This window comes from Sorex araneus, chromosome 5 (assembly GCF_027595985.1).
Source record: "Sorex araneus isolate mSorAra2 chromosome 5, mSorAra2.pri, whole genome shotgun sequence".
Lineage (NCBI taxonomy): Eukaryota > Metazoa > Chordata > Mammalia > Eulipotyphla > Soricidae > Sorex > Sorex araneus.
The window spans coordinates 96,297,123-96,518,940 of NC_073306.1; the positions used below are offsets into that span (position 1 = coordinate 96,297,123).

A 221,818-nucleotide genomic window follows, 5' to 3' on the forward strand; every position below is an offset into this window, starting at 1 on the left:
ATAATGACCAAAAGGAGAGAGAGAGAGAGAGAGAGTGTGTGTGTGTGTGTGTGTGTGTGTGTGTGAGAGAGAGAGAGAGAGAGAGAGAGAGAGAGAGAGAGAGAGAGAGAGAGAGAGAGAAAAGACACTTCTCTGATATAGAGGCAGACTGGAGGGTGGGGGGAGGGGTGGAAGGAGGGAAGTTGGGAACATTGGTGGTCAGAAATGTACACTGGTGAAGGGAAGGGTGGAAGGGTGTTGGAACACCGTATGACTGAAACCCAATCATGGACAACTTTGTTACAGTTTACCTCAAGGTGATTTAATTAAAATTTTTTTTTAATTAAAAAAAAAACACCTTAATTTTTTTGATTTTGGAGCCACACCTGGCTGGGCTGGCCCTGTGCTCAGGTATCACTACTGGCAATAATCAGGGGACCTTATATGGTATTGAGAATTGAACTTAAGTGAGCTTCATGCAATGCAAGGACCTTATCAGTTGTGAGTCTCTGTGGGACTGAAGCCATATTTCTCTTTCTCTCTCACTCTCTCTCTCCACCCCTCTTTTAATTTTTTTTTCTTCTTGGGCCTACTTGTGGCTGTGTTAAGGCTTACTTCTGGCTCTGTGCTCTGGGATTATTCCTGATGGGGCTGAGGAGGACAATATGGGGTGCTGGGGATCGAACCTAGATCGACTTCATTCAAGGTAAGTGCCCCACCGTGTTCTATCTCTGCAAACCTCCAAACTGAATTTTCTTAACTCTCGTTGCTATATAGATAACAGGTTTTACAACTCAGTATTTGAATGTTCTCTAACTTGAAGTATTCTAAATGTCTATGATGACTAGAGAAAGACCTTTAAGTGGAAAAACAGACTGATTAGCCACCACAGACCAAAGGAGAGGCCGTGACAGGTACAGAGTGGATCCTCAATTCTTTGGGGATTCTCTCACTGCAAAGTTACCTACAAATGTCCTTGGAACCCTCATATTACACAAAGTCCTTTTGCAATCACTCATAGCTGTGCACAGAGCAGCAAAATACCCCTCAAGTTACACAATATGCGCATTTCCAATTGAGGTAGAATGAAGCAACAATCTGCCTTCCAGTTTCAGCTCATGCTCCACATGCCCTTCCCAGTAATCCATCACGTCCTTGTTATTTTCCCTTCTTCCCCACCCCTTCTCCCTTTACCACTTAAAATGGTCTCCAAGCATCCTACAAGTTAGTATTAGTTTCCAAGCCGGAGATGGTTGTAATATATCTTAGAATGGAAAGGAATGAAATGTGCCACCATAAAATTGATTTTTTTTGGGGGGGAGGGGACCCAGAGGTGCTCAGGGCTTCCACCTTGCTCTGTGCTTAGAAATCACTCCTGGTGAGCTAGGGTGGTGCCAGGGATCAAACTGGGTTGCTGCTTTCAAGGCAAAGCACCCTACCAGCTGTACTACTGCTCTAGCCCCCAACTTTGATTTCTTTAGAATAAGGACTAATAATCAGATCTCTGAGGAGCTCAGAAAGCTCAGTGGGAATGAACCTTTTTTAAGAGATACATGCATGTGTAAAGGAAAATCTCCATGTTTCCCTCCAGGGACACTGAAGAAATATAAAATCTCTTTTGAAGGAAGGAAGCAGACTCTTAAGTCTGCATAACAACCTGACCCATTAACTGTGCCTTTCCTGGTAAACTCTTGCCTCTCAATCTTCTCTCCACCAAATCCTCTTTTAGCTAAAGATGTTTTAAAAGAGATATTACAGTTCACATAATTTAAGGTATTAGCTTTTCTGGGACTTTTCCATGTGTATATGAGGCATACATATTATTAAACTTCTCCTTCCTCCTTACCCTGTCTTTTATTTGAGTTGTCTTAGCAAAGAATTTAGGAGGGTAGGATAATTATTTTTCTCCCAAACATTTGAGAAAATTCCACTGTTACGTGTAACTTACAAGTGCTGCTGGCTGTGAATTCAATGCCTAGGAATAAACAATGTACATTAAATAAAAGCATACATAGAGGGGCCGGAGCGATAGCACAGTGGGTAGGGCGTTTGCCTTGCATTCGGCCGACCCGAGTTCGATCCCCGGCATCCCATATGGTCCCCCAAGCACCGCCAGGAGTAATTCCTGAGTGCAAAGCCAGGAGTAACCCCTGAGCATCGCTGGGTGTGACCCAAAAAGCAAAAAAAAAAAAAAAAAGCATACACAGAGTAGGACAAAAAAAACCCTGTATTTTTTTTTTTACTGATAATAAAGCATAAATCATTTTTTATTTATTTTTTTTATTTTTTTTTAAATTTATTTATTTTTAATTAGAGAATCACCGTGAGGGTACAGTTACAGATTTATACACTTTTGTGCTTATACTTCCCTCATACAAAGTTTGGGAACCCATCCCTTCACCAGTGCCCATTCTCCACCACCCGTAAACCAGTGTCCCTCCCACCCTCCCCAATCCCATCTCCCCCCCACCCCACCCTGCCACTGTGGCAAGGCATTCCCTTCTGTTTTCTCTCTCTAATTAGCTGTTGTGGTTTGCAATAAAGGTGTTGAGTGGCCGCTGTGCTCAGTCTCTAGCCCTCATTCAGCCCGCAACTCCCTTCCCCCATATGGCCTTCGACTACAATGTAGTTGGTGATCGCTTCTCTGAGTTGACCTTTCCCCGGAACGTGAGGCCAGCCTCGAAGCCATGGAGTCAACCTCCTGGTACTTATTTCTACAGTTCTTGGGTGTTAGTCTCCCACTCTGTTATTCTATATACCATAGATGAGTGCAATCTTTCTATGTCTGTCTCTCTCTTTCTGACTCATTTCACTCAGCATGAAACTTTTCATGCCCATCCACTTAACTACAAAATTCTTGACCTCCTTTTTTCTAACAGCTGCATAGTATTCCATTGTATAGATGTACCAAAGTTTCCTCAACCAGTCATCCGTTCTGGGGCATTCGGGTTTTTTCCAGATTCTGGCTATTGTAAACAGTGCTGCGATGAACATACATGTGCAGATGTTGTTTCGATTGTACTTTTTTGCCTCTCTGGGATATATTCCCAGCAGTGAAAAACCCTGTATTTTAATAATTATTAGTTTTTGTATTTGGGCCACATCCAGCAAAGCTCAAGGGTTTTTCCTCGCTCTGCAAATCAGGAATTACTTCCAGTAATGTTCTGGGAATCTTATAGAATGCTGGGGATTAAACCCTGGTCAGCCTGATGCAGTATACTTTTTCTCTCCTTCCCAAAACTATATTTTTATCAGCAGGCAAAAATGTGACCAGTTCCTAGAAACCTAACACTATTTCCCCAAAGAGCTGTTTCAGTAGCCACTAACTCAAAGTTTATTGGTACACTACAGAACTACCTAGAATATTAAGACTCAACTGTATTTCTGGTTCTGTTTTTGGGCCCACTGGGCTTGGTGCTTGGGGGTTGCTCCTGACAGTGCTTGTTGAACCAGGTGGTCCTAGTAAAGCATGTGCTCCAGCCTTTTTAGCTACTAACACCCAGAACTCAAGCATCAACTAAAGGCACCGGTGCAAGAGTATAGCAAGTAGGGCATTTGCCATGCATGTAGGTTAGATCTCAGACACTACATAAGACCCCTTGAGCCCCGCCAGACTGATCCCTGAGAGCAGAACCAAGAGTAAACCTTGAGCACTACTAGTTATGACACCCCATCCCCCAGCAAAAAATCTGTAGCACTGTTGTCCTGTTGTTCATCGATTTGCTTAAGCAGGAACCAGTAACGTCTCCATAGTGAGACTTGCTACTGTTTTTGGCATATTGAATACACCACAGGTAGCTTGCCAAGCTCTGCCATGCAGTAGGATATTCTCGGATACTCTCAAACCTGTATACTTTTTTGAGGGGGGGAGAGGCATACCCAGTAGTGCTCAGGGCTTACTCCTAGCTCTGCACTCAGGAATAACACCTGGCAGTGCTTGGGCACCACATAGGGTGCTAGGGATTGAACCTGAGTTAGGTACAAGCAAGGCAATTGCCCTGTCCACTGTACTATCACTCTGGCCCTTTTCAGTATTTTCTGTTTTGGCTTTTGGGCCACACCTAGCATGCTCAGGGATTACTCCTGACTCAGCACTCGGGAATTTTTCTTGGTGGGCTCGGGAACCATATGGGATGCCAGGGATCAAACCCCAGTTGGCCATATGCAAGGCAAACACCCTATCTGCTGTGCTATTGCTCCGGCCCTTTTCATTATTTTGAAGAATGAAAATATTGACAAATAAAGATGTTCAGACTCAGAGTTGGAAATAAAGAAGCTCTTTTTAATGTAGCAGAGAAACTCTCCAGATATGGAGGGATTTAGTAAGAGACTAAGTATGTTTTTTCCCCCCATGTTTTAATAGGAAAACTGGGTCTTCTTGCTTCTATTCAAGTGCCAAGAATGTTACAGAGAATGGGAGAACTTTACAGAGCAGCCTGGCTAGTCTAGGGCCTGTTAGATTATTTGTTCAACCATTTGCTTAGGTATTGCCCATGACCTCTTAGTTTTCTTTGAGACTAAGGTCTGGGGTAGAAACTATGATTTGGGGAAATTGTTAATCATCATTCTAAGAGCCCAGGAATTTGCAGGAATGTTAAGACTGTAAGATGGGGGCAAGCTTACTCCTGACTCTGTGCTCAGGGATCACCACTGGTGGACTCGGGGAACTATATGGGGGGATCATCTAGTACCTGCTGTACTGTTCAGGACCTAAAACCTGCCACTTTCCTCAGCACTGCTGGGGACGGCAGCATCATTTCACAGTGTCATTCCAAACCCAAATTAAGAGAAGACACAGAGAAACACTCCTTTTCACGTGGTTAGGAAATCTGTTCCCTAGGATACTGTAGGCTGACTTCAGTAAAATGTGGTCAAACAGACAAAATCAAAGCAAACAATTTATTGAAGATTAAGAAGCCTGGACTCCTCTCAGGACTTATTTTGCATAGAGGGTTGACTTCCTCACAATTATGGGGCTCGTTAAGTAGATGTCAGGACACTGAGAATTTTTATAAGTCTGCAGGCTTAGGAAATTCATGAAATAGCCACGGCGCCAACTGTGTTAATCAGGTAAAGGCATAAGCAAGATTATTTGGATGTGCACATGAAGTACAGAACATAGGCTGACTAACTGTCCTTCAAAAGGGGAGGAATTTAAACTGGCCTTGGAGGCAGACTGAAGTACTCAAAGTCCTGATTCTCTGTTGGAAACAAGGATAAAAGCATTTTGCACATGGCTGCAGCTAACTCAGACTTGTATAGAAGAAAAGCATTTAAAGTTCAGTGTGAAAAATTGGGCAAATTTAATGTGCAGTTATTTTTTCATTTCTACTTCCTGCCTGCAACCATTCTTGGGTCTTGCTTTGATAGGTGGATACCTAGAATTTTTCTGGTGGTGGTGGTCGAGGAGAGATTAGGGGTGGCCACACCAGCGATGCTCAGGACTTACTCCTGGCTCTGTGCTCAAGAATCTCTCTTGGATTGGGAGACTGAATGGGATCCCAGTGATTGAACCCAGGTAAGGTTAAGCACCCTACCCACTACTCTCTCCAAGCCCTAGAATTTTTTTTTGTCATTTTGGGCTTTTGTCACACCTAAAGGCCCCAGTTTACTGTTGGCTCTGTGCTCAGGGGACCATATTTGGTATTGGGATCCAACAGAGGTTGGTCATAAACAAGGCAAACACCTTAACCCCTATATTATCTTTAGGCTCTTACAATGAACAGAAGGCACTCCACTTATGAACAAGTTACACCATTTTGTGAAACTTCATTTTGTGTGTGATAGTTAAGTTGCTTACAAGGACACTGACAACCAGATGCAGACCAGGGCCCAAAACATCTGGCTATCAGTGTTGGGCAGATGCGTCCCGCCTTGAACTCTGACTGGCTGATTTGATTGATGACACTTCAAAATGATTGGACAGTGGACCCTTAATGAAGATCTCCTTGTTTCCAGTGTACTTGGGATGGGATCTCTGCCTTGTCCCCAACGTGTCTGAAACTGGGATGAAATCTATCTTACATCTCCAACCTGAGAAATGGTGCTGTTGACGACCCCTGTCCCTCTGCCAACAGGTCTGGGTGGACCAGATGAGCCTGAGCTGAGGCTGGGGGACTCACCATATGCCTGATATGATATAAAGGTGCCTGGGCTGTGGCTTCAGCCAGCTAGAGGTGAGGGTCTGATTTGGAATACTGTATTAGTTATATGAATGTTTAGTTGGATTTGGTCACTTATATGTATGCTTTAGTGATGACACTGTGACTGTCAATAAATTGTGTTTAAGCTAACAGACTCCATTTGCCTGTATCACACTCGCTCACGACGCCCCCTCGAGTAGAAACGGAAAACACTCTGAACCCTCTGGGTGAGCAGTATGGTCTCTAGAGACACTGTAAAATCAAGTTGCTCTTTACAAATCTCTTTGAATATTTTAAGTCTTTTGTTTTTGTGGCATACCTGGTGGTGGCTCAAGGAACCAGTCCCCTGGAGACCATAAGATACAGAGACTAGAACCTGAGTCAGAGGCAGGCAAGGCCCTATCCATGGGCCATTGCTCCAGCCCCTGGCTATTTGACTTAATATTTAAAAGTGGGTACCAACTTTAGAATTCTGAATAGTCCCATCAAACAAGATTAAATTTTTGGGGCTGGAGCGATAGCACAGCGGGTAGGGTGTTTGCCTGGCACGCATCTGACCCGGGTTTGATTCCCAGCATCCCATATGGTCCCCTGAGTGCCGCTAGCAGTAGTTCCTGAATGCAAAACAAGGAGTAATCCCTGTGCATCTCCGGGTGTGACCAAAAAGTAAAAAAAAAAAAACCAAAAATTTTTTTTCACAGCTTGCTTACCTTTAAAACAAAGGCTGAAAAGATGTAAAGTAGGCAGGAGGTAGAGCAATGAATTTCAAAAGGGGTCAAACAAAGGGAGTCTGAAAAGGAATTACTCCCTGGAGGCCCTAACTCCAGCTCAGAGCCAAGGCCAGGACTCATGTGGGACAACTGAGCAGCCATTAGGTTCCTTGAAATTGCTTGAGCACAGGACCCCTAAGCCAGGCAGCTTGGAGAATCTTGTAAAACCAGTTATATGAAAGCAATAACTCTTTCCTGGGGGTCTTTGGCAATCCCAATGTGTAATTATTGCACAGGTCTGCCTTGCCTGGATTTCCTCTGGAACATGTTTCCTTTTCCTCACTCCTTGCAGATTTTTTTTTTTTTTTGCTTTTTGGGTCACACCTGGCATTGCACAGGGGTCACTCCTGGCTCTGCACTCAGGAATTACCCCTGGCGGTGCTCAGGGCACCATATGGGATGCTGAGAATTGAACCCAAGTCCGCCGCATGCAAGGCAAACGCCCTACCCGCTGTGCTATCGCGCCAGCCCCTCCTTGCAGATTTCTTATTTCTCATATCTAAGAATACACAATTAGTTCAGAAACCTGGCTATTAATATTGTCTTGGGGTGTCATGTCCGGAGGTGCTCAGGGCTTACTTCTGGTTGTGCGCAGAATTCACTCCTGATGGGGCTTGGGGGAACCATAAGGGGTACTTGGGTCAAAGGCAGGGCTGGCTGTGCGAAAGGCAAGCATCATACCTGCCTTGCTATCTCTTGAGTGAAAGGGTCCCCCCAGCAGTGCTGAGACCAGGAGCCCCTCCCAGTGGCTCTGGCTGGAGAGACTCTCACACTAGGGAGTACTGAGGACCTTACCCGACTGTCATTAGAAGAGGCAGGTGGTGCTAGGGATTCAGTTGGGGCAGAGCGCTCAGGCCTCGGGTCATAAATTTAATATGCATACCTTGCAGGAGAGTCCAGATCCCTGCACACACTTCACAGTAAAGGTCACAGCTGGCCTGCTCCTGGCTCTCTCCCCTTCAGGGGCTCCTCCCATACACTCACCAGGAACAGAGGGTTCAAAAAGGAGAGACTCAGACCATTTAAGAACAAAACAGGTATATTTCTAATGGACTACCTGATACAGAGGATAGTGTGGTAAGAATGGATAGTATGAATGACAAATAATACAAATATAGTTTATTTGAAATAAAAATGCTTATACAGCTCAGTGGGTCACTCAGAAATGAACTCTTGCTTGAATGTATTACTCAGCAAAAAAAAAAAAAAAAGCTGAAGCACGAACACTCTTTTTTTGGACATGTATTTGGAGAAAGGAAGACACTACTTGGTTTTGAAAAAACTGACCTTCCTTAAGGCCTGGTCATAGAAGTGTAAACAATGTAAATGAGTCCACCATTACCAGCTGTCATATCACATCTAGGTCACCTGTGCATTCTGAGATTATACAAACCCTGCCACTGAAGGGCTGCTACATCACAGTTACATTTGGCAGGCAGGACTGAGGAAGAGTAATTTAGAACAAGTTTTACAACCTATTTAAAACAGATCACCAATATTCCCTGAAATAATTGGTTACAATAGAAAGATACTGCCTGGAAGTTACCCTTTCCACTTTGGTTCATTTTCAGTTTTTGTTTGTGTTTGATTCACTTGCTTATACAATCCTGCCAATATTTTAAAGCACAAAATATCAATATCTACTTTTCCTTCAACATCTGCATTTTTCAAGTTTTATACTCTACTACATCCCTAGTATGTCAGAGTTCTTGAATATTAAAAAATGGATTAAAAACTCTTCTGTAAATGCAGATGTCTATAATTATAATAGTACTAGAGGGAAGAAGACAAGGTAAGGAAAAAAAAGCAAACACATTTATGGGCAGGGGAATATGGCTCAAGTCTTTGGATTTAAAAACAAATTTCTCAGAGAAGCTGGTTATTATGGAATGTACAGAAACTTCCTTCGCCCCACCCCAAAAGGACTTAAAAAGCCCTAATCCAAACTTTTGAAAGCTACAGTTGAGATGTTATAAATGATCAAAGCAGTCAGGGGGAAACGTCTTCCATTCAGCCATAGTTGGTTGCATAGCTCCCAGCTGCTGGTGGGTCAGTAAAGACCACTGAAGTACCAGAAGTGCTCTGAAGAATAAAGGTAGAAAAGTACTGACCAAATGACCTGTCTACATCAGTAATAGGACTTTATGGATAGGAAAATTTCCTAAATAGAATGACTCCAGGATAGATCAATGTTTCCATCATTAAATGTGGCAAAATTAAAAAAAAATTACAAGTAGATATAATGAAAAAGAAAATTACAAGGCAAAAAGAACACAAAAGAAATAAAGACAATGCTCTATAGGTTCAACAGTACTCCTTGAGACTAGAAAACCTGTTAACTTTGAAAGCCCTAGCAAAATATCACTCTTGTTTATAAATCACTTATATATCGAATGATCACATGTTGAATCCTTTCTTTCCATATAATGAAGAGCCCTGCATTCAGCCTTTTAAGCATTCTGCATTTCCTTCCCAATCTTGTAGCTGAGGATCTTGTTCCAGTCGATCTTGGTTCGGGTGACAGGAAGCTGCCTGCGCAAGGCCTTGAACGTGGTATCTGACATTGTTTGGTAGTTCTCACTAATTGCTGTCTGCAACAGACAATGGAAGATAAGCTGGAAGAACTGCAACAGGAAAGTTGTGAAGGGCAAAGTAATTCTGTGGTCAAAGAAATGCTCGAGGCCCATAAGGGCAGTCAGGCTGTAATATTCTGAGCTAGCTCCTTTATAATCTCTGTGGTGGTTAAGGCCATCACCCATTTTATGCTGGAAGCTTGTAAAGTGTTATGCATGAAACCCTATCAGTGACAATACTGGAAAGCACAGTGCCTAGAGGGGTGGCAAATAAGATGCAAGCTTGAGGGTAGGAAGGAACTGGGGACAATGGTGGAGAAGAGATTGGCCTTGAAACATTGTAAGACAGAAAAACCATGAATAATTTTGTAAATCACAATGCTTCAATTAAAAAAAAAAAAAGACCCACCCAAATTATTTTTTAAAGCTAGGGCTATCATTCCTTCCAATCTTTGTTTTGGCATTAGAAGGAGGTTAGCAGAATGGCAAGTGGCAAGGTCTGCGGAGTATCCACACTTAACACCAAGTAATATAATTGTTTATATTAAAAGGCAGCAGAGAAGTTTTAAGACATGTTGGTAAGACAAAAGTAATAAAGTACTACACATCTAGAAAAGTTAGTTCCAAACTGTCTTACCTGATACTCATTTTCTGCATGCTCTATGATTTTAATAAATTCCTTGGCAGTTTGGACTTCATTCTAATGGAAGAAAAGATTAGGGAAAATAAGAATTTGAAAAAAAAAATTTTTAAATGTATAAATGAGGACTCTGTAAAGCAAATCTATCTTAATTAACACTTCTATAGCAATTTTTATTAAGTGTTTCCAGAAGATCACCCCCTCTTCCTTCACTTTTTTAAAGATTTGGGCCATAGCAGGTAGTGCTTAGAGACGATTCCCAGCTCTGCTGGGGGATAAAACCATGCTTCCTGTATGCAGAGCAAGAGCCCAGGCCACAGAATAAGGCCTGCAAATGACCTTATTTGATTCTCAAAACACCCTATGAAATAGGTCTATCTGTTATGCAGATGAGAAAAAAAAGAAATTCTCTTAAGTGACTCAATCGAACCTACCCTATTCTGTCCCCTCCTCCCTTCCCTTCTTTTCTCCCTTCCTCTTTTGGGGTCACACCCATAGTGCTCAGGGCTCACTCCTGGCTCTGCGCTCAGGAATCACTCCTGTTGGGGCTTAGGGGGGCTCCATGGGTCAAACCTGGGCTTACCGCATGTGAGGCAAGCACCTCCCCTGCTTTATCACCTCTCTGGCCAAAAGTGCTCCTCTTTTTGAATGAAAATATGGAACCTGAATCTAGATCTTAGCCAAAAATACTTCATGTTCTTTCCAATCAAACTGACTACTGCTGAAAGACATCATGAAAATATCCTGACATTTTTATGACTGTGGGCTAGAATTTTTTGCAGCAGTGGAGCACATGTCTTGAATGTGTCAGGGGCTGAGTTTGATCCCAGGTAGAAGAAAGCTATTTTTTTTTTAAACTTGAAAATATCTCTGGTTTACGATATAAACATTCTCCTCAGTCACATATCCTCCCCACTTGCTTAAATTATGATGTCAAGTTACTAATCACATGTTACCTTATAGGATTCCAGTATGAAAGGAGTTGAACCTCTCACTCCTTCAGGTTACCTGAAGGCTTATTCCTGGCATAGCACTCAGTGACCACTCCTAGGGGTGGAGTGTTGGGGGACCACACAGTGCGGGGATGTTACCTGGGTTGACCATGTGCAAGGTAAGCACCCCGTCTGCTGTACTATCTCCCAGCTCTAAAATTAAATTCTTTCAGTCATCATTAAGTAAGAGAGAATAAAAGGGTAAGATGTAGAGACAGTACATAATCAAAAGTACTGAAAGCAAACTGATTTTCTTTCTTTTTTTTTTTTGGTTTTTGGGTCACACCTGGCGATGCACAGGGGTTACTCCTGGCTCTGCACTCAGGAATTACTCCTGGCGGTGCTCAGGGGACCATATGGGATGCTGGGATTTGAACCCGGGTCGGCCGAGTGCAAGGCAAACGCCCTACCCGCTATGCTATCACTCCAGCCCCAGCAAACTGATTTTCTACAGGCTAGCATCAAAACTATTTTTTTGGGCTATATCTGGGGGTACTCAGATGTTACTCTCAGGGGATTATATGTAGTTCCAATGATCAAACCAGGGTCAATCATATAAGAAACAAATGCCTTAACTCCTTATAATCTTGCTGGCCACCAAAACTAATTTTTCAAGGAAAAATATATAAAAATATAATTGAAAGACTGAATATTCCATACTCACCGAAACAGTAACTGAATCTTGTACATCTTTATGACTAACTAACTGAACATTCCCATCTTCATAATAGTGAACCTGTGTGAGAAAATTGACCAGGTTTATGTGTAGTTCATACAGAAACCTATGCTCAGAGCACAAACCACACCTAGGCCAACCCCGACCTTCACTTTGAATAAACAGTTTTTCCAGGCATTTTTGTTTTATGTTGTGAGCTACACCAGGCTGTGTTTAGAGTTTAGTCCTGGGATCACTTCTGGTGGGCTTGGGGAACTAGATGGGGTGCTGGGGATCAAACCTGTGTCAGCTGAGTACAAGGTTAGCAAGTGCCCTACCTGCTGTACTATCTTTATGATAGAATCCAGTTTTGATCCCTGGAGCCCCTTGTGGTGCTGAGCCCTGCTAACAGTGATCCCTGAGAACAGAGCCACGACAAGTCCTAGCACCACGGGAGGTGGTCCAGCCATCCCCATCACTCACCCAACGCAAAGATTTCAATCCAGATAGGTATTTACCTCTCAGTCCCATCACCAGCATTAGAAACTTGCTCTGCTGGGTTATTTTATTACTTAACATGACTCTTGGTCATTCTCTTTAGTTTCTCCTTCTTAAAATTTATATGATTAAAAAATCATCCAGGGCTGGAGCAACAGCACAGCGGGTAGGGCGTTTGCCTTGCACGTGGCTGACCTGGGTTCAAATCCCAGCATCCCATATGGTCCCCTGAGCACCACCAGGAGTAATTTCTGTGCATAGCTGGGTGTGATCCAAAATGCAAAAAAACAAAAATGAAAACAAAAAAACCCCAAACCCCAAACAAACAAAAGAATCATCCATCATGGGGGAAGGCAGGGCTCTCTGATAAAGGGTGTGGTGTGGGAACAATGTATGCATGAAACCCATTCACTACAGTATTAAAAACCATGATGTTTAGTATGGGGCTGGAGTGATAGCACAGTGGTAGGGTGTTCGCCTTTCAAGCGTCCGACCTGTGTTTGATTCCTCCGCCCCTCTCAGAGAGCCTGGCAAGCTACCGAGGGTATTGCGCTTGCATGGCAGAGCCTGGCAAGCTACCTGTGGCGTATTGGATATGCCAAAAACAGTAACAATAAGTCTCATAATGAGAGCCGTTACTGGTGCCAGCTCGAACAAATCTATGAGCAACGGGATGACAGTGACAGTGATGTTTAGTATCAATCCCCCACCTGCCCCATCTGTCATTATTGTAAATAAGTTAGATTAAGCAAGGGAAGGATAAGATAGTTCAAAGGGCTGTCAGGGTCTGGGTACAATGTTGGAGAGTTGTCCTCCATGCTCCCATCCCCCCCAACAAATGAACAAAAAGGAGAAAGAACTGGGGAAGTAGTTAAAGAGTCTGAGTATGTGCACTGCATGCATGCGTCCTGATTTGGAGTTCCAGAACTGTATAGCCTAGCCCAGCCCAGCCCAGCAGGAGTGATCCTGGTGGGATCCTGAAGGGCTGTGCAGGACACTGCAGGGCTGTGGACCTTCAGGTCTGAAATGTCAGGCCATACCTGTAGTGGGCCCAGGGACTGAAGCACTGCTGGGGACGCCTCTATTAAACATTGTACACTCCAGATGACTATCCCTGAGCAACCCTGAACTGACCATTGTATTTCAGCAATACTTAAGACACTTCCCCAGAATAAAGGTTTCTGTTTTTTTGTTTGTTTGTTTGCTTGCTTTTTTGTTTTGGGACACACCTGGCAGTGCTCAGGGCTTACTCCTGGCCTTGTGCTCATGGATCACTCCTGGCGGGGCTTGGGGGATCATATGAGGTACCAGGGATCGAACCTGGATTGGCTGCATGCAAGGCAAGTGCCTTCCCTAGCTGCTGGACTCTTTCTAGCCCGTTTCTTGTTTCTAGTTCAGGAATACCAAAATCCCTTTGCATCTACACATAGCTGAGTTTTATTTCTAATATAAGAGATATCAATAGCATGTTTATTACAGGATGTGATATTTGGGCTGGGGAGATTAACCAGAGGTCAGGAGCACATGCCTTGCATGTATTGAATTGGTCTGACACTCAGAATTGCGTGAACTCCTAATAGGTAGCTCTGGAGGACCCTGAGTACCATCAGGTATGGTCCTACTGGCTTTTGAGCATCACTGGAGTCACCTTTGTGGTCCCCAGCACCACTGAGCCTGAGCTCTGAATCATCTGGCCCAGTTGGCTGAGTATCTCTGGGTGTGGCTTCCAGACCTTGAGTAGAAATTGGGTAGGTCTGAATAAAAAAACATTGATGTTTTAAAATGGTCCACTAAGATACTGAGATCTCACCTGTATTTTAAGTACTCCCACCACTTGAGCTGTAGGTGGGGCGATGGTGAACTTCCACTCTGATCTCCAACGACCATTCCTATGAAAACAGATACACAACAATGCAGAACTGCAAAAAACCCCCCACAAGATGCAATTAACAACTGAAGCAGAGCCATGGGGAAAGAGGAAAAGAAATGCTATTTTTAGTGTCCATAACATGTTTTCCAAATTACCTGACTTTTGTTTTTCCTTAGAATTAAAAACCACATCTATTCTATTCATGGCAAGTTCTTCCTGTTGTGTTACTTGAAAAAAAATTTTTTTCGGGGGGATACATTTGGGAGCTGCTCAGGGTTTAACTCCATGCTCTATACTCAGGGATCTCTCCTGGAGGTGTTGGGGGACCACACTGGGTAACAGGGTATGAAATCCCAGGTAGGCCACGTGCTTGCAGGGCAAGCACCCTGCCTGCTGTATTATTGCTCCAAACCCATTTTCCTGTCTTAATGCCGCTTTCCCTAGGCATACAGAGGAATCTTGCTCTTTGTGAGACTTTGTGGGGCTGATGCTTGCCACATTTTTAACTAAGTCCACCAAGTTTTAGGAACATTCACCACTATACTTGTAAGACCAGTGTCTGCGAGGAAAGGAAGAAATCTAGTCAGAAACTGACGGATGTATCTAGATTTTTAAATCTTATAATGGGAAGTAATCTAAATGGTCACATGTACATCCCTCCATTTACAGAAGGGGAACTGAAATCTTTAAGCCTAATAATTTATTCCAACCTAGTTCAATTAGAAACCAAGTCTCTAGTTTTTAATCCAGAAATCTAACAGTTACTCTGGTTTCTTTCCAATATGTTAGATACAAACAGAAGAGAACATGTACTTTCTTACCAGAAATTTTTAGGCTGAAACTGGTGGCTTTCAATGCATGCAATAATGGTCTGTTGCCCATCTATAGTTTTAGCATAAACCTATTGTTAAAAAAAAAAAAAAGTTAGGTTCTGAAAGAACACTCCAGACAGTGAATAAAAATGCAGTGTTAAATCCTTAAGGAGATAACCCAGACAGAATGAATTTACAATTGCTCATGGGATATGAACACAAAGCAGAACATGTTCTAGTGGAAGTGGTGCTACAATGAAAAAAAGGGTCACCTGTGGCCACGTAAGATGGAAGCACAGTACCACTTACAAAAGGCCTTTTTTCGTATAATAAAGATGAGAATGGTTCAGGGGCAGAAAACTGAAGGCTTATTACTTAGTGAGTGCTAATTAATTCTAATAGGATAGAGCATATGGACCAGAGGAGGCAATAAAGGATGACAGAGATAGGACATGTAGAGTTCGGTCACGAAGTTAAGAATAGGTTTTATTCTACAGGCAATGCAGAGACCAAAAGAATATAACCAGAAATACTGTTCTGGGGAGGTACAGAGTAATACAGAAGAAAAGCTGGATACTGGTTAAGAGGTCATGGAATTAATCTAAGTAATAAGTGAGGGTAGGTAGTAGGGTTTTCAGGAAGTGAAGGAACAGTCAAAAGTTAGCAATATATTGCTAGAGAAGGTCAAAAGATAGGAGGAACCAGAGTATTTACATACGCAACAAGAAAGATAATATAATTAACACAGTGGGAAATTTGACTGGAAATGTCAACCTAGCAGTAATAAACACTGATCCTTAACATGGGGTACACAGAACAGTGAAAGCCCAAATCCTCCCAACCATCATGTTTTACAACTCACAAATGATACATGTATAGGTTCCTTTGTTCAGTTAAATCTGTTGAAACACACTGCTATCTTTTATTTATGACTTCTTTCCCAAGTTCTGTCAGAAACTAAGTCATGACAGAATATACTGCTTTTCTGATACCACATTTCATGCTACTTTACCTAAATTAAATAAACTTTTTTGTGTGTTTTGTTTTTGGTCCACCCCAGAGGTACTCAGGGCTTAATCCTGGCTCTGCATTCAGAAATCACTCCTGGTGAGACTCAGGAATATATGAGATGCCAGGGATGGAACTGGGATTGGCTGTGTACAAGGCTAGTGCCCTACCCCCTATACTATCTTTCCAGTCCCTGAATAAACTGAATTTTAAAGAGAATACAAAAATCAGAAATGCCAACATTTATAAAGATATGGAAAAAGAAGAAACAAAACAGAAGATCCTGACACGTAAGTCCTAAACAAGATACAACTTCTAAAAAACAAATGTACATATTGATATATTAGCATTCACGTAGGGTACATTATATACTCTGTGCTTAGGTATATTCCAAGCATTTTATATACTTTATGAACTCATTTATTCCTCATGAAAATTCTGTAAGAACTAATTCCATTTTACAAATGAAAAAAACGAAGGCAAAAAAAATGACAAAAAATATTAAGTAATTACAAATCACACACCTAATTTAGTGGAAGGGCTAGGATTTCAACAAATAAGTATGGCTTCAAAATGTATTTTTTTTCTCTTAATTTTAGAAAAAACAGTGTCTCACACATAAATGGCAGTGCTTTACCACTGAGCTACATCTTGCCCAAAAGTGTGCTTAACCAGTATTCTGTACTGCCATTTTAACTCATCATTACATATTTAAAATATTCTACACTTTTCTAATTAGTATGCTACAGTTTTAAAGTAGAAATCATGATGGAGCTGTATCACTGTGTCACTGTCACCCCGCTGATCATCAATTTGTGCGAGCGGGCGCCAATAACGACTCCATTTGTCCTAGCCCTGAGATTTTATTTTATTTTTGCTTTTTGGGTCACACCCAGCGATGCTCAGGGGTCACTCCTGCCTCCGCACTCAGGAATTACTCCTGGCCGTGCTCAGGGGACCATATGGGATGCTGGGAATCGAACCCGGGTTGGCTATGTGCGGGGCAAACACCTTACCTGCTGTGCTAATGCTCCAGCACCTAGCCCTGAGATTTTAGCAGCCTCTCTTCACTCGTCCTTCCCAGCGGTGCCACACTGGAGGCTCTTTTGGGGTGAGGGGAATGAGACCCATCATTGTTACTGTATCTGGCTTATCGAATACGCCATGGAGAGCTTGCCAGGCTCTATACTGTGGGTGCAGGATGCTCTCGATACCTTGCCAGGTTCTCTGAGAGGGAGAACTAGGCTATAAGAGCTGTATTTTAAAAAATTTATTGGACTTTGGGGTCACACGTAGTCAAGTTCAGAGCTTACTCCTGGTAGTATGGCATCAAACTAGGGATGGCTACATGCAAGGGAAGCAACTTAACCCCTGAGCTAGCTCTCTGGCTGAATCCAAATTTTTCACTTTTAGTAAAGAATAAAGAAAAGTCAAATTACTTTGCTTTCTTTTTTTGGGGTTGTTGTTTATGAGCCAAACACAGTGGTGCTCAGAAACCCTATAAGATGCTGGGGTCAGGGGCTGGAGCAATAGCACAGCGGGTAGGGCGTTTGCCTTGCACGCGGTTGACCTGGGTTCGATTCCCAGCATCCCATATGGTCCCCTGAGCACCGCCAGGGGTAATTCCTGAGTGCAGAGCCAGGAGTAACCCCTGTGCATCGCCAGGTGTGACCCCAAAAGCAATAAATAAATAAATAAAATATAAAAAAAAATTAAAAAAAAAAAGATACTGGGGTCAGCTACACACAAGGCAACCACCTTAACCTGGTACTATCTTTCTGACCCAAATTACCCTTAATTAAAAAAAACTCTTTAGGCGGCCAGTGAGATAGCTCAGTAATAAATGTGTTCAGGGGCTGGAGTGATAGCACAGAGGGTAGGGTGTTTGTCTTGCTTGCATCCCCCCAAAATAAATGTATTCAATCCCTAGAGCCACATCACCAGGTTTGCACCACCAGGCGTGGCTCCAATGCCCCGAGCAGTACTGGGTCTGAGCATCAAACTGTCAGGTTGTCATAAGGGCTGAGCATTGTCATGAGTGGCCTTGGGATACACAGCACTGCCTATGTGACCCTTATTAAGTATCGTTTTTAATTTTGGGAACACACCCAGTAGTGCTCAGGGGCCACTCTTGGCTCTGCATTTAGAAATTATTCCTGGTAGTGCTGAGAGGACTATAGGGGATGGTGGGGATCAAACCCAGTTGCTTACATGCAAGGCAAGCACCCTATCTGCTGTACTCTCTCTCTCTGGTCCCCAAAATATAATTTTTATTTTTTTATTTTTTGCATCACACCTGCGATACTCAGGGGTCACTCCTGGCTCATGAACTCAGGAATTATTCTTGGCGGTGCTCGGGGGACCATATGGGATGCCAGGAATTAAACCCGGGTTGGCCGAGTGCAAGGCAAACTCCCTACCTGCTGTGCTCCAATTTTTAAAAGATGTGTTTCGTTAAAAAATATTTGATTATTCAATGAAAAAAGCTAAACTATGTAGATGGGGTTTTTAAATAACTTCCCATTGGTAGGGGACAAGGCTCAATGGGCTGAGTTCATGCTCTGCAGGTCAGAGACGGAGGTCCAACCCCTAGCCTGTGTAGCCCCTCGCATAGTAGTGAGTGCGCCCAAAAGTACCTACAAGAAAGAACTCTTAGGAATTACTTGGTGTGCGGGCATTACCCACAGTGCTCAGGTCTTATTGCTCCTGGTGGAGCCTTGGGGAACCTTATGGGGTGCTGGGGAACATACTTTGGTTGGCTAAGTGCAAGGCAAGTGGCTTACCTGCTGCACTATCGTTCTAGTGCTTTATTTTTTTCTCATGTTTAAGCTGGAAACCTTAAAGACAAGCATACACTGACATGTTTGTGCTCTATGCACTTTTGAGCTCATGCTCTATGGTATTTAAACTTTTTTTTTGCTTTTTGGGTTACACCCGGCTATGCACAGGGTTTACTCCTGGCTCTGCACTCAGGAATTACTCCTGGCGGTGCTCGGGGGATTATATGGGATGCTGGGAATCAAACCTGGGTCTGCCGCGTGCAAGGCAAATGCCCTACCCGCTGTGCTATCGCTTCAGCTCCCATGGAATTTAAACATTTTTTTCCCTATTTGTACCTCTTTCAATGTTGAAGACCTCTGGAACCCAGCTACAGCTATGCTCAAGGCCACTCTGCACACGTTCAGATGAGCCTCACGCATGAAGGGACCAGCAGAGGAATCGAGGTGTGCGGGACCCAGGGCTGAGATCTCCAAGCCTGCTCGGATTGGGACTGGGCCTTCTCTACGCAGACCCCCCATTTTCCAGTAGTTTGGCAGCCACACCTACAAACTGCCCCTGGCGCTGTGTAATATCTAATAGCCCTGTTTTCACTCTTGGAGAATCTGACAAGCTACCAAGAGTCTATTGCCCGCACGGTCGAGAGCCTTGCAAGCTCCCCATGGCGTATTCATACCCCAAATACAGTAAAAGATATATACATACCTCTCGGAGAGCTCGGCAAGCTACTAAGAGTATCCCATCCGCACAGCAGAGCCTGGCAAGCTACCCGTGGCGTATTCAATATGCCAAAAACAGTAATGATAGGTCTCATTGCCCTGATCCTGAAAAAGCCTTCAATCGTTGGGAAAGACGAGTAAGGAGAGGCTGCTAAAATCTCAGGGCTAAGTGTAATAGAGATGTTATTGGTGCCCGCTCGAGTAAATCGACGAACAATGGACGACAGTGACAGTGACAGTGACCTCTTTCAAGGAGTGAAGTGCAGGGAAGACTGTTAATGATTAAGAACAAAATGCTTTTTTGGCTGTCAAAATTCCCCAAAGACAAGGTAAATGCAAGATATAAAACACTCTGTGATAAAGAAGCAGGCATATACTTAACAGTACAGAAGCCGTTGGAATAGTGATCTTTCACATAGGTCCTTAAAGCACTGTCACAGGATTCTCTCCACAACTTCAGACTACCATCTACGTCCTCAGGCTGGGGGTCACTGGCTTCTTTCCGTAAGTGATCAAACTTAAAGGAAATCTTGTTTCTTGGATCTAAAAATCTGCTATTGCCCAGGTCACCATGTTCTGTAATTAAAACCTTCCAAAGAATAATTACAGATATTAGTGTGAAAAATAAAGTCATAACATTTTACAAAGCAAAGAAAAAGTTGAGGAAAACAGTTAAATTTGCATTTGAATTTGTCTTTCATACTTTGCAATCAAAACTATCCTTATAAAATATGGGTAAGTCAACTTTGAATCAGTGGTCTTAGTACTGGCATACAGATGCTCAAAGGCTGGAAACCACCTGTCTATTGCCTGGATTATAACTGCTGGTCTGCAGTGTCATCAAGTTGAATTACGCTAAACTGTCAGCATTTCCCCCATTCTAACAATAGCCTATATATTTTTTGGCCCCAGTTATATTACCTATAATACAGTTTAGACATAGTTGAAACAAATCACATGCACAGCATTTTAAACTTCTCTTTAGGAGAGGTGGAGGTACATACCCAGCAATGCTCAGGGCATACTCCTGGTTCCATGTGCTTCTGGAGGGGATGGAACCTGGGGTGGCTGAGAACAAAGGCCCACTATACTATCTGTCTCCTTTGTCATTTTTAATATGAGTGTTATCTCTTTTTGTTCATAAAATATGTGAAAAAACACAAAAGTGCACGTGAGTCAGAGTGGTAGGGCCAAACAGAAAACCAAAAACATATTCAAATGAAAGAAAAGTGTGGGCTGCTGAGACAGTTCACAGGACTGGGCGTATGCTTTGCATATGGGTGGCCCAGGTTCAATGTCCAGCACTGCGTGGTCCTGAGCAGAGTCAGGAGTGATTACCTCTCACAACTCCACTGGGTGAGGGCTGGAGCGACAGTGTAGTACAGCGGGTAGGGCATTGTCCTTGCACGCAACCAACCTGGGTTTGATCCCCAGCATCCCATATAGTCCTCCAAGCATCATCAGGAATAATTCCTGAGTGCAGAGCCAGGAGTAACCCCTGAACACTACTAGGTGTGACCCAAAAATCATACACAAAAACCAAAAAATGTTATGTCTATTTCTTGTTCTGTGAACTATTTATTATTTTTACTTAATTTTTACTCACAGTTCTGGCATCCTCATTAATAATTGAAATATTTTTGTTTTAGTGTTTGGGAAATGCCTTTCTGCTGCTACTATTACAATGATTAAAAATACAATTTCTCCCCCCCCTTTTTCCTTTTTGGGTCACACCCAGCAATTCTCAGGGGTTACTCCTGGCTCTGCACCCAGGAATTACTCCTGCCAGTACTTGGGGGGACTATATGGGATGCTGGGAATTGAGCCTTGGTCAGCCGTGTGCAAGGCAAACACCCTACCCGCTTTGTTATCACTTCAGCCCCAAAATGTTATCTTTTGACTAGTTTTATTTTGGGGGCGATGGGTACTGAGGGTTGGGTAATATTCAGGGTATTACTCCTGGCTCTGGCAGTACTCGGGGAACCATATGAGGTGCCAGGGATTGGATCTGGATTAGCTGTGTCCAAGGCAAGCACCCTACCTGATGTACTATCTCTCTGGCCCTATTTTGGGTGCAGTCCGTGCTGGAGACCAAATCCAGCACAAGTCACATGCAAGGGAATTCTGCTCAGTCCTTGACCAACTTAACTATATATCAACACAGATCTCATTATCTCACAATTATTATTATTAAACAGTATCAACTGTAAGGAACATACTATTTCCAGTATTTTTTGTCTTATAATCAATCTTTGAGAAAATTACGGTAAACAAAAATATAAACCAAAATAAATGAAACAAATTCCAATAATTCTATAATCCTAATAGTTTGGTATATGTTTCATTCATTTTTTTTTCTATACTACTTCTTCTATCTCAAGATGTATCATTCTTGCCATGATTTTGTATTTCATAAAATGGGATGTATCTACACGTTGGAACATTTTTTGTTTTGTTAGAGCCTGAGTGTTCTTTTTTTTTGGTGGTATATAAAATAATGGTACACCATCTAAGAATTTAAGATGAACCTAATTTAAAACATCTGTGATTTATATTTCCTCTTAAATAATAAAATGAGGGACCGGGAAGATAGTATCACAGGCTGGGCATTTGCCTTACATGAAGCTTGACCTGGGTTCAATTCCTGGCACCACATATGGTCCATTGATGACCTCCAGAGCTCTGCTATACTAAGCCTTAAGCACTGCGAGGCATGGCCCAATCCCTGATCCTGTGGCCCCTGTCCTCTGGTAAAATAAAATTAGGGCCAAGGAGAAGGCTTGAAAGATAGTGTGCAAGGCACTGCAAGGGAAGAGATTATGGGCACTGCCTGGTTGCCCATAACCAGAGAGGAACTGGCTCTGCTCCCAAGCACTGTGCATGATTCAATAATGGTGCTTTAAATTTTACCTCAACATATCATGAATAACTTCTCAGGTCAATATATCAATTTTCAATAACTATATTGCATTTTGGTTTATAAACAAATATATTTGCACTGCTTTCATTTTTTTCACTAACAACGCTCGCATCAAATAATCTTTCTTATGTGTGTTTGCATTTTGTTTTGGGGGCAATACCAGCAGTGTCAGGGATTACTCTAGGTTCTGTGCTCAAGTGTTTATCCAGGCAGTGCTCAGGGAACCATATGAGGTGCCAGGGATTAAACTAGGGCCATCTGAGTGCAGGGGAAGTACTCTACTTATGGTACTACCTTTCAGTAGTACAGGAAAACCCCAAGGAAATATATGTTTATTCACTCACTTTCCTAGGATAAATTCTGTAAATTTGTAATTTTGCATCACGTTGCATTTACTTGCTGGTTGTTTATACACCAACGAATTTGTTAAGGACCCACAAATCTGTAAGGGCCGGACATACGTTAATAATTATGGAAATAATGGGAACACTTGAGTTCTTCATGTATTTGAACAGAAATGTCTGATTTATATTAAATATATCATTTGAGTTTCAGAAAGAAGATTTGGAGACAGAAACTGTCAGGCCTGGAGAAATAATATAGCTGGAAGGGTACTTGCTTTGAAGGCAGATGACCTGGGTTCAATCCCTGTCACCCCATATGGTTCCCTGAGTCCCATTAAGGGTGATCCATAAGCACAGAACCAGGAGTAAGTCCTAAGCACAGTCAGGTATGATTCAGATTCAAAAACCAAACAAAAAACCCAAATTGAAAACTTCTTTTCATATTTACTAATCACTGTCACTGTCATTGATTTGTTCGAGTAGGCACCAGTAAGGTCTCCATTGTGAGACTTGTTACTGTTTTTGGCATATTGAATACACCACTGTTAGCTTGCCAGGCTCTGCTGTGCAGGCAGGATACTCTCGATACTCTTGGTAGCTTGCCAGGCTCTCCAAGAGGGACAGAGGAATCAAACCTGGGTCGGCCTCATGCAAGGCAAATGCTCTACCCACTGTGATATCGCTCCAGTCCAGGCCTGAGAACATAAGTTATAAATATTTGTTGGATGAATGAATGAGTTAAAGGCCTAAGGACTGAGTCTGTTTTCTTCGCTGGAAGAATGGCTGGGGTTTCCTTCAGACTAGAGGAAGTGTCTAGACATCCTATGTTAGCCCATCCTGGGCCCCTCGGTGCATCTTTGTCTGCTTGCCCCAGGTTTGCCCTCATCTTCCTTTCCAGTCAATCTTTCCAAAGCCCAAGCAACACACTTTCTGTGTCAAAAGAGACAGGAAACTCCCACTACTAGAGTTTCCACTTCATTAACAACTCTGCCTATGGTTTCTCTTATATAAAGAAGTGCTTTATTTAAAACATTTTAAAATTTTATTTTCATAGTTGTTCACAATAATCAATAAATATTTCAACACCAGTCCCACCACCGTTATACTTTTCCACCACCATTATTTCGAATTTTCCCACCACCACTCAAGCCTGCCCCACAGGCAGATGCTAAATAGTTTGTTTTGTACTGCTTGTTATGAATTACTATTATATTTTTATTTTTGGTACAAAAAATACCGCCTTGTCTGCTGCACTATCTCTCTGGTCCCAATTCCATTTTATTTTTTACTGGAACCACACCTGGTTATATGCAGGGGCTAGTCTCAACTCAGTGCTCAGGGAATACAGGTGCCAAGGGTCAAACACAGGGCCCCCCACATGCACTGCTCCAGACCTTTAAGCTATCTCCCCAGTCTTACATTCATTGTTCGTATAAAAGGCAGTTCTCTTTCTGTCAAAGAAGATACTAGCACTGTCAGCACCTGTTCGCTATCTTATCTTTAGATATCTGCTTTGGTTTACAGGATTTCTATTACCATTGAGGCAAAACCTGTTTTTTTTTTTTTCTTTTTGGGTCACATCTGGTGATGCACAGGTGTTACTCCTAGCTCAGGAATTACTCAGGATGCTGGGAATCGAATCAAGGATGGCCGAGTGCAAGGCAGATGCCCTACCCGCTGTGCTATCGCTCCAGCCCAAGGCATAGCCTATTTAATAAGAATAATTATTACCTGATCTTCATATCCTTCTATCTTCACAGGCGTGAACTGATCCATGTTATATTGGGCAAATGCACTGTTTTTTTAAAAGTTAAAAGGAAGAGAAAATAATTATGCATAAATAAGCACAGGAAAATAGTTCCATATCAATAAGCAAAGAAACATTCAAATAATAGTGGAAGAATGTGAAAACACTCCCTGGTGCTTCACCCTGCTCTCTGCAGACAACTAGGGTTATCAGAATACTTTCTAGCTTTCTGAAGAAACTCTTCTCCAGAGATTTCAGATGTGCTCTATGATTTGTAATTTTCCCTCCAGTATAAAACTCCAACAGCACTTTCATTTAGATAATTCCCAACACTTAAGCAATCTGATTATTGTGGACTGCCTACAGTTTTAGTGATTTAAGAAGAACCATTTAGTTCAGGAGGCTGCAACTGAAGCACAAGTTGGGAAAAGTTTTTTTTCTTATGCTGGGCTCTTGAGATAGGGCAGCATCCAGACTCCCATTTTTTAGCAGGGGGCTTCCTGGCCCCAAGTGGTGGTGGTGGCTCCTCCCAGACTTGGGTTGGAATCCAGATCTTCCCCATGCAAAGCAGGCACTCAGCATATAGACCTATCTCTCTAGTCTTAGGGTACACTAAATTCAAATGTGAAGTTTTGGTAAAGGTCGAGAATGAGCTGAGAGCTAGCTAAGCAAGTCCAAAGTCTCAGAGTAGAGTTTAAGGTATACAATTTAATTTTCAAAAAGAGACAGAAAGGGGCAGGAAAGATAGTTAACAGGGTTAACAGGGTTAAGATGCTTGTATGAAGCTGATCAGGTGTGATCCTTGTAACTTGATGGTCCTGTGAGTGCCATCAGGTGTGGCCTGATGGTGTGGGAGGGAAAGACATGACTAACAAAATACGTGGATAAAATGAAAACTACCATTTATCCAGAACTAGTTTATAAAACTGTATTTTCTTTCATCTTCTTTTTCTGGGTGGAGGCAGTCACACCTGGGCTTTTTTTCTTGGCTCTATTCTAAGGTTCTATGCCCATGTGCAAGGTAAGTGCCCTACCTGCTAGACTAACTTCCGCCCCAACAACAGCCTTAACACACACTATCTCTTTGGCCCGAGAAATCCCTCAACCCCTGCAAGGGTTTTTGGGTCATACTGGCTGTACTCGGGGAGAGTACTGGCTCTGTGTCAGGGATCACTTCTAGTGGAAGCTAGAGCCTTACCTGCTGTACTTATCTTTGTGCCCCCAAGACCACTATTTTTAAGCAGAGTATTAAACTTGTCCTAGAGCTCTCAAAAGAAACCAAGTAAGAAATGAAGTAAAAAATATTTAAAATTCTCTGAATGTTTATAATTAATTCTCTAACTTTTTGTTACTGTGGCCATTTGTCTTGTTTTTGGGCCATACCTGGCTCAGGTATTACTCTTGGCTCTGCACTCAGGAATTATTCGGTGGTGCTCAGGGTACTATATAGGATGCCAGGATCGAACCCCAGTAAGGCAGGATAAGCACCTTACCCACTATACTACTGCTCTGGCTTTGTGCTGATTTTTTTTTTTCCTTTTTGGGTCACACCTGGCGATGCACAAAGATTACTCCTGGCTCTGCACTCAGGAATTACCCCTGGCAGTGCTCAGGGAACCATATGGGATGTTGGGAATTGAACCAGGGTCAGACGCATGCAAGGCAAGTGCCCTACGCGCTATGCTATTGCTCCAGCCCTTCTGTATTGATTTTTAATAAAGGATTTCCTTCTAAAACGTTGAAGAGATAGTACCTGGGTAAGGCGCTTGCCCTGCACACAGTTGACCTGGGTTCTATTTCTGGCACCCCATATGGTCCCTCCAAGCACTGCCAGGAGTAATTCCTGAGCGCAGAGCCAAGAATAACTCCTGAGCAGTGCTGGATGTGGCCCCCAAAACAAAAACCCAAAACTCAAAACAAAAACTATTTCCTCCAGGGCTGGAGTGATAGTAGAGTGGGTAGGGCATTTTCCAGGTGTGGTGGAGCTGGGTTTGATCCCTGGCACCCAGAGTTTACCAGGAGTGATCACTAAGTGCAGAGCCAAGAATAATCCCTGAACATAGCTTGTGTGACCCAAAACAACACCCCCCGCCCAGCAAAACCAAACAACATTCTCCAGTTAACAATGAGTTTCAAACATACTGGCTTTTTAAAAAGATCATAATTCAATGTCCATGGATAATAAACAATGTTTTCCTAAAGCTTAAGGTATAGGAAGTAAATTGAGCATTGTGTTTCTGCGCCCCATGTTGATGCTCAGAAACAGCCGGGGCAGCTGACTGAGCTCTGCACTCAGGGAACATTCCTGGCAGGGCTTGGGGAAACATAGGATGGTGGGGGAAGAACCCAGGCTGGCCAGTCATGTAAGACTAGTGCCCTATCCACTGTACTATCACTCATTCTCTTTTTTTGAATCATTGTGAGATAGAACACCACAAAATTGTTCACGATTGCGTTTCAGTCACACAATGTTCTAACACCCATCCCTCCACTAGTGTAATTTCCCAGCACCAGTGTCCCTAGTTTCCCTCCCAACCCTTCAAGCACCCCCCCCCCCCAATTAATCAGTTTTTTTTTGTTGTTGTTGTTGCTTTCTGGGTCACACCTGGCGTTGCACAGGGTCACTCCTGCCTCATGCACTCAGGATTACTCCTGGCAGTGTTCAGGGGACCATATGGGATGCTGGGAATCGAAACCAGGTTGGCCACATGCAAGGCAAACGCCCTCCTCTGTGCTACTGCTCCAGCCCCCCATTGTTTCACACTTTTAGCACTATAGCACTGTCATCCCGTTACTCATCGATTTGCTCGAGCAGGCACCAGTAACGTCTCCACTGTGAGACTTGTTACTGTTTTTGACACATTTAATATGCCACGAGTAGCTAGCCAGGATCTGCTGTGCGGGCGGGATACTCTTGGTAGCTTGCTGAGTTCTCTGAGAGGGACAGAGGAATTGAACCCGGGTTGGCTGTGTGCAAGGCAAATGCCCTACCTGCTGTGCTATCGCTCCAGTCCCATACTTTTAGAAAACTTAAATTTTTATTTTTTTTAGTTTGAGGGTCACACTAGATGACCTAGTTTTGGGGTTGCTTCCAGCTGTGCTGAAGAGCCCCTGTGATGTCAGGGAATTGAACCAGAGTCAGAGCCTTAATCCCTGTACTTCTCCAGTCTCTCTCACTATCAGTGAATAGGTTTAAACCTTGAGGGCATATCCCAAATCTGACAACTTCCCACTACAACCTCTCGGGTTCACACCACTTATCCTGGACACACTCTAAAAGGTATCTTACTTTCTTTTTTTGTTGTTTGTTTCTGGGTCACACCTTTGATGCTTAGGGATTACTCCTGGCTCTACACTCAGGAATTATTCCTGGTGGTGCTCAGGGAACCATATGGGATGCTGGGGATTGAACCCGGATCAGCCACACACAAGGCAAACGCCCTACCACTATACTACTGCTTTAGCCCTGAGCTGTCTAACTTTCTCACTGACCCCTGGCAAAGCAGGCAGTGACTTTTAAAATAATGTCTCATGAAATCATTCTCTGTTCAAAAGATAATTAATTTCTTATTTCTCTTTGGTAATCAAAAACACAGATGGAAAAAGGAAAATGGCTAAATCCTAAACAATTCGGGTCTTCTTCATTTTATAGAAATGGCAACAGTAACAAGAAGAGTGGATACTAAAATATTTAAAGAATGTCACCAAAGAACTGAATAACCTCCTTATAGAACAAAACAAAATTCTTAAACCCTATGAAAATAAAGTATTTGGCCTTAAGACAATTCTCTGTAAACAAGAAAGTTTATCAAGAATCTGCAGTCTAGGGGCCGGAGCGATAGCACAGCGGGTAGGGCGTTTGCCTTGCACTCGGCCGACCCGGGTTCGATCCCCGGCATCCCATATGGTCCCCCGAGCACCGCCAGGAGTAATTCCCGAGTGCAAAGCCAGGAGTAACCCCTGAGCATCGCTGGGTGTGACCCAAAAAGCAAAAAAAAAAAAAAAAAGAATCTGCAGTCTACAGAGACTGAACACAATGGCCACTCAACACTTTTATTGCAAACCACAACACCTAATTAGAGAGAGAGAACAAAAGAAAATACCCTGCCACAGTGGGGCGGGGGGGGGAGGGGGGGAAGATGGGATGGGGCGGTGGAGGGATGTTGGGTTTATTCGTGGTGGAGAATGGGCACTGGTGAAGGGATGGGTTTTCTAACTTTGTATGAGGGAAACATGAGCACGAAAATGTATAAATCTGTAACTGTACCCTCACTGTGACTCACTAATAAATAAATTAAAAAAAAAAAAAGGGGCCGGAGCGATAGCACAGCGGGTATGGCATTTGCCTTGCACGTGGCCAACCCGGGTTCGATCCCCCGGCATCCCATATGGTCCCCCAAGCACTGCCAGAAGTAATTCTTGAGTGCAAAACCAGGAGTAACCCCTGAGCATCGCTGGGTGTGACCCAAAAAAGAAAAAAAAAAATCTGCAGTCTAGGGGGCTGGAGCAATAGCACAGCGAGTAGAGCGTTTGCCTTGCATGAGGCCGACCTGGGTTCGATTCCCAGCATCCCATATGGTCCCCCAAGCACCGCCAGGAGTAATTCCTGAGTGCATGAGCCAGGCAGGAATAACCCCTGTGCATCACCGGGTATGTCCCAAAAAGAAAAAAAAAAAGAAAAGAATCTGCAGTCTAAATGAATTAGAATATTTACAAATAGACTGCTTTAGTGTCAATACCATTAAAGCAACTGAAGCATCTAAAATACATACCAAATTCTAATATCAATCATAACTGAAAATGGGACAATAGGTGTAGAATGCAATAACCTTTAGAACCAAATTATGTTCTTGACCCCCTTTCAGCAATATCTTGTCAAGAAAAGCACATAGTTCATTTATTTTGGTTAGTTGTGAAGGACAAAACCAAGAATGGGGGATTAGAGAAGACAGCACAGTGGGCAAGGGGCTTGCCTTGCATATGGCTTACGTGGGTTTGATACCCAGATCCCCAAACACTGCCAGGAGTGATCCCTGAGCATAGAGCTAGGAGTAAAAACCCCAAAACTAAGAATGGTAGCACTGTAGTAGCACTGTTGTCCCATTGGTCATCGATTTGCTCGAGCAAGCATCAATAACGTCTCCATTATGAGATTTGTTGTTGCTGTTTTTGGCATATCAAATACGCCACGGGTAGCTTGCCAGGCTCTGCCGTGCAGGCGGGATACTCTTGGTAGCTTGCTGAGCTCTCCGAGAGGGATGAAGGAATCGAACCCGGGTTGGCCGAGTATAAGCCCTACCTGCTGTGCTAAACCAAAAAACTTACTGTTGTGAGATGGTGAGTGCCTTATTATTAGAAGCGTTCAGGATCTACTGACAGAACTCATGTGAGATTCTTTCACTAAGTGGGATGGGTGAGGTGGTGCTTAGGGGAACGTGTGGGATGCAGGGGAATCCAATCCGGGTTGGCTGTGTGCAAGGCAAATGCCCTACCCACTGTACTAGCGGTCTGGCCTCTCTCAAACTGGTTTTAAAAAACTCAACATAAATGAAAGAACTATCAAAGAAAACCTAAAAATCAACATCAAATTCTGCCTTAAAAATATCGGGATAGAAAGAGTACAGTGGGTAAGCAGGGCATTTACACTGCACACAGCTGACCTGGGTTTAGTTTCCACACCACATATGGTTCCCCAAGCTCCACCAGGAGTGATTCCTGAACGCAGATCCAGAAGTAAACCACTAGGTATGGCTCAAAAACTGAAGGGGGAAAAAATAAAAACTAAAAAGTCTGGTAAAAATATCATCACATTAAACCTGAAAGCTTTCTAACTTTCCACATGGTGAATCAATAAAAGAATTAAAAAAAAATCATCACATATGATAACTTTAAACATATGATAACTCTGCAGGTATTACTTTTTCTTTGAAAAGCACTAAAACTGATGCAACCAGGGCTGGAGCGATAGCACAGCAGGTAGGGAGTTTGCCTTGTACGCGGCCGACCCGGGTTCTAATCCCAGCATCCCATATGGTCCCCTGAGCATCGCCAGGGGTAATTCCTGAGTGAAGAGCCAGGAGTAACCCCTGTGCATCGCCAGGTGTGACCCAAATAAAAAAAAAAAACAACAACTGATGCAACCATTTTATTTATTGTTTTTTGGGGACCACACTGTGTTCAGGCCATAAAACCCTGGTTAGCCATGTGCAAGACAGAGTTTTATGCACTGTACTATCTCTTTGCCCCCTAACTGCTTCATTTTGATCTATCTTTTATTTATTTATTTTTGGCTTTTTGGGTCACACCTGGTGATGTTCAAGGATTACTCCTGGCTCTGCACTCAGAAATTACTCCTGGCAGTGCTTGGGGGACCATATGGGATGCTAGGGATTGAACCTGGGTCGGCTGCATGCAAGGCAAATGCCCTACCCGCTGTACTATTGCTCCGGTCCCATTTTTTTTTTTTTTGCTTTTTTTTTGGGTCACACCTGGCAATGCACAGGGGTTACTCCTGGCTCTGCACTCAGGAATCACCCCTGGTGGTGCTCAGGGGACCATATGGGATGCTGGGAATCGATCCCGGGTCGGCCACGTGCAAGGCAAACGCCCTACCCGCTGTGCTATTGCTCCAGCCCCTGCTCCGGTCCCATTTTGATCTATATTCAAACTTAGCTTTCAGGGTACTAATTTACTATTAATGTACCTTTCCAGTTAGAACAGATAAGTGAATTTTGAAAGATACTTACTGCGCTGCCCCTTCCCTGAGGAGATTGTCATTATTAAGTAGTAGCCGGACATCTGAATAAGACAAAAAATGTTAACATGTTAAGATGTTCTGTACAGTGTAAGTTTCATAGGTTTTATTTTTTCATAGGGGTCTGGTCATGCTCAACCTAGCACTGAGAGCTTAATGGTTCAGCTCCCTACTTCCTGTGCTATCGCTCCAGCCCCCATGGCCCTGAAGGTAGGATCCACTGGTAGAGTACCACGGCCATGCCCACAGCAATGCTAGGTGCCAGCAGTTGCTAGCATGTGGTGGAGGGCATCTAGTTGCAAAGATCAAACTCGGGGCCTTGAGCATGCCAGGCATGTGCGCTACTACTTGAGCTATTGCCCCAAACCCAAACCTGAGTATTTTTAGTTTCTGAACCACACCCAGCAGTGCTCAGGGCTTACTTCTGGGACTGTGCTCTGGGATCACTTCTGGAGGGATCAGGGAATCACACGGAATGCTGGAATTAAACCTGGGTTGATTCTGTGCAAAGCCGTGTCTTGTGTGTACAAGGGACTGTACGTGGTTCCTGTGTACTCTCTCTCGCTGCAAAGTTTTAAAATATATATCTCTGTTGAAGCTGTTTTGCATTTGGGGCCACTATCAGCAGTGCTTGGGGCCATTTTGGGCTTTAATCTAGGGCTCTACCATGAAAAGAAATATGATAGCCCTTTAAGTCATCTTCCTAGCCTGTTTGGCCGCCCCTCCTCCAACCCACCCCCAAGTATTTTTATTTAGGAAATATGAGGGAAGAGAAAGAGAGGTAAAGACAGCTCCATAAAATAAAGGCAAATAAATTACATACTCTAAACTGATATGCAGGTTATTCTACAATGGAATGTCTTAATATATTTTTAGAATTTTTGAAATTAGGTATTAGATTTAGATATTAGATATGAAACACAAATAAATGATAATGTTCATGGATTTGCATGTAAGTATTTGTGACACAGTACTCAACAATAAATTCTCAAGGAATTTCATAGCAATTAATTATCATGGTTTGCAGGTGATAACTGAAGCTATATTTATTTATTGGCTTTTTGGGTCATACCTGGTGATGCTCAAGGGATATTGATTGATTGATTGATTGGCTTTTTGGGTCATACCTGGTGATGCTCAAGGATATTTCTGGTCCTGCAGTCAAGAATTACTCCTGGCGATGGCCATACGGGATGCTGGGGATCGAACTCAGGTCGACTGCATACAAGCTACCCACTGTACGTACTATCAGTCTGGCCCTGAAGTATTTTTTTTTGTTTTTGCTTCTTTGGGTCACACCTGGCGATGCACAGGGGTCACTCCTGGCTCTGCACTCAGGAACTACCCCTGGCAGTGCTCAGAGGACCATATGGGATGCTAGGAATCGAACCTGAGTTGGCCGTTGGCCGTATGCAAGGAAAACGCCCTACCCGCTGTGCTATCGCTCCAGCCCCCATGGTCCTGAAGAATTTTTATACCTAGGGAATATTTTAGGGATTAAAGAGAGCTCACTGAGCCCACTGCCCCAAAGCTCAGCCCACTTAGCTTTCTCCAGTTCCTAAAATTTCCCAAAAGCTCAGCTGTTGAGTCAATTTCATAGGAGAAAGCCTGTCTTATCTAGCTAGTAGTATTACTTACTCTCTACAGCAAATGTTTATGTATTATAGTTACCTTTTCTCTGCACCATTATTTTTTTTTTGGGGGGGGGCATACCCAGCTGTGTTTAGGAACCATGTGGGCTTCAGGGGTTGAAGCTGGGTTGGCTGTATGCAAGACAAGGCCTGACTTGCTGTCCTGTCTTTCTGGCCCCTGCATTACTAATTTTACCAGTGAAGATCATTCATTGTTTTGTGTGTGGGACTCTTTTTTTGTTTTGGCACATCTGGCTGTGGTCAGGGCTCATTCCTGCCTCAGGCTCAGGGATCAGTCCTTATAGGGCTTAGCGGGACTACAGCTGCCCAGTGGCCATGGAGACCCCAGGACTGTGAAGACAGTTACTTGAGCCTATGGCAACAGATGCTCAAAGATCTGCATGTGCAGCACGACTGGGACAAGTCACCCACATGGACTGTACACTCGTAGTCTCATGACAAAGCTTATTAGAAAATGAAAGGGTTAAGTAGAGGTTGAAGAAAAGTGCCTACATGCACTAGCGAGCAGGTAGCGGAGGGAGGAAGAGCATTGTTATGGCTAGGAAGCTGCTGGAGCACTGTCCTTGAAGCTCTAAGGTGACACAAGGTTAAAGTACTGCTTACACCCAGAGATGTCTGTGTCTCCCACCAGCTGTTGGCGTTAACAACGCCAATTAATCTGTTACTCTCTGACTACAACAGGTTTCCCCAGCAATATCCCTGTTCCCAGAGAAGTTGGGACTGGGGCTTTTGTTTGGGCCCTGAGACCCCTACAGGGTGCTGGGGATTGAACCCCAGAAGTCTGTGTCCAAGGCAAACGCCCTAGCCACTATACTATCTCTCCAGCCCCTATGTGTGGGGGCCCTAGGCCTGGTACAGATGAGAATCCCACAGTTCCTCTCCACAGGGAAAACCTAATGTAAAACTGAAATTTTAAAATATTTGCTTAACTGAATCAAGATACACCAGGATTATAATTTCACTCAAACTTTAAAATAAATCTATAAATTGAGAAAGTGACTGATGTGAATGAATTGCTTTCTTCACATTTTTGCTCTTGCAGATTGTATTAAGACAGTGTACAGCATGAAAGGAGGTACTGGCTTAACTGTAGTGAAGTATTGTCATGTTAAGTGGTTTCCAAACTACCTGTGACTCAGAATCACTCAGAGGAAGTGGTAAGCACAACTTAGATTGAGTGAATAAGTATGTAGAGGATGATTAATGCTAGAATCTGTATATTTAACAAGCTTACCAGATGAGGTCAGCAGAGTAACAATGGTTCTAGAAAGTGGTATGGCATATACCACATCATATATATTATAAACTTACATGCATCAATATATTATAACACCTCACAAGTAGACACATTAAAGATATTTAGGCTCTAATTTACTGTGAAAGTTATAACAGTGAAGAGAGCATTGTTCCTGGGACCAAAGAGATGGTACAGTCAGCAGAGTGCTTGTCTTGCATGAGGTCTATCAGGGTTCAATCTTCCATGCCCCTGAGCACCTCCAGGAGCAACCCCTGAGCTAGGTATGGCCCTAAGTAAAAAATAAACAAGCAAACAAAAAAACCCCTCAATATTGTTTCTGCATATATTATTATACTATTATAATTCTTTTTTCATAGACAGGTAAAATTTATAGGTTAAATGCATGCTTCTGACTCAAATATAGGCTTGAAATTCACTTAAGAGCTAGGTGAAGTTTATTTTTTTAGGCTTTTTTTTTTTTTTTTTGCTTTTGAGCCACACCCAGTGATGCTCAAGGGTTACTTCTGGCTCTGCACTCAGGAATTACTCCTGGAGGTGCTTGGGGGGACCAAATGGAATGCCAGGGACTGAACCTCAGTGGGCCGTGTATAAGGCAAACACCCTACCCAGTGTACTATCACGCCAGCTCCCTTATTTAGCTTTTTTAGGTCACACCAAGCAATGCCCAGAGATTACTTCTGGCTCTGGACTCAGGAATTACTCCTGGCAGTGCTTGGGGGACCACATGGGATGTCGGATATTGAACCTGGGTGGGCCATGTGCTAGGCAAATGCCCTACTTGCTCTGGTCCCAGGTTAAGTTATTTTAATGTCTTGAAATCTTAACTTCCTTGGTATAACTCTAATATAATTTTAACTTTAGTAAGGATTAAAAGAAACAGTAAATACTCCTTCAGTGCTTATACATAATTAAGGAGGGCTTAAAATAATTAAATACTTATCTTTACTCACCATTGAACACTTCGTTAAATTCTCCTGGGGGTGCATGAGTAATGAATTTTGCAGCTATACGTACCTAAAGGAAAAATAAATACAGTAAGAAAATGATAAAAGAGTAACATGAAGCAATTGCCAAGTTAAAAATTTTTCATCACATTCTTTGAAATAAAATTTCCTACTTAAACCCTCCCCTGTAGGCTAGAGAGAATGCCCAGGGGTTAAGACACTTGCTTTACATGCAGTCAACCCTGGCTCATCAATCCCTGGCTCCCCAAAACCCCAGCACTATGGGGTATAGACCAACCCCTTCCCCTAAATTTAAAACAAACAAGAAATCCTTTTACCATTTAGGAGTCTTCAGATTTTCTTTTCAAAAAACACTTCAAAGCTGACATTATCAATACAGGATAAGGTGACACTATTTTTTTGTTTTTTATTTCTGGGCCACATCTGGCTGCGCTCAGGGCTCAGAGCTCATTCGGGCTTCAGGGGACATATGTGGTGCCAAGCACTGAATCTTGGTTGGCCATGTGCAGAGTGCCTTACCTACTTTACTATCTCTCTGGACCCAGCATTTTCATCTTTTAAGTATTTTTTCCTCACTCCACTTCCCCCTAATAAAATCAGATTTTAGTATTTTAAATTTAAATTATTTTTGAGGGGTTACACCCAGTGGTGCTGAAAGGCCATTCTGGCCTGGATGTTGGGGAACTTCTGGGGGGTGCTCAGGGGACCACATGGTACCAGGGATAGAATCCAGGGCTCCTGCATGAAAAGAATGTGCTGTGGTCTTATGAGCTTTCACTCCATGCCAACTTCTTCATTCTGAAAATCATAGTATAGATGAGGGAGATAACTCAGGTTAGTGCACATGCTTTGTTCACATGCTGCAGGCCTGGGTTTGAGTTCAGGCAGACCATGGTCCCCAGAGCCAGGACCTACCACTGACACCATGCTAGATGTGGTCCCCAAACCACTTAAATAAAGGAAAAGCATGGCATAAGAGATGAGATAAAACCAAGTGTTCAGGGGTGGGAGTGATAGCACAGCAGGTAGGACATTTGCTTTGCACAAGGCTGACCCAGGTTCAATTCCCAGCATTCTATATGGTCCCCAGCTCCGCCAGGAATCATTCCTGAGTGCAGAGCCAGAAGTAATCCCTGGGCATCACTGGGTGTGACCCAAAAAGCATAACAAACAAACAAAAAACCCCCCCAAAAAAACCCACAAAAAGAAACAAACAAAAAACCCCTCCCCAAATACAACAATAAAAAAACCAAGTGTTTAGGCTTTTTATTAGGTTTAATGTCATCTCTCATCAGTAAAATGTGAAATACAAAAAGGTACGAACTTAAAAAAAATGAACAAACTTAATTAAAAGAAAAATAATTTGGGGACTCGAGCAATAGTACAGCAGGTAGGGCATTTGCTTTGCACATGGCCAACCTGGGTTCTATCCCTGGCATCTCATGTAGTCCCCTGAGCACTGCCAGGAGTAATTCCTGAGTGCAGAGCCAGAAACCTTTGTGCATTGTCAGGTGTGACCGCCCCCCACCCCCAGAAAAAAAAAAAGAATTTGGAGCACTTTCTGACAAGGTCTACCTATTTATAACGATACTAGGAAGGTTAAGATAGCCCTAAAATTGGTCTCCTAGTAAAATCCTAATAAGCTATGAGAGAAAAAAGTGTGTTGAAAATTCCCTAATATTTGATGTAATTAAACAAAAAAGATAAAACTTCCTTATGTGCGTGAGACCGAGAGAAATATGGCATGTGTAAAAACAAACTGAACCCAAGGTACTATACAGGCAATCACTACTGAACTCTTTAGGTGCACTGACTGATGTAGCAACATACAACGATGAATCTGAATTGTAATTATTGATTCTGCTGATTTATTAGTTAGATTTGTGATCCTGGCAATATTACAAATCTTTTTTTGCTCATGAGTTTCTTCATTATAACTCAACTATTGGAATAATAGTTCCAATATGGATTTCAAGCTAAGTATATATATTCTGGCAGTACACTTTAATATATATCTGTACCATCATTTGTTGCTGCCATCTTATTTTTTTCTAATTTTTTTTTTTTATTGAATCACCATGTGGAAAGTTACAAAGCTTTCAGGTTTACATCTCAGTTTTACAATGTTCGAACACCCATCCCTTCACCAGTGCACATATTAGTCCACCACCAAGAATCACAGTATACCTTCCCCCCACCCCGCCTGTGTAACTGATAAATTTCACTTTACTTTGATTACATTCAATATTTCAACAAAAAACTATTATTGTTTGGAGTTTCTCCCCCCAAAGTCAGACCTGCTGAAAAGGAAGCATTTGATAATTTGTTTTCCATTGCTGAGAATGAAGAGATAGGAGGTCGAGCAGCCGCAAAAGAGGATGCACGGTTTTGGATTTCTGTATTTTAGTAACTAAGTCCAGAGAAATTTCTGCCAGAAATTGCATCATTGCAAGCTTGTACCTCTCTGCTACTTTATATTCCACATATGAGTGCAATCTTTCTATATCTGTCTCTCTTTTTCTGACTCATTTCACTTAGCATGATACTTTCCATGCTGATCCACTTATATGCAAAGTCCATGACCTCATTTTTTCTAACAGCTGCATAGTATTCCATTGTATAGATGTACCAAAGTTTCCTCAACCAGTCATCTGTTAAAGGGCACTCGGGTTTTTTTCCAGATTCTGGCTATTGTAAATAGTGCTGCGATGAACATTAAGTGCAGATGTCATTTTGACTATACTTTTTTGCTTCTCTGGGATATATTCCCAGCAGCGGTATTGCTGGGTCAAATGGGAGCTCAATTTCTAATTGTTTTATTGCTCCATTTCTTTGAAGAATATCAAGGGTATCCTTATAGGGATCACATTGAATTTGTACAATGCTTTGGGGAGTATTGCCATTTTGACAATATTAATTCTTCCAATCCATGAGCAGGGGCTATCTTTCCATTTCCTCATGTCCTCCTTTATTTCCTGAAGTAGCGTTTTGTAGTTTTCATTATACAAGTCCTTTACCTCCTTAGTTAATCTGATTCCGAGGTACTTGATTTTTTGAGGCACAATTGTGAACAGGATTGCTTTTATCATGTTGTTTTCTTCTCTCTTATTATTTGCATATAGGAAAGCCATGGACTTTTGGGTACTGATTTTATAGCCTGCAACTTTACTATACGAGTCTATTGTTTCTAGGAGTTTCTTGGTAGAGGTTTTAGGGTTCTCTAAGTATAGTATCATAACCATCTTATTTAAACGTTAGTAAACTACTCTGAACAACAAACCTATAATTTTAGTCTATATTGGTAGCAAGTTGGCCAAATGACTACAGTCTATCCCACTTTCTCTTAAGATAACTTTCCATGATACTTACAAAATTTTTATTATTATTATTTTTTGGCTTTTTGGGTCACACTTGGCAATGTACAGAGGTTACTCCTGGGGGTGCTTGGCGGGCCATCTGGGAGCTGAGAATCAAACCTGGGTTGGCCACGTGTAAGGCAAATGCCCTACCCACTGTGCTATCGCTCCAGTCTCCAATACTTACAAAATTTTGAAACTCCCCCTTGTGAAGTAAATATATATATATAAATATATAAATATATTTAAAAGTATATTCCTATATGGGCTGAAAGATAGTACTTTGGGTAAAGTGCCTAACCTGAGTTCAACCACTAGAACTGCCCTTTGCCAGTGGCCCTGGAGGCCTATCACCAGGGCAAACACCACCTTGTAGGGCCTGAGTAATACTTCATGCTCAGGCCCTGCATTGAGCTGCCAGTCAACTGATTATCATATATGGGGCCCTGAACCTCCAGAGCACCACTTGGCCCCTCCCCTCCACCAAAAAATAAAATCACAAACATATATTCCTAGAGCCCAGGAGGGTCAGTGACCCAGAGTTTAGTGGCTAAAGCCTGCCCTTTGTAGGCAAGATGTGATACATTCAATGCCCAGTGTCGCTCACACACACCAAATGTGATTCCAGAACCTCTCTGCTATCTGCGACTCATGACACAGCAATAGTGGGTGCAATCTCCAGCTCACAGTCAGACATAGGAGTACCGTAACTGAAGTGTGCGACCTCCCGCAAGCACCAAAACTTTAAAGATACTTGAGCACTGTGGCCCAAATGAGTTCCTTTTGGTGAGCATGTGCATGAGCTCCACAGCCATCCCCAACCAAGAACTACAACCAGAGTGTGTGAGAGCACGCGGCAACAAAAGTATGCAACTCCTAACAATTAGTGTGTGAGCAGTAACAAACAGAAGCACGTACAACTCTAGACTACAACAGTGATAAGGGAAACTGTGATAAGGGAAACAGCATAAACATGTATATTCGAATATTATTATTGTTTTTGTTGTTTGGTTTTGCTTTTTTTTTTTTTTTGGGTTTTTGGGTCACACCCGGCAATGCACAGGGGTTACTCCTGGCTCTTCACTCAGGAATTACCCCTGGCGTTGCTCAGGGGACCATATGGGATGCTGGGATTAGAACCCGGGTCGGCCGCGTGCAAGGCAAACGCCTTACCCGCTGTGCTATCGCTCCAGCCCCTGGTTTTGCTTTTTGGGTCACACCCGGTGATGCACAGGGGTCACTCTGCACTCAGAAATTACCCCTGGCGGTGCTGGGGGACCACATGGGATGCTGGGAATCAAACCCGGGTTGGCCTCGTGCAAGGCAAATGCCCTACCCGCTGTGCTATCACTCCAGCCCCCATTATTATTATTTTTTAACGGTGCCAAGAACTGATTCCAAAGACTCAACTGTGAGGCTTAATTTTACCACTGAGTCACATCCCTGGCCCTAAAAATGATTTGTTTTTGGTTACCGGGCTGGTCATATCTGGAGGTATAAAGGGCAGGGAGAGGGCTACTCTGGTTCAGTGTTTGGAGGTTGGTTCCTAGGGGATCATGCAATATCAGGGACTGAACACAGGTGTCCTGCACACACTCCAACCTGCTGAGCAACCTCGCTACTCCCTAAAAACTTTTTTCTATGTCACACCTCGAAATACTCAATACTTCTGGCTCTGTGCTCAGGGATCACTGATCCTGATAGGCTTGAGGGATCATATGGGGGTCAAAGGACTGAACCAATTCAGCCAATGCCATACTCACCATACTGTTGTTCTCCCCCCCCCATTTTTTTCTTCATAAAAAATAGATACAAATCAACATTCACATCCAAAAAATATTCTTTTCTTCGTTTTTTGGGCGACACCTGGAGGTGCTCGCTCAGGGCTTACTTCTGTTTGCGGCCTGGAAGAGTTTATAGGGTGCTGGAGATGGAATCTGGATGGGCAGCCCACAAGGCAAGTGCCTGCCATACTATTACTGTGGCCCACATTAGTTTTTACATGGAGGAGACAAAGATAAAGGATATTCAATGACATACAAATTTAAAAACTATGGACAGGGATACTGTTCCAGTGGTAGAGCCACAAGTATAACATCTGAGAGGCGCTGACCTGGATAGTACAGAAGTAAGTACATGATTGCACACAGCCATCACAAGGTCAAATTCCTGGCCCCACATATGGTCCCCTGAACACCAGGGATCACTCCTGATCACAAAGGGCCAGGAATGACAATTGAGCATAGCTGCGGATGTACCCCTGGGGCCCCGCAAGAAAAACTAAAACCAAAAACCAACAACAGGGGCTGGAGCAACAGCACAGCAGGTAGGGCGTTTGCCTTGCATGCGGCCGACCCAGGTTAGATTCCCAGCATCCCATATGGTCCCCCAGCACTGCCAGGAGTAATTCCTGAGTGCAGAGCCAGGAGTAACCCCTATGCACTGCTGGGTGTTACCCAAAAAGCAAAAAACAAACAAACAAACAAAAATCAACAAAAAAACCCAACAACGAGATATGTGAAGCCCTAAATTCAATCCCAATAAGTACTGCGAGGTGAAGCATTGGTGTCCCCGTGCACCACCAGCTTTAAAGGACTACCCCCACTTAGTTAATTTCACATTGTTTTAGAAGCTAGTATTTGTATTTCATGTAAATTTCAGATTCATGAAATATTCTTCTGATTTATCTCCAACCATTAAAAAACATTAGCTTGTAGGCTAGGAAAAACAAGCAGTAGACAAAATTTGCCAACCTGAGCATAAAGCTTAGGAACTGGTTATGTTGGTTCACTGCTTAATACTTAGGTCTGAGACTTGGCACCTGCTGGGAATGTAAATGAATGAACACTATTTTATTGTTTATAAAACTCTTTTATAACTTGCTTCTCTCCTGATCTTAAAACAGCTTGATGAAAGTAGGCAAGGAAAATCAAAACAACAATGAGATATCGTCTCACACCACAGACTGATACACATAAAAAGAACAAGAACAACCAGTGCTGGCACAGATTTGGGGAGAAAGGGACTCTCATTCATCGTTGGTGGGAATGCAGCCTTTTTGGAAAACAGTATGGGCATTCCTTAAAAAACTAGAAACTGAGCTTCCATATGACCCAGAAATACCATTTCTGGAAATATATCCCAGAAGTGCAAAAAAAGCACAGTAGAAATGACTTCTGTACCTGTATGTTCATTGCAGCACTGTTCACAATAGCCAAAATTTGGAAACAACCCGAGTGCCCGAGAAGAGATGACTGGTTTAAGAAACTTTGGTACATTCTACACAGTGGAATATTATGCAGCTGCTAGGGAAGGTGAAGTTATGAAATTTGCTTATAAGTGGGTGCTTATGGACAGTATCATGCTAAGTGAAATGAGTCAGGAAGAGAGGGACAGACACAGAATGACTGCACTCATTTGTGGAATATAAAATATGAGATTGACACCCAAGGACGGTAGCCACAGGGCCAGAATATTGCTCCATGGTTGGTAGCCTGCTTCACGAGCTGGGGGAGAAGGCAGCTGGAATAGAGAAGGGATCACTAAGTCAATGATGGTTGGAGGAATCGCTCAGGATGGAAGATGTGTGCTGAAAGTAGATAAAGGACCAAATGTGATAGCCTCTCAGAATCTGCATTGCAAACCATAATGCCCAAAAGTAGAGAAGAGTATGGGGAAATTGTCTGCTATAGAAGCTGGGGGAGGGGTGGGATTGGTGTGTGTGTGGGGTGAGATGGGATACTGGGGATATTGGTGGTAGAGGGTGTGCTTTGGTGGAGGATGGGTGCTTGATCATTATATAACAAACTTAAACATGAAAGCTTGTAGCTGTGTCTCATGATGATTCAATAAAAAAAAGTAGGCAAGGAAGAGAAGGAAGAGACAATTATGTTTTCCCCATCATAAGTGATGGCATAAGTTGATAGTAAAAATGTTCTGCACTAGGTCGTATATTCATTAAGGAGCACCAACTAGGCAATTACACTATGCAATCATATCCAGTGTTAAAATTCAGGAAAATTATATCCCGGAAGGTGTTACATGGATTTGGCTTTGCCCTTACAAAATATCTTAATTAAACTAGGAATTAAGTTAAAAGCTTTGCTTGTGACAGCTGCAATCAACACAAAGATGGATATAATAAATAAAATGATAATAACTCTAAAAGTACCCCAGGTCAGTGGCAAGCAAAGCAAATACTTTGTCTACCACACTATCACTGCTGACCACCCAAACTATTTTTCCAACAATAGAAAAGAGAGATGATGCCTGAAGCAACAGTGATTAAAAAATAGGGTTAGGGAAGAAAGGAGAGGGCAGGTACATCTCAGAGAGGGACAGAGTCTCACTGATACAGTGGTTTTATTTTGTTTTTATTGGTTTTGCTTTGGGGCAAAACCTGCCAGTGCTCAGGGCTTATTCCTGGCTGAGTTGAGAGATCACTCCTGGGGGCTTGGGAGGCTAGATGGGCTGCCAGGTCTGCAATATGCAAGGCAAATCCCCCACCTGCTGTACTATCGCTCTGGCCTGGGTGTTATTTATTTTAGTCTCCCAAGGGAAACTGGGAGTCACTTCCAGCAATACCTGGCCTGGTTGTGCTGCCGGTAACTAGGGCCTCCCTATATAGCCTCACACTCTTGCCCAATAGGTAGAATGTATGCCTTGTATGTGGCTGACCTGCTTCATTCCCTGGCATCCCACACGTCCACTGTGCACTGCCAGGAGTTATTCCTGAGTGCAGAGGCAGGAGTAACCCCCTGAGTATCATTGTGGCCCAAAAACCAAACCGAACCAAAAAAAGTACAAAACTTAACTGCTGAATAAAACTGTATCCACTACTGGATGCCTATTCCATAATGTAAATTTCACTGTACACAGCATTTGTCAGACGCTATCTGCAGTAAAAGGTATATAACTCCAGTAAATTTTAAAGAATTCAAGTTTTACATAAAATTCTATACCATATATTTAAATATTTCAATATGCTTATTCATGGAATCTATTGTATCTTTTCTAAACAGTGGGAATCAAACATCTTTAAGTACCAATGAAAGACTTTTCCCCTAAATTTGTTTCCTTTTGATAATTAAATATTTATCAGTCTCTTCCTATTCTCATGTCTCCAAGAAAGAGAAATAAAGAACATTTTTAGATTCATAGCAAACCTGAGGGTAAGGTAGACTTCTTTCCAGAGTAATAAGACAGTGGGCAGGGCATTTGCCTTTGCACACAGCTGACACAGTTTCAGCCCAGCATCCCATATGGTTTCCCTGTGCCCTCCAGAAGTGATTCCCGAGCACAAAGCCAGGAGTAAGCCCTGAGCACCACCAGGTATGGCCCAACCTGCTCCCCTCCACCCCAAAGACATTTTCTGCCCCACTACAGTACTTGAGAATACAAGTCAGAAAAAAAACAGCTAACCTTAAGTGATAAGAAGAATTTAGACAGGCAATATAGATAGGCACAAACTTTATGTTTTCCTTCTTGAGGAGGCACAAACTGTAGTGAGTTCCCTCTATTCCACTCCTGCCCACATGCAGTTTCCACTTTATTAACATTCTAGCCAGCACATACACTTACTATAAACTATGAACTTACACCGATACAGTATTATCACCAAAAGTACAGTTTACATGAAGAGTTCATTCTCAATATTATACATTTTATATATGTGGACAAAATAATGACACATACTCACTATTAAAATGCCAGAATATGGGCCCAAGCAATAGTATAGCGGGTAAGGTGTTTGCCTTGCACGTGGCCAACCCGGGTTCAATCCCCAGCATCCCACTGGTCCCCCACGCACCTCCAGGAGTAGTTACTGAATGCAGAGCCAGGAGTAGCCCCTGAAAATCAATGGGTGTGATCCAAAAAGAAAAAAATAAAATAAACGGGGAATAAAATGCCAGAATATATCATAGCATAAAGATATATCTTAAATTAGGATCAACATAATTTTTAAAAGATGGTAATACTTCCAAGTAACTTGCTTTTCTTACTCCTGGCTCTGTGCTCAGGGACCCATCATACATGGTGTCAGGCTAATACCCAGGTGGGCTGCTGCAAGGCAAATGCCCTACTTGTGGTACTATGCTCCAGTCCTCAGGATAGTACTTGTGGCACCAAGCAAAAGGCCCCTATTAGAAAACAATAATGAAAATAATAATAAGCAATCCAAACAGGCAAAAATATCAATGTCTGGGAAGGTAGCTCAAAGGGCTTAAGCAAATGTTTTGAATGCAACAGCCCCAGGTTTGATTCCCAACAGAACCAGGAGAGCTGAGCACCACCAAGTATGACCCCCAAAACATAAACAGTTAAGTACTGAATGAAGATTAAGGCACAAGGAATGTACGCAGATTACACAAAATGTGGGGGGTGGGAGGGCTTGAGCCACGTTTCTTTTGCTCAAGGGAGTGATCCCTAGCAGTGCTTAGGGGCCCATATGTGCTTCGGAGGATCAAACCAGGGTTGGTCACATACAAGGAAAGCACTTATCTTCTGTGCTATCTTGCCAGCCCTAGACATTATTAAACTGAAAGTCTTTCTTTTTTGTTTATAGATAGAGAAAGCAGAAAACATAAAAGAAACCTGTGGTTTTGAGGGAACTGAATGGTTGGAAAATATTGATAGAAAATAACTTATTTCTGCTCTTTCCTACCATTTAAAGTATGCAATTATAGTTTATATATATCTCTAAAATACATATGCTTAGGGGAACAATGAAGTGCCAGAGATTAAAGCCAGACATTCAGAATGCTTAGCATGAAGATCAGTTCTCTGAGCTAGTTCCCTGGCCTTAAAATGCTTTGTTTTCATTTCTGTGTCAGGACCTTTTTACTCTTGGCTCTTCATACAGAGATCACTCATGGCAGGTTGGGGGTAGGTGTGGGTGGGAGGGGTGGATGGATAACCGGGGAATGACCATATATAGTGCTGGGAACTGAACTGGACCCAACCACGTACAAGGTTTACCTTGCCCACTGGCTCCCTTACATAATTTTTAAAAAAAAGTTATAGAGAGCCAGAGATGTGGGTCACATATATGCATGAGACTAGGTTCAATTCATGGTATTGGAAAAAAGTACCGTTAAAAACAAACAAGCAAACAAAGCTAATGAAGTGCTGGAGAGAGTATAGGAGTTAAGGAACTTGCCTTGCATGTGGTTGATCCCTGGCACTACATATGGTCCCTCAGTAGCATCAGGGGTCCCTCTGATCATAGAAACAATTCCAGAGCACAGTTGGGTGGGACCCATCACTCTGACCCTCAGAAACAAAATAATAAAGGAGGCCAGGATATTGCTAAGTAGTAGAATGCTTATCTGATGCATTTGAGCTCCAGCATCATGTCCCACATCTGAGTACAAATCCCCAGCACTGCTGTGAGACCCCAGTACCACCACCAAGTGTGTGACCCACAGACATTCAAATAACGAAAAGCAAGGAAAGGGATGGGAGCAAGTGGAGAACGTAAGTAAAAATAATGATTGTTTAAAAAAATCCTCATTAGCAGAATGGAGGAACAGAATCTCAGGACAGGATTTACATTAGAATACCACTTGTATCACTTGTCATCCCGTTGATCCTCGATTTGCTCAAACAGGTGCCAGGAACATCTCCATTTGTCCCTGTCGCATGCTAGTGTAGCCCAATGATGTCTGCTCACTCCAGGAACAGGAAGAGCCTTAAATTGTTATTCAGGATTCTGAGGAAGAAGTCTGACCATCTCGTTGGTGGGCTCCCCGCCCCAGGGATCAAACCCAGATGACCCACCCTACGGGAGCCAGATAAATACATAAATACCTCACGGGCAGACCTCCACTACCTCCACTACCCAGCCACCACCACACTCTAGGATGCTTTCCGGACTCAGTACATCAAGATCCTCCGCAAGCTGTATTACAGATTCACCACCAGAATCTCACCATTCTACAAGGAAGTGATCACTGACATAAAGAGAGGGGTTCAGCAGGGTGATAACATTTCACCGAAACTCTTCAGTGCCACTCTCGAGAACAACACGCGACGCCTGGAATGGGAAGGACTGGGAGTGAAGATAGACAGTCGGCAACTATACCACCTCCACTTCGATGATGACATTGTTCTAATAACACCAAACATTAGCCAAGTAGCACTAATGCTGGCCGACTTCGACCTCAAATGTGGAAAGGTCGGACTACAGCTGAATCCCAGCAAAATGATGTTTATGAAAAACAAACTAGTCCCTGACGGTGCATTTGCTCTCAACGGAACCAACATCTCTGAACGTAGCAGCTATGTGTACCTGGGTCGAGAACTCAACATGAGGAACGACTTGGCGCCAGAACTTCGCAGGAGGAAGAGAGCAGCGTGGAACGCCTTCAAGAGCGTCAAAGAAATGGTTAAGAGGATGAAGAACCTCCAGCTCCAGGCACATCTTTTCAACTCCACCGTTCTTCCTGCACTTACATACGCCTCAGACACCTGGGCACTATGCAAACTGGATGAGAACGCTATTCAGGTATCCCAAAGAGGAATCGAAAGAGCTATGCTACGAGTATCACATTTCACTCAAGTGAGAGAAGGAATCCGGAGTTCTGACCTCCGTTGATGGTCAAGAATCAGGGACGCGGGGCCGGAGCGATAGCACAGCGGGTAGGGCGTTTGCCTTGCACACGGCCGACCCGGGTTCGATCCCCGGCATCCCATATGGTCCCCCAAGCACCTCCAGGAGTAATTCCTGAGTGCAAAGCCAGGAGTAACCCCTGAGCATCGCTGGGTGTGACCCAAAAAGCAAAAAAAAAAAAAAAAAAAATCAGGGACACTGTCTCATTTGCCAAGGTGTTGAAAATCAGATGGGCCAGACACATAATGCAATTCAGAGATGACCCCTGGACTAGAGCTGTTACCAATTGGATTCCACAGGACATCAAAAGACCGAGTGGCCGCCCACCTACTAGATGGTCAGACTTACATTAGAGTACTAAGTGAATATAAAAAGAGAGGGTAAAGGGGCTGGAGTGATAGCACAGCGGGTAGGGCGTTTGCCTTGCACGCGGCCGACCCGGGTTCTAATCCCAGCATCCCGTATGGTCTCCTGAGCACCGCCAGGAGTAATTCCTGAGTGCATGAGCCAGGCATGACCCCTGTGCCCCCTGTGCATTGCCGGGTGTGACCCAAAAAGCAAAAAAAAAAAAAAAAAAAAAGAGAGAGGGTAAAGAGGAATAAGATACTTTCAGCCCCTAAGAGATTAAAAGAGAAATACAGTATGAAAAGAAACAGCCTGGAAGGAGAGTCTGATAAAAAAAGAAAATAAGAGCACATTAAAATTAATCACCTTTGGGACTGGAGTGATAGCACAGCGGGTAGGGCCTTTGCCTTGCACTCGGCTGACCCGGGTTTGAATCCCAGCATCCCATATGGTCCCCTGAGCACTGCCAGGGGTGGTTCCTGAGTGCACAGCCAGGAGTAATCCCTGTGCATAGCCAGGTGCGACCCAAAAAGCAAAAAAAAAAAAAAAAAAAAAAAATCACCTTTTTAGAAGTCCTCAAAATCACGACTAATTTCCTCTACCCATAGATTTTCTTTTCAGAAGCTGATCCATAAGGTTTTTTTTTCCCGTAGCAGGAAGTAATAAGTTTGTGCACTGGACTGGAGTGATAGCACAGTGGGTAGGGCGTTTGCTTTGCACGTGGCCCACCCAGGTTAGATTCCTTCGTCCCTCTCTGAGAGCCCTGAGAGTAAAAGCAGAGCCTGGCAAGCTACCTGTGGTGGATTCAATATGCCAAAAACAGTAACAAGTCTCACAATGGAGACATTACTGGTGCCCACATGAGCAAATCGATGTACAATAGGACGACAGTGCTATAGTGCTACTAAGAAACTGTCTTCAGGGTGGTGTGGTGGTGGAATGTTCCCTAGTAGAGAGGCACAGCAGAGCACCAGTAATGGAGCAGATGCTCCAACGCAATGAATGCCCAAAGAGGTACTCGGAGTAAGGACAAATTCCTGAATATAAGAAATACTTAAAGATTCCCTGTGAATAATTGAGGGTATGTATGAAGGAAGTAAGAGCTAGGGAAAATGAGAATGAATGAAATTGTACGTCTATTTTTTCCAAACCAACAGGCCATTCCAACACTATGTACCTTGGTACTATGGTTGACACTAGTGTTTTGCTTTTTTTTTTTTGGGAGGGGGGGGCACACCTGTTGTTCAGGGTTTGCTCTTGGCATTGTATTCAGGGATCAATCCTGATGATGGATTCGGGATCATATGGGGTCTGTGAAATCACTCTACCACACCCAGCACTAGTTTAAAAGATATGTTTTCAGTTTTTTTTTCTTTTTTTGGGGGGGGGTCACACCTAGCAATGTTCAGGGTTACTCCTGGCTCTGCACTCAGGAATCACCCCTGGCGGTGCTCAGGGGACCATATGGGATGCTGGGAATCGAACCTGGGTCGGTTGCATGCAAGGCAAACTCCCTACCCACTGTGCTATTTCTCCAGCCCGTTTTCAGTTCTTAAGGAATTCAGTTTTGTTATTAAGTGTGCAAAAACAGATAAAGATAGAAACTGCTGAAACATTATAATGTTTTCATTTGGGGGGGATGGGGTGTTTGGGCCACACCAGCTGTACTCAGGGCTTACACTTGTGGCTGTTCCCAGGGGACCAGGTGTGATGCCAAGGTCAGCTGCAAGCAGGGCAAGAGCCTTACATGTTGTACTATCTTCTATGGGCTCCTCCTCCTGCACCAAGGTTTCTTATTGATTGACTGATTGCTTTTTGGGTCACACCCGGCGATGCATAGGGATTATTCCTGGCTCATGCACTCAGGAATTACTCCTGGCGGTGCTCGGATGACCATATGGGTTGCTGGGAATTGAACCCGGGTCAGCTGCATGCAAAAGTTTTCATTTTTAAAGTAGAGATTTCGAAACTAGTATTTGAAGCAGCTCTTTAAACTTTGTTGGGTTGGGTTGGTGATGTGGCTGAGTAGTAGAACTCAGCCCTTTCTATTAGGTTAGTTTACTCTAAGTCCACATATCTCCCTCCCTGCTTTAAAAGAAAATTGAAACCGTAGAGGTTAAATGATTTTCCTCCTAAAATCATACTGGCTAAAGGCATAGCAGGGAAAGATGAAATCTCCTGACACACAATTCTTTTCTTTTCCTTTTTATCACAATACTTCATTCATAATTCATTAAGTGGATGCATTTTGTTCTTTTTTCATTCATGGTCACATGGAAAAAACGGTGTCCTAAAATAAGGTTTCTGAATCAGATAAACCCAGTCTGAATTTTTCAACAAATTAGCTTTACTGAGTCTTAATAAAATAGCCATATGTTCCATCACCTCAATGGTGTTCCATCACTTGAGGCTCTTTCTGTTCCTGGAGCGAGCAGGTATCATTGGGCTACACTAGCTCGCGACAGGGACAAATGGAGGTTACTGGCGCCCGCTCGAGCAAATCGGAGATCAACGGGACTACAAGTGATACAAGTGATGTTCCATCACAAGTAAAAATAAACCAACATTCTTTTCCTTTTTTTGAGTTATACCTGGAGGTGCTCAGAGGAATTCTTTCAGCTTGTTGGTGAGGTCATGGAGAGGATTCTGTTTCTGTCATGCCCAGGGAGCCATAAGGTGCCAATGACTGAACCTGAGCCTCCACAATGCGTGTGCACTAGCCTTTTGAAAGCCTCCACTCTTCCCTTTTTAAATAGTTTCATTCGAGGAGAGAAAACAATTTGACTACAGAATGGAGAGTGCCTGAATTTACTACACTCTTAACTAAAGATTGTACATCTACTTTTTTTTTTTGCTTTTTGGGTCACACCTGGCGATGCACAGGGGTTGCTCCTGGCTTGGCACTGAGGAATCACTCCTGGCGGTGCTCAGGGGACCATACAGGATGCTGGGAATCGAATCCGGGTCAGCCACGTACAAGGTAAACGCCCTACCCCGCTGTGCTATCGCTCCAGCCCCTACATCTACATTTTTATCTGCTACTTTACTTCCAGTTCAAGGGTTTTCTTAGAGATTACAAAACAAAACAAAAACCAAAAACAGGAAAATAGAAGAATGACAATATTCACACTAATAAGTACCTTGTTAGAAAATACCCATGGCAAATAAGCTTTGGCGGTTGCTTCACCCTTCTCATGGTAAATGTTCATCCAGTAAATTCAGAAGGTTTATGAATAAGGAAATTAATTTAAAAGTATTTTTTTTTTTTTTTTTTTTGCTTTTTTGGGTCACACCCAGCGATGCTCAGGGGTTACTCCTGGCTTTGCACTCAGGAATTACTCCTGGCAGTGCTTGGAGGACCATATGGGATGCCGGGGATCGAACCCGGGTCGGCCGCGTGCAAGGCAAACGCCCTACCCGCTGTGCTATCGCTCCGGCCCCAAAAGTATATTTTTCATAGACTCTCAGAGTCCACAAATTTCTGTGTCTATTGACAATACCTGCCACATCTTTCCTAAATCATGCAAACCTGTTTCTCAAGAAGTGTCTTGGACTAAAGAGGCAGTACAGTGGGTAAGGTGCTTACTGTGTATGCAGCCAACTTGGGTTTGATCCCAGATGCTGCATATGATTCCTTGAGTACCACCAAAGTGATCCCCGAGCACAGAGTAAGTAGTAAGCCCCAAGAAGCTGGGTGTGGCCCTGCTCCCTTCACCCAATGTCTTAAAGATGCTTATCCTACAGATCCATTTGTCAGATATGGCATATTTGAAGTTGTACATAAAATCTCTACTACTTAGGGCAAAAGGAAAAATACGCCAGCTGAACTTCTTTTTTTAGCCTCACATTTCCCCCTGTGCTTTAAAAACGATGAATCATGAAATAAAGGAAATCGTTCAAAGAACTCAAAACAAGTAGTTCATCTCCTATTTCAAGTTTTCTAGGTATGGTATCATGTCAAGTTGGTCATACTGAACTTGGAACCAAGTAACTGAAGTCTCTTGAAAATAAGAGCTCTTTCTCAGAAACTGAACTTGAGGCTAAGACTTAGCATTTCTTTCTGAAAGTTATTACACTTTCAACTTCCTGTTTTATTTAGGTAGCTCATCATGACCATTTCAGGTAACAATGTAGGAGCTAAAAAGCCCAACCAACTTCCTCTTTAAAAAGTGATAAAAACCCCAGCAGTTATATGAGAATGGCTAGTCTAGCTTTTATAGAAATAGTTACAAGAAAACCAGAGACCATCACCTCCAAATTCTGGGCCCACTGCTTTCAGAAAATGTTTTTAAATGATTCTGGCATCAAGGTGGGAGAGAGGAGAGAGGGAGATAGTGGGAAAGAAAGGTGGGGGGAGTAAGAGTGAGAGAGGAGAGGGGGAGAGAGGGGGAGTGAATAGAGAGAGGGGAGAGAAGAGAGCGAGGGGAAAGGGGGGAGATAGGGAGAGGGAGGGAAGAGAGAGGAAAGAGAGAAGGAGAGAGAAAGAGAAAAAGAGAGAGAAGAGAGAGAGAGAGAGAGAGAGAGAGAGAGAGAGAGAGAGAGAGAGAGAGAGAGAGAGAGAGAAAGAAAGAAAACAGGCGCATGGCATTTGCTTTGTAAGCAATAGACTCAAGTTCGATCCCCGGAACCACATATGGTCCCCTAAACAATGCCAAGAGTAATTCCTGAGCACAGTTAGGTGTAGCTCATGCACCCCCTCTTCCCCCCAAAATATTCAACACTCAGTTCAGAGAAAAAAATACTGTTTCTTCAAGAACCAGTACAGACTGAAGCAAAGTGCTTTGAACTGTGGAGGGTCATTTATCATTTATGAATGCTAACATTTATATAAGTAACCACTGATGGGAAAAAATTTTTTCAACTCTTAGATTAAAATAAAGCCAGGAGGTAAAGAGGAGAATACTAAAAAGCTAAAGATCTGAAACAATCTTACGAGTCAAAAGTCCTTCCTTAAAAGATCACAATAGAGACACATGGATGGGTTTCATTTCTTTATTTTGCTTTTGGGTCACACAAAGCAATGCTGAGGGGCTATTCCTGGCTCTGTGCTCAGGAATTACTCTTGGCAGTGCTCTGGGGACCATATGGGATGCTGGGAGTCGAATCTGGGTCGGCTGCATGCAAGGCAAATGCCCTACCAGCTGTGCTCTCACTCCAGCCCTGGATGGGTTGCATTTCTGCCCACTGGGCAGCTAAGAAGCTAACAAAAGTTCAGAAAATTTTTTTTTTTCACTTTTTGTGGGGGAAGTAGGTGACAACGTGATCTTGAACTCCTGTGTTCTCTCTGGGCCTAGAAGTACAAAATGCCAAATCATATGGCTATGAGGTTTTTTACTGTATCAGCTGGCATTCCTAGTTATCCACATTAATAAAAACACTGTGGATAACAAGAACTGTATGCTGACTGTAACAATCATCTAACATTTTGGGGACAAATTTACTCTGCTAATTATGACTTTCATGTACTAACACTAAGAAAAACAGTCACACGAGGAATAAAACATTAATGCAAATCTGTGGATTTTCAAGACCACTGTCATTAAATTGTCAATATCAGAAGACATCTTAATATTACTTTGATACATATTATTTCGCCAAGTTTCATTAAAAAGGTGCTCTAAGGGGTAAGAGAGTTAAGAGTACAAGGACAATTGCCCATTTTGATTGGGGTACCACACGGGATACACAGCATTGCCAGGCTGTGCCCCACAAACAAGTAAAAGAACTCTAACCTGTGAATACTAACCATTCTCATGAATTTTACTGAGCTATCTTCCATGCTCTAAGGAATGTTTATCATTTGTCCAATCATCAAAAACAAAAACCTGTAGAATTACTTGAACAGGATGGACGTTCATATAGATATTTATACACAGGAGTAAGAATTCACAATAAGAAGCCCCATACCTCACACCCTCCCCCAATCTTACACACTTTTTACCTATCTCCACGTAAGAAAAAAACGGATGCCAAAATGAGCTTAGATGGCTGGCACGTTCAGCATATGCTTCAGCATTTCAAATGACATGCTCCTCCCACCTACAAGCATCACTGTATCACTGTGTATCATTGTTCCTTGAGGGCACCAGTAACATCTCTATTACACTCAGCCCTGAAATTTTAGCAGCCTCTCCTAACTGTCTTTCCCAACCATTGGAGGCTCTTACAGGGTCAGGGGAATGAGACCTATGTTTTGGCATATCGAATACGCCACGGGGAGCTTGCCAGGCTCTGCTGTGCGGGCGGGATACTCTCAGTACCTTGCGGGCTCTGAGAGGTATGTATATATCTCTTACTGTATTTTGGATATGAATACACCACAGGGTTCTTGCCAGGCTCTCCCAAGCGGGCAATAGACTCTCGGTAGCTTGTCAGGTTCTCTAAGACGGAGAACTAGGCTATTAAATTCTTGAGTCCTTCAGTGAGTACCATCCCAATTACTTTTATTGCTTTTGGGGTTACACCCGGCAGTGCTCAAGGCTTGCTCCTGGCAGGCTGGGGGAGCCACATGCGATACCAGGATCAAACCCTGGTGGGCGGCATGCAAGCTGAGTACCTACCCGCTCAATCTCTTATCTGGAGAAGGTAGAGCTTAGAGACGTTTACAGAGGGCACACTGTCAGTCACCGTGGGAAACAAACGATAACCATCACTAGGGTGACCTAGTGAAATCACCCTAATTCCAAGTCTGTATGAATTACACAGACGCTGGAAAGTCCCACAAATTAAAAAAGCTACTGTCGTGGGTGTAAGAAAAAGAAAACTTTAACAAAAACCAAACAGAACTGTCCATCCAATTCCTACAGAACACGCTAGGTGCCAAAGCCCCTTGGGAAGTACCCACATGCTGCCCAGGCACACGCCACCAGAACCAGACATCACTGTGGGGCCTTGTTCCCCTCGGAGGTGCCCGCCGCACCCTAAGGGGTCTGGAAAGAAAAGCCTGGAAGGTGCTCAGGATGCGTGGGCAGGGACCCGAGAACCGTTTCCCAAGGAGGAGCCCTGTGGAGATGAATGGAACGACACACACACACGGTTGGAAACATGCATACACGCGCACACACACACGAAGAGGGGGGACCCCACCTTCTCGGGGGGGGGGAATTAACGGCCCGAGCAGAGTGGGGGAGCCAAGGGGGCCGCGCAGAGCATGGGGGACCGTTCCCTCCCGGGAGTGGTGACAGCGAAATCACTTCCTGAGGAAGGAGGAGCAAAGGGGAAGTGAGGCGGCCACCCTGACCAGGAAGTGGCTCGCCCGAGCCCAGCAGCAGATCTCGACTCTGGGGGGCTGGGAGGGGCGCCCGGCCGTGGCTGGCGGAGTGGGGGAGACGCCCCCGCCTCAGCCGTATCGTGGCAGGGCCGGCGAGACTGAGCGGCGTGGCCGTGCGCTCGGGAGCGTCTCTTCTGCAGCAGGCAGGCCACGGGGCCGCGCCTCCCGCGCCGGGGGAAGCTCAGGGTCGAGGAACGGGAACGGGCGCTATTGGGAGGCAGCGCGCTGGCCCTCTGGTGGGGGGCGTCCGCGCGGGTCCGAGCCGCCCCCGGCGCGGGGACCCCACGGCTGCGGGGTCGCGCCCCTTTTCCCGACGACGGGAGGGTGTGAGGGAGCGAGGCGCGCCCCTTACCTTCTCCTCATCCGACACCCGATCTTCGAAGTCGGCCATCTTGGCTGCTCTGGCCGCCCGTCCCGGCGCGAAGCAGGCCGGGAAGGAAACGGCGCGGGGGCCGTCGGAGGCCGGAAGCGCCGACGGGGCGGTCGCCGCCCGCGCCCCGGAAGTGGGCTCTGCCCAGCCGCTTTCGCGTCTGATGCCTCTCCGAGCGACCCGGCCTGCCGCAGGGGGACGGCGGGGGCTGCTCCCGGCGCCCGAGCTCCCTCCCACCCGCCTGAACTCGGCACTGTCCCCGCACGCGTGACCTCGGGACAGTCGGAGCCCAGGGGCGAAGGCAGCCGGCCCCGGGGGGCGGGAAGCGACGCTCTCTCGCGCGGGAGCGAAAAGTCCCGGCCCGGCAGCTCCTCAGCCCGGGGCCGCACACGAGTGCCACCGCCCGCCCCCTCGTTCTGCCCGGTGCCCCCCGTCTGGGGCGCCTCCTCCCGGTGCGCCGCGACCCCAGGATTCCTGCCCGCCCCCCGCCCCGCAGCGGCCGGAACATGGCGGACGGCGCGGCCGCGATGGCGCCTGCCCCGGGCCCGAGGCCTCCGCGCGGCTGGTCGGGACGGCTGCGGGCCGGGCTGGCGGGTGCCGGGCTCTCGCTGTGGCTCGTGGCGGGGCTGGGGCTGCTGTATGCGCTGCGGGGGCCGCTGAGGCTGTGGGAGAGTTTGGCAGCGGGTGAGCGGCCCAGACTTCCCGGTGCCGGGCGCGGGCGGGCGGGGCCGGAGGGCGCTGGGGCGGGCACCCCGCGGCAGGCTGTCCAGTTCGGTGTCCCGGCGTTGGCGGCCGCGCATGGGTGCGCTGGAGGCTCCCCCCGCCGAGCCCCCGCACACCCCGAGCTTCCTGCGGCTCTAGCGGGAACCGCCAACCCTGACAGCCGGCGACGCAGGTTCCTTGGGCGAACTCCCCAGCCCGGTCGGAGCCAACCCCACCCTACTAGGAGGACTGAGCCCTATCCGGAAAGTGCTTAGGAGTCCTTTGCCTGTTCTCAGGCGTTACCTTGAGGAATAAGAAGGAGCCGAAGAGGAAGGGACAGACAAGCAGAGGGTTCTTTGTTATTTAGTTCAGCATTGGTAGAGCTGCGAAGTCCGGCCGGCCGGGCAGTGATGGCCTCCGAGGGTCCTGCAGCCCCTCACCTTTCGATGGCGGCGAGGGGCCGCTTCCTGCCCTCACCGCGCTTCCGTGGAAGCTGCAGCTGAGCCCTCCTGCAAGATCAACCGTGAATGAATGGCGTGGTTTCTCTCTCCGGAGAGAGAAGAGGCAAATGGCCCTTCTGCTAACTTACTTTGTTTGCTTTATATATTGCAGAAGCTTTTTGTTGTTTTTAAATTTCACTTTAAGTGCTTTTTGTTGTTATTGTTACCCGCTGCGTGTTCGATATGCCAAAAACAGTAACAAGTTTTACAATGGAGACGTTACTGGTGTCCGCTGGGGCAAATCGATGAACAAGGAGACTACAGTGCTACAGTTAATTGTTTTTAGATGTGACAATGTGACAGTCTGCATGGTGTTCTGGAATGTTTTGGACTTAGCACATAAGGACTACCGTGGCAATTAAGCTAGAATACAGTAGCCATAGCACAGCGGGTAGGCCGTTTGCCTTTACGCAGCTGACCCCGCGATTCCTCCGTCCCTCTGGGAGAGCCCGGCAAGCTACTGAGAATATCTCGCCTGCTGGGCAGAGCCTGGCAAGCTGCCCCTGTGGTATTCAGTATGCCAAAAACAGTAACAATAAGTCTCACAATTGAGCAAATCGATGAGCAATGGAATGACAGTGATGACAGTAAAATGAGCTGTATTGCCTTTCCCAGACTCTTTGAAAGAGTTGGTGTTTTTTTTTTTGTTGTTTGTGGGTGGTTCTCCCCCACCCCATCGCGTCTCCTTTCTGGGCCACCCTTCAGGATGCTCAGAGGTTACTATTGGTTCTGCACTCAGAATTTCTTCTGATGGTGCTCAAGATACCATATGGGTTGCCAGTGATAGATCCCAGATGGGCTGCTTGCAAGGCAAGATCCCTACCAGCTGTATCTCTACGGCCCCTGTGTTTGTTTTGAGCTGGGCATGGCATTTGGACCACACCCTGTGGTGCAGGCGGAGGCTTCACTGCATTCCTATTTCTCAGTTCCCTTGCTGTCTCTTCAGTTAAGGAAGAGCTTACCAATGTTTTCTCAGTGAAATATTGTTGAGTATACCATTTATTTTTCTACATGGTAAAGATGCATCATTTATTTTGTAGTGCCCTGCTTGCTGTACTAACTTCCCCACTGCTTTGTCATTTCATTTTTGTCTCTTTGGGAGTGGGATGGGATGCCACACCACCTGTGCTCAGGGGTTACGCTTAGTTCTGTGTTCAGGAATCACTCATGGTGGTGCTCAGGGGGCTATATGGGGAGCTAGGGATTGAACCTTGGCCTTGTGCAATGCAAGTGCCCTACCCACTGTGCTATCTCTAGCCCCTCAGATAAACTCTTTCCTGCCCTCCAAAACAATGATTTATTGCTTACTAAAATAGGGAATTGTTTTAAACTTCCTTTGTAACTGAATGTTTGTTTAGAATTTCCTTATAGATTACAAACATTCCTGTCCAAGTAAGGTTTATAACTTTATAATCCTCAAAAACAAGCTAAATCTATCTTCCTTTTCTTATTTAACAAATCAGTATTGTGAATTTTTAAGGTATAATAAATAAGAATTTAAAATAGCTTTTTTAAAGTTACAACTTCTTTAATGAATCTCATGCTTTTGTTCATAAAGACATCTATTTGTAATGTAAGTACCTTAAATTTGCATTTTTAAAATTTTGATTTTTTTCTTTTGGCAGTGACAGTATTTTTAAATTCATTGACACCCAAGTTCTATGTGGCACTTACAGGAACATCTTCTTTGATATCAGGACTAATATTTGTAAGTAGTTTCAATTTCCTTCTTTCATGCTTTGGTCAGATTGGATCAAATCTTGTTATATGGTTACAGTAATTAGAAGTACAGTTCAGCATTCTCAAAGTGTGTTCAATACAAGAAATCACTCAATCTTTATTTTAGAGATCATAAAAATTCATTTTTGCTTTTAAAAAATTTCATTGTATATTTAGGGGATGGGTGGAAGATTGGATTGAAGACCAGATATTTATAGGACCCAGTTGGTAATAAGAAATGAGTGAAATAGGGGGCTGGAGTGGTAGTATGTCTGCTTTGCATGCAGCTGACCGGGGTTTGATCCCTGGCATCCGCATGGTCCCTTGAACACTTCCAGGAGTAATTCCTGAGTGCAGAGCTGGGAGTAATCCCTGAGCATTTTGAGGTGTGACCCCAAAACACCCCCCCCAAAAAAAAATAAAGAAAGAAATGAGTGAAATAGATGGTAAAAATTAAATTTCTGTTTACTTTGAATTCTGTGTAAACTGGACAGTACATGCTCCTTCTAAAAGACACTAAAGCTAAATTGTTGCCACATAAACTTGCAGATCAGTATTACACCAGCTCTTCAAATTTTTTAAGTCATTTTTAAGTACTCCAGTACTTTAATATTGGCTATATTGTGTAGATTAGAAATTAATCACTCAGCCCATTGAATTCACCCTGTAGTTCTAGTTATCTACAGTTTAAGAACAAAGTTTTAGAGCTAGGCTAATCATCACTTAAGTTGTCTGATTTCTAGCAAGTTAGTTAACTTTTTTCAGCCTCTTTTCCTCATCTGTAAACTGGGGATATTAATAACAGCCATAAGTAGGATTATGAAGGCTAAATAAGATTATGTATATAAAAGTTGTCCCAGCATGGTAGCTAACTCAAGGAAGCATTTAATAAATTTTGATTATGAAATTCATTATTCTGAGACGCTCCAGAGTAAATGTGTTTAACTCAGCTTTTACCTTGTCTTATTTGAGAAAACTGTCATTTGTGTATTTATTTCATTTTTCCCTGCTGCCTTTGTTTCTTTTTTGTTTGTTTGCTTCGGTTTGGGTTTATTTGCAATATTCGTGGGCTGCTCTGGCTCTGTGCCTAGAGGTTGCTCCTGATGTTTAGGAGTCTGTGTCGTCCAGAGAATTGACCCCAGGCCTCCTGCGTGCATGCATGTGCAGCCCATTGAGCTGTCTCTAGCCATTTTGTCACCTTTAAATATCTGGCCATGACTGGACTGTTTGGCCAAGTGTCACTGAAGTAACCCCTGGACCCCTGTTGGGAGGCCCTTTTCCTCTCCAAAATAGAGTAATCTTTCATTAAATATTTTTAGTGGTATTTTAGTGATATTAAATAATCTTTCTTTAAATATTTTGCAGTCATCTGTCACTCAGTTTTTTCTTTTTGGGGGCAGGTGAAAGGGAGCTCCTCCCTGCTCAAGGACTGCTCCTGCCTGGGTGCTCGGAGATCAAGCCCAGCTCGCCCACATGAATAGCATGTACTCTGGACCTTAGAGCTATTTCTCCATCTCCAGATTGTCTTCTGTCTTTTTTTTTTTTTTTTTTTGCTTTACACCCAGAGACGCTCAGGGCTTACTCCTGGCTCTGTACTCAGGAATTACTCCTTGTGGTGCTCGGGGGACTATGTGGGATGCTGGGGATAGAACCTCGGTCAGCTGCTTGCAAGGCAAACACCCTACCTGCTTTAGTATAGCTTCGGCCGCAGGCTGTCATTTTTAATTAAAATTTTTATTTTTTATTTTTAGGTCACACCCGGCAATGTACAGGGGTTAGTCCTGGCTCTGCACTCAGGAATCACTCCTGGCGGTGCTCAAGGAACCATATGGAATGCTGGGAATCAAACCCGGGTTGGCCACGTGCAAGGCAAATGCCCTACCCACTGTGCTATCGCTCCAGCCCCTTAAAAAAATTTTTTTTGTTTCATAATCTATTATACCTATAGGAAGTAGTTTTATATCATACAGAATTTGGGGACATACTGATGTAGATAAAAATTCAGGATATATAATAATGGACAATGAATTTCTGTAATTTTTTTCTTCTTATCTCTAGGTGGTGCTCTACAGCTATACTAGAAATAATGGCATTTGGAATGTTGGACAGTTTTGTTTCTTGTTTTTTTATTTTGATTTTAGGCCACATTTGGTGATGCTATGCTTAGGGCTTACTCCTGGCTTTGCACTCACAGATCACTCCTGGGACCATATGGGGTGCCGGGGATGAACCCTGGGTCAGTTGTGTGTAAGGCAAGAGGATAATACCTGCCTGATGGACTGTCTCTTTAGCCCCAGGTTTTTGTTTTAAGTTTAGAGGGTTTTTTCTGGTTTTTGTTTTAAATAGGGACTAACACTTGATCATACTGGTTTTGTTTTGTATTTTTTTTTTTTGGTACTTGATTTCTTTCTTCTTTCTTTCTCTCTTTCTCTTTCTTTCTTTCTTTCTTTCTTTCTTTCTTTCTTTCTTTCTTTCTTTCTTTCTTTCTTTCATTTTTTATTAGTGGATCACTGTGAGGTACAGTTAGAAACTTATGAACTTTCGTGTTTGTTTGCATTTCAGTCATACACTGATCTTTACCCATCCCTCCACCAGTGCCCATTCTTCTCCACCAATGCTCCCAGTATACCTCCCACCACCCCCACCCCATCCCCCACTACCCCACCCACAGAGCATTCTCTTTTGTTCTCTCTTCTTTTGGGTGTTGTAGTTTTCAGTAGAGGTATTGAGTGGCCTTTATGGTCTACTTTCAGCATGCATCTTTCAACATGAATGGGTCCTCCCAACATCCTTTACTTGGTGTTCCCTTCTCTATCTCAGCTGCATTTTCCTCCAGCATGTGAGGCCAGTTTCCAAGCTGTGGGGCAGACCTCCTGGTCCTTATTTCTATTACTCTTGGGTGTTAGTCTCCCACTCTGTTACTTTATATTCCACAGATGAGTGTGATCTTTCTATGTCTGTCTCTCTCTTTCTGGTTTTTTTTTTTTTTTTGCTTTTTGGGTCACAACCCAGCTATGCTCAGGGGTTACTCCTGGCTCATGCACTCAGGAATCACCCCTGGCGGTGCTTGGGGGACCATATGGGATGCCGGGGATCGAACCCGGGTCGGCCGCGTACAAGGCAAACGCCCTACCCGCTGTGCTATCGCTCCGGCCCCTGTCTCTCTCTTTCTGACTTATTTCACTTAATATGATACTTGCCATATTGACCCACTTATATGTAAATTTCATCATTTCTAACAGCTGCATAGTATTCCATTGTGTAGATATACCAAAGTTTCTTTAACCAGTTATCTGTTTTTTTTTTTTTTTTTTTGGGCTTTTTGGGTCACACCTGGCGATGCACAGGGGTTACTCCTGGCTCTGCACTTAGGAATTACCCCTGACCATGCTCAGGGGACCATATGGGATGCTGGGATTTGAACCCGGGTCGGCCGCGTTCAAGGCAAACGCCCTACCCGCTGTGCTATCTCTCCAGCCCCCAGTTATCTGTTTTTGGGCACTCTGTTTTTTTCCAGATTTTGGCTATTGTAAACAGTGCTGCAATGAACATACAGGTGCAGATGTCTTTTTTTTTTTTTTTTTGCTTTTTGGGTCACACCCGGCGATGCACAGGGGTTGCTCCTGGCTCTGCACTCAGGAATTACCCCTGGCGGTGCTCAGGGGACCATATGGGATGCTGGGAATCGAACCCGGGTCGGCTGCGTGCAAGGCAAACTCCCTACCCGCTGTGCTATTGCTCCAGCCCCACAGATGTCATTTCTATTATACCTTTTTGCCTCTCCTGGATATATTCCCAGGAGTGGTATTGCTGGGTCAAATGGGAGCTCAGTTTCTAATTTTTTGAGAATCGTCCATATTGTTTTCCAAAAGGGCTGAACCAGTCAGCATTCCCACCAGCAATGAAGAAGAGTCCCTTTCTCCCCACATCTGGGCCAACACCGGTTGCTTTTGTTCTTTTTGATATGGGCCAATCTCTATGGTGTGAAATGATATCTCATTGTTGTTTTGATCTTCATCTCCCTGATGACTAGTGATGTAGAGCATTTTCTCATGTGTCTTTTTTTTTTTTTTTTGCTTTTTGGGTCACACCCAGCGATGCTCAGGGGTTACTCCTGGCTTTGCACTCAGGAACTACTCCTGGCAGTGCTTGGGGGACCATACGGGATGCCGGGGATCGAACCCGGGTCGGCCACGTGCAAGGCAAACGCCCTACCCGCTGTGCTATCGCTCCGGCCCCTCATGTGTCTTTTAGCCATTCAGATTTCTTCTTTGAGAAAGTTTCTGTTCATTTCATCACCCCATTTTTTGATGGGTTGTATTTTAATTTTTTTGGATCATACTGTTAAAGTGAAATATGGGGCAAGAAAAATTCCTGTTTGTCTACTTTGAAAATGTTATTGAGTAATTTAGGATGAAAACTGTTAATATAAATCTCAAAATTTATTGACTTTGTTTTTGTTTTTGTTTTTTGGGTTTTGTTTTAGATCATGTTGGGCAGTCGTCAGGGATTCTTCCTGGCTCTGCACTCAGGAATCATTCCTGGTGTGACGCAGGGGATCTTATGTGGTTCTGAGAATCAAACCCAACTTGGCTGGTTGCAAGGCATGAGCCTTACCTACTATATTATCCCTATGGCCCCTTGATTTCCCTCTGAGGCTATTAAGTATTCTTTAACATGTTTTATCAATATCTTTTTAAAGAAAATTGTCTAAGGGGGGAAAAAGGAAATTTGGGACTAGAGAGATAGTATAGTGGGTAGGGCACTTGCTTTGTACATAGTTTCATCCCAACACCCTATATAGTCCCCCATGCCTCTAGGAGTGATCCCTGAGCACAGAGCCCAGAGTAACCCTTAAGGAAAGTCGATTCTGACCCAAAACAAAATATAAAGAAAAGAAAATTATCTTTGAATAGCTGGTGTAGCAGCTGTAAAGCACTGGTCTTAGAACCAGGAAATAGAAAAAAAAAAGAACCAGGAAATAGAATTTTTGAATCTTTGCATTCACTAGCTGATAACCTTGGGCAAGTCATAAATTCTTTTTTTTTTCTTTTCTTTTTGGGTCACACCCGGCGATGCACAGGGGTTACTCCTGGCTCTGCACTCAGGAATTACCCCTGGTGGTGCTCAGGGGACCATATGGGGTGCTGGGAATCGAACCCAGGTCGGCCACGTGCAAGGCAAACACCCTACCTGTGGTGCTATTGCTCCAGCCCCGTCTTTTTTTTTTTTTTTTTAACTTTTTATTAAATCACCATGTGGAAAGTTACAAAGTTCTCAGGTTTATATGTCAGTTATACAATATTCAAACACCCATCCCTTCACCAGTGCCCATATTCCACCACCAAAAACCCCAGTATACCCCCCGCCCCCACCCCCTACCCCCTACTGTATAACTAATGAATTTCACTTCATTTTTTCTTTACCTTGATTACATTCCATAATTCAACACAAAACTCACTATAGTTGTTGGAGTTTCCACCCAAGAGAGACAGACCTACTACATTTGATAATTAGTTTTTCATTGCTGGAAATGAAGAGATATGTAGCCCCACTGCTACAAGTACATAACTCTCTCTTTTTTTTCTCTTTTTTCCTTTTCCCTTTTTTTTTTTTTTCTTTTTCCCCCTCATCCCCCTTCCCGAGCCTCATAGTATGGTGTACGCCACGCCGCGTTGGCCAGCGTGGGGCTTTTGCTTAGTTCACAGTCCAGAGAGGTGGCTGCTACATTAAAAACCTTCAATATTTCAACAAAAACTTACTGTTATTATTTGGAGTTTCCCCCCAAGTCAGACCTGTTCAAATGGAACCGATTCACATTGCTGACAATTATAAATGTTATGTTTTGGATTTCTGTATAAAGTCCAGGGAAAATTCTGCCAGAAATTACATAGCCCAGCTCACAGTCCCAGTGCATTGCTGTAAGAAGTCTCTGAATTCAAAGTCTTTAGGCGCAGAGGGTCCGATTCGCACTCAGCGGCTCCGGATTTATCTGGGCCGAGGGCGTGCGGGTTACGCCCCCTTCCCATGAGTTCCTGGGAGCCCCAAAAGTAAAAACCGAGTACCAGTGGGTTTGGAGTCATAGAAGATGGCGCCTGCCACGTGGGTGCTGCCAGCCCGCTGCTTTCCGTGCAGGAAGACAGGGTGGGGAGGAAAAAAATCCACCCCTGGCAGTACAGAGTTGTAGCCCAGTTCGCAATCCCAGTGCATTGCTATCGGATGCTGCGCTGGATGCCCGAATGTGTTAGATCTCTGGAATCAAAGTCTTTAGGCGCAGAGGGTCCCTCCAGCCCCGTCTTTTGAATCTTAATTTCCTCATTTATGATGGAGGAGAACTTTAATCTATGTTCTATATTCTACATATAAATTTAGATATGTAACTTGTACATATAATATGTAAAGTAGTTGTTTTTAATTTTTTCATATAAGCCGCACTCAGGCCACTCAGGTGGTTCTTGGAGGCCATGAGGGCCACATCTAGTGGTGCTTAGGAGCAAAGTGTGCAGGTGATCAAACTTGAGGCTGTATACTCTAGGCATGTGCTTTACTATTTGAGCCATATTCTCTCCCCTAAATTTTTGTTTTAAACCAGCATTTTTATTTATAAATTTTATTTTATTAAAGCACTGTGATTTACAAAGTTAATCACAGGTGACTTTTAGACATAAGGTGTTCCAGCACCCATCCCACTACCAGTGTTGATTTTTCTCTACCAGTATTCCCTCTCCCACCCCATTACTTCTGGCTGCATCTCGACAGGCACCTTTTAAATAAAGTTTGATTATTGAAGTTTTTATCTCTTGTTTTCAGTCTTCTGAACTCTGTGATTTGGATATTTGGATATACCACTCCTTTATACTGCTAATGTACCTGAATCCATTTGACCTATTGCTTCCCATCTGTCTTTTCTTCCCTTCCTCCTCGATTTTTTTTTCTTCTCCCTATATCTTGGGGCCTGGAGCAATAGCACAGTGGGTAGGGTTTGCCTTGCACGTGGTCAACCCGGGTTCGATTCCTCTGTCCCTTGGAGAGCCCCGCAAGCTTCCGAGAGTATCCCATCCGCACAGCAGTGCCTGGCAAGCTACCTGTGGCATATTCCATATGCCAAAAAACAGTAACAACAAGTCTCACAGTGAGATGTTACTGGTGCCCGCTCGAGCAAATCGATGAGCAACGGGATGACAGTGATACAGTGATATCTTGGGGCCAAGGGTGATCTAGGCTTCCCGCTTCCCTTTAAACCATTGCATTTCCTTGTCCAGTTATCTAAATACCGCATCCTATGTTTGTCCTTATTCTTTTGGCTTACTTCATTTAACATGATTTCTTCCAGTTCCATCCATGTTTCAGGAACCACATGATTTCATCATTCCTTACAGCTTGTAGCATTCCATTGTGTATATATACTGCAGCTTCACGGTTCACTTATCTATTATTGGATATATAGGCTGATTCCAGATCTTAATGTTGTACTAAGTGCGGGAATGAATAATGGTGTGCATATGTCCTTTAAACAAATGTTTTTCTGACCTGGGGGGTAGATGCCCCAAAGTGAAATTGCTGGGTTTCATAGTAGCTCAGTGCTGGGTTTACTGGGAACCCTCTCTATGGTTTCCAGAAGGGTTGGACCAGGCAACATTCCCACAAGCAGTGGATGAGAGTTCCTTTTCACCATACTCCTGCCAACATAGATTGTTCCCAGTATTTTTGCTATGTACCATTCTCACTGGTGTGAGATAATATCTCATTGTCTTTATTTCAATTTCCTAATAATAAATGATGATAAACATTTGGGTATGTGACTGTTGGTCATCTGTTGTTCTTTGGAGAAGTTTCTGTTCATTTCACTTCTTTGGAAAAATTTCTGCTCCCTATTTTTTGATGGTTTAAAAAAACTATTTATTTATTTTTGCTTTTTGGGTCACACCCAGTGATGCACAGGGGTTACTCCTGGCTCTACACTCAGGAATTACTCCTGGCGGTGCTGGGGGACCATATGGGATGCTGGGAATGGAACCCGGGTCGGCTGCATGCAAGGCAAACGCCCTACCTGCTGTGCTATTACTCCAACCCCTAAAAAAATTTTTTTTGGTTGATCTTTGTGAGTACTTTATACATACTGGATAGCAACCCTTTATTCAAGATAATGTATTGGACACAAGTATTTTTTTCCCATTCAGTTAGCTATCTTTCAGTTTTAGCCCATGTTATTTATTTTTGCCTTGTGAAAACCATATAATTTGATGTATTCTCAAAAACCAGCATTTTAGGGGCTGGAGAGATAGCACAGCGGGTAGGGCGTTTGCCTTGCACGCGGCCGACCCAGGTTCAAATCCCATATGGTCCCCTGAGCACGGCCAGGGGTAATTTCTGAGTGCAGAGCCAGGAGTAACCCGTGTGCATCACCAGGTGTGACCCAAAAAGAAAAAAAAAAGCCAGCATTTTAAATTTAAAAAGTTAGGAAAATGAAATAACATTTGTTGTTTGATATTTGGAGCACAGCCAGTTCTTAGGACTTTATCTATCTCTGCACTCAGGGGTCACTTCTGGCCTTGGTTTGGGGGACTGTATGTGGTGTTAGGGATAAAACCCTATCAGCTGTGCAACGCAGGCACCCTGACCCTTGCACTCCCGCTTGGGCCCTTAATTGCTAGAAACATTTTTTGTTTGTTTGGGTGCCACACCCAGTGATGCAGGACCTCTTGACTCTGCACTAAGGAATTATTCTTGGTGGTGCTCAGGGACCACATGGGATGCTGGGAATTGAACCCAGGTCAGCTGTATGCATGACAAGTGCCCCACCCATTATACTATTGCACTGGCCCTGCTGAATCTCTTGAGTGAGGCGGAATCCTGAGTAGGAATCCCAGCTCTATTGATATGCACTAAAGTTGGTTGTATAAACTCACAGCATTATTTATCTCTAATACTAGTTGTTGTACGGATTGGATTAAATGATACATAGACTTGTACAATGCTTGATAAATATCAGAAATTATTGTTTTTATTATTGCTCATTTGTATTAAAATGTTGGCTCTGTGCCAGAGACATAGCTCAATGGACTGGACACATGCTTTGGCAGCGGCCACCCAGGTTTGACTCCCAGCGCTGCTGGTTTTCCAGGAAACTACTACTAGGAGTAAGTTCTGAGCACACACCTGAGCATCAGAATATGGAGCCCCCAAACAAAAACAAAATGTATAGATATACACATATATTCATATATTTATATAAATTTGACCCTGAAGTTGAAAATGAAGTCATGAAATTTGCATATAAATGGATCAACATGGAAAGTATGTTGAGTGAAATGAGTCAGAAAGAAAGAGACATAGAAAGATTGCACTCATGTGGAATATAATATAACTGAGAAGTACAAGTTTGCAGTGATGCAATTTCTGGCAGATATTCTCTGGACTTAGTTACTAAAATACAGAAACCCAAAACCATGATGCTACTAGTGAGGTCAATCGACCTCATATCTCTTCATTCTCAGCAATGGAAAACAAATTATCAAATGCTTCCTTTTCAGCAGGTCCGACTTTAGGGGGGAGAAACTCCAAACAATAATAGTGAGTTTTGTTGAAATAGTGAATGTAATCAAAGTGAAAGTAAAGTGAAATTTATCAGTTACACAGGCGGAGGGGGGCTAGGGGTGTGGGGGGTGGGGTGGAGCTATACTGTGATTCTTGGTGGTAGAATATGTGCACTGGTGAAGGGATGGGTGTTTGAGCATTGTATAATATAACTGAGACTTAAACCTGAAAACTTTGTAATTTTCCAATGGTGACTCAATTAAAAAGAAAATGTGCTGAGGGATGCAACTCAGTGGTAGAGCACATACTTTTCATATGTGAGGCCTTGAATTAAATTCCTGGCATCTTATTTTTTTTGGGGGGGGGTTTGGGTCATACCTGGCGATGCACAGGGGTTACTCCTGGCTCATGAGCTCAGGAATTACTCCTGGTGGTGCTCGGGGGACCATATGGGATGCTGGGATTCGAACCCGGTTGGCCGCATGCAAGGCAAACGCCCTATCTGCTGTGCTAGTGCTCCAGCCCCTAAATTCCTGGCATCTTGAAAAATAAATAAATAGGTTGGAAAAGTCTCTGATACTTTATTCATTACAAAAATTGAAAAGGGAGCTGGAGAGATAGTAGAAAGGTACTCTTGCCTACCATGCAGCTGGCCCAGATTCGATACCTGGCACTACATATGATCCCCTGAGTGCTGCCAGGAGTATAGTTCTATACTCGGTCAGGTGTGGCCCAACCTCTCCCTCCCCCAAACTGTACCACACACACAAAAAGCCTAGTGGTAAGGAGAATGAAAGGATTAAGGTGCCTCTACCCTAACTGACTGATTACATCCCCTCTTTTTTAATGTCTCTAAGCACCACTTGGTGTGGTTCAAAAACTGAACAAAATGAAAAGCCTAAAACTGCATAAAGTCCACTGTTGCTGATGGTTAATGTCTCTATCATCCAGTATAAATCTTTGGGTATTTTTTTTTTTTAATTTTTAAAAATCTTTCCAACTTTAGGAACTTTATTCATTGCTGGATTAAATTTGGACAAACACTTTACATAGAATAAAATGTGATTGATATTTTTGTTGTTGTTATTTAGGAATTTAATATTTATTTATTTATTTTTAATTTTAATTTTATCACCATGTGGAAAGTTACAAAGTTCTCAGGTTTATGTCTCAGTTACACAATATTCAAACACCATCCCTTCACCAGTGCTCTTTGGGTATTTTTGACAAGAAAAATTTCTACTTGTGTGATTTCCTCTTATGTTTTAAATAAATTTTGTCCTATTCTTTCTGTTTGCTTGTTTGGGGGCCAGACCTGGTGGTACTCAGGGCTTACTCCTACCTCTATGTTTGGGGAGAAGGAGCGTCTCTTTCACCCCGCATCCACACCAGCACTGGGGTCACTACTGGCAGGGGTTGGGGGACCATATGGGGGTAGGAATTGAACCCTTGAGACTGCTTACTCTCCAGCCCTGATAATATTTTTAATAAAACATAGTAGGAACCAAATTATGACCATATTTGGTGATTGATTGCTTGTTAACGAAAGTGGATCCCAAGAGAATCCATTCTAATCTAAGTACAGTAGCTGGAGCAACACTTTTGCATACAGGAATCCAGGGTTTGATCACATGGCTGCTGAACACTGCTAGGGGTGACCCTACCTATTGAGACAGGAATAGCTCTGAAGCATGGCTGGGTATGGCCATGAGAAACAAAAACAACATCAATAGTTTGTCATTTCAAACAAAAATAACATCAGTAAGGCATTAGTAGCATGAGAGAAAAAACTCTGCACTTTGATTTTTCTAGCCCTGACCTACAAATGTTAATGCACTTAGCCAGTGTTGAGTAATTAGACTTCAGTGTGGTACAAAATAACTCCATGTGCTTAGCATCTTTGTAACATTTATTTTTGCTGAAACAAAAAATAATATTCCTAAAGGTTTGAAAACTGATATATGTGTCGTTACTTCTGCTTGTGATTTCAGGGAAATCGTTTTTTTAAAGAGATTCTTATGTACTCACATGTATTTAGCTATGTTGTGGCAGAGATGGAATATTCTGTTGGAATGTTGGGGTTCTTCACTACATGTAGGCAGCATTGGGGATTTAACTCATGATCTCATGCTTGCAAGGCATGTGCTTTTTTTACTATAGCATGTGCTGTAGTGCTGCAATGAACATAGAAATGCAGATGTCACTTCTACTATACCTTTTTGCCTCTCCGGGATATATTCCCAAGAGTCGTTGCTGAGTTAAATGGGAATTCAATTTCTAATTTTTTGAGAATCGTCCATATTGTTTTCCAAAAGGACTGAACCAGTTGGCATTCCCACCAGCAGTGAAGGAGAGTCCCTTTCTCACATCTGCGCCAACACTGGTTGCCTTTGTTCTTTTGGATGTGGGCCAGTTTCTGTGGTGTGAAATGATATCTCGTTGTTTTAATCTCCATCTTCCTGATGATAAGTGATATGGAGCATTTTCTCATGTGTCTTTTAGCCATTCGGATTTCTTCTTTGAGAAAATTTCTGTTAATTTCCACCCCCCATTTTCTGATGGTGTTGGATGTTTTCTTCTTGTAGAGTTCAACCAGTGCCTTGTATATCCTTGATATCAACCTCTTATCAGATGGGTATTGGGTGAATATCCTTTCCTGTTCTGTGGACTGTCTTTGTATTCTGGTCACTGTATCTTTTGAGGTGCAGAAGCTTCTTAGTTTAAGGTAGTCCCATTTGTTTAGCTCTGTTTCCACTTGCTTGGCCAATGGTGGGTGTGTCACCTTTAAAGATATCTTTAGTTCAGCGTCATGGAGGGTTTTGCCGTCCTTGTCTTCAGTGTACATAATGGATTCTCGTCTGATATTAAGGTCTTTAATCCATTTTGTTTTGACTTTTGTGCATGGTGTTATGTACAGGTCTGAGCCCTTTTTTTTTTTTTTTTGCCATGTAGCTGTCCAGTTTTGCCAGCACAATTTGTTAAAGAGGCTTTCTTTGCTCCACTAACATTTCTTGCTTCCTTATCAAAGATTAGCTGATCATATGTTTGAGGGTGTGTGTCGGGATATTCAACCCTGTTCTATTGGTCTGCGACTCTGCTTTTGTTCCAGTACCAAGGGCATGTGCTTTTTAACCCCTAAGCCATCCCTGAGTCCCCAGTGTATGATTTTTTTCTTGTTGGTTTGTTTATTTTGGGATCACACTTCATGGTGCTTGATTCCAGCAGTACTTAGGGAACTGTGCAGTGCTAAGATTTTCCCTTCACTCAAAGTATGTGGTCAGTCCTTTGGTCTATCTCTCTTATCCTGTGTGTTGATTTTTTGTTTGTCTTTTTTTGTGCCACATCTGGCAGTACTCAGGACTTACTTCTAGCTCTGCATTCAGGGATCTCTCCTGGGAGTTTGGTCCATATGGGATGCTGGAGATTGAATTTGGGTCCAGCCGCTTGCAAGACAAGATTGAAATTGAAGAAAAGGTTGAAATGTTAGATAGAGAAAGAAGAGAAGGCTTCCATGAAATAGGGAATAAAACCTTGAAGGAAATGAGGAAGCTGGCTCTACTGGCTATGTGTCATCTCTCCAGGAAGAGAAAGTGTGCTTGGGTAGTGGGGTAACAGCAGCAGAGCCAGTAGGCATGATTTCAGCTGAAAAGATCGTTGAGAAAGGAAAACACAGGGCTAAATGAGGGTCTGTATTTGTTCTGTGGGATCAGAAAAAAGTTCTTTTAAATATGTCATTGGAGTTAAAATACAAACGAGCAAGGAAAGAGTTGAGAAATTTGGCATGTCTAAATAGGAAACATTCTGTTAATTCAGCACCAGAGACCTACTTTTCATTCCTCATCTATTACAGTGATAAACAAAGAAAGGATTATCCTGGTTTTTAAATGGCTTACTGTGAGAGTCTACTAAGCTCTTCAACTGCCAAATACTGCAGGTAGTATTTTTTTTTTTTAATAAAGAAAGTACTTTTGGAGTCAGAGTGACAGTACAGTGAGTAGGATGCTTACTGCACAGGCCAACTCGGGTTTGATTCCCAGCATCCCATCTCTCCTGGGAGCATTGCCAGCAATGATCCTTGAGTGTGGAGTCAGAGTAATCTCTGAGCGTTGTGAGGTGTGGCCCAAAATCAAAAGAAAAAAAAAAGCACCCCAAACCCCAAATGCCCAAAACTTTCTTTGGGTCAGAGAGATATTAGAGGGGTTAGGGCATTTGCCAACCCCAGTTCAATCCCAAGCACTGCATATGGTCCTCCAAACCCCAAAGCATGAGCACCACTGAGTATTGCCCCAACACTGGAAAAATAAGTGTTTTAATTCTTGTTACCTATATTTAATAACCAGTACACTGAGAGTCTAGATTAGAATTTTAGTGGCTTGCCTCAGCTTTACAGCTAAAACGTGGCTGAGAGAAGTCAGATACGGTCCTCATAGCCCTGGCCTGCGCAGACTCCACCATGCTAATTGCTTGAGAACTGTTTCCTTTTAATAGTACTAGAAGGGTTGGAGAGGTAGTACAGTAAGGTGCTTGCCTTGTACTTAGGAACCTGGTTTTTATACCAGGCAACCCTATTGTCCCTGATCCCCTGCCAAGGGTGACTCCTTGAGTAAAGAAATAATTCCTGATAATTCCAGGTGTGACCCCCCAAACCAAAAAATAGCCTCCTCATAGATTAAAATGACAATATCAGATATGTTATTTTTTTATATATTGTACACACTCTTATGCTTTATTTCCAGTTGTGTTTTTTTAGCCATGCCTAAGCTTGTCAGAATTCTTGAAAGCACTCTACTCTGGAAGCACCTGCATCTGATCTTGGGGTGCCTAATCTTCTCTAACTTTACAAAACCCAGTTTAGATGTTTCCCATAGATCCCCTCTTGGAGTGCATCATTTCATAGCTTTATGTGATTCTTTTCTCTCTCCTTTCTCTTATTTCCTTTTTTGGGGACCATATGTGGTGCCTGGGATTGAACCTGGGTCAGCTGCGTGCAAGAAAATGCTCTGCTGGGGGCTGGAGTGATAGCACAGAGGGCAGGGCGTTTGCCTTGCATGCGGCCGACCCAGGTTCGATTCCCAGCATCCCATATGGTCCCCTGAGCTTGGCCAGGGGTAATTCCTGAGTGCAGAGCCAGGAATGACCCCTGAGCATTGCTGGATGGGACCCAAAAAGCAAAAAAAAAAAAAAAAAAAAGAAAATGCTCTGCTCTCTGTACTATTTGGGATCACTTCTGGTGAGGTTTGGGAGACCATATGTGGTGTTGGGGATTGAGCCAAAGTTCGTTGTATACAGCACAAGTGCACTATCCATTGTACTGTTGCTCTGGTTCTCGTATTTTGTAATAAAATTGTTGTACTTCACTAAGGAAAATTTTATTATGAGCTATAGAGAGAAGGTTAAGGCATTTAACCTTGCATATGATTGTAGCCATAACGATGAATGGTTCAAATCCTCATACTGCATAGAATCCACTAGGCATCATAAGTGTGACCCCTGAGCACAGACCTTGCTGTGGCCCTTGAGTGCCCCTGGGCACACCACCAAGAGTAGCCCCTGAGCTCCACCAGGTGTGCCGCCCATTGCATTTTTTTTTTTAATGGTAAAACTTGGGAACAGTTTTACTCAGTATATGTTATTGAGGAATCTTTTTTGGGATTTATTTGTGAAAAGAAAATAAATTTAAAATGCTGAATTAGGGGCTAGAGCAATAGCACAGCACGTAGGGCATTTGCCTTGCATGAAGCAGACCTGGGTTCGATTCCCAGCATCCCATATGGTCCCCTGAGCACCACCAGGGGTAATTCCTTGCAGAGCCAGGAGTGACCCCTGTGGTGTGTGACCCCTCCCCCCAAAAAAGTAAAATGCTGAATTAAATATTTTGAGAGACTTTCAGTTTAAGCTCATATGATTGTCAATTCTGTTCTAAATAATATTTTCTATTTTTCATAGCTATTTGAATGGTGGTACTTTCATAAACATGGCACATCTTTTATTGAGCAAGTCACTATAAGCCACTTACGACCACTGATGGGAGGAGCAGAAAGCAATATTTCAGAACCAGGTTCTCCTTCCAGCAGCAGAGAAAGTGAACCCAGCAGACAGAATTTGTCAGGTGACTACTTACCTAATATGTTTTTAGAGATGTTAAGTTTGTAAAGATAGAAAATCACAGAGATGTTTGTCTTTCATGTAAATACCCTAATGCAAAACTGATTGAAGATCATGAGAGACCCAAATTCCTATTAGCCTGCCACCTCCAAATGTTGTTTATCCTTGTGGTTCAAGATATTTTTTCTGGTTTCTGCCATCATACCTACATTCCAATCAATAGGAAGGAGAATTGACCCAGGGAAAGGATTTTCTTCCTTCCTCCCTCGTCCCATAGTAGCCAGGAATACCCTTGGAAATGTTGCAAACTATTTCAGCTTAGTACTATCCAGACCTTTGTCAAACATCAACACCTAGCTATCAGGGTGACTAGAAATTGTAATCATTTTTTCCTCAGTGGACATATGTTCAGGAGAATCTCATTACTGATAAAGGGGAGAAAAGAGACAATTATCCATCACTGCCGTGAAAGTAAAATTGGGGAAAATATTTTGTCCTTTCACTTTATTTACTGAAACATAAAAATCTCAATTTCTCACGTATAGATATTCCATTGTTATGCTTGAATTGTAGTTTGTTCCTGTAACTCAGGGGATGTATAGTCACGAACCATGTAAAGCCCACAACATTATGTGGTCTGGCTCTTGTACCTGACAGACAGACTTGCATGCTTCTCATTGACTGCCCTGACATGTCTGCTTGCTTCTGATGGCTCACAAATGAGATTCTAAATATTCGGATGATCCTTGGGAGGAGAAAGTTTCCCCACTCCTGCTCTGCATGTATCCGGTAATACAGAGGAAATATTAGTGACATGCAGTTATGAAAGTTGTTTAGAAAAGTATTTTGGATTACTGTTCCTTTCATTTGGTGTAGGTAGTCATACAGTAATGATACAAGTGAATTAATTCTAAAAGTTACCATAATGTCACGTTTGTTCAGTAAACCTAACCTCTAAAGTTATGGTGGTTTATTTTAATTTTAAACTTTTGTTATTTGTTGGTTGTGGGCCACATTTAGCTCTGCTGTACTTCTGGCTCTCAGCTTAAGTCTCACTTCTGTCAGGGCTTTGATGACCAAATGGGTTGACTGGGGTTGAACCTGTGCTTGCTGCATGCAAGGCAAGTACCCTACCACTGAACTGTTGCTCCAACCTAGAGTTATGGTAGCACTGCAGCACTATTGTCCCATTGTTCATCGATTTGCTCGAACAGGCACCAGTAGCATTTCCATTGTGAGACTTGTTACTGTTTTTGGCATATTGAATATGACATGGTAGCTTGCCAGGCTCTGCCGTGCAGGTGGGATACTCTCAGTAGCTTGCCAGGCTTTCTGATAGGGATGGAGAAATCGAACCCGGGTCAGCCATATGCAAGGCAAACTCCCTACCTGCTGTGCTGTCGCTCCAGAGTTAAGGTAATTTAGTAGAAAAATAGTACTTGAGGGCCAGAGAAATAGTATAGCAGGTACGGTACTTGCGTTGCATGTCAACCTGGGTTCTATCCCTGACACCCGCATATGCTTCCAAGCACCACCAGGAGTGATCTCTGAGTGCAGAGCCAGGAGTACAGCCTGGTGTGCTACAGCAACCCTTTCACCCCTAAGAAAAGAGAAAAGTACTACTTGAGTACAGTTGTTGGCACTTTCAGATGTGGTAAGGGAAAGTAACGTTTAAACTCAACCCTGAAGCATGAGTGGGTGTTGACCAGGAGGTTGGCAGGCATTCAAGAGCACAGGAAGGAATATGGCAATTTTCTTCCCCTTTCTCCTTTCTCCTCTTTCATTAAATAATTACAGAACTCATAAGAATGAGAAGGATTAAGATAAATATTACATAAATCTTTCCTCAAAAAGCTTAGTCTTAAATGAAATACTTATAAAGTTTCATCCCCTATTGTTAGTATTGAATATACCATTATATAATGACAGTTGCAATAACCATAAGGACATTCTAGCATGGGAGAGGATTCTGATAAATAAATGATGATGGCAAAACGTATAAAGATACTTTATAGAGAATATATCTGATACTGTAGGGACAGAAAAGAGGGAATGTTCAGTTATTCTTGGAATGAAAATAGCAAAATATTTCACTAAGAGATGCTTGAATTCACCTCAAAAGTGACTCAGAATTCTCATTTAGTTCAACTTTCTCTCCCAGGGTAACTCCATCTTATTCTATACTGTTCTCTTCTACAAACATATATCCGGGTAGATCCAATTTTAAATATCCCATCAGAGAGAGAGAGAGAGAGAGAGAGAGAGAGAGAGAGAGAGAGAGAGAGTGTATAGAAGACAAGACCCTTGCCTTGCATGTGCCTGGCCCTGCTTCTATCTCTAGTACCGAGATGGCTCCCCGAGCACTGCTAGGGGTGATCCCTGAGTACTGAATCAGAAGTAAGTCCTGAACATCACTGGCTGTAGTCCAATCACTGTATCACTATCATCCAGTTGCTCATCGATTTGCTTGAGCAGTAATGTCTCCATCTTATTGAGATCGTTACTGTTTTTGGCATATCAAATATGCCACGGGTAGCTTTCGAGGCTCTGCCATGCAGAATTTTTTTTTTTAATTCCCCCCACCCCCCGCCAATCAAGATACTCTTGATAGCTTGCCGGGCTCTCCAAGAGGGGCAGAGGAATCAAACCCGGATCGGCTGTGTGCAAGGTGAATGCCCTACCTGCTGCGCTATCACTCCAGCCCGTAGTTCAATAAGAAAATAAAAAATATTCTATTCTAAGGAATCAGAGAGATAGTACAGGGGCTAAGGTACTTGCCTTACATGCTGCTGAGTCCAGTTTGATCCTTGGCACTGCATATGCTCCTCTCAGCCATCCTCTGGAGTGATCCCTGAGCACTGCCCCCAAACAAACAAACAAAACCACTGATAACCTTTTAAAATCACATTCTAGCCTTAATCTCTTTTTAAAGTTCTGGACCTACATTTCTTTTTTGTTGTTGTTGTTGGGTAACACCTGGCTCCCTGCTCTCAGCTTGGAGCGACTGGGAATCAGACTGGGCTTGGCTGAGTGCCAGGCAAACACCCAACCTGCTCTATTATCTCTCTAGCCCCTAGACTTTGAATTTTTTTAGCTTTTGGGCCAGACCTGGTGGTCTTGGGGGAATCTTACGGGAGGCCAGGGATAGAACCCAGGTCAGCTGTGTGCAAAGCAAATGTCTCTAGACCCACATTTCTGTTTTTTGTTTGTTTTTGGGCCATACCTGGCAGTGCTCAGGGACTACTGCTGGCTCTGCACCCAGGAATCACTCCTAGCAGTGCTCAGGGAACCATGTGCGATGCCAGGAATCGAACCTGGGTCTGCTGCATGCAAGTCAGGCGTCTTACCTGCTCTTTTATTGCTCCAGTCCCTAGGCCTACATTTCTGTCCTAATTCACCTTTAATCACCATAAGGGCTCTGAACTTACTTTCTGCAAAATGAAACTATTTTTCTTCCTATTGGCTTCTTCCATAATTCTGAAATGTTAATGGCCAGTTATAGTTCTATAGACTTTGAATTGTTTCTGATATATGCCAAGAACAGTAACAACAAGTCTCACAATGGAGACGTTACTGGTGCCTGCAAATCAAGCAAATCGATGAACAACGGGATGACAGTGACAGTGAAATAATTAAAGATTTAATTACTTTTTCCTCTTCTAGCCAATTTACCGCTTCTCCCCAGTATTGTATTGATTCACTTCAAATCTTATCTTGACTCATTCTACCTCCTTGGATTTTATCATTCATTGCTCTCTATCTCAGCTTTCAACCTATCTTTCCTTGACTCTTACTATAGTATCTTCTCTGCTTCTGTGACTTCTAGTTAATTCTTTCCTCTTATTAAAAAAATTGGTTCTGGGAGGGGGGGAACTGGTTCTCATTAAAACTGGTTCTCCTCTCATTAAAAAAAAGCCTTACATGGGGCTGACCTCAGTTGAATCTGTCACTGCAGATGGTCCCTTGAGCATCACCAGGCCTAAACTCCCTCCCCTCACCAAAAAAAAAAAAAAAGTAGGTCTGGGGCCGGGTATGGATTTCCCCGGTATCCCATATGGCCCTCTGAGCTTGCCAGGAATGATTACTGACCATAGAGTAAGCTCTGAACACTGCTGGTTGTCGCTCTAAAATCAAGAGAGAAAAGAAGAAACCTCAAAACTTTTAAAACTGGGGCTGGACATCTACCACAAGCCTATGGCAAGCATTATCCTCAATGGGGAAAAACTAAGGGCCTTTCCTCTAAGATCAGGCATGAGACAAGGATGCCCACTCTCACCACTTCTCTTCAATATAGTACTGGAAGTACTTGCGATAGCTGTTAGACAAGAAAAAGAGATTAAGGGCATCCAGATAGGAAAGGAAGAAATCAAACTCACTATTTGCAGATGATATGATAAACTCTCACTATTTGCAGATGATATGATACTATATCTAGAGAAGCCTAAAGCCTCTACTAAGAAACTCTTAGAAACAATAGACTTATACAGTAAAATTGCAGGCTACAAAATCAACACCCAAAAATCCATGGCCTTCCTATATGCAAACAATGAGGCAGAGGAAAGGGACATGAAAAAAGCAATCCCATTCATAATTGTGCCCCAGAAAATCAAGTACCTCGGAATCAGCTTAACCAAGGAAATAAAAGACCTCTACAAAGAAAACTATAAAACGCTACTCCATGAAATAAAAGAGGACACGAAGAAATGGAAACATATCCCCTGCCCATGGATAGGGAGAATCAATATTGTCAAAATGGCAATACTCCCCAAAGCATTATACAGATTCATCGCGATCCCTATAAGGATACCCATGACATTCTTCAAAGAAACGGATCAAGCAATCCTAAAATTCATATGGAACAACAAATGCCCATGGATAGCTAAAACAATTATTGGGAAAAAGACGATGGGAAGCATCACCCTCCCCAACCTCAAACTTTTCTACAAAGTGGTAACAATTAAAACAGCATGGTACTGGAACAAAGGCAGAGCTGCAGACCAATGGAACAGGGTGGAATATCCCTACACACAACCCTAAATGTATGATCATCTATTCTTTGATAAGGAAGCAAGAGATGTGAAGTGGGGCAAGGAAAGCCTCTTTAATAAATGGTGCTGACACAACTGGACAACCACATGCAAAAGAATGGGCTTAGATCTCAACCTGACACCATGCACAAAAGTCAGATCAAAATGGATTAAAGACCTCAACATCAGACCACCAACCATAAGGTACATTGAAGACAAGGTTGGCAAAACCCTCCACCATATTGAAGATAAAGGTATCTTCAAAGATGACATGCAACTGGTCAACCAAGTGGAAACAGATAAACAAATGGGACTACATTAAATTAAAAAGCTTCTGCACTGCAAAAGATACAGTGACCAGAATACAAAGACAATCTACAGAATGGGAAAGGATATTTACCCAATACCCATCAGATAAGGGGTTGATATCAAGGCTATATAAGGCACTGGATGAACTCTACAAGAAGAAAACATCCAACCCCATCAGAAAATGGGGCGAAGAGATGAACAGAAACTTTCCCAAGGAAGAAATACGAATGGCCAAAAGGCACATGAAAAAGTGCTCTACATCATTAATCATCAGGGAGATGCAGATCAAAACAACCATGAGATACCACCTCACACCACAGAGACTGGCACACACCCAAAAGAACAAAAGCAACCGCTGTTGGAGAGGATGTGGGGAGAAAGGGACCCTTCTACACTGCTGGTGGGAATGCCGACTTGTTCAGCCCTTTTGGAAAACAATATGGATGATTCTCAAAAAATTAGAAATTGAGCTCCCATTTGACCCAGCAATACCACTGCTGGGAATATATCCCAGAGAAGCAAAAAAGTATAGTCGAAATGACATCTGCACTTATATGTTCATCGCAGCACTATTTACAATAGCCAGAATCTGGAAAAAACCCGAGTGCCCTAGAACAGATGACTGGTTGAAGAAACTTTGGTACATCTATACAATGGAATACTATGCAGCTGTTAGAAAAAATGCGGTCATGGACTTTGCATATAAGTGGATCAGCATGGAAAGTATCATGCTAAGTGAAATGAGTCAGAAAGAGAGAGACAGACATAGAAAGATTACATTGTGGAATATACATTGGGATATTGTATATCCATATTGTATATCCAGTATACATTGCCCCAGCCCCAAGCCAGGAGTGATTCTTGAGTGCAAAGCTAGAAGTAAGCTCTCAGCAGTACTGGGTGTGACCCCCCAAAAAAATTAATAAAAAAACTTTTTAAAATTGTTTGGGCCTCTCAGAAACCATTATGTGATAAACATTTATGACTGAAGAGTAGAATAAAGAATGTTATTTCTTGCCATTTGCTCTACCAGCTTCAGAATATCAGGAGATATAGATAGCTAAGAATGTTTGGGCTGGAGTGATAGCATAGCGGGTAGGGCGTTTGTCTTGCACGCTGCCGACCCGGCTTCGATTCCCAGCATCCCATATGGTCCCCTGAGCACTGCCAGGAGTAATTCCTGAGTGCAAAGCCAGGAGTAACCCCTGTGCATCGCCAGGTGTCACCCAAAAAGCAAAAAAAAGGAAGTTTTTGTTGGGCTAGGGTGGTAGTACAGCATGTAGGGTGTTTGCCTTGCAAATGGCTGACCCAAGTTCTATCCCTGGCATCCCATATGGTCTCCCAAGCACCACCAGGAGTATTTCCTAAGTGCAGAGCCAGAAGCATGACTGGGTGTGACCCCTCCCCCCAAAAAAAGAATGTTTGGGGCTGGAGCAATAGCACAGGGTAGGGTGTTTGCCTTGCATGAGGCTGACCCGGGTTCAATTCCCAGCATCCCATATGGTCCCTCGAGCACCGCCAGAAGTAATTCCTGAGTGCAGGGCCAGGAGTATCCTCTGAGCATCACTGGGTGTGACCCAAAAAGTAAAAAAGAAGAAAAAAAAGAATGTTTTTGTTTTTGTTTTGTAGCTATTGGATTTGTGCTTGTGTGGGCTGGAGCAATAGCACAGTGGGTAGGGCTTTTGCTGTGCATGAGGCTGACCTGGGTTCGATTCCTCTGTCCCTCTCGGAGAGCCTGGCAAGCTACCGAGAGTATCCTGCCCGCACAGCAAAGACTGGCAAGCTACCTGTGGCGTATTTGATATGCCAAAAGCAGTCTCAACAACTGGTTCCTGCTCGAGCAAATTGATGAGCAACAGGATGACAGCAGTACAGTGATACGTGTGATACCCTGAATCTGATAACCGACACCACACACACACACACACACACACACACACACACACACACACACAAGACAGTTCATTTTCACATTTACTACTGCATTATATGTTGGTTTATTTTGGTTGTGGGGGTGCAGGGTTCACACTTGACTGTGCTCAGGGGTTACTTCTGGCTCTGTCTTCAGAGATCATTCTTGGCTGTGCTCTGGGGACTGTATGTAGTACCAGGGGTTGAACCTGGGTTTGCACGACTTACTCCTGGATCTTCTCAGAGATCACTCCTCAGAGAGCTTGGTGGATTGTATAGGGTGCTGGGAATTGAACCCAGGCCAGCTGCATGCAAGGCAGACACCTACTGCACCTACTCTGGTATTATTGCTACTGTCCCATAAAACTCATACTTATTCACAGGAAAGCATTTTAAGTATTAGGATTTTTTTTGGGGGGGGTCACACCCAGTGATGCTCAAAGACTGCTCCTGGCTCTGCACTTCTGCACTTAGGAATTACTGATGATACTTTGGGGGACCATCTGAGATGCTGGGGATTGAACCCCTGTTGGCTTCGTGCAAGGCAGATGCCCTCCCCACTGTACTATTGCTCCAGCCCTCTTTTGTTTTTTTGGTTTGTTTTGGTTTGGGGCCACACATGGCCATGCTTAGGGCTTACTCCTGGCTCTGCAGTCAAGAATTACTCCTGGCGGTGTATGGGATGCTCGGAACCGAACCCAGGTCTATTGGGTAGGCAAGTGCCCTACCCTCTGTACTATCTCTCCAGCCCCGAAGTTTCCATTTCAAGGTAGCACAAACAGGTTTTTCAAAAGTATGGTATTTTATGGGCCTACCATATAGCACATCAGTAGGACATTACCTTGTGTATGTAAAGATCTGGGGTGATCTCCTACACTGCCAAAAAATTTCTAATATTTACCTGAAAGCACAAATTTAATCAGAGACAGTAAATAGTCTTTTTTCTGAAGTTTTGAGACCCCCTTTATTAATCTTTGAACAAATGCTTGGCAGGTGCTTTTCTGAATAATTATACAACTTATCCTCAGTAAATGTAAATATATTCCAGGGTCAGGGAGATAGTTCAAAGGCTGGAGCAAATGCTTTCTATTGCTGGAGACCTAGGTTTGAGTGACAGCATCAGGTAATCCCATGAGCACCACTGGGGGTGACTCCTCCCCACCACTCTCAGCAATAAGGTTTGAGAGACCCTCAAGCTCTGTGAGGTGTGACCCCAAAACAAGAACACAAAACAAAAAGAAGTGGTATTTTGTGGAGGAAATATGGTTAGTTCAATTCACAAAGCAATTGCTTAGAGTGGAAATAACCACCATACTGGGTTAACACTTCTTTTTTTTTGGGTGGAGATGAAGAATCCTGTAACTAGTACTATTTGGTTTATTATCCGGGCTCATACTAAGGTGCTAGTGGTTTTTTGCACCATTGATTTCACATCGTCTACTCAGCTTTGCAAGATTGAGAGTAGGATTAGGCCAGCAAGTGCATGAGGCACAGAAGTAAACTTCACTGTTAGGTTTGAGTCCAAGGCAACACAAGTTAAAAGACAAACAGCACTTCTGCATTATTATGAAAAAAGGTGTTGTTATGAAAGGTGTTATTATGAAAAAAGGTGTTCCATGTACTGTGCTTTGTAAACTGCTGATCTAAAAGGTTTGATACTAATTTTTCTACTTATAAACCTTTGATGACTTCTGATTGGCTCCAAATGACTTTTTTTTTGACTTTTTTTTGGGTCACACCTGGTGATGCACAGGGGTTACTCCTGACTTTGCACTCAGGAATTACTCCTGATGGTGCCCAGGGGGCGATATGGGATGCTGAGAATTGAACCCGGGTTGGCTGCGTGCAAGGCCAGCGCCCTACCCACTGTGCTATTGCTCCAGACCCTCCAAATGATATTTAACTTCTTTACAAAGCATATTATTTCCCTAAGTGTATTAACCCATTTATAGCTCTGGCTTCCATTTCTGTATACTGTACTCCAGCTTGACTATACTTTTTTTTGCTTTTTGGGGGGTCAAACCCAGCAATGCTCAGGGTTATTCCTGCCTGTACATTCAGGAATTGCTCCTGGTGGTTTTGGGGGACCATATAGGATACTGGGATTCAAACCTGGGTTGGCTGCATGCAAGGCAAATGCCCTACCCGCTGTGCTGTCGCTCCAGCCCCATACACTATATACTTTTATACTTCCTCTGCTTAGGTGCTTAGAAGAATGTTCTTTATCTGGCAGCATTTTGCTCATTCTTTTTTTCTCTTTTTTTGGTGAAGCAAGAAAATGTTTTTATTGTAACTTATTTAAAGAAAATATGAGGAGGGGGGCTGGAGTGATAGCACAGCGGGTAGGGCGTTTGCCTTGCACGCAGCCAACCCGGGTTCGAATCCCAGCATCCCATATGGTCCCCTGAGCACCACCAGGGGTAATTCCTGAGTGCATGAGCCAGGAATGACCCCTGTGCATTGCCGGGTGTGACCCAAAAAGCAAAAACAAACAAAAAAAGAAAATATGAGGATGGGCTGGAGCAATAGTACAGCTGGTAGGGCGTTTGCCTTGCACGCGGCCAACCCGGGTTCAATTTCCAGCATTCCATATGGTCCTCTGAGTACTGCCAGGGGTGATTCCTGAGTGCAGAGCCTGGAGTAACCCCTGTGCATTGCCGGGTGTGATCCATAAAGAAAAAAAAATGAAGGGCTAGAGTAATAGCATAGCGTGCAGGGCATTTGCCTTGCACATGGCCGACCCAGGTTCGATTACCAGGATCCCATATGATTCCCTGAGCACCGCCAGGAGTAATTGCTGAGTGCAGAGCCAGGAGTAACCCCTGAGTATCTCCGGGTGTGACCCAAAAAGAAAAAAAAAATGAGGGAGAAGCACAGTTTCCAGAGAGAACAGGGCTTCTCCAGAGTGGAAAAAGAAAAGCAAAGAAACAGACAAGCAAGCGGGATCAGTCTTCAGGGGGGAATAGGGGCTTGGAGTGCTAGCTCGTGTATTTCAGCAACTCATTGTTTCCTTCTTTCAAAAGCTTTCTCTGAATTCCCTGCATCAAAATTAATCCCCCCCCTTTTTTTCTTTTGAAATCAGACATAGCTCTACTGTAGCTTTCAGTACACAATCGAGGTCATTTATATAACTAGTTCTTATGTTACTCAGTTATTTATTCCATTTTGTATTTTGGTTTTGGTGCCCCACCTGGTGGCTCTTTGGGGCTACTTCCATTGCCCTGCAGTGTGGTGCTCAGGGATTGGATAGTCCCACATGTATGTAGGGATTGTACAAAGTTGGGATTGAGCCCTGGCCTTCTGCATACAAAGCCTGAGCTCCAGCCCTGTGAGCCTCCCTGACCCTACATTGAATTCAGTTAAATAAGTTAGGGTCAAATGTTACTAGGAATGCTGCTCCAGGAATACAAAAGGAACAAAATTTTTTTTTTTTTAGGAACAAAAGTTTTAAGAATTTATAGTGTAAGGAAAGGAACTGAAAACCCAACAGATAATTACACTATAATATGTTAAGTGTTGTAATTGAATTCTGAACTTTGGAGATCAAAATAGGAGATCAAAATAGGAGATGATTAGATTTAGGGGTAATGTAGGCCTTATTGATCTCTACCCGTGGTGTGTTCAATAATGCCAAAAACAGTAACAATAGTTCAGAATGGAGGTGTTGCTGGTGCCTGCTCGAGCAAATTGATGAGCAACGGGATGACAGTGACAGTGATAGTCATTTGTGGCTTGCACTGTGCTTACAGTGAGTATACAATAAACATTGGTTAAATTAAGATTTAACTGTATTAAACTATTTTTTTTTAGTACTGTACTGTTTTATCTTCTTTCTCCTTTTGTCTTTTAGAATGCAAAGTATGGAGAAACCCTTTAAATCTTTTCAGAGGAGCAGAATATAGGAGGTATTACGTTTTACTTTCAGTTTAGTTATAATATTGGATTTAGAGTAGAAGTGTTATGAAAATATTTGTTTTTTTGTTTGGGGGGGCCATGAATCAAATCCAGGACCTTGTACATAGGCCCCAAGAACATTTGCTTTTTTATACATTGTTGGAAATAAACACACATACACACACAACATATATATTTTAAGATAAAATGAATAACCCATTTTTTGTGAACAGTATCTTAAATAATTTTATAAGTGAGATATTGTTTAAAATTATATATGTTTGTGATATATGATGTGTATATATTTAGCTCCTGATTATTGACAAAAAAGCCTTTCAAAAAAGTTATGATTATTTGGACTGATAGTACAGCATGTAAGGTGCTTGCTTGTCTTGCATGCAGCTGACCCAGATTTCATCCCTGGCAGTTCATAAGGACCCTTTAGCATTGCCAGGAATGACTCCTGAGTGCAGAGCCAGAAGTAAGCCCATAAGCATCACTGGATGTAGCCCCAAAGCAAAAAAGTTTATGATTATTAAAAATATTTTAAGTGTGACCATATTCCTATGCATATGTGCCTAATTTCCTAAATTTATTGTGCACTCATAGAAGAACCATGAATATGAACTTCATTATGGTAGGGAATATTATGTTACATTTTGCCATTTCCTGTCTACATTATTATAACCATTTCTCTTCCTGTTATACTTTAAATGATTAAACATCTTTTGAAACTTATGGCAAAAAGTACTTTTATTTTGAGGACTGTGCTATATCTAGTTTGGGGCATGTCATTTAATTGAATTGGAGAGATTATGTGTCCACAGTTAACAATACTAAGAAGAATGAGGGGATTATAAGAATGATCAGGAAATAATCCCTGTGTCTAAGGACTTGATAGTGTAGAATAGTTGCATCCTGGGAAGTGAAAGATTTTCGTATCCTATGATTTTTGTGAACAGTATCTTATATATAGGGATTTGTCAAGAAGCAGATTCTTGAATTTCACATGTGTTATTTAGAAGGTTCTGACAGGCCAGAGAGATGACTCCAGGAGTGCATGCTAGCATACAGGAGACCCAGGTTTGATTCCTGCACCTTGTGGTCCCTGAATGACTGGGTGTGACCCCTGCCCCCACTGCCAACCAGCCTGGGTACAATCCCCGGCATCCCATATGGTCCCCTGAGTTCTCTAGGAGTGTTCCCTGAGCAGAGCCAGGAGTCAGTCTTGAGCACTTCTAGGTATGGCATCCCCTTCCCCCAAAAAAACCCTCAAACAAAAACCCAAAAATAAAAAAACAGCAAATAAAAAGTTGTGTGAATGTCAAATAGAATGCCATATACCTATCCCTAACTAGATGTGAATATTTATATTCTTTTTTTCCCCTTTGTTCTTGGTACACACATGATGGTGCTCAGGGCTTACACCTTGCCCTGCATTTAGGGATCACTCCTAGTAGGGTTGGAGGATCATATAGGGTGTTATGGAATGAACCTAGTTTGGCCACATGTAAGGCAAGAGACTTAGTTTATTATCACTATATAAACATTCTAGCCCCTGAATATTTATATTCTTGATGGATTCTACCTAATTGATTTCTGGAAAGAGAAGATATAAATGCAAGTTTACATTTTAGGAGTCGGATTAGTTCTTGGGCAGCTGGCAGCACTCCCAGCAGTACTTGCTTCTAAAGTACCAGGCCTGTTGGGTGGGTGCTTGGGCCATGAAATGCAGTACCATTTGTCTTGGAGGGACAAGGGGGCCTTGTGCTTTTGAGAATCCAGCTCAGAGCTTCATCCCTTACACTCAGAGCTCCCACTTTACATTTACGTAGGAATTTGTGTGGGTACATGTCCTGCTTCACCCATAATGACAGATCTTCACTAGTTTGAGGGGTAAAAACTGAAAAGCATTATTTTAATTTGTTATATATTGATTACTAATGAAATAATGCATTTTTATAAATTCAGTTTGTCAACTTTCTGTTAATTACTGTGGGGTTTAGGGGGATATGAGGCTTAAATTTTGTATTTAGTAAAACCCAGAAAAACTTTTTTTTTCTTATACTCTTTGAAAGCCCTTTACTAACACCTTAGTATTTATTGAAGTTTTACCTGTATCCTCTTCTGTGTTTATTTGTATAGTGTGTGTGTGTGTGTGTGTGTGTTGGGGTAGGGTGGAGTCACACTGGGCTGTGCTCAGCGCTGCTCCTCAGAGGTCACTTCAGATGGGCCTAGGGGACCCCCTAGGGTGTCGGAGTCAAACCCCAGCTGGCTGTGTGCAAGACAAGTGTGTGCAAGAGATAATACCTGCTATGTTATCTCTGGTCCCCCACTTACAAATCTTTTTTGTCTTATTTTTGCACTTTTAGAATTTTTTTTTAGACCATACCAGTGGTGCTCAGGGATCAGTTGTGGTGCTCAGGGCACTATATGTCATGCCCTGAGGATTGAACGTGAATTAGTTTTATGCAGTGAAGCTCCTTACCCTCTTTTCTTTTTCTCTGGCTTTATTTTAACTTAACTTAATTTTTTGGTTCTTGGCCACACCCATTGATGCTCAGTGCTTATTCCTGGCTCTGTGCTCAGGGATCACTCCTGGTGTGGTGCCTAGGGGATCATATGGGGTACTGGGGATTGAACCCAGGTCAGTTGCATGGATGGTAAATACCCTACTCACCATACTACTGTTCTGATCCCTGAATTTTAAGTGATATCTGTTGTAGCAGACATATTCTCTCTCATGTTCAATTTACATGTATTATTATGTTTTGATAGATATACTTGGGTGACTGGTAAAGAGCCACTTACATACTATGACATGAATTTGTCAGCTCAGGACCATCAAACCTTTTTTACCTGTGACACGGATTTTTTACGCCCTTCAGATACAGGTATGCATTTTATCTTTTCATAGGATAAACAGTGGTCCTGAAAATTATTTTAAAAGTTCATTCGAGTTATTATAGAGTCAGTTGGCTAGAATTGCTTGCATCATTAGGGAAAAAACAATATTAAACTGAAACTATGCGTGTAAACTATATCATTAAACTTCTTTTCCTTTTTAGAAAGGATTTAAAGTAGTTTATAAAAATACCAAACTGCTTCTTTCTTATTTTTTGGGTTTTGTTTCTGGGCCACACCCAGTGGTACTGGGGTTGCTCCTGTGTGCTGAGGACTAACTCTGGCTGTTCCCAGGGACCATATGTGTTCCTAGGGTTTGAACAGGGCGTGGCTGCATACAAGGCGAGCACCTTAGTTGGTTTTCTATCTCTCAGGGATAAATTGCTTCTTTTTTACTTAAGTCTTTCAGATCAAATATAGCTACTGCTTATGTAGAGAAAAGTGCACCAAATTTTGCTCTAGGAAATTGCCATAATAGTACATTAAAAAGAAAAGTGTTAACAGAAGGTAAGATCTGGGGCATGATATGTAGAGAAATAATGGCTTATGGGTAGAGAAATAGGTAATTTTGCATTGAGAAATCAATACAAAACATTGGGGAACATTCATGGTTAGTGCTTTCCTTCAGTTTGGGAAGTTTTCAGCTATCATTTCTTCAATATACTCTCTTCCTTTACTCTGTCTTTAGCTTCTGGTATGCCTATTACTCTTAAATTTATCCTTACAGAGCCTGATATTTTACAAGATTTTCAGTTTTCCTAAATCTTATTTTTTTCCATTTGAGTCATTACTGTCATTTTTTTTCTTGTCTTTTTTTTTTGGTTCATACCTGGTGATGCACAAGGGTTACTCCTGGCTCTGCACTCAGGAATTACTCATGTATTTCCTGAGTAAGGACCATATGGGATGCTGGGAATCGGGCATCCCACTCGGTTGGCTGCATGCAAGGCAAACGCCCTACCTGCTCCAGCCCCATTATTACTGTCATTTTTATCTTTAATTTTTGATATTCTTTACAAGCTACTTCTTATACCTTCTGTGTTACACTGAATTTCATTCAATATGCTTTATTTCACTTTATTTTGGAGACACAACCAGTGGTGCTGAGGGCTTACTCCTGACTCTGTGCTCAGGGAGCACTCCTAGTGGGACTCCAGGGACCATATGGAAGCTTGTAGGGCTTGAGGAATCCTGGTCAACAGCATGCAGTGCAAGCATCCTACCACAGCACTGTCTGTCCAGCCCATATTTGTTTTGATTGTTTGCTTGATTGAGTTACACCCATTGAGGCTCAGGATTGCTCTGACTCTGTGCTCCAGAATTGCTTCTTATGGTGCTCAGAGGACCATATCTATGCCTGTGGTGGATTGTAGGTCTGCCAAGTGCAAGGCAAGCACCCTATCTGCTGCACTGTCCTTCTGGCCCCTCTCCAGCCTATGTTTCTGTTAAATGCTTTGTGCTACATATTTGGTCCGTTTAACTTTGAAAATTTCCTCTGTATAACTTAATTGTCTGGGGGAGTCCTCATTGTCAATCCTTATCAACTAATTTAAACTTTCTGACAGAGAAATCTGATTTTTTTTTTTTGGCAGAGGGCAGGAGGGGGCAGGTGCACACCCTTTGATGCTCAGGTGTTACTCCTGTCTCTGCACTCAGGATTTACTCTTCGTGGTGCTTAGGGGACAGTATGGGATGCTGGGGATTGAATTGGGGTCATCTGCATGCAAGGCAAGCACCCTACCTTCTATAGCTCTCTAGCCCCTGACATTTTTCAATTCAAATAAACATTCTAGCATTTACCCCTATGATAAGCATCTCTTCGGAATTCAGATTGTAAGAAAGAAAGATCAGTATGGGAACTTTGGCTGTAGTTTATCATTTGACCAGAATAAGACTCTTCTTTCTTTGTTATCTCTTACTAATGCGCAATTTCTTATTGTGAGTAATAGGAAGAGGAGTAGGGTGGTACTAAGACTGGTTATCACTCCATCTTCGCTCTATAATATACTTGAATTTAGAGTATCAGAGTATCAGCCCAGAGTACTTTATTTCTAGTGTCAAACTCTGTTATAAACAATAAGTAAAGGACATGAAACTAAAATAATAAATACTTGATTGATATAAATAAATGAATACTTGATTAAAGTTAGTCTTCCCCCCAATATAAATGGTTGCCCCCAACCCAAACTTTGTTTTTGTTTGTTTGTTTTGTTTTTGTTGTTTTTTTGGGTCACACCTGGCGATGCTCAGGGGTTTCTTCTGGCTCTGCATTCAGGAATTACTCCTTGTGGTGCTCAGGGGACCATATGGGATGCTGGGAATTGAACCTGGGTCAGCCGTGTGCAAGGCAAATGCCCTATCCGCTGTGCTATCGCTCCAGTCCCAGCCCAACCCAAACTTTGAATTGTCTCTTTGAAACCTGAAGATTTTTACATTGTAAGGTAGTGCACTTTGAAAAAAATTCAAGATGGGTGGAAAGTAAGTTTTTATTTTGTAAATAAAAATGAAGGAAATATTTCTTTGGAGAATCAAGGGGGAGGATATTGGGTGATAAAGAATATAAAATTGAGAACATAAAATCTATTGAAACATGCATCCTATTTTGATTTTAGCAAAGTTTCATGTACTTGTAGTGGTACATATAACCAACCCCAACTAAAAACAATAAATTCAGGACAGATATTATCTGTGAATGGTAATTCAGAAATAGCAGCAGAATCTGAGCTGCTCTGTAGAACTGAATTTACCAGTGTGGAGATCTAGGGTATTAAAGGGGCACCCTGAGACAGTGGTGAGGGAAACGGACACTGTGGGGGAGTAGAGTTGGAATGTTTGCAAGAAATCCTATCATTGAGAGTATTGTAAACCAAGGTAACTTAAAAAAAAAAAGAAATGAATCATTGGTTTCACATGGTCTTTTTTGGTCACTCACATAATGGAAGAATTTGTGAGACCTGGGCTATGGCTCAGTGGTAGAGCACATGCCTCATAGATGTGAATCCCTGAGTTCAGGAACCATGATCACACAGAGGTAATAATATGTATTTGTAGTTTTATATTAAATTGGACAAAGTATATGTATCTGTGTGATGTGGCAAATTTCATTAATTATCATTTATAATTACTAATTAGTAGATTTTGCTTTCATCTTATTTGTTTATCTAAGGGATGGAATAACCATTCTTAGAGTCAGCCATAGTATTATCATTAAAAAATAATTTGTCTTGGGGCTGGAGCGATAGCACAGCGGGTAGGGCGTTTGCCTTGCACGCAGCCGACCCGGGTTCGAATCCCAGCATCCCATATGGTCCCCTGAGCACCGCCAGGGGTGATTCCTGAGTGCATGAGCCAGGAGTGAGCCCTGTGCATCGCCAGGTGTGACCCAAAAAGCAAAAATAATAATAATAATAATTTGTCCTTATGGTATTTTTTTAACCTTTAAAAATCAGGAGGTTTAACATTGAAATCCAGATTTAATGTTTTCGAAAGTTACATTTCTGTTGGAGAATAATCAGTTAAACCTGCACTGTGGGCAGAGAGCTGGGTAATGGGCTAAGCAAGATTTGCAAGCAAGAGGCTGAGGTTTGATCCTTGGCACTGCATCGCCTCCTGAGCACTGGGAGTAACTTAGGAGCACGGAGCCTGGAGCTGCCATTGAGTATCCCCAGGTGAGGTCTCAAAAAGACAAAAGCAGAAGTCAATAAAATCATATAAAATAAACCTAAGCCGTGACTCTCTTTTTTAGACATTCATAGTTTTTTATTTCACTCATTTATGTTTTCTGCTTGGTCTTTGTAGATGTTTATATTATGACACCAAAATGCTCATCTCTTTTTCTGCTTGCTGGCATATAACTGTTACTTAACTCAGAAAATTTTTAATTGATTTGCTAAATGCTTTTGTTATATTTTAAGCATACAGAGTTTTATTTTTGCTTCCCACTCCCATTCCCTTTCCTTTTTTTGTTTTGACTATGATTGGGTATCCTATGCATTCCTGGCTCTGGTACTCGCACGTTTAGCTATGGTATACTTGGGGTCACACACAGAGTTGCTAAGGGCCACACTCCTTTTCGTGGTGCTACTTGCACACAATGTTTATCAGGTGCTGCACCTCTCCTTTGTTTTGGGGGGCCAGACCCAGTGGTGTTCAGAGTGTATTCTTGGCTCTGTGCTTAGGGACCATGCGTGGCAGGCTTGGAGGACCATATGGGATGCTGGGACTGAACCCTGGTCAGCCGCATGCAAGGCAAGTCCCCTCTACCCGCTATCCTATTGCTCCGGTTCCTGTGCCCTCTCTTTAGTTGTGATGCTGAATGTACATTCTGTTAGTGTTCATCAGGGGTTACACTCCAGGCTATGGTGTTCGAGTACCTTTTTTAGTTTGTGGATATCTTTTTTAGAAATACATATCTGCAGGATACAGATTAGGTGACCTTAATAAATGCAAATTGACATGATTTTTTAAGTAAACTACCAACATTTTAACTTTTTCAGTAAACTAGTAAAGATTGAGACCACTTACTCAGTGTAGATAAGGACATATGGAGTCACTCTCTACACTGCCTAAAAGAATGTAAATTGGTGCACTCTTAAGAGGAGTTTGGGAATATATATCATAAATGTCTTTAAAGTGGATCATCTGGGCCAGACTTTTATTTATTTACTTAAAATTTTTTTTTATTTATTGAATCACCATGTGGAAAATTACAATGCTTTCAGGTTTAAGTCTCAGTTATACAATGCTGAAACAACCATCCCTTCACATCCCTTCACCAGTGCCCATATTCCACCACCAAAAAAAAAAAAAAAACCACCAAAAACCCAGTATACCTCCCATCCTGCCCCCCTCGTCCCCCCCAACTGATAAATTTCACTTTACTTTCTCTTTACTTTGTTTACATTCAATATTTCAACAAAAACCTCACTATTATTGTTCGGAGTTCCCCACTAGAGTCAGACCTGTTGTGAAGAGATATGAGGTCGCATGGCGCTATTGCGGCCGCGCTGTTTTGGATTTCTGTATTTTAGCAACTACGTCCAGGGAAATTTCTTCCAGATATTGGATTATTGCAAGCTTGTAACTCTCATCTGTGGTCCTCATAATATGGCGGTCGCCATGCCCTTCACCACCGGCAAGGAAAAAAGCAAGAGAGAGAAATACCTTTACCCTCCTGGGCAGGCATGGGGCTGCGGCTTAGTTCTCAGTCTGGAGACATTCTGCAAGGAGCTGCCCATACTAAAAGTAGTTTAGCTGTGGGCCAGAATTTTACATAAAATAAAATAAAATAAAATAAAAATAAAATAAAATAAAATGTGTCTAAAAAGGAAAGGTTAAATATACAAAGATAGGTATTGAAAGATGATTATCACAGTATTAGAAAAAAATTGGGTTGTAACAGTTGTTCATCGAAAGAGAATTTAATGATATGTGCTTAGTATATGGAAATACATAATAGTTCTAAGCATTGATAAAATATGACTTAATATCATGTAATAGAAGAGAAGCCCCATCAAGAAAAAGGGCATGTCTAATATTGTATTTTTGTATAATATTTTAATGTTTAAGTAAAATGCTATTTACTTAGTTCCTAGCAAGATAGTGTGTGTAGACTTGCGTCAATTTGTCAAGTTCAGGAAGCGTTAGTTGTCAAGTAGTTGGTGACATGTTTGATATAAGAAATACATTTTTGTTGCACAAATGAAATATATTGTCTCCTTTTCTAAGCCAAGACTAATATTTTGTTTCCAAAGGAAAACTCAAACATTTTTCACATTATTCTTTCTGGACAGATGTTGGTTTTGTTCCAAAAGCAACATTCACAGATTCTCTTATTTATCCTGTAAAACTTGAAATACGCTGAATAGTTTTATAAATCTACTTTGTTAATTTTTTGTTTATTTTTGGGGGGCTATACCCAGTGGTACTCAGGATCTACTCCTGGGGACCATGTGATTGATGCCAGTGATCAAAGCATGTTTTCTAACAAGTGCACTAGCCCTCTAAGCTATCTCCAAAATCTCGTTATTTATTGAATTTCTTTTTCACAAGGGCTGCTCCTGGCAATGCTATGGTGGACTGATAGTTTGGTTTCGACCAGGACTGCAACTATTAGTGCATGGGGAAGGTTATGTGGTGCTGGGGATTAAACCCAGGATCTTTATAAACTAGCCATTTTGTTACTTGAGCTGTCTTCCAGATCTCTCCTCTGTGTTTACACCTGGCTCTGTGCTCAGGGAGCATTCCTGGCAGGTCTTGGAGGATCATATATGATGCTGATGATCAAACCCAGGTTGGCTGCGTCCAAAGCAGCCTTTCCTACTCTACTATCTTTTTTTTCTGTGTTTTTTCTTTTTGGGTCACACCCAGTGATACACAGGGATTACTCCTGGCTCATGCACTCAGGAATTACTTCTGGCAGTGCTTGGGGGACCATATGGGATTGAATCCAGGTCAGCTGCGTGCAAGGCAAACACCCTACCTGCTGTGCTATTGCTCCAGCCCCCACTTTACTATCTTTTTGGCCCCATGATTGTTTAACTTCTAAGAAACCACTTATTGTGAAGTTTTCCTTTTGGTACAATAAATAGTAGTAAAACTCTCACTACTATTTCAGAGATATTTTCATTTAGAATTTTGTTGAGTCTAATGTTTGCCATAATTGTATTGTTATTTTTTGTAAATATTTTTTAAAATATAATTTTTTATTTTTGGCACCTTGGTTTACAATACTGTTTGATAGGGTTTCACACACATAGCATTCCAGCACCATATATTATTTCCTTTTATTCTATTTGCACAATAGAATAAAATCATTCTTTCTGGATTGAATCATCGATTATAAAAATACTTGTTCATAAGTGTTTTCTGTATTTGTAGAAATTCTATAAATCCTTTTAAAAATGATAGTTATGATATTTTATATTTTAATATTGTTATTGAGTGTCTCTCAAACTCAATTTTACTATTCATTTAAATATAGAAATGTTTTTTTTATAATAATCATTAGTTAGTTTGAGTAAGTACCTTATATGTTGTTATTAAAGTAAATCAGAAAAAAATGTTTTTATTATATGTGAATCTTTCAAATTTAATGTAAATTTCTCATAAGATGAAAGTAAGCTAGTTCCCAAATTTCTTGACCTGTGTTTGAAGAAATGTTATATAACTATTTTCTCTCTTCTCATTCTTCACATATTTTGCATAAGATTAAGTTTACTATGTCATCCACTTTTTGAAATATTTTTCCTACAGTTATGCAGAAGGCATGGAGGGAAAGAAATCCTCCAGCTCGAATCAAAGCAGCCTATCAAGCTTTAGAATTAAACAATGAGTAAGTTTTAAAAATATGGAAAATAAGTTTCTCTGGAAGGAAACCCAGACAAAGGATATCGTATTTCCTTTTGTCTGTTCCTAAGACACTTGGAGTCATTAGCAGTTCCTTTTATCTTTTTTGCTTACTAGAGACAAAATTTGCAGTGTTGACTGACTTCTGTATTTTGCTTTTGAAATTGTAAAGACTTACTAATACTTTTGTAATTATTCTAGAAATTATTCTAGAAATACTTTTTTAAATGGACAGTGATGATCTTACTGATAGTTAAAGAGTACTAAAATAATTATTTGACTTTTAATTTTTAAATTTTGAATTATTCATTAAAACATTCAGTTCTAACAACTTTAGTTGCTAATAGGATTAGAGCATGAAAAAGGAACTTAAAACTAGCTCTCATTTCTATCAAAAATTTTTTGGGTGACAGAGAAGTAGTAGAGGGGTTGAAATGCTTGCCTCGCATCCTGCAGACCCTGTTTGAATCCTCAGCACCACGTAAGGTCCCCTAAGCACAGGCCCAAGGTCATTCTGAATCAGAATTAGGAATAGCACCTGAGCAACACTGATATGCCCTCCACCCAAGTTTTTAAAAATTCTTGAAATTTTATTGGCGGTCCCATGACTTAAAGCACTGTTAATGATAGGGAAAATAATTTGTTGTTGTTTTTGGGCCATTCCTAGTAGTTGGTGCCCAGGGACTCTTCTCAGCTCTGTGTTCAGGAATTGTTTCCATCTGTGCTCAGGAGACCATATGGATTGAATGGTTTCCACATGCAAAGCAGTTCGCCTTGTGTTCAGTCTGGCATGTGGCAGCACGACATGTGGTCCTCCAAGGACCTTCAGAGATTACTCCTGAGGACTGAGCCAGGAATAGCCCCTGAGTACCAACAGAGGAGGACCAACCCCACTTCTGAAAAATGCTCAAAGTAGTAAGGGAAGTCATAAAAATGATGTATCATTAGAATGTAATAGAAGTTGTAGAGTTGAAAAATGCATTTGAAATTAAAAATTTCCTACAGGGGCTCAGCAGCAGGTTTGAGCACAGAGAAGGAAAAAAAATCAGTAAATTTGATTTAAGTCAATCGAGATTATCTAGTGTAAGAGGCAAAATAAAAAAACAAATTAAAAGAATATAGCTTGAGAGACCTGTTAGATTTTATAGGCAAGCCAATCTGTATACAATCAAGTTCCAGAAGGAAAAGAAGAAAGAAGAGTATATAAAGAATATTTGGAGAAATAATGATTGAAAAGATTCCAAATTTGATGAAAGATGTGACTCTGCATATTTAAGATGCTCTATAAATACCAATAAGGATATATCCAAATGAGGCACGTTATTATTATTTAAAAATTTCTTTGAGATATCATGGTTTATTTCCTCCACCCCTCTCGGAGAACCTGGCAAGCTACCGAGAGTATTCTGCCTGCACGGCAGAGCCTGGCAAGTGGTGTATTCGATATGCCAAAAACAATAATAAGTCTCACAATAGAGACGTTACTGATGCCCACTTGAGCAAATCAATGAAAAACAGGACAACAGTGCTACCATGGTTTGTAATATTATTTATGATAAGGTTTCATGCATATAATGTCCCAACACCAACTCTCCTAGTAAGCCTGCTTCTACACTATTATCCCATGGTCCTCTCCCATCAGCTCCTAGATCCCCCTGTAAGCTCAGTTTTATAGACTGGCTCTTAAGATTCTGTATTTGGCCATTTGCTATTCCATTATTATGTCCCGAGAGACACATTATAACCAAAGTTTCAAAAATTAAATGCAGGATAGATTCCTGAAATCAATAAGTAGCAACTCATTACATGTAAAAGGTCTAGATTGATAACTAATTTCTTTTTTTTCTTTTTTTTTTTTTTGTTTTTGGGTCATACCTGGCGATGCACAGGGGTTACTCCTGGCTCTGCACTCAGGAATTACTCCTGGCGGTGCACAGGGGATCATATGGGATGCTGGGATTTGAACCCGGGTCGGCCGCTTGCAAGGCAAACGCTCTACCCGCTGTGCTATCACTCCAGCCCCTGATAACTAATTTCTTATTAGAAACCACAAGAGCTAGAAATTACAGGAATGGCAAATTCAAAGTTCTAAAGAAAAAAGGTCAGGTAATAATTTTCTGTACTGAAAAGCCTGCCATGCAGGCAAGGCTACCCGTGGCGTATTTGATATGCCAAAAACAGTAACTATAAGTCTCACAATGAGAGACTTTACTGGTGCCCGCTTGAACAACTCGATGAGCAATGGGATGACAGTGACAGTGACAGTGACTGAAAAGCCTACCCATTGAAAGGGAAGGAGAAATTAAGATATTCCCAGACATTTAATCATAAAGGAAAACAAATAGTTCATTGATAATATGTCTACCTGAAATCAAAGAATCCCAGACCTTTGTCAATATTGACAAAGCAGTAAAAAAGCTGGCAGCGATAAACAGTAAATACAAACGTTAATACATAACTTTTGTTTTGGTTTGTAGTTCTAGTTTTTACTTTTTTTTTTCTCTTTGGGTCACACCCAGCAGTGCTCAGGGGTTATTCCTGGCTCTGCACTCAGGAATTACTCCTGGCAGTGTTTGGGGGACCATATGGGATGCTGGGGATTGAACCCAGGTTGGCCGCGTGCAAGGCAAACGCCCTACCCGCTGTGCTATCACTCCGGCCCCTCTAGTTTTCACTTTTAAAGTTTTTTGTGTTCTATTATGAATGATTTATTTAGCATTATAAATACTTTTTTGAGCATTTATAATTGGGTTTCTTTCATAGCTTTCTGAATAGCAGGACAGGCTGGAGTGATAGCACAGTAGGTAGGGCGTTTGCCTTGCACATGGCCAACCTGGGTTCAATTCCTCTGTCCCTCTCGGAGAGTCTGGCAAACTACCTAGAGTATCCTGCCCACATGACAGCCTGGCAAGCTACTTGTGGCATATTTGATATGCCAAAAACAGTCACAACAAGTCTCACAATGGAGACATTACTGGTGCCCGCTCAAGCAAATCAATGAACGGGAAGACAGTGATACAGTGAGACAGTGATTTTTAATATGACTTAAGGATTTAAACAATAATTATAAAACTGTTGATTGGCAAACAATGTATAAAGATAGAATTTGTGATCCTAACATAGGGGTGGGGCTGGAGTGATATAGCACAGCGGTTGGGCATTCGCCTTTCACGCGGCCAACCCGTGTTCGATTCCTCCTCCTCTCTCGGAGAGCCCGGCAAGATACTGAGAGTTTGGAGCCCGCACGGCAGAGCCTGGCAAGCTACCCGTGCGTATTGGATATGCCAAAAGCAGTAACAATGTCTCTCAATGAGAGACATTACTGGTGCCCACTTGAACAAATCGATGAACATAGGGGTGGGGGATAAGAAGCTATCTAAGAGCAAAGCCTTGTATGTGATTGAATCTAACTTAATTTAAACTGGATCATTATAAATTAGGATGTTAAATGTAATTGTTAACCATTTAGAATTAACTAAAGAAATATGTTAAAAAGATAAAGAGAAGGAAATAAAAATTGTATACTAGAAAATATGTAAAAGAAAAGAAGACAGTGTGCAGGAAATGAAGACAGCAGAGATCTAGACATAGAAAATGTGTAAAATGGTGGGAACAAATCATCCTTTACAGTAATAAATACAAGTAGACTAAACCCTTCCATTAAAACGCTTTAATTGTAGAATGGATCAAAACATAGTTCAAGGGGCTACAGAAGACAGTACAGAGGTTAAGGTGCTTGCATTGCCTGCAACGATGTTTGAATCTTATACTATTAGGTGTGGACCCTGAACATTGCTGAGTGTGCCCTCCTGAAAAAGAAACTCATATAGTTCAGTTATATTTATTCAAACAACAAGAGACCCATCTTATTAATTGTTTATTTGGGGGGCCCATACCTGATGGTGCCCAGGTCTTCCTCTGGTTGGCTTAGGGGACTATGTGGGAAGCCAAGTCAGCTCAGGCTGTACTGTTTCTTTGCTTATGAGACCAATCCTATATACAAAGACACAAACAGGAAAGACAAGCAGGAAAATAAAATTTCATGCAGGAGAAATGTAGTAGCTATACCATTATTAGACAAAATAGACTTATAAGAACATATTTTGTTCTTATGTTATTGTTGTGGGGTCACGCCCTGCGGGCAGGGCTGTTGCAGGTAGAGCACAGGGGCCATGTGGTGCCTGGGGTTCGAGTCCCAGAAATGGGGCACATGCCTTGCTATGTGAGCCCCATCCCCAGCTCTGAAACAATTTTTATAAGACAATGATATTGAATAATGATAAAAGTGGTTTGATTCACTAAGAAGACTAACAATTATATGCTTATAGCTATCTAATAATGCAGACCCAAAATATATAAAGCAAAAGTGGACAGAATTGAAGGGAGAAAAGAATTCAACAGTAGTAAGTGGAGACTTTAAGTACCCTATTTTCACTAACGGATAGAATAAGACAAAAGGAAATAGAAGATTTAAATAACACAATAAGGAAATAGAAGATTTAAATAACACAATAAACAAAATAGACTTCACAGACATCTATATGCCTCCTTATCCAACAATAGCAGAATATACCTTCTTCAGTATACATGGGACATTCTTGTAGATAAACCATACATATTAATCTGCAAGCAATTCTTTTTTTTAATTTATTTTATTGAATCACCATGTGGAAAATTACAATGCTTTCAGGCTTAAGTCTTAGTCATACAATGCTGAAACAACCATCCCTTCACCAGTGCCCATATCCCACCACCGAAAAAAGCAAAAAACAAAAAACACAGTACGCCTCCCATCCCGCCCACTCCTGCACCCCCCCCTTATAACTGATAAATTTGACTTTACTTTCTATTTACTTTGGTTACATTCAATATTTCAACACAATCCTCACCATTATTGTTAGGAGCACCCCACTCGAGTCAGACCTCTTGTGAAGGGAAATGAGGTCGCGCGGTAGCGGCCTCGCAGTTTTGGATTTCTGTACTTTAACAACTAAGTCCAGGGAGATTTCTTCTGGATATTGGATCATTGCAAGCTCGTAAATCCCATCTGTGGTCTCATAATATGGCGATCCCCTTGCCCTTCATCCCCGGGAAGGGACAGGCGAGAGAGAGAAATACCTTTCCCCTCCTGGGCGGGCATGGGGTCTTGGCTTGGTTCTCAGGCTGGAGACATTCTGCAAGTAGCTGCCCATGTTGAATTTGGTTCAGCTGGGTCTGGATTCACGCTCGTGCAGCTGCAGAGGGGCCGCACATGCGTGCAGCCCCCGGGGTCACATCTTAGCGGAGGGAGGGGCCGGTGCCTCCCACCTTCCCAAGAGCACCCTCAAGTCCTTTTGCTGCAGTTTTTGTCATATAATCCCATCTGTGGTCGTCATAATATGGCGTCCCCACGCCCTTCATCCCCGGGAAGGGACAGGCGAGAGAGAAATACCTTTCCCCTCCTGGGCGGGCATGGGGTCGCGGCTTGGTTCTCAGGCTGGAGACATTCTGCAAGTAGCTGCCCATGTTGAATTTGGTTCAGCTGGGTCTGGATTTACACTTGTGCAGCTGCAGAGGGGCCGCACATGCGTGCGGCCCCCGGGGTCACATCTTAGCAGAGGGAGCTGCAAGCAATTCTTGATATTGTTGGAAGTGTTGAGATCATATATCCATTCTGGCCACTGTGGAATGAAATTAGAAATAAGTAATGGGGAAATGGGAAATTTCTTAATAGCAAAATATGTAAAAATCTAACAGTAGATTCAACCTGTTAATCAAAGAAGTTACAGGAAAAAATTAGAAAATACACTTAGGGCTGGAGAGATAGCACAGCGGGTAGCGCGTTTGCCTTGCATTCGGCCGACCCGGGTTCAAATCCCAGCATCCCATATGGTCCCCTGAGCACGGCCAGGGGTGGTTCCTGAGTGCAGAGCCAGGAGTAACCCCTGTGCATCGCCAGGTGTGACCCAAAAAGCAAAAGGAAAAAAAGAAAATACATTTAGATAAGAGAAAATAAAATCACACTATACCCGAATTTATGAATCAGCAAAAAAAAAAAAAAAGCATCTTCAGAGGAAAACATTTAAGTTTTCCTAAAAAAGGCCTCAAGTTAATAACCGAACTTTATGTCCTAAAAACCTAGAAAATGAAGGGCCAACTAAAAACACTAAGCACAAGGAAGTATAAAGATATGAATGATATATAAAAAAAATAGAGACTAGAAAAATTTAAGAAGGAAAAATTTTAAGAGAAGTCAGTGAAACCAAAGGATTTTTAATTTAGTTTAGTTTGGGGGCCATACTCAGGGGTTACTTCTGGCTCTACACTCAGAAAGCACTCCTGGCGGTGTTCTGGGGACCATCTTGGATGCTGGAGTTTGAATCTGGACTGGCCGCAAGGGAGGCAAGCCCCCTATCCACTGTACTGTTGCTTCGGCTCCTAAAGAATTTTTTTAATAGATCAATAAAATTGACACTTTAAGTTTGACTGACAATTGAACAAAGAGAGATGACTTTTGAGGTGATGGTGAATCATGAAGACCAACCTCCAAGGTACACTGCAAAAAGTATGAAATGGATGGGGTGCTTTTCCTGCCCATTCTTTTTTTTTTTTTTTTTGCTTTTTGAGTCACACCCAGAGATGCACAAGGGTTACTCTTGGCTTTGCACTCAGGAATTACTCCTGGCGGTGCTCAGGGGACCATGTGGGATGCTGGGAATCGAACCCGGGTCGGCCGAGTGCAAGGCAAATGCCCTACCCGCTGTGCTGTCATTCCAGCCCCCTGCCCATTCTTTTAAGCCACATAGCAACTCTATGAATCTCTTGCATCTGATTATATCTTTGCCAAGTCCCATTTCTGGTACTTTGTTTCTCAGATAAAGTCTCCAGGGGAAATTGTCTCCCATGGGCAAGTGCTTGAGAAATCCTTTCTGTGGGTAAAGAACTTCAGCATCTGAGTGTTGACTTTTGTAGCTATACCTACAACACGATCCGGATATTTGGTGCTAGAGTGCTAGAGTGACATTGGCAACTAGTACTGTGCCTGTGGTCACTCCATATAGATCATGAAGGTGGAGGAAATCACAGCAAGCTAGTGCCATCTGCTTACAAACAAACTTTTTCACCATTCCAGGACCAAATTTGGGCTTCAGAGCCTACAAAAACCACTCCCAGTGTGTTGCTTGAATGTTGCTCCCAGCAGTTCTCAGTGAGCCATGGCCATGCAGTGGTGAGGATCAAGCCCAGGCCTACATCCTACATGCAAAGCAGCAAAGCGGTCATACTTATCCTCTGAACAAACTTTTCCAGGCCCTGCAAATCTACCTTTTTTTTTTTTTTTTGCTTTTTGGGTCACACCCGGTGATGCACAGGGGTTAACTTCTGGCTCTGCACTCGGGAATTACTCCTGGCAGAGCTCAGGGAACCATATGGGATGCTGAGAATCGAACCCGGGTTGGCCGCGTACAAGGCAAACGCCCTACCCACTGTGCTATCGATCCAGCCCCAGGAAATCTCCCTTCTTTAAGAGAACAAATCACTCCCGAGTGGTGCCTAAAGACAGCCATCCCTAGGATTATTCCAGGGAGGGAGTGGTATCATCCACCTTAGGAAACATCTTTCCACATGCAGGGTCCTCCCTTTCTTTCTCTGCTCTGCCCCCAGTTACATTCTCTGAAAAATAAGGGAAAAAAAAAGAAAACAAAAACTGGAAGACAAGTCTCAGTTTACTAAAATCAGGATTGAAACTTGAGGCATTACTATTGAATTTACAGGAATTAAAATATTCATAAGGTCATGTTAGGTGCATAACAATAGATGCGCTTAGATGAGACTGATTCCTTAGAACATACACCAGAGAGACGGGATAGGGGTTAAGGCACTTGCCTTGCATGTGGCTGGGCCCAGTTTGATCCAGGAACCGTATATGCTCTCCCAAGCATCGCCAGCAGTGATCCCTGAATACATAACCAGGAGTAAGCCCTGCCAGGATATGACCCCAAAATAATGCAAAAAAATTACTCTTTGAAACACATAAACTACCAAGACTAACTGAAGAATAAAGAAAATCTGAACTCATCTATAGATAACATAGGAAGAAAATGAATCAGTAATGTAATCTTCATGCAAGGAATGTCAAGGATTGATAGAATTGCCTACTTGTTGAATTCTGCAAACCGTGTAAAGAAGAATTAATACCAGACTTTCTCAAATGCTTTTTAAAAACGAGGGATCATTAATAACATTTTGAGACTGTTCTCCTTAAATTAAAGGCATCATAAAGTGGAAAACAGTCTAATGTTTGTTATGAATAAGAAGCCAAAATCTTCAACAAACCCCTAGTGCACTGAATATAGCAGCATATTAAAAGGATTATACATCATTGCCAAGGGGGATTTATTTCAGGAATGCAAGAATGGTATAATATCTGAAAATCTGTGTAAGACACTACATTAATAGATCAAAGGACAAGAATCACATGATCATCTTAATTGATGCAGAAAAAGAATTTGACAAAATCCCACACCATGTTATGATCAAAACAAAACAAAAAGGAATGGAATGTCGACTGAAATAAGTCTGAGGGAGAAGAAATACCAATGATCTAACTCCTCTATGGTGTAAAAAGAAGCAAAACAAGGGAATAGATGATGTTGAATGATGGACAGACCCTTTACTGTTGCTTGCAGAACTGAGATTACCAAGCAGTTGGGGATAGAGGGGAAGGAAAGTACAGACTAGATGGAATTTAGGACTATGGTGGAGTTCTCAGCACTTGGTGATGGTGAAGATGCAATACAGTAAGATTGCAATAACAGTATGTACATTGAAACTATAAAAGTGGGGCTGGAACGATAGTACAGTAGGTAGAGTGCTTGACTCTCACAAGGCCAACCTGGGTTCAATCCCTGATACCACATGTGGTCCCCCAGTCGGGACCATTTATCACACTACCAAGAGTGATCTCTGAGCACAAAACCAGAAGGCAGTCTTGAGCACCACTGGGTATGGCCCCCCCAGCCAAACCAAAACATAAAACATGGGGCTGGAGAGTTAGTATAACAGATGAGGCTCTTGTTAGTATAGCAGTCTTGTCTGAGGCTGACCTGTGTTCAACCCCCTGCATCTCATGTAGTCCCCAGAACCCACCATGTGTGATTCCTGAGCACAGAGCTGGAGCAACCCTAAGCACACCAGGTGTGGCCCCAAAACCAGTCCCCCAAAAAACAAAACAAAACAAAATCCCAACCCCCAACAACCACACACACAAAAACTTGTGAAAGTTACTGTTTTAACTATGTTGGTTAAAAAATGATGCATTTGAAAAAAAGAGCAAGGAGCAGAAAGAAATTTCATCCTGATAAATAATACCTCTGAAAAAGACATTTAACTACTTAATGAAAAGTCAGGGACTGGGGAGATCAGTGCCCTGCTCACAGTAGACCCTGTATTGATCCCCAGCACCTCATATGTTTCCTGAGCCCTGCAAGGAGTGAGCGCTGAGTACTGATGGGTGTGGCCCCAAAACATAATGATCATAATGTTGAAACATTAAAGTTTTCCCTCTAAGATCAAAAACAAGGCAAACGTATTTTTGTTTACCTTTAGTATTGGACTGGAGGTGCTAGGGAGTGTAATTAAGCAAGAAGAAGGGGTAAACCAGCTTCCAGATTGGAAAGAAAGAAAGAAAGCTGTCTCTTAAGTCACAAATAACATGGTCTTAAATGTAGAAAGTCTTGGGGCCGGAGCCATAGTACATCGGATAGGGTGTTTTCCTTGTATGCACCCAGCCAAGGTTTAATTCGAGCCATCCCACATGGTCCCCCCGAGCACTGCCAGGAGTAATTCCTGTTGCAGAGCCAGAAGTAACCCCTGAACATTGCCAGTTGTAACCCAAAAAGACAAAACAAAAATGTAGAAAATCTCAAATAACCCACGTGTAGTAAATTATTAGTTAATAAAAGAATTCAATAATGTTGCTGAAACAAGATTACTATTTTTTTAAAAGTTGTAAAAAAAGCAATAACAATGAGTATTCTGAAAGGAAATTAAGAAATTTATTTTTTATTTTATTTTTTTTTTTGGTTTTTGGGTCACACCCGGCGATGCACAGGAGTTACTCCTGGCTCTTCACTCAGTAATTACCCCTGGCGGTGCTCAGGGGACCATATGGGATGCTGGGATTAGAACCCGGGTCGGCCCGTGCAAGGCAAACGCCCTACCTGCTGTGCTATCGCTCCAGCCCCAAGAAATTTTAATAATAGCATCAGACATGCTAAAATGTTTAATTTGACCAAGGAAATGCAAGAAATATATACTAAAATCTTCAAAGTATTGCTGAAAGAGCTTAAATATAGATATACTGTTTTTATGATTTAGAACAGTTTCTCAATCTTTTTCCAACCAGTTTTTTGTTTGTTTGTTTTGTTTTGTTTTTTTGGGTCACACCTGGCGTTGCACAGGGGTTACTCCTGGCTTATACACTAAGGAATTACTCCTGGCGGTGCTCAGGGGATCATATGGGATTTTTTTTTGGTCACACCCGGTGTTGCACAGGGGTTACTCCTGGCTTATGCACTAAGGAATTACTCCTGGCAGTGCTCAGGGGACCATATGGGATGCTGGAATTCAAACCCGGGTCGGCTGCATGCAAGGCAAATGCCCTACCCGCTGTGCTATTACTCTAGCCTCCTTCCAGTCCCTTGTGCCATTTATCTAGTATCTAAAACACACCAAGAAGACTCTGTGAAGTATAATTTTTTTTATTGAGGGAGAGTAATAAGTGTAAGTATAATGTGGGATTCTCCAGAGAGAGAAAGAAAAAAAAAAGGGAGAGGAGAAAGACCCCAAAATGAAGTAAATTCATATCCCAGAAACAGGAAGTAAACATGAACTTTATATCCTAAAGACAAGTGAATCTGGACAACCCCAAAGTTGGTATGCTTTAAAGGAGAGATTGTGCACTCAGACTTGGGATGTAGATGACTTAGGGTGAAACATACCGTAAAGAAAGGAAAAGTAGCACATCTGGAGTCAAGGGTGTGGGTGACTCCAAGATGGACTGCCTTTCAAGAACTGTTGCAACTCATAACCGAAAAGCCAAGCCAGTTTAAAATGGGCAAAGGACTTGAGTAGACCTATAGCCAAAGAAGACATACAAATGATCAGTTAGCATGTGAAAAGATCCCTAATGTCATTTGTCATTAGGAAAATAAAAACCTCAAAGAGTTGCTTTTGTAAGATGGAAATAACAAAAAACTCTCCAAGAAATAACGTTAGTGAAAATGTGGAGAAGTGGAATCTTCATATGCTGTGGATGAGAATGTAAAATGGTATGACCACTGTAGAGAAACACCTGGTCAGTTCTACAAATAGTTAAAATTAGAATTCCTAGCAGTCATAGGTATGAACAGAAGAATACTAGTATATTTTTGTATTTTTGAAAAAGGGTCAAAATTTTATACAAATGTTTATAGCTGCGTTTTAATAGCCAAAAATTGGTATCAACCCAAATGTCTGTAAGCGTATGGATGGTTAAACAGTGTGTTATGTCCATAGAGTAGAATATTATTTAGCAGTAAAAAGGAGTGAAGTAGTTTATGTGCTACAACATGAATGAACATTGAAAGCATTATGCTAGTTGAAAGAGGCCAGACAGAAAGCCTACATATTGTATGGTTAAATATATAGGAATTATTTGGAGTAGACAAATTCATAGTTAGAAAATAGATCTGTGGTTAAAAGGAACTGGGATGAGAAGAGATGGAGAGTCCTACTTAGTTGTAACACAAGATGCTTTTGGGAATGATGGAAATATTCTGAAGTTGAATTATGGAGATGTTTGTACCACTTTGTAAGGTTTCTGAATAGTACTTTTAGTAATGATTGACTTTGTTCTGTGAATTTTTACCTAAATTAAAAAAATGGCATTCCCAATAGTGGGTATTCATAAAGTTAATTTCTATTAGTGACATTTCCATTTAAAATACTTTTGAACAAATGCAATAAAAGGTCCTAAGAGTAAAAAGATCTTTTAGCCATAAACTGTAACTAAATTAAATTATTTATTTCTTTTGGATTTGGGGCCACACCTGACAGTGCTCAGGGATCACTGCTGGTGGTTCTCAGTGGACCATATTGGGGTTAGGGATCAAACCTAGGTTGGCCGCATGCATGGCAAGAACCCTACATGTTGTATTATCTCTCCAGCCCCCCATAAACTGTAATTTTAAATTATGTATAGATTTCATTCTACTACATCAGTTTATAGCATCTAGATCTCAAAGTGTTTTTAATTCTCTAATTTAAAAGTGATTGGATTTTATTTTTTATTTAATTTTAATTTTTTTTTTTTTTTTTTGCGTTTTGGGTCACACCCAGAGATGCACAGAGGTTACTCCTGGCTCTGCACTCAGAAATTACTCCTGGCAGTGCTCAGGGGACCATATGGGATGCTGGGAATCGAATCTGGGTCAGCCGTGTGCAAGGCAAACACCCTACCTGCTGTGCTATCACTCCAGCCCCAAAAAGTGATTGGATTTTAAATTACCAGCCTAGTATTCAAAGCAGGAACGCATTAAGTACTTTGGCGAAATGTAGTAAGTGGGAAACCTCCATTGAGTAAATTATTGGATGCTTCAACTTAAGGTATGAAGGAATTACTCCTGATCGTGCTCGGAGGACCATCTGATATGGAATGCTGGGATTGAACCTAGGTCGGTCGCATGCAAGGCAAAGGCCCTCCTTGCTGTACTATTACTCCGGTCCTTACGTATTCTTTAAAGTCTTCAAAATCCAGATTGCAATTCACACTGATGCCACATTTCATTTTGGACAAGATACTTTCTTGGGGGGGATGCTAGGGATCAAATCCAGGATATAATACATGTAGAGAATATATTCTACCATTGAACTACATCCCCAGCCTCAGGCTAGTCTCATTTCAAGTACTCAGTAGTTTGAGTAACCAATGATTATAATACTGAACAATATAAGCATGGATTATGAAAAGTAGGATTGTCCCTAGAAAGATGTATTTGTTATTTCTTCGAATGGGAGGGTTACTTTTTTGCCCACAAACAAGTTACTTTATCTTACTGGCCAATATTTGACTTAAAAGATAGAAAAAGATACTGCATTTTAGTGGTGTGGAGACAGTGAAACTTAATATAATAATCCTGATGATGAATTATATTAGGAGTATAGCAGAACAGGTTTCAATTCAGACCATGTGAAGTTATGTTATAATATGATAATTCTGGATAAATCCAGGAGAGCATGGGAACCATTAGGTTTGGCAGAGGTTATAGTCTTAGATATCTATTTAATCAGGACTTATTCTCAATCTTTCCTCTCTCCCATATCTTCTTATTAGAGGGATATTAAAATTATATATTTACAAAGAGCTATTATGACCACTCGAGTACATATAATAAATCATAATTTTAAACTTAAATGATAATTTCAGACTAATATACTTTTCTACCCGCTTCCGTAAGAGGAAAATACTGTAGATGTCAAATCAAAATAGAGAAGTAAAAATGATATCAAGAGGGGGCTGGAGCAATAGTATAGCGGGTAGGGCATTTGCCTTGCATGTGGCTGACCCAGGTTCGATTCCCAGCATCCCACATGATCCCCTGAGCACCGCCAGGAGTAATTCCTGAGTCAGGTGTGACCCAAAAATGCAAAAAAAAAAAAAAACCCAAACAAATAAAAAATGATATCAAGAGAAAAATAGGAAAATTATGAAAACAGACACAAGAATAAACCAGATCCCTGATAAATTAATGTATCTAATGAAATTCTTTTGGTGTTTAAGAGATGGAAAATGTAGTTGGATGTGGGGAAATGTGACAAAGCATAAAGAGACACACCCCAGAGGAAATACTTGCTTTACTATTTTGCTTAAAATTGCCTTGCTTTCTTTATAGCTGTGCTGCTGCATATGTTCTGCTGGCCGAGGAAGAAGCAACAACTATTGTAGAGGCTGAAAGGTTATTTAAGCTGGCTCTCAAGACGGGAGAAACCATTTATAGGCAGTCACAGCAGTGCCAACAGCAAAGTCCTCAACATGAAGCCCAATTGAGTAAGCAAATTTTAACTGATTTTACCTGTCTTTACTCCTGCAACTCTCTTATGTTTAAACTACACAACAATAATAATTTTAAAAAAAACAAAAACCTTAATGCCTAGAGGTTAGCTACTTGAGAGAAAATGAATCTAGTCACAACTCCTATAACTCAGCAATACAAATAAACATGCATTAGAGAAGGCTGTGCAAGAGAAAAGATTTGTTCTGGTGTTTGAGAGGTGCTTGCTCAGAGGCTTAGCAGTAATTTATTTCATGCAAGAATTAATGGGGGCCAGGGGCTAGAGTGATAGCACAGCGGGTAGGGCGTTTGCCTTGCACGAGGCCGACCCAGGTTCGATTCCCAGCATCCCATATAGTTCCCCGTGCACTGCCAGGAGCGATTCCTGAGTGCATGAGCCAGGAGTAACCCCTGAGCATTGCCGGGTGTGACCCAAAGAGGGGGGAAAAAAAAATTAATGGGGGCCAGACTGATATTACAGTGGGTAGGGCATTTGCCTTGCATGCAGCCCATCTAGGTTCGATCCCTGTTGTCCCATGTAGTCCCTGAGCACCGCCAGGAGTAATTCCTGAGTGCAGAGCCAGGAGTGACCCCTAACCCCTGAGCATCGATGTGTGTGACTCAAAAAGCAAAGAAAAAAAATTAAAAAAGAATGCTGGCCACTGAAGTAACAGAATCCAAAATACTCAAATTCAGGAGAGCCTCCTAGTGATAATAAGCAGCTGTTACCTTTCTTCTCACCTTGCTCCAACCCCTACTAAAGATACATTACTTGTTTTTAGGAAGATACTATTTGGTATCTTCATATAGTGTCAGGGAGTAGCTCTTTTTAAAACAAATACAGCTGTATACTTGCAATTAAACCTTTCTTTGGTTGATTTTTCTTTATAATAAGTTTGGGATTATGTAGTCTACAAAACAATGTTCTTTCTACTCTTTCTATTCTCACTTATGAGTGGGGTGGTTTTACAGAAAATGTGTGAATGTGCTGCTGCTTCCTGGTGTGTGTGTGTGTGTGTGTGTGTGTGTGTGTGTGTGTGTGTGTGTGTGTGTGTGTGTGTGTGTGTGTGTGTGTGTGTGTGTGTCCAGAGGATTTTAGCTTTGTGTTTGGGGCAAATAATGGGCAATACATTGGAATTTATTCACATAATGCATTATATGTGAGAAGTGAATTTCTAAATCTTTTGTTTGTGAAAATTCAAATGTGGATAATTTTTTTTCTTTAAATATTGATGTATTCAGTATATTTCATTAATGCATGTTGTTGTAACACACAACTGTGGAAATACGTAATTTAGCTGTCTAGAACGAATGAAACTACATTTCTAAAAATGTCCTGCCATTTGTTCATATTAATATCATTATGAGATAGCTACAAAAATATTTACCAACCCTTTCTAGCAGTAGTTTTCTAATTTGTTAGCCATTAGCTTTTGACTAAAAGTTTACACTGACCATGGACATTTTGTTTTAAATACTTCTAAACAAAAGTAAAATGACAGAGAATTTAAATCACAGAGAATGTTTAAATGAAAAATTGTTTATGCAGAAACTTAATAGTGTAAATTTATTATTAATGTTTGTTTTTATGTTGATATTAAAATAAACTTGTCAGGTATATACAATTGTTCAATAGACTTAGTGCATACTTTGCATGCTGAAAACCTAGGTAACAGTGTGAGCCCTGATAACACACTGTATTCAGAACACCTCTGGGAGTGACCCCAGAGCACAGAACCAAGAGTAGTCCCAAGCATACCCCTGGGTATGGCCCCCAAAACAAAGTCCAAATTTATAAAGCTGAAAACTTAAAACTGCTACACACACAAATGACCCATACACATTTTCCTTTCCCCGCTCTTTGTTTTGAGGGGTGTGTATTGAGTCACACCTGGTGGTGTGCAGGGACTATTCCTAGTTTTGTGCTGGGGAGTGGCCACTGGCAGTGTTTGGGGGACTATAATGTGGTACCCAGGTTCAAACAGGGACTGGCTGCATGCAGAGAAACACCTGAAGTCCCGTGCTACCTGTATCCTCAAGCATTTCCTTTTCCTTCTGAAGGGTTTGCCGCGCATTATTACCAGTCATCAGTCACTATTGGATTTAAGTGGCTAGTTGAGACCAACAATTCTAAGGCCCTTTTTCACACCATCACTGATGAAGACTGGTTGTCAGGCACTGGGAAAATATTTATCCTCCTGAACCTTCTGGGAAGACGTGGTGACCTTTCCAGCTCTAGCCGCTTCTTGTCCACTGCTTTAATGATATTTTAGCAGTAGCCTGCATATCACCAACAGCAAAATGACCCAAAGGAGGGTATCAGAAAAGCCCTCAACACAGGGGTTGCCAGGAACCATATCAATGATGATGATAAAATCATCACCAGATTTTAAGACCTTGAGACTGTCTTCCAGCTTTTCCTTAGAGTGACAGTCTCCTTCACCTCAGTGAGCTTACAAGAAGTGTGAGCTGTGTGACAGGCCTGCACAGGTGTATATGCTACACTGATTCGGCGGATGGGTGAGAATAATTACCTGAGTTGTGACATCTGCTGCATCTACTGGCAGGTCATTCTTGTTACCAACATCATTGCCATAATGGACATCTTAGACAGACACATTGTTGTAGTTGTTGTTATTATTATTATTATTATTATTATCATTATTGGGTTTTGTGTCATACCCAGCAGTGCTCAAGGCTGACTCCTGGCTCTGTGCTCAGGAATCACTTCTGGTAGGGCTTGGGGGATTACATGGGGCACTGGGGATTGAACCCAGGTCAGCCTCATACAAGGCAAACTCCCTCCCAGCTTTGCTCTCTCTACTCTCTCTGGTCCTGACAGATACATTGTTGACAATGATGCCCACATTGTTTCCAGAAAGTACTTGACTCAGAACCTCTGGGTACATTTTGACAGCCTATACTCCAGTGGTAATATCGATTGAAACCAATGTACCCACCATGCCCAAGCTTGAGAATACCAGTTTTGTAGGCATTTGGGAGGGGTAGGTGCAGGGGCTTGTCAGTTGGATGAGCGGGTGGGAGGATATAATCCAGAGGTTCAAGCAGTGTGGATCTGTTGGCACAATCATCTTATTTGTTTGTTTTGGGGCCACAATCCAGCAATGCTCAGGGTTATTCTGGCACTGTGCTTGGGCATGACCCCTGGCAATACTTGAGTACCATATGGAATTCAGATGGGTCAGCAGAGTGGAAGGCAAGCACCTTCCCATATTATGACCCCCCTGTAGTATTCTCATCTTTACAGGGTGGTTTCCATCCCTTGAGCCATGGCACTCACATCTAGCATATTGTCAACCATTCCAACCAGAAAGTGGTGTGAGTTCCTCTGTCAGGGTTTTGGCCAGTTTTCTTAATGAAGGTGCTGATTCCTTAATCATTTCCTTGTATCTCTTTTTATTCTAGGGTGGCCCAATGAAACCCATTTTTTGGATGCCTATAGTTAGTTATTTCAGACCCAGTATGTAATTCAGGAGTGTGTGCTTAGGGAGCTATCAGTGGTGACCCATCTTCACTTAGTTTTCAATTTATCCTAAAGGATCCCTCTCCCATCTCAGCAGCCTGGCTCCTATTCTGATGTTTTGGTTTATTTTTTTTTTTGGGGGGGGTCACACCCAGCCATGCTCAGGGGTTACTCCTGGCTTTGCACTCAGAAATTGCTCCTGGCAGTGCTTGGGGGACCATATGGGATGCTGGGGATCAAACCCGGGTCGGCCCCGTGCAAGGCAAACACCCTACCCGCTGTGCTATCGCTCCGGCCCCTATTATGATGTTTTGGCTTGTCAGTTCCACCACATTTTTAGATTAGATGACCAGTAATGATAGACTTACCCAAATCTGCTTTTCTGTGTTGTGTTGTGCTCATGTGTGGGCTGCACCTGGTAGTGCTCTGGGACTACTCCCAGCTATGTGCTAGGAGTTCATTCTGGCAGTGGCACCAAAGAACGAACTGGGGTTGGCCACTTCAAGGCACAGGCCTTCACCCCTGTACCATCTCTCTGGCCTACCTAGCCTCTCTCTCTCTCTCTTTTTTTTTTTTTATTTTATTGAATCACCATGTGGAAAGTTACAAAGTTCTCAGGCTTATGTCTCAGTTATACAATACTCAAACACCCATCCCTTCACCAGTGCCCATATTCAACCACCAAAAACTCCAGTATACCCCTCACCCCCACCTGCGTAATTGATGAATTTCACTTCATTTTCTCTTTACCTTGATTACATTTCATATTTCAACACAAAACTCACTATTGTTGTTGGAGTTTCCCCCCAAAACAGACAGCCTTACTACCAAGGAAGCTTTTGAAAATTAGTTTTCCATTGCTTAGAATGAAGAGATATGAAGTCCCAGTGCTCCAAGTACATAACTCTTTTTTTTTTCTCTTCCCCCTTCCCTTGCCGCCCAGTTTGTACCTGCTTGATAGACCTCATAATATGGTGGACGCCACGCCGCATTTCTCCCCAAAAATGGGAAACAACCGGGAAAGAGGGATATTTCCTTTCCTCGGCCAGCGTGGGGCTATGGCTTAGTTCACAGTCTAGAGAAATGCCTGCTACTTTGATTACCTTCAATATTTCAACAGAAAACTCACTGTTATTGTTTAACAATATTGTTTAACTCACTGAGTTTCCCCCCAAAGTCAGACCTGCTAAAAAGGAACCGTTTCACATTGCTGACAATTAAGAGATATTAGGTTTTGGATTTCTGTATAAAGTCCAGGGAAAATTCTGCCAGAAATTGCATCCCTGCAAGCTTTTATTTCCCTTTTGTGGTGCTCATAAGATGGAAAAGCCTGGAGAGAGAAACCCTTCCCCGCTGGCACCGCATGGGGCAGCGGCTCAGCTTATAGTCCAGAGGCCTCTCTGCGAGCTGCTGGTGTCCAAAGTAGTTCAGTTGGCCTCCAGCATCATGCTCATACAGCAGCTGAAAGGCCAGACATGTGTAGGCGGTGCGCTTAAATATCGGCGGAGGGCGGGTCTTTTTTCTTTTCCGTTTTGATTAAGTTGAATTTTGGTTTTTCTCTTTCCATGGTACATAGAAAGTTCTGGTGGCATACTTGTTGCAGAAAAGCTAAAGTAGCATTTCTTAAACTTTTCAGACAAAAATACTTAAAACATATAAAAATCTATAGAGAATGGCATAATGAACCCCCATTGAGTATTCATCCTCCAAACACAGTAATCATTAATATTGTTCCATTCTGACACAACTGAATTTTAATGGAATCTTCCAGGTAAGAAAACAGAATTGACTGAGTAATGGAAATGAAATATCAAATTATAAAACAAAAATAATGATAGGTGTGTTTTTTTTAAGGGAGAGATACCAATGTACTGGTATATATTAAGAGAAGATTGGCAATGTGTGCAAGGAAATTAGGAAGAATCAGAGAAGCAGTAAAAATAATGAGAGATGTAAGTTTTATGATGGCTGCACCTCTATATTTGTTCCTCCAAAAGACTGAGAATGTAGTTTAGATTTCTAGTTATTTAATGTTTATTTGATTAGTAGCTTTTTATTAATGAAATACTTATTTTACATGCTTTTTGTTTTTTTTAATTGAATCACTGTGAAACAAAAAACTACGAGGTTATTCATGACTGAGTTCCAGGAATACAATGTTCCAACACCAATTCCTTCACCAGTGTTCACTTCCCCCTGCCAGTATCCCTGATTTCCTTTTTGTTCCCCTCCCCTCAGTCTACTTCTTTTCCTTCTTTTTTTCCTTTCCTTTTGAATCACTGTGTTTTACAGTACCACTGATGATCGGGTATCATGCATATCCCTTTACCGCCTTTCAGCACCCCAGCCTCCACCAGGGTGACGACTTCACCCACCACTGTTATAGTCTTCCCTTCCCTGGCTTATTCACCCAGCCAGTGGCAAGCTTCCTACTAAAGACCAAATTCTCATGCTCTTCATTTCTACTACCTTTGGGCACTTGTTATTCCCCAACTATGACTCTTTTTACGCCTCATATGAGAGAGATCATCCTGTGTTTGTCCCTCTTCCTCTAACTTCACTCAGCATGATACTCTCCAGATCCACCGATGGATAAATTGCATGACTTCATCTTTTCTTATGGCTGAATATATTATGTCTTGTGTATTATGTGCATTTCTTAATGGTTGAATCTATGGTTTGGTTAAGAAACAAAAAAAGTGTTAATGAATCTTATATAGCTTTATTAAGTTCCTTTACTATGTTTTTAATCTTTTTTCTCTTTTAATATATAGTTGATGAAAGAATTTCCTCCTCTTACAATGTTGAACATCCATGAAAATCTCCTAGAATCACTTTTAGAATTACAGGCCTATGCAGATGTTCAGGCAGTCCTAGCGAAATATGATGGTGAGTGATACTTTTCTTACTTGGTAGCATAGTTAAAATTTTATTTTTGGTTCAATGAGGTAATCACAGATGTGACCCTATTTCTTATATTTCTATCTCCTTACAGTCTTACCAGTCAGTATTTAGAATTCTTAAGTACAAGTTGCTATTAAGTATATTCTTTATTAGGATTTTGGAAACAAAAGTCTGCAAGGAAGAATTTTCATTCTCTCAAGCTGTATTTATTTAGCACCTATTATGAGTGAGATGCTTGAAATACAGTGAACAAGAAATCATAGACTTTGAATAGAATTTTTTAGTTGGAACATCCAGATAAATGAATAGTAGTTATAGAAACGCAGAGTATATTAGCGGAGATTGTTGAAAAAGTGTAGAGTGCTATAGGAAGGCACCTCATTTGTCTTGGAATGTCACGAACAAAAATTGGCAATAAATATAAAAGTAATTTAGAATAACGTTTTTACAATGCCTTCTCATTACAAGCTGTAATTTATTATTTCATATGATTCTGATAATAATCTCTTTTGGGGGGGTGTGGCACAATAGGTAGGCTCAGGCTTGACTCCTGGCTCTGTGCTTAGGGGTCACTTCTGGCAAGACTCGGGAGATCTGATGTGGTGCCAGGGAGTAAACCTGGGTCAGACTGAACCCTGTGCAAGACTACAGCTCTGCCACTAAACTACATCTCAGGTCCCTGATTCAGATAATAATCTTGTAAGGTGGTAGGACAAGTATTTTACTCACATTAGTTAGTTAATAAAGAAGCTAGAGTTGAAGCAGATTAAGTAATAGAACTCCAGTCAGTAAGTGTCAAGTTTAAATTCAGAAATTCCATTATTTGTTCACTAGTATTTTAGTAGTAAGAATTTTTTTATATAATTATATTTATGAAACTTTTTTTTTCATTGTTACACTATAATGGTGCCTATTTACAACAGGTGGTGTGCTAAATTTTAAAGAAGCAAAACCTTCTTTTCTCATTCTGAGTGAGGTTTTAACTGAGCTTTTAACCTAAAGATGAATTCTGATTGGTGTATAAGTTACTTTTCACACTTGTCCTGTTGTAAGTTCTTACCTATTAGCTTGGGAATCCCATGATTTGGAAAGTTTGAAATATGTTATACTTGGAAAGAGAGGTTTATTTCTTTTAGACATCTGGAATTCTTAGGAAGTACTTCAGAATAGTGTAGGCTCATAGAGAAATTTGTGAAAATTCTTTCCATCTGGAACTTATCAGATGCTTGGTGTGCTTACGATACTTGGTAACAAGTTTAAGGAACCACATATTTGAAAAATCAGATGGTACCTGGCTCACTAAAAATAAGCAGGTTAGATTTGATAAATATTTTCAGTTATTTTTATGAGTTCTCAATATATCATTTAGAGTCCTGAAGAGAGAGTAAAAGTATATTTACTTCTTTAGTCCTTCATTTGCTGGAATAAGCCTAGAATGTAAAACACCAAGAGAATTCTTTATTTTTACTATACTTTACTATGTAAGTCTACACTGCTATAGACATTCTTTCGGGGGGGTGGGGCGGTGGGCATTATTTCTTTTAGGGGAGCGTGCACACCCAGCGGTACTCAAGACTTTACTCCTTGCTCTATGCTCAGGGATCACTCCTGGTGGGCTCAGGGGACCATATGGGATGCCAGGGATCAAACCCAGGTTGGCTGCGTGTGTGTACTATTGTTCCGGTTCCTGTAGTCATTCTTTTATTTATTTATTTATTTGCTTATTTATTTTGGTCTCCCAAGCAAACAGGTTGGCAATTCAATTTGAGGGCCCGAGAATGCAGTGATCCTGAACTGGGGTTGTTCACCTGGAAGGCACATGCCCTAAAACTTGTACTGTCTCTCCAGTCCCATTTTAAGCCTTCTTTAACAGAGAATTTACATAGTTAATTTTATTATAGATCTCTATTAATTTTTTTACTTTATAGAAAATCATAATTTGATAAAATATAGAAAATTCTATAACACAGGAAGAAGAAAAAAGATTTAAATTATTCATGGTTTTATCATCTGAAGTTTAGTTTTACTTTGGGGCCACTCCCAACAGCTCTCAGGCTTGTGGTGCTCAGGATTTCCACCTGACTCTGTACTCAGGGATCGCTCCTGGTGGGACTCCGGGGACAGTATGTGACCCTAGGGATGGAACCATCAGGCTCATGCAAGGCCAGTGCTCTGCCCACTGTACCTTCTCTCCACTATCTCTCCAGCTCCTGACTATTTACTTTTTCAAACATTTTTTTTTGGTAGCTAGGTAGAATTTTTATAGTTCTAATTAAAATGGCCCACTTGCTTTATCATTTGGATTTGGATTTAATTACTGTTCATTTTTGTTTTAAGTTTTCTTTTTTTTGGCTTGTAAATAGGTCAAATTTTTTTTCTATTTTAGTTTTTTATTTGTCTTAGGACCATATTTGGCAGTGCTCTGGGTACTATACGTGGTGCCAGGGATTCAACTGGGTCAGCTGTACCTGCTTAATTTTATTATTTTTGTTGTTGTTATTTATAAGACATTTTCCCCAGTAAGCAAATTGCTTAACATTTGCAACATCTTTTAAAGAAATAAACCCTAGCATATGTTTGTTTTACATTTTTTAAGGTAGGATTTTAAAGAGTTATCCTGTTCCTCTGAATAAGATAGATTTTTAGTGGTATCTGTTGAGTAGTTTTTACTATTGTGCTCATGGCTTTCACAGATAGTCTGATTAGAGATTAGAGGCCATACCTAGTGGTGCTCAGGACTTACTCTGACAGGGGTCTGGGAACCATATGGAGTGCAGGGGTTGAATCTGGGTTAGCTGCAGGCAGGGCAAGCTCCTCCACTCTACTGTCTTTCCAGCACCCCTGTCTTCCAACTTTATGTCCAACGACTACATTGTATTTGTTGAATTTGCAAGTGTAAACTTTATTTTGTTTTGTTTTTATTTGGGTCACACTTGATAGTGCTTGGACACTGCTCTTGGCTCAGTGCTCAGAGAGGTGGTTCATGGTGATGCCCAGGGAACCATGAGATGCTGACCTCAAACTCTGGCCTCTGGCATGCAAAGCACTGTGCTCCAGTCCATTGAGCTCCCCACCCAGCTCTTGTAAATTATCCTTATTAAAAATTTTTACTGACTTTTTCTTTTATAATTCTTGTCTAAGTTTAAACTTCCCTTTGCAGATATAAGCCTTCCAAAGTCAGCAGCAATCTGCTACACGGCAGCACTGTTAAAGACAAGGACTGTTTCAGATAAGTAAGTCGTTAAAAAACAGCACTTTAGAGAGGCTGTGAAGATCAATATTGTATTTTTCCTTCACTAACTTTAAACAATGCTCTTTTTTCTCCCTTTGCATCTTTTTATTATATGTGATGGGAAGAGCAAGGTTTTTAAAGCTAATTAAATCGGGATACCAGCCATGGACTTTTAGACAAACATCTTTAAAATGAAACTCATATAAAATTAGATTAATAATACCATAGGGTAATTGTGTGAAGATTATGTATAGTAAATACTTAAAGAAGGAAAGTATAGGTACTGCATAGTAACTGTGATAATGGTGTGTGTGGTAGGAAAATAGGTTTCATGTTATCTGTGCCAAGATGGCACTCATTTTCTTTTAATTAAGTTTCTTAAATTACTGTGCTTTCATATGTTTGGAATGGGACATTCATACTTGGCTTCCTCTCAATGAGAGTTTTATAAGAATATACTTTTATGAGATTTTCTTGATAGCCTCTTTGGCATTATTTTATTATCTTTCCCAATGTGCACCTTCAGTGGACTTTGCTTGAAGGCTTTCTTTTTTTTTTTTTGGGTTTTTGGGTCACACCCGGCGATGCACAGGGGTTACTCATTACTCCTGGCGGGGCTCGGGGGACCATATGGGATGCTGGGAATCGAACCCGGGTCGGCCGCGTGCAAGGCAAACGCCCTACCCGCTGTGCTATTGCTCCAGCCCCTGAAGGCTTTCTTTAGCAAATGGAAAGATTAAAAAAAATTTTTTTGCTGCCTTTATATGCTGAGCCAAAGACTTTCGCATTCATGTTTAGTAGGTATTTGGCTTTGCCTTTGAGCATTACCAGAGACCTCTGATTCAGAAGGCCATATTATAATCTAACTATGAAAATATATGTGTAAATGTTAATTTCTCCATATTTTTGTTTCCTTATAGATTCTCTCCAGAAACAGCCTCTAGAAGAGGATTAAGCACAGCAGAAATTAATGCTGTGCAGGCAATTCATAGAGCAGTGGAATTTAATCCTCATGTTCCAAAAGTGAGAAATTTTATGATGAAAACTTCTTACTCTGAAAATAAAAATTTAGGTCTCATAATTTAGGTCTGCTGTATTTGTATGCTTATGTAACACTGTCGCACTGTCATCCCATTGTTCATCGATTTGCTGTAGTGGGCACCAGTCAGGTCTACATTGTGAAGCTTGTTACTGTTTTTGGCATATTGGATACCAAAATATTGGATAACCTGGCGATGGTTACCATATAGGATGCTGGGAATCGAACCCGGGTCAATCGCGTGCAAGGTAAACGCCCTACCCTCTGTGCTGTCGCTCCAGCCCCTGTATTATCTCTTTGACACCTCATTTGTCTTCATACTGTACACCTTGCACACTTACAGATTATTTTTTAACCTACCCAGGATTAAATTTTATGTTTTAAGATAATACTCATGTCAGGAAATATAGAATATTTAAGAATAGGTGTCTTTACTGTAAAGTGTAATTATTACTATTGATTTCTGTATAGCATGTGTTAAGAGAAACTAAAAAAACTAGTAAATGTTGAAGAAATTAATCTCTAAAAATTAGTCTCAGAGCTGGAAAGATAGCACAGGACTATCCACTTGCCTTGCAAATGGTTGACCTGGGGTTGGTGCCTCACACCCCGTATGGTCCCTGCCAGGAGTGATCCCTGAGCACAGAGCCAGAAGTAAGCTCTTGAGCACTGTTGGGTGTGTGCATGTGGCCCAAAAAATGGGGGGGGGAAAAAAAAACAAAAGAAATCCAGGGGCTGGAGCGATAGCACAACGGGTAGGGCGTTTACCTTGCACATGGCTGACCCAGGTTCGATTCCCAGCATCCCATATCTTTTTAGATTACACACCACATGGTCACCTGAACACCAACAGGAATAATTGTAATCTGAGTGCAGAGCCAGGAGTAACCCCTGTGCATTGCTGGATGTGACCCAAAAGCAAAAACAAAAAAAAGAAATCCAAAAAGTTGAAGTTGTAGAGTTAAGAAAATTACTGAAGTCTCAGGAGACTCAATAGATATTTATATATTTATTAAGTTATATTAATCCTAAAGAGTTAACGAAGTTCGTTATAAATTATACAGTGAAATATATAAATCACTCTTGGCAAACTTTAGCTACTTAATATAGCAAATATAGCAATGTTTTAATTTAGATCAGATATTTTCTAATTTTCATTTTGCCTTCCTGTTTGATTTATTGGTATTTTTTTCTATTTAGAGGTATATCTCCAAATTCTCTTTATTTTTATTTTTATTTTTTTATTTTATTTTATTGAATCACCATGTGGAAAATTACAATGCTTTCAGGCTTAAGTCTTAGTCATACAATGCTGAAACAATCATCCCTTCACCAGTGCCCATATCCCACCACCGAAGACAAAAAAAAAAAAAACACAGTACACCTCCCATTCCGCCCACCCCCTGCACTCCCCCTCCACCTTGTAACTGATAAATTTCACTTTACTTTCTATTTACTTTGGTTACATTCAATATTTCAACACAAACCTCATCATTATTATTTGGAGCACCCCACTAGAGTCAGACCTGTTGTGAAGAGAAATGAGGTTTTGTATTTCTGTACTTTAACAACTAAGTCTAGGGAGATTTCTTCTGGATATTCGATCGTTGCAAGCTTGTAAAACCCATCTGTGGTCATCATAATATAGCGTCCCCACGTCCTTCATCCCCGGGAAGGGACAGGCGAGAGAGAGAAATACCTTTCCTGGGCGGGCATGGGGTCGCGGCTTAGTTCTCTGGCTGGAGACAATCTGCAAGTAGCTGCCCATGTTGAAGTTGGTTCAGCTGGGTCTGGATTCACGCTCGTGCAGCTGTGGAGGAGCCGCACTCGCGTGCGGCCCCCAGGGTCACATCTCGGCAGCGCTGGGAGGGGCCGGTGCCTCCCACCTTCCCACGAGCACCCTTGCGTCCCTTTGCTGCAGTTTTTGTCGTAAAATCCCATCTGTGGTCGTCATAATATGGCGTCCCCACGCTCTTCATCTCCAGGAAGGGACAGGCGAGAGAGAGAAATACCTTTCCCCTCCTGGGCGGGCATGGGGTCGAGGCTTAGTTCTCTGGCTGGAGACAATCTGCAAGTAGCTGCCCATGTTGAATTTGGTTCAGCTGGGTCTGGATTCATGCTCGTGCAGCTGCGGAGGATATATCTCCAAATTCTGAACCATCTTTTTATTAGTCTTTCTAGAATACTTGCAATTTGATTTCACCCCTTTAAAACATTTGAAATCCTTGAACTTCTTTTTATTTTCAAATACCCACTGTATTACATATTAAGTCCCCCTTCAGAGATTTTATTTGCTTATAAATGCTTAGGAGAGGCTCCTAATCCTGGCCTAATAGGATCACTTTCATTTAATTTTAGGAATTGATACCTTCTGGTCTTCACAGATAACTTGAAACTAGGCTGTAGTCCAAGCATGTATTGATTTATTTTTGGTTCTCCCTTATTCCTAGGAGGTAACCTTCCAGGTTCCTATTGATCTTCATTCTGGCTTTTGTTTCTCTAGCATTATGAGACTAGTGAAAAGAGGGTGCTCAGCTTCTTAACTATCTTGTCTACAATTATCAAACATACCTATAGTAAAAGAGCTCCAAGTGTGATTTATTGCTCAGGTTTCTGCTTTATTTGGACTGTGAATTGGTAATTCTTTTTGTTTTTCTTTTAAGGCCATGCCAGGCTCTGATCAGGGCTTACACATGATTCTGCACTTGGGTGCACTGAGTTAGGCAAAGATTACACCAGAAGTATAATCTCTCAGGGCTGGAGAGATACTATAGGGTTAAGGCACTTGGCCTACACATAGACAACACACAATCAATCCCACACACCACATATGTTCCCTGAGGACCTCCATTTGAGACCTCTGAACACACAACCAGGAATAAACCCAGAGCACTGCTGGGTGTGCCCCAAAACAACAACAACATCAACAACAACAAAAAACTAAAGTTATAATTTATAAGGAACAAATTGATAAATTGGACTTAAATAATTTCCATTAAGAGAATAGAAAGAGGGCTATAGAGATAGTACAGTAGGTGAAGTGCTTTCCTTGCACAGGGCCAAACCGTCTTAGATCCTAGGCTTAGATCCATGTGGTCTCCTGGGCACTGCAGGAGTGATTTTTAAGCACGGAGCCAGGAGTATGCCCTGAACATTATTGAGTGTGACCAAAATAAAAAATAAGAGAAAACTGATACAAACTATTTGTAAGTCACATAAATCTGTTAAAGGGAGTATATCCAGAACATATAAAGAATTCTTCCAAGTCATTAGAATATGAATGAACAAAGGATTGTCAGCTTACCAAAGAAGGTGTGTGAATAGTTAATAAGTTCATGTCATTGTCATCCTGTTGCTTATCAATTTGCTCGAGCGGGCACCAGTAACATCTCCAGTGTGTTGTTACTGTTTTTGGCATATCGAATACGCCACAGGTAGCTTGCCCGGCTTTGCTGTCCGGACAAGATACTCTCAGTAGATTGCCAGGCTCTCCGAGAGGGATGCAGGAATCGATCCCGGGTCAGCCGCATGCAAGGCAAATGCCCTGCCGCTGTGCTATCGCTCCAACCTGTTCATGTAAAGATACTAAATATTATTAACCACTGGGGAAATACAAATTAAAATATGATGTCTACTAGAATGGCTACACTCTAAAAGCTAATATGTCTACAAGGAATTGGAAAAACTACATACATTGCTGCTAGACTTGTGAAAAAGTAATCTTACTGTGGAGAATATATGTTTATATTTTAAAAAATTTTGGACCATGTTCAGCCATGCTTCGGACTGCTCTCAGCTTGATAGCTCCCAGGGATCACTCCGGGCAGTGCCGGGGCAGCATGTGCTACCCACATATTAGGAGCTCCCACATACAGTTTGACCATTCTCCCCCCTCACCCTAGGAGAACAGTTTTATGGTTAAACATATCCTTAGCACATGACCTATTAATTCTACCTATACTAGAGTAATGAAAATGTGTGTCTTCTGAAACATGTATACAAGTGTTAGTCACAATAATAGAATAAAAAGTAAATAGTTAAAAAAATATTTACAATAGTCAAAAAACTTAAAACCATGAAAAAAAACCGTGAATAAACACTGTCACTGTCATCCCGTTGCTCATCGATTTGTTCGAGCGGGCACCAGTAACGTCTCTCATTGTGAGACTTATTGTTACTGTTTTTGGCACATCACATACGCCACAGATAGCTTGCCAGGCTCTGCCCTGTGGGCGCCATATTCTTGGTAGCTTGCCGGGCTCTCTGAGGAGCGGAGGAATCGAACACCTGTTGGCTGCGTGAAAGGCGTACGCCCTACCGCTGTGCTATTGCTCCAGCCCGTGAATAAACAAATTGTGGTTATAGTCATACAATGGAATACTTTTTTTTTTCTTTTTGGGTCACACCTGGTATCACCAGGGGTTACTCCTGGCTCTGCACTCAGGAATTACTCCTGGCTGTGCTCAGGGGACCATATGGGATGCTGGGAATCGAACCCGGGTCAGCTGCATGCAAGGCAAACACCCTACCACTGTGCTATCAGCCCCAATGGAATACTTAACACAAAAATGGAATAAACTATTGTTACATGAAATAACATAGATACAGCCTCAAATTCTTTATGCCCAGTAAAACAATCAGACACAGACAGCATATTATATGATTCCATTTATAAGAAATTTCTAGAACAAGCAAAACTATAGACTCAAAAAGCAGATCAGTGGGAATAAGGTTAAATCAGAAATCTTTTTATAGTGGTGTACGATTGTACAAATTTACTAAATATCATTGAATTAGATACTTATAGTTGTGAATTTTGTGATATACAAAGTATACCTCAATAATATATATATGCATATATATATGTGTAATGTATATATGTGTGGTGTCAGGAATTGAACCTAGGGCTTCACACATGTATGACCAGTGCTTTACCACTGAGCTACATCCCTGCCCTAAATAATATACATAAATTTTAACTTTTTAAGTTGTTTTAGAAATAGAAATTTTTGAATTTCCTCCTTAGCTAAATGTTAGATGTTTAGGTAGAATCTTATATATTTTCTCTTTAAACATTAAAGCCACTTGACAGTTCAGCTTTATAAAAATATTCAGTAAGTAGAAAGTTGGAAAGGTACAATCTAACCTTACATTATTGTTTATGAGAAGATACTTTAAGCTGGGTGTTACTAAACAAGGATTACCTTTTGAGAAATTTAAGTTCCAGCAATTTGGGTGATATCATACTTACCTAGCTTTAGTATCATGAACTGAGAAAGCTGTGAAATTTGTGGCTTATTTGCTGTGGTTTTATAGTGATGAAATACTGTAAAAAAGCTGTCCTCTTGCTCTCTCTTGTATCTCTCCCTCTGTACTCCTCTTTGCCACCCACTCCCTTCTTTCTCCCTCCAGTTATGATCTCTCCTCTCCTCTCCTCTCCTCTCCTCTCCTCTCCTCTCCTCTCCTCTCCTCTCCTCTCCTCTCCTCTCCTCTCCTCTCCTCTCCTCTCCCCTCCCCTCCCCTCCCCTCCCCTCCCCTCCTCTCCCCTCCCCTCCCCTCCCCTCCCCTCCCCTCCCCTCCCCTCCCCTCCCCTCCCCTCCCCTCTCCTCTCCTCTCCTCTCCTCTCCTCTCCTCTCCTCTCCTCTCCCCCCTCCTGGGTATGCTTAGGGCTTACTCCTGGCTCTGTGCTTAAGGCTCATACTTGGTAGAGTTTGGGACATAATATGCTGTGCCAAGGATCAGACTGGGTCTGCCACATGCACAGCAAGTGCCTTGCCTACTCCTCTCTCTCTGGTCTGCTTTCTATTCTTGACACTCAGCTAGAGTCAAGGAAATTTAAAGAACTTTACAAGTTTCCTCCCACAAAGTTCAACTGTGACTTATGATAACTTAGATAACCTAATATAACCTGTATATTATATAATGCTACATAATATTGTGTAATCAAATATAATCAAATATTGTGAACTAACTTATAAAATAAAACAGACTATAAAATAATCAACAGTGACATTTATATATTTTAGATACTCTTTTATTCTTATAAATTTGCCACTCAATTTTCAGTTGTTATCTAGTTTTCCTAGTAAGATGACAAAGGGTATAAGCATTTTAGCAGGAAATATGTTTTTGAAACTTTCCACTTAACCACAGCAGAAATGGCTATAGGTCTACTGCTGTGTGACTTGTTAAAACTGGAAACTCTTAGAAGTACAATAGAAAAATATCACATGAATTCCTTCAAACTATGAATTTATTTAGGTATTTCATTAATATTACTTGATGTGATCGATGTCTTCTCGTTTCAGTCAGACCAATGACATCGTACTTGATCTTCTGCACTTGCACCATCAGGTCCTCGATGGATGCTTCCGATGCCAGCGTACTTGTGTTGAAAGTTATTTTAGTCTTTCTTCCTTTTGGCAATCTAGTTCGTCCCTGAGATTTTTCAGCCTCTCCTTGCTCATCTTTCTTAACAGTGCCGTATTGGGGGCTCTTTTGGTGTCAGGTGAATGAGGCCCATTGTTGTTACTGTTTTTGGCATATCGAATACACCACGGGTAGCTTGCCAGGCTCTGCCATGCGGGTGGGGTACTCTCGGTAGCTTGCCGGGCTCTCCGAGAGGAATGGAAGCTTTTAGGGCGGCCTCCAGTCGCCCTTAGAAGTGTTCCCATAGTTCACACCATATTTGAACCCAATCAAATATGGTACAGGAATTATGGAAAATGGGTATTAAGTGTCTTATGGTGTGTTCTGGAAAGTAGCCTGGAGTGTGGCGGTGGCTGGGTAGTAGAAGTAGTGGGGGTCGGCCAGTGAGGTATTTATCTGGCTTGGGTAGAGCGGGGCATCTGGGTTTGACCCCCTCCCTAAGGTGCCAGAGATTGGAGGAGGCAGACAGAGGATCTTGTTTCCGGGTCTCGTTGATCCTAGAGTCCAAGGTTGCAAAGTTCTGCTTACCTGTGGGGCTTCACTCATGGGTAAGGTTCAGCCCAAGTGTCTGAAGAGTGGCCTGGAGCATCGTGGTGGGTGGGTAGTGGAGATCACATCATGCCGTTTTTGACACTGGAAAAGAATTGTTCCTCGGAACATGCAACAACAGAGGCATCAGTGGTGTTGGTGTCCTTTTCAACATGAACTTGGCCATGAGCATTGATTCATTTGAATGCCTAATCTGAATCGGACGATTATTCTTGAATAGATGTGGCTCACTGTGGCAGTTTCTATCTTTGTTGTCTATGCACCAACATCCAACTACGATGAAGAAGAAATTGAGAAGTTCTACATGGAACTGGAGAGGTTCTATAAAGAATACCACACCTTCTACAAGATCATTTTTGGTGATTTTAATGCCAAGATAGGACCGAGAAGGTCGCCCTAAGAACTCCACATTGGGACCCATGGCCTAGAATGGAACGATCAGGGTGAGAGACTGTCTGAATTCATCATGTCGACCAAGACCATCCATGATAACTCACAGTTCCAGAAGTCCAAATCTAAATGCTGGACATGGGAGTCTCCAATGGGCAGTTACACAATGAAATCGACCACATCATATTCAATCAAAGGTTTTGCCTGACCGATGTCGCTGTTATCCCAAAATTCCAAACAGGATTGGACCACAGTCTCCTTCATGCAAAATTCTACTTCACAGAGCTGGGAGAAAGGTCTGCAAAGTTTAAGTTTAAGAAGGAAACTCCCAGAATGACCACTAACTGGGAGCTCTTTGGCACTATTGCGGCAATGTGGGAAGATGCCGTCCTTGACAACATCGACAAGGAATATGGTCGACTGGTTCAGCACCTCCATGACTGCTCGAAGAATGCTAAGAGTGAGAAAGCCACAAACAGACGCCTGTCTTTGGAAACTCGAGCTTATTTGTCAACGTGGTTTGGTGTGAGCCTCAGGCAACCACAAGCTAACGTCCGAGCTCGCAAAGCTGTGCTGAGAAGCGATAAAGGAAGATCTTAAAGAGAGAAGAGCAGTAATGTTGGCCGTTGTGGCAGAAGCTGGGAAAAGTATTCGCAATGCTCGCCTGTCCTTTGCCAACTACAAGACCAAGATGACTGCCCTCCGACGTCCTGATGAATCTAACACATCTTCCAGAAAGGCAATGGAGAGGATTATTCACGACTTCTACTCGGATCTCTTTGACAGCCATGTCCACCTGCCCACATACCAAATTCCGCAGGATGGATATGTCATTCCCAATGTCCTCCCTTCCGAAATCCGACATGCCATTTTGTCGGTAAAGATGCATACAGCACCTGGTCCAGACAAGGTCAGACCCGAACACCTGAAGAATCTGCCTCCAGTAGTCATCAGTACACTGACTCAACTCTTCACACGCCACCTGTCTGAATGCAAGGTTCCATTTCAATGGAAAACCAGCAGGTCCGTTCTGTTGTACAAGAAGGGAGATATCCACAACATCGGCAACTATCGCCCAATCTGCCTGCTGTCTGTCGTCTACAAGTTGTTCACTCGTGTCATTCTGAATAGAATAGGAAGAACACTAGATGATGGACAACTATACGAGCAAGCAAGGTTCCGAAGGGGATTCAGCATGATCAACCATATCCACACAGTGACCAAATTCATTGAAGTTTCGCAAGAGTTCAAGATGCCGCTCTGTCTAACGTTCATCAACTTAGAGAAGGCCTTCGATTCTGTTGAGACTGAAGCGGTCATCGAAGCCCTAGCCAAACAGGGCGTTCAAACTCAGTACATTAAGATCCTCCGCCAGGAAGATTCACCACCAGGATCTCATTCTACAAGGAAGTGATCATTGACATAAAGAGAGGAGTTCGGCAGGGCAATACCATTTCACTAAAACTCTTCAGTACCACCCTCAAGAACATCATGTGATGGCTGGAATGGGAAGGAATGGGAGTGAAGATAGATGGTCGTCAACTATACCACTTCTGCTTTACTGATGACATCATTCTCATAACACCAAACATTAGCCAAGCGGCACAAATGCTGGCCGACTTCGACCATGAGTGTGGAAAGGTCAGCTGCAGCTGAACCTCAACAAGACGATGCTCAGGAAAAATGAACTAGTCCCTGACGCTCCATTTGCTGTCAATGGAATGAGCATCTCCGAATGCAGCAGCTATGTGTACCTGGGTCGAGAACTCAACATGCAGAACGACTTGGCTCCAGAGCTGTGCAGGAGGAAGAGAGCAACGTGGAACACCTTCAAGAGCATCAAAGAAGTGGTTAAGAGGACAAAGGACCTCTGACTCCAGGCACATCTTTTTGATTCCACCGTTCTTCCTGCACTAATGTGCGCCTCAGAGATCTGGGCCCTACGTGAACAGGATGAGAACACTATTCGGGTATCCCAAAGAGGAATTGAAAGAGCTATGCTACGAGTATCAAGTGAGAGAAGGAATCCGGAGTTCCGACCTCGGTCGACGGTCAAGAATCAATTTTTCGGTCAAAAATGGAATGTTATCATAGCAACGAGAGAGTTAATTGAAAATCATCTGCCACACAGGCAGAGGGGGAAAGGGAGGGAGGGTGTCTGGGGTTCTTGGTGGTGGATTATGTGCACTGGTGAAGGGATGGGTGTTTGATCATTGTATGACTGAGACTTGATCCTGAAAGCCCTGTAACTGTTCTCATGGTGTCTCAATTAAAAAGCATAAAAAAAATAAATAAAATAAATGTTTGGAAGAATTCACTAGTAAAAAAAAAAAAGAATCAGGGACGTTGGGGCTGGAGTGATAGCATAGCGGGTAGGGTGTTTGCCTTGCACGCGGGCCAACCCGGGTTCGATTCCCAGCATCCTATATGGTCCCCTGAGCACAGCCAGGTGTAATTCCTGAGTGCAAAGCCAGGAGTAACCTCTGTGCATCGCCAGGTGTGACCCACAAAAGCAGAAAAAAAAAAACAGGGACACTGTCTCATTTGCCAAGGCATCAAAAATCAGATGGGCCAGACATATAATGCAATTCAGAGACAACTGCTGGACTAGAGCTGTTACCGACTGGATTCCACAGGACATCAAAAGACCACGTGGCTGCTCACTAACGAGATGGTCAGACTTCTTCGTCAAAACCCTGAACGAACGATTTGAGGCTCTTCCTGTTCCTGGAGCGAGCAGATACATTGGGCTACACTAGCATGCGACAGGGACAAATGGAGACATTACTGGCTCCCACTCGAGCAAATTGAAGATCAGTGGGAAGACAAGTGAGACAAGTGACAAGTGATTAATATTACTTGGACAGATTTTTTCAGTCTATTGAATGAATTTCACTGTACAGTAACAGTACTACAGTTAAAAATCAGAATGGCATATTTTCATGGCTTTGGACTCATTCGGCCTAGAGCATGGTGGCAGTTGGGTTGTGGAGGTCGGCTGCCGGGGCTGGGTCCCTTGGGGCAGGGAGGGCACTCACCCCCCTCTGGGGCAGCCCGAGTGAAAACAGCCTGGTGCGGAGTCCTGTGGCATGGCTATGGGGGCCTCATGTTATGCTCCTTTCCAGGAGAAGCAACCATATGATCTCGCATGCACATCTTTATGATAAAAAATATAATGTTCTCTAGCCCTTTGAGCCATCCTCCTGCCCAAGATATTTTTTAGTATATATTCACAAGATTATACAATTATTACCAATAATTCTAGAACATTTTAATTTTATTTTTTTTATTTTATTTTTATAAAGTAGTTCACAATGTTTGATTACATTTAATATTTGAACACCAATCCCACTGCCATTATACCTTCCAACCACCATATTTCAGATGTTTTGTGCCCCAATGCACCCGTGCCCTGAAGCAGAACCAAAGTAATTTATTTTGTATTGTTTGTTATAAATAAACCACTGAAAATGCTCCAAAAAAGTTTCCTTAGAGGATAGTATGTAAAGATTGTTATATTTCACCCAGGGGCCACTAAGCCCTTCTATAAGAAATTACTAATATGTTGTTAAAGGTTGAGCCTTGTATATATATATATATACATAATATATTATATATAATATATTATATATATTATATATATGTAAAAATATATTTCCTATAAGATTGGTTGCCTTCAACTTCAAACCCCATTAAATGTGGTGTGCTACCCTTATTTTTATTTATTTTTTTATTAATGAATCACCGTGAGGGTACAGATACAGATTTATGTATTTTTGTGCTTATACACTGTTATAAACTGCTTGAGTACTCATTCCTCCACCAGTGCCTGTTCTCCACTGATAACCCCAGCATCTCTCCCACCCCCCCATGCATCCCCCCCCCACACCCTGCCTTTTCTTCTCTCTCTCCTTTTGGGTGTTGTGGTTAGCAATGGAGATATTGGGTGGTCATCGTGTTCAGTCTATAGTCTGCTTTGAACTGTGTGCTACTCTTGGAGTATGAGTGGTGTGAGGTGTGAGATGTCCAGGTATATGTTCACTCATGGGTGAGACTTGGCCTGAGCATGTGGAGAGCAGCTGTGAGCATGGCTACGGTTGTGTTCTGGAGTTTTTCGGCTGCTGGGGCCGATTCCCTTGGGGTGGGGCAGGGCAGGGCCTCACTTGCCCCCCTCTGGGGTACCCCAAATGAAATAGCCTGGCTTGGAGTCCAGCATGGCTTCTGGATCATGGTCATTAATACGATTATCAGGCACCAGCCAGAGGTGGCTTGTGGGTGTGACTGCCAAGTTGCCAGAAATAGGAGGACATGGGGGGAGGTCGCCCATTCCCAGTACCATTGAACCTGGTGTTTTCAGGAATTTACCGATTTGAAGTAGTTAGTACCCTGAGGACTATTCATTTGTGTTTTACAGGAGAAGCCCTTACGGTAGTAGTAAAATAGAACATTTGAAAACAAAATGGGGATCTCGAGAGATAGTACATGCCATGTGCATGGCCAACCCGAGTTCGATCCCCAGCACCCCATTTGGTTGCCTGAGTGTTCCCTAAGTGCAGAGCTAGCTTTCTGAGCACAGATGGGTGAAGCCTCCAAACCGAAAAGAAATAAAACAGTAAAACATTTTTCAAAATAAAAATTAAAAATGGTTTAATTTCTGTAATGAGCACAGGTTTAAGAATGTTATCTGTAACTTTAAAAATTACTATATTTTGTTTTACAGTAAAACTTTATTATTTTTCTGCCAAGAAAGTAGATTGCACCTGGAGAATTTTCTCAGCACAAGAGGAATTTTATTTTATTTTATTTTATTTTTTTAATTATTTATTTATTTATTTATTTATTTTTTATAATTTATTTATTTTTAATTAGAGAATCACCGTGAGGGTACAGTTACAGATTTATACACTTTTGTGCTTATACTTCCCTCATACAAAGTTCGGGAACCCATCCCTTCACCAGTGCCCATTCTCCACCACCCGTAAACCCGGCGTCCCTCCCACCCTCCCCACTCCCATCTCCCCCCCACCCCACCCTGCCACTGTGGCAGGGCATTCCCTTCTGTTCTCTCTCTCTAATTAGCTGTTGTGGTTTGCAATAAAGGTGTTGAGTGGCCGCTGTGCTCAGTCTCTAGCCCTCATTCAGCCCGCAACTCCCTTCCCCCACATGGCCTTCAACTACAATGTAGTTGGTGATCGCTTCTCTGAGTTGCCCTTTCCCCGGAACGTGAGGCCAGCCTCGAAGCCATGGGGTCAACCTCCTGGTACTTATTTCTACGGTTCTTGGGTATTAGTCTCCCACTCTGATATTCTATATACCATAGATGAGTGCAGTCTTTCTATGTCTGTCTCTCTCTTTCTGACTCATTTCACTCAGCATGAAACTTTTCATGCCCATCCACTTAACTACAAAATTCTTGACCTCCTTTTTTCTAACAGCTGCATAGTATTCCATTGTATAGATGTACCAAAGTTTCCTCAACCAGTCATCCGTTTTGGGGCATTCGGGTTTTTTCCAGATTCTGGCTGTTGTAAACAGTGCTGCGATGAACATACATGTGCAGATGTTGTTTCGATTGTACTTTTTTGCCTCTCTGGGATATATTCCCAGCAGTGGTATTGCTGGGTCAAATGGGAGCTCAACCTCTAGTTTTCTGAGAATCGTCCATACTGTTTTCCAGAAGGGCTGAACTAGCCGGCATTCCCACCAGCAGTGTAGAAGGGTCCCTTTCTCCCCACATCCACAAGAGGAATTTTAAATTTGTTTATAAACGGTAAAATCTATTCTGGTTGATTAGAAACTGGAGCTTGCACATTATTTTATTTTATTGTATTTTTAAAAAAAATTTATTAGTGAATCACCGTGAGGTACACTTACAGACTTTTAACCTTTCGTGCTTGTGTTTCAGTCATACAATCCTCCACCAGTGCCCATTTTCCACCACCAATGGTCCCAGCATCCCTCCCACCACCCCTACCCTGTCCCCTCCACCCCACTCCACCTCTCTGGCAGGGCATTCCCTTTTGCTCTCTCTCTCTCCTTTTTTTTTTCACATTGTAATAAGCTATTTTATTGTGTTTGTACATTTTGTTAACTCTAAGTTAATTTATTGTCATAAATAATTTATGTTAGTCTGTGGTCTCAGCGCTACAAAGGAGGCAAGTCTTTTTTTTTTTTTTTTGCTTTTTGGGTCACACCTGGCGATGCACAGGGGTTACTCCTGGCTCTGCACTCAGGAATTACCCCTGGCGGGGCTCAGGGGACCATATGGGATTCTGGGAATCGAACCCGGGTCGGCCGCGTGCAAGGCAAACGCCCTACCCGCTGTGCTATTGCTCCAGCCCCAAAGGAGGCAAATCTTGACAGGGCCAGCTTCCAACTCCTGCTGTCTGCAGACAATCATCTGCATCTCAGGTTTTCTGCTGGCTCATTCACCTTCCCAGGCCTCTATCCATATCCCATGTCCATTCACCATCATTTGTATTCTTTTTTTTTTAATTGTTTATTTATTTATTTATTTATTTTTAATTAGTGAATTACCGTGAGGGTACAGTTACAGATTTACTCATTTTTGTGCTCATGTTTCCCTCATACAAAGTCCGAGAACCCATCCCTTCACCAGTGCCCATTCTCCACCACCAGTAAACCCAGCATCCCTCCTACCCTCCCCAATCCCATCTCCCCCCACCCCACCCTGCCACTGTGGCAGGGTATTCCCTTTTGTTCTCTCTCTCTAATTAGGTGTTGTGGTTTGCAATAAAGGTGTTGAGTGGCCACTGTGTTCAGTCTCTAGTCTACATTCAGCCCGCATCACCCTTCCCCCGCATGGCCTCCTACCGCATTATACTTGGTGATCCCTTCTTTGTCTCTCCTTTTGGATGTTGTGGTTTTGCACATTATTTTAAGTTTCTCTCTACCAAAGAAGTTGTTAACTTTTTTAAAGCTTTCTATTGTTAAACCACTGATATTTTTGCACAATACCTAGTAGATATTCAGTTGAGCTTCCGAGTGGCATAACAGAAATAAAGGGAGAAAAGGGAAGATGATATGGAAATGATCACACCAAAATTAGAACTCAGGGTTTTTCTTTGTATTTTATTGTGCTGTAGCTAAGCGTAAGTTCTTACCAAAAAATGCTTATCTCTTGAGGTATTGCTTTATAATATCATATAAGAAGGAGTTTTTCTGTTGTAAATGCCCTCTTTCCCTGCTATGTAAGGTCTCTTTTCCTTTGATCCTGAAGCTCTTAGATAGCAGTATGTTTTCTTTCTGTTTATTCACAGAGCATTTTTGTTTATTTTGTACCTAGGAACAGTTTTTAGATGTCTCACTAATACACACCCCATGTGGACTCTGTGTTCAGCCTGCCTGTCCAATCTCATAAAATGTGCACTGAGAAAACTAATTGCAGAGATAAATTGGTTCTTTGTGTGCATGACTGATCAAGAGCAAAGTACTTAATTTCAGATGCCTTCAGAGAGATTTTTCTTTAACCTCTGCCTTTTAAGAGGAAGATTATAAAGCATTATCATTACTTCAGGTCAGAATTATATTGCTTTGGTCAAAAGCTGTTGTAAGATTTACAAAGTAATACAAAAAAAGTAATCTGAAGATAAATTATAAAGATCAAAGCGCTCCAGAATTAAAGTGAATTTGAGAGTAAGCATAGGTTTAGTTTTAGATTTATAAAAAGAAACCATCAGACCATATAGCATTTTTTTTTACCTATAGCTTACAAAATTGTTTAAATTTTTAACATTTTTGGTTAAAAGCAAGTTATTTGGGCATATTGTCTCTATCTAGATGCTAGTTAAGATTTCTCAAGGAAGTTATGATTTATTCCAGTTATAATAAATAGGGTGGCTCAGAGATAATGTGAAACATCCCACAATGCATATATTAGGAGACAGTCTTGGTTTATGTCTAACTATTTCTTACTTATTGGTAATTTCCAAATCTGTACCTCTCTTTTATTCTGGCTTCTTTCATCTCTGGATTTATATATTTAATCGTGGAACATTTTACATATATACCTTATAAGTACTTCAGACAGTTTAATTGGATCAAACTCAAATTTGGATTGTAACAGGGAGGTCGCAGTAGTGGTGTTTTGGAGTCAGACTGCTGGGGATGGAGCCCAGGTCTTTTGCATGCAGAACCTGTGCACTCCGACTCCTTGAGGGATCCTGGTCATCAAACTGAATTTTCTAAAATTTATTTTTAGGCTATCTTTAACCTGCCTCTCCTCCCATGCTTCTGTAGTTTCTCTTATGGCCTTATGATACTCTTCCGCCTTAATCGTTATTTCTACTTTTCTAAATTACCAACTCATTCACATTCATATAACATTGAAATGTTTTTTATATCTTGCCATCTTCTCCATCCCCACTATCACTGAATATTGTGTGCATTCAGGGTCTTTTCTTTAAAATTGTTGTTGTTGTTGTTGGGCCTGGGGTATGGGTCGTACTTGCATTTAATCTTACAAGCATGAGACCAGGGATTCCATCCCTGGCTTTGCTCCATATGCAGAGTGGAGTCTCCTTGGCACACTGTTTGTAGTTCCTGGCACCACCACCACAACTAAAATGTAGCTCAGTGACTGATCCCAGCTAGTACTGCAACTTAGAACAAGTGCCCAAACCAAGTGTGTCACCTCTGCTTATCACAGGTGGGAAAGGGGGGAAACTATTATTGTTATATTAAAACTGGAAAATTTCTTTCTCCCAGATCTGTTCTTGAGATAGCTCAAGATAGTACTTTTTTTCTGTGTAGTTATTGCCATACATTTTTCTATGTATTTCTAAACATGCAAAAATAGATAATCTCAAATACTTTCTTGGGCTATTTAGAATAATTGCTCGCTGGTTTTCCTGACCTCTACCCATTGCCAAAGTTGTCTCCCTGTAGCACATCCTTCTCTGCTTAGAGTCCTGCCTTCTTCCTGTTGGTACTGAGCAGTGCCTTAGTAGTGTGTATAGCCAGAAACCCTGTGTGGCCTAGTCTGGTGGCTGCCTGCATCCTTCCTGTTGGCCATTTCAGTCTTCTTCCTAAAATCCAGGCTCACCATCCCTGGGATTGGGCATGTCTTCCTACCTTGAAACAAAGTAATCTAAAGATAAATTATAAAGATTGAAGCGCTCCAGAACTAAAGTGATTCTGAGAGTAAGCATAGGTCTAACTTTGGATTTATAAAAAAGAAACCATCAGACCCTATATAGCATAGTTTTATTTATTTTTTTTTAGCTATAGCTTACAAATAGCTTAAGTTTTTAGCATTTTTGGTTAAAAGCAAGTTACACATGGCCCAGTCTCCGCCAGCTGATGGGTTTCTGTTTGTTCTTTAAGACTGTTTATCTTTTTCTCCTCTATAGACAAAGCAGAGATGATACTTTGGGGGGTAGGGAGCGTTATTTAAGGGAGGGAGATGGCCACACCTCTCATTGCTCAGGGGCAACTCCTGGCTCTGTGTTTGAGGGCTGTTCATGGCAGTGCTTGTGGGAACATACAGTGCCAGGAATCCAGACTGGGCCTCCTGCAGGCAAAGTATCCTTCCAGCCCATTGAGCTATCCTTCCAGCCTGCAGAAAGAATGCTTTACATATTGGATACTTTGCCTAGCACATAACAGCATTCAATTAATTTTCAATGCATATGTCTGTAATTTAGGTCTAAGTTACTATTAAACTTATCTAAGTTACAGTAAAACTTTATGTCCACCATTTTTTTAAAATTTTGTTATTTAATTTTTGAATTAGTTTTGCTCTAATTAAAAGCTTTAAGCTTTATTTATTTATTTATTTATTTATTTATTTTACTTTTTGGTTCACACCTGGCAATGCACAGGGGTTACTCCTGGCTCATACACTCAGGAATTACTCCTGGCAGTGCTTGGGGGACCATATGGGATGCTGGGAATTGAACCCGGGCCAGTGGCATGCAGGGCAAATGCCCTACCCACTGTGCTATTGCTCCAGCCCCAAAAGCTTTAAGTTTTTAAGGGTGGTAGTACAATTCCAGAATGGTTATTTCTTTTTTTTTTTTTTTTAGGAGTTTCCTTAGTTTTATTTTTTTTGTTTTCTGTACCTGCGAAACTATCTCTCCACCGCACTCTTTATTTTTTTCTGGATCATACCCAGAACTGCATAGGGGTTACTTCTGGCATGGTGCTAGGTGGATATGGGGCTGAGTATTGCTCCCCAGAGAGGCCAGGGACTGAACCCAGGACTCCTGCAATGCAAAGCATGTGCTACAGCCCTTTGAGCAATCTCCCTGATCCCAAGATGTTGCCTTTGAGGTTTAAGAATGCATTTTCAGGGGGCTGGAGCGATAGCACAGCGGGTAGGGCGTTTGCCTTGCACGCGGCCGACCTGGGTTCAAATCCCAGCATCCCATATGGTCCCCTGAGCACGGCCAGGGGTAATTCCTGAGTGCAAAGCCAGGAGTAACCCCTGTGCATCGCCAGGTGTGACCCAAAAAGCAAAAAAAAAAAAAAGAATGCATTTTCATATTCATTGACATTGAGTAAACTGAGGCTTAGAAAGGAGGCACTGACCGTACAGGGCCCACAGGGCAAGTCGGAAGCTCAGTGGCTTATTCCTACCTAAGCTTGTTCTGTGTTCTTACTTGGATCTTGGTCAGAGCAGGGTGGGGAAGAAGGTTCTCATCTCTCCCAAAACAAGGGCGTAGGAACTAGATAAGAGTTTCTGAGCGAAGCAAAGTGTGGACGGTCATACTGTGGTTGCTGCAACTGATTTAGATTTTTGCCTTCACCTTCGTTTGCTCACATGTCCTTTCCCCTCCCGGGCGGGCACAGGGCCGAGGCTTAGTTCTCAGGCTGGAGACATTCTGCGAGGAGTTGCTCACACCGAAAGAGGTTTTGCTGGGTCTGGATTCACGCTTGTACAGCTGCGGTGGGGCCGCACATGCATGCGGCCCCCAGGATCACATCTCGGCGGTGGGGAGGGGCCGGTGCCTCCCACCTTCCCAAGAGCACCCTCGTGTCCTTTTGCTGCAGTTTTTGTCGTAAATCCCATCTGTGGTCGTCTTAATATGGCGGCCACCGCGCCCTTCATCCCCGGAGAGAAAGAGGCGAGAGAGAGAAATACCTTTCCCCTCCCGGGCGGGCACGGGGCCAAGGCTTAGTTCTCAGGCTGGAGACATTCTGCGAGGAGTTGCTCACACCGAAAGAGGTTTTGCTCCAGAATGGTTATTTCTTAACTTATGAAATAACTTTTAATAGAGTATTATACAACAGTTAAAAATAAACTGAATGTAGCTCATTGGTAGAGAACATTCCTGGCATGTATAAAATCCTGAGTTTGAATCCTAGTATTAGGAAAAAGATAAATATATTTTACTATCTATAATTATATAGTATTTTATACATTGTGTATAATTTACTTGATAAGATATATATATAAATATAAATGTTTAACCTCAATAATTTATAAGAACATAGGCAGAGTGATAGTACAATGAGTAGGGCACGTGCTTTGTTTCGATCCCCTGCATCCCATATGGTTCCCCAAACCCACCAGGTGTGAGTTCATAGCCAGGAATAACCCTTGAGCACTGACAGGTGTAACCCAAGAACAAAACAAAAAATAACAACAAAAAAGAATAATATATCAATTAACAAGTATTTTAGTGCCTGCTTTGCCTAATGTTCTAGATGCTGTAGAAGATAGTGAAGGCTGTGGTTATTTTTATGCAGTAACAAATCTTTGTACTGGAGAGCAGAAATTCCAGATTAAAAATTTGTGAAGAAGAAAAAATAAGTATTAACTTTCTAATTATCTGTTTTAAATATATTTTTCTTAAGCTGATACACTCCCTTAGATTTTAAGTGTAAAAGTTTAAGTATTTTATTAAAAGCTGAAAAACAAAACTCTTTTGTTTTGTTTTTATTTTCTTCCATTTTTTCTTTTTTGTTTTAAAATCTAGTTACAAATGACATTGTCAGTATGTAAGACATATCAATAAAAATTAAGATAACATAAAAACATTTAATGATTAAATAACAATGATCAAATAGATCTATAGTTACTATTCAAAACCCTTTTTATGACATAACAAGTTGATATTTTTTGTATTATATTTTACCAATATGTTCACTCACCATTTTCTAAGAGACTACTAAGATAGATTTTAGCTACATGCTTCTAGGGTCTAAAGCTCGCTGAAAATAATTTGAGATGTATTGTTTCCTTTCTTTGTAAAATCAAGCAGAATTTTAATAGCAGTGGTTTTATTTTACTTAAGAATTAGTTTTCTTCTGAAAATGAGATGCTCTTTCTGCTTGAGAGTCCGCTGCTTTTCTCTGCTTCCCATTGAAGAAGCTCTCTGCACTTGCACAGAGCCCAGAGACTCATGTCAGAGGTCACCTGTGTGAGTCCATTTTCCCACAGCCGCCTGGTGTGAGTGATCTTCGACTGTGTTTTTTAAAAAATGGGCATGGATTAGAGAGGATTAGAAAGACTATTACTCTTCTGAGTATAGGCCCAAGGCGCTAAGGGGAGAAAACCCAACCAGGCAGCAAAATGGGCTTTGCTTGACCAGGACACAACCTCTGCTGCATTCCTTTAAGAAACTGAATGGGAAATGTTAAGTCCCAAAACTGGATTAGTAAATAATCTCATAGCTTGTGACATCTGCCAAAATAAATTGATGAGCATTCTTAAACTTTGAGAAGAGAGCCAGGCATCAAGAGTAAGAGTAATTACTATTTTCCTTTTTGTATTTCAAATTTTCTGTTTGGTGTAATACCTAAAGTGGGCATTAAGTCCAGCAAGTGTTGGAAAAGCACATTTCACACAAAAAAGGAAAATTTATTCAGATATATTAATGTGACTGGTATCTATGTGTTGGTTAATAGCCTAAGGTATGCATTTTAAACTGTTATCATTTTTGCTTTTAAAATTCTTTGTGTCTGTAGCAGTTTTACAAATTCAACTCTTTAATTTATGTTGTTTATCTCATTAGTTTGTGTAACAAAAAAACTTCGAATTTGAAAAGTATGTACTTTTGATATAGCTTTATTTTGTAATAGGATTTTAATCTTGTATAATTTCTATCACATTATTTAGGAACAGTGAGCTTACTTGGGAATTATTCTAGTAAGGAAAGTATGCTCTCCTCGATCTTTGGAAGAAAGTATTTAGCTAATTAAATATGAATTTAAAAGGTTAGTTTTAAATTGATATCTTTAATAGTAATGGTGTCATACAAGTTTTGTAACTTCAAGTAATTTGATTAACATAGTAACTGTAGTTATGCTGCTTTTGAGATTTTGGTTTTGTTTTGGGACCACACCACTGGTGATGCTTAGCGTTTATTCCTGGCTCTGCACTCTGGAATTGCTCCTGGTGGTGCTTGTGGGACTATATGGGATGCTAGGGATCCCTACCCACTGTAAAATCATTCTAGCCCAGATTATGCTACTTTAGTTATAGATTAATATCATAATCCTAAACATAGAGCTATGATATGAGTTATCAGTTCCACACCTGCATATTCAAAAGATATAGAAATACAAATTTTACATAGTATCAAGCACAATTGCAGTAGTTTTCATACTAACCAAATAGTTAAAAGCAACTACCTACCAAATGATCAATAGATAAACAAATGTGAGCTATTCATAAAATGAAATATTATTCAGCCACAAACAGGAATAGGTACTGATATAATGTGGATATACCTTGAAAACATACTAAATGAAAGAAACGATTACAAAAGAACATATTATGAGGCTGGAAAGATAGTGTAAGGGTTAAAGCTCATTTGTGTCTTCCACGTGACTAGTTCCTAGCAATACTGGATGGTCTCCTTAGCATCACTGGATATAACCTTGAGGGCCCCTGAGCATCACCAGGTGTGGACCTGGAGGGCCCCCTCCCAGCACCATTAGGGTGACCTGGCTAATCCTTAGCACAACAGTACCTAAGCAGAATCACATCCTTGGATCTGTTCAACTCCCAGCTCTATTAGCTAAGAACCCCGGGAGGACAGAAGGCAGCCTTTTGAGCATCACTTGGGAATATCCCACACCCCTGAAAAAAAGAAAAAAGAACATATGTTATTCTGTTCATGTGAAATGTTCAGAGTAGACAAATTTATAGAGATCATGAGTTACTGATTATTTAGGCTAGAGTGAGTGGGGAAGTAAAAGGTCTAACTGGAGTCATGTAGTTTCCTTTTTAGGTAATAAAAATGTTCTAGCATGATGGGGATAGTTCCACAGATCTGTGAATATGCTAAAATCTATTGAAATGTATACTTTAAATGGGTAACATTTAAAGTATCTTAATTATAGGTTCATAAACCTGTTATTAATAATAGCAAATTAAAAGAAATTAATACCTCCTATCTATATTCCTATGTGGATTGTTAATATCTTTAATAAAGCACTCCCCACAATCTGATTATAATTATTTAATTAAGATGTCTTTCTCATTACATTAGGAAGCTCCCAAGAGTAGACCGCATTTTTTTCGGGATATTCCATGACAGCCATGATGTTTTGCATTCAGTAAATGTTTATGTGATTGAGCATCACCGTCAAATTAATCTATATAGATGAATTCACTCTAATTATTTATAGAATAAAAATAAGAAAAAGACTTAAACATTGTCATGAAGTGTTTTTCCAAGATTATACTTTTATGGGCAGAGCGATAGCACAGCGGTTGGGCATTCGCCTTTCACGCGGCCAACCCGAGATCGATTCCTCCGCCCCTCTTGGAGAGCCCGGCAAGCTACTGAGAGTATCGAGCCCGCTCAGCAGAGCCTGGCAAGCTACCTGTGCGTATTAGATATGCCAAAAACAGTAGCAATAAGTCTCTCAATAAAACTGAGATACGTTACTGGTGCCCGCTCGAACAAATCAATGAGCAACGTGATGACAGTGATAGTGATACTTTTATGATTTTTATGCTTAATTTTTTTTGTTTGTAATACCCAGGTTTGAACCAAGATCCTCAACCCTGGCTCTATATTTCATTTTAAAAATAATAAAAATTTGTTCTCACATTATTCCTCTGCCCCTATCGGAGAGCCCGGCAAACTACCGAGAGTATCTCGCCCACAACGGCACAGCCTGGCAAGCTACCCGTGGCGTATTCGATATGCCAAAAGCAGTATCAGCAAGTCTCATGATGGAGATGTTACTGGTGCCCGCTCGAGCAAATCAATGAGCAATGGGATGACAGTGATACAGTGATTATTTCCTTAGCTTGAGTTTTCATTCTGTAGCAAGCAAGGTCACACATAAGCCTTTTAATTGTGTTTTACTTATAGAAATATTTTGACACTTCAGCATTTGCATCTATAATAATTTTGTACACATTATCACTAGGATGTTCATGTCACTTCAACTATTTTGATATTTACTCTTAAAATTAAATTGAGTATGAAATTATGTAGGAGTTGGAGTGATATTACAGCAGGTAGAGCTTTTGCCTTGCATGTGGGCAGCCCTGGTCAGTCCCCGGCATCCCATATGGTCCTCCAAGCACCACTGGCAGTGATTCTTGAGTGCAGAGCCAGGAACAACCCCTGAGCATTGCTGGGTGTGGCCCTAAAACCAAAAAAAAGTTAAAAATAAATATAATACTTTACATTTTTTCTGGGTATTTGAATTTAACAGTTTAATTTTTCTTTTTGTGGTGTGTCTGTGTATGTTATTTCTGCAGTATTTACTAGAGATGAAAAGTCTGATTTTACCTCCAGAACACATTCTGAAACGGGGTGATAGTGAAGCAGTTGCCTATGCTTTCTTTCATCTTCAGCACTGGAAGAGAATAGAAGGTGCTCTTAATCTGTTACAGTGTACATGGGAAGGCAGTAAGTATTCTTTTAAAGATGTGGCACTAATACCTCTGACCAATGCTAGCAGACCATCTACTGTGCTGGGGACTGGTAGGGTTGGCTGTGTGCAAGGTAGGGGGCTTAATACTGGTGAAAAGGCTCTAAATCACTAATTCTTCTTATGAGAAAAACAAAATCTGTATTTTGGAAAAATGTTAGGGAGCCTAACAATAATATAAAAACAAAACTACGTCACCATTTTGCTAAGTACTCGGCTACTTGATCAGATCTATAAAGATCCCTTTTTCAAGAGGTTTGCAAGGAGCCTCAGGGTAGCTTCATGCTGGAGCACCTTTTGCGGCCAGTGAGAGTGTGATCCTGGAAACACTGTTGTTTGGTGATTTGGTGCCCCAGCACCAGAACCTTGTATATGAGGTCTGCAACCAGGTGTGTGCAAGCCCTGTCATTCTAACAGCAAAGGCAGAGTCGTAATCTAGATCAGGTATGGGTAATCTCTACCTAATAATGATACTTGGTCTTTGTGGCCAGTCTCTGTCACAACTACCCAATTCTTGTGACGTGGAAGCAACTTGAGATATTATGAATAGATATGACTATTCTATTCAAATTTTTATATAAAACAGATAGTGGGCCAGGTTTGGCTAAAGAGCTAGACTTTGGGTCCAGAGCAATAGTGTAGCAGGTAGGGTGCATGCCTTGCACGCTGCTGATCTGGGCAGGCCCCTGATACACCGTAGGGTCTCTGATGCCCACCAGGAGTGATCTCTGAGTACTTCCAGGTATGGTTCCCAAATGAAACAAAACAACACAAAGATACTTTGTAACTCTTTATATAAAATTAGCTCTGCTGAGTGGAAAGCTTTGGTGCTATCCTACACATGAATTTAAGAGTCTTTAAGAATTTGGGGTGGGGGGGCTGGAGCAATAGCACAGCGGGTAGGCGTTTGCCTTGCACGAGGCTGACCCGGGTTCGATTCCCAGCATCCCATATGGTCCCCTGAGCACTGCCAGGAATGATTCCTGAGTGCAGACCCAGGAGCAACCCCTGTGCATCTCCAGGTGTGACCCAAAAAACAAAAACAAAACAAAAAAAAGAATTTGGGTGGGGGTGACCATACCTGGCAGTGCTGGGAAACCAACCATGTGGTGCCAGGGATCACCTACACTCTCGCCCTTGGGGCCACCCTCCCTGCCCATTGAGAGCTTTTCTAAAGGTCATGCAGCAGTTACACATTCCGACTGCATAGTATAGGAGGTGAAGCACTTTCCTTGAATGAGATTTGCCCCAGTTCAGATCCCTAGCACTGCATCCGGTCCCCCAAGCACCACCACAGGTAATTCCCAAGTGCACAGAGCCAGGAGTAAGCTCTGAGCACTGTCTGGTGCGGCCCCCAAATTTACATGTTTCAATTTTATGAAGATTCTTTAAAGTAGAAATGGTAACTTTGAAGGTGAGTTAACTTTAGTATCTTTTTTTCCATTTGGATTTTTCTTTTGTAGGGGGTGGGGGGACACATCTGACTGTGCTCTGGACTTGCTCCTGGTGGTGCGTGAGGACTATCTGCCACAGTCTGGCTAAAGTCTGAAGTCTTAACCCTTAACTGTGTCTCGGGCTCCCTCTTACTGTATTTTTAATGAGAAAAACTGAGGCAAGGGGAAACCCGGCAATGTTAACTCCCTTTAATTGTATTCCAGCCAGATAATTCATTGTTCTCTAAAACTTAGATTTACCAATGAGTAATTCTTTCACTTAAAAAAATCTCCCTCAGAGGATGTGGGGAGAAAGGGACCCTTCTTCACTGCTGGTGGGAATGCCGACTGGTTCAGCCCTTCTGGAAAACAATTTGGACGATTCTCAAAAAATTAGATATTGAATTCCCATTTGACCCAGCAATACCACTGCTGGGAATATATCCCAGAGAGGCAAAAAAGTACAATCGAAACAACATCTGCACATGTATGTTCATCGCAGCACTGTTTACAATAGCCAGAATCTGGAAAAAACCCGAATGCCCCAGAACGGATGACTGGTTGAGGAAACTTTGGTACATCTATACAATGGAATACTATGCAGCTGTTAGAAAAAAGGAGGTCAAGAATTTTGTAGTTAAGTGGATGGGCATGAAAAGTTTCATGCTGAGTGAAATGAGTCAGAAAGAGAGAGACAGACATAGAAAGATTGCACTCATCTATGGTATATAGAATAACAGAGTGGGAGACTAACACTCAAGAACTGTAGAAATAAGTACCAGGAGGTTGACTCCATGGCTTCGAGGCTGGCCTCACGTTCCGGGGAAAGGTCAACTCAGAGAAGCGATCACCAACTACATTGTAGTCGAAGGCCATGTGGGGGAAGGGAGTTGCGGGCTGAATGAGGGCTAGAGACTGAGCACAGCGGCCACTCAACACCTTTATTGCAAACCACAACAGCTAATTAGAGAGAGAAAACAGAAGGGAATGCCTTGCCACAGTGGCAGGGTGGGGTGGGGGGGAGATGGGATTGGGGAGGGTGGGAGGGACGCTGGGTTTACGGGTGGTGGAGAATGGGCACTGGTGAAGGGATGGGTTCCCGAACTTTGTATGAGGGAAGTATAAGCACAAAAGTGTATAAATCTGTAACTGTACCCTCACGGTGATTCTCTAATTAAAAATAAATAAAATTTTAAAAAAATATAAAAAAAAAAATCTCCCTCTAGGGGGCCGGTAGGGCATTTGCCTGGCACGTTGGCCAACCTGGGTTTGATCCCCAGCATCCCATATGGTCCCCTGAGCACCATCAGGAGTGATTCCTGAGTGCAGAGTCAGTAATAATCCCTTAGCATCGCTGGGTGTGACCCAAAAAGACAAAAAAAAAAAAACCCTCTAAAATGCTGTGGGAATATATATATATCATATATACGATATATATAATATTATATATATCATATATATTATATATCATATATAATTATATATAACTGTCATTGTCACTGTCATCCCGTTGCTCATCAATTTGCTCGAGCGGGCACCTGTAAAGTCCATTGTGAGACTTTGTTGTTACTGGTTTTGGCATATCGAATACACCATGGGTAGCTAGCCAGGCTCTGCTGTGCAAGCTAGATACTCTCAGTAGCTTGCTTGGCTCTCCAAGACGGGCGGAGGAATCAAACTCGGGTCGGCTGTGTGCAAGGCCCTACCCATTATGCTATCACTCCAGCCTATATATAACTGTACATAATATATTGTATATGATATATCACATATATATGTGATGTAATTATATATTATATCATTATTATATAATTATATACAATTGTATATAATTGTATATAATACTGGGAAATATTGACCTGGGTTTGATGCCCAGTACTACATGGTCCCAGAGCATCACTGGGAGATACTGATCTGGGTTTGAGTCCTGGGAGCACATGGGGCCCTGAGCATTGTTGAGTGTAGTTCTGGGAACCCCCAAGCAATGCTGGGTGTGGCTCCGGAGGCCCCCCGCATTGCTTGGGTGACCTGAATGTCTCTGGCACTGCAGGGCCCGAGCTGCCTTGTGTCTTCAGGCCCTTACACTGAACCGTTGGTAATGACCCCCACACCCCAACCAAAATACGTTTACAGAATGGTTTTTGTCTGTAGTATAGGGTAGATGTGATTATTGATTGAGCTGTCAACATGTGTATTTTCTCCCCTCAGCTTTTAGAATGATTCCATACCCGTTAGAGAAAGGCCATCTCTTTTACCCGTATCCCAGCTGCACTGAGACTGCTGATAGAGAACTCTTACCTAGTAAGTAAATATTCTAAGATTTGTATACTTATGATGTCAAGTTCTTTTTTAAATACGATATCTCTCATTTTAGATATCTTTGTTTGAAATTTAAAAAGAGTCTAAATGTTGGAGGGAAGGCGACAGTGGCAATGTGATTGGTGTTGGAATATTGAATGCCTGTAACAAATCATCGTGAACAACTTTGTAGATCATGGTGTTTAAATAAAGTGTGTGTGTGGGAGAAATCATCTAAATACTATTTAAATGCTATTTTAATTTTGGGGGAGAGCTGAAGAGAAAACTACTATTTCAGCTTTCTGTAGGATGTATTTGAATAATGAATAATTTATTTCTAAATATCTTTTGAGGACAGAGATTTGGTTTACTGGTAGAGTACATGCCTTGTACACATGAGGCCCTGTGCTCAATACTTGTACCATATAAATGCATAAATAGACAAATAAATATTATTGACTAAAATCCTGTGCAGATGTAATAAAGGACACAAAAATTTTAAATGATAAAAAGAAGGCCATAGGGGCTGGAGCAATAGCACAGTGGGTAGGGCGTTTGCCTTGCACACGGCCAACCCAGGTTCGTTTCCCAGCATCCCGTATGGTCCCCTGAGCACCGCCAGTAGTAATTCCTGAGTGCATGAGCCAGGAGTAATGAGCCTGTACATTGCTGGGTGTGATCCAAAAAGCAAAAAAAAAAAAAAAAAAAAGGCCATAAAAGTGGCTTTTCAGTAAAGCACTTGTCTTGTATTCATGAGACCTGGAGATCTTGCCCAAAGGAAGGAGAAGGAAGGGGAAAGGAGGGAGCAGAGACCTGAGGGAGGGAAAAGTAATAAAAGAAAGAAAGGATGAGAGAAAAAAGAGAATGGGGAAAGGGAGGAGGGAAAGTAGAAAAAGAGATAAAATGCAGAGAGGAAGAAAGGAGAAAGGGAGGGAAGGGAAGATACAAAAGAAAGTGGGGGTTGGGAAAAAGAAAATGGGAGGAATCAACCTCCCCAACTTCCAACTCTACTACAAAGCGGTAGTCATTAAAACAGCTTGGTACTGGAACAAAGGCAGAGCGGCAGACCAGTGGAACAGGGTTGAATACTCTGACACATCCCCCCAAATATATGACCATCTAATCTTTGATAAGGGAGCAAAAAAGGCGAAGTGGAGCAAGGAAAGCATGTTTAACAAATTGTGCTGGCAAAACTGGACAGCTACATGCAAAAAAATGGGCTTAGACCTCCACCTATCACCATGTACAAAAGTCAGATCAAAATGGATTAAGGACCTCAACATCAGACTAGAATCCCTAAGGTACATTGAAGACAAGGTTGGCAAAACCCTCCACGACATTGAAGCCAAAGGTATCTTCAAAGCTGACACAGCACTGGCCAAGCAAGTGAAAACAGAGATAAATAAATGGGACTATCTCAAACTAAGAAGCTCTGCACCTCAAGAGAAACAGTGACCAAAGTACAAAGACAATCTACAGAATGGGAAAGGATATTTATGCAGTACCCATCCGATAAAGGGTTGATAACAAGGATATACAATGCACTGGTTGAACTCCACAAGAAGAAAACTGCCAACCCGATCAAAAAATGGGGTGATGAAATGAACAGAAACTTTCCTAAAGAAGAAATCCGAATGGCTCAGAGGCACATGAGAAAATGTTCCACATCACTAATCATCAGGGAAATGCAGATCAAAACAACCATGAGATATCATCTCACACCACAGAGACTGGCCTACATCCCAAAAAACAAAAGCAACCGGTGTTGGCGTGGATGCGGGGAGAAAGCGGACTCTTCTTCACTGCTGGTGGGAATGCCGACTGGTTCAGCCCTTTTGGAAAACAATATGGACGATTCTCAAAAAATTAGAAATTGAGCTTCCATTTGACCCAGCAATACCACTCCTGGGAATATATCCCGGAGAGGCAAAACGGTATAGTAGAGATGGCATATGTATTTCTATGTTCATTGCAGCACTGTTTACAATAGCCAGAATCTGGAAAAAAACAGAGTGCCCCAAAACAGATGACTGGTTAAAGAAACTCTGGTACATCTACACAATGGAATACTATGTAGCTGTAAGAAAACATGAAGTCATGAAATTTGCATATAAATGGATCAACATGGAAAGTATCACGTTGAGTGAAATGAGTCAGAAAGAAAGAGACAGACATAGAAAGATTGCACTCATATGTGGAATATAATGTAACTGAGAAGTACAAGTTGGCAACGATGCAACTTCTGGCAGATATCTCTCTGGACTTAGTTACTAAAATACTAAAATACAGAAACCCAAAACCGAGAGGCCGCTAAGTGTGGTCACTCGACCTCATACCTCTTCATCCTCAGCAATGGAAAACAAATTATCTAATGCTTCCTTTTCAGCAGGTCTGACTTTAGGGGAGAGACTCTCCAAACAATAATAGTGAGTTTTGTTGAAATATTGTATGCAATCAAAGTGAAAGTAAAGTGAAATTTATTAGTTACACAGGTGGGGGGGCTAAGGGTGTGGGGGCTAGGGGCGTTGGGGGGGTTAGGGGTGTGGGGGTGCGGGGTGGAGCTATACTGGGATTCTTGGTGGTGGAATATGTGCACTGGTGAAGGGATGGGTATTCGAGCATTGTATAACTGAGATTTAAACCTGAAAACTTTTTAACTTTCCACATGATGACTCAATAAAAAAAATTTAAAAAAATAAAAAGAATCAGATAATACAAAAAAAAAGAAAGTGGGGGAAAGGAAAGGAAAATGGAGAGGAAATGAGGGAGGGAAGGAGAAAGGCAGGAAAAAAAGGAAGAAAGAGAAAGAAGGGAGAAACAGTGAAAGACAGAAAGAGAAAGAAAAAAGGAAAGATGTGGCTTAGTGGTTGAGGAATTGCTTTGCATGTGTGTGGTCCTAGGTTTGGTTCTCGCCTCTATCACCACCAGATGATAAATAATAGGAGCAAGTCATCTTTTTGTTTTTGTTTTGGCTCCAGAGCTGACTCAAATTCTACTCCCGGGTCTGCACTCAAGCATCACTCCTGACCTTGCTTGAGGGACCATGTGCATTGCTGAGGATCAAACGGGTTGGTCCGTGTAAGGCAAGCACCCTACCCACTGCACTATCACTTTGGCCCCAAGAACAGTCATTTTACAACTATTTTGAAAAGGGGTTTGTGCTTTGTGGAGGGATCATATTGAGTGCCTGGGATTAAGCCTGGGCCGGCCATGGATAAGGCAAGTGCCTTATCCCTGAACTATCACTCTGGCCCCATTATAAACATTTTTTTCCATTTTAAATATTTAAAGAAGAAATATCAGTTTCAGAAAATAAAGGAATTCAAGAAAACATTTCCCAATTCATTCTGAGACCAGTATTACCTTGATATCAGTATGAGAAAAGACACTACCAAAACCAATATCTTTTATAAAATAATACAGGACAATATCTTTTATAAATATAGATGCAGTGGTTGTCAGCATATATATTTTTATTTTTTTAATTTTTTGGTATGTAAACAGTTTTTTTTTTAAAAAATTTAATGAATCACCATGAGGTACAGTTACAGACTTACAAACTTTCATGCTTATGTTTCAGTCATACAATGATCAAGTACTCATCCCTCCACCAGTGCCCATTCTCCACCACCAGTGTTCCCAGTATCCCTCCCGCCACCCCCACTCCATCACCCCACCATCACACCCCCACAACCCTACCTCTGTAGCAGGCACATTCCATTTTACTCTCTCTCTCTCCTTTTGGGTGTTATGGTTTGCAGTACAGGTATTAAGTGGCCATCATGGTTCGTGTATAGTCTGCTTTCAGCACATATCTTCCATCCTGAGTGAGCCCTCCAAGCATCATTTACTTGGTGGTCCCTTTTCTATCTCAGCTGCCTTTTCCCCCAGCATGTAAGGCCGGCTTCCCAGTCATGGAGCAACCTTCCTGGTCCTTATCATACTATCCTTGGGTGTTAGTCTCCCATTATTTTACTTTATATTCCACAAATGAGTGCAGTCCTTTTATGTCTGTCCCTCTCTTTCTGACTCATTTCACTTAGCATGATACTCTCCATGTTGATCCACTGATATGTCAGCATAATTTTTTTTAACTTTTTTTTTTCTTTCTGGGTCACACCCAGCGATGCTCAGGGGTTACTCCTGGCTTTGCACTCAGGATTTACTCCAGGCAGTGCTTGAGGGACCATGGGATGCCAGGGATCAAACCCAGGTCAGCTGTGTGAAAGGCAAAAGCCTTATCCACTGTGCTATTGCTCTGGCCCCAATGTCAGCATAATATTAACAAACTGAAACAACATCTAAAAAGCGTTATACTCTAAGACCAAATGGGATTTACCTCATAAATTAAAAGTTTACTTAAATTTGAAATATTTGATACTAACAAACAGTAAATGTAAAAAAGGCAGTTGAGAGATTCAGCACAACTTCATGATAAAAGTTTTCTACAACAGGAATAAGAGAATTTCCTTAATCTGATAAAAAAGCATCTATGAAATAATAACCTCTTTAATGGTGAAAGTCTGAGTGCTCTCTGTAACCATTAGTAAGGCTGTCTTCTCTCACCAGTCTAATTCATCATTATAAAGGAATTTCTAGTCAGTGTAGACAAACAAAAAAATAAAAGGCATTCATATTGAAAAGGAGGAAGTGAAATGTCTTATTTACAGATGACATGATTTTCTGTGTAGAAAGTCCTAGTATATGTAAAAAAATTAATTGAGCAAGATTGCTATAAATTATGATATGTACTAGCATGGACATTTTGAAACAAAATTTAGAAAACAAAGGAATTGTTTTCTAAATTCAAATCATTATAAGTTTTTTTATAATGGAGAGAAAACCTATACATTAAAATGTATAGAATATCACTGAGAAAAATTAAATTTAAATAAATAGGAATACATTCCATGTTTATGAATTAGAAAACTCAGTATTATTTATTAGTCATACAGTGATTAACAAAAGGGATGTTTCATGAGAAATGTTAGGTGATTGTGTATATTCATGGAATTATTTATACAACTCTGATGGCCTGCTGAAACACCATCATATTGGTGGCCAGTTGTTGACCAAGGCATTGTTAGGTCATTGATGTATGATTATACCAATTCTCTGCAAATTGATGTATTGATCCTTGGGTGTGTAAAAACACAAAAAAGAAGAAGGCCACTCGGGGCTCTATCTCTCCCACTGCCAGCGTTCGGTAGTCTCCAGCCGCTTCCCCCACCCCGGGGAGATTGATGGCGATGAAGAGGCAGGTGAAGGAAGGAATGGAGCCAAGCTGGTTGGTCTCAATCACAGTTTATTCCAATCTCCTCTCTATACACTCCTGTCTCTCTCGTTGCTTCCTCCCCGTTCTCAATCTCTCTCTGGATCTTCCTCTAATTCCCTTTCTGCCCCGCTCGCTCTCACTTCTTTCACCTTGTGCTCTGCTTATGTGTGTGCCACTGTGCTCTCTTCGTCTGTGTCTCTGTGTCTGTCTCTGTGTCTGTCTCTGTGTCTGTCTCTGTGTCTGTCTCTGCGTCTGTCTCTGCGTCTGTCTCTGCGTCTGTCTCTGCGTCTGTCTCTGCGTCTGCTTCTGTGTCTTCTTCCTCTGTCTTCTTCTTCTGCCTCTCTGTCTCTTCTATCTCTCTGTCTTCTTCATCTATCTCCCTCTTCTGTCTCCTTCTTCCTCTGTCTCCCTTGTCTTCTTTTTCCCCCCGTCTCTTCTATCTCCCCCCAGTGCCCCACAGTCTTAGTTTATATAGCAAATTACACAGGGTGGTGACACAAAAGTGGGTTTAACATCAACAAATAAACAAAGGAGAGTAAAACCATTTCTCGAGGAGATTAACAAAATCTCATCTAAGGAAATCTCATCTAAGAAGATCAGCTCAAGGGTGGGGGTTCAAACAAGGGTGTGTCAGGGTGTGAGCTAGTAATCTGCTTAAATAGTTATAGTAAATCTACTTCTAATATTTCTAACACTGTTATTCTGTATGAGCACAGTAAGAGATATAAAGTTTGGTTTTCCTGAGGACATCTCCAGACCACAGTCCTCAGGTTAGGTTAATCTTCCTAACCCCAGCAGGGTCCTAATCTCGTCGTTACTTTTGTATCATGACAGCATTGTCCATGATCATGCCCTCAACTTAATAGTTGAGTATTGTGGCACTTTGGCCTAGCCCATTTCGATGCCAGGGTAGCACATAACTCACCGCTTGCCCTGGATCCGTCCTGTCCCTCGTCGGGATCCTGCTTTTGGGGTGCTAGGAACTGAGGGCAACTTGAGTTAAGAAAGCAGATGCCCAGAAGTAAATATTATTGGAGTCAATCAACTCCCAAGTTACAAGCAAAATATTATCTTCCTGTGTCCATACAGAAAGGACATTGCTTTAAGGTAAATTATGTTCCCTAAGGCAAGGGTAAAAGGACAAACCCCATGTTATCCTACACTTGGGTATTTAATAAATTGTTTATTAGTGCTTTCAAAATACCATAAGGAATTTTTCAAAAATGACCCAAAAAAATGACAAGCTGAGCCAAAATGTATATGGAAAGTTAAAGGATATGAAATACCAAAGTAGGGGGTGGGTAGAAAGGCCAGTAGTCCACGTGGTAGAGCATGTGCCCAGTAGTGCAAGTCTCCGGGGTCAGGCCCCAGCACTGAATGGTCTCCTGGGCATGACCCTGTTGGTCCTGTGCCCTGCTGGGAGTGATCGCTATTGAAAAAGATATCAAAAACAAAGTTTACACTAAAGAACAAAGTTGGAGAAACTCTGCTTCCCAATTTTACAAGGAACAGTGAATTAGGACACCCAGAAGCTTGTAGACTGATTCCTGAGATTGTTTGCATACCTTTTCTTTTGAGATGCTAACCTTCACTAGAGAATAGGCTAGACCAGTGTTTTTCAGCCTTTTTACTTCAGTGGCCCAGACTAGCAGTTGAAAACCTCTCATCTGTATTTTCTGTCTCAGCTGTCTTGTTATCCGCTCAGTAGTTTCCTCTACGAACAGCTAGCTTCCTCTTCGAATTTTATTTTATTTTATTTATTTATTTATTTATTTATTTTTTGCTTTTTGGGTCACACCCAGCGATGCTCAGGGGTTACTCCTGGCTTTGCACTCAGGAATTACTCCTGGCAGTGCTTGGGGGACCATATGGGATGCCGGGGATCGAACCCAGGTCGGCCGCGTGCAAGGCAAACGCCCTACCCGCTGTGCTATCGCTCCGGCCCCTCGAATTTTATTTTTATCATTTAACCAACAAGAAAGCATTGTGAAGGTTATAAATACTAGCAACATGTCTCATATAATACAAACCTCTGCCAGTTTTTAGTCTTGAAGCCCATACATTAGAATTAAGATCTAGGAAGAAAGTTGCAGTTTTCCAACGCTCACATTTAATGAGCCTGGGCCAGTGGATAAGACCCTTGCCTTGCCTGTGCCAGGGTTTGTGCCTGGCACCACCAGGAGTGATTCCTGAGCCAGGAGGAACCCCTGAGCATTGCTGGGTGTCGTCCCAAAACAAAACAAACTAAGAATTTAATGAACGTAAAATGTTCAAACAAGTAAATGAAAATTTAGGGGAGATTATGGAAGCTAAAGTATACTTTTGTTTTTGCTCAGGGCCTTTTATTTTTCTCTATTACATAAGAGAAATTATCTGGTATTCTGAGCTTTCAAAGTTCTTTGGGTATCTCTTAATATCTCCCTTTTACCTAGTAAATTTATAGGCTAGAGTTTCCTTTATTCTATAATATTTTTTATATAAATGGTACCCAAATATTATTTGAATTAGTTGGATTTATTAATTCTTGCGAGATCTGCTGTAAACAGTGCCTTTTTTATTCTTGCCCTTCTCTGAACTCTGCTGCTCATAGGTTAGTAAAAAGACTGGTAAACCGTGTGTTATGTGTGATTTGTGTGGGATAAACTGTAAGGCAGTTATGGGCAAGTGCTTGGGAGGCTTGAAGAAGGGTAAATCTATCATGCAGTAGGAGAAGCATGTTTGGAAATAAGAGCGGGAGAAGTTGTGAAGTTCAGGATTTGAGAACATCACATCTCTAAGGTCTCACGGGTATGCACATACATACATTTGTATAGGTTAAAATATTATGTAATCTATTTGGCATATATACATATATAGTCTTTCCCCTCCCTCTCATACTTTTTTTGGTTGCTGCTGTTGCAGTGACCAGGGGTTACAAACATGAATGATTGTAGTGTTCACATATTGGCCACAGTGCTCTTCGGGGCTGTACACTTACAGCTGTAGGACGTGGACACTTGCTTGCCAGGGGTTGCACTTTTAGTTGTGCTTATGCACATTCTGGTTGTAGTGTTTGTTGAAGGTTGCACACCCCTGACCAAGATGCATCGAGGCTGTGTGTTATTTGGCAGTATTGCGTTCCAAACATACATTGCAAGGACAGTTATTGGTGTTAGAGGATGGCCCCAGAAGCAAACTTGAGGCCTCACACTTTTTAGGCAGGTGCTTTTACCACTCCTGGGCCCTCATGAATAGCCTTTTTAATTTTTTCTAATTGAATATATAAGGCATACTTTCTACCTCTGAGCGACATTCCCCAACACATACATTGTTTTTACATTTTATTTCACAGCGGGTAAGGTATTTGACTTGCACTCAGCCGACCCTCTCGGAGAGCCCAGCAAGCTCCCGAGAGTATCTCACCTGCAAGGCAGAGCCTGGTAAGCTACCTGTGGCATATTCGATATGCTAAAAACAGTAACAAGTCTCACAATGGAGATGTTACTATGCCCGTTCAAGCAAATCGGTGAACAACAGGATGACAGTGACAGTGCTACAGGGCTCAATAATATATGGGACTAAGATATACTTATATACTAAGATATACTTATATATAATATAGTACAAAAGTATAGTCTTTAAACAGTAAACATTATACATTCTTTGTGTATAAATAATGGAAAATTATTCAAACTAGCTTAAGAGGAAATTGTTGGAAAGAACCTGGATAACCCCAAAGAATCTAAAGGCAATAGAAAAGAAATTGCAGTAGCATTTTCTCCTATTCTTACTTTCTTTTTTCTCTCTTCCCAGTTCTATCATCTCTTTGTATGAGCTCCCATTTCTGTTTCCCAGTCAGTCTGCTTATTGGGGGAGGGGGGCATAGCGAGCACAACTTGCAATGCTTAGGCTTACTCTTGGTTTCTGGCAGGCTTGGAGTACCATATAGAGTGCCAGGGATCAAACCTGGGTCAGCTGTATGCAAGGCAAATGCTCTACCTGCCATACTGTGTCTCCAGCCCCATATCTCTTTCCCTTTTTAATTTTTTTTTCCTTTTTGGGTCACACCTAGCAGTGCACAGGGGTTACTCTTGGCTACTCAGGGGACCACCATATGGGATGCTGGGGATCAAACCCAGGTTGGCCGAGTGCAAGGCAAGCGCCCGAACTGCTGTGCTATCCCTCCAGCCCCATATCTCTTGCTGTACATTTTGACTTCCCTTCTCAGACTTCATGTAGTTAAATTGATGTCCCTATACGGTTCTGAATTTACATGACATCTATTCAGACAGATGATAGAGCATGACTAATGTCTTAATCCCACTTTATAAAAATTTTAGGAAGAACCTCAGATTTATTCAGATATCCATCCCATATCTAGTTATTGTGGTCTAATTAATTATTTATCACATTGTATAGACAAAACATCAAGGGATCCTAATATGTCTCTCTCTCTCTCCATCACCAAACCAACTTGGGTTCTAGGCATGAATTCAATCATAAAAAGAAGTTATAAAGTGAAAAAATAAGGGTGTAATCACAGGGACACAGAAAAATCTAAGGAGTGGGTAAGGAATCTACAAGATTCAGTGAAGGACTCGGAACTAGACATCTTAGACACTAAGAGGAAGAAGAGATTTCCAGTGAGGAAAATCTGAGATTTTATAAAGTAGTTACTGAGAAGAACACATTGACTTTGGCAATTAAAAGGATGAGAGAAATTTTATTTTTTCTTTCTAGAATGGTGATGATAGAAGTTTTTTTAATGTTCTATATAAATAGGAATAAGGATAGAGATCAGAGCGATAGTACAATAGGTAGGGCATTTGCCTTGCATAGAGCTAACCCAGGTTCCATCTCTGGCATCCCATATGGTCCCCTAATATTTCCAGTAGTAATTCCTGAGTGCAGAGCCAGGAGTAGCCTCTGAGCATCACTAGGTGTTGCCAAAAACAGACAAAAAATGTTAGTAACAATGATACTTAAGACAGAGGAGCAAATCTTCAGTTATGGAACTGAAATGCAAGTTGAAATGCAAGACTGTAATTTGGGGCCAGAGAAGATAGTACAGGGGTTGAGGCAAATGCCTTGCATGTCTATTCCCCAGTATCACATTGTCCCCTGAGCATTACAGTCCCTGGAGGCCCCAGGTGCTGACCAGATGACCTAGATAATGCCTAGTACTGCAGGTCCTGAGCAGTACCATATCCTTAGGTCATCCAGCTGTCTGCCAGGTTGACTGAGAATTGCCCGGAGCAGCCCCTAGTGTTCCTGAAGCAGCACTTGGGAGATCTCACAAAGAATGTACTAGGCCAGAGAGAAAATACAGCAGGCGGGGCACTTGCCTTGCATGTGGCCCACCCAGGCCTGACACTCTATATAGCCCCCCAAGTGCAGGATGATCTCTGAGTGCCTAACCACACATAAGCTAAGTATCCCCTACCACTCCTCCCCTGGCCAAAAATAAAAAAATGTATCTCAAATCATTATAAAGATTATCTGGCATAACACCATCTTCACACAGTAACGTGAATAAAGTCCTAGTTGGGATTGAGTGTTGTGAGAGAGACATAGGCTTTAAAAAGTAGTTTGTTTTTTTTTAATAATAAATTTATTTATTTTTAGTTAATGAATCACCATGAGGGTACAGTTACGGATTTAAACACATCTGTGCTTATGCTTCCCCCATACAAAGTTCGGGAACCCATCCCTTCACCAGTGCCCATACTCCACCACCAGTAAACCCAGCATCCCTCCCATCCTCCCCAATCCCATCTCCCCCCACCCCACCCTGTCACTGTGGCAGGGCATTCCCTTCTGTTCTCTCCCTCTAATTAGCTGTTGTGGTTTGCAATAAAGGTGTTGAGTGGCCACTGTGCTCAGTCTCTAGCCCTCATTCAGCCCGCAACTCCCTTCTCCCACATGGCCTTCGACTACATTATAGTTGGTGATCCCTTCTCTGAGTTGCCCTTTCCCCAGAATGTGAGGCCAGCCTCCTAGCCATGGAGTCAACCTCCTGGTAGTTGTTTCTACAATTCTTGGGTGTTAGTCTCCCACTCTGTTATTCTATATGCCATAGATGAGTGCAATCTTTCTATGTCTGTCTCTCTCTTTCTGACTCATTTCACTTAGCATGAAACTTTTCATGCCAATCCACTTAAATAAAAAATTTGTGACCTCCTTTTTTCTAACAGCTGCATAGTATTCCATTGTATAGATGTACCAAAGTTTCCTCAACCAGTCATCCGTTCTAGGGCATTCGGGTTTTTTCCAGATTCTGGCTATTGTAAACAGTGCTGCAATGAACATACATGTGCAGATGCCATTTCGATTATACTTTTTTGCCTCTCTGGGATATATTCCCAGCAGTGGTATTGCTGGGTCAAATGGGAGCTCAATTTCTAATTTTTTGAGAATCGTCCATATTGTTTTCCAGAAGGGCTGAACCAGTCGGCATTCCCACCAGCAGTGTAGAAGGGTCCCTTTCTCCCCACATCCTCTCCAACAGCGGTTGCTTTTGTTCTTTTGGATGTGCGCTAGTCTCTGTGGTGTGAGGTGGTATCTTGTGGTTGTTTTGATCTGCATCTCTCTGATGATTAGTGATGTAGAGCACTTTTTCATGTGCCTTTTGGCCATTCGTATTTCTTCTTTGGTAAAGTTTCTGTTCATTTCTTCACCCCATTTTTTGATGGGGTTGGATGTTTTCTTCTTGTAGAGTTCAACCAGTGCTTTATATACCATTGATATCAACCCCTTATCTGATGGGTATTGTGTAAATATCCTTTCCCATTCTGTGGATAGTCTTTGGATTCTGCTCACTGTATCTTTTGCGGTGCAGAAGCTTTTTAGTTTAATGTAGTCCCATTTGTTGATCTCTGTTTTTACTAGATTGCTTAGTTCTGTGTCACCTTTGAAGATACCTTTATCTTCAATATCGTGGAGGGTTTTGCCGACCTTGTCTTCAATGTACATTATGGTTTGTGGTCTAATGTTGAGGTCTTTAATCCATTTTGATCTGACTTTTGTGCATGGTGTCAGGTCAAGGTCTACGCCCATTTTTTTGCATGTGGTTGTCCAGTTGTGCCAGCACCATTTGTTAAAGAGGCTTTCCTTGCTCCACTTCACATCTCTTGCTCCCTTATCAAAGATTAGATGATCATACATTTGGGGTTGTGTGTAAGGGTATTCCACCCTGTTCCATTGGTCTACGGCTCTGCCTTTGTTCCAGTACCATGCTGTTTTAGTTGTTACTGCTTTGTAGTAAAGATTGAGGTTGGGGAGGGTGATGCCTCCCATCGTAAAAGTAGTTTTATTTTGGGCAGGTCTTCAGCTCCATATAGGGTGACACTCATTTGCAAATTTATAAGGTACCAAAGGAGAGATGTGCTAGGGGTGGAGATAGTTTGATTATATTGTATGTCCTTAGGTTATTTTCTCTAGTCTCTAACTGTGACAGAATGAACAGTTTATTAAAATAATGTGGAATTCTTAATACCCAGGAGTATGTAATGTTTTTTGTTTTCAATTTTCCTTCAACTTTGATATGACTTACAACATTCTGGAATTCAAGCTCAAACTTGAACTATTCCCCTCGATCACATAGCTGTTTAGTTGTTTTTTATGCCTCCTGATACATTTTTCTCAGCAAGCCGGTGATGAAATTTGAACTTGAATTCCAAGAGACTCTTTCTATACTGGTGATTCATAGTTTGATGAATTAGCCAAATATTGACTGACAAATGATTCTAGAGAAAGCAATATATAGAGAAATGGGTTTCTTCTGCTGTATAATTTTAGGAAAGTATTTCAATGAAACTTCATTTTTTTTTACCTTAAAAAGTAGGGTTAGTACTATCTCATAGGGCCATTATTGAAAAAATCAAACAAACCAATATAAATTATTTTGTAAACCACAAAATGATGGGATAAACTACTAATTTTGGTATTTCTCAAATGATGGGAACTATATCAACTATTAGCACATGAAGGTATTTGTTCCCAGTCTTTGCAAGTGCCTTGGTTGGTTTCTCTTGGTGTGCTAAGAGAGTTTTCTTCTCGGGGCTGGAGCAATAGCACAGCGGGTAGGGCATTTGCCTTGCACGTGGCTGACCCAGGTTCGATTCCCAGCATCCCATATAGTCCCCTGAGCACTGCCAAGGGTGGTTTCTGAGTGCAGAGCCAGGAGTAACCCCTGTGCATCGCCAGGTGTGACCCAAAAAGCAAAAAAAAAAAAAAAAAAAGATGATTTTTTTTTCTCGGCTTATTTTTGGGTCTCACACAGCGATGCTGAGGAGTTACTCCTGGCTCTGCACTCAGGAATTACTTCTGGTGATGCTTGGGGGACCATATGGGATGCTGGGAATTGAATCCGGGTCTGCTGTGTGCAAGGCAAACACCCTACCTGCTGTGCTATTGCTCCAGCCCCATCTTCTCATGATTAAGAGATTGGAAAAATGAACCTGTTGGATCTTTGGATGCTAAAAACACAGTGTTTCTAAAGCTTTAAAAGTTTCTAACTTTAAGAGAAATTCAGATTTAGTATTTTTTACTTTAAATAGTGCAGGGCTAGAAGTTTTCTCTATTTTTAATGGCTTTGGGTTTTGGTATATACTTTCTGAATATAGTATAGAAAACTCCATGACTACTGATGAAAACTGAGGTGTAATCTTCTCTGTGAATCATTATGTCTAAAAAGGAGTAAAATTTATAGCTGACCTTGACTCAGTACAGAATTAGTCATTCTTTACTTATGCAGGATATTACATCAGGAATTCCTGGGTTTGTGTCCAGCTCTGAGTGGTCAACTTTCTGGACTAAAGAAGTCCCAGAATAGTTCTCAGTTTCATAGACATGTATTGAGCACCTACTGTTTGCCAAGCATTATAATAGATTTATGTCAGCATTGTTAAAATTTCAGATAAGATATGAATAGTTTAATATGATTGGTACCGAAGTATCCAATCATTAAAAAGATTATACTGAGTAAAATTGTACTGTGAAAGTGGTAAAATAACAGAGAACTTCACGCATGCTCTTCAGTCTAGGACTTTATCATACTAACTCATTTTTTACTCTACTGAATGTAAAGGCCACATAATAGAACACCTTTTTCCCCCCATTTTAGGTCACACTGGGCTTTGGGGACAATATGGGGTGCTGGGGAGCTAATCTGGGTCAGGTATGTGCAAGGCAAATGCCTTACACACTATATTAACTCTCCAGTCCTGGAACACTTATTAATAACTGAATAAAACTGGGGGCCAGCATAATAGTACAGCAAGTATGGCACTTGCTTTCCACTCAGCTGACCTGGGTTCAATCCTTGACATCCCACATGGTCCTCACCCCCAACCCTAAGCCCAGCCAAGAGTAATTCCTGAGTGCAGAGCCAGTAGTCACCCCTGAGCATTACAGGAGTAACACAAACAACACCAACAACAAAAAAATTTTAAAACTGTTCTTTAAAATAAATAGCTGAGTAAAACTATAAACTGATGATTCTAGGAAATCTGTATATAAATATATATTTGTAGTGCTTTGTCTCTGGCTGTGTAGACAAATATCTGGCTCTGTAGATATGCTTTTATTGTGGGAGCGAATAATGAAGAGCTAGCTCTGCTCTGCTTAGTCACACACTTTTCTGACCTCTCTCCCCCTCCCTTCTTCCCTTCCTCCCTCCCTTCCTTCCTTCCTCCTCTTCCCTCTCCCCTCTCCCTGCCTTTCTCCCTTTCTTCTACACTCTTTTTGTTTGTTTTGTTTTGGGGGCCATACCTGGCAGTGCTCAGAATTTACTCCTGGCTCTGTACTTAGGGGTCACTCCTGGTGTGCTTGAGGGACCTTATGTGGTGCTTGGGGTTGAATTAGGAATTAGGGCAGCTGTGTGCAAGGCAAGTGCAACTCCAGCTTCCTGCTGCTCCAGAACCTCTCTCTCTTTTAAAAACTGTTTTCTCTTGTTGTTGTTGTTTTTAAAAAGAGATTGTTTTGAAATATTAAAGCATTTATACTATTACTCTGAAAAACTCCATTTCTACTTTTCTCCCTCGCAGCTTTTCATCATGTTTCTGTTTACCCCAAGAAAGACCTTCCTTTTTTCATCCATTTCACAGCAGGACTGTGTTCTTCCACAGCAGTGATAGCCCTTCTCACACACCAGTTCCCTGAAATCATGGGTGTTTTAGCTAAAGCTGTAAGTATGATCTCAAGGACTTTTGTAGAATATTTGTAAAATGCAAGAAACCATATGTGATCTGTTTGTACAGTTGAGCAATGGAAGATATTTGTTACAGTAAATTATAGGAATTGATTTCTAAAGTGTTGCTATAAATATGTCATTTTTTTGTGACTTGAACCATAGTTTTGTTGCTTAAAAGTTTAAAGTATATAATGCTTTATATAATAAAGTTGTTCTTTGTAGAACATTTTTGGTGGTAAATGTGGTACTTGTTACTAATTAAAGTAATTAGAAACTTTCGTGCTTATGTTTCAGTCATACAATGATTGAGTGCCCATCCCTTCACCAATGCTTTTTATTTTTTTTAACTAAATGAATTAATTAGTTCTAAGGATTTTCTGTTCTTTAAATTCCTGATCGCAGTTATAAGGTGGGACAGAAGAAACATTTGCTCTGGGTATAGAATGTACTTCTTCATCCAGTATTACTGTGTATGCCAGTTCTTATTAACCTCCTCCAAACTTAGGTATAGAACTATGTAAGACTTTAATTTTTTAATATTTTAATTTTGAACTACTTCTCTATTTTCTGAGCCAGGTCAAGGAGTTTGTCAGGACTGATAGTAGAAAAGATGTTTCATGATTATTTTGTTCTTTTGCTTAAAACTTTAATTTATTTATTTGTTTGTTTATTTTATTGAATCACCATGTGGAAAGTTATAAAGTTCTCAAGCTTATGTCTCAGTTATACAATGCTCAAACACCCGTCTTTTCACTGGTGCCCATATTCCACCACCAAAAAAACCCCAGTATACCTCCCACCCCCCACCCCGCCACCCCCACCTGCATAACTGAAAAATTTCACTTCATTTCTCTTTACCTTGATTACATTCCATATTTCAACACAAAACTCACTATTGTTGTTGGAGTTTACCCCCAAAAAATACGGCCCTACTGACAAGGAAGCATTTGATAATTAGTTTTCCATTGATGAGAATGAAGAGATATGAAGTTTAGGATTTCTGTATTTTATTAATTAAGTTCAGGGAGATTTATGTTGGAAATTGCACCATTTCCCTTCCTGGGGCAGCATGGGGCTGAGGCTTAGTTTATAGTCTAGAGACATGGCAGCAAGTACTTGCTGGGACCAGAAGTAGTGTAGCTGGCTCTGGATCTTGCTTGTTCAGCAGCAAAGCGGCCATGCAAAAGCATAGCCACCGGGGTCGCATCTCGGTGGAGCCCGAGCCGGTATCGGCCCTGGCCCGAGACTGCCCAAGTGTCCCACTGTTTCAAGTTCAAAACACATTTTTTTTTCTCCTTCCCATGCCACCAAGTTCATACCTGCTTAAAAGTCCCATAATATGGCGGACGCCATGCTGTTTCTTCCCACAAAGGGAAGAAAAACCGAGGAAGAAGGATATTTCCCCTCCTCGGCCAGCATGGGGAAAAGGCTTAGTTCACAGTCTAGAGACATGGGTGCAAGCACTTGCTGGGACCAGAAGTAGTGTAGCTGGCTCTGGATCTTGGTCATTCAGCAGCAAAGCGGCCATGCAAAAGCATGGCCACCCGGGTTGAATCTCGGCGGAGCACGAACAAGTATCGGCCCCAGCCCAAGATTGCCCCTGCTTAAAACTTTTAAATTGAAAGTTTTACTGGGTCAAGTAAAGCTACCTAGATACCCATAAAAGTCTCTAAACCTTTTTTTTAAAAAGCCTTTCTTTACATCTCTCCAGTTGTTCAGGCTCAGAAAGAAAACACTGGGTAAAGTGCCTGCCTTGTGTACTGCTGACATGGCTTCTTCCCTGGCACCCTATATAATCCCCAGAACATTGCTGGGAATGATTTCTGAGCTCAGAGCCAGGAAGAAGCCCCGAGCACAGCCAGATGCACCCCCATCAAAAGTAAAAGGGAGAAAAGAAAGAAAAATGTTGGTTTAGTACAGTCCCACACAGAAAAACAGAGAAACAGGGGCCAGAGAGATAGTACAGTGGGTAGGGTGCTTGGTTTGCACGTGGCTGGCCAAGGTTTAGTTCCAGGCACCCTGAAGCCACATCAGGAGAGATCACTGTACAGAGCCAGGAGTAAGCCCTAAGCACTGCCAGGTGTAGCCCCCCAAACAAAACATAAGGGGGCTGGAGTGATAGCACAGCAGGTAGGGCATTTGCCTTGCACGTGGCCGACCCAGGTTCGATTCCCAGCATCCCATATGGTCCCCCGAGCACCGCCAGTAGTAATTCCTGAGTGCATGAGCCAGGAGTGACCCCTGTGCATCGCTGGGTGTGACCCAAAAAACAAAAACAAAAAAAACCAAAACATAAAACCCAAAACAAAATCAGATAACCTTTTAAACAATTTATCCCTTAATAATGTATATTGTACATTTTTCTCTGTAAGCTTACATTCTAATTCTCTGTTTCTTCACAATTTGTTTTCCTTCCTTCACAACCCCTCTCCTGCCAGGGACTGAGAGGACAGTGGGTAAGGCAATCAGCTGACTTGGGCTTGGTCTCCGGCACTGCATAGGGTCCCTCATATGGAGCACTGCCAGGGATGATCCCCAAGCACAGAACCAGGAGGGAGCTTGTGCACCACCAGGAAGTAAAAAAAGAATGTGAGAAAAGTAAAGAAAAGAAGGACAGGGTTGGTTCGTTTTCTTCTGGCACCAGTATTCAGAGCACTGGTTTCTCTTCTTTCCCTAAATGTCTACTGTTTAACATATGAAGTTCCACTAGTTATAGGCCCAGGAGTCCGTGTCTGACCTTGATCTGGGTCAGGCTTCAGGAAGAATGACTTTACATTGTTGCTCAGGGATTGTTGATATCTGGGTGGAAAAATGTTTTCGTTTAGTGTAAAGAAGGTTTAGTAATTGTATCATCTGTATTGGCTGTCGTGCTGACTGGGGAGTCAGTGAGTCTCCATCTGAAGTGACTGTATTGTGTTATATGACATGGAAAAAAATTGTACTAGAAAGGGAATCCATTTAACAACTGGAAAAGATAGACACTGTGTATTTGAGACTGTAGACAGGAAGAAGAAGAGATAGTTCCTGAATTTATCTCGGGGATTGGAAGGAGGTAAAATGAAGTGAGGAGGGAGGTACAGACTGTAGTTGGTATGTAGCAGTTGTTGGTAAAGAATGTGGAGTATTCTCATCATTTGTTCGATCCATCAGCGTTAGGATGTAGCGTTTACCTTTACCTGTGGCACCGTCACTGCAGCAGAAGAAGCTGTAAGGTGGTATCACAGAAGCGCCATAGCGCTCCCTCAGTAGAGTGGAGAATGAAAAATCACACATTTTAAAATCAAAGCTTTTATTTTTGACCACATGCTATTCTAATTGATGGACAATAAATAAGCATTTACTATTTTTGGTATTTTTGTGACTAGTGTAGATTTTTACAGCCACATTTTGTCCCTGGGACTTTAACATGTATATTTTGAGCTCCAAAATGCTAAATATTTCCTGAAAGTGCCTGAAAAAATCAATATTTGGTGTACAGTAATTTCAAGACTGATTCCATTTACAAGTTAATGGCAAATGATTACAGAGTGGGCAGTCTCTAACTTTTTTGGGGGGGGGGTCATACCCAGCATTGCACAGGGATTACTCCTCGCTCATGAACTCAGGAATTACTCCTGGCGGTGCTTGGGGGGACAATATGGGATGCTGGGAATCGAACCCTGGTCGGCCAAGTGCAAAGCAAATGCCCTACCTACTGTGCTATCGCTCCAGCCCCCAACATTGTATTCCTTATGAGCATTTGAACTAGACACTTGCTTTGAATTCTAGCCCTGTCACATATTAGCTATGAGCCTCGGGTAAGTTATTTAAATCTTTGTTCCCTTAGTTGTAAAGCAAGAAGCATACTGCCTCATGTATTTTAGTGAGGGTTTAATGCATTTAAAATATGTAATGTATTTTTAAAAAGCTCTGCTCTAGGTGTTAGCAGTTGTTATTGCCATTTTTATCATCAAGTCACCAAATGCAGCACTTCACATTTGAACTCCTCGTAATAAATAGCAAATTCAAAATGCACTTCCCCATAGAAACACTAGCATCAGTGGTGGTTAGGAATGGCTCACATAGTACATTCGTGCTCTCCTGGTACATCAGTATCTGAGGACTACAGAAACTTGAGAAATGTTTCCAGTTCTCAGCAGTGGCAAAGTGACTTATAGAAAGAAATCTGTGATAAGTTTCAAACTGCCCTGGCTAGGATCTTCAATTAAGTTAGCTATTTGATAGCCAAATATGGTAGAAATAGATGGACAATCTAAGAAATTTTCCTTTCCTCCATTATTACCATTGTTCCTGATAGCTTTTATCTGATAAATCTTTTCCTATTGTTCACCAGCTAGAATAACTTCAGTTTAAATTTATTAAAAAGCATTTGCTGCAAAACTGCTATTTTTGTGAGGACTTTCCAGTAGAATTAATGATTTTTGATAATGTTTGCTGTACAACAGATTTAGGTAAATGAAGAAAATGAACTAGAATATTAATGGTTCTAATATCCCATGCATGTGTGTCCATTTGCATAGTAAGAAGCTATGTGGACTAAGACTTCACTTTCAGCAAGTTGGAACTTTGTCTCCTCCCTGACTTTTCTCCTGGCTCAGATTAAAACCAAGTCTGACATTAGACCTAGAGTAATGAAAAAAAAAATTGCATAAATCCCTGGAGATGTGGAATGTGCTTATATCAGAGCTGATACTTACCAAGGCCAGAATTCCTGAAAAAGGAAAAATTGCTTTTAAGTGGTAGGTCATTTTCTCACCTGCTTTGAAGCCTGCTGGGTTAAATATGAGAGTTCAAAGTAAGGGTAGCCAGCAAAGCAAATGAACTGGAATCTGATTCTGCTTATCTGAAAGGAGCTTCTTTATTTAAGAACGGCACTGCCCTCTCCTTAGAGAACCAGTCTTCATCTGCTCTGGCCCCTTTCGTTTGTCTTGTGCAAGGAAAGCTTTCTTCTTAGTAAACCTTGGGAGGGCGTTGTCACAATGGTCAAAAGACTAAAGATGTTCTTTGGGGATTTCACTAACTTACTAATGAATTTAGGTTTGTGGCATGTGACTTTAGTTCTTTGAATTCAGAAGAGTGTTTGGATATAAAATCTCTTGTTGCATTTAACTAAATAGGGCAATCTGAGTGATGCTGGCAGGAGAAGGTATTATGGGTAAAGACAGAAATAGGATTTTCAAGTCATTTGTTTCACTAAGGCAAGACTGTTGAAATTTATTTCACTGAACACATGTTGTAGCTGTGCTGGGTGGAAATGGCCTATCTCCACATATTTCTACTAAGCTTTATGTGGGAAACTGTGGTTGGACATGCCAGTGATGAATTTCTGAGCAACTCATAATTGGCTGGCTCAGCTGTAACTAGGGCCTAACAATCTACTTGATTAATTCTTTAAGGACAACATTAGCCAAGTTGTATGATTTCCAAAGATATAGGAGGTCAAATGTTACACTAACAAAAGACCTCTCTACAAAATGTTTCACTGAGATTTCTTCAGTTCCCTACACAAAAATGATTAACATTTTTCTCCTCAAATTACATTTTAAAAAATAATAAGCAAATATAATTGCCAAGTGTTTTTTACTGACTAGTGATCAAAACTTTGGGGAAGGTTTGTCCACTCTTCTCCACTTTTTCTGGGACAATAGATTATTATAATATTAATAATTAGGGCTGTTTTTTGTAATTTTTTAAGTTACTTAATTTTCCATTGCTGTAACTATGAAATCTTTTCAGAGAATAAAGATTTTTTCATTCACCTTCTGACTTCATCAGTACTAAAAGTCTGTGATGGTTGTATACCTCTCTATTAAAACTAAGGGCCAATCAAGAATTAAATTGGCAATTAAAATAAGTTTCTTGGGGCTAGAGAGAAAGTACAGCCAGTAGGGCACTTGCCTTGAATGCAGCTGATCTGGGTTCAATTCCCGGTACCCCAGATAGTCTCACTGAGCTGCCCCATTAGGAGTTATCCCTAAACACTGAGACACTGAGCCAGGAGTAAGCCCCAAGCATTGCCAGGTATGGCCATAAAACAAACAAACAAGTTAGAAATAAAATAAGTTTCTACCCTTTGTTTGAAAATGTATTCTCTTTTTAAAAAAGATGGAATTTATTTTAATTCATAAAAATTTATAAGAGCTTTTAAAACATTTTGAATTATAACTAAGCTTATATTTGTATGAAATGCTAATCTGGAACTATGATGTTTGTACAGTGGTTTCTGAACTATTTTCTAGAAACTATCCTGTAATAAAAGCACCCCATTCTGGGGCTAAAGTGATAGTCTAAGGGTTAAGGCATGCACCTTGCAGGCAGAAGACTCTGGTTCAATCCCCAGCATCACCTGATCTTCCGAGCATTACTGGATATGGTCCAGGAAGCCCCCAGCACCACCTCAGTTGGCCAAGATAATCCGGCACTGCCAGACCTATGGCACTGCATGATGGCTGTAGCACTGAACTACCAGCCCTGTTGGTCAAGGATCACCAGGAGGGACCTCCCTAAGAGCCCCAGAAAATAAAAATAACTTTAAAAATAATAGAGGGTCGGTGCAATAGTACAGTAGGTAGGGTGCTTGCCTTGCATGCGGTTGACCCAGGTTCGATCTCCTCTACCCCCTGTGGTCCCCTGAACCCAGTGCGAGTGATCCCTGAGTTGCTGGGTATGATCCCAAAACAAAAATAATAAAAGAACGAAATTAATTTATTAATTTGCTAGTATTTTCTTTATCCAAATATTGTATATCCAAATATAAAAGACTACAAATCAGGACAGTGTACTTTTTGTTGCTTTGCTTTTATTTCCTAAATATAACCTGAGAGTATATAATAGGTAGAACTACAGAGTGGTTATAGTGACACAGTTTTGCCTGAGAGGTCTTTCGGTGCTCTGGGGCTGTTCCTGGCTCACTGGCTCAGTGCTTGTGAGTCCCCTCTCTCCCCCACCACCCCCGTGGTGCTTGGTGAACCATGCATGGTACATGGTATTGAGCCCAGGCTTCCTTCATGCAGAGTATATGCTACATTCTTCTGAACTGTCTCCCTAACCGGGGCAGTGTACTTTTAATGGGTATCTCTATGCCTTCCTCAGCATTTAATTATGAAGTTTGTGGGAAGTTTCTGATAAGTATGAAGTTCACCAAAGCATGACTTAAATTTATTTGGCAGTATAATCATCTTTTCCCCCTCATAATGAAATCTCAGAGCTAAACTTTAGAACTTCTATCTGCAACTGCTACTAATTTATTTATTGCTCAATCACTTGTACTTGGGAAGTTGGACTATATAGTAGTTTGTGGAAGAACTGTGATTAGAAGGAAACCACTCATTCCAAATCTATTATACTAGTGAACTAAAATTCACATTAGAAGACTTTATTTTATTTATTTATTTTAGGAAAATAATTGTATTTTGCTGCTCCGGCACGGTGCTCCAAAAGGAGAGAATAATGGGATACAAGAAAATTCTCATCTTGAGGAATACTAGTTAGCTTTTTTCTTTTTTTTCTTTTTTTTTTTTTTTGCTTTTTGGGTCACACCCAGCGATGCTCAGGGGTTACTCCTGGCTTTGCACTCAGGAATTACTCCTGGCAGTGCTTGGGGGACCATATGGGATGCCGGGGATCGAACCCAGGTCGGCCGCGTGCAAGGCAAACGCCCTACCCGCTGTGCTATCGTTCCGGCCCAGTTGGCTTTTTTCTTGAATGGAATTGCATTCCCCCACTCCCCAGTTAAATTTCTAATTCCCAAAAGAACTAAGTTAGTATGACTTCTTAATATATTACATTTCTAAACTAAGAGTAATTTGTATTTTTGTTAGTTACCTTTAAAAAAGTTTTACTTACACTCTTATTTATAGTGTCAGAACTGTTAGGATTTTCCAGTGTTAACTGATGGGGAAGAGTGAGTCATTAAAGTTAAGTGATTTTCTTGAAAATCACACAATAGACAGTACTTTAGTCATGGCATTTATATACTTGTTTCAATAACATACCGCTTCCCAAGTACAAATTTGAAGCCAAATATAATCTGAGAGTATAAAATAGGTAGAACTACAGAGTGGTTATAGTGACACAGTTTTGCCTGAGAGGTCTTTTGTAGGGGTTGAATTTGAAGAATAATTTGTTTTTTGCTTGTTTATTTTTGATTTTGGGTATTTGGGCCACACCCACCATTGCTTAGGGCTTACTCCTGGTTCTGTGCTAAGGTTTAGGGTACTATAATGTGCCAGGGATTGAACCAGGCATTCAGCTAATGCAAGGGAAGTGCCTTAATTCCTATTTCTCTGTCTCTGTCTCTCTCTCTCCCCACCTCATCCCGCCCACCCCGCAAGGAGAAGGTTTTTTTTTTTTTAATTTTTATTTATTTATTTATTTTTAAAATTAATTTTATTGAATCACCATGTGGAAAGTTACAAAGTTCTCAGACTTATGTCTCGGTTATACAATACTCAAACACCCGTCCCTTCACCCATGCCCATATTCCACCACCAAAGACCCCAGTCTACCTCCCAACACCTGCCCCCCCATCCCCGCCTGCGTAATTGATAAATTTCACTTCATTTTCTCTTTACCTTGATTACTTTCCATAATTCAACACAAAACTCACTATTGTTGGAGTTTTCCCCCAAGAAAGACAGCCCTACTGCCAATGAAGCATTTGATAATTAGTTTTCCATTGCTGAGACTAGAGAGATATGAAGTTCCACTGTCAAGTACATAGAATTTTTTTCCCCTCCTTCCCGTGCCACCAAGTTCATGCCTGCTTAATAAATAGTCCTCATATTATGGCTGACACCACACCGCCCGACGAGAAAAAGAGATATTTCCTGTCCTGGGCTAGCATGGGGCTATGGCTTAGTTCACAGTCTAGAGACATGGCTGCAAGCAGTTTCTGGAACCAAAAGTAGTTCCTCTGGATTCTGGTTGATCTGCAGCAATGTGGCCACACAAGTGTGTGGCCGCACAAGTGTGTGATTCCACCCGGGTCGAATCTCGGTGGAGCATGCTCTGGTATCGGCCCGAGACTCCCCAAGTGTCCCGCTGTTCCAAGTACATAATTTTTTTAAATTTTAATTCCCGCACCTCTAAGTTTGTGCCTGCTTCATAGACCTCATAATATGGTGGACGCCACACCGCATTTCTCCCAGAAAAGGGAAATGAACTGAGAAAGGAGGCTATTTCCTCTCGTCGGCCGGCGTGGGGCTATGGCTTAGTTTACAGTCTAGAGAAATGGTTGCTACTTTGATTACCTTCTATATTTCAACAAAAAACTCAGTATCATTGTTTGGAGTTAACCCCCACAGTCAGACCTGCTAAAAAGGAACCCTTTCACATTGCTGACAATAAAGATATAATAGGTCGCGGCCGCGCGGTTTTGGTTGTTTTTTTTTTGTATGAAGTCCAAGGAAAATTCTGCCAGTATTTGCATCCCTGCAAACTTTTACTTTCCTTTTGTGGTGCTCATATGGAGAAGCCTGGAGAGAAAAACCCTGCCCTGCTGGCGGCGAATGGGCCAGGGGCTCCCATCCAGTCTGGGGGCTTCTCCGGGAGCTGCTCATGTCCAAAGTAGCTCAGTTGCCGCTGGGGTCGAGCTCGTAGGGCAGCAGAAAAGACCAGGCCCGAGTGGCGCTGTGCTTAAATATCGGTAAAGGGTGGGACCGGCAAACCCACCCTCTGGGATCACCTGGACGTCCTGCTGGTACCTGCATTCTGTGTTCTAAAACCGGCTGTTGCCTTGCTGTGCCCAATAAGGAAGAGTTGAGAGAGAAAGCCCTGCCCCGCTGGCGGCGAGTGGGCCAGGGGCTCCCATCCCAGTCTGGGGGCCTCTCCGGGAGCTGCTCGTGTCCATAGTAGCTCAGTTGCTGCCGGGGTCAAGCTCGTAGGGAAGCAGAAAAGGCAAGGAGAAGGGTTTTAAGTGAAAAAGTTGATTTCTTTTTTACAGAAAATTGTAGAAATGTTTAACGCAAAAGTAAAGACATAAGTAGATTTACTTTTTTTAATAGACACTGTCTCTTCTAACAAATAACCTTAAAAAACTGAACATTTGTTTTCTGTTTTTTTTTTTTTCAAACTGATTCACTGTAACTTCATTCCTATTTTTCCTAGTTAACCACTTAAGGATGCTGTTTAATCATAACATACTCAACCATGTGAAGAATTTCAGCTTATCTTCTAAAATATATAACAGTACTAGAGAGACTATAGGCACTGGTTTATAATGGGAGGGAATTTGGTTCTGAAACGATTTAAACTTTCAGCATAAGCTATAATGTGTATCTTAGGTTTTCACATTATTTTATTTTCAAAATTAAAGGGTATGTTTGTGAAGGATTATGGGGGGATGTATAAGTGAACAGAATAAAATTTTGGTCTAAAACATTATAACTCGAGGGTATGGTGCTGTCAGCAGGGCTAGTGCATCAGCAACGTGATGGTGTCTTCAGGCTTCCTGATACCTCAAAATTGCCTCTGTACCTTTGGCAGACCCCAGAAACTTGGGACCAAGTTTATCAAGAAATTAAATGGCCAAAAATTAGGTATGTGGGAGCCATGTCCACAAACCACCTCCGGCTCAGCTATACAAGCTCATTTATTGGCCTTATTTCAGAGACCCATAGATAAATCTCAAAAGAGATCAAAAGCCACAGTTAATCTCAGACCTGCGTATGGCTGAACAAACAGACTCTGGTAAATCAGAGGGGGGCAGGTTGGCTTGGTGCCTACCCAAGCAGAGCCCCCAGCACTGCTTGCTTCCACAGTCCAAAATCACCGTCATACTCCCTGGCTGAATCCACCATCTCAGGATGGACCTCACCAAGATATAATTTGCTGAAAATTCTGGTAGGTGGGTTTTGTGACTGAAATCTCCAGGCTTTCTCGAAGTTCGGATGGGCTACTTCCCCCAACTTCCCTGTACTTCCAGAAGCCTGGGAAGTCACATCCACACCCAGAGTGACCACTAAATTGAAAAGCTACTCCAGCCTTACTGTCCTGATAAAAATACTGAATGCCCTGAACAAACACTGTGACCTGTTAACACCTGTATTGCAAACCGTAATGCACAAAAAGAAAAGGAGAAAGAGAGCAAGAAGGAAAGTGCCTGCCATAGAGGGAGGCTGGGGCTGGGGGTCTGGGGGAATGGGGAATGGTGGTAGGGAAATGGGGGACATTGATGGTGGGAAATATACACTGGTGGAGGGATGGGTGCTAGGTGGAGGGATGGGTATGACTGAAACCCAATTATGAATAGCTTTGTAATGATCTATCTCATGGTTATTCAATTAAAATTTTTTTAATTTTAATAAAGTAATGTGGTATTCATGCTCAGTTCAATCAGCTTAATCAATGGCTGAAAAATAGCAGTACTCCTACATTAAAAAAATAAACATAACAGGGGCCGGAGCGATAGCACAGCGGGTAGGGCGTTTGCCTTGCATGCGGCCGACCCGGGTTCGATCCCCGGCATCCCATATGGTCCCCCAAGCACCGCCAGGAGTAATTCCTGAGTGCAGAGCCAGGAGTAACCCCTGAGCATCGCTGGGTGTGACCCAAAAAGCAAAAAAAAAAAAAAAAAAATAAACATAACATTATAACTTGTGGGTTTTATTTTTCTTATGCTGTAGTGAGAACTTTACATAGCAGGTAGCAGAAAGTTGCATTGGTACAATCTTCTAACAGTTGTCCCAGTAGGTCGGAAACTGTTGTATTTCTAATATTGAAAAGACCTTGAAAAAAGTTTGGGGGGCTGGAGCAATAGCACAGCTGGGAGGGCATTTGCTTTCACACAGCTGACCTGAGTTCGATCCCTGTGGCTTCCCATATGGTCCCCAAAGCACCACCAGGAGTGATTCCTGAGCACAGAGCCAGGAGTAATCGCTCAGCATTGTTGGGTTTGGCCCTAAAACTTAAAAAAAAAAAAGTTTGAGTAGTGTTGATATTCTACTTGAGTATGAGGATAAAGTAAAATTCTCTCAATTCTTTTATAACCTTAAGATTGCTTTAGTTTTGGGGCTGGAGCAATAGCACAGTGGGTAGGGCGTTTGCCTTTCACGTGGCCTACCCGGGTTCGATTCCCAGTATCCCATATGGTCCTCTGAGAACTGCCAGGAGTAATTCTTTGTGGGGTCCTCCCTGCGGGCGTCATCCTGTCCTGCAGGGAGGACCTTTCACGGGGCTAAGGAGGGGACGCAGCCGAATGAACAGATGCAGACGCAGAAGGAGGAGGAGAGAAAGAGAGAGAGTTTATTCTACTGCAGTTACAATACTTATACCTCTTGGTGGGAGGGGATGGTATGCATGCTTGGACCCCCATAGGAACAATAGTAAAATGCAGATCAGGCATGGGCGTTGGCTAGTGAGAGATGAATGGCGAACTGATAAGATCAGTAAGGTCAGCAGTGGTGACCTTGTTACAGGAATCCCAAATAAGCCTCCGCTTGACTAGAGGATAAGAACCAGGCTTGTAAAATGTCTCCCTACAATTCCTGAGTGCATGAGCCAGGAGTAACCCTTGTGCACTGCTGGGTGTGACCCAAAAAGAAAAAAAAAAAAAAGATTGCTTTAGTTTTATCTTAAGTATCCAGCTTTAAGGGAAAAATTATTTGGGCTTCAGGTGATGCTGAACAAAATTAAGACAACTGATATTCTGAAAATTCAGAGTACATAATTCTCTTCTATCTTCATGTGTAATTTGAAATTTAAATTTAAAATATTCTGGAATTAAGCCATATATTTACTAATCAAAGTTTAGGGAAGAGCTATGGTTCCAAAGAACTTGTAGTGAGCACTTGCAGATTACCAACACAGCAATCAAAGAAGCATTTTTGAGGAGGATTTGAGAAGGCAGTATTTTCTCACACTCTTTATTATGAACATGCCAGTTATTGTTTTCATTTTTTCAATATGCTGGAATCCAAAAGTCAAAGTTTAAGCTTTTATTCCCAGGTAGCAGCTGCTTTACAATTAAATTTTAATCCCTCAGTTTGTTAGACTTCTATCTAGAATATACTTATAACTATTCTTGGCAGGCAAGTACATTGCTGTTTTTCTTTCAGTCACAATGAGATAGAAGAATGTTCTCTGGCTGGGGTGTGGATGAAGGCACTTTACTAATCTTATACATAATTCATCCTTGGTTGCTGGGGTACCCAAAGTTGAAATTTTTCCCTCTGATAAAAATTCAGCTGGAGTTTTTATTTACTTGACTCTGATCCCTTTAGGATTTAGCTCTATTGGATGCCTTCAGATTCTAATTCAACTTAACCCTAACTGAAAACTTTTCTTATTAATTTTCTCTCAGTATAGTTTAGCTATTTTAATACTGCCTTTAAAAAAAAAAACTGTCAGAAAATGAAATTAGGAATCTTGGACGCTCTGAAAAGATTCTTCTTTCCATACTGTTTTATTGAGTGGAGGGATTCCAATAAGGCATTTCTTAGTTGTTTCAAAGTTTAGTTTTTAATCAAGGCTTCACATTTTTAAATAGATTATCTAGTGTCCTATAACATGCTGTATCATGGTAATAATTATTCTGTAGTATAATACAAGCCTAATGTTTGAATTCATTGCGTCAAACTGTAACTACTCACAAAATTGTTCTCTTACTCTTTCAATGAAACAGTCTGTACTGGCATCATCATAAAATACAAGTACAATCCCTGTTCAAAAGTAACTTATGGTCTGCCTATTGGAAGTGTATTTAAGAAGGGCAAGAGGGTGTAGTATAAGAGAGAGGCTACTGCCTTAGCGGTAGATCAATTCATCCTTGCATTCATCGGACTGTGAGTTATTTTCATATGCCTCACATAAGATAAAGTGACCCCCAAAAGCCAATCTAGATTTATAGAGGACTCTTCCTTTTATAATTAATTTGGTTAGGATTGTTTTCAAACAAAAAGAGACAAATGGAGAACTTGCATCTTAAACCTAAGTGGCAAAATTCAGGTTTGTGAAAAAAGTAGCATTCATAGTGTTTATCTGGATAGTTCAGAATTTGTTTTTAAAAGTCAAGCATCTAGCAGTTCAAACATTAAAGAAACTATCTCTCCTCAGGTTTACTTTGTAGCAGTCATAAGATTCATACATTTTCATCTTTCTTGTGTATACTTGCTCATTCATGATATTGACAGACTAATGTGGGCTAAGGACATCCTAGGACCTCCTGGTTTAGAAAATGAAGCAGCACAGTATCATTGTGAAGCAGATTTAGAATAGCAAGAGTCAAGACTAAAATTATTTGGCTCTGTTGATACATGAAAGAGTGAATAGTTAGCATCAAAGCTGTGTCCTGTAGTTACTGATTTTTTTTTTTTTTTTTTTTTGCTTTTTGGGTCACACCTGGCAATGTACAGGGGTTACTCCTGGCTCTGCACTCAGGAATTACCCCTGGCCATGTTCAGGGGACCATATAGGATGCTGGGATTTGAACCCGGGTCGGCCGCGTGCAAGGCAAACGCCCTACCCGCTGTGCTATCTCTCCAGCCCCTAGTTACTGATTTTTTAACTATTTTCAAAATATGCCTATTACACATCCATGTTCATTAAAAGTCTTAGTTCAAAAAATTAGTCATTTTTGGTTTATAGATAATATGAGGATATTGGGACAAAGCACTAAAATATTCTGTATTTTAGTATAATTCTATTTTTATAATTGCTCTTTCTTCCAAGCTGAATTTAGCTGATCAGTTCTTTTTTACAGGAGGAAATACCAAGATTACTTCTCAAGTAATAAAATTCTACTTTTATTAAGCTTAGTTAACTATATTAACTGGATCACTGGAGTGTATGATTTTGGTGTGTATATTGCTTTTATTGCAATGTATATATATTGCTTTTTGGGTCACACCGGCAATGCACAGGCATTACTCCTGGTTTTGCACTCAGAAATTATTCCTGGCAGTGCTCAGGGGACCATATGGGATGGGGATTGAACCCGAATTGGCTGCGTGCAAGGCAAACACCCTACCCGCTGTACTATCGCTCCAGCCCCTGATTTTGGTATATTTTAAACTGGACATAGACCCAGTCCTTGGAAAATAGTAATTAGGCACATTTTCAATAAATATGATTAAAGCATATGGAGTTGAAAAAATAGGTCAGTAGTTTTACTAGAGGGCTAAGGAATATATTGCTGCAGAAGAAAGGAAGAGGAACAATTTGCACAGCTTGCATGCTGCGGAATTTAATGTGACTTAGCTTTCTAGCATCCATTTGAGCTTGCGACTCTTAAGGGAAAAGAACTTATTTTTATCTGGCAAGGCTAACAGAGTTTACAGCTCTGGACAGTGAGAGGTGTGAAGACATTGTCCAATTCAGAAGTCTGGTCGTTAGGAAACATTTCTGTTTTGCAGTTGCAGGGGAGCCCGCACTCCTTCATTCTCAAATGTGCCTATTCAGACTGGGCCAGGTCTTCTGACATTTGGTCCCCAGAAAAAAATACATTAACTGTAGTCTTCTGCCTTCCTGCATAGCTGCCACCTGTCCTCAAAGGACTTGGCCAAAGAAAATGAACAGTATTACTTAACTTTAAAAACAAAAGCAAAACCAAAAGAAACTTCTATATGTCAGATGATATTGAGAGGAACCACATCTCTTAGTTGGCCTCAAGCTCCATTTTGAGCAATAATTTTTCCCTGCTTGCTTAACCAGTTGTACAGGTTCAGACTTCTGTCTAATAGCTTCTCAGAGAGAACAGATGAAAATAATAAGTCAGTTAGATATTTTATGAGTATTGAAATCCCTTCCATTCAGAAATGTAAATAAAATAACCAGCATGAGCAATCAGCTTATGTCAGATTCCATAGGTTTATGTTACATGGGGAAATTATAGTGCAACCTGAAACATGCTTCTTAATGAATCCATAGTGGTGTCACAGTTGAATGTAAACCCTTGAGCTTTTCTATTGTGAAGGGTTCCAGAAATCACCTTTTATAAACTAGGGGAGGAGAAAAAAACTAAAAAAAGATACCAACAAATGCTATCGTCAATGAAGGGCTGCCTCCCTTCAGCACCAAATGCCGTTTAAGTACAAACTTAGAATATGACTTATTCTTTGGCTTATTCGAGTTTTCTCTCATTCTTCCCTTCCTCCCACCCCCCATCTTTCTTTCTCCCCTGCCTTATTGCTAAGCTCGTCTTTCTGAAAATGACACCAGGAAAGTCCGTGGAAATACAGGATTGTTCATGTGGTTTTGCCCTCAAAGGTTAGGGATATTCAGGGCTGAAGCGATTGTTTAATAGGTAGGGCATTTGTTTTTTATGTATCTGACCTGGGTTTGATCTCCTGCACCCAATATGGTCCCCGAAGCCCCACCAGGAGTGATTCCATGAGCACAGAGCCAGGAGTTAGTGCTAGAATAGTCTGGTTTGTTGCCAAAAAAACAAACAGAAAAAAGGTTAGAGACATTTAGTTGGGTAGTATGACAGGAGCCTGATAAACACCTGTTTTTACCTTCCACAAATGCAAGAGGCTAGACACCTAACTGAAACAAGAATTTGTACCATCTGATTGCTGTACTAAGCCTATAGCACACAAGACATATCTTTGAGGGGCAGGAGTGATAGTACAGTGGGCAGAGTGTTCTTACACACCGCCGACCTAGGCTCAATCCCCAGTACCTGGTCTCCTCAGAGCCAGAGTAAATCCTGAGCACCACTGGTGTGGCCCAAAAACAAAAACAAAAAAAAAAAGAAGAAGAAAGGAGAAAAAATATACCCTAGCTTATTAGTGAGCTTGTTTTAACTCTCTAGAGCCCTTTGCTAGCTCCCTTCCTAGTTCCTATGGGCTCAGATATGAAGAGTCTGCTAGCCACAGAAGCCAGTATTTCAAGCAGGGTTAAGGGGACCAGTCATATTTTACAATTGGGAATTAAGGAAAGACACAAGTATTTTCTATTTAAAATGCTTTTCCATTTTTTACTTTCTATCTAAAAGTTTGATTTAACTTATTCAGGTTCTGGGCCTGTAAGTCTACATGAGCACATCACAGTTCTGGACGGGCTATTTGATATCTTATTTAGCGCTTATTCCTGTCATGTGATAGGGCACTGTGGTTACTGATTCTGAGAATTTTCCTGGACTTGATGCTGTAGATCTCTTTTATTCCCCATCTGTAACAAATGGACTCATCCTTGTGTTTTCCCAGAGGTGCCTGGTGTTCACTGACATAGATCAAGATGCTGCGTGCTTCTCGAGAGGTGTGGACCATTGGACACTCCATGCATCCCCTCACATTACTCAAACCCTGATCTCAGCATTCCGATTTCTCTATTCCCCAGTGTGTATAATATGTTCTTGTTTGAAATTCTTTATATATTGCTTGCACATTCTCCTAGGTTTCAGCACATACCAGTTCCTTCTATTTGGAATATCTGCCTTACTCTGACTGCCCTCAACCAGTCTATACTGTAAAAACCCAACCAAAAGTCACCCCCTCTGGAAAACCTGATTAGTCTCTTTGCCTGATTCCTTTCTTCTGAAATTTCTACTTCTTAGCACTTCACTGAAATTGCTTCCTTTGTCATTGTTGTTTCTGTTATCAAACAATGATCTTCCTCCATCTCCGTGACTTTTTTTATTATTTACAGACATTTCGGGTTTTGTTTTGGGGCCACACACAGCTCTTCTCAGGGCTTACTCCTGGCTCTGTGCTCAGGGGTCACTCCTGGTGGGGCTCGGAAGACCATATGCTATGCCGGGGAGCAAACTTGGGTCAGTTGCATAGAAGGCCCCACCTGCTGTGCTTTCTCAGTGTCTATTATCTACAGACATTTGCAGGTCTACTGAGGTTTGGGGCCCAGTACTGTCCACCTTCCTTCCCCTCCCCTTCCTTTCCTAGGGGGAGAAACAGAGTGTGTCCCGGGGTTTGCCTTCACCTCAGGATATGTGGGCAGCTGAACAGGTCCTTAAAATTGGGGCCTGTGGCTTGACACCCTGTGTTCTACTCACACACCTTCAGGAAGCAGCTGTGAGATCAGGACTAGTCCGGAGAGGGGAGGAGGGATGTTTCCACGGGAAGCCAGACTAGTTTTCCCTTCCTTTCTACACAAGACCCATGGAGCTGCTGTCGTCAACAACTCACCGACACTCTCCTGCGCCGCCTCTTTTCCAGGAGTCAGGGTGAGTTTAAGCAAAAGCCTCTTGCTTGAAGCCATGCCCTCGTACTTTTATCCCCTCCATCTGGTGTGCGGCCTCGTGGGGCTGTGCAGCTATGCAGGAGGTGAGCAGTGGAATTCTTTAGATGATGACTTCTGAGGCCACATGCAGAGTCGGGGAGAGGGGGGAAGCAGGGAGAGCAGGGAGACTTAGGATGGATGGTGAAGTTTGCTCGGGGAGAAATCCTGACACCACCTCCTGACACCAGGCCAGCTCTTTCCATGAGGTTCTTCGCCTTGCTCAGGTGGGGGCCCACAGGAGGGAGCCGGAGCATCCCTGCTGTGCAGTAGAGGAGTCCCTGCAGTTTGCCCTTCTGCATCTTCACAGTGGGGGTACAGGAGTGGGAGAGGTGGGGCACGAGAGCTTGCACTCTCTAGCGAAACACATTCCAGGGGCAAACAGGGAAGGGTTCCCCTTGCATACATCCTCTCTTGGAGCTGCTTTGTCTCACTGTCCTAGAACTAAACACAAGTCCAGATTTTGAATTAGGGCAGGAGGAGGGGAAGAGAGCAGCAAAAGTTTTTGATCAAGTGAAAATCTGTTGGTCTGCCTCACCTTGCGGGGTTTCTCTGTAGGGTAGGGCGCTCCCAGCTCCGTTGAGATACATTGCTTTTCTCAGCTAGAGGTCCCAGGCCCTTTCCTAAGCTGTGAGTAGGCATCTGGCCTGTGGACAATGCTTACTTTCTCATTACATGCTTACTTTCTGAGCCCAGGGGTTGACAGCATTTTGAGTTAGGGCTCAAAGGAAAGTCTTAATAAATCCTCAAAAGCACAAAGCCTTCTAACTTTTCCTGGCTGCTTTTTAAGACTTCTCTCTGCCTATACATAAAAACAACTAGCTAAAATGAAAACAAAATCTTAAGTGTTAATTTGAAGAAGACAAAAAGACAAAGATGAGGAGCCAGAACTGATTAAACGTGCACCACTTAGCAGAGAGATCATTTGGTGGTGATAGTGGCAGGGAGGGGAAAAGAGAATCCTTAGCAGTTCCTTTCGTAAATTCTCCCTGAACGTATTCTACTGGTAGATTTTACATCAATTTCTGTTCCAAAGGTGCTGGGCTCAGTTCCTCCAACCCCAGGTACCCATTGGACTTAGAGAAGAGCACAGATTTGTGCAGAACCCTTGGACTGGACCTAGCTGAGCCTGTCACTGTCCACATGGCCTTGGGCATGGCACTAGCCTCTCTGAACAGCACCTATACAATGAGAGTGATTCTTGTCCTGTGGGACGCTGTGATAATTATATGTGTATGCTAAAGTGCTTTTTTTTTTTTAAATAAATGTCACAATTATTCTTAGAGAAGTCCCACCTTTAAATGTGTTGGCCTGGATAGCCATGGATTAAACTATCTTCCTTTTCTTCTTTTCAGCTTAGCTCTTCTGTGCTGCTGACAGAGGTTGGTGGTATTGTAGTCATCAAATTTCAGCTCTGTTTTCAACTCCATCATAGACATATAGGCAGAATGGAAGGAACCAAAGGCAACATGTAAGCTCAGACAACACTGGAGCAGGGTCCCAGGGACAATGCTTATGTTGCTTTCTCAGATCTAGGATGAGTAAACTGTTAAGTAAATGATTTGCCCCAAAGATGTCCAGAATGAGACGTGGAGTAACATGCTTATAAACTGGTTATCTTCTATCCCTTTGACTTTGGAGGTCAGGGATAGCCATACAGTGACATCCTACTGGCCACTGCCTGAAACCTGCCAGTCACCCAAAGAGAAAATCAGCTTCCGAGAAAGCTTGGTGCAGTGCAGCCCCAGGGCTCGCTCCCTTATTAAAGCCGCTGTCTCCCCACACTGGCTCCTCACTCCCGAGGGCGTCTCCGTACCCCAGAGCGACCCTTTTTCTAGCCAGGGACCAGAACAGCAGGTCGTGAGGAGCTGGCTTGGTGAGGCTGCCTCAGCACCCTGGTGTGCGAGTCACAAACCTCACCTTCTCCAGGGCAGTGGACATTCTCCTCTGCCCCCCCGACATTCTTCTGTCTCAGCCACTCTGCCCAGGTGGTCATTTTTCCTGCCACCTGATTCTCTCTGTGACCCTGGGAGTGCCGGGCCCCCACACCAAACAGCTGCTGTTGTGTGTACGGATAATGGAAACTGGAACAGTCCCCATGCCACCTGTGCCCCTGCTGTGGTGTTGGAGGGGGGTGACTAAACCCTCGCTCTTAGTTTATGGGTGGGGAGAGGATCCCTAGCACTCGCACACAGCTGGAGAGAATCTCCACGTCCACATGTGTGCCACACATGTGTTCATGGCTGTGGCCATGCAGAGGCTGACGAGGAAAAGCAGCCTTTCTCCCTTGGTTTCCAGCTTCACTCTGAGTTTGCCCCACCCCCGGCAGAGCAAGCAGTTCCTGAGTGGAGGGCAGGGGCAGAGGCCTCTTCCAAGGCCATCAATAACCAGGTGTGAGCCCCAGGTCTCTGTGTAATGTGAAGCTCTCCCGTATTTCATTTCTGCACCCAGGGGGGCCCTGCAGGATTGCTTGTGGAGAGCTCTGTGTCTGGCACCTCTCTCCAGGGCCCAGTCCAGGGTCCCCCCGACCTGCCCAGGAATGCACCACATTGTTCTCCTGTGCCGTAATTTGGCTCCAGACCGGGCTGACGGCCTCACAGGGATGAGAAACAGACTCTCCCTGGTGTCCTCTTGGGCTTCTGCCTTCTGACCAGGAGGGCATTTAAATAAAACCCCTAGAAAGGCTTGGAGTGGGGCTGGAATATCCTGATGGTTCAATGTCTTTAGCAGATCTGAGGATTTGGCCAGGGCACCAGTGATAGATATTCTTGCTCGGTGGGGTGAATGGAAGTGAGGTGTGGGAGTGACTCAGACTGCAAAGCTTCCTAACAACCCTTCGCCCAGACAGTGCTTGATTCTTCTAATTAATCTGAAGCCTCTGTTGTCCTTTTCCCAGCTTCATTCTGAGGAAGAGCATGGGTTAGTGCTGTTGTTCAGGGCTAGCTGTAATACAAGTCAGCTCTGGGGGCCAGAGAGACACTACAGCAGGTGAGGCACTTATTTGCAACTGACTCCTGTTCTGTCCTTGGCACTGCATGTGGCCCGAGCACAGAGCCAGGAGTAGTAAGTGCTGAGCACTGCTGAATGTGACCAAAACACACATGCACACACATACACATGAACTTGGCATTTTTCTATAGGGCTTGGTTAAGGCTGGCATTCTTTTTGTATGGGAGCTATACCCTGTGGTGCTCAGGGGCCACTCACATGGGGTTCATCCCCCTGCAGACTGGGGGACTGCGGTGCAGTGCCAGAATCAAACTTGGGCCTCCCGCTGCGAGGCATGAGTTTCAGCTCATTGAGCTACCTCCCCACCCAGGCTGGCGTTCCTCTACGTGAGAGAGCCTGGCTGCAGGCTGTGTGGACAACGTACTTCAGCGTACTTGATCCTAAAAAAGGATTGAGGCTTTTAAGTTAACATTGTATGTAAATAGCACTTTCTGCAATGCTCTGTACTAAAATTGAACACAAAACTAAAAGGAATGAGGACCAAAAGGAAGGAGTTGAAAAGGGGAAAGAGGCAGAGACCCCACTGGTCTGCTGAAAGGAGGTGGGATGGAAAGGGAGGGATGAGACAGTGAAGAAGGACAGCAGGACTCGATGGAGTCTTGACTGCACCAAAAAAGTTCTCATTTTGCTGCTTGTTCCAAATAAATTAGTTTCTGTTTGCATAGTGCAGAATGGATGCCAGGTGTCGAACGCCAGCCGGAATGCAGAAGCAAGCTAAAGGAGTTAAGAGGGAAAATGAATTCTTGGCCATCATTCTTGGCATTGCTTTGCTGTTGCCTTTGATTGTTTGGGCCACACCAAGCTATAACTCGGGGCTGAGTCCTGACTCTGTGCTCAGGGTCACTTGTGGAGGGGCTCAGGGGACCATGTGTGGTGCCAGGAGTCCCAGCTCATCTGAGTGCATGGCAAACACCTTATCTGTTGAACTATCTCTCTAGCCCCAGGGCCATCATTCTTTCTTGGGATCATATAGGCTCAGATGAACCTCTTTTCTCCTGCCATCCACTTCACTTTTCAAGCTTCTCATTCTCTGGATAGCTTTGCTTTTCTCTTAACCATGTATAGGAAATTGCAAAACTTGCGTCTTGATGAGCTAAAATTTGGAGCTCCGGGAAAACAAGGAGCACTCTAAGAGCCAGAAGACACCCCCCCCCTTTTCCCACAGGGTAAGAGGCAAGACCAGAAAGGGTCGTGAAGCCTAGGTAGATTCACACCAAAATCAGTTGATTTTCCATGGGCAGCCTCTGCCGTCACTGCGGTGGATCTGAGGTGTTCTCGAGAGGCCCGGAGCTGACAGGGACTTTGAATGCAAGGCAGCACCAGCCTGTAAAGTCACTCTGCTCCTTTCTTAAGTTCAGACTATGGCCACTTACCTTCCTGCCACCCCACAGCTTTCCTCCTCTTAATTTCAGCTCAAGATGTCAGAAGTTCTTCACTTCTCCGCCCGCTCCCCCTCCCTAATCCCACCATTGGCTCATCAGTTATCCAGTTGCCTCCACTCTGCAAGGAAGACATTCCCCTGGTCTGACTCACTCCATCCCTTTTCTCCACAGGAATCCCCTCACCACAGACCACAAGGGCTCTGACTAGCTCATGTTTTGTGTTAATGGATGTGAAACCGGAGTGAACCCCCTCACCAAAAAAAAAAAAAAAAACACCCTAAACTCTCCCACACAGGTCTTGGCAGGTTACACAAATATTAGTCCTATCATCTAAATAAATCTGCCCCATGGCCCAGGGCTATGGCTCCCTCATCTCTTTTGTTTCCTACGCAGAGTGAAGCAGCTCCACAAACATGCTAGCACCCCAAAAGATGCTGGGGAGCAACTTAGGAATGGAGAGGGGGCTATCCCCAGAATTCCTTGGATAGGCCGAGTCTCCTGACCCCTCATCTGCTGTCAGTACCTGTTGGGCAGAGAGGAGTCCTGAGGAGCAGACAGCAGTTAGAGCCGACAGTAAGAGGGTGCTGGCTGGAGTTTAGGGCATCATTAAAACACAACATCTGAGGAAAGTTTTTGCTTTCTTTTTACAGTGAAGAGGCAGAGATCAGGTCATTAGAGTATCTTGCTTAACATGTGATACCAGTGAGTGGCTTAACTCTGATTTTAACCCATCTGTCATTTACTGTAGATTTTTTTTTTTTTTTTTTTTTTTTTTGCTTTTTGGGTCACAACCAGCGATGCTCAGGGGTTACTCCTGGCTTTGCACTCAGGAATTACTCCTGGCGGTGCTTGGGGGACCATATGGGATGCCGGGGATGGAACCCGGGTCAGCCGCGTGCAAGGCAAATGCCCTACCCGCTGTGCTATCACTCCAGCCCCCTACTGTAGATTTTTAACAAGTCAGTAGAACAGACTTGTTCTACTGAAATATCAAACACAGCAAGATGTAACCACTGTCCTATGTGACAGAAAATGGAGGATATGTCTAATATATAGTTGTACACACAAATGTATATATGTATATATGTATGTAAATGTAGGACGTCACGGTCTAGGGAGGGAGTTCCTAGGCCCTGCCATCGAGTTTACAAAGCCCGTTCTGTCTAGGGGCTCTGCTGCTGCATGGCAGTGATGGGGAAGGCACTCACCATTACTTATCTCCTACGTAAGCCAAACACAGAGTGAATGGTGACAGCCAAGAGTCACAAAGTAGAGATCTGTCAAATAATGGGGGCAAGGTTGCCTTCAAAGCTCTTTACCGCTTGGCACAAGCCTGAGCTCTTTATTCTCTACAGCCCCGGGCTCCTGCTCCTGCTTCAAAGACTCCTAAAAAATCACCAATGATTTCCACCCTGCCTTTATAGCCAGTGATCAGGACTGCTTCCCTCCCCCACCCTCCATCAGTCACATTCCTTTTACTGTTTCCTACACCTGCCGACCACAAGAAAATAATACATTCAGGGAAGAGACAGTATAGCAGGCAGAGCATGTGCCATGCACACAGCCCACCCAGGTTCAATTCCTGCACCACATAAGGACCCCTATGCCCCTCCAGGAGTGATCCCTGAACACAGTCAGCAGTAAGCCCTAAATGCTGCCAAGTGTGTCCCCCAAATCGAAACAAAAAAGCATTGAAAAAAAAAAAAACAAGGTCTAGGCAGACCTAAATAAATCTCTCCCAGGAGTGTTGTTAGGCCGAGGAACTGTGCCATGCCATGTGAACACACTGGAACAAAAAAGGCAGCACTGTCCGACATAAAGAAAAACCAAAGGAATGATGGAAGAGAATATATGTTTGTATAGTTATATAACTTTTTCCTCTATAAAACACAGCGATTCATAAACATGAGCATGTGAATGGAACCGTGTCCGCCATGGCAGCTCTTATATCACAATCCCAGTTTCTTGATAATGGAAGAATGTTGGAGCCTCAGAGTTCTGCTTGGGACAGCAGCAGTGGGACATGGTTTCATCTCTCTTCTGTCTATCTTTAGCCAGATCGGAGCATGAAGAAGCTCTCTCCGGGTACCCTTCCTCCTGCACACATGAGTGCCAAGAAGGCCATGCAGGGAAGAGGGAACATGGGCTGGACTGTGCGTTAGTGTGACTCACGTTACTCTGAAGACCCCCTACCTCATCCACACTCCCTTCTAACCTGCAGTGGGGGAGTCGGAGCCATTCCATTCCTCACATCCCCTGTCAACAACTTCCCAGGGCTAAGTCAGGACACCAGAGTCACCCCTGGACCACTCTTGAGTCCTTCAGTAGAAGCTGTGGCAGCCCATGGCGAGGGTGGCAGAAGGTGTGCATGCAAAGATCTCGTGCTTCTGAGTCAGGTTTGCAGTGGCGGGCGTGTGAGTTTTCCGTAGGCTCAGGTCTGGTCCAACCATTCTGCCTTCTTGGGGGCCTTGCACGTGTGGACGTCCACAGCGTTCCTGCACTCCTTGCACCTCACAGCACAGCACCAGTGGAATTTGCATTCACACTGGGTGACACGGGTAACTCGAGTCGTGTCATACCCTCGGCCACAACACATGATCTCACAACCGTCTGTTCCTTTCGATGTCTTGCTACAGACCCGGCCTGCAGTACCCAGGGAACCTGCATCAGGGCAGAGTGAGAACCAAGTTAGCTTCCCTTCAGCTACTCTGAGCTCTCTCCCCACATCCTCTGACGAAACTACAGAAAATCCCATTTCCTGGAAATACACTCACTAGCCAAAATGACCGTGCTTCACTCTGGCCTTTCTCCCACCCCCAGAACTCCCCTGAGGCTGCTGACTTCACCTGCAGTCTCCCCTTTCCCGCCACATCTCCACATTCCTTTAAGCCAGCCTTGAGAGCTATTTTATGTAGGACACTTTCCATAATAAACTATTTCCAAAGTGTGAAATTGTACCCCTCAAACATATGCAATATCATGAGCCAAAGTTACCTCAATAAAAAAAGAAAAAGTTTAAAAAAACAACACAACCTATAATTTATCGTTTCCAAGAAGTCTTGCCACAGCTCGGATCCTGCTGTCCTGTGTGCGCATTTTGGGCCCTTTGTTGACATTTTATTAAGTTGGGCTGCATAGGGCAGTGGGATGGTGAGATGACTATTAAAAGTATGGATGCAACATCAGATTGTCTTGGGTTAAATTCCAGTTCTGCTGGGTTTTAGCTGAGTGAGTTAGCCAGTTGTTTACAGTCTCTCTGGGCTTTAGTTTTCTCCTGTGAAAATAGGCATATGGGGCTGGAGAGATGGTACAACGGGTAACCTAGGTTTGATCCTTGGCACCACTGAGCCATGCCAGGAGTGGTCCCTGAGTGCAGAGCCAGGAGTAAGTCCTGAGCGCAGCTGGGTGTGGTCCAGAAACAAAGCAAAAAGAAAATAGGCATGATTATAGAACTTATCTCCACAGATTGTTCTGTTATCTCTGTTCAATTGAGAGGGTTAACCGATTAGCACACTGGAGGCCTACCCCTAAGGAATTCCTAAAGAATTCCTTGCCTTACCCCGAGAAGACAGTGGGAACACCCAAGGAGAGGCTATCTCCTGCACAGAGGATACACATGACTTCATTCTCACTGATCTTAGCAAAGACACCCTGCCAACAGATAGGCATTCGGGAAGGGATGGATCCTAGAGCATCTTGTGCTATCCTTATCCAGAAATGGTAAATACCTAGCCTGGGGTTACAAAATGGGAAATCAATTCAGTGATTCCTGCACATGCAGATTTGAGAAGACATTGCTAAAAATCTTACAGTTTAGAAATTTCATCAATTTAACATTTATTCTTGAGATTGGAGCTTATAGCTCATGTAAGAGTACATGGTTTGCATGTTTGAGAGCCTGGCTTAGATCCCCAGCACAACCACATATACACAAGCAAAATATGTATTGTATATGTACATATTAGTACGATGGAACGTAGACATAACATAAGAACATTACATATAATCGAGGTATATGCAAGGCTTTTGTTTGTTTTCAGTGACAGGAGTTTAAATCCAAAGTGTAGGAGATCACTGCTTGAGTATGGACTGACCAGCTCTGCTTTTTACATAGTACATAATAGCACTGTAGCACTGTTGTCCCATTGTTCATCGATTTGCTGGAGCGGGCACCAGTAACGCCTCTATTGTGAGACTTGTTGTTACTGTTTTTGGCATATCGAATACCTCTCAAGTGCTATTGTGTACTCTACCATGTAAGTTACTAGCTAGATGTATTTAAAATTTCCTTGGGCAAATCCTCAGGTACCTGGAAAGCATCAGTGGAGAACATTTTTCTCACTACAGAAAACTCAGCCGGATGCGGCTGCTTTGGAAGGGGTTCTTAGTTCCATGCTCCTTTCTAGGAGGAGAGACCCTTCGAATTCCAGGTCTCACTTTGGGTTTTATGATTTTATGCCTCTGAGAAAAACCAACAGGCGTGGGGCCATCTTCCCAAGCTCCAAAGATCTGCGCACAGATGCACAGGCATCCATGTTCCTTACAGAATGATCCGAGGCCTTTGGAGAGCTGCTCTCCAGACTGTCCCCAGTGCAATTGGCCCACCTGATGACAGGGAATCCCTAGGTGAATCCAGACCCTCCTGGGCCAGCACACAAACTATTTCCTCTGCCTCTTGGGTTGAGCCCCACCCTCTTTCTGTGCCAAGTCTTGCTCCGAGCCACTTGACTCTCCAGGAACAGCAGTGCTGGTGAAAACAAACAGTCCCAAAGAAGCTGAGGTTGCCTGGCTCCTCCTCACCCACGTCCTGATGACAGAGCGGAGCCTGGCAGCCCATGAAGAGCTGGGCAGCATGCAGTTCTGGTCCTAACTGGACCAGAACCTCTCTGGGCCTGAAACAGGAGCAGAGGTGGCAACGCATTCCCATTCTTTGGGAGACTATTTATTTTTATCATCTTCCAGCATCCCCAAGGTACCGCCATTATCCGGGCTGCAGAGTGAGGCTCTGCCACCTCCTGCCAATGTTCGCCATTGGTGAGGATCTCCTCTGTCCTCACTTCCCCTACTCCCACTCCAGAACCTTGGATGGTAGCGAGGCGGTCCTCACAGCCGCCCTCTCCCCAAGCCCTCCCTCCACCCTACCTGTGCTTCCCCATGCTCCACCCTGCCTAATGGAGCTCTTCCTTCTCCCTTTCCACAGCCTTCTACACTTGATCTTAGCCAAAAATCCGAGAAGCGATATCCACAGCCTTCTGACACTGGGAGGAAACCACTTAGGTTCCACATTTCCAAAGATTTAGGTACCTTCTTCCTGCTGTGATTTCCCTTTCACCTCGCTTGCAGCTTCATTTGTCCACCTGAGCTACTTCCCTTTATTAGCAAGGATAATCACTGAAACCCCCAGCCCTAAAATGAAAGCTACAGCGAAGGCTTTTGTGTTGTCCACACATTGCTCAGTACTGAAGTAGGTGAGTCATTTAAACACCCCCTGAAAAATGCCTACTGCAGCCCAGAGGCTGGGAGTGGTCCACGGGCTCAGGGAGCAGAGGGGCAGTCCTGGGTCCAGCAGATAGGGCAGTAGTGAGCCATCTCTTGGGGACAGAGAGATAGTACAGCAGGTTAGGTGTTTGCTTTGCATGCAGCTGACCCAGGTTCGATCCCCGGCATCCCATATTGTCCCCCACCAAGCAGCGCCAGGAGTGATTCCTGGGCTCAGAGCCAGGAGTACTGCTGGGTGTGATACAAAAACCAAGAAACAAAATGTCATTCTAGGACTCATTCTAGGGCTTGCCTGGTGGTGGGAGCACTCCTCTGCAGCTACCCCATCCCGCCTCCAGCAGCTGGGTGCCCACCTGCCCCCTCCTCACCTGCAGCCTTGTCGAGGACGCAGTAGTCGGGGGAGTTGTCGAAGTAGACCAGGTCGGTGCGGGTGGCCCGGCGGTAGCCTTGGCGGGCAGCTGTGAAGTTGGCGCCGTCCTGGGTGGCCGTGACCTGCACGGCGCCATCGTAGCGCCTCCGCAGGTAGTCCCCAGTGCGGCGGAAGTCTGACAGGGCCCGCCAGCAGGTGCGAAGTGTGCAGGAGCCGCTCACGCCATGGCACTTGCACTCCAGCTTCAGGAAGCGCCGCACGGCCTGCGGGAGCCAGGTGGGGCACGGCCAGGTGAGGCGCGGCCAGGTGAGGCCGGGCCAGCCCTCCCAGGACCAGAGTGTGCTTTTTAAATACGTGGGTTAGTACTTTCTTCCTGCTGTGACGACTACAACTGAATGTTGATATTATCAATGCATAATCCTTTGTATTATTCAAATGTGGGAAAAATCATCTAAAATATCCCAGGCACCGCATGGTCCTTCAAGCACCACTGGGATTGGTCAGATGCCAGGCAAGCGCCTTGACCCCTATATGAGCTCTCCTGCCCTAAATTCTTGGGTTGGTGTTTTATTGTGTTGGGTTTTTTGGGTTTTTTTTTTGGCAGGGGAGGGGTTATTGAGTCACATCTGATGGAGCTCAGGGCTTACTCCTGACTCTGTGCTAAGGGTTCAGGTCACTCCTGGCAGTGCTTAGGGGACCGTATAGAGTGCTGTGGGTGGGGTCTGGGTCAAGCAGTGCACAAGGCAAGCGCCCACAGCACAAGGAGAAATGGGTTTCTTTAAATGTCTGTCCAGGAACTTGCCTTTCTCCTCCAAGTCTGACAATAGGACAGTTCCTGTCAGTGTTTGCATTCAGCTCTCTCCCCTGAGTCTCCCCTCTCCTGCTAACTGATTTTCATACCCCTGTTCACTCATTCATGGGGCCAAAACCTTAGGCCCCTGAGAGCTGCTGACCCTGGCACTCCCTCCCCCCCCGCCCCAGTGTCAGCCATTCTTTCTGCTTTTGGTTTTGTTTTGCATCACAGTTAATAGTATGGGGAGCAGAGCTGGGAGCTCCCCTGCCCTCTGGGCTCCTCCAAAGTGAGACCCCCATCTTTGGGGAAGACCCCTGGACCAACACTGTCTTCCTCTACCTTGGGGCCTGCTTGAACATTGGTGCCCCAGGATCAGAGAGTGCTGCCACATCTCCTTTCTCATTTTAGAGTTCAAGTCCCCCAGGCCTGGGAGTGTCCGTCTCCAGCGGGGGACACTCATCAGGCAATGCTCACACCCAGCCCTGGCCACCAATAGGTCCTTGCCGCCCGTGGTTGGAGGCAGCTGTGCTTCTCTCTGTAAGTCAGGATTTCCCTTCTTCCCTCCCCCTCTGGCCTGTCTGAAGCCAGGACTCTCCCAGCTGCCATACTGTCACTGCTCCTGTCCTCCAGTCCTCCCTGGCAGACAGGACAGTGGGTATCCCAGTGAGCACTGACCGTGCGGCCACAGCGGTTGTTGTGCAGGTTCATGAGAGCCCGTGCATCCTTCAGCCTCTTCTCCTTGGCATCCACGAAGGCCTTGGCAAAGCGAATGCCGTAGTGGATGTTGTCACTGCAGCCACCCCAGTCGAAGTCCCCGCGTTGGTCATGGTGGCGGCCACGGGTGTAGGGGTCACAGCTGCACACACTCAATTCGCCCTGGCTGCAGGCACGGGTGATGGCGTGGACCACCCCTGCCGATGAGATGGCGTAGACAAACGCTGCCTCCCGGCTACCTGGACCAGCAGAGGAAGGCAGGCACGGTGAGCAGGGTGGCTGGCCCACACCTGAAGCCCCTCTCCCCTCTCCCCTCCCAGTACCACACCCCATGCCGCTCCCCTCACTGCTCTGCCCTGGCGTGTGCTCCTGGCCTCTTGGCTGACCTGTGCTGCTTCCTTCCACACTCCCCAGGGCCAGCCCGGCTGCAGGCAAGTCACCCCTCCCGCCGAGAGAGCCGCCCTGTCCGTCCAGGCTCTCAGGCCCACTCTGCTGGACAGTTCCTCGAGAGAGGACCCTGGGGACCGGAGGCCAGCCTGTCCACTGCCTGCTTCCTCCCCGCCCTGCTCTGGGACAATGACTCATCACTCCTGTCCCCAACATTTCCAGGCACCCATCTAGCTCCCTTCCTCCTTGTCAACTGTCTAACTGTTTAGTTGTTTGGCTGAACGGGGAGGCTAAGCCACTGACTCTCCAAATATTTACATATCACCTTTCTGTTTAGTTCCTGCTCCCATTACTGTAGAGCTGGGGGTGCTGGGGTGAGGGTAGTGGTGGTGGCGGTAAGAACCGAGCAGCCAGTCCTAGTCTTCAGCCTTGTTCCAGCAAGGAAACCTCCAGGCTGGGGGTGGGGGGGGAAAGGGAGGAAGAAAGACGGAAGTGCTCGGGAACCCTCGTCCCCATGTCCCGGAGCACTGGCATTCCCGGGGACCCCTACCCACATAGCTAAGGGACTGGGGCTCTGTCCCAAGTGTCCTCTGGTTATGGGTGCTGGGTCGGACAGGCGTGGGTGCCGTGCCTCGCCCCCCAACCCCCACGTCTAGGAAGGGAAGGCTCGGGGCTGGAGAGCAGGGCCCCTACTTCTGAGCATGACACGGCCAAAGACAGTGTGGTCCCGCTCCAGCGTGGTGCAGTTCCATCGGTGGTGGCGGAACTGGTGCTGACACTCTCGGATCCACTCGCGTGCACCCTCGCCCACTGAGCGCATGATGTCAGGGTACCGCTGGCACAGCTGCCGCTGCCGGCTCACCAGACCCGGGATATTGTCACAGATTACTCGGGCCCCCAGTGCCCCGATGTACCTGCAAGGTGGAGACGGCCCTGTCAGCATCCCAGCCCTTTCCCAGCCCCGGCCCACGTCCCCAGGCTGCCGGGCGCCACCACTGCCCCCTGCCCGTCGCAGGGTCAGAGAGTGGCTCCCACACTCTTCTGCTCCCTGACCTCCGCCAGCGACACCCACATATGTCATGTACACAGAAGCTGTGGGGATGTCGCACAGCCCCAGGGCCTATTTGTTTAACGAGCAGTAAGGTCCTCAGAAAAATAAACTAACAAAATGAGAGTCTGGAGCAATACTCACACCCACATGTCAGAGGCACAGACCGCAAAGCAAGTCCCCAAAACAGGGTTGAGGGAAGGAGGGTGAGCCTGGGGGAGAGGAGAAGTGGGCAGCCCAGGGAAAGTCTCAGCCCTGGGGGCCCCCGTCTGCACCTCTGCTCTCATCAGGCCCCCCAGGTAATGCTCCCACTATCCCGAGAAGTCGACTGCGGGCTGCGGGCCCTGGCGGCCACATGGCCACTGGCACTGGGCCCAGCACCAACCTTCCTAAGATCAACTTGGGCTGGGCTTGTAAAAGACAGATGTGGCCAGAATCCGTCCCCATGGTCTTGGGGACGCCTCGTCCCTTCTTTGTCCCTTCCCTACTCCCGGCTTGGGACTCAGACAGCCGGACAGCTCTGAAGCCCGAATGCCTCCGGACCCCCTCACCAACTCTCCCTCCCCTCGCCTCTCCCACCCCTGCATCCTCCTGGCACTGCTGCGGACAGTTCCCAGGGAGGTGCCCCTTGCCCCTGTCTCCTCAGCAGGTGAGTGCCCCGGGCTGAGGCACAGCTGTGCCTGCAGACAGGTTTGGTCTGGGCCATGACTGGCCTGTGGTGTGGGAAAGGCCCCAGTGTGGGCCTACAAGAAGGCGAAAAGGGTGGCTGTCGTGGGGAGAGTGGGGACAGCTGACTGCCAGGGGCTCCGTGCCCCTACCCTCGCCCCCACATTCCCACCGCCTGCCCTCACCCAAAGACTGGATCGCCAGCAGTGACACCCAATTCAAACAAACACGAGGAGGGCTGATGCTGGAGCTCCATGGGGCTGATGAGGCCCATCTGTCCGGGGGGCGGGCCGAGCTGGGCGGCCCGCAGCTCGCAAATCCCACGGAATCAGCATCCCCTGCACTGTCCGGCAGGCAATAGTTCCCAGGGACAAACAAAATAAACACCCGGAAAGGGCTGCCAGCAGAGTCACAGCCGCGGAGCCGCGGGGCTTTGTTTGGAGAAGGGGACGCTGGGTGTTGGAGCTGGTCTCCGCGCCCACCGCGGCCCAGACCCGGCCTAGTCGAGCTCAGCCTGGGCTTTTGTTTTCCTAAATGGGGCTGGGAGGAACGAGGTTGTGGGAGTTGAGGCCAGTCATCCCGCCCTCGTGACACAGCCTGCAATGAGGCGGCCACACACTGGCAAAAAGTCCTTCCTGTGGTCTGACTTAAGCCCATCCTGCTGCGGCCCACGCGGCCCTCCTTCCATCCACACTGAGCGTGGGAACATCTGTCCAGCATCTATGACAGGAAGATCATTACATTTCCTACTTACTTACACCGCTGAGTAAAGGGCTTCAAGATTCCTGGGGTTTTCTTTTTGGCTACAGCCTGCAAGGCTTACTCCTGGCCTGACGCTCCAGGAGCATTCTGGGGTGACCCTATGGGATGCTGGGGATCAAGCCCAGGTCGGTGGCATGCAAGACAAAGCCTTACCCTGCCGGACTATTACTCCATTCACAACTGCTTCCAGAAACTGCCTTCAACCCCGTGAGGGGGTGTCAGGGGCCTAGCCAGGAGCCTGGGCCGTTCTCGTCCAGCACAGGCCCACAGGGGCCAAGCACAGACCCCAGCTCAGGGGCTGCCAGAGGGGATCCGGGGGCCCTGGTGCTCTGTGGTCACTGATTTCCCAGCTTCCTGCTCTCAGAGTGCTTACTTCACCTGCTTTCTTTGGGGGGGGGGGCACTAATGTTGCTTATTACTCCTGGCTCTGAGCTCAGGAATTACTCCTGGCTGTCCTCAGGGAACCATATGAGATGCCCAGAATCAGACCTGGGTTGGCTGTGCTGTCTCTGTCCTTCTCTTCGCTTGCTTTGAAGAATTCACATTCCTTCCTTTGACAAAGTGACCCAGACCCTACTCTAGTGTATATGATCAGAGTAGAGTAGCACCTGTGTCAGGAGCACCTGGGGACTTCTTGGAACTGATGAGACCTGGGTCCCCCACGCCCACTGAGCCAGAACCAATTCCTCACCATCCCCAGGTGATTCGAGGTCTCCGTCCAGGAAGGCAGGAGCTTTTCTGTTCTGTTCATGACAGCATCCCTATGCCTACAACAGCGTCTGGGACAGTTATTAACAGCTACTTGCTAAGTAAAAGATTCATTTCTTTGGCACCCAAATGATAGCACAGCGGGCAGGGCACTTGTCTTGCACATGGCAGATCTGGGTTGGATCCCCAACACCCATATCATTCCCTGAGCCTTGCCAGGAGTGAGTGCAGAACCAGGAGGAAGCCTGGAACATCCCCGGGTGTGGCCAAAACAAAAGCAAACAAAAACCCTCAAAAAACTAACCTCTTTGATTTATCCCCAACTCTGACCTTTTGATTTTGGGGTCACACTCAGCTGTGCTAGGGATCACCCCTGGAGGTGCTCAGACCAGGTGTGGTACCGGGATGGAACCTGGGTCAAATGGCCCCATGTCAGGCGTCCAACCTGCTGTGCTATCTCTCCAGCCTCACCCAACCCCCTTCTTCCCCTTGCCGGCCATAAACTTCGTTTTAATTATAGCTGTACTCCTTGCTGACATTGCCAGCCTATCTGCAGATGTTTTATGTTTGTGTCTCTTTAATGAGGCCAGGGATCCTCTTTATTCCCACCCCACCCACCCCCGTTTCTTTCACAACTGAAAGTATTGCACATGGTTCAGCCTAGCCCACAGATGATCTCTGAACAGAGACATAAAACTGTTACCCTCTCGGACTCTCTTCATACATCATTTATATGGTACTTTAGGATTCACGAAACATTCTACACAAAAATTCTATGAGAGAGAGAGAGAGAGAGAGAGAGAGAGAGAGAGAGAGAGAGAGAGAGAGAGAATGTGGGTGGGGGGAGAAGCAGGGGGCTGGCAATCTGTTTTAGAGGGGAACAGACAGGAGGTTAATTGAAACACCCAGTTCGGTCCATCCACCAGAGAGGTGCAGTGCCCACCCAGGAGTGGACCAACCTGGAATCCGATCTCTTAAAATGCACCAGAGAGGATGAATACTATCTCTGTGGGATTCTCTGGGGCCTGAAGGTGCTGCTGTTCAGAGACCACTGTGCCCCTCGGTGAGGGTTTGTTAATGGCTGGTGCCCAGAACAGTTATGCCACTTTCCTGTCACACCCACTCCCTCGGCCTGTGAATCTGTGAAAGCTGCAGCTTGATCAAGTCCCTGACCCAGGGTAGGAACCCTTCCTTCTTCTTCTTGGAATCCTGGATTGAGAAGCGGTCATTTAGGGGCTAGAGCGACAGTCCAGTGGGCAGGGCACCTGCCTCGCATGTGGCAGACCTAGGTTCGATCCTGATCCTGTGAATCCCAATCCTGCGTGATCCCTGAGTGCTGAGTCAGGAGTAAGCCCTGAGCACTTCTGGGTGTGGCCCCCAAAACTAAAGAAGAGAGAGCTCATCCTTTTCTCCTCTGGTTATAGGGAAGAGAGGCCAGGAGCGGCTGGTGTATGGGGCAGACCGTGAGGAAGATTGGCTGTGAGCCAGAGAAGGGGTGACCTCCAGACCCTGCCAACAGTCCCCAAGCATCTCTCCAGGGGCTGCAGAGTAGCCATTTTGCTGGGCTTTTTCTTAAGGAAAAGAGATCATCTAAAGCAGCCTCTGTGTCATCCCAAAGCCTTGGTCCCCAATAGCTCTGATGGGTGAGAGGTGAGGAGGCTGAGGACCCCCACATGACCCCACTCCTGCCTCCTGTCCTGCGGCCCTGCTGTCCCCCTGCCCGACACCCTCTGTTGCTGTGTAGCACCCCCAGCCGCCGTGGGCTCTCTCCTGCCAGGAGTTCTTCCAAAGTCTTTAATATGAACCACAGGGACAGGAGCAGTAGAGAAAGAAGAGCAAGCCAGTGGCCAAGGGACAAAATGGGGAGCAGGCAGGACCTCCGCTGGGTCTTTAAGGAGCCACTCAGGGTGGCTGGCCCTGCCAAGCGGCCTAGCCCACCTCTCCAGGGGGCCCCGGGCTGCCTCTCAGACTAGTGCCCAACAGTCCAGGGCCCAAGATGCCCACTGGGGACCTTGTGGGCATCCTCTGGCCACTGCGTACATGTGTGCCCAGCCACACAGAGCGAGGAGCAGAAGGCTGGCTTTGATCTCCTGCTGAACTCTGGAAGGTTTTCCTCCACCCCCCTTCCCTTTCCCTTTCTAAAGGAATGTTTCCAGCCAGATGTAAGATATGGGCCTCCCCGCTCCCCCATCCAGAACCCCCCTCCTTGCCTTCCCCAAAACTGCAGAGATAAAAAAGATCCAAAAGAGAGATTTTTCTGAAACAGGAAAACGGGGCGGGGGTGGTGGGATGTTGGAGGGTGAGATGGAGGAGAGCATCTTGAAGTGATAGGAATGTGCAGCTAGAGCTGAAGGGTGGGGTGGGGGTGGGGGTGGGGGCTCGGCTATGGGCCCCTCACCCTTTGGGCCAAGATTTCCAGTCCCTGGGGGAAGGCACGGGGTGCAGGGCGAGAGGATCAGCGGAGGGGAAGGCAGGGGGCAGGGCATGGGTAGAGTGCCAGAGGCCAGGCCATGCTAGCCAGTCAAGGGGCTAAGTGCAAAGGAAACCGAGTCTTTCTACTTTCCAAGTCTCTCCCTGCTCTCTGCCCCAGACCCCAGGGAGATGAGGAGCGAGGGGTGAGAGGGGAAGGGTGGGTCCTGGAGGCCTGACACCCCTCCTGGCCCCCGCCCCCAATAGATCTTTAACCTGCTGCTTCCTTCCTCCCAGGAAGAGTCTGGAAGAGAGGAGGCGATAGTAGGGGGCTCCCGAAAACTCGGAGGAGGGAGGAGACGGATCTGGGAAGGAAAAGGAAGGGGAGAGCCAAGTCAAAGTGACTATCTGGAGGCAGAACTGCAGACGGGTGCCTGCATGCTGCAAACCCAACTGTCCTGTTGTTTCCATTGTGGGAGCTTCTTGGGGTGGGTTAGGCGGTTCGCTTTGGTTGCCCGATTTCTGCCCGGTGCTCGGAAGCCGGGACTGGGCGGCCCGGAGAGGCTCGGGCGCCCCCGAGGGGGCAGCCTGCAGGGATGGGGAGGGGACCGGGTCCCCGAGGACCCCGGCGGGAGACAGGTTCCTTGAACTGAACAGCCCGAGAGAGAACCCGAAGCCGCATGAACTGCGGCCGCGCGGGCACCGCCCCGCCGAGCGCCCCTGCCCCGCCGCCCCGCGCCCGCCGCCCTCGGACCCCGGCGTCCCGGAGGCCACGGCGCGGCCACCTGCCCCGGCGCCCGACCCGGCCCGGCGCCCGCTCACCACCAGGACGTGTCCACGCGGGCCGGCAGCGTCAGCAGCAGCAGCAGCAGCGGCAGGCGGGCCCGCGGGCCGTCGGGGGCGGCGGGCGGCGGGGCGCGCCGAGGGGGGCGCAGCGCGGCAGGCTCCGCTCCGCCCGGCCCCCGCATAGCGCCCCGAGACTCCCGCCGGGCCCGCGGGGCTGCGGGCCGAGTGCGCGGCGGGTGGCGGCCGCGGCTCTCATTGGACGGCGCGGGGCGGGGCGAGCCGGACCCCGCGGCCCCCAGGGCGGCTCCGCCCGCGCGCCCGCCCGCCGCCCCCACCTGCTCGCCCGGGCCGCGACGGGGCGCCCCGTGGAGCCCCCGCGCCGCGCCCCCGGGTCCTAGCGCCCCGCAGGCCGGCCGGCGCCCGTGGGAGCGCCCGTGGGTGCCCGCCCCTCCCCGGCTCCCCTCGGCCCCGCGCGGCCCTAGCTTCGAGCGCCCGGCACGCGCCCCGGGCCTCGAGGCTGCGTGCGCGCCTCTGTGAAACGGACCCAACTCGCGTCCCCGGGAGCGGCGACCCCGGGAGTCTGCACCCCCGGAATCTACACCCCGGGGATCTGCACCCTCGGAGTCTACACCCCCGGGGGTCTGCACTCCCGGAGTCTGCACCCCCGAGAGGAGTCTGCATCCCCGGGAGTCTGCACCCTCGGAGTATGCACCCCCCGGGAGTCCTCACCCCCAGGAGTCTGCACCCCCGGGTATCTACACCGCGAGAGTCTGCACCCTCGGGAGTCTACACCCCTACACCCCCGGGAGTCTACACTTCCCCAGGAGTATGCACCCTCCGGAGTCTACACCCCGGAGTCTACACTCCCCCGGGAATCTGCACCCCTGGGAAGCTGTATCCCTGGGAGTCTGCACCCCCTTTCCAGGAAGCAGTCTGCATCCCCGGCGTCTGCACCTTAGCCCCCCCCACACTCAGTGGCTTCTGCACTTCGGGGAACGGTCTCAGAGAGGGGCTCTCTCGCCACCGCCACAGGAGACCCCAACCCCAATCCGATTCTCATCCCGCGCATCCCCCAACCACTTAGGGGCCAAACTCCCATCTGCTTCTCCCTGGACCCGCAGATCAAGACTGGGTGTTGGAAGCGGAGGGGTGACACCTATTGACAGAGTTGCCCGGTGTGCGTGGGGGGCAGGGGGTGGCAGGTTCCCCACCCCTCCGGAGGGGAATCAGAAATAGCTGGATGGCTCTCTCCAACCCAAGACAGGGAGGGAGGGAGTCCTTCGGACAGTGGAAGCCCTGGGGTCATTTCTCCACTTCCCTCTTCCCAGTGCCCTGCTCCCCTGCTGCCCCCACACCACCCTTCCCAACCTGAAGGCGTGGAAAGTGGGGACGGGATGGGGAGGCTCAGATCAGAGGCATCGCTGCCCCCACTCCTCAACACCCCAGGTTGGCAGGAAGAGCCTAGGGCGGAAGGTGGGTGCAGAATGACCCCAAGTGTTGGAGAAAAAAAATTAGACTCTTGGTCTTTCTATTTCTAAAGGTCCGACTGGTGGCAGCAACCCCTCCAGCCTCAGTTTCTCCAGTCTAGGCCCTTATTTCCAAGTCTTGCCTCTTCCCATGATTTATCTAAACCCTAGAGCCCTGCTATAAACAAGGCGCTGGAAATAGCCCCCTGACACCCCAACCCAGCTTCACTGTCATTTCTGGGGTGGGGGTGTTGCGGACTGCAGTGTAAGTGGACAGCGTGCATCTGGCCCTGGGAGCCGCATCTCTTTACAACCCGCCAGGACCTGAGTGGTGCCCCCTCCATCCAGTCACCAGGCTTCTTCCTTCTTCACCGTGGACCAGCCTGGGCTTGGGACTGAAAGGTCACATCAGAGGAGCAGGCAAAAAAAAAAAAAAATCACATCATTTCTGCCCTCATGGAGTTTCTCTTTGGTGCAGCGGGGTGGGTGCAAAGCAGGGTGCAGGGGTGATGCTGAGACATGGTGACAACCAGGTGCTGGCGATGTCCAAGGTCAGGAAGGTGCCCTGGGAGCAAAGGAGGCAGGGTGCCAGCAAGTCACTCCAGGAAAGAGCCTCCACACCCTTCAGGTGAGAGGCTGGCTAGAGCCTGGCCAGCATTGGCTCTGAGCAGGGTTGGGAGGAGGGTAGCAGGAGGAGGAGGAGGGCGTCAGAGGGGACAGGGCTGTCCAAGTCTGCAGGGAGAAGATGCTCCATCTCTGGGGTGGGAGAAGGTTGAACACAGGAACCAAGGAAGGCTCACAGCCTGTCTGGCTGGTAGACCAGCAGCCCCTCCCTTCCCTCCCTCCTTCCTGCCCTCCAGGATGCTTTAAAAGAAGCAGGTTTTACTGAGCTTTCGTGAGAAGGACAGCGGAGAGAGCAGTGGGCCCCACTCTCTTCCTGGGAGCCTAGGGGTGCTTTTCTCGGGACCTTCCTTTCACCTCCTCCCTCCTGGACACACTCTATGCTGGGCAGTGGTCAGTGTGCTGGCGGCAGTGGGTCGGGGTTGGCTCCAGACTCCGGCCCCTGCTGGGGCCAGGGTGTGACACTGGGTGTGTGTGGGGGAGCTGGGGAGCTGGATATGATCACATCAGCCCTCTATCTGGGTGGACTCTCCGCTGGACTCCTTGCAGAGGCCCCACACTCGACAGGCCCTGTCTTTGTTAGGCGGGACTGGTCTGGGTACAGAGGCTTGGCCAAAGCCGGAAGCCCCAACCAGCAGCTCCAGGGCTCACAGGCTGCCCTGCCCTCTACCCTCTACCTTCTCCCCAGGTCTCCAAGGGACTCCCTCCTTCCCCGCCCCCACCCCAGTGGGGCTGCTCCTCTCCTTCCCTTGTCCACTGCGCCCCTGGCCCAGGCAGGAACCCCAGGAGCCAGATGACTGGGAGCCACACTCAGCCACTTCACTGAGAACAAATACAGAGCCAGAGAAGAGGTTTTCTGGGATCTGCCACTTTGGAGCTTCAAATCTCAAAATAAACTTCCAGTCTCAAGGCCCTAGACACTCTGGAAAACTTGCTCCGCACGCAAAGGCCTGCGTGGGGCCTGCAGACAGAGGTCAAGGCCGGAGGCGCCCAGTGAGCGCCTGACTGTCCCCTCCCTCTGCTCCCCTGCCCCCCTTCTGGCTAAGGGCACAGCGCGCTGGGAAGTCCAGTTCTGGTGCAGAGCAGGACCCAGCACTGGCCTGGCCCCAACAACACAGGCCAGGTGAGTTGTGTTCAGCCGCTCCCGTGCATGTCCTCCTGAGTCTGAGATAGGGGGCAGGGGTATCCAAGCTTAATGTTGAAGTATTTGGACAGTGAGCCTCAGAAACCAGAGTGCTGAGCCTTCTCCACAAACCTCACCCCCATTCCCCTGCCAAGGGCGCCCCAAGGGAAGGTTCCCCTGTTCTCCCACCTTCGTTCCTTCACCCTGTTCTTAGCGGAGTGGCGCTGGATTTTCTGACAGGCTGGGGATGAGCGCGGGGAAGCTGTCGGAGGTGAGTCCTGGTTATGGCCCAGGATCGCCCCCCTCCCCAGGCCCCCTTCACTGATGACCTTCTTGCTTCCCCATGGGTGGGAGCTGGTGTGGATGGTAACCGGCGGGGAGAAGGGCTGAGGACGGCTTGGGGGAGGTTTGGATGGGAGTCAAGGAATTCCTGCCGCTCCCCTGCGCTGGGCGGAGGGCGCCTGCAAACCCAGAGCAGCCCTTGGGGTTCCCGCCCGCCTGCCCAGGGAGGAGCAGGGGCTGGGGGACGACCCAGGGGCTTGGAAGAGAGGTCGAGGGCTCCGTGGCTGCTCCTCTCCTCGGTATTTATGAGGCCTCGGCGGGTGGGACCCCGTGTCAGAGGCACCAGGACTTGGCAGGGAAGGGAAGGAGCAACCGCAGCGCGGGCTGGGGGGCAGGACTCAGGGTCCCCTTCCCCAGGCGGGGCTCCAGCCAGGGTGAGAGTCTACCCCAGGGGCCTGGGGCAGGGCGGGTGGGCGGTGGGCGCAGGCGCGGGGGAGGCGCATGGAGGCGGGATGGGGAGCACTCTGGAGCCTTTTAGCACTTTGGCTAATCAGCCTGGAGCCAGGCGGTGGGCGGGCTGCGCGCGCTGGGCCCGTGCCCGGGTTCTGTGTGAGGCCAGTGGGTGTGCTTGCCCGGATCCTGGGTGGCCACTGGCCAGCCTCTCCCCGCGGGAGGGTGGCTCCCACTCTGCCTCCCCGCCTCCGCTGGCTCTCCTATCAGCAGTGGGCGGGGCTTCTAGAATGGTCGCCTCACCACCTGTTCTGGGCCCTGGAAAGATCTGGAAGTGAGATCTCCCCAAATACACACACCCCTCAGGGCCTGCTGTGGCCCCACCCCCTGTCCCCTCCTCCCTCCCTTTCCCCTCTGCTCTGACCCCCCCCCACCCCTGAACTCTGAGTCCTCTGTTGGGACCCCCAGCCCCTACCCCCTCAGTCCCTTCCAGGGCTCGCCTCCCCACCCACATCTGTGCTCGTGTTTGAGGCGATGACTTCCTTTGTCTGTGAGTCTGTCGAGCAGTCTTGCTTCTTTCCCTCCCTCCAGCATCCGCTCTCCCTAGCCCTCCCTACTCTCTCTCCCACTCCTCTCCCTTTCTCCCCACCCCCTCTATTTTTCTCTTGTTTCCCTTCTTTCTGATGCCAAGGGTCAAACCCAGGGCCTCTTGAGTTTGCAGGCAGATGCTCTACCCACCTCTCAGCCCTGTTTTTCTCTCTCCTTCCCCTTGCTCACACCATCCTCGGGGCCAGATTGCTAAGTGTCCGATGGGAAGAAATTAAAAAGCCCTGATCTCTCCTCTCCCTATGGCTTAGCCAGGTAATGTGTGAGTCTTTCCCACTCCTGCCTCAGTTTCCTCACTGGGGAAATGCACTATCTGGGGACCTAGTTCCCTGTGTGAGTCCCCTCTTCTACTCCCTCCCTACTCTCCCTCTCTTTCTGAACCAGAGCCTCTGCTCCCTGACTGACCAAAGCCAGGGTGTCAGCATCCTGCGGGACAGGAGATCTGACAGGGGTCGGCCCCTCACTCCTGCACCCTCTCAGTTCCGGGGAAACCAGGGCCCTTTCTGGGGCCAGGTCTAGGATAAGAACCAGATTAGCTCATCTGTCTAATCCTCTTTGTGCTGGGGACTCCAGCCAGGCGGGGATACCCACAGTGCAGTGAGGGTGTGTGTTTGTGTGCTCACATGTGTGTATGTGTGCATATGTGTGTGAATGTATGCTTACATTCATGTATACACATGTATAGGTATGTGTATGTGTGCACTGACAGCGTGCAAATTCCTTCAGAGGACAGTACGCTCCAAGGTTGCCTCCCTCTGTGAGTTACCCCCTTGCACCCCAAATGACCACATCATCTGCATCCACTGAGAAATTTCATCAAGCCATCCCCAGCAGGCTTCCTGTTCCCACCCCTCTGACCCCAGCAGCCCAGAGCCCGGGTCCCTGTCTCAGATGGTCCTCCCCTGCCTCCTGTCCCCTGACACGGACTGCAGGGAGGGAGGTGAGGCAGTCCCAGCGTCACACGGAGCTGGAGGCCTTCTGCCCCTGTCTGAGGCAGGCTAGGCCGCTCAGAGCCTCCCCCTCCGAGCCATCCCCTTATTTTCCAGGCTAGCACATACGGTTTCTGCCCCCAGCAGCTGGCAGATTGGGGAGTGGGGCCAGGGGCTGCGCAGGTTCCTGGGTGTCCGAGTGGGGGACTCTGGGGGCTGCGCGCCCCGCCGTGGCCTATGTGGGAAGCGCAGGGCGGGGGCGCATCGCTCTCTGAGGTGCGGGGAGGGCGAGCCCGGGACCCTGACAGGGGTGGCTACACTCTCCAGGCATTCCACGCTCTAGAACAGGCTCTCCAGGTTTCTGGCCTGGCACGTGCTACCCAGACATAGCCAGGTGGTCCCAGAGCACGAGCACAGCTGAGCGTTTCCAGGTATTCCTTCCTCTGCCCCCCAAACTCCAGGCTGTAGGAAATCCATCTCCTTACAGCCAAATCCTTATGTATAGGTTTTGGCAGCTCTCAAGACCCAGTCATCATCATTGGACGTTTAGGGTTTTTATTCCATATCCTTGCATCATGCTTAGTGCTGCCATAAACACATGTGTGCGGATATGTCCATGTTTTGTGTACTGGGTAGGTGCCAAGAAGCGAGTGTCCAGGTTGTAGGAAAGCTGCTCTCTTAGCATGGTAAGACCTCAACATCAGACCACAAACCATAAGGTACATTGAAGACAAGGTCAGCAAAACCCTCCATGATATTGAAGCTAAAGGTATCTTCAAAGATGACACACAACTGACCAACCAAGTGGAAACAGAGATAAACAAATGGGACTACATTAAACTAAGAAGCTTCTGCACCGCAAAAGATACAGTGACCAGAATACAAAGACAATCTACAGAATGGGAAAGGATATTTACACAATACCCATCTGATAAGGGGTTGATATCAAGGCTATATAAGGCACTGGTTGAACTCTACAAGAAGAAAACATCCAACCCCATCAGAAAATGGGGCGAAGAGATGAACAGAAACTTTCCCAAGGAAGAGATACGAATGGCCAAACAACACATGAAAAAGTGCTCTACATCACTAATCATCAGGAAGATGCAGATCAAAACAACCATGAGATACCACCTCACACCACAGAGACTGGCACACATCCAAAAGAACAAAAGCAACTGCTGTTGGAGAGGATGTGGGGAGAAAGGGACCCTTCTACACTGCTGGTGGGAATGCCGACTGGTCCAGCCCTTTTGGAAAACAATATGGACGATTCTCAAAAAATTATAAATTGAGCTCCCATTTGACCCAGCAATACCACTGCTGGGAATATATCCTGAAGAAGCAAAAAAGTATAGTCGAAATGACATCTGCACTTATATGTTCATTGCAGCACTGTTTACAATAGTCAGAATCTGGATAAAACCCGAGTGTCCGAGAACAGATGACCGGTTAAAGAAACTTTGGTATATCTATACAATGGAATATTATGCAGCTGTTAGAAAAAAATAAGTCATGAACTTTGCATATAAGTGGATCAACATGGAAAGTATCATGCTAAGTGAAATGAGTCAGAAAGAGAGAGAGAGACAGACATAGAAAGATTGCACTCATCTGTGGAATATAAAATAACAGAGTAGGAGACTAACACCCAAGAATAGTAGAAATAAGTACCAGGAGGTTGGTTCCATGGCTTGGAAGCTGGCCTCACATGCTGGGGGAAAAGGCAGCTCAGATAGAGAAGGGAACACCAAGTAAAATGTGGTTGGAGACCACGTGCGGAAAGGGAGATGCGTGCTGAAAGTAGACTAAAATCTGAACACAATGGCCACTCAATACCCCTATTGCAAACCACAACACCCAATTGGAGAGAGAGAACAAAAGGGAATACCCTGCCACAGATGCAGGGTGGGGTGGGGGGAGATGGGATTGGGGGGTGGGAGGGATACTGGGTTTATTGGTGGTGGAGAATGGGCACTGGTGGAGGGATGGGTTCTCGAAAATTGTATGAGGGAAACACAAGCACGAAAATGTGTAAATCTGTAACTGTACCCTCACGGTGATTCAATAATTTAAAAAATAAATAAATTTTAAAAAATCCTGGCCATCTCCACAGAGGCGGTGCCACCTCACCCCCACACGGCCCTTTCTCTGCTGGTGAGAAACATCACTCTCACTTTGCATTTCCCTGGTAAGAGATCATGAACACTTCTCCAGATGCCTACTGTATGTCCTCTTTGAGGCTTGTCTGCTCATCTTTGTTCCTCATTTATTGTTTTGTTATTATTGAATCTTACAGGTGCCCTTTTTTCTAAGTGGACATTAGCCCTTTTTCTGAAGGAGGCTATGCAAGTATCTTCTCCCATCCTGGACCATGTCTTGGTTTTCTTTCACAGAGCAAACGCTATCCAGTTTGATGGCGTCTCATTGGTTTTGGTTTTGGTTTTTGGTTTGTTTCTGATATCTTTGCCAATGGAATTAAATCACTGAAAACATCCCTGATATTCATATCTCGAGAAGCCTGCCTATGTTTTCCTCAATGTGGATTAGGGATTTTGATCTAATTTTAACTTCTTTAATCCACTGCTACTTTTTAAAAAAAATATTTGGCTTTAAACATCTTGGATTGCAGCACTGTTAATGATAGGGTTTCTCACACAAATCATTCCAGCACCACACTCTCCACCAAAGTCTTCCCTTCACCTTGTCCCAGAGTCTGTCCCATCCACTGTCCCTTCCCCCAACCCCTTCCCAAGTTAAGCTTCCTACTGAGGATCAGTTATCAGCTTCTGCTTTGGGGCATTTGTTATTCCTCTCCTCCGATTCTTTATATCCCACATGTGGGACAGACCATCCTGTGTTGGTCCCTCTCCTCTGACTAACTTCCCTCAACCTCATATCCTCACCATCCATGTCGCAGCAAACTGCATGATTTCATCTTTTCTTAGAGCCGAGTAATATTCTGTTGTGTATACATGCCACAGTTTCCATAGTTTCTTTATCCAGTCATCTTGGACTCTTGGACTCTAGAGTTATTTCCAGATTTTTCATTAATTTGAATAGTGCTGCAATGTAGGAGTGCAAGTGCCTTTTCTGAATAAGGTTTTTGGGCCTTTGAGGTAGATGCCCAGAAGTAGAATTGCTGGGTCATCTGAAAGCTCAATTCTTGGTGTTTTTAGAGTGTCCAAATTGTTTTCCAACATGGTTGAACCCAGTCAACATTCCCACAGCACTGGAATGGGCCCCTTTTCTCCCACGCTGATGCCAGCACTGGTTGTTTTAGTCCTTTGTTATGTGTGTAGTCTCACTGGTGTGAGGTGGTATCTCATTGTTGATTTGATTTGCATTTCCCTAATGATAAGTGATGCAGAGTATTTTTAAATATGTTTTTGGCCATCTGTATGTTTTTTGAGGGAGTTTCTGTTAATCTCTTCTCCCCATTTTTGATGGGGCACAACACCATTTGTTGAAGAAACTTTCTTTGTTCTACATCATGCACTTAGTTCCTTCACCATGGATTGACTTTTTTTTTTTGCTTTTTGGGTCACACTCGGCGGTGCACAGGGGTTACTCCTGGCTCTGCACTCAGTAATTACTCCTGGTGGTGCTCAGGGGACTATATGGGGTGCTAGGAATCGAACCCGGGTCAGCTTCGTGCCAGGCAAATGCTCTACCCACTGTGCTATTGCTCCAGTCTCAGATTGACTATTCATATATTTGAGAATTCATCTTTGGCTCTTAATTCTATGCCATTTTTTCTGAGAGTCTATCTTTATTTCAGACTATGCAGTTTTATTATTGCTTTATAGTATATTTCAAAGAAAAAATAATATATCTCATCTTCTCTTTAAAAATTCATTTGGGGGGGGGCTGGAGCGATAGCACAGCGGGTAGGGCGTTTGCCTTGCACGCGGCCGACCCGAGTTCGAATCCCAGCATCCCATATGGTCCCCTGAGCACCGCCGCCAGGGGTAATTCCTGAGTGCAGAGCCAGGAGTAAACCCTGTGCATCGCCAGGTGTGACCCAAAAAAGCAAAAAAAAAAAAATTCATTTAGGGGCTAGAGCGATAGTATAGTGGGTAAAGCAACTGCCTTGCACATGGCCAACAGGGTGGGGTGCAAAAAAAACAACATAAAGAAAAATTTTTATTTTATAATTTTGGTTTTGGGGCCACACCCTGAGATGCTCAGGGCTTCCTCCTGGTTTTGCTCTCAAGGACCACTGCTGGCTGTACTCAGGGAACCATATGGGATGCTGGGAATGGAACCCAGGTCCCATACAAGGCAACAGACTTACCTACTGTGCTAGCTCTCCAGCCCAACTTTTTTTTTTTTAATAAAATTTTCTTTGAGGCATCTTGCAGCACTGAGCAGTGAAGAATCCTGACCAGGGGGCACCGCAAGCCGGAGACTGGGCCAAAAACACCAGGGTGCCCCAGACGGAGAAGGTGCAGAGTCCCAGCCTTCTCCAGATGGAATCTCAGCGACACTGAGCTTCTGCTAACATGGCTCCAGTGTGTGGGGACCCGGACTATTTCTCCAAACCATGCAGCCGCGAATGGCTCCTCCACCCCTGAGGGGCCATGATCCCAGAGGCACACAAACCACTCTCAGAACACAGTGGCCGCTGGCATAAATATCTCTGGACTTAATTACTAAAATACCAGAATTGCAAAACCGCACAGCCACTTTCGTGGCCGTGCAACATCATAGGTCTTCATTATCAGCAGTAGAAAACAAATGATCTAATGATGCCTTTTCGACAGATCTGATTGTTGGGGGAAAATCTCCAAATAATAATAGTGGGTTTTCTGTCAAAAATTGAATGTAATCAAAGTAAAGAGAGAGTAAAGTGAAAATCATCTGCCACACAGGCAGGGTGGGGAGTGGGAGGGTGGTATACTGGGGTTCTTGGTGGTGGAACATGTGCATTGGTGAAGGGCTGGGTGTTGGATCATTGTATGACTGAGACTTAATCCTGAAAGCTTTGTAACTGTTCTCACGATGATTCAATAACATTTAAAAAAATTGCTTTGACTATTTTTGGAGCTTTATGATTTAATACAAATTTTAATGTTCGTGAAGAATGTCATTGAAATTTTGATAGGGATTTTATTGAATCTGGATAGTTCATTGGATGGTCATTTTGACATGTTAAATTTTCAGTTATGAACATGGAATATTTTCCCATTTCCTGATGCTCTCCTCTATTTCTTTCAGTAGTGACACATATTTTTCAATGTCTAAGTTTTTCACATACCTTGCTAAGTTGGTTCCTAGGTAACTGATATTTTGGGACACTATTTTACATGAAGATGTATTTTAAATGTCCTTCTCTTCTAGTTCGTTTTTTACTTATAGAAACAATAGATTTTTGTGTCATGATTTTATCTATTATTCTGCTATATTGGCTTACTGTTTCTGGGAGTTTTTTAGTGTGTATAAATATTATTATGTCATCTGCAAAAAGTGATAGTTTAATTTCTTTTCCAATTTGGCCGCCTTTGATTTCTTTTTTCTTGTCCAAGTGCTATGATGAGGACTTCCCAAACTATATTGAATAGTAGTGGAGAAGTGGACATCCTTTCCTTGAATAATAAGCGCAGTACTTTTTAAAAAGAGGCTTTCAACTTTTTTTTTCAAAAGCAGAGAATGGAGCTAACTGATAAAAAGGCAAGTGTTTCATGTAGGCAAAGGGTAGTTTCTAGCAGATAATATATTCACGCTCTGAGTGAGCTCTAACAGTCGAGACACCTGCTGAAGTGGTTCCCTCCACCATCCCCAAACACAGTTGACTATGCATGTGTGTGTGTGTGTGTGTGTTTGTTGTGCCTTTGTGCTTTCACTTGTCCCGGGATGGCAGTGATCTAGCTTACTGGCGGGGTTTTCGTGTCTACAGTCTCTGTTGCTGCAGCATTGCCAGTGTGTGTGGTGCAGCATCTGTCTGGGCTCTATTGCATGTGCACTGGAGAACACCCTTGCGAGAAGGGCGAGCCCTGTCCTGGTGCTGGTGACCATCCTGAGAGCTGCTGCCTTAAGTTGTTCTGTACTGAAGACTCCCAGCTCATTCTTTTTTTTTTTTTTTTCCAGCTCACATTCTTGGCTTTGACGTCTGAGATCTTTGCTCTTGTCTGTCATGGCTTCCCTTTTCCCCGAACACCCCACTGCCCTGATCCCCAAGACTCTACTAACTCCATGATTTTGCCTGCCATTGCTCTCTGCCCCTCTGCCCCCGAAAAGAGAGCTTCAGCAATAAAGGGATTCATTCTGTGCTTTGATTTTCTTCAAGTGAGGTGGAAATGGAAAATCAAATTTATATGTTTAAAATTCGGTATATTGCTTTGGTATACACATACATGTCATATATATATATGTTGTAAAATGATACTCACAGTTGAGACATTACTGGTGCCTGCTCGAACAAATCAATGAGCAATGGGATGACAGTGACAGCGACTCACAGTTAAGTTTAGTTAAAAAGCTCGTCTCCTTATTTGTGGGTAGGGTGATGTTGGGACCACACCCAGAAGTGCTGGGAGGACCATCAGTGCTGGGCTCAGATCTGGTCTCCTGGATTCGATGTGTGCTCCAGCCCAGTCTCCATTCTGAACGTGACCGCCTCACGCCTTACTGATCTTTTACAGGTGACAGTTTGCACCCTTTAATCCATGGCTAGATCCCTTCCATTCGAATCCCTGGTGACATCATTCTACTCTCTGTTTCAAAGAATCTGATTAAAAATAAAAAGTCGGCCATCTTGCCACATTCAACAGAGAAGCAGCCAGGCGTTCTGGTGAGCAACGTGGCTGGAGAATGCTCCGGACCCGAAACCAGGCCTGCAACATCGGGGATCCAGACGGAGGAGGTGCAGCCACCACACCTTCTCCAGATGGAGCCCTGGTGACACTGAGCAGCAACTAACACAGCTCCAGGATGCGGGACTGGGACACATCCGAACCACGCGGCTGCGGCCGCATGACACTTTTTAAAAACTGAAAACATACAATCTTTTAATGGAAAACTAATTATCAAATGCTTCCTTAGTAGGGCTGTCTTTCTTAGGGGGAAACTCCAACAACAATAGAGAGTTTTGTGTTGAAATATGGAACGTAATCAAGGTAAAGAGAAAATGAAGTGAAATTCATCAGTTATACAGTTGGGGGTGGGGGGCGCAGGCGGGGGTATACTGGGGATTTTGGTGGTGGAATATGGGCACTGGTGAAGGGATGGTGTTTGAACATTGTATAACTGAGACATAAACCTGAGAACTTTGTAACTTTCCACATTGTGATAAAATAAAAATTTTTAAAAAAGTCAACAAAAAGCCCACATAATATTTGTTTACATATCTTTTTCGTAGGATGACTGTTTGAATATTTTACTTAATTTTCAGTCAGATTTTATATATTTTGTTGCTGCTTTATTTGGGGAGGTCACACCTGGCGATGCACAGGGGTTACTCCTGGCTCTGCACTCAGGAATTACTCCTGGCAATGCTCAGGGGACCATATGGGATGCTGGGATTTTAACCCGGGTTGGCCGAGTGAAAGGCAAATGCCCTACCCGCTGTTCTATAGCTCCAGCCCCTTGTTGCATTTTAAGGTGGGTATTTTTCTAAGGAGATCGAGGGAGTTTTTGTTCTGTTGTTTGTGCTCAGGGGTTATCCTTACTCTGCAATCAAGGATAACTCCTGGTGGGCTTGGGGGACCCTTTAGGGTGTCAGGGATCAAACCCCAGTCATCTGTGTGCAAGGCAGATGCCCTAGCTGCTATACTATATTTCTGGTATGTATTTTTAATAACTGTCCTTTATCATATGTGTCTTTTTTTTTAAACTAAATCACCGTGAGATAGAGCATTACAAAATTGTTCATGATTGCATTTCAGTCATACAATGTTCCAACACCCATCTCCCCACCGGTGTAATTTCCCAGCACCAGTTTCCCCAATTTCCCTCCCACCCCTTCAAACCACCCCCACTTTAGCCTGCCTCTATGGCAGGCACCCCTCTTCTCTTTACCTCTCTCTCTCTCTCTCTCTCTCTCTCTCATTTTAGGCCTTATGGTTTGTGATACAGATGCTGAAAGGTTATCATCTATGTCCCTTTACCTGCTTTCAACACTCAGTTCTTGTCTAGAGTGATCATTTCCAGCTAGTATTGTCCTAATGGACCTCCTTTATCTTTACCATCCTCCATCTCCCACACCATTGACCCACCATTGACCAGTCCTAGCCCATTTTCCCTGGCCTTTGCTATTAGTTTCATATTTTTTATATCCCACAAATGAATGCAGTCATTCTATATCTGTCCCTCTCCTTCTGACTCATTTCACTCATATCTTATGTGTTTCTTGCAAAACTTTCTCCCAGTTGGTGACTCTTTCTCCTGCGTGTCTTTCGCGGCAGCTTTACATTTTAATGAATCTTGTTCATTCTGTCTTGTAGAGTGTGCCTTTGATATATTGTTTTTTTATTTCGTTGTTTGCTTATTTAGGGGGCCACACCCATTGTATTTAGGGCTTCCTCCTAGCTCTGCACTTAGGATCACTCCTGGAGGTGCTTGGGGGCCATATGGAGTACTGGGGTTTGAATCGGGATCAGTCGCTGGAAAGCCTGTGCCTTGACTCCTGCACTCTCTGTCCACCCCCTGGTGTAATGTTTTAAGAATCATCACTAGGGGCCCAGGGATGGGTTTACTGGTATAACACCTGCTTTGCAAGTGAGACTCAAGTTCGATCCAGGTTGATCTTATATCACAGGGTGATCCTGGGTCCCCAGTGCACTGGACTCAAGTGGACATCTCCTGGACACTGAAAAAAGCATGACATCACCACCAAAAGCAAGTCATCACCCTAGCTTTCCCCCTGTGTTATCTATTTTTCGGTTTGCTTTGGGGATACACCCAGTGTACTCAGGGCTTACTCCTGACTCTGTGCTCAGGGATAATCCTTGGCAGGCTGGATATCGAACCCAGGTCAGCATCAGCTCGTGCAAGCCCAGCATGCTGCCTGCTACACTACTGCTCTGGCCTCTTTTTTTTCTTTTTTCTTTTTGGGTCACACCCGGCGATGCACAGGGTTACTCCTGGCTCTGCACTCAGGAATTACTCCTGGTGATGCTCAGGGGACCATATGGGATGCTGGGAATCGAACCCAGGTCAGCCTTGTGCAAGGCAAACGCCCTACCCTCTGTGCTATTGCTCCTGCCCCTGCTCTGGCCTCTTATAGGGGTTTTATAGTTCTGTTTACACTTATGTCTATGGTACAATTGGGGTGTATTTTTTTTTGGGATTTGGACATTTCAGTGGTATTCAGGGGCCATTCCTGTCTCTGCTCACGAATAACCCCTAGCAGTATTCAGGGTATTACATGTGGTGCCAGGAATCAAGTCAGGCTTGGCCAAAAGTGACCACTTACAAAGCCAGTGCCTTACTTCCTAGGCTATCTCTCTGGCCTCAATGACACTTTTTTTGATATTTTTTTTCGGGGCTGGGAGTACCTGGCAATACTCAGGGGATCTTATGAATCTTCTGTACTCCTGACTTTTTTTTCTTCTTTTTGGGACACACCTGGCGATGCACAGAGGTTACTCCTGGCTCTGCACTCAGGAATTATTCCTGGGGGTACTCAGGGGACCATATGGGATGCTGGAAATTGAACCCGGGTCGGCCTCGTGCAAGGCAAATGCCCTACCGGCTGTGCTATCCCTCCAGCCCCGTACTCCTGACTTTGTACTCAGGAATTACCTCTGATGTTGCTTAGGGGAACTTATGGAACGCCAGGGATTGAACCCAGGTCGACAGCTTGCAAGGCAAACACCCTACTCACTGTATTATCTCTCAGAGCCCCCCCCCCCCGTAATGCATTTCAAATTAATATATAAAGTCAATATCTAGATACACTTTTGGTTTTTTTTTTTTTTTGGCACAGCTGAAGTGCTCAGGAATTACTCCTGGCAGGGCTCGAGGGACCCTATGTGCTGCTGGGGATGAAACTAGGGTCTGCTGAAGGCAAGGCAAGTCCCTCAACCCCTGTATTCTCCACAGCCCCTCCTCATTTCTTCACACATGACCATCATCAAATTGTGTAAAGTCTCTTGCTGATTGTTTTCATAATCCCTTTATCCGCCTTCTTACTTCTCAGTCCCTTGGTCCCAATATAATGAAAATATACCCTTGTTACTGTGTGTGTAATGCTGTGTCTTGGTTTTAATTTTTGCAAATTGCCTTGGGCAGCAGTGACAAGAGATCCTCAAGTCTCAGTGACTCACGACATCTTACTTCTTGCTCACTATAGATGAGTGATTGTGGTTTGGAGGGTGACAGTTCTCTACTGCATCCTCTCAGTGAGGGACCCAGGAAGAAGGCAGCCTCCGTTTCCAAAAGAAAGTTGGCCAGAGCAGTGATGTTTCCCCTTGGAATTAGCATGTTTCACTGTGCTCCCATGAGTCTATCTGAGGCTCACACGGGGTGGGAGCTTGCCTTTGGCAACCCGCAGGGATCTCAGGATCCTTTCACAGGCAGAGAGTGCAGACAACTTCTTTTTTCTCTCTTTTGGGTGGGGGCCCAGCAATGTTCAGGGCTTACTCCTGGCTCTGTGCTCGAGGATCATTTCTGGCATTGCTAAAGGGACCACATGGGTACCACATGGAGTACTGGGGATTGAAGTGGGCTTGGCTGCATGTAAGGCAAGTCCCCTATCTCCTGTATTATCTCTCAGGGCCTGACTTGTATTTTTTACACTATTATGTTAAAAAAAAATCTATTCTTCGGGCTAGAGAAAGTACAGCAGCTAAAGCACTTGCCGACCGGGGTTTGATCTTCAGCACCTCATATGTCCCCTGAGCATCATTAGGAGTGATCCCTAAGAACAGAGCCAGGAGTAAGCCCTGAGCACAGCTGGGGAGTGGCCCATGAACACATATATATGTATCACTTGTATCAGTTGTCATCCCATTGATCTTCGATTTGCTCGAGTGGGCGCCAGTAACATCTCCATTCGTCCTTGTCGCGTGCTAGTGTAGCCCAGTGGTATCTCCTTGATCCAGAAGCAGGAAGAGCCTCAAACCGTTCATTCAGGGTTTTGACAAAGAAGTCTGACTATCTTGTTGGTGGGCGGCCACTCGGTCTTTTGATGTCTTACGGAATCCAGTCGGTAACAGCTCTAGTCCAGCAGTCGTCTCTGAATTGCATTACATGTTCGGCCCATCTGATTTTTGACACCTTGGCAAACAAGACAGCGTCCCTGATTCTTGATCTTTGACGGAGGTCAGAACTCCGGATTCCTTCTCTCATTGGAGTGAAATGTGATATTCCAAGCATAGCTCTTTCAGTTACTCTTTGGGATACCTGAATAGTGTTCTCGTCTTGTTTTCGTAGGGCCCAGGTCTCTGAGGCATATGTTAGTGCAGGAAGAACGGTGGAGTATATATGTATATATGTATATATATAGATTGATTGCATGATTAGAAATATAATTTAGTGTCTCAAAGCCTTTATTCCATATGAGGATCTATCCATTTTCCCAGTGATGAACAGCTAGGTGCTGTGAACTTCTCTAATCTAAATGAAGGCACCTCAAGGGGTTGGAGAGATTATTGAAAAAGCTGATGCATGCTTTGCATACAGGAGGCCAGGCTTTCATTCAAAGGATTGCCTGGTACCCTGAGAACAGAACCAGGACTTTATCTGGTCTACAAGGAAACAATTTTGCTGGAGTGATAGAGTACAATGGGTAGGGTGTTTGCCTTGCACATGGACAACTGGGTTCAATCCCTGGCATCCCACATGGTCCCCCAAACAGTTTCCATGTATGATTCCTGAGTGCAGACCCAGGAATAACCCCTGAACATCTCTGAGTGTGGTCCAAAAGGGAAAAAAAACATAAATACAAATAAATAGGTTTTATTTTTATCTCAAAACTTTCTTTCAAAGATAAATGAGCCATGTCCTTCCTTAATCTTAGTTTCTTGAAAACAGCATCTCTATGTTCCATTTAGGAGAACTCCAAACTTTTTTGTTTTAATTTTCTTTTTGTTTATGTTTTTTATGTTTTTTTTTTCCTGGTGATGCTCTGGGGGACCATATGAAATGCTGGGTATGGAACCCAGGTTGCTCATGTGCAAAGCAAATGTCTTATGTGTTGTATTATCTCTCCAGCCCCCATATTTATGTTCTCAAATCCTACTTCTCTCTCTTTTTTTTTTTTTTGCTTTTTGGGTCACACCTGGCGATGTGCAGGGGTTACTCCTGGCTCTGCACTCAGGAATTACCCCTGGCCGTGTTCAGGGGACCATATGGGATGCTGGGATTTGAACCCGGGTCGGCCGCGTGCAAGGCAAACGCCCTACCCGCTGTGCTATCGCTCCAGCCCCCCTACTTCTCTTTTAACCTGCTATAATCTGGTTTTAGTACCTACAATTATATTTATAATTGTTCTCAGCACCATCACAAAAATCCTCCAGTTACAGGTTAATGGCCTGTTTCCACCTGGCATTTGCCTTGATGGACCTCTGTCTGTCTGTCTGTCTGTCTGTCTGTCTGTCTGTCTGTCTCCTGTCTCTCTGTACCTAGCTCCCTCTTACTTTGGGAATAACTATAGGATGCTCTTTCTCAACATTGTCCCTTTTTGCAGGGCAGGCACATACCTGACAGTGATGTGCTTTTTCCTGAGCCACTCACCCACCCTGACCAGGTGTTTTTTTTTTTTAATTGAATCACTGTGAATACACAGTTACAAGGTTGTTTATGATTGGGTTTCAGTCATACAATGTTCCAACACCAGTCCCTTCACCAGTGTACATTTTCCACCACCAATGTCTCCAGTTTCCCTCCCACACCCCCAAACTGCCTCTGTGCTTTATGGCAGATACTTTTCTTCTCTCTCTCTTCTTTTTCTTTCTCTCTCTCTCTCGCTTTCTCTCTCTCTCTCTCTCTCTCTTTCTCTCTCTCTCCTTTTGGGCATTTTGGTTTATAATACAGGTACGAAAAGGTTATCACGTGTATCCCTTTATCTACTTTCAGCACTCAGTTTTTGTCCTGAGTGATCATGTTCAACTATTATTGTCATAGTGGTCCCTTCTCTATCCCAATTGTCCTCCATTTCCCCCTGCTCCCAACCCCCCATCCCAACACCTGCCACTTGTGGCAAGCTTCTAACTGTGTACCAGTCCTCCTGGCCCCTGTTTCTTCTCTCCTTGCATTTTAGTCTCATACTATTTTCTTTTTAACATCCCAGAAATGACTGTAGTCATTCTGTCTGTCTCTCTTCTTGTGACTCTTTTGCTGACCATGTCCATCCACTTATAAGCAAATTTCATGAGCTTGTCGTGAGCTTGTGGATGCAGGAGCATGGTCCCCTCCAGCCCACCCCAACATCCTTTGCATGAGGGAGGCCTGGGTTAGATTCCAGAAAACACCTGCTCAGTAGCCCTCCCCTCCCCAGTAGTCCCAGGAATCATGGATGTGGCCCCAAAGCAAAAGTAAAAGAAAGAAGAGCTATTGTGTGGTGTCTGCATGAGTGAAGGCTCCATTTCCTAGGACACTCTTGCTCATTCAACTCTAAGGTTTTGTTTCTGTTTTGTTTTTTCCTGTTCTTGAGCCACACCCAGCAATGCTCAGGGCTTACTTCTGTCTCTGTGGGATCATTCCTGGCAGGACTCAGGGGATCATATGGGGTGCTGGGGAGTGAACATAAGTTGGTTGTGTGCAAGGCAAATACCTTAACCTTTGTACAATCTCTCTAGCTCTATTCTTTTTCTTGTTTTATGTGTATTTTTAAAGAAATGTTTTTGTTTTGGACATCACACCTGGCAGTGCTCAGGACTTTCTTCTGGCTGCTCTCAGGGATCACTCCTGGCGGGGTTTGGGGGAACCACATATAGTGCCAGGGATTGAACCTGGATGGGCCCAAGTACAAAGCAAATGCTCTAACCCCTGCACTATTTCTCTGCCAAAATTGGTTGGTTGCAGCACTAGTTGTATAGCAGGAGCAAGACATTCTGGAAACCTAATGAACTTGGGTGAATGAATAAATAAATAAGGAATCATTCTGACACCCGCTTCACAAATAGTTGTTTGTTTTTGTTTACTTGTTTTGAGTTTGGGGTAACACCCTGCATGCTTACTCCTGGCTCTGTGCTTCAAAGATCTCTCCTGGTGGTGATGGGGACCTGACGGGGTGGTGCGGCTCCAACGCGGGTCAGTTGCCTACAAGGCAGGCGCCCTATTCGTTTTGCTGCGGATAGAACGCGGGTCAGTTGCCTGCAAGGCAACCTGTTCGTTTTACTATTGCCCCCCACGCCCACGAATAATACGGTCCGGCTCTAGGTGCTGGGTAATGCCTGGAGCGCTCCCTATGCCCTCGCTGGTTTCCAGCCTTCCACTTGCAACACCGTCCCGGGAGATGCCTAGGACCTTTTCTCTCCCTTGACATGGTCTGGGCTTCCCTGGACAGGAGTGTCGGCTGTTCCTGGACGTCGCGATCACGGGAGGCGGCTGAGCTCCCTGCCTCTCCAGTGTCTGCGGCGCGATCCTCAGTCCGGGTTCTCGCAGGGAGGGGGAGCGTTCCGGAGGGCAGCGGCGAGACCCGCCCACCAGGGGGCGCGCGCGCAGCTTCCAGCCCCGCGTCGGCGGAGCGGCCCGGAGTGATGCGCCTTGGTGCCGAGATCGGCAGTCCGTGCTCAGGAGCCCTCGGAGAGGTTCTCAGCGTTTTATTTTAAAGACGCCGAAATGCAGCCAGCAGAACGAGGCTAAGCCACTTGCTCGGGAGCACTTCCTTGCAACAACAGACCACGGGTGCCGCTCGCCCACCCGCGGCTGGAGGCGCCCCAGTACCTCCCTTGTGCATTTGAACGCCTCCCTTGTGCATTTTTTCTTTCTTTTTGGGTCACACCCGGCGATGCTCAGGAGTTACTTCTGGCGGTGCTAAGGGGACCACATGGGATGCTGGGAATTGAACCCGGGTCGACCGCGTGCAAGACAAACGCCCTACCCGCTGTGCTATCACTCCAGCCCCTCCCTTCTGCATTTGAGCATGGCGGTTCTCCAGCCTCAAGGCCAGCCTGTTCCGTGCTCTGAGGACCTTCTTTCCACCCGCTGAGGTCCCTGCTTCAGGCTGCCCAGAACTTCCCTGAGCGTCACTTCTGCCACACTGGTCAGCAGTGGAGTGTGAATTCCAGTCCTACTCATGGGCTTGCGTGGTGTTTAACACACACACTTGGGATACCAGAAAGGCAGACACGGCACGTGTGGGGGTGTATGCGAGCACGCGTGTGCACGTGAGTTCCCAACAGAACTCAGCCTGCACCTAGCCAGCCAGCAGCAACCAACGCTCTTCAAAAATACTGAATGAGGACTTAGAAGTCGAACGCTTCTATTTCCTTCTGCTTCTTTTCAGCCTAGAATCCAGCTGAGTCTGCAGACCCTGAGAAGAGGAGGAATGCATGTATGCTATATATGTGAGTGCTTGCATATGTGCTCACGTGTAGGGGTGTGTGTGTGTGTGTGTGTGTGTGTGACTGCGTGCTAAGGTCCGGGGAGGCACAGGGCAGGGAGCACGGCTTTCCCCTGCGGGAGAATAAGGCCCACACAGAGCCATCAAGCAATGCCAAGAACTGAGGGCAACAGGAAAGTGAGCCCTGAATAGGAGCCTTGTGAGTGGTCCCGTGGGCTGACTCACCCCGCCCCAGAAGAAGGAAAACACGCTGGGGATGAAGAGGGGGCTTGTATGCTGTGGTCACCAGGCCTAACCACCTACTATCCCGAGGGCACTTTGTCTGCCAGGCCGCCACCAGCCCTGAGAAGAGGGGGTTGAGGCTGGACAGGCTGGGAGAGTGGGAGCTGGGGGACAAGGCCCGTCCTGGCAGAACTGCGGTTTAGGGTGCAGGAGAGGAGGGAGACACAGGGCGGGGAGGGGATGGTCCCCAGGCACCGGCAGGTGTGGCCACTGACAGCCAGGCTGGGTGGGGCAGCCTGTCCAGGCTTCCCGGCCACACCTGAGGAGCAGGGGTGAGGCCGCCTGAGTAAGCATTTCCTAGCGCACAGGGCAAGGAGTGCCTGCCTGCCACCTGCCCTGCGACTGTCAAACTGGTTCAGAGACCTGAAGACCAACTGAATTTCTGTGGCAACAAGTGTAGCAGGCAGCCCCGGGCCAGCGGGCCAAGAGCAAGGTCTGAAATATAGGCTAGTCATGGGGGGTGGGGTCAAGCCAGAGTGCAGACAAGCAGGAGAGAGAACAGGGAGGAGCAGCAGGAGGCATGGACTCACCTCTGTGGTGGCCCAGGCAGCTGCCTGGCTTTTCTGGGCCTAACTCCCTATCCTATGAGAGGGGACCCCACCACCCCCGCCCAGCCTTCTACTGGCACGGACATTTGATGACTGGGCAAATCTCCTTTCTCTTTAGCAGAACCCCCACTCATGTTCTGGGCAGACTCTCCGAAGCTTGCTGGTCATGTCTGAGATACACGAATTGCACTGCACTAAGATGCCAACTTCCCCAAACATGTTTGTTTTGGGCCATGCCTGCAGGGCTCAGGGCTTGCACCTGGCTCTGCACTCAGGGATCACTTCCTGGCGGGGCTCAGGGGAACCTATGGGCTGCTGGCGACTGAGCTCGGGCGGGAATGCATGCTGGGCAGGTGCCCTACCCGCTGTGCTATGATTCTGGTCTCTCTTCCAGTGTATTGACTGTAGTGTGGCCGGCGGAGGGAGTGTGGACACGATGGCCACATGCATGATGGTATGAAGCCCAGTTGTGTCACTGAACTCATCAGTGCTCTGGGACCCCAGGCGGTTGGCTGGGCTTGGCTGAACTTCATTATCTTGTGGGTCAGGTAGGAATCACTTGGCTCTTTTAGTAGTTGTTTAAGTAAAGTAACAATAATAAAGTAACAAAAGGAAACTAGCTGAGGAGAGCATGGATCCTAATAACGCTGAACACATTGGCCCTCCTATGGAGTGGGGCTGGGAGCGATAACACAAAGGGCTGGAATACATCTGAGGGTCCCTAAATTTGATCCCTGGCATCACTGAGCCTAGCTTGGGTGATTCCCTGAACCACTGGGGAGGCCTTCCATACATCACACCTCTTCCCCCCCAAAAACAAAACAAGAAATGCACGACAAAGGAAGAGTGGAATCGGAATGGAGCTCAGCGAGTAGGAAGCTTTTGGGGAGTTTCCTTGGGATCCCACGAGGGGCAGAGATGGGAGAGGGAGTTGAGTCTTGGTGGGGGGCTCAGGAAAAAAAAATTGATGAGCAAAAAAAATTGATGAGCAACAGGATGACAGTGATAGTGAAAATGATTTTGAAGATAGTGTTTCAAGATATGTGAGGCCCAAGGGTCAGAAGCATTCCTTATGAAACACACACACACACACACACACACACACACACACACAAACTGACATAACTGCTGACCAGGATGGCATGAGGGGAACATCAAGAGGCCCAGTGTTTGCTGAAATGCTTATTAATTGGCTTCGCGTCTGGAAACTTGAAATCTGTAAACATACACACTGT

General features: G+C 43.8%; 3 protein-coding genes across 4 annotated transcripts; 1 reads left to right on the forward strand and 2 right to left on the reverse strand.

Moving 5' to 3' along the window:
* Positions 1 to 7,913: 7,913 nt before the first annotated feature.
* Positions 7,914 to 55,082, reverse strand: CAPZA1 (capping actin protein of muscle Z-line subunit alpha 1). The gene is made up of 10 exons (XM_004616265.2): positions 55,012 to 55,082; positions 35,063 to 35,126; positions 31,195 to 31,246; positions 24,433 to 24,496; positions 19,820 to 20,026; positions 14,942 to 15,021; positions 14,061 to 14,139; positions 11,762 to 11,833; positions 10,103 to 10,165; positions 7,914 to 9,483 (listed from the first exon to the last, which is right to left on the reverse strand). The coding sequence occupies exons 1-10, from the start codon at positions 55,048 to 55,050 to the stop codon at positions 9,343 to 9,345; spliced, it is 861 nt and encodes a 286-aa protein (XP_004616322.1). The 5' UTR covers positions 55,051 to 55,082; the 3' UTR covers positions 7,914 to 9,342.
* A 438-nt stretch (positions 55,083 to 55,520) lies between these two features.
* ST7L (suppression of tumorigenicity 7 like) lies at positions 55,521 to 179,681 on the forward strand. 2 transcript variants are annotated; one of them, XM_004616267.2, is made up of 15 exons: positions 55,521 to 55,713; positions 57,857 to 57,939; positions 73,434 to 73,596; positions 84,690 to 84,744; positions 87,512 to 87,627; positions 94,892 to 94,970; positions 108,895 to 109,049; positions 114,392 to 114,489; positions 115,312 to 115,426; positions 118,602 to 118,674; positions 119,594 to 119,696; positions 142,772 to 142,922; positions 146,586 to 146,678; positions 161,976 to 162,115; positions 179,266 to 179,681. In XM_004616267.2, the coding sequence occupies exons 1-15, from the start codon at positions 55,536 to 55,538 to the stop codon at positions 179,503 to 179,505; spliced, it is 1,842 nt and encodes a 613-aa protein (XP_004616324.2). In that variant the 5' UTR covers positions 55,521 to 55,535; the 3' UTR covers positions 179,506 to 179,681. The 2 variants fall into 2 exon arrangements, with proteins under 2 accessions (XP_004616324.2, XP_054994184.1); XM_055138209.1 differs by lacking the exons at positions 87,512 to 87,627; positions 94,892 to 94,970.
* A 6,592-nt stretch (positions 179,682 to 186,273) lies between these two features.
* On the reverse strand, positions 186,274 to 199,031 carry WNT2B (Wnt family member 2B). The gene is made up of 5 exons (XM_055139701.1): positions 198,862 to 199,031; positions 193,140 to 193,360; positions 192,021 to 192,298; positions 190,551 to 190,815; positions 186,274 to 187,344 (listed from the first exon to the last, which is right to left on the reverse strand). Exons 1-5 carry the CDS (start codon positions 199,005 to 199,007, stop codon positions 187,115 to 187,117), a joined length of 1,140 nt encoding a protein of 379 aa, XP_054995676.1. The 5' UTR covers positions 199,008 to 199,031; the 3' UTR covers positions 186,274 to 187,114.
* Between the last annotated feature and the right edge of the window lie 22,787 nt (positions 199,032 to 221,818).

Excerpts from the sequence above, each read along its gene's own strand:
- CAPZA1 (XM_004616265.2), bottom strand. The coding sequence starts at position 55,050 with ATGGCCGACTTCGAAGATCGGGTGTCGGATGAGGAGAAG. Across the intron at positions 31,247-35,062 it reads ATTTAACGAAGTGTTCAATG|ATGTCCGGCTACTACTTAAT; the intron begins GTGAGTAAAGAT and ends TGTCTTATTCAG. Across the intron at positions 9,484-10,102 it reads ATGCAGAAAATGAGTATCAG|ACAGCAATTAGTGAGAACTA; the intron begins GTAAGACAGTTT and ends TGTCTGTTGCAG.
- ST7L (XM_004616267.2), top strand. The coding sequence starts at position 55,536 with ATGGCGGACGGCGCGGCCGCGATGGCGCCTGCCCCGGGCCCGAGGCCT. Across the intron at positions 57,940-73,433 it reads TGATATCAGGACTAATATTT|CTATTTGAATGGTGGTACTT; the intron begins GTAAGTAGTTTC and ends TATTTTTCATAG. Across the intron at positions 118,675-119,593 it reads ACAAGGACTGTTTCAGATAA|ATTCTCTCCAGAAACAGCCT; the intron begins GTAAGTCGTTAA and ends GTTTCCTTATAG.
- WNT2B (XM_055139701.1), bottom strand. The coding sequence starts at position 199,007 with ATGCGGGGGCCGGGCGGAGCGGAGCCTGCCGCGCTGCGCCCCCCTCGG. Across the intron at positions 190,816-192,020 it reads ACAACCGCTGTGGCCGCACG|GCCGTGCGGCGCTTCCTGAA; the intron begins GTCAGTGCTCAC and ends TGGCTCCCGCAG. Across the intron at positions 187,345-190,550 it reads CGTCCTCGACAAGGCTGCAG|GTTCCCTGGGTACTGCAGGC; the intron begins GTGAGGAGGGGG and ends GCCCTGATGCAG.